This window comes from Artibeus jamaicensis, unplaced genomic scaffold (assembly GCF_021234435.1).
Source record: "Artibeus jamaicensis isolate MK-2021 breed Jamaican fruit bat unplaced genomic scaffold, CSHL_Jam_final contig_1526, whole genome shotgun sequence".
Taxonomy (NCBI): Eukaryota; Metazoa; Chordata; class Mammalia; order Chiroptera; family Phyllostomidae; genus Artibeus; species Artibeus jamaicensis.
In genome coordinates this window covers 2,135,532-2,396,184 of record NW_026521297.1, presented here as the reverse complement: position 1 = coordinate 2,396,184, position 260,653 = coordinate 2,135,532, and the positions used below count along the sequence as shown (strand labels likewise).

The 260,653-nt window shown below is 56.7% G+C and overlaps 15 protein-coding genes, 2 long non-coding RNA genes and 1 pseudogene across 29 annotated transcripts; 16 read left to right on the top strand and 2 right to left on the bottom strand.

Annotated features, from left to right (window-relative positions):
- The first annotated feature begins 10,318 nt into the window (after positions 1 to 10,318).
- CEACAM16 (CEA cell adhesion molecule 16, tectorial membrane component) lies at positions 10,319 to 18,017 on the top strand. Of its 2 annotated transcripts, none has more exons than XM_053668662.1 (6): positions 10,319 to 10,370; positions 11,554 to 11,898; positions 12,205 to 12,480; positions 13,395 to 13,673; positions 15,687 to 16,013; positions 17,671 to 17,735. In XM_053668662.1, exons 1-6 carry the CDS (start codon positions 10,334 to 10,336, stop codon positions 17,733 to 17,735), a joined length of 1,329 nt encoding a protein of 442 aa, XP_053524637.1. In that variant the 5' UTR covers positions 10,319 to 10,333. The 2 variants fall into 2 exon arrangements, with proteins under 2 accessions (XP_053524637.1, XP_036981883.2); XM_037125988.2 differs by lacking the exon at positions 17,671 to 17,735 and adding an exon at positions 17,863 to 18,017 and having other exon boundaries at positions 10,334 to 10,370.
- A 23,708-nt stretch (positions 18,018 to 41,725) lies between these two features.
- Positions 41,726 to 51,223, top strand: BCL3 (BCL3 transcription coactivator). Its single transcript, XM_037125981.2, has 9 exons — positions 41,726 to 42,222; positions 44,156 to 44,309; positions 48,526 to 48,634; positions 48,801 to 49,005; positions 49,113 to 49,201; positions 49,400 to 49,477; positions 49,955 to 50,122; positions 50,360 to 50,477; positions 50,612 to 51,223. Exons 1-9 carry the CDS (start codon positions 41,967 to 41,969, stop codon positions 50,797 to 50,799), a joined length of 1,365 nt encoding a protein of 454 aa, XP_036981876.1. The 5' UTR covers positions 41,726 to 41,966; the 3' UTR covers positions 50,800 to 51,223.
- Positions 51,224 to 61,377: 10,154 nt separating this feature from the next.
- On the top strand, positions 61,378 to 75,011 carry CBLC (Cbl proto-oncogene C). The gene is given in 12 exon segments (XM_037125989.2): positions 61,378 to 61,730; positions 62,927 to 63,073; positions 63,282 to 63,438; positions 63,660 to 63,781; positions 65,879 to 66,016; positions 67,529 to 67,616; positions 68,290 to 68,421; positions 69,832 to 69,993; positions 70,325 to 70,405; positions 74,100 to 74,215; positions 74,515 to 74,534; positions 74,537 to 75,011. Coding segments are annotated over 12 exon segments (1,557 nt in total). The 3' UTR covers positions 74,578 to 75,011.
- Positions 75,012 to 80,726: 5,715 nt separating this feature from the next.
- BCAM (basal cell adhesion molecule (Lutheran blood group)) lies at positions 80,727 to 90,561 on the top strand. The gene is made up of 15 exons (XM_037125980.2): positions 80,727 to 80,855; positions 82,779 to 82,900; positions 83,442 to 83,670; positions 83,758 to 83,828; positions 84,065 to 84,161; positions 84,240 to 84,422; positions 84,708 to 84,844; positions 85,203 to 85,359; positions 87,741 to 87,856; positions 87,961 to 88,102; positions 88,296 to 88,432; positions 88,583 to 88,727; positions 88,818 to 88,962; positions 89,895 to 90,012; positions 90,112 to 90,561. The coding sequence occupies exons 1-15, from the start codon at positions 80,774 to 80,776 to the stop codon at positions 90,115 to 90,117; spliced, it is 1,887 nt and encodes a 628-aa protein (XP_036981875.2). The 5' UTR covers positions 80,727 to 80,773; the 3' UTR covers positions 90,118 to 90,561.
- A 492-nt stretch (positions 90,562 to 91,053) lies between these two features.
- LOC128627915 (60S ribosomal protein L23a-like) lies at positions 91,054 to 93,505 on the top strand (annotated as a pseudogene).
- Positions 93,506 to 96,395: 2,890 nt separating this feature from the next.
- On the top strand, positions 96,396 to 122,301 carry NECTIN2 (nectin cell adhesion molecule 2). 2 transcript variants are annotated; one of them, XM_053668674.1, is made up of 9 exons: positions 96,396 to 96,717; positions 106,668 to 107,057; positions 110,980 to 111,276; positions 112,307 to 112,424; positions 112,658 to 112,806; positions 118,586 to 118,748; positions 120,306 to 120,369; positions 120,510 to 120,608; positions 121,244 to 122,301. In XM_053668674.1, the coding sequence occupies exons 1-9, from the start codon at positions 96,627 to 96,629 to the stop codon at positions 121,508 to 121,510; spliced, it is 1,638 nt and encodes a 545-aa protein (XP_053524649.1). In that variant the 5' UTR covers positions 96,396 to 96,626; the 3' UTR covers positions 121,511 to 122,301. The 2 variants fall into 2 exon arrangements, with proteins under 2 accessions (XP_053524649.1, XP_053524650.1); XM_053668675.1 differs by lacking the exons at positions 118,586 to 118,748; positions 120,306 to 120,369; positions 120,510 to 120,608; positions 121,244 to 122,301 and adding an exon at positions 115,960 to 116,688 and having other exon boundaries at positions 96,397 to 96,717.
- LOC119034837 (uncharacterized) lies at positions 112,801 to 114,932 on the bottom strand. Its single transcript, XR_005079651.2, has 3 exons — positions 114,836 to 114,932; positions 113,132 to 113,365; positions 112,801 to 112,984 (listed from the first exon to the last, which is right to left on the bottom strand). It is a non-coding gene; the product is annotated as an uncharacterized LOC119034837 (long non-coding RNA).
- Positions 122,302 to 123,843: 1,542 nt separating the features above from the next.
- Positions 123,844 to 134,838, top strand: TOMM40 (translocase of outer mitochondrial membrane 40). The gene is made up of 10 exons (XM_037125985.2): positions 123,844 to 123,926; positions 124,024 to 124,303; positions 125,012 to 125,079; positions 125,437 to 125,529; positions 126,857 to 126,958; positions 127,042 to 127,147; positions 132,604 to 132,726; positions 132,840 to 132,916; positions 133,037 to 133,139; positions 134,178 to 134,838. The coding sequence occupies exons 2-10, from the start codon at positions 124,030 to 124,032 to the stop codon at positions 134,315 to 134,317; spliced, it is 1,086 nt and encodes a 361-aa protein (XP_036981880.1). The 5' UTR covers positions 123,844 to 123,926; positions 124,024 to 124,029; the 3' UTR covers positions 134,318 to 134,838.
- A 1,863-nt stretch (positions 134,839 to 136,701) lies between these two features.
- APOE (apolipoprotein E) lies at positions 136,702 to 139,665 on the top strand. Its single transcript, XM_037125987.2, has 4 exons — positions 136,702 to 136,796; positions 137,756 to 137,815; positions 138,264 to 138,438; positions 138,816 to 139,665. The coding sequence occupies exons 2-4, from the start codon at positions 137,773 to 137,775 to the stop codon at positions 139,519 to 139,521; spliced, it is 924 nt and encodes a 307-aa protein (XP_036981882.2). The 5' UTR covers positions 136,702 to 136,796; positions 137,756 to 137,772; the 3' UTR covers positions 139,522 to 139,665.
- Positions 139,666 to 142,265: 2,600 nt separating this feature from the next.
- On the top strand, positions 142,266 to 144,734 carry APOC1 (apolipoprotein C1). Its single transcript, XM_037125991.2, has 4 exons — positions 142,266 to 142,336; positions 142,448 to 142,526; positions 142,841 to 142,988; positions 144,535 to 144,734. The coding sequence occupies exons 2-4, from the start codon at positions 142,469 to 142,471 to the stop codon at positions 144,593 to 144,595; spliced, it is 267 nt and encodes an 88-aa protein (XP_036981886.1). The 5' UTR covers positions 142,266 to 142,336; positions 142,448 to 142,468; the 3' UTR covers positions 144,596 to 144,734.
- A 2,669-nt stretch (positions 144,735 to 147,403) lies between these two features.
- On the top strand, positions 147,404 to 149,581 carry LOC119034844 (uncharacterized). Of its 2 annotated transcripts, none has more exons than XR_005079653.2 (4): positions 147,404 to 147,553; positions 148,091 to 148,270; positions 148,422 to 148,699; positions 149,284 to 149,581. It is a non-coding gene; the product is annotated as an uncharacterized LOC119034844 (long non-coding RNA). The 2 variants fall into 2 exon arrangements; XR_008392295.1 differs by having other exon boundaries at positions 148,419 to 148,699.
- Positions 149,582 to 149,753: 172 nt separating this feature from the next.
- Positions 149,754 to 152,159, top strand: APOC4 (apolipoprotein C4). Its single transcript, XM_037125968.2, has 3 exons — positions 149,754 to 149,895; positions 151,608 to 151,749; positions 151,868 to 152,159. The coding sequence occupies exons 1-3, from the start codon at positions 149,814 to 149,816 to the stop codon at positions 152,031 to 152,033; spliced, it is 390 nt and encodes a 129-aa protein (XP_036981863.2). The 5' UTR covers positions 149,754 to 149,813; the 3' UTR covers positions 152,034 to 152,159.
- A 290-nt stretch (positions 152,160 to 152,449) lies between these two features.
- APOC2 (apolipoprotein C2) lies at positions 152,450 to 154,854 on the top strand. Of its 2 annotated transcripts, XM_053668879.1 has the most exons (4): positions 152,450 to 152,558; positions 154,116 to 154,191; positions 154,360 to 154,519; positions 154,663 to 154,854. In XM_053668879.1, exons 2-4 carry the CDS (start codon positions 154,137 to 154,139, stop codon positions 154,778 to 154,780), a joined length of 333 nt encoding a protein of 110 aa, XP_053524854.1. In that variant the 5' UTR covers positions 152,450 to 152,558; positions 154,116 to 154,136; the 3' UTR covers positions 154,781 to 154,854. The 2 variants fall into 2 exon arrangements, with proteins under 2 accessions (XP_053524854.1, XP_037003950.2); XM_037148055.2 differs by lacking the exon at positions 152,450 to 152,558 and having other exon boundaries at positions 154,602 to 154,854.
- A 4,818-nt stretch (positions 154,855 to 159,672) lies between these two features.
- CLPTM1 (CLPTM1 regulator of GABA type A receptor forward trafficking) lies at positions 159,673 to 190,452 on the top strand. The gene is made up of 14 exons (XM_037148025.2): positions 159,673 to 159,768; positions 165,450 to 165,562; positions 171,626 to 171,749; positions 172,775 to 172,933; positions 174,115 to 174,232; positions 183,477 to 183,562; positions 184,218 to 184,338; positions 184,896 to 185,140; positions 185,829 to 185,922; positions 187,740 to 187,930; positions 188,198 to 188,293; positions 188,621 to 188,756; positions 189,352 to 189,519; positions 189,747 to 190,452. Exons 1-14 carry the CDS (start codon positions 159,697 to 159,699, stop codon positions 190,010 to 190,012), a joined length of 1,989 nt encoding a protein of 662 aa, XP_037003920.1. The 5' UTR covers positions 159,673 to 159,696; the 3' UTR covers positions 190,013 to 190,452.
- A 4,290-nt stretch (positions 190,453 to 194,742) lies between these two features.
- RELB (RELB proto-oncogene, NF-kB subunit) lies at positions 194,743 to 220,644 on the top strand. Its single transcript, XM_037148033.2, has 12 exons — positions 194,743 to 194,990; positions 195,969 to 196,016; positions 199,519 to 199,527; positions 200,828 to 201,168; positions 209,244 to 209,401; positions 211,109 to 211,200; positions 211,289 to 211,420; positions 213,457 to 213,561; positions 216,312 to 216,527; positions 217,373 to 217,441; positions 217,581 to 217,658; positions 219,875 to 220,644. The coding sequence occupies exons 1-12, from the start codon at positions 194,936 to 194,938 to the stop codon at positions 220,255 to 220,257; spliced, it is 1,686 nt and encodes a 561-aa protein (XP_037003928.1). The 5' UTR covers positions 194,743 to 194,935; the 3' UTR covers positions 220,258 to 220,644.
- A 142-nt stretch (positions 220,645 to 220,786) lies between these two features.
- CLASRP (CLK4 associating serine/arginine rich protein) lies at positions 220,787 to 243,357 on the top strand. Of its 2 annotated transcripts, XM_037148024.2 has the most exons (21): positions 220,787 to 220,839; positions 221,855 to 221,983; positions 228,831 to 228,928; positions 229,509 to 229,610; positions 229,840 to 229,919; positions 231,982 to 232,066; positions 233,260 to 233,408; positions 234,221 to 234,317; positions 235,292 to 235,370; positions 235,453 to 235,526; positions 236,777 to 236,818; positions 237,658 to 237,873; positions 237,992 to 238,273; positions 239,723 to 239,986; positions 240,280 to 240,319; positions 240,648 to 240,708; positions 240,889 to 240,947; positions 241,031 to 241,077; positions 242,529 to 242,611; positions 242,933 to 242,957; positions 243,208 to 243,357. In XM_037148024.2, the coding sequence occupies exons 2-21, from the start codon at positions 221,885 to 221,887 to the stop codon at positions 243,248 to 243,250; spliced, it is 2,025 nt and encodes a 674-aa protein (XP_037003919.1). In that variant the 5' UTR covers positions 220,787 to 220,839; positions 221,855 to 221,884; the 3' UTR covers positions 243,251 to 243,357. The 2 variants fall into 2 exon arrangements, with proteins under 2 accessions (XP_037003919.1, XP_053524544.1); XM_053668569.1 differs by lacking the exons at positions 242,529 to 242,611; positions 242,933 to 242,957; positions 243,208 to 243,357 and having other exon boundaries at positions 240,280 to 240,323.
- A 444-nt stretch (positions 243,358 to 243,801) lies between these two features.
- ZNF296 (zinc finger protein 296) lies at positions 243,802 to 247,425 on the bottom strand. The gene is made up of 3 exons (XM_037148034.2): positions 246,802 to 247,425; positions 246,405 to 246,554; positions 243,802 to 244,871 (listed from the first exon to the last, which is right to left on the bottom strand). Exons 1-3 carry the CDS (start codon positions 247,097 to 247,099, stop codon positions 243,895 to 243,897), a joined length of 1,425 nt encoding a protein of 474 aa, XP_037003929.2. The 5' UTR covers positions 247,100 to 247,425; the 3' UTR covers positions 243,802 to 243,894.
- Positions 247,426 to 249,240: 1,815 nt separating this feature from the next.
- Positions 249,241 to 259,187, top strand: GEMIN7 (gem nuclear organelle associated protein 7). 8 transcript variants are annotated; one of them, XM_037148037.2, is made up of 3 exons: positions 249,241 to 249,446; positions 257,838 to 257,946; positions 258,464 to 259,187. In XM_037148037.2, exon 3 carries the CDS (start codon positions 258,472 to 258,474, stop codon positions 258,865 to 258,867), a length of 396 nt encoding a protein of 131 aa, XP_037003932.1. In that variant the 5' UTR covers positions 249,241 to 249,446; positions 257,838 to 257,946; positions 258,464 to 258,471; the 3' UTR covers positions 258,868 to 259,187. The 8 variants fall into 8 exon arrangements, with proteins under 8 accessions (XP_037003932.1, XP_037003931.1, XP_037003936.1 ...); XM_037148038.2 differs by lacking the exon at positions 249,241 to 249,446 and adding an exon at positions 249,672 to 249,759; XM_053668736.1 differs by lacking the exons at positions 249,241 to 249,446; positions 257,838 to 257,946 and adding exons at positions 249,675 to 249,759; positions 252,398 to 252,575.
- The last annotated feature ends 1,466 nt before the right edge of the window (positions 259,188 to 260,653 follow it).

The window sequence follows — 260,653 nt, the reverse complement described above, 5'->3', positions numbered from 1 at the left end:
GAACTCGGCGACTTATATACTGTGCTCATATCTGTGAGGATGTACTTAACACGCAAAGTGTATATAATCCATCCAACACTGGAAGCCTGGTGTACCTCACTGTGTTTTGCAATTAAATTTAATACTCATGCTTATACCAGAATCATACAAGTGGTATGCAACTATAATAACTTCTGCTAGAACTGGATATCTATTCTTTAGGTTAAGATTCCTCTATTAGCCCTGGCTGGTGTGGTTCAGTGGATTTAACGCCAGTCTATGAACCAGATGATTACTGGTTCGATTCCCAGTCAGGGCACATGCCTGGGTTGCGGGCCAAATCCCCGGCTGGGGGCGTGTGAGAGGCAATCGATCAATGTTTCTAAAATAAATAAATAAAAATTTTAATTTAAGAAGGTGGACGCAAGAAGCCCTTTAAAAATGGCATGTGTGAGAATGATAAACACCAACATCTGACATGGTTTACCTCTGGAGTGGTCAGAGGAAAATGGGCTTGAGGTGTAGGCAGGGGAGCCTTCAATTGTATCCATAATGTGTTCATTAAAATGTATCGAATGTGAAACAACAGCTAAGTGACGTCATAAGGTTAGGCCCTAATCCAACAGGCCCGGTGTCCTTGTAAGAGGAAGAGACACGAGAGATGCACCGCGTGGAGAGAAGGTCATGGGAGGACGCAAGGAGGCGGCAGCCGTCTGCTAGCCCAGCAGAGCAGCCTGAGGGGAAAGCACCCCTGCTGACACCTTGATCAAGCACTTCCAGCCCCCAGAACTGTGAGGAAATAGATATCTGCTGTTTCAACCACCAAGTCTGTGGTGTTTTGTTACGGCTGCCAGAGCTGACTAATGCCAGCTCCTCCTACCACAGCTCCAGGAAATAGGGTGCCAAAGGAGTCTTTTTCCTTCATTTTCCTTCTGGTCTTATTGTAAATAAGACCAGAATTAAGTATAATAATAATAATAAACAATAGCCTGGGAAAGCCTGGCCTCTGTACTTTTATAGGGCTGAATTTTTTTTTAAAGGATTTTATTTATTTACTTTTAGAGAAAGGGGAAGGGAGGAAGAGGGAGAGAAACATCGATGTGTCCTTTCTTCTCATGCGCCCCCTACTGGGCGCCTGGCCCACAACCCAGACATGTGCCCTGACTGGGAATGGAACCGGCAACCCCTTGGTTCACAGGCCGGCACTCAATCCACTGAGCCACACCAGCCAGGGTTGAATTTCTTGAATTCTCAGGACAGCCCTGGAAGGCTGGAACTATGATATTCCCATTTTGCCGATGGAGAAATGGAGGCTCAGAGCCCTGAAGTGACTACCCCAAGGTCGCACACCAAGCGAGCTGGTTACGCTGCCGTAACAGCCCTACAACCTCCAAGGCTTAAAACATCACAGACTTATTTCTTGCCTGTTCATCTCAGGCAGGCAGGTGTGACCAGCGGTAGGAGAGCTCTGGTTCCTCCTACTCATTCATAAACCAGGCTGACAGGGCAAGGGAGGGGCCAGAGCCAATCACGCACTGGCTTTGAATGACTTATGCCGGAAGTGACACTCCCACTTGCATTTCATTGGCCAAAACAAGTCACATGATACAGTCTCTTGTCAAGAGGGCTGGGCAGGTGCAATCCTACCATGTACCCAGAATAAGGAGAACCAAAATACGAATGAACAGCCCTATCACTACACCACTGGGATGGATTCACACCACAGCCCACACTCCTGAGAGGAGCTTCCAGGCAGGCCTGCCCTCCTCCCTGTAGTGACTCGATGACTCATTCATTCACTCAGCAGGTGCTGGGCCAGGATGATGCAAGAATCACACGGAGCCAAAAGAGATTTAGAATGAAACAGGGCCAGCATTTGGCCCTGGATTAGATGTGGGTGATTAGGGAGAGGGGCGGGTCAAGAATTTGTTCCTCCACCAATGCAACAAACACTTATTGATCACCAGCTGTGTGCAGCTGTTTCAGGCTCTGAGGAGGCAGCTGCAAAAGCAAACAAAAACACACAGATATTTCTGCCCCTGGTGAGCTAACAACAGAGCATCCAATGTGATGTCCCAGGTGCCGACATTATGAGGGAGAATAAAGCAGGCGCTGAGAAGGCAGAGGTGCTGAAGCAAGGGACCCCTCCAGCGTCTGGCTTGTGGCTGACTGGATGTCAGGGGGGCACTGGTGGGGTTCACACTGCCAAAGGGCTCGGCTTTCAAGAAATTGAGATGCATGTCCACACAAAAACTTTTACAGTAATATTCACGGCAGCATTATTCATAATAGCCAACCGGTGGAAACAGCCCAAGTGTCCATCGGCAGACGGAAGGACAAACAAAATGTGGTCTATCTAGACCATGAAATGTTATTCAGCCTCAACAAAGGAATGAAATGCGGATCATGCTACAACGGGGAACATTGTTAGGTGAAGGAAGCCAGACACAAAAGACCACATACTGTAGGGTTCCACTTACATGAAATGCCCAGAATAGGCAAATCCATAGAGACAGGAAGCAGACCGGTGTTTCCAGGGGCCACGAGGGAGGAATGGGGAGTGAATGCTAAGGGGCTTCTTCTGGGAGGGGTGGGGGGTGGACAGGTTCTAAAATTGATTGTGGTGATGGATTTACCCTACGCATATAACCCTATGCATATACTAAAAACATTGAGCTGTGCACTTAAAATGGGGGAATTCTACAGTATGTGAATTATATCCCAACGAAACCGTTTTATTATAAAAGAAAGAAGATAGCAGGGTTTGGGGCTCCCGCCTGGAATTCAGGGCTACGTGTTGGCTGGCAGAAGAAGGCAGCTGGACACCCGGGTCCGACGGGTGGGTGGGATAGTGGACCACAAACGAGGTGTGCCCTGCAGGCCCATGGCCCCGGGAACATCTTCAGTTATCACTGGTTAGGGTTTGGGTTTATCGGATCCTGTTCTAGTTGCCAGACTTGTGGGCGGGACCGCAGTCAGTGCGCAGCCAGAAGGGGGCAGCAGAGGACCGTGGCAGACGCACCAGCAGGAGGCCGAGCTGTGAGAGGCCGCTCTCCACGCACCTGCCCCCAGCCTCTGCCCTTCTCTACCCTTCTGGGCACACAGAGAGTCCACCCAGCTGCACAGGCCTAAATCGCGGGCACCTCCTTTGCTTGCTGCCACTGGGCCAGACACTGCCCCCTAGGGCGCCTGAACGGTGTGTTCCCTGGTCTCCAAAGCCAGGCTCTTTCTCCCAGTCCCCTCCCCAGCCTCCACCTGGTCTCCTGCCTCTGCCACTCTCCCACCACAAGACAGTCCAAGGGATCTTTCTAAAGCCCAGACTCAGCACTGCCCTTCCCTGCTCAGAACCATTCATGGCTCCCCAGTGCCCTCAAAGTCCAGACTTCTCACCACAGCCTTCAAGTCCCTGTGAGGTCTGGCTCCTAGCCCTTCCATCTCACCTCTCAGTGCCCCCTACCTCTCGCCCCCACCCTGTGGCCTGTGGTCCACCAAGCTGACCTCCTTCCAGGTCCTTGCACACTCTTCTGTTCCCTTCACTGGAGCATGTCCACGGACACACCCCTCCACTCTGACCGCCCCACCTCCATTCATCCTCTAGGTTTCAGCTTAGATACCGCTTCCTCCAGGAAGCCCTCCCTAGCCCCCAAGCTGGGTCAAATCTCCCCTGAATTTGTCCACTTCAGCCCTGCTTACTTGGGGTTGTTTCTGTCTGGAGACAGGTTTATCTCTGTGGACTGTGAGCCCTGAGAGGGCAGGGCCTGCCTGGGTCACTAACGGGTCCCAACACCACCCAGCATGGGGAAGGCACAGGGGAGGGGCTTGAGAAATGCCTGTGGACTAAGCGAATGTGTGTGGATTCTCATTATCTAGATCCTTCCCTTCCTGTACCTAGCAGCCTCCATTCACTCACTGGCAAGCGTTTATTAAGCAACTACTATATACCACTCTCTGTTGAATGAACTCAATCAGTCACCAGAGGCATGAAGATAAAACCAGAACACCTCCTACTCTCAGGTAGCGTGCAGTCTAGGGAGGGGAGGCAATCTGGGACCCAATGGAATAATAATGAATAATAAGCACTTATTGAGCACTTACTGTGTACACCCTGCACTGTGCGGATGGATCACTTTCTATTTACTCAACTTATTTTATCCCTGCAGCAGTTTTGTGAGGGAAAACTGTATTATCCCTGTTTCACAGATGAGGAGACTGAGTCAGGGCGTAAGTGGACAAACTGGGACTGGAACTCAAGTCTTTCTAACACCCAAGCTCTACCTTCTGCTCGTTCCCTGTCGGAGAGAAAAAAAGACCAAGATGTAAGCCACGCCCACAGACCACGCCGGGGGCTGTGTATCCAAGCCCAGGGCTCTGCTCTTTACGAGAGGGCCTGGAGCAGAGCTCCAGGCTTCACCCCGAGGAGCTATCGCTGAGGGTGGAATTGGGGGTGGAAATTAGGAAGAGACCTCCAGGAGCCCTGGCTCTGCCCAGCAGAGGTCGCTGCCCGCCACCACCGCCCCTTTCGCCGAGGCCACGGGCACCACCTCATTCTCAGGGCTGCGGCTCCTTATTTTGCAGATGAGGAAGTGGCCGTGTAGGGAAGGAAGTGGGCTGGGCTGCGACAGAGAGTGATTATGATTCATGGGGAAAACCCTTCCCTCCCTAATCCAGCCTCTTCGTGAGCAAAGGGCAATGCCCCTGAAAGTCGCTGGGTCAGCTGGCGCAGGTAGACCCGAGACTGACCCGGGACGCGGGCTCCTGCCTGTACCTGGCGGGAGGGGCAGTCTGGGGTTCCACGGCAGAGGCGGTTTGAGGACGTACGGAACCATTTGAAATCTTGGCACGAGGAGATTTTCCAGGGTGATGAAAATGTTCTAAAGAGAGATTTGGGCCCCTGTGTGTGGCTCACTTGGTTGGAACGCCGTCCTTTAGCTGAAGGGCTGAGGGTTTGATCCCCAGTCCAGGCTTATATGGGAGGCAACCGATCTCTCTCTCTCTCTCTCTCTCCCCCCCCCCACGGGTGTTTCTCTCTCTCCCTTCTTCTCTAAAAGAAGTGAAAAAATATCCTCAGGTGATGGAAAAAACAAAAATAAAACTAGATTTGGGTGATGGTTGCCCAGGGTGAATTTTCTGGGATGGAAATTAGGCCCAATGAAGCTGATAACAAGCTTATGACATTTATAAGACAATTGGAAAATTGAACACTGGGTAGATGCTAAGGAATTGTTCACTGTTCATTTTCTTTTCACTTTTTAGGTGAAATAATGATTCTGTAAGTGTGGGTTTTTTTTTCAAGGAGTCCTTATCTTTGGGGGGCACGGGCTGAAGTCTCTATGAATAAAAGAACACAGTGGCTTAAATTTGCTTTCAAATAATACGGGAGGGACGGGATGTCACCGCCTCCGGCCATTGTCCCCTCCAACACTCAGCTCCAGCCACACCAGCCTGCGTGAGGTCCACACACTCACCAAAGACCTTCCTGCCTCAGGGCCTTTGCACTGGCTGTGCCTTCTGCCACAGCTTCCCTCTTCCCCGAGGTATTCACCTCCTTCAGGTCCCCGCTTCAGGAAGGACCCCCCCAACCCTCCCTCCTTAAAAGGGTGACCCCTGTCTCTCCCTATCTTCTTGTCCTATTTGTTTTTATGGTGCTCTCTCCCGGACATGATAGGCTGTAGCAGGTGTTTCATTATTGCCCACCTCGCTCCAATAGGATTTAGCCCCACAAGGGAAGGAATGTGGCCTGTAGCCTTGACACAGACTGTAGATAATGGGTGCTCAATAAATATTTGTTCAATGATTAAACGGCTTGGAAAAACCCAGGTGAACGAGGTGAGAGGGGAAGACGGAGGGGAGAGATGGATATCCACAGGAAGAGACCAGCCTGTGCAAAGGTGTGAGGCTCGATTCACCATCCCCTCTTGCGCACCCGTCTGGGACCACTTCCCAGGGTGAGCAGTTCAGGGGACGTGGGGTCTTCCCCCTCCCCACCCAAGAACAGCCTCTGCAGGACCAAGCCCAGACCTTGCCAAGCCGGCAAAGGAAGCCACACCCGGAGGTCGGGTCCCTGAGTAAATATTGCGGCACCTCCAGCCTCGCCCTGGTGAGATAAGGGAAGGAGGAAGGAGGGTGAGGATGCTGCTAGCCAACCCCTCGGTTTCAAGGTCTCTGCACAGGGAGACCAGGACAAGGGTCCTGCCACAGGGCACGGGGCATGGTTTCTATCTGACAAATATTGATTAAGTATGATGGGCAGGGCCTCAGCGAGTGGACTGAATGAGGAGGCCTCAGGCAGCCTCTGGCTCCCTCAGGAGCTAAGGTGGTAGCCCGTGCGATAAGAGGGCAGGGAGTGGGGGCGGGGAGCTCACCGGGCCGGGTCACAGGACCTTGCCCCCTCCCGTCCCCCTGAGTTGGTTGTGGGGAGAAAAGACTCACCCACTCCATCCTCTTGAGGCAATGGCCCTGTGCCTCAGTTTCCTTGTCTGCAAAAGGCTCCAACCTCACCGGTCTCACACTTACCCAAACAGCCCTGCCTCAGGGCCTTTGCCCTTGGCTTTGCCCTTGGCTGTTCCCTCGGCCAGGAATGCTCCTTCCCTGGAATCAGCAGGGGTCCTTTCTTGAGTCTCAGGAAAAAGAGAAGCTAGGGAACATATAAAGCGGAGTTATCGTAACCAAGCTGCCGAGATGATGAACATTAGGAAGGTATGAACATTATGAACATTAGGAGAGACTCCATGCTCGCCCTGACGAGCCGGGGAATTTGAACTTTTCTGGACTCTCCAGTTCTGCCTGAGTTGCCTGGACACATCGGGACCTCCAGGCAGCCCTCTAATTGTCCCCGGCAGGACTCACCTGTCCAGGCCACCTGACACCCATTATCCAGGCCACCGGAACCACGTGACCAGACGTCCTGGCACCTCTTCCAGGTAGGCTACCTGAATCTGCCTGATAACCAGCCTGGACCAGCCCTAGGGCTAAGAATGCGGGACTGATCTTTCTCCAGAATGCACTTTGATTTGCTGTAAGAGCTTTTCACTTTGCTTTCTTCTTCGGAGCCCTTCTGGGGTATTGCCTAACCGTGTTTCCAGTCTGTAAACACCAGGACCCTTGAATAAATCTCTGTCACTTATTTCTAGCAAAGTCTCCAGATTCCTTCTTTTTTTTTTTTTAATCCTCACCTGAGGATATGTTTATTGATTGAGAGAGACAGAGAAACATTGATGTGAGAGAGAAACATCACTCCATGGCTTCCTCTTCACCTCCCAGTCGGGAATCAAACCTGCAACCTAGGCATGTGCTCTGACTGGGAATCGAACCTGCAGACTTTTCTGTGGTGTACAGGATGGCGCTCCAGCCCACTGAGCCACCCGACCAGAGCGCCAGGCTCTTTATGAGTTTGCTGAACAAGGTTTCTCCTCCTGCAACGTCTCCTCACTGCCCTGCACAAACCAGCGCCCCAGCCACTGCATCCCCGTCTGCTCCGGGCTGGAACGCAGCACCTAGCAGAGCGCCCAGCCCGGGGTAGGTCCTCCACAAATGTTTGGTGAATGGCGAATGGACCATGGTGTCCACACACTCATGCACCATGCGCCTGCTCTCCTCCTTGCCCAGAGGACTCCCAGGAAGGTCAGGGTCATGATCTCCTACCACCCACTTCACAGAGAAACGAAGGACCCTGCCCATGGTTGCCTGGTCTACTTTCAGCTCAGCTCTGGGCCTGGCACATAGTAGGTGCTCAAGAAACTGCAGCTGTCTGTGAGACCCAGCACGCAGGCTCACGTCCAGGAGCACCAGCGAGGGACCAGGGAGGAGGCAGGTCGGGGCAGGCAGCAGAGGAGGGTCGGTGCGGAGCCATGGCGGGGTCTGGACGCAAGCCGCGTCCCTCCCCGAGCCTCCAGGAGCCGAGTCCTCGTCCTGCTTCTCAGCCAAACCGCCAGAAACCCGGCCTCCCGAGAGGCTCCTGTTTCCGTGTCATCCACACCCGGTGTTCGGTTCCACAAATACTCCCCGAGCCCCTGCTCTGTGCCCCACCCCGGGCTGGGCAGTGCTGGGGACACGGTGGTGACCACAGCAGCCCTGGTGCTGCCCTCCCAGGACTCGCGGTCCAGTCGGGGAGACGGACCCATCACCCACAGTGACGACCCAGGGGGGCCAGGTTAGGCATGGGGGATCCCAGAACACACTTAACCCAGCCCGAGAGTCCGGGAGGGCTTCCTGGAGGAGGAGGAGGAATTGTTGGGCAGGCGGTGAAGCAGGGGACATGCTGAGCGACGGGAGCACAAGCGAGACAGAATAACTACAGTCGAAAGTTCCAGAAGGGAGAGGTGTCCCATAAGGCAAGGACACATGGGTCAGGACAAGGACCTGGGCTTTCTCCTGAGGACGCTGGGGAGCCACGCGCGGCAGGCTCTGTGCACCCTGGTGGGAAGGCGGTGGGCAGAGATCATGGAGGAGTTGGAGGGGGAGCCAGGCAGGATGCAAGGAGGTACCTGGACCAGGGCAGGGGGCACAAGGAGGGAGAGAAAGGCATTCATGAAAGAAACGTTTAGGAGGGGGGCACCATAAGGTATGGCGCTTCGGGGGTGGGGTGGGAGACGCAGGAAGGCGTCAGGGACCAGGCCTCAGTCTTTGTGTCCCAATGACGGTGGACCGTGGCGCCAATCCCTGATAAGAGGACGGGGAGGAGGAGCAGATCTGGGGAAGATGCCAAGGTCAGCTGGGGACAGGTGAGCGAGAAGTACCCGGGCACACGGGGGAGGCATCCTGAACGACACTGAGATGCGGTCCCGGGGCTCGGGGGAGGGGGCTGGGCGGCACCGAGAAGGGTGAGGTGAGGTCACCAGTGGGGTGGGGGGAGCAGGAGGCGCCAGGTCTCCCCCGCCTCTCACTCCCCCTACCGGAGCCCCGCCCAGCCAGGGCAGCTCAGGACACGGCTCTGGAGGAACAAACCAGGACAGGTGAGCCACAGGTGTGGCTCCCTGCCCAGAAGCGGGCTGCCTGGGCCTCAGAGGGACCAGGACCCAGACGCCATCAGGACACTGATAACAACACGTCTGTCGGGGCCCCTCTTCCCTGCACGGTTCCCACCAACCCCCGCTGTGACCTCTGCCCAACGTCACCTTCCCAGAGGCACCTCCCTGGTGACCTCCCTTGTCCCGGTTTAAACATTGCAACCCCCCTGTTGCTGGCTTTACTTTTCTAGACGACATATATCTCCCTCCATCGGACATGGGAGAGATTTTACATTTTTTCATTTACCCCACAAATGTCAGCCTGCACAGGCAGGGACTGTATCAACCAGCAGCCAGAACAAGGCCTGCCAGGCACTCACGTAACATTTGCCGAATGAATGAACGAATGAATGAATGAATGATGAATGAATGAATGCAGGATTGGCCGGGCATTTGCTCCTGGCCCGGCATTGCTGTAAGAACTGCACACACGTTTTCTCGTTTAATCCCCAGCGTAGTCCTGGGAGAGGGGCACGGACCGCGTTCCCATTTTCCAGATGAGGAAACTGAGTGAGGCCCGGTGGGCCCCATCACCTGCCGAGTCATGGAGGTGGAAGACGGTGGCATTAGTTCCAGGCCCACACTCTTAATAATGGTCACACCCACCAGACCTCACAGTTGGGGCCCATCTCTGCCGGGCACGGGGCACGGCCCTGAGCAGCATGTGCACCATCATTTCTCGGTCCCGTGCGGCAGGCCAGGAAGCACAGTCCCACAGGTGGTCCCTCGGGCCCTTCTGCAGGGACAGGGAAACACAGCAGAGTTCAAATGCCTCTCCCTTCCGGAGTTTAGGCCAGTCAGAGCCTCTGCCCGGTGACTCAGTTTCCCCACCTGTACATGAACGGGGGTTCTAACAGTAACCCCTCACGGGACGCCCACTGAAATGAGGGCTGAAGCTTGCCCACAGGCAAGGAGGCTGGAAAAAGGGCAGCCACCTTTGCTTAGTTTTACTCCTCAGTGACCCCTGAGCTCAACAGAGAGGCCAGGGCCTGGGCCGTGGGTAAAAACTGCCCTAAAACCTTCCCCCGCTGCCCCCCCTCCCCGGCGACCTGGTTCGCCTCCTGGTACCAAACTCCGGCCCTCGGCACAAAAAAAGGTTAGGCAGTGCCCCAGGAGGCCCGGCCAGGTCGTGGCCCCTGGCCCGTGCCTGCCACGCCCGCCCTGGTACCCAAACGGGGCCCCAGATCCTTGGTGAATCGATCCCTCCAAATTCAGGTGATCTCCCCCGGCTCCAAATCGCCGAACCCTCCCAGGTCCAGCGCCAGACGGAGCCAAGCCCCAACCGGGACGGGCCTCAGAGCATTGGACGCCAGCAGCACCATCTCCAAGACCCAGGTTTGGGGTGAAAGATGGCGCTGACCGGGTGCAGCTGGCTCCTCCTCAGCGGTGAGCGAGAATGCTGCCCCCCAGAGCCCCAGCCCCCGGTGGCTTCAGGGAGGTAGGGGATCCCAGGCGGCCAGGAGAGGGAAGGTGTGAGCAGCCATCCAGCATGCTGGGTAGGGAGGGCAGCTCTGCTTCCCACAGGCTCCAAGAGGCCCCGGCATGAGCCGAGCCGGCTCAGCCACCCAGAGAGGGTGGCAGGGTGGACTGTGGAGATTGCTAAGACCGCAGCATGAACCGGGGCGAGGCAGCCACAGTTGCGCCTTTACTCATATAGTAAACCCTGATGGGGGTCTGAAAGCTTAAGTAGGGTCACTTCTAATCCCCGAGGAGGTGGCTTTGGGCAGTTGCCTGCCCCTTCTCAGCCTCGGTTTCCTGCTCTGTGAAATGGGCCCAGCGCACAGGGTCACTGGAAGGTCATCTGAAGCAGTGTTACCGGTGCTTGCTGTGGCACCTGGAGCTGTTCTCCAGGATCTCCTGTGTTAACGCCCGTTCTGTGGAGGAGGCTCACTCATGACCCCCACTGCATGGTTGAGATCCTTGAGGCTCAGAGAGGTTGACTCACTGGCTCGGGTCACACAGCCAGAAAGTGGCAGGGATGAGTGCTAGCCCCGGGGCCCTCCCTGCTAGCCCCGCTCTGCTAGCCCGAAAAGTACCGGAAACTGGGCCAGGTATGGGAGTACTTTTTAGGTGAGCACGGCCACAGCGCTCATTCCGGGGAACCCACATAGCTCAGACCCAAGCAGCCCTGACCAGCTCCTCGGGTTTGGAGCTCACCTGTCAGGTTTAGAAGAAAGGGGGTGGAGTATGTTAATGATGGGGAAGCACAGGAAGAGCCCTGGACCAGGGAGCCAGGGCCAAGGGGCTGGAGGAGCCAGCCTGGTCTTGCAGGACTCGGTTTGGTGACTCTCACAGCTGGAAAACCCTCTGGGTCCCACGAAATCCCAAGGCCCCACGGGCTGCGTGTGGACCCTGCGCTTGGCAAAGCCTTAGGCTAGATGCTCAAAACAGCCGGTCGAACTCAGCCCTCAGAGCACGCACAGCCTCCCCAGGGCGTAGGGCCTGCGCCTGGCTAAGGTTCACTGAGCACTCACGATGCACCCGGAACACACAGGTTAGCCGCCCCAGTCTTGCGCGGGGACCCCGGCCAAACCTGACTCACTGGGCCCCTCTGGCCCCTTTTCTTCAGCCGTGTTCCTGAGCACAGGGGCCGAGATCACTATCACCCCCGAGCCTGACCAGCCGGCGGAGGGAGACAACATCACCCTGGTGGTCCGCGGGCTTTCGGGGGAGGAGCTTGCCTACAACTGGTACGCGGGGCCCTCCATCAACCTGGCTTACCTGGTGGCCAGTTACATCGTCAGCACAGGCGATGAGACCCCCGGCCCGGCCCACACGGGGCGGGAGGCTGTGCGCCCCGACGGCAGCCTGGACATCCACGGTGCTCTGCCTGGGCACTCGGGCACCTACATCCTGCAGACTCTCAACAGGCAGCTTCAGACGGAGGTGGGCCACGGCCGCTTGCGGGTCTATGGTGAGACACCACCCAGACCTCCTCTTCCCCAGCAGAGCCTTCCCACCTCTTTTCCAACCCCTTAAATTTAAAAAATACATATAGTAAGGCCATTACAAAAAAAAAAACTAAGATAACATTAAAATGCTCACCTCCTTCAGGATGGCATCTAGGATTACACCTGCCTTTTATCCCATTCTTTGCCACTCTGGCTGGGGTCACAGGGGCACCACCAGGATCCAGCCATGCCCCTTGTCTGAGGACGACGGGGCGCCCCCGGGAGCAGGCGGTGCCCGGCGCCCTCCCCCTCTGTCTCTTGCCCCACAGAGATCCTGGCCCAGCCTGTGGTCATGGCCAACGAAACGGAGCTGGTGGAGCGCCGAGACACCCTGCGCCTGCTCTGCAGCAGCCCCAGCCCCGCTGAGGTCCGATGGTTCTTCAATGGCGAGGCCCTGCCCATCGCCGTCCGCCTCGGCATGTCCCCCGATGGCCGGGTGCTGACCCGGCACGGCATCCGCAGGGAGGAGGCCGGAGCCTACCAGTGTGAGGTCTGGAACCCGGTCAGTGTCAGCCGCAGCGAGCCCATCAACCTGACCGTGTACTGTGAGTCCTCCCGGCCCCGCCAGACATACCCAGCGCCCGAGCCTCATAGGTGGGGAAACTGAGACCAAGAGAGGGCGCCCAAGGGCAAACACTGGGCCTGCTGGGGTTAGGAACCAGGGAACCCTCTTCAAACGTACTTGACCCACCTCCTAAAGACTAGCCACACTTTTGGAATTGAATGACCCTCCCGTTGGAAGCAGTACTAGCAGGGAAGGCACAGTGGAGTGATTGGTTTGGGAAAGGGAGGAGGGAAGGGAGATAAAAACACCACCAAAGCGCGTAGTTGTTGCCAGGGGCGGCCGACCCGCGGCGTGGAATCCGGGGAAAATAAACCGCTGAGGTACTCGAGAGCCGGCGCTGTAAAAAAACTTAGAGCCTAGAATCCTACAACCAAGGAATTCTGGAGTTGAGAAGCATGCAATTCTGAGGAGCCTAGTCATTCTAGAAGCAGAGATTCTTAGAATCTTAGCATTTGATTCTAAAATCTTAGAGCCACCTCTCCTAGCGTCTTAGAAGCATAGATCTCTAGAAGCTTAGACTCTTAGAACCTGACAACATCACTCTCGGAGCCTTAGAATTCTAGACTCTTAGACTGCCTTATCGGAATCCAATCATCTAGACTCTTTTTTTTAACGGAGCCATAGATTCAAAAAAAAAAATCTCGACATTTAGTCTGGCTCAACACCCTCTTTTTACAGAAGAGAAACTGGGACTCCTCCTGAGAAGAAAGTGGGTCTGGAGACCCTAAAGCGAGTTAGCGATCCATGAGGGCTTCCAACAGGCCAGAGTTCTCTCCCTCCACTAGGCCCAGACCCTTCCAGGGGCCCAGCCTGGTGCCAGGAACGCCAGGGGTGCCCACCTCTCCTCCCCTCTCCCTCTACTGCCCTGTTTTTCTCTCGCTGCTGCCCCCACAGTCGGCCCGGAACGCGTGGCCATCGTGCAGGATTCCATCCCCCGCACGGGCTGCACCATCAAAGTCGACTTCAACGCGTCCCTCACGCTGTGGTGTGTGTCCCGGTCCTGCCCGGAGCCCGAGTACGTGTGGGCCTTGAACGGGAGGGCCCTAAAGAACGACCGAGACCACCTCAACATCACTGGCATGACCGCCGCCCAGGAGGGCACCTACACGTGTATCGCTAAGAACACCAAGACCCTGCTCTCCGGCTCGGCCTCGGTGGTGGTCAAGCTGTCTGGTGAGTCACCCGGGCCCGGCCTGCCCACCACCCCCTCTGCACCAAGGCCCCATGGAACTGCGAGGGTTTGGTGGCGCCACCCACAGGCCACCGCTTGCCCAGCAGCATGACTGGAAAGGGAGAGAACGCTGAGAGGTCTGTCTGAGGAGAGGGGCATGTCAGGTGCACCCCCGCCCCCTGCAGGGGACCGTGGAGACAGCGCCTCCCAGTCGCCTGGAAAACAAACGACAGATCTGACTCTCCTCCTTGAAGGGTGGCAAAGCGAGAAATGGGTCAGATGCCCCCACATTTCGCCGCAGCGAGAGTGGGAAAACATTCAGCTGTCCCCGTCGCGCGGGCGGGCCGGTTCTAAATTCAGTCACCAGCTGCCGAGGGGCGTGGCGCACTCAGGCAGCCAGGCAGCTGAGGTTCTGGGTGGCCGACCAGATCGCCCCGTTATCTGGCCCCGAGGACGGTGCGTGCGCGCGCGCACGTACGCACGGAAAATCAGAGCCAATTGTTGGCAAATGGAAAAACACAGCTGGGGAGGCATTTTCTGATCCCTGTCCTCAGATGCCCTGGGGGCTTCGGGTAGTGCAGACACAGCTGGTGTGTTCAGAGCCATCAGGATCCTCAGGGGACATTTTCGCATCCCCTGGGGATGGTGGCATTGAATGCTGGGGTCTGATTCACTCTGCCTTGGTTCCTTCCCAAGCGCCCGCCATTCCCTGGGGACAGAGGGCACAGTCCTCCCCTGCCCTTCCCTCCTCCTAACAGGCTGGGTCTCATCCAAAGGGTGGATCCTCTTTCACCCAAAGCAGAAATGACATCCCCAAAGGTAAGCGCACCTCCTGCCGCGCCCCACCTCGTCCCTGGCAGCTGGTCTTGCCAGGAGACAGGGGGGTGGGCCAGATGACCTCGGGTGTTCTCCCCAGCCCTGCCTATGGTGGAGGGTGGGGGGCCCAAGCTACGCAGGTACGTGCAGGGAGTGGGCACAGTGGCCCAAACAGCCTCCTGAACTGTCCGCAACCCTGTGGCAGGTGCCAGGAAAGAGACAGAGGAAAAGGGAGACGCCACCCTCCCCCCACCCCGGGGCGCTGCGGGTCTGATGGAGGAGACACAGTGCACGCTTAGAGAGATTTCGAATTCTGATGGAGGAGACGTGGCCATTTGTATTCATTACTTCTTAGAATTCCTAGTCTGGTGGGGGAGACACGGTTGCCCCCTTTGGGGTACTCCCAATCTGATGGGGGAGTAGAGGCCTCCCACTCTCTAGGAATTTCTAGTATCATAGCCTAATCCAGCCTCTGGGCTCCCCCGAGCTGATTGGAAAGACCTAACCCACAGTCTGGAACATGCTGTCTGATGGAGGAGACATGTCTCCTACCCACTGGGATCTTTTAACCCGGTGGGAAACGGTAGCCCCTACCTCCTGAAGTCTCTCAGTTGGGCAGAAGAGGCACAACTTGGAGTACACAACTCCCATCTATCTGATGGGGGAAACACGGTCCCCGTGTTCTGAGAATTTCCAAATTAATGGGGGAGACACAATGTCTTGGCCGGTGCTGCTCATTTGGTTGGAGCGTCATCCTGTAACCGAAAGGTTGCGGGCTCGATTCCCGGTCACTTGTATTTTTTTAATATAAACTTTTAAATGGGGGAGACACGGTCCCCCATATTCTAGAATTTCCAATCAGATGGGGGAGACATGGCCCCTATATTGGGAGAATTTTCAATCTGATGGAGGAGACACGACCCTGTCCTCTAGGGTCCTTCAGTTTCATACAAGAGAGACCCCCCCAAAGTCTGCAAATTTTTAGTCTAACAGGGGAGACACGGCCCCCTGACAGGCATTGTAGGGACACCACCACTGCCACACAACTCACCTCCTTCCTCTGTCTCCTTCCCAGAACCATGCATGCAGGAGCGCCGACCAGCTGAGGGGAGGCATTGATGAGCCGGCTGGGGGCAGGAAGGGGACACTATGCCCAGCGCAGGCCCAGCTAACCCTGCACCCCGTCACTCTCTCCCCAGCGGCCGTGGTCGCCATGTCCATCGTGCCGGTGCCCAGCAAGCCCACGGAGGGCCAGGACGTGACCCTGACCGTGCAGGGCTACCCCAAGGACCTGCTGGTCTACGCCTGGTACCGCGGGCCTGCCTCCGAGCCCAACCGGCTGCTCAGCCAGCTGCCGTCGGGGAACTGGATCGCAGGCCCCGCGCACACAGGCCGGGAGGTGGGCTTCGCCAACTGCTCGCTGCTGGTGCAGAAGCTGAACCTCACGGACGCCGGCCGCTACACACTCAAGACGGTCACCCTGCAGGGCAAGACCGAGTCTCTGGAACTGGAACTGCAGGTGGCCCGTGAGTGTGCGGGAGGGGAGGGCGGGAGGGCGCCTCTTTTCAGACGGGGGCTCCCGACAGGGGGCCTCTGACCCCTCCGTAAGGCTGGGGGACCTAGATCAAGGGCAGATATGCCTCCCCACCAGACCGCGAGAAGGGACCTGGTCTCCTCCGTCTGACTTGGGGGTCCCCAGACAAGCTCTTCGGTCACACTGATGACCCAGACCAGGGGCAGACAGGCCTCGCCTGACAGACTCGCGGCTGCTACGGGGGGCTTCCATGCCTCCTCTCTCTCACAAGAGACACAGCAGACGGAGAGTTTTAAAAAGGGGACAAAGCCTGAGGGCGGGGCATCCTTTATCCCACAGACGAGTGGGCCCTAAAACACAGAGGATTCTGCATCTACCCCCCTACTAGGGAAACAGGCTAATGATGGGGGTTTACCTCCCCCATCAGGCAGACTAGAGGGACTGAGTCGGGTGGATCATGCTGCCCCCTTCCGCCTGGTATCCTAGACATTGGGGACCGTGTCCCATCCTTTACATCACAGTGAGAGTGAGGACAGGACTGCTACCAGCTCAGGATGGAATTTACCCCTCAAACTGAGATCGGAATGACCTGTTTCATTAGCATGAATGAAACGGGGTGGTGGGCATTGTGTCTCCCCCACCAGACCGGACGTTCCCGATGGTCAGGAGCCAGGTCTCTTTCACCGGATTTGGAATTCCCAGGTGTCGGTGACTGTGTCTCCCCATCAGACTGGGGGCTCCCAGGTGTTGGGGACCGTGTCTCCCCAATAGACTGGGAACCTCACAGCCAGGGACTGTGTCTCCTCCATCAGACTGGGAGCTCCCAGAGCCAGGGACAGTGTCTCCTCCATCAGACTGGGAGCTCCCAGAGCCAGGGACAGTGTCTCCTCCATCAGACTGGGAGCTCCCAGAGCCAGGGACAGTGTCTCCTCCATCAGACTGGGAGCTCCCAGAGCCAGGGACAGTGTCTCCTCCATCAGACTGGGAGCTCCCAGAGCCAGGGACAGTGTCTCCTCCATCAGACTGGGAGCTCCCAGAGCCAGGGACAGTGTCTCCTCCACCAGACTGGGAGCTCCCAGAGCCAGGGACAGTGTCTCCTCCATCAGACTGGGAGCTCCCAGAGCCAGGGACAGTGTCTCCTCCATCAGACTGGGAGCTCCCAGAGCCAGGGACAGTGTCTCCTCCATCAGACTGGGAGCTCCCAGAGCCAGGGACAGTGTCTCCTCCACCAGACTGGGAGCTCCCAGAGCCAGGGACCGGGTCTTCCTAACACACTGAGCGTCTTCAGACCCTCCACAGGCCTGAGAGGCCACGTCCCAGAGGCAGGGCCAGGTTTCACCAGTTCAGGCAGGAGCTCTCGGGCACTGTGGACTAGGTCATCCCAGGCAGGGGTCTGGCCTCGCCCTTCAGACCAGGCACTCTCAGAAGCCATGTCCCTGAGTCAGGGACAGTGCCTCCCTCCCTCAGACTGAAGCTTCCCCAGTCAGGGGCCCAGTCGCTGGCAGACACTTCTATACTCCGGCTTTCACCCATTCACTCACCAAGCCCTGGTTTTCCGGGCCAGTGTCGGGGGAGAATGCTGTCCAGAGACAGCAGGCCACCCCCCGTGAAGCCCCGGGCTTCCCTTTCACCTGTCTCTCTTCTCACAGTCAGCCTCTCTCCCTTGCACGAGGACCAACGCCACCTTCCTGAACCTGAACCTGGCACAGGCTGAGCCGGGGGCGGGGGGGGCCGCCGGGAGGCCGGGGGCGGGCAGGGCGGCAGGAGGGGTGGGGGCACCAGGGGCTGCTCCTCTACCTCCCTGACGGCCTGCCCCCCCTCTGCCCCACCCTCCACCGCAGCCCTGGAGTAACGTGGACCTGGACACCTCCAGAGAGAAGAGCTCTTCGCACCGTCCTCCCCACGTTCTCCCCGTGAGCAGAGGGACGGTCGTCGTGGCTCTGGTCCTATGTCCTCCTGCTTCCACAATAGAGTTAGAGCCAATAGGGCCCTACTCCGTCCCTGAGCTGTCGGGGAGCCAGGGAGGCCATAAACATCCTGGTTAACACAAGTGTGTGTCGGCCTCTGCTTCCACCATTGCCAGCCCCGCCATTTCCTGGGCGCCCCCTCGCTTCCTTCCCCACCCAAGATTACTCTCAAGTCTGGGCGCGTGCATGCAGAGGGGTGCCCAGATCACAAGGCTGGAGCTCCCACTGCTTAATGTCAGGAACTCGGACCCTTTCCCCGTCTCCCCAGGTTACATCTGAGGGTCCTGCCTCCCAGTGGGTCACAGGCTGCCCCTCCCAGGGACACCGAACAGAGGTGGGCTCTGTGAGACATGGCCCTCCCCTATGCTGTACATCACTCCATCTCCCAGGCCCTGAAGCAAAGCCATTTATGCAAATGACAGGGCCCTGTGAATAAATGAATGCAAATGAGGCAGGGGCTGGGTGAGAGGAGAGGTCAGGGGAGTGGGAGCCAGAGAGAGTGTGCCTTCTAACTCCACTCATGAGCCGCAGGCTCCACCCGGCCAAGATGCCCCATTAGAGAGAGACTCTTGATGTTGGCCGGAAATGGTGATGGCTTGGGGGAGAAAGAGAGGTTTGGGTAGGAAAAGGCTGGTACAGAGATTTCCTGGTAACTTTCAAGACAGCCTTTCTGAGGATGGCTATGTTCAGGAGGGATGGCGAGTGGTAAAAGATTGCCAGAATGAGTTATAAAATCTGGGTCATAATCTCACACTTGTCATGGAGTCACTAGAGCCTGTTTGTCCAGGGTATGGACTTAGGGTAGACTAGACTTTTCCAAACCATTTTATTAGCCTCAGAGCCCCTTCTTCAAATGCAAAGCTTATTCATAGGTCAATATATTATTTTAATAGCCATGAAATAAAAGCAGGTATCAGTTCAAAAGCTATAGCCTTCCCTCCCCCCCAAAATTTCTACACACTTGAAAGCAATTCCTTAAATTTAAATAATATTTAGATTACAGAGGCCATAAAAATGCAAAATATGCAGGGGGTGGATGTAGGGGGGATGGTATTTAAAAAATACAATAAAATATTAAAAATAAAATAAATATTAAACAAAACTAAAAACAAAAAAATTGCAAAATCAACCAGAATCAAATGGCAGTGAAAACACTAATATAGAAATCTGTAGGATATGGCCAAAGCCACACTTGGAGGGGGAATGATAGCCTTCAATGCTTAAATACATTGAAAGTAATAAAAAAAAAAAAAACTTTTAAAGTGAACCAAATAAGCTTTCCATTGAAGAAACTAGAAGAAGTTCATGAAATAAATTGAAGGAAAAAGGTAAGGAATTGAGAACAATAAAAACAAAAATGGACAAAATATAAAACAAAATTAGAGTTAGTCGGTAAAACCTAAAGCGGATTCTTTGAAAAGCCAAAGAAATGGACAAACTTTTTGCAAGTGTGATGTGAGACAGGAACTAATACATAAAATAAAAGAGAGGCTGCTCTGGTTGAGGTAGCGGATCCGTATGTCCCAGGTTAGATGCTCAACAAATATACGTTGAGAGAGAAAAAAAAAAATATATATATATATATATATATATATATTGAGAAAGTATGGCAGGTTCTGTAAATTGCTCCCCAGCAACCATTCCCCTCTCCTCTGTCAAGGCACTGCCTCCCATGAAAGAAATTGGAAATGTCAGGTCCTCACTTTCCCAGACTGCTTTGCAGCTACAGATGGCCATGTGACCAATTCTGGCCAATAAAGGAAGGAGAGAGCCAAAAGTCTTGTCCACTAACTCTGTTCCCCCGCCCTCCAGGGGGCACTAAGAGTTTGGAAGCTATTTTCTAAATCAGTGCTCTCCAATATGAGGCTTCCAAGCAATAGCACCCCTAGGAACTGAGGATAAATTTGACTCCACGCTCTTTATCCCAGCACTAGTCCGCCCCAAATGAAAAAAATAATATCCATATTCTCCCTACTCCTCCAAGTTCATAGAAGAATCAGTGACGTGTAGGGCTAGAGCCTGGGTATATCAGTTAGAATTTCTTTTTAGTGACTATCAGGAGAAAATCGAAAAAAAAAACAGGCAACAAAGAGAAGACTAACATAAGATGAAAGAGAAACTGGTATGTGTAAGAGTAGCTTGCATGAATAAAAAATTGTGTCTCTGTCATAAAAAAAAAGTGCCCATAAACAAATTGTTCAGAGCTGGAATGGGGGCTTCATGGTGCCATTAGGGACACAGCTCTTTCTATCTTTCTTCTCCATGATTCTTAGCTTGGGGCTTCCACTCTCGCCCTCGCCTCATGGTCCAAGATGGCTGCTGGAGCAGCAGCTGCCTCATCCACTTTCCAGGCAGGAAGTAGAAATAAGGGACAAGGGGCAACAACAGCCCCACACCAGTTTATGGACTGTTCCCCTTTTAAGGAACATTCCCCAAAGTTCTAGCCTGCAACTTCCACTTACATCTGATTGGCCAGATCTTAGTCACATGGGGACCCTAGCTGCAAGGGAGGCTGGGAAGTGGAGTCTTTTCCCTGAGTACACTGCTCTGCTGCCCCAAAGAACATCAGGGTCCTGCTCCCAAGGAAGACAGGAAGAATGGATCCTAGGTGGGCGGCTGGCAGGCTCAGCCATGCCAGACCTTAGAACTCCTACCTCCCAAGCTGGACTAAATGGCCTTTCTCACCTAAGCCCAAAGGGATGGAGCCACAGCCACAGTGGCAAGGAATTAGGAAAGACTGAGGTTGTATTCAGTCGGGGCTTGATTGTGCGCTGCAGAATGAGGCCAGCGGGAGGGGCGGCGGGAGCAAGGAGAAGGCAGCTCAGGTTTCTGGGTCAAGCCAGATCCTGTATCTGTGGGACACAGCGCTCAGATGTCCCCAAAACCAAGTGTCCCATCTCTCTAGGCATCTCTGGGCTCCCTGACTGCCTCCTCCATGCTGTCCGATTCCTTCCTGTCTCAGAAAAAAAACAACAATAACTGCAAAATAATAATAGCGCCCGTATCTCGGGCATCGATTTCATCAGGCATCATACCAGTGAATTCCCACAACAACCCCTAGGAGTAGCTACTGCCCATTCCTCCGTTTTACAGAGAGGAAACTGAGGCACGGAGAGCCGAAAAGGAGAACTGCGTTCCACGTTCCACAGTTCCCACGGCTGCCGCGGGGAGGGGCCGGCCCATGAGTCCCCTTCATTCCTCCGCAGAGCAGGAAGCCGGTCAAGTGCACAGGCTCAGAGCCCAGTTGGAGCTGATCTGGCCGCTCACAGCTGTGGCGTGCTGCTTTTCCTCACCCGTGAAAGTGAAATAATAATACTGCACCCCTCCTAGGGTTGCTGAAAAGACTAAAGGAGATAATAGGGCAAAGAATCTAGCAGACGAGGGCTGGGTCAATGCCTTTGACCCCCCCAGTGAGGTGTTTGCTGGCTTTTGGCAACAGGCAGATGGAAAAGCTGAAAACAATTTTTCTGCCACATCTTCTGCCTGGGGAGACTTAATTAACCCCACCACCCAGGTTTGCCTCCCTTTATGGGAGACAGCGTGTTCTTGAACAAGGTAATTGCTGAAAAAAAGTTCCTTATGAGAAGAGATAATGAATGTGTGTGAGCTCTGACAATCAAACGCGAACCATCTCAGGTTCGGGGTAACAAGTCTGAGCAGATTCTGGACCTTGCTCCTCTCAGCCTCCTTTTGAAAGGGGCTGCCATACCCCCCGCCCCATCTCCTAGCTGCTCATTAAAAAATACAGGGGGCCCAGGAACTCTCCTTCTCTAAGGAAGGGACCTGGAAGACGAACTTTCAAAACGAACAGCCTGGGTAACTTTTGTCCACGGGGAAGTTGGGGGATCCAGATGCAGGGGACCGTTTGACAGGAAAAGGACGTGAGCACAAAGAGGAGGAGGTAACTTACTGGAGGTCACTCAGCCAGAAAGTTGTGGGACCAGGAATCAGCCCAGAGAGGGGCAGGAGGTGGCCCAGCATCACACAGCAGGTGGCAGACTGAGGGCTGAGGCTACAATAGCGCCCCCCAACACGCACACACCTTCCTGCCCTCCTGACCCATCCGTGCTCAAAGCCACAAGGCTGAAGGGGCTGGGGCCGTGGCTGGGAGCTGGTCTGGGCCTCCCATTCCCCCCTCTCTCTGTCCCATTCCCCCCTCCCCCTAGATGCCTTTTCTCAAGTAACCCTTCTGCAGGGGAAAGGGCAGGGAGGAGGGGTGGGAATGACCTTGGGGCCAGAATGCACAATGGTCCAGTCACTGTCTGGAGCCCCGCCAGGGAGAGGAAGGAAATCTGCCCTGTTTTTCTCCCCTGGGCTGGAATGTTGGTTTGGGATGGAGAGAGGGGAGGGGGGGGGAGAAAGTGGATAGAGGGAATAGAAAAGGGGAGGTGAAGGAGGAGGAGGAGGGATGAAGAGAAAAGAACAATGGGGAGAAGAGAGAGGCGAGAAGGGGCAGGGGGCGTGCCTGGCACCAGGGTGCCAGGGCCGGTCTTCCGGAACCAGGCAGCGAGCCTGGTCAGCTCCGGCCTTCCCTGACGCACGGTGCTGCGTCAAAAGAGAGCACCCCAGGGCCAGGGCAGACAAAGGGCCTCCCCCCGGGGGCAGCTGGTCACAGGCGGGAGTTCCCTGAGTTCCCACGGGGACCTTGAGAAGCCAGTGCCAGCCCACCCATTCCCCAGAAAAGAACATTGAGCCCCCGCTCTGGAGGTAAGTTCCCATTTCTGGAATTATGTCCCCTTCGGGTCCCAGGGCATACCCTTCTCCTGTCACTTCACTCCAAACCCAGCAGATCCTGCCTCAGGGCCTTTGCACTGGCCTGCCCTCTGGCAGGAATGCCCTCCCCGTAGCTACCTGCGGAATCGCTCTGTTGAGGTCTCCGTGCAAACGTCTAGCCTCGTCCTTCACAGCACTTCCGACACAGCCGCCTACACTGTATCTTCCCTTCTTCACCTGCCCATCACCTGTCTCCTCCGCCAGACTGTGAACTCCGTGAAGCAGCAGTTTCTCCCTCTGGTTCACTGCTGACACACTGGTCACCTAAATCCATGCTTGGGCCACAGGATGTGCCCAGCGTATGGCAGAAGCAATAGTAACAATAAGGAGACTTGCCCTACCAGCTGACAAAAACATACTTTGGAGCTATTACTGTACGTACAGACTGCCGCCTCACAAATCACCCTAACACTCAGCACCTTTATTACCTCGCAGTTTCTGTGAGTCAAGACCTCGGGGCGGCTTAGCTGGGTGGCTCTGGTTCAGCTGGGCTACAGTCACCTGCAGGCTTGGCTGGGTCTGGAGGACCCACCGCCCGGCCCACCCTCCTGGCTGTTGGCAGGAGGCCTGCGTTCCTCGCCCCATGGACGCCCCCCCTGCAGCGGCCTCCTAATGAGGCGGCTGATTCTCCCGCAGCGAGAGCGCCAATGGGGCAGCGAGAAGGAAGCCACGACACCTGTTGTGACTTCTCTGGGAAGTCACAGGCGGTCATCGTCACCATATTCTCTTTGCTAGAAGCAAGCCACCGGATCCAACCGGATGGGACAGGAACTGGTCTCCACCTTCCGAGGGGACGATTGTTGAAGTCGTGGTGGACGTATTTGAAAACCACCGCTGCTGCGCTGATTAAAACCAAAGAGCCAGCAGAAAGACAAGGAATGCTGGCCGGGGCCCTGGTCAGCTGCGATCACAGACCAGGTGACCAACGCGACAGAAAGTGTCTCAGTCCCGCAGGCTGCCAGCCTCAGTCCGAGGCGCCGACACCGTGTTGTATGTCTCATTCTGAGGCCCCTTATCATGCCTGGCAGGCGGCCACGTGTTCACACGTCCCCTTCTTGGTGGGTTCACAGGGACAGAGGCGGGGCAGGCTTTCCCGTGTCTGTGCTGCTAAGAACACTGATGCTGTTAGATCCGGTCCCACCCTCTGGACCTCCCTTAACTTAGTGGCCTCCCGGTAGACCCGGTCTCCACACAGAGGCACGTTGCGGGGTAGGGCTTCAGCGTATGGATTTGGGGGGTTGGGGAACACATTCAGTTTATAATAAAGGACATTCCAACAGCAGAATCGCCGCCCGCACCCCCAGGCTGTAAGAACAGTGCCAGGCAAACAATTGGTGCTGAATAAATACTTGTTAAGTAAATTAATGGAAGAATGGATGGATGGACGGATGGATGGACGGATGGATGGGAAATATCTGTTCGGTGTGCACCCTAGGCAGGTACCATGTAAGGTCACGGGTGCCCATACCTGAGCCGCACAGCTGGGTGCCCAGCCTCCCCGAGCCCCCAGCACAGAGTGAGGGACAGGTCAGCAGACAAAGCCATTACAAAATGTCGTGAGGCTCTGCCAGAAAGGTGCGGTTTCACAAGAGAAGCACCAGAGCATGAAATGTAGGTGGAGACGCCAAAGCAGCCTCCCAGCGGGGGGAGATTTAAGGCGTGTATCAGTCTCCTGTGGCTGCTGTAACAAATGCCAAAAACCCGTTGGCTTAAAAGAGCAGAAAGATATTCTCCGGTGGTCGTGGAAGGCAGGGGTCCAAAAGGGAGCTGAAGGGGCTAAAACCAAGCTGTTGGCAGGCTGGTTCCTTCTGGAAGCTCCAGGGGAAAATCCATTGCTAACCAATCACCCTAACACTCAGCATGTCTATTGTCTCGCAGTTTCTGTGAGTCAAGAACCCAGGATGGCTTAGCTGGGTGGCTCTTCGCTTGCAGCGTCTCGCAGCATCTGGCGGCTGCCAGCGCTCCTCAGCTTGCGGCTGCATCCCTGCCAGCTCCGCTTCTGTCCCCAAGTCCCCCCTTCTCTTCAGCAGTCAGGTCTCCCTCTGCTTCCTTCTTACAAGGACGCTTGGGAGGACTTGTAAGAAGTCCATTGTCACCCCTGGCTGGTGCAGCTCAGTGGATTGAGCACAGGCCTGCAAACCACACAATCGCGGTTCGATTCCCAGTCAGGGCACATGCCTAGGTTGTAGGCCGGTTCCCTGCAGGCCAGTTCCCAGCAGGGGACTCATGAGAGGCAACCATACATTGATATTTCTCTCCTTCTCTCCTTCCCTTCCTCTCTAAAGATAAATAAATAAAATATTTTTTTAAAAAAAGTCCATTGTCTGGGCGTAGGGCCCACCCAGACAATGCAGAGTCATCTCCCCACCTCAGGATCCCAAAGTTCGTCACAACCCTCAAGTCCCTTTGTCATGCGTGGTAACATTCACAGGTTCTGGGACCAGACCTGGATGGGGGGGGCACACTGTCCGGGTAACCCCAGGTGAATGTGAAAGATCAGAGGAGCCGGGTGGAAAGTTGGCGGGGAAAATGATTGCACACAGTGGGCACAGACTGTGCAAAGGCCCGGAGGCAGGAAAGCAGGTTCCGGGCCAGTGTGGCTGGAGTGGAGGAAGCAAGGGCAGAGGGGAGCCGGTGAGGGATCGTGCAGGGCCTTGGGGGCCGCAGTGAAGGCTTCGACTGTCCCCTCCAGGGAGATGGGAGCCACAAGAGGGCTTTGGGGCCACACACACAAGGCCCAGGGCTCTGTCTCGGGATATGACAGGATCCCTCTGACCACATGTTGGAACAGACTGCTGGGGGCACACATAAGAGCAGGGAGCTCAGGGAGGTGGTGACCCTGGAGGGTGGGATAGATTTTGAAGGTGGAGCCGACAGCACTTGCTAAGGAACTGGACGCGGCTGAAGGCAGAGAGGGCCCAAGGGACCTCCAGGGTTCAGGCCTGAGCAAGCCCAGGCCGGAGCTGCTACCCACGGGGCCGCAATCTCTGGAAGGGAAGTTGGCAGTGAGCTGCGGACTGTGGTTTTCACCCACCTCCAGGGGCCCCTTATCCTCTCCCCCGACTTCCCCTGCTGCCCGGGCGGAGCCGGCCTTGTTTGCTTCCCTCTGGTCATCCGCTTTATGATGGGGAAGGCTGGTTTTCCCCTCACCCGGCACACACCTCTTCCCTCTGCCCGTCCCTGACCCTCCCGCCTTGGGAAGCCCCGCGCCGGCCTCTGAACTTGTCCCAGCAGGAGGGGGCCCCTGTCACCCGTTCATCCAGCCAGATGGACCCCGAAAGGGGAAGTGGGTCACCCACAGTCACCCGGCATGTGGTCAGCTGAGGACTTCAGGGTCTCATCTCCTCGATGCCCTGCCACAGCCCCTGGGAAGGCGGGGAGGAACAAGCAACTCCTTGAACATTTTTTTAAAATATTTTTTTAATTTATTTTTAGAGAGAGGGGAAGGGAAGGAGAAAGAGTGGGAGAGAAACATCAATGCGTGGTCACCTCTCATGTGTCCCCCACTGGGGACCTGGCCTGCAACCCAGGCATGTGCCCTGACTGGGACTGGAACCGGCGACCCCTTGCTTCACAGGCCTGTGCTCAATCCACTGAGCTATGCCAGCCAGGGCCTCCTTGCACATTTCACACGAGAAAAGTGAGGCTGCAGAAGCAGCCCGCACTCACCCGGGATGCTCCTGCAATGGGGGAGTCGGGATTCCAACCCAGGTCCTGCAGGAAGGATGCTTCTGTCTGAGCTCTGGCCAGGCAGCCCTGTGTCCCCAGGGCCCGGCATCACAGACAGTGACAAGCCAGCATCGGTCAGGGCTGAGATGGGGGAGCCCAGAGGCTGTGTAGGGGAACACGTGACCCAGCTGGGGGTCAGGGAGAGCTTCCTGGAAGAGGGGACTTCTTGAGATGGTGTGTGGGAGTCAATAGGTGTACATGTCTCAGGGTAAGGGAACAGCGGGTGCAAAGCCCCGGGGGGGGGGGGAGAGGGAACTTGGGGGCTTCTAAATCTGACCTGCCCCCCACCCCCACCCCGATTAAACTCTCCCCTGGCTGCCCTGGCCATTCATTCATTCATTCATTCAACCCATCCATGGCGTATATTAGTATTAGGCTCCACAGGGATAGAGCAGCAACCACAATAGCCCCACAGGACTGTGACTTTGACCTAGGGAGTCAGGCCGGGGTTCTGGAGGAGGCATCTACTCCAAGACCTGCAGGAGGACTAAGAGAGATGCTGGGGTGGCGACAGGGAACGGCATTCCAGACAGAGGGAACAGCCCATGCAAAGGCCTGGAGGGGAGTTCTGAGAACGACTTGCCCCAGAAACAGCTCTCTGTTCAGCTGGGGCGCAGGGCTGTTCGGGGGAGGCTGCAGGGGCGCTGGGAGGCCACAGGAAAGTGGTGAGCAGAGGAGTGGCCGGGGTAGGCCTGTAAGTCCGAAAGAACCCCACCCCCACCCTGGCTCCCACTTGGAGGACGGACTGAGCAAAGCCACAGAAACAGGGATGGATTTTGGAGGGAGGAGTGGAGGGGGAGACTTGCATCCATGGCTCCTGGGGGCGCCTCCACCCCTCCCCCTCCCCCTCCCCCTCCCGCTCTGGGTGGGAGGCCTGTGCCACAGCGACCGCTAGGTGGTGCCGGTGTACCACCAGCCAGGTTTGAGCTCCTGGAAGAGGGGTCAGGCTTGGAGCCCAGAACTGCCTCCAGTCACAGGAGCAAGTCCCACGTGCCCTCTGCCTCCCTGTCCCTTGGTCCTGGCGCCTCGCAGAGCTGGGATTTCCAGTATCCAGGGCTCTCCAACTCTGGGGCTCAGGAAGAAGCTGGGTGGATTGCAACAAGACATGTTCTCCATCTCTGGTCACCTCGGAAGCTCAGAAGGGAGCGCCGGTGCCTCCCCAATCAGACTGGAGCTGCCTGTCTCCTCCATCAGATTAGAATGGGCCCTCCCTCCCTCCCCCTACTGGCTGGAAATCCAGCCTAGAGGCTGGTTCCCAACCCCTGGAGCTGGGGCTTGTCATCTCTGTTTGGTCTGGCAAATCCTGTCTCTCCCACCAGACTGGGTGAGGGCTCCTTATGGTCCCCATCTGGCTGGGACTCCTGGTCTCCCCCATCAGACGAGGGAGACCTTCGTCTTCCGGTGAAATGGGAGGGGAGGGTCCCTCCAACCTGGCACAGCTCCGAGGGTCCTCCTTCCACCCATGGAGGGAGTCTCACCTGGGAAGAGGGAAACTGAGGCACGGGGTAGCAAAGCAGCATGGCCCTCGGCAAACTGAGATGCTCCCCCTCCCCCTCGGTCCCCCTCCACACCTGCCCCCGCCCTCCCTGCGCCCTGGGTAACTCCCCTGGCATCGGGAGTAGGGGAATTCTGCCCAGCGGGCCTCTGCGTGCTTGCTGCTGGTGGCCCGGGGTTAAAGTTCTTAGCTGGGCTTGGGGCTCAGGGTGGAGAGGGAGGGAGGGGTGGCCACCTAACCCCACCCGGGGACTCCCAGGAGGTCAGGACCTCAAGGCTGGGAGGGTGAGGGATGAGCAGGGCCTCTCCGCACAGAGAGGTGGGGTGTGGGCTCGGGCCTCTCGGCTTCAGTTCCAACTGTGCGGCCTGGGACCGGAAGCCAGCCGCCTCTCCAAGCCTCCGTTTGGTTTCCCCGGTGTCAGGAATAGAGAATGTGCGGTCCCTGGCGTCGGGCTGAGTTCAACTCTCCCAGCCTCCGCGTCCCCAGCTGTAGGAAAAGATACTTCTCTGGGCGGTTGCGAAGACCCACTGAGTCCGTGCGCGGAAAACTCTCTGGACAGCGGCTGGTGGTGGCCTCAGGCGGCAGCATGGAGCCCACCATCCCCCTCCCCCAGAAGGCAGCCTCCTGAACCTCTGGCACTGACTCACTTCACTCCTGCCTCACCTACGGTCCCACGCCAAGCCCAGGGCTCTCTTGCTGGGCAGCTGGTCTCCCTACACAGCCAGAGGGGTCTTTTTATTTTTATTATTTTTATTTATTTTTCAGAGTGAAGCCTTGATTTTCTTTTTTTTTTATGATTTTCTTTATTTATCTTTTAGAGGGGAAGGAGAGACGGAGAGAAACATCAATGTGTGGTTGCCTCTTGTGCGTCCCCTGCTGGGAACTGGCCTGCAACCCAGGCCTGCGCCCTGACTGGGAATCGAACCGCAGTTGTCTGGTTCGCAGGCCCGTGCTCAATCCACTGAGCCACACCAGCCAGGGCACCAGAGGGGTCGTTTTTAAAACTCAAACCTGACCCCTGCTCAGCTCCCCAGAGCCCTCAGGAGAAAGGCCAAGGTGTAGCGGCCACTGCTTGTCCCCACAATCCTGTCTGTCCTTCTGACAGACCCCTGTGCTCCCCTCCTCCAAACAGGCGCCCACCTGCTTTGGGCCTCAGCTACAACATCAGGGCTGCCCGGGCGCCTCCCCTGATCTCCAAAGACCGGGCCCGGCCCTCTCCTTCCTTCCTCTCCTGAACGTCTCTGCTCGGCCCCTCTCGTGAGTAGAAGTAAGACATAGTACAGTGTCTGTCCTCACAATGGCCTCTGGATTCAGCTATTTCTCCTCATCTCAACTCCCCACTCTGGTCCGGCCACCATCGCTTGACCTACAGCCTGGACTACTGTGGTCACCTCCTCACTGGGCCTGCAGCCTCCGTCCTCGCCCTCGCAGGCAGCCAGAGGGATTGGTTGAGACCTAAGTCAGATCACGTCCCTGCCCTGCTCAGAACCCTCCGTGGCTCCCATCTCCTGCTGAGTAAATGCCGGAGTCCCGGGGGTGGCTCACGAGACCCAAGCAATCTCCTCAACACGAACCCCCGCCTCCTGCTTGCTCACTCTGCTCCAGCCACGCTGGCCGCAGACACAGCGCAAACCACCTCAGGGCCTTTGCACATGCTGTTCCCTCGGCCTAGAACACTTTCCCACATGTCCACACGGCTCCTTCCGTCACCTCCTTCACAACTCTGCCCAAATGTCAGTCTCACAGGGGTCCCCTTTGGCCACTGGATTGGTTTTTTTTTATCCTCTCCTGAGGACATTCTTATTGACCTTAGAGAGAGGAAAAGAGACAGAGACAGAGAGAGCGGGAGAAGTACTGATGCAAGAAAGAAACATTGATTTGTTGCCTCTCTTATGGGAGCCCGCCGGAGACTGAACCCGCAACCCAGGCATGTGCCCTGACGGGAAATCAAACCTGTGACCTTTCAGTTTACAGGACAACACCCCACCCAGTGAGAGCCACAACGGCCAGGGAACTGGATTTTTTAAAAGGCTTTTTAAATTGCTCCCTACTCTCCTCCTTCAGGTGCCTCGCTAGCTTTACTTTTCTCTGCAGCAAATATGAGACACTATTTTTTGTTTGTCTCCCTGATATCTGTCCCCAGGACTGTACTCTGACTTCCATAGGGCAGAAACCTGACTGGTGCCCCGACGGAACAAGGCCCGAAATACCTGTAGGCGGAGTGAATGGACCGCACGTGCTTGTTTTGAAGAGGTAAGACGTTCGCAAGTTCCAAAATCCCAAAAAACACGAAATGGAAAGTCAAAGTCGCCTACCCATCCTGAACCCCCTGCTCAGCCCCTTCGCAGTCCTGCCCCCACCTCCCAGTTTCGCTCTTACCCGTGTCTTGTGTGTGTGGGTTTTTTTTCTAGAAATAGTCCCTGCAAGGACAAGAAAATATGCACATACACGTCTTCCTCCGCCACTCCCTTCTTTATGCCAATGGCACATCCGTTTATCCGGTTCTGCATTTCCTCCTAGCAATATCTCTAGGAGATCACCAGGTGAGGGCCCAGGAAGTCCTTCCTCATTTTTTCTTTCTTTCCTTTTTTTTTTTTAAAGCCGTTGCTTACCTGGTGACTAAGGTGCAGAGAGCTTTTGTCACCATCTGGGTTTTTTGTTGTTGTTGGCTTTTTATTCAGGAGCAGGGTGGTTTTGCAACCCCTCGCTGCCGGTGGGAATGCGAGCCAGAGCGGCCGCCTTGGAACACAGCTTGCCAGCTTCCCCTGAGGTCAAGCGTGCACCCCTCCTCTGACCCAGCCATTGCATTCCCGGGTGTTTACCCGAGAGCAACGCAGACCTCTGGTCACACAGAAAAGTGCCTGTGCTAGTCGGTGACAGCTCTGTTCGTCAGTGCCAGCCCCTGCAAAGAGCTCAGAGAGTTCCCAACCGGTGGACGGAGGAGCGAACCGGGGTCCGCCCACACCTTGGAACATTATGCAGCAATGAAGGGCAATGAGCTGCAGGCGCAGGTCGGACGACCTGGGTGGATTGCAAATGCACGGGGTGGAGCGAAGGAAGCCGGAATCTAAAGACTGCGTCATTCCATTCCTAAGACGATCGGAATGGGCCGCGCAATGGGGACAGAACGCAGACTGGGGTGGGTGGGGGGGGGAGGGTATGACCACAGAGGCCCGGCGTGACGGGGTTTGGAGGGCGACGGAAGTCGTCTCCATTTGGATTCTGGGGCTGGTTCCACAACCCCATGCGTGTCAGAAGCCTTGGGGACCGTCCATCTAAGAGAGTGCATGTTACCGCCTGGGAATTTGTCATTTTTTTAAAAGGCTACATGCCCTGTGATCCTATTTCTATGCCGTTCTGGAAAAACAAAACTATAAAGATTAGAAAACAAAACAAAACACAAAACCGGATCCCTGGCTGCCAGGGACTGGGAATGCAGGGAGAGTCTGACTACAAAGGGGCAGAGGAATGATCATTTGGAGAGATAGAAATGTTCTCTACCTTTAAGGGTTTGTTTGTTTTTTTTTTCTAATCGATTTTAGAGAGATACAGGAAGGGCAATAGACAGAGAGAGAGAGAAACATCGACTTTTGTTCCACTTTTCTATGCGTTCATTGGTTGATTCTTGTATGTACCCTGACCGGGGTTTAAACCATGTCTCTAAACTTTTATCAGAACTCATCCAAAGTGCACACTTAAAATGGGTGTGTTTTATTGTATGTACCTTATACCTCAATAAAGTTGACTTTTTTAAATCTTGTCTCCCCCTTGCCCTTCCCTGGCTGTGTGACTTTAGGCAGAGGTTCTAACCTCTCTGGGCCTTGAATAAACGGTGGAGGGGGAAGGGGGAGGAGGGACTGTGCATCCTGGTGGTGGCTGGAGTCTTGGGTCTCGCTGTGGGCGCACACAAGGAGTGTTCACAGACAAAAACAGAAGTGCTTTATGAGCCATCAGGGTGGAAGCGGTGACAGAGACCCAAGCTGCTGACAATGGCCCCTGTGTCTCAGGAGGACAGGTCCTGGGCTGGGCACTGTCGGGCCTTACCTGAGTCCCTTTGGACCACTGGGCAGTCTTTAGTTGACCTAGAAAAGCAAGCAGAGCCATCCCTGGGTCCCAGAGGGACAGCGTCAGGGGCACAATTCAGAGCATTGTAAGAGAGCCTTGTTCAAAAGCCAGGTGGGAGCCCTGCCTGGCGTAGCTCAGTGGATTGAGTGTGGGCCTACGAACCAAACAACTGCGGTTCGATCCCTAGTCAGGGCACGTGCCTGGGTTGCAGGCCAGTTCCCAGCAGGGGACACACAAGAGGCAACCACACACTGATATTTCTCTTCCTCTCTCCTTTCCTTCCCCTCTAAAGATTAAAAAAAAAATGGGCCTGACAGACCCGTTCCCTGAGATCTCATCTGTTTGGGACGGTGCCTGGTTATACACAAGGATGACAATCCAGGGCCCGCCCTCACAATTTCACACACGGTGGAGGCTGGCTGTCCCCAGATAGTGACATCCCAGGATCGTTGGGGAACCCAGAGGGGACACCTGACCTAGCCTATAAAGAGAAACCCGGGTGGGCTTCCTGGAGGAGAGGCTGCCCGAGCTGAGACCCAATATGTTTATCGAACACCTACTGTGTGTGCTCTGACTTGGATCTCAGAGGAAAAGGCGTATTTTTGAGGCCGCAGTTGAAGGCTGTGTGTGGGAGAGGCGCTGCTGAAGCAGGGGTGCGGGTGGAGGCAGAGCCTAGGAGATAAGGCAGGAGGGAGGGGGTGCCCAGTGCGGGGCCTCGGGGGCGGGAGCCTGGACTTTCTCCCGCTGACGCCCAAGGCGGGAGCAGCTTCCTCAGAATCCAGCCACGTGTGCAGGAGGGACGAGCTGGGAGGAGGCCAGGGGTGAGGGAGACGAGGTGGCTCCTAGGGTGAGAAGACCGGGTCCCGGTCTTCTCAGGCCCACCAGACACCCTTCTGACCCGGTGGAGCTTCCTCATTGCGACCCCTTTAAGGCAGCAAGTCTTAGGTTCTCCAAGGAGGCATTTTTCTTTTTCTCCAGCTCCTAAGACTCTCTGGCCTGGTCAGGTGTCATTTCTTAAATTCTGTTAGTCTTTGCTCCCAAAGATCTACAAGTTTATTTGATCTTTGGATCCTTTGATTCCGGGACTCATTCATTCCGTAAATATTTACTGAGACTTTATCCTGTTTTAGGTGCAAAGGATACGGAAAAGAACAAAATGGGTGAAACTCCTGCCTTGGGGAAAAGCGTGTTTATCGCCGCGTTCCAAGCTCGTTGTGAACACACAACTCTGTTTGATTCTGTCACCTGCCCTCTGAGAAACACACTTGTGTTATTCCCACCACACAAAGAGGAAGCAGGCCCGGGCTTCTGAAATGTCTAGTTTCTACAAGTCTGGGACCTCAGAACTCTTTGTCCCTAAGAGTCCGAGGTTCTAGAATATTTTGTTCTAAAGACTCTGTTATGCTTAGATTCAAGGGGACAGTGGGCTGAGCCCGGAATTAAAATTGGAACTGCCGTGAGATCACGCACGCACGCACACAGGCAAGTCAGGGTGACTCACACATGAAAAGCCCGCCCAGCTGCAGTGCCGGCAAAAATGCCGGACAAGTAGAACCAGAGCGGATCTTGGAGATGGGAGTGAAGACTGGAGAAAGTCCACAGGGAAACTGGCCATGTCTTCCACAGCCAGATACACACGCACACTGAGCCCTAACAAGTCTGCTCTTGGGTGATGTGGGAAAACGCGGGCTCCCGGGCACCAGGAGACGCACCCAGCATCGTTCAAAAGAGTCAGAAACTGGAAACCACTCACGTGCCTGTCAACAGGAGAAGGGATTGATAAATTGTTGCAGACCCAGGTGGGAGAATAGTATACAGCAAAGCAAATGGAAACACGCCAATAGATGCTGGGGAATGAATGAACTTCACCAGCATAAAATGGAGTGGAAAGCCCTCGCCAGTGTGGCTCAGTTGGTTGGAGCGTCATCCTGTACACCGAACAGTTGGGGGTTCGATTCCCGGCTAGGGCACATATCCAGGTTGCGGGTCCAATCCCCAGTTGGGGCACCTATAGGGGCAGCCAATTGATGTTTCTCTCCCCCTTCCTCTCTCTCTAAAATCAATAAACATATTTTTTAATTGAGTGGAAGAAGCCAGATCCAAGAGGTTGTACAATAGGACTCTATTAAAAATTCAAAGCTGTTGTGGTCAGATGTGTCTTCACAGGTACAAAAACTATAAAGAAAAGCAATGGAATCGAATCATAAAGGAATATGGGCTACCTCGAGGGAAGGGAAAGGCGTGAGGCCTGCAAGAAGCATGAAGAAGCTTCTGGAAATGGCAACACTCTTGATCTGAACCTAACTGTTCCTTTTACAACAGTTTGAGCAACGCGACATTATAATTTATGCAATTCTCCGCATTGTATTTCACAATTTTTGAATATATTTTTTTCATCTCATGATTCCACACTTCTCTGTTCCTCCGACGGCCTGGCTCTCCAGGGGCCGAGGCCCTGGGCCTCAGCGTCGGGGCTGGAGGGTGCAGCGGGGACCACGAGAAGAGAAATGGAGACCTGAAACACACGCTGCAGTTCGACTTTCCCAGAAGTGAGCAAATGCGTCGTGACTGCGAGCAACCACAGGAGGCCGGAGCGGCAAGTTCAGAGGCGGGTAATGTCCAGAGTAAAAGGCACAAGCCGACCACTATCGCCACCCCCTGCAGAGAGGACCACAGTCAGGGCACCCGTTTACCCAGTCTCTCGCCCGCCAGCCCAGAGCCAGGCACAAGCCCACCCGCAGGGCCACCCCCCCACCCCCACCCCCTCTCAGATGTGCCAGCTGAGCCTGCCCAGTGTGGCGTGGCTAGAAGGCGGCAGTGCCAGGCGCTGCTCCGGACTTCCGACCCAATTCCCCGGGGTGGGGGGTCGGGGAGTGGACACATGCCTTCCTGGTCCTCACTCTTGTGGGAAGAAGTTGGTGGTCAGGGATGACTGGGGCTGCAGTTGGGGACTTGGGGACGGGGAGGTGAGCCCAGGCTCAAATGAGGAAGAAGCAGGCCCTGACCTCAGCTTTCCCAGGAGCCTGGGGGACTTTTGCCCCTGTATTTTTAGGGTCGGGCGGCCATAGTGGAGGCTGTGGCCTCGCGCTGGGAGGCAGAGACTTCCAGGGGAAAGACTGGCCGTTTGGTTTGGCTAAGACACTCCCTCCCGCGGGGAAGGGTCCTGTGCTGAGGCCCCCTGGGCTGATGGAGGAGGCGCGTTTGCCCAACTTTATGCTCAGAAAGCAGCAGCAACCCCCTGCAGGAGGCCGGCACTGGTGGCTCCTGGGTAACCCGCAGCTCCTACTCCACGGCTGGGGACAAGCCGATCTCTTTCTCTCCGTGTTCCCAGGGTGAGGGCTGACTCACGGAGTCGTGACTCGAGTGAATGAATGAGTCCAGTGGAGGAGGCAGGACCCAGACTCACCCTCGGGGAGCGTCTAGCATGGCGACAGAGGGGGCGTGCTCACCCTCTCCAGGAAGCTCTGGCCTCCTCCAGTCCTCATCCAAAGGTCCCCTGCGAGGGGGCGAAACTGTCACCCTTCAGTTGGGAACCATCGTCCTGGACACGGGAGGAAGGCTCAATGCTTTGTCTTCAGTCTGAGGAGCGGCCTCCCACCCCGGGGGAGTTCCAAGGGCCCAGTCCCGATGGGAGAGGAATCACCCACTGGGAGAAACATCTAATCCGTGGAGAAGTCACCCCTCACTTTCAGGGGGCGCCTGAGCCTGTGGAGCAGGGAGGAAACCATTCAAACCTACGATGGCCTCCTACACCGATGGGGACCTGTCCTCGCCTCCGGGACCTGCCAGTCTGACGGTGGAGGCCTTCCTCCCACCCCTGGGAAGCTCTGGTCCGATGGGGGAGACAGCGTTGGGCCTCACGCATTCTCCCTGCTCCCTTGCTGACTGAGACAGTGAGCAGGGGCTCCCCCCGCCTCACCTCCTCGGGGTATCCTGGAATCGGGGAACTCCTGGCAGAGGACACGGCAGTTTCCCAGCCCTGGGACTTCCCTTTATTTGTCAGCCCACGATCGGGGCCTCACGGGTCGGACAGGCCTGCCCTCACCTTCCCGCTCACCTCCCACCCCTGACCCTGCCCGACAACGGCGGTCACGGCAGTGACCCACCTGGCTGCGGTGCCCATGTGCCAGGCCTGGTGGAGGCTGATTCCACACCTGACCTCAGCAGTGCCCCACTCGGGGAAGGAGGATTCCATCCCCACCTCACTGGCCAGGCTAAGGGAGCAAAGCCCTCAAGGGCGGCCGAACAGCTGCAGACGGGCAGAGGGGGAGGAGGACAGACCCAGGCTCACCTCCCTCCGTACTGACGGGCTCGGCACGTCCGGGCCTGGCTCTTGAACCAGCGGTTTTACTGCCTCTCAGCCATCGTGCTATTATTCTCATGGCTCAGAGCGGGAAGCGAGGCCCAGAGAGATGAGAAACCTCTCCAAAGCCGCCCAGGCAGAGCCGATACTCACACCCAGGTGTGTGGGACTCCAGTGCATCATTGCAGGTCCTCCAGGAAGCAACGCCTGAGAAAGGGAAGGGGTGAGCGGGATCAGGCCAGGGAACGTCCAGGCCACGACGCCAGCTGGAGGGGGAGCCCCCGGAGCAGAGATGGCCCGGCCCATTAGAGGAATCCCACAGTGGGCAGAACCCGCCAGAGCCCTCTGCCCAGCCCGGCTCAGCCAGCGGCTGATGCTGCCCGGAGGATCGTGTCCGGGACTGGCGAGCTGAGGCGGACCTTGAGAGAGGCAAGGCCGGGGATGCGGGAGGCTGTCGGGCACCCCCCGTGCCCGGCAGCTGGGCCGCGAGTCTGGCCTTGAAAGGATCTGAGCAGCGTGTCACAGCGCACTCTTCTCTCTCGATTAATAATAGATTAATAATGGAGGAAATGATATCTTTCACTTACTGAGAGAACTTACTCTGGGCTGGCCCGTGCCAGTGGGTGTTAACTCATCTGCCGCTCGCAACAACCCCGGGAGGCTGGCCCTGGTTTTGCTCTCATGTTATAGAAGAGGAAACTGAGGCTCAGAGAGGGTAAGTCACTTGCCCGGGCGTCATAAAGCTGGAAAGTGGCGGAGCTGGGACTCAAACCCACACAATGAGACCGTGAGCCTCATTTACACATGAGGACACTGAGGCCCAGCATTACACTGCCTGACTGTCCACCATCACCTCACTGGGACTCATCTGACCTACACTTGACCTTCTGAGACACTCCATTCCTCAGCATCAGCCCTGTCTGATCAAGGCAGTGCGTGGGGGACGGGGGCAGGGTGTCCAGTCTCGAAGCAGGAAGTTGCAATTCTCTGACTCAGCGTTGTGCGTGCAGACCCAGCAAGGAGGAGAAAGGGGAAGATTAAGTCTTGGCCTCGTCCCCAAGTGGGCCGATCCTGCTTGGTGCCAGGGGTTCCAGCAGCTGCCAAGGCCCCAGGGTGGGGAGCAACCAAGAGGTGCGAGCTGTGCTCCAGGAAGCTGGCCTGCATTCACCCATGGAGTGGGGGGGAGGGGGAGGGGCAGACTCGGGGAACAGAGCTGTCTGCAGACCCAGACCAGCCTTCCAGCCCAGAGCCCAGCTGGGGGGCCGTGTGACCTTGGGCAAGTCCCTGCCTATCCGGCCTCACTCCATCCAGCCTCCGTCTTCCTGTCCGTGAAAGTTACTTGCTCTCCCTGAGTGGCTCCGAGGTCTCACTCTGTCTCCTCCTGCTGCAGTGCTCCATCCACCTGCCCCACCCGCCCCAGGCCTGGAGGTGTGGGCCGTGCCAACAGTCCAAGGTGACCTTGGGCTGGGAACGTCGCCTCTCCCTGACTGTTTCCCCACCATGACCACTCTTCCCCGGGGAATGAGGGTCTAGAATTGAGCTGGGAGGGGAGGCCCGTGGACTCTGGGACTAATGACCACCCCTCTGAGGTCAGCAGGTGTGGGAACCCAGGTGCTGGGGTCACAGAGACCTGGCCTAAGGTCTTGACCTTCACCATATGACCCCAGGCAGTAACCTCAACCCTTGCACCTGTTTCCTTCTCCTCCATAACTTGGGGACTTTAGTTGAATTTTCCTCACAAAATTCCTAGTGGGAGCTTGGCCCAGAGTGAACAAACCACCTTGTCTCACCTCTGAATGGAAAAGGGTGACGAGGAAGGGTCAAGGCAGGCGATGCGGAGATGAGAATGGGTATCATTCATTTATTCATTCATTCTGCACACCCGGTCTCCCTTTATCTGCTCAACAGTCCTACAAGGCAGGAGCTATTATCACCCAAACTATGAAGTCACAACCAAGGCCCAGAGAGGGAAAGACACCTATCCAAGGTCACACAGCAAATACGGGGCAGAACCAAGACTCAAACCCATGTCTCTAAGCCCAACACGCTAAATCCTGATTTCCTCCGTGAAATGGGTCCTGCTGTTGAAAATTGGGGTTCATTGATGATATGGCTACACGAGGAACAATGGCAAGAGCAGCTACGTCGAGTGGAGCACTTTTGACCCACTGAGCCCTGCAGAATGGAAGTGTTCTTTTCTTGACTGAATCTGTTTTGTGCATCAGGGTGTTTTATGGCTATAAAACCTATAGCTGAGGCTCTATAGGTTAAGTCAGGAGGCCAAGGAAAGCAGCAGATAGGACTTGCAGCCAGGCCTCAACCAGAAGCAAAGCAGGACAAGGCCCAGCCCTGTCCTCTCTTCTTAAAGGGGGAGAGTAAGTCCCCAAGAGCAAGAAAGCTGCCCCAAGCCTACAGCCTTCTAGCTGGAACTTCATTTCCCTCTTGGGACCTTGAACAGGCACAGCGTTGGCCTTTCATTCCCCAGCGGGCTTGGGCGGGGAGGTTGGAGGGGGAGGAAGCAGTCAGAGAGAGGCGAAGATGTGAATGGGTTTACAAAAAGCAGCCCGAACAAGGGAAAGTGGTTAGACCCCAAGCAGGACTTCCAGGCCTTCTCTGGGAAGTTTCTGGGACTCATCCAGGGGCTGCCCCTGCCAGCAGGGGCCCTCCACAGGTCAAGGCCCAGAGAGGGGAGACCCTAGTCCTCCCCGCCTGGAGTGCAGGGTGTCAGGGGGAAAAGGAGGGGTAACCATCCAGGTTCCGCATCCTCCATTCCCGACACTGAGGGAGGTGGCTGTGGGAGCTGGGACTTTCCTGGGCAGCTGAAGATTCTGGGAAATTAGAGGCAGCTGCAGGGCGGGGCTGACTCCAGGCCTCCCTTTGCTTCCCTCCCCTGAGTCCCCGCTGGTTCCCCAGGCCCTGCCTGCCTTCCCTCCGCCCCCAAGTGGAGGCCCACCTCCAACTGCTGCTCCCCCCACAGACAGTGCCTCCACCCTCAGAGCCTCAGACCAGTTCCCTCAGAATTCACCTCCACTCTCAGACCCTCTGCAAGTCTCCCCCTTCAGACCCTTCTCTTGCCCCCAGCTCTCTCCTCCTCCCCCTCCCTCAGAGCCCCTGTCCTCCCTCGGTCCTTCTCAGGCTTTCTCAGACTGTGCCCCCTCCCTCAGACTATCTCCTTCTCCCTCCCTCTCCAACCTGTCTTCCTCCTTCAGAACCCCCTCCCCATATTTTATTTATTTATTTTTAGAGAGAGGGGAAGGGAGAGAGAAGAAGAGGGGGAGAAACCTCAATCTGTGGCTGCACACACTCCCCCCCACCCCCGGACCTGGCCTGCAACCCAGGCATGTGCCCTGACTGGGAATTGAACCAGTGACTCTTGGGTTTACAGCCCGCGCTCAGTCCACTGAGCTATACCAGCCAGGGCCCTCAGACTTTTTATCCCTCATCCATCCTCAGACTGGGAACCACCAGCCCTTCCGAGCCCTCCTCTGGGCCAAACGCAGCTATCCTCCTCCCCAGTCCTGCCTGGGCTGGAGCTCGTGGCTCCACCTGCCACAGTATGGCAGTGAGTGGGGAGTGGGAGGACCTTGGGTGTCCTTCCCAATCCTGCCTCCTTGGGTCGCCGCCTCGATGAGCCCTGCACCACTGAGGCTCGGCTTCCGTTTTGTGTCCTGGGGGTCATGCTCTACATCCCACCTCCCTCCTGTATTTGAAAGTCCCCAGAGTTGAAGGCTAGGTGGACAGGGACTTCCAAGCTCTCTCTTGTTGTGGCCCCCACAACACTGAGAGGCAGGGGTCGGCATCAGCCCCAGTTGCCGGAAGAACAAACTGAGTCTCAAGAGGACTTGTCTGAGGTCCCAAGGAAGCAAGGGGTGGAGGTGAGATTTTAATTCGGTTCTTGCCCGGAGATGTTCCCCCATTACAGGGAGTTGAGAGGGAGATCCAGAGAGATAGAGAAGAGGGAGGGAGTCAAGCTTCTCTCCGTCCACAGGTGCTCTTCACAGTCTGGGTCAACGATCCTTGGGGGCAAAGTCATTTGTCATTTCCCGGGGACCGGGACCCCACACCCAATTTCGGAGTCCCCGAGAGACGCTGCCTGAGACACAGAGGCACAAGATACCGGGAGACACAGAGCAGGCCGCAGCCAGCCAGGGGTGCAGGGACTGAGCTGCAGACAGGTGGGGAGACGCACAGAGAGCAGCTGCGCGCCCCCCGGGGTGCAGCCCCCATTCTCCGATCCTTCTGAGTCCTTAACACCGCCGCCTCCTGCAGCTCAGTGACCCGGACTCAACCCCAGCGGCGGCCCCGCCCCCAGGGAAATCCGGGAAAGCCCCGCTCCGCCGAGGCCCCGCCCCGGGGCGGGGAGAGGAGGCGGGGCAGGTCCGGGCCCCGCCTCCTCCCCTCCCCCAGCCCCAGCCCGCCTCTGAGTCACGTCCCCCAACCCGCCGGGCCTGTTCCTCACGCACCAACCCCGCCCGGGCCGGGAGGGGGCTGCGGAGAGGGGGGCGGGAAGGGGAAGCCAGACTCCCCACCCCCACCCCCGTGCCCCGGACTTTGGTCGCTGCGAGTCTGGTCTGCGCCTCTCGCTGTCTCTCTGGGTCTCTTTTCCTTGGTCCCTCACGGTCCCTGGGCCTCTGTCCCCACGTCTTTTTCTCGGTGCATTTTCAGGATCCCCGGCGCCCGGCGAGGGCACTGTCTGGGCGCAGGGACCCTGCAGGGGGAGGCCTACCCAGCGATTCTCTGCACCCCCCGCCCCCAGCACTGTACCCACCCCCGGAGAAGTTCAGACCCGCGGCCTGGGTTGGGGGGGGGCGGGCGGAGGGACAGTGCCTGGCGCCTGCCAGGACGGCCGGGCCCTGGGTGCGCTTTTTCGCTCCCACAAAGGAGGAAACGGCTCAGGGAGGGGAAGTGCGTGGTCAAGGTCACCTGGCGAGGAAGTGGGAGTCGGGACTCGAACCTGCACCCTAGCGACCCCAGGGAGTCAGGAAATTGTTCCCCTTGGGGAGAGACTGAGAAGCAGACAGCCCTGGACGGCCACAATGATGGTGACAGCTGAAAAGAGACAGTGGGGACAGGGACAGACACTAGACAGAGAGCGAGACTCTCGGAGGCGCCTCTACAGACGGCAGAGCCTCGAGAGAGGCCGAGTGGCAGGGACCGAGGGAGGCAGAGACAGACAAACAACCAGAAAGACGAAAACACAGAGACGGCGGCCGAGAGAGGCCCGCAGTCCCCGGGGTGGGGACCCCCCGCGCCCGACCCCGCCCCTTTCCCACCCCCACCGCACTCCCAGCCCGGGCGCAGTCACCCCGGGCACCGCGCGGCCCAGGGGGGCGGGCGCGGGGCGCGGGGCGCGGCTCGGGCGGGGCGCGCGGCGGGCTGATCCTCGGGGCTACGGGAGCGGCATTGGGTCCAGGAAACCCCTGGAGCGGATGGGTGGCCCCGGGGGGGCCGGGGGCGTGGAGGCGGGCGGCCGGCACCGCCCCGACCGACAAAAGTCCCTTCAGTTCAGCCAGCGGCAGAGGGGAAGTCCCGGCGCCTGGCTCAACCTCCCTCGGTGCTGCCGAGCCGAGCTGCGCTCCGGCCGCCCTCTCGGCCGCCGTCCCAGGCGGCCCCATGCCCCGATGCCCCACGGGGGCCATGGACGAGGGGCCCGTGGACCTGCGCACCCGGCCCAAGGCCGCCAGACTCCCCGGCGTCCCGCTGCCGTTCCGCAAGCGCCCGCTGCGCGCGCCCTCCCCGGAACCTGCGGTCCCCCGCGGCACTGCGGGCCCCTTTGTCACCCCGGATCCCCTGCTCGGCGGTTCCAACACGCCGGCGGTCCCCGCGCCCCCCCACGGCCTGGCCTGGCCAGAGGCCCTCTACTACCAGGGTGAGTGTCTGTCTCTGGTCAAGGTCGGGTTGGGGGCCAAACAGGGCACAGGGTCACCAGAGCCAGGGTGCAGAGCTCGGAGACAGTTAGTTGTTGGGAGCTGGGGGAGCAGAGGGGACAGAAGGACAGAAGCCACAGTCCCAAAGCACACATAAGGGACTCCTGGGAAGGTGGGGTGCAGGCCTTGAGTTCCCAGGGATACAGATATGGGAGCATCAGGGAGCAGCAACTTGGGACAGAGATATGGGGGTCCTAGGAAGCTGGGTGTCAGGGGCCCCTGAGGGGCAGAGCCTAGACTCTGAATGCCACACATGCCGGGACCCAGGGGACAGTGCCTATCAGTACGGATTTGAGGTGTCAGAACCAAGGGGGCAGAGCCTGAAGTCTCAGGAATACAGAACGACAAACTCTTTTACAGAAGCCAGGTCGCTAGGCTAATGAGGCACCAGTACTCTGTCCAAGAAACTGAGGTACTTGGCATCCAGATTTGTGGGATCGACAGGAGTCAAAGGGATAGAAGCTGGGTCCTGAGGATATTAGGGATCCCGGATGTCAAAAATCTCAGGAACCAAGACATCAGGGGGCTCTAGGAATTAGGAGAACAAAATCGGAGATCTAAGCACCCCCATGTCTAACACCACAGGGATGCAAGGAAACAGACCCAGATCCTGGGGTCCTGACCAGCCAGCAGCAGAGGGGCCCAGGCTTCTGGGCACCCAGTTGTGTGTGTTTAACAGGGATCAGGATTTCATCCGGGGTCACAAGACCAAGTGGTGGTGTTAGAGGGCTCGGGGACTGAGGATTCTAATAATAGGGGACAGGACTGGGAAAATCTGGGGCCAGGCCCTGGCTGGTGTGGCTCCGTGGATGGAGCACTGGGGCCTGCAAACCAACAGGTCGTTGGTTCGATTCCCAGTCAGGGCACATGCCTGGGTTGATGCATGAGAGGCAACCACACATTGATTTTCTCCGTCCCTTTCTTTCTCTCTTCCCCTCTGTCTAAAAATAAATAAATAAAATCTTAAAAAAAAGAAGAAGAAGTTAGGGCCAGGGTAAAAGATTCTGGGGTCTTTAGGCAGAAGTCCTCGGGGCCACCAAGGCCTGGTATTGGAGATACGGGGACCAGGAAACTTGGGGGGCAGTAAGGAGTGGGGGCCCTCAAGAATCAGGAGGCGACAGATAAGGCCAAACACCCTTCTTCCCATCTGTCTCCGTCCCTGATGTCAAGGGAGGGCCATCCCTTGCCATAGTCGTGCCCAGCTCATCGTCCCCAAGTGGCCCCCAAAGGGACAGAGCCCTGCCTAGGGCCACCCAACCTTTCCCAGTTTCGGCACCTTCCACCTCATCGGGGTCCAGCCTGAAGCTGTGTGGGCAGGGGCCCTGCCACAGCCTGCCCTTCCCCGTTCCCCGCGTGAGAACCCAGGGCTCAGCCTTCCCCATCTGTGTGCTGGGTAGACACAGATTTTCTACTGCCAGGGTCCCCTCTTTGAACAGGTGATCTGAACAGGCTTCCAGCACCACCCCCTCTCACCTGCCGACCTACCCCTCTTTCTAAGTGTTCTAACGATCCATCTAATAACACCCCATACTTTATCCCTGACCTCACCTCTCTAAGTCACACATTCACTCAACGAACAGACCCCGAGGTCCCTCTGCTGGCTGACGATGGGGTTCAGTCCTTAAGGGACACTTCGCCTAGCAGGAGAAAGGGGTCCGAAACTTGAAAAGATGAGTGCAAATGAGAGTGACCAGGCCTGGGGGGCACAAACTCGTGGGGGGGGGGCAGGAGTTGTGGGAACCCAGAAGTGGGACGTGGGAAGGTGGTTTGTCCTGGGCCGCAGGGCAGCTGACATGGTGGGAATGACGGCCTGGAAGCGGGGACGGAGCTGAGGGCCTGTGGGCTCGGCCTCACCCATGTCCCTCCTCTGCTCAGGACCTTTGCTGCCCCTGTACCCTACCCCGACCATGGCCTCCCCCTTTTCTCCGCTGAGCCTGCCTCCGCCCCTCTACCCCATGGTGTACTCGCTGGAGCACCCCCTGTCAGCCGACATCGCCACGGCCACCCGCGCGGATGAGGACGGAGACACGTGAGTGATAGTCCCCCATGAGTGGAGGGTGCGAGTGGGGATGGGGAAGGCAGGCCGGGCCTCCAGCGACCTCGCCCACCGCGGCACAGGGGGGCCCAGCTTGGCCTTTCTAGTCAGCTGCACCACTGGCTGTGTGTCTTTGAGCAAAGCCCATTCCCTCTCTGAGCCTCAGTTTTCCCCTTCTGAAAAATGGGCACCCTGAGAGCACCGACCTCCTAGTCCTGTTGTTGGAGCAAGGGGCTTCGACATTTTTTATCACGCTCCAAAAATGAGACATTTCATTGATTTATTCTATGAATTATGCACGTTCAGCTCCTAGTACTGAGCCGGGTAAATTGTGAGTGCTCAGTAGCTATTAATTAATGTTATTATGGTTATTCTCTTATATTAAACCCAGCACAAACACACACAGGTAAACCTGAAATAAAAATCGCACTGAATAAAATAGACTCACCCTCCCTACAAGGAATCTACTTTACTGTTTTCTCTTCTAGAGGATTTCATTGTTTCGTGGTCATAACCCACTAAATTGATTTGTCGATCCCTTAAATTGTTTTCACAAATCCCAGGGTTTTGTCACCTGCAGTTTGAAGAACGTATTCTTGAGAAATCCCACATGGGAGGGTTTAGCCCGCTGCCTAGCACATAGTAACCACTCGACATACTTGGCCATCATGCTTATAATTCCACCTGCCTCACTTTGAATCTCAGCTGGCCACTTTCCCGCCCCTCTCTGCCTCGGTTTCCCTCCGTGAAAAAACAGCAACCAGGAACCCTCAGTGAGCAAGGGGTCTCTGAAGTGGAAATGAGATGATCTCTCTAAAGTGCGTCTGTCTGGGGGAATTGGTTTGTGGATGGGGCACCACAGGAAGGGATAGATTGAACTGGCCTATCTCCACAGGGAAGGGGTTGGGTGTGGGGAGCGGGTGCAGGGAGCGACTCCACTCCTGCTTCACTGCTGGTGGCAAAGGTGACTTCACACCCCTGAGCCTCAGTTTCCCCATCGGGAAATCCGCAGCTCAGAATAGCGTCTATCACAGCAAGGGCTCAGGGCAGCGATGAGTGCGTGGAACGAGGTCCGGTGCACAGTAGGTGCTCAGCCCACTGGGGTGGATGTAGTTGGAACAGGGCCCCCCGCTGGTTGTGGGCCACCGTGTGCACCCACTCAGGAGAAAGTGTCCGAGATACAGAAAGGGCTGGACGAAGCTAGTTTCCTCCCCCGCTGGCTACCCCGGGGTCCTCAGTGAAACGCTTCATGTGTGTCTGCCCCCAGGGGTAAGTTGTTTGTAACCCGTGAAAAGCAGGGTGCAGGAGAACCTACCCTGTGCCCCACCCGCCCTCCCCCGCTCTCTCCATCTCCCGCCCCCCCCCTTTCCCCCAAAGCAAACACTTCTGCCTCAGCTGCTGGTCCGGGGAAATCCCTTCCCGCAGAACTTAACCGCAGCCCAGCTGCTCTGCCTCCCCCACGTCAGCGCCCGTCACTCACTCGCAGCCTCCCCCTCCCGGCTCTCCCTTAACCTTAACCCCTTCCGCTGGGGCTGAGGCTTTACGGGAATGGGCAGCTGGCGGAGCCTGGGGGCGGGGGAGGAGGACGCGCTGAGTCTGGGCCCCCAAAGCTGCAAAGCCAGCTTGGGAGGCTAGACTAGATAGAATTCTAGGGACTGCAGGGAGCAGGAATCAATCGCAGGGTGTCTGGACCCCCAAGAGGTTGGGCAGGGGCAAGCCGGAAACCTGGGTCTCCAAGAGAAGGGGGGGAAGACGAGTACTGAGTCCCGAGAGGGGGGCACTGCACCCCTTGATCTCTGAGGGGTGAGGAACAGGGGTGCAGGGCAGCTTGGGGACCTACAAGTGAGAGTGACTGGAAAGTCCGTGTCAGCCACGAGGTAGGGTCCCAAGAGACGCTGGAGGTGGATGCTGGGCTACGGGGGACAAGGAGCCACTCGGAGTCTGAACCCCAAAGCGTGGCGTGCCAGGGGGGCCCCCAGGCTGAAAGCCTGGGGGGGCTCTCCCCAGAAAAGCGAGGTGCCCAGCTTGGCCTTTCTAGTCAGCTCCACCACCGGCTGTGTGTCTCTGAGCTGGGCTCCCCTCCCTCCACCCCCTTGGAGGATGGAAGTCGGGGTGCCGGGGGTGGCCGGGGTAGATCCCCGGCGGGACAGGCTTCCCTCCCCCGGGAGCAGGAAGCGGAGCCCCGCCCCGCAGACCTGTTACTGGAAGTCCGAGGGCAGGGCCGCCCCTCCCGTCCCCACTTCCTCCAGCCCCGCCCCACCCCCTGCGGCCCGCGCGTTTATGGGAACTCAGGCCTGGACGGTTTCTCTGAAATCATTCGCTCCCTCTGCCCTCACTTAACCCCGCTCGTCCGTGCAGGGACCCAGGCGGCGTCCTGACAGATGAGAGAGGGAAGGGCCCCCTTTTCAGGGGTCCAGGTCTGGCCCCCCGTCCAACATTTTTTTTTTTTAATTGGACTTTCAAGTATCAGGATCCAGGTTCAGCTTTTCCCCTGCATCATATCCTCCTGGGAGAGGGACTATACTTCAGGGAAGAGAGGACCGTGGCTCAGAAGGGCCACGTGACTTTGCCCCCCAGGCATCCAACTAGGGAGGATTGATTGACAGCCCAGTCTGCAACCCTGAAGTCCTTAGCAGCCCCTCCCCATAAAGCCCTCTGGGCTGCAGAATTTCTCCAAGCCCAGCACCTAGAGAGCTTGTTAAATGGTGGCTCTAGGATGCCCATTCCACAGTCGCCAGGCCCTGGTCCCTAAGCATGCAGTGGTGGGTGAGAAAGCAGTTGACCCCCTAGTAAATAGACTTGGAGGAAAGGTTGTCACGGGCTGCGTACTTGCACTCAACCTTGGGCCCTCAGTGCTAACGTCCTCGGACCCTAAGCAAATGGGCCTCAGCCCACGCACAGTCCTCCCAGATTGCCCTCTGCTTGAAACGGCCGTTCCAGGTGGGGGCCCTGGGAAGCTGGCAGGAAGTGTACGCTGGGCAGAGGGGGAAGTCAAGCGGCGGTGTAGTCTCACCGGGCCTCGGCCTTCCCACAGGGCATGTTGCGGCTGGAGCGGCCTTTGCAGTTGAGCCAGAAGGCTGGGCCCTCTGTGCCAGATACTAAGCCACTGGACGGTGGCTGCTCCCCTCATGACCTGGGCAAATAGTGCTTTTCAGCAGAGGGTCACTCCCAGAGACTGCTGAGAGCTGACAAGCTTCCCAGAAGCTGGGGGACAAGGGGGGGATCTGGGTGACACAGCCCAGACTCCAGAACAGGGACCGCATCCCAGTTCGTCCCACCTTCCTTGTGGGCAAAACTTCCCACACTCTTGCGGCTGAATGGGACGGAGAGTTATGACTGATGGAGACCTCAGTAGCATCTGTTTTATTCCCACTCATTTCACAGATGAGAAAACGGCCTAAAAAGGGTGGGGGTGGGAGGGCGTGGTCACCGGCTTCGGGAATGGCCAGGAATCGCCGAGGTGGATTCTTTGATCCCACGGGCAGCCCATGTTGAGAGAGCGCCTGCTCGGTACCACGTAGGTCCTCGGCACTGAGCAGTGACCGAAGCAAACAAAATGCCCTGCCCTGGTGGGATCAATGGCCTTCTAGCAGGGGGGTCAGAGAGGAAACAAGTCAATTGTGTGATGTTAGGCAATGATGTGAAGAGCAGGGTGCAAGGGAGGAGGAGTATGCTGCAGCCATATCGTTTTAGCAGAGGTCCTGTGGGGATCTGGTGGAAGAGTGTTCCAGGCTGAGGGAACAGCATGTGCAAAGGCCCTGGGAGGCAAGCATGCTTGTTATGTTCAGGTAACAGAAAGGAGGCCAGTGGTCAGAGTGGAGTAGACAAAGATAAGGTCAAAAGGACTGAAGAGGGAAAAGGCAAGATCACACAGGGCCTTTGGGTCATGCGAGGACCTGGCTCTGAGCAGAAGAGAGGTGCATGGCCTGACTTGGGGTCTAACAGGGTCCCTCTGGCTGCTACGCCAGGAAATACACCGTAGGGCCACAGGAAATACACTGTAGGGCCACGGTGGAAGCAGGGAAGCCATTGAGTACAGGAGATGGTCCAGGAAGAAGATGATGGTGCCTGAATCAGGATGGGGGGGTGGGGAGAAGTGACTGGGATCTGGAGATACTTCCCAAGTATCCGACACGTATTGAGGTTGCACTGTTAAGAGTGTGGGGGTGAGAGCTGACCAGCCCCTGACGTCTGTGACCCTCATCCCCAGGCCACTCCACATTGCCGTGGTGCAGGGCAATCTGCCAGCCGTGCATCGGCTCGTGAACCTCTTCCAGCACGGGGGCCGGGAGCTGGACATCTACAACAACCTCCGGCAGGTGAGGCTGGGGGCCTGGGGACCCAGGCTTCAAGAGAAGGGCTCTTGAATCTGAGGGAGGAGATGCTCCAGATTTCGGGTTCCTGAGTAAGACTGAAGCTAGGGGTCAGGACTGGGAAATTGGGACGGGGGCAGAACACGGGTCCCTCACCATCTCTGCTCCCCAGACACCGCTACACCTGGCTGTGATCACCACTTTGCCGTCTGTAGTCCGCCTACTGGTGACGGCTGGTGCCAGCCCCATGGCACTGGACCGCCATGGCCAGACAGCAGCCCACCTGGCGTGTGAGCACCGCAGCCCGACCTGCCTGCGGGCCCTGCTGGACAGCGCGGCCCCGGGCACGGTGGACCTGGAGGCCCGCAATTATGACGGTGAGAACCGACTCGGGCGCAGAGTGGGGTTGTCTGGCAGGATCTGGCGTCCTTCTCGGGCTGCAAAGTCCCAGGCCCATAGGTGACTGAGTCTCCTTCTCCTTCAGGGCTCACTGCCCTGCACGTGGCGGTAAACACCGAATGCCACGAAGCAGTGCTGCTCCTGCTGGAGCGCGGCGCGGACATCGATGCAGTGGTGAGCGGGAGCGCGCGGGCGGGTGTGGGGCCGAGAGGGGCGGGGCCCCAGGGGGCGGGGCTGGCGTGGGAGAGCGGCGGCCAGGCCGGTGCGGCGGCGCGAGGTCTCCGACGCGACTGGGCCCAGCGTCAGGATGCAGACGGTCGGCGGTTTGGTCATAGCTTGGAGAGACTCAAGGACCTTCCCCCCTTGCCACAGGACATTAAGAGCGGCCGCTCCCCACTCATCCACGCCGTGGAAAACAACAGCCTGAGCATGGTGCAGCTGCTGCTTCAGGTGGGCACGGCCCCGCCCTTGGCCTCTCGCCCCCCCTTTCCTCCAGCATCAACTCACCATCCCCACGTCCTTCCAGCTCTCACCCTTCCTTCTAGGCCTCGCTACGGCAACCCTAAGACTTTCCCCTCTAGGCCGAGAACTTACTATCCTGGGCCCTCTCCGGTCGCCCCCCAAAACGGTCCAGGCCCCGTCCAGCGAGAGCCTTGCTGACCCTGCCTTCCGGCTTTGGCCCCGTCCCCACGCTGTCCTTCTGCTCAGACTGGGCCCTGAACCCTTCCCGTCTCTGACTCCGCCCCCTACTTCGGCTGGACCGCGGAGACCAGCTCCGGCTGATTCCGCGCTGCTCGCCCTGGGTCCCAGGTTCCACCCTCCTCTATCGCCCCGCCCCTCCATAGGCCCCGCCCCCATCACCCCACACCCGCCCGGCCCCGGTCCCAGCCGGCTGCGGTGGGCCTGACGCGCCCCTCCAACCCGCAGCATGGCGCCAACGTGAACGCTCAGATGTACTCTGGCAGCTCGGCGCTGCACTCGGCGTCGGGCCGCGGGCTCCTCCCGCTGGTGCGCACGCTGGTCCGCAGCGGCGCGGACAGTGGCCTCAAGAACTGTCACAACGACACACCGCTCATGGTGGCGCGCAGCCGCCGGGTGAGTGCGCGTGCTGGTGGGGGTGCGGGGCTGGGAAGAAGGCCGTTCCCGAGCGCGAGTCCGTAGATGTCTGTGCTTGCAAGGGAGCAGCCACGTGCGTGTGCGTCTGTGCCAGTGCGTGGAGGGGAGTCGGTGAGTGCGTGGGTATGAGGTCCAGCAGGGAGGCGAGACTGAGACACAAAGAAAGCAAGCGTGGAGGAGGGGGTGGCCTGGTGGTGATCCCCCATGCCCCTACAGGTCATCGACATCCTGAGGGGGAAGGCCACTCGGCCTGCGCCTGCGTCGCAGCCAGAACCCTCCCCAGACCGGAGCGCCACCACCTCCCCTGAAAGCAGCAGCCGCCTCAGCTCCAATGGTGAGAAACCAGCTCCCAGCCGCCAGCCCCTCAGCTCTCTCCTCCCTCAGAACCATCCAGGAGTTGGGGTGCAGGCCCCCTTCTCTCTGGACCTAGCCTCTCACGGCCCTCACCCTGCTCTCTCCTTTCCACAGGTCTTCTCTCCGCATCGCCATCCTCCTCACCCTCCCAGTCTCCCCCCAAGGACCCCACTGGATTTCCCATGGCTCCCCACAATTTCTTCCTTCCTTCCTCATCTCCACCTGCCTTCCTCCCCTTTGCTGGGGTCCTCCAAGCTCCTGGCCGGCCGGTACCCCCGTCCTCGGCTCCAGGAGGCAGCTGAGAGGGATGGGGGGGCAGATCTCGGACTCTTGAGGAGGGACCTCCCCTGCCCTGTGGAGTCACCCCTCCTGGAAACTGTGAAGATCTCACTCTGCCCCCCCCACACACCCCTTGTTCGGAACCAGGATTTGCACAGAGGCACATATATTTACCCCCTCTTCTGAACACAGGTATTCTCCATCTGGTCGCCCACCCAGGACTCTTTCCCTCATTATTCTCAGGCATCTGTCTCCTGTCTGGAATTCCACCCGAACATGTATCTCCCTCTCCCCCTTCCGGAGCTGGTGGAACCAGGGAACAGCCACTCCCCTCTGCCCTCCGCCCACCACGAGGGAGAGACCGGCTGTAGTCAGGCACTTACAACGATGTAAATTATTAGGCATTTTTGTTAGATTTCTTTTGTAATAAACTATTTTTGTACCGTATTCCTGGCTTGGCTGGACCTCTTTGGTGAGGCGGTCTGGAGGAAGTGTGTCTGTGCGGTATCCAGCCAGTTCCATGAGTGAGTGGCCTGAGAGTCTCAGACTGGTGATGACGTGTGTGGGTGACTGTGGGGCTTCCGGTGTGTTTGGATGTCCTGTCATTGTGCCATTGTTTCTAGGGATGACATAATATGTGACACTATTCCAAGGGGCCCTGGCAGATTCCACAATGACCCTGGGTGTGTGTGTGTGTGTTTCCAAGGAGTGTCACAGCTGACTGTTGTGTGCCTCTGGTTGTTGCGGGCTCTCTGTGCGTTGGTATTTGTGGGACCTGTGGTCATCCTGTGATGGTTTCTGTGTGACTGTCTCACTGGATGTGTCCCAGTGTACTCAGTGGCTCCAGGCCCCCCTGATACACAGTGTCCGCGTCTGGCCTCAGAACACATCCTGAGTGTGAACCAATCAGGATTGCGTTCCTGTCAGGATAACTTCCTGTTAACAGTGCAACAGAGCCCCGCACATTCAGTGGCTGAAAACAGCGCAAACAGGTTCTCTTGCACTTCTGGAGTTCAAAAGCACAAAATCAGCTTCACTGGGCCAAGGTCAAGGTGATGGCAGGGCTGGTGCCTTCAGGAGGCTCCAGAGGAGATTTCCTTCCTTGGATTCTCCAGCTTAGAAGGATGCCCCCATTCCTTGGCTCATGGCCCCCTCCCTGGGTCTGTCGCCTGTGGCTTCCATTTGGACATCTCCAGCTCCTATCTGCCCCCCTGTGGAGGACCCTGGGTCTACGTTGGGCCCGCCCAGGAGAGTCTCCCCATCTCAAGACCCTTCACCTCATTACACCCGTAAAGTCCCTTCACCGTGTAAAGTGATGTCACAGATCCCAGGGATGAGGACGAGGACACCACATCCTTGGGAGCCTTTCGCCCGCTGAGCCCAGGCTTCAGTCAGACAACTGACGTCCCTCGGAGCACAGAATACGGGTAAGAGACTTGTTGCAGAGACTGACCTTCAGGAAGGGAAGACAGACACGCAGTGGTGACAGCAAGGACCAGCTGGAACCCCCCCCCCAAAGGACTGGAAGTCCATCAGTCCCTGCTGCCCCAGCCTTGAAGAAAGGGCCGTCCTTCGGGAGAAGCTGGTGACCTTGGTCCCATTGTGTTGGTGACCACGTGGTCCTGTGTTTCTGAGTGATGGTGAGTGTTGTATTTTTTTTCCAATCTGGGGCCTCCTCGGGCCCCTGCATCTTCATGGGTCACTTGTGGCACTTGTGCACATTTCTGCTGCCGTGACCCCATCTCATGCCGCCTCTGTGGAGCCGACATCTTCCTGGGAGGCGCTGTTGAGTTCCATGAATGGCTCTGTGTGTGTGTGTGTGCATGTGTGTGTGTGTGAACTCGTGTACACATGTCCATACACACGCACTTCCAGGTCAGTTCTGAGTGGGGAACCCATCCTCGCCTGGGCCTCCCAGCTCAAGTGGCCCGGCACCTTTGTGCCACTGGTGACACTGCGGGTGTGTTTCTGAACCCCTGTGCAGCCTGGAAGGTTCACTGGTTTCCTGTGGCTGCCGTAACCAGCGCCCACAAGCTTGGTGGCTTAAAACAGAAATTTCTCGTCTCACCGTTCCGGAGGCCAGAAGTTGAAAACCAAGGTGTGGGCAGGGTCATACTCTCTCTGAAGGCTGTGGGGAGGGTCCCTCCTCCAGCCCGTGGCTGTGCCACCCCAGCCTCTGTCTCCAACGCCCCAGGGCCTTCTCCTCTGTGGGTCTGTGTCTCCACTTCAGTCTCTTTGTTAAGATTTTATTTACTTATTTATTTATTTTTAGACAGAGGGAAAGGGAGGGAGAAGAGAGGGAGCGAAACATCACTGTGTGGTTGCCTCTCATGTGCCCTCAACCCAGGCATGTGCCCTGACTGGAATCGAACCAGCGACCCTTTGGTTCGCAGGCTGGCGCTCAATCCACTGAGCCACACCAGCCAGGATTCCTCTTCTGTCTCTTATAGAGACACTCATCATTGGATTTAGGGTTCATCTAAGTCATTCGGGTTGATGCCACCTCAAGATCCTTATCTTAATTACATCTGCAAAGACCCCTTTTCCAAATAAGGTCACATTCACAGGTTCTGCGGACACATCTTCGTGGGGGCCACCGTTCGATCCACTACACAGGGTGACTGTTGGGCGCTGCAAGCAGCTGCGTGAGAGAACTTCCCACGTGGCAATGCCACCACCTACGCCACGACTGATCGCCTTTCCCAGCAGCGCCGGGTCTGCTTCGCTGCAGAGTCTGCCCTGCGCACAGCGCGCCGCCTGGCGCAGGGCGGACCCTTGAGAAGTGACGGTAGAATTGGGTGAGCATCGATCACTCCGCAATGTGTTGAGGGGTCCGCGGTTCTTTGTGGCTGTGTCCGGTCGATGTTTTAAAAATCCTCACCCGAGGAAATGTGTTCATTGATTTTTAGAGAGAAGAGAGAAAGAGAGAAATATGGATTGGTTGACTCCTACACTTCCTGGCCGGAGATTGAACCCACAACCAGGTATGTGCCTGTACCAGGGACCGAACCCACAACTTTTCAGTGTACGGGACGATGCTTTCACCAGCTGAGCCACCCGACCGGGGCACAATGTGTGACCAATCAGAGGGTGTGAACTGACTGACGTGATGACGCCCATACGCCAGATGAGAAAACTGAGGCTCAGAGAGAGCAAGTCTCCTGTCCGAGCCCAAGTCTGCTGCCATCAGAACCCACATTCCTAATCACGGGCCGCCTGCCTCTCAGGAAGGTTGTGTGTGGGTGTGTCTCTCATCTTCCATGTGTGTGTGCACCAGCATGAGGACGTGCACCTGCGTGTGTGCGCGACCACAAAGGGTATGAATAACCACCAGGTGTGCCACCCAGGGCACAAGCCCTGGAGTCAGAGCTGAGTTCGAGTCCTGCCCTTCTGCTTCCTAGCTGTGTGGCCTTGGTCAGGTGAGGTCACAGCCCTGATCCTCAGTGTCCTCATCTAAAAAAACTGAGGTTGGCCCTGGCTGGTGTAGCTCAGTGGATTGAGCACAGGCCTGCAAACCAGATGATCGAGGTCCGATTCCCAGTCAGGGCACCTGCCTGGGTTGCAGGGCATTTCCCAGCAGGAGATGCATGAGAGGCAACCACACATTGATATTTCTCTCCTTCTTTCCTTCCCTTCCCCTAAAAGATAAATAAATAAAATTTCAAAAAAAACAAAAAACAAAAATAAATAACCAAGGGCAGCCCTGGCTGGTGTGGCTCAGTGGACTGAGCACCAGACTCTGAAGCAAAGGGTCACCAGTTCAACTCCTAATCAGGGCACATACCTGGGTTGCAGGCCAGGTTCCCCAGTGCAGGTCGCATGAGAGCCAACCACATATTGATGTTTCTCTCCCTCACTTTCTCCCTTCTCTTCCTTCTGTCTATAAACAAACAGAATCTTAAAAAAACAAAAACAACTGAGGGCACAGTAATAGCATTTATCTTGTAGTATTGCCATGAGGATTCAACTTGAATGATACGTGTACAGTGCTTCTAACAGGGTGTAGTGCTGAGAAAGAACTCGCTACGTGGGCATTGCTGTTCTGATTACTGAGGACACCGAGGGGAAGAAAAAAGTAAAGGTGATAGGACAACTCTTTGCTCTGATTGAAAAAAGGGATAACAAGGGCCTTACCTGGATGTGCGTGGGTTAGCTAGACTTTGTACCCTGCTGTCAAAACAAAACCCCAACAATATTGTGGCTTCGATGAGATGGAAAGTTTGCTTTTCTCTCATGCGAAGGCCTAGTTAATACCCAAGCCTAAAATAGTAGCTTGAGAATGTCAAAGGCTCAGGCTCCCTCTACCTTGTTGCTCTTCTACCTTCAACTCACATTTCCACCATGTGACCGAAAATGGCTGCTCCAGCTCCCACCATCACATCCACAGTCCAACCATTGGGAAGAAGGTGGGAGGGGGGAGTCAATTGTATTCCTCGGTAAGGCTATAACCCAGGGCTCAGACACATCACATTCTATTGGCTAGAACTCAGTCATGTGTCTTAGATCTCTCATTAGGGAGGCTGAGAAATGTAGTTTTATCTGGGCAACATGGAACCAGATAAAATTCTGAGGTTCTGTTACACAAGGAGGAGGAAAGACTAGTTATTGAGGGTCAACAGTGTATCTGTCACACCAGGGCCCTGCTACCAAAGGGCTACGTGACTTACCGCCCTGAGCCTCAGCTTCCTCATGTGTAAAATGGAAAAAAATAGTCACCTCTCCGTGTTGACGGGTGGATGAGATTTAATGAGACTGCAGGTATCCAGGGCCAAGCGCAAGGCCTGGCCATTATCAGCCTGGAATACATGTGTTGGGGGTCTCCTTGTACCTGTGCTCCAGGCTGCGGGTGGTATGCTTCATTGTGTGTGAGAAACTAGCCCCCGGGGTTCAAGAGCTGAACCAGCACTGACCTTGGTAAGTTACTTCTCTAAAAGAAAGAATCTGGCTTCTCCACACACGGAAATCCCCTCTCAGCCTGCTGACCCTGGGACGGGGCGTCTGTCCTTCCACACCCAGCCCCTTTCCCCCAGAGAGAGGCAGGCTCCAAGGGGAGGGGAGGAGGTTCACGCCACCGTCTCCAGCCCCCCGCCCTAGCAGAACTAAGCCCCCCTCCCCTCCCCAATGCCGCCAAGGCAGTTCTCCTCCCCCGTGACAGTCCTAGCTTTCTAAAGCCAAAAGTCATACTTTCAATGCATTTCTCCAGGGGCCCCAACCCTTGTGGCAAAGTTTCAATTGTCATCAGCACCCTGGGTAAACCCAGACAGTCAGCCAGAGAGTGTCTCTGCCAGGTGCATGAATGAAATCTAGCAAATCACGAATGTCAGTACATTCAAAAAAAAGAAAGAAAGAAAGAAAGAAAAGAACCTATGTTAAGAGTGTGAGAACTAAACAGAGTACATCTGCTGGTGAGGTGTGTTGGCAGACCTCATCATAAGCCACACCTCCACCTTCAAGGAAGGGGAACTGGGGCTGGGAAGGGAAAGAAACTCACCTGGGGAGGCTGTCAGTCTGGGATCCCATTTTCACCTTAACCGAGTGATGGGCTTCATCACCAGTAATGGGACGACCAACATCATGTCCCTTCTGGTCGGACACACTGAGAAGGGCCCCCCATCAGTTCCACAACATTCCACTAGACTCTAAACACAAGGAAGTATCAGACAAACCCAAATCTAGGGGGACGGCTTACGAAGGAAGCCATTTAAAAATGTCAGCCTCATCAAACACAAAGGAAGCCGAGCACTTGAACCAGACACAAGAACTTCACACACACACACACACACACACACACACACACACACACACACACACCCATAATCTCACGGTGGCTCCTGGACCGGAAAAAAAATGTTTTTGCTAAAAAGGATCATCTGGGAATGGCTGGCGATTTGGCCAGATTTAACTGCATGAGATGCTGGTGTTGTAGCACCCTTTGTTGTCCTGCTTTTGAAAACCGCACTGGGACTGCGTAAGGGAATGTGCATAAGCCTGGAAACACACCCCAAAGTGCTCAGTGACAAAGGGGCACGATGTCTGAAACTTACTCTCAAACGGCTGGGGGCGGGGTGGCAGTGAAGATAGGAAGAGCCGATGATAAGGCATGTTGGCAAATTGTTAACAATCAGTGAACCCCGGTGAAGGGTGCGCACAAGGCTTTGTCTTATTCTTGCAACTTCTCTGGAAGTTTAAAATGATTCCGAACAAGAAAAAAACGCTTGCAAATTAAAAGTCACGGTTTTCAGGCTCTGTGGGGTTTTGTTTTGTTTTTGTTTTTTTTTTTGCTTGCATCTGTGGTCAATTTGGGGAGTTGGGAGGGTGAATTTGCTGCTTCAGATTCTGGCGTGGGGTGTGACCGGGACCTTAGGGTGTGGTTAAGGTCTGGGTATGGCCCTGGACTTGGAGGTGTGGCCAGAGTCTCAGAGGCGTGGTTGGAATGAGGGACAGGCCCTATCCTGCAGTGTGGCCAGAACCGTGGGGCGTGGCCAGATTCTAGGAGGTGTGGCCAGAGTCTGGGGCAAGGCCTGAGAAACTCCGTTCCCAAGGGAGGAGGTAAGCCTGTACTTAGAGCGCCCTCTTGCGACTACCCTGGGATCTCCCCCACCTTTTTTTAAAAACCGCTTTATTGAGACAATGCATATACACCGCAATTTAACTCTTTAAAATGCACAATTCAATAGTTTGAGTAAGATCACAGAGTTGTGTTTGATCATCACCAAATTCGGTTTTAAACCATTCCTAGCCCTGGCTGGTGTAGCTCAGTGGATTGAGCATGGGCCTGCGAACCAAAGGGTCACTGGTTCGATTCCCAGTCAGAGCACATGCCTGGGTTGCAAGCCAGGTCCCCAGTAGGGGACAACATGAGAGGCAACCACACACTGATGTTTCTCTCCCACTCTTTCTCCTTCCCTTCCCCTCTCTAAAAATAAATAAAATATTTTTTAAAAATTAAGTAAAGAAATTGAATCATAGAACATGTGGCCATTTGTGATGGGCTTCTTTCACTTAGCATAATGGTTTTTTTATACTTTATTTACTTATCTTTAGAGAGGAAGGGAAAGAGAGAAGGAGAAAAATATCAATGTATGGTTGCCTCTCATGAGTCCCCTTGCTGGGAACTGGCCTGCAACCCAGGCATGTGCCCTGACTGAGAATCGAACCGCAATCATGTGGTTCGCAGGCTCACGCTCAATCCACTGAGCTACACCAGCCAGGGCTAGCATAATGGTTTTGAGGTTCATTCACATTGTAGAATGCTATCAGTATTCATTCCTTTAATGGGTGAGTAACATTCCATTGCATGGGTATACTGCTTGTCCATTTATTAGGTGATGAGCATTTAAGTGTTTTCACAAATCTTTTTGTGGATATATGATTTCTCTTCTCTAGGACATACACACAGAGGTGTGGAATGGCTGGGTCCTATAATAGCTCTATGTCTAACCTTTTGAGCAACTGCCAGGCTATTTTCCAAAGCAGCTGCACCATTTTATGTTCCCACCAGCAGCGTATTAGAGTTTTAGCTTTTCCACAGCGTCTCCAGTGCCCAGGATTGCCTGTCATTTTTACTGTAGCCACCCTAGTGGGTGTGCAGTGGGATCTCACTGTGGTTTGGATTTGCATTTCCCTAAGCGATAATGATGCTGAGCATCTTTTCCTATCATCCACTTCTCTCTTTTTTAAAAAGATTTTATTTATTTATTTTTAGAGAGAGGGGAAGGAAGGGAGAAAGAAAGGAAGAAATCAATGTGTGGTTGCTTCTTGCACACCCCCTACTGGGGACCTGGCCGGCAACCCAGGCATGTGCCCTGACTGGGAATCGAACCTGTGACCCTTTGCTTCGTCGACCAGCACTCAGTGCACTGAGCCACACCAGCCAGGTCACCCGCTTCTTTTGTATCCACTATGCAACCATATAAACTAAACCATTTTGCCATATTTGATCTAGATTTCTTAAATTAAAGCGTTAATGATGTTGTGGAAGTCCCAGTGTATCCTTCTCAGAGTCCATCTTTCTCCTTCTCCATATCCTGCATTTAATGTTCAGCATTACCACACAGATTTTCATACAACTAGCACATATATAAATATCCCCTAATAATACAGAGCATTGGTGTTGCAGGCTTTCAAACTTGGTATAAATGACGGTGCTGTGTTCATTCTTCTGCACTTGCTTTTTTTTTTAATCCTCACTTGAGGATTTTTTTTTATCCTCACATGAGGACCTTTTTTTTTTTTTCCATCGCTTTTAGATAGGAAAGAAGAATAAAGAAACATCGATGCAAGAGAAGCATCAATTAGTTGCTTCCCAAACGCTCCCGAATCCAGGGATAGAACCTGCAACCTAGGTATGTGCCTTAACTGGGAATCAAACCTGCAACCTTTCCATTACAAGATAACACTCTAACCAACGGAGCCACGCGGCCAGGGCTACACTTGCTTTTTAAAAATTCATTGTATCAGTTGCCTAGGGTTGCGGAAACAAAAGACCACACACTGAGTGACTTAAACAACAGAAATTTGTGCTCTCACAACCCTGGAGACTAGGAACCCAAAATCAGGTGTGGGCAAAGCTAGGCTCCCTCTAAAGGCTCTAGGGCAGGACTCATGCTTTTTAGCCTCCTTTTACCTTCTAGAGTTTGCCTGCAGCCCTTGGCATTTCTGGACTGATAAATGCATCACTCCAGTCTCTGCCTTCATGGTCACATGGCTTTCTCCCTGTGAGTGTACCTGCATCTGTGAGGGTACCTGTGTCCACATTTACAGGCATGTTGGATTCAGGGCCCTCCCTCATTCAGTATGACCTCATCTGAACTTGGTCGCCCCTGCAAAAAACTCTTTTCTAAAAAAGGTTACAGTCTCGGGTTTCAGAGGACACAGGTAGGGATGGGGTGGGGTATTACTTAACCACTACAAACACCATCACTGTGTGTTTATGATTCACTCTGTACATACGTGTGTCCAGTCCATTCATTCCAAGCGCTGCGTGGGAGTCCGTGGTGGGGGTGTGCCGCCACGTACTCATCCCTCCTCCTGCTGCTGGACACCTACCTTGTTTCCGGTTTTCTCCACGCCCCACAAGGCTGCAACTAACATCCTGGAATGTGTCTCCTGGCATGTTTGGGGTCAACCCTTTTCAACCTGCCCAACAAGATCCATTAGTGGGTTTTGAAATCAGTTTAGTGGGTTGCAAACAGTTTTTCCTTTAATAGATGGAATTAAATCAAATAGAAGACACGAGAGTGCCTATGCATAGATGGGATAAGTATTACCCTGGGAAGCTGTGCCCGGTGTACAACGGCGCACGTCCTGATGTGCGCAAAGCGTTTGCAAGCCACAGCTCTGAAGAGTGCAGAGGGCCATGGCCTCCCCCGGCCAAAGGTCTAATGAATCCCACCGAATTGCTCTCCAGTATAATTGTTCCATTACACTTCCGTCAGCTCTTCGTCAGTCCTTGACACAGTCAAAAGTTTGCATTTTCTCCAGGCCAGTGGGTTTTCATCCTGTTTGCGGGAGGAGGAAACAGGCTGACTCAGAGAGGACAGCCACGCAAGGTGCTAAGAGGCTCCTGGTACAAAGTCTTGGTACAAAGACCGGGGCTCCACCTAGTCTGAGTTGCAACGTGGAAGATTCCACAAGTGAATGACTCTCGGGTTCTAAGAGATGGGGGTGGGGGCTAAGGAGGGAAGTGAGGTGAGGTGGGAGGCTCAGCTCTCACCCTAAACTATTATTCTCGCATTAGAAAGTCTCTAGGTAGGTGTATATGTATATATATCTGCAACCACAATCTGTGCGCCCAGGGGCGTGGCCTGGTGCCCAGGGGCGGGGGACGGCCGGGCCCACAGCGCCCCCGGTGGCCGCCCGGCGCTCAGCAGGTGCTGGGCACCTGCTACAAGGAGCGCAAGTTCTTGAGAAAACCACGCCCCTCCAGCCTGATTTCCCGCCGGTTCCCAGGGACCCAGGAATTAAGTCCCCCAATTCTTGCTCCCTCAGACATCCTCCACCCAAACCCTGCTCCTAAGGGACTCAGGGGTTGGTCGCGCTCTCTCTTCCTTCTCCTACACAAAGGGATCGCACTATCTCCCTGAACTCTCCTCCTAGAAAGTTCAGCTCTCTGACCTTTAATCCCATACCACGACCAGAGATCCAAACCTTCACCTGGACTCAGGAGTGCCACGTCCAGGCCTCACCTCCCTGCAGGGTGCGCAGAGGACCAGCCCTACCCCCGCCCTCAGATGGGGGAAAGTCCTAGGTCTCCCTCCAGCCATTCCTCCATTCAACCAGCCCTCGGCCCCTCTTCAACGGCGCGCGGGCATCTTACTTGCAATTCCCTCCCACCCAGGAATCACCTCCTATCTCCACCCACCGAAGACTCCCTATCGCGGCTGTCCTTTGGGGACTAGACTTTCGAACCCTATCTCTAGGGAACCCAGGTGCCAGGGCCCCAGACCCCGCCCCCTTTGGAGACACAAGCGCCTGCCGCCTCCTCCGCGTTTCTCCAGGGCCCGCCCTCACCTCTGGCACCGAGCCCCGCCCCAACCTTACCGGAGCGGGGCCGCGCCTTTCACCTCCGCACCCATCCCTGGTCAGGCACCCGAGGGCCCATGGCTGTGGCGGCGATCCCACGCAGGTGGCAGAGTGGAGAGCCCCGCGCGCTTGGCCGGGCGGTGAGGCTGCTGCAGCGCCTGCAGGAGCAATGCGGGGACCTCCGGCTCGCCTCGAGTCCCCCCTCGCTAAGGAACTTGCTGCCCCGCACCGCGAAGTTACTTCGAGAGGTGGCCCACGCCCGGCAGGCGGGCGGTGGAGGCGGCCACGAGGGTCCCGGGGGTGCCAGAGACTTTCTCATCGTCTACCTCGCCAACCTGGAGGCCAAGAGCAGGCAGGTTGCGACGCTCCTGCCACCACGAGGCCAAAAGAGTACCAACGACGAGCTCTTCCGGGAGGGCTCCATACACAGGTGAGTAAAAGCCCTTGGCCCCCGGAGTAAAGGTGGGGTCACCTGGAAGGACCATGTCGGGCTCCCATCCTTATCTCTCAGACTCGGGAGTCCACGCCCCCAGCCACTCCTCCCTCGGACCCGGGGGTCCACGACCCCAGCCCCTCCTCCCTCGGATCCAGGAGCTCAAGCCCCCAGTCCCTCCTCCTTTGGACCCTGAGTCCACGCCCCCAGCCCCTCCTCCCTCGGACTCAGGAGGCCACGCCCCTAGCCCCTCCTCCTTTGGACCCGCGGTCCACGCCCCCAGCCCCTCCTCCTTTGGACCCGGAGTCCACGCCCCCAGCCCCTCCTCCCTCGGACTCGGGAGTCCACGCCCCCAGCCCCTCCTCCTTTGGACCCGCGGTCCACGCCCCCAGCCCCTCCTCCTTTGGACCCGGAGTCCACGCCCCCAGCCCCTCCTCCCTCGGACCCGGGAGTCCACGCCCCCAGCCCCATCTACTTTAGACCCGGAGTCCACGCCCCCAGCCCCTCCTCCTTTGGACCTGGAGTCCACGCCCCCAGTCCCTCCTCCCTCGGCCCGGGAGTCCAGGCACAAGCCTGGATTTTGGATTCAATTCCAGGGCGCCTGATGTTTCTCTTTCACATCGATGTTTCTCTCTCTCTAAAATCAATAGACATCCTCGGATGAGGATTTTTTAAAGAATGAATTTTTTTAAAAAGAAGAACTCATAATTAATACGCACTGAGCGGCGACTGTGTGCTGGGTGTGCTAGGCATTTTATGTGCCTGTAAGAATCCTCACCACTCTCATCACTGTGAGACAGGAGCTGTACTTATGCCCACTTCACAGTTGGAGAAACTGAGGCTTGGGGGAACATAAAGGAACCCGCCTAAAAGCACACAGCTAAGCGTAAGGGCCCTGGCGGTCCCCATGACCGATTAGGCATGGCTTCTCCTCTGGCGCCGCGAGCTCCAGGCAGAGCCTGGGCCTGCGTGCGGGAGGACAGGATACCGGGCTGCACCTCCTTTCCTTCACAGACAAAGAAACTGAGGCTCTGACACGGGAGGCGTCGGGGCTGCAGCAGGCAGTGTGGAAATTGGCTTCCCCTGCACCGCTGCATCAGGGAGCCTGGGGCCTGTGGGTGTTCGCCACGGAGGGTGGGGGTGTCAGTGGGAGCCCCAGCGTCCAGCCAGGTGCTCAGAGTCCATCCTCACAGGCGACAGCTGGCCAAGCTGGCCCTTATCTTCAGCCACATGTGTGCGGAGCTGAGCGCGCTCTTTCCTGAGGGAAAGTATTGTGGGCACACGTATCGGGTCACCACGACCGCAGCCCACAGCTTCTGGAGGGAGCACTGTGGAGCCCGGTGAGTGAGTGCCTGCTCCTGGGGCCCCTGGAGCCTTATCCTGCCCCTGCCCAGGGACCCAGGAGTCCTGGTTCCCAGCCCCTCAGCCCCCTCCTCCCTCAGACCCAGAAGCCCCAGTCCCCAGAGGCCTCCTTGCTAGATAGAGGTCCTCCATCCTAGGCTCCCAGAGGCCTGACCTGCACCCCCTACACACACACCGTCCATCCAGGTGTGTGCTGCCCTGGGCTGAGTTTGAGTCCCTCCTGTGCACCTGCCACCCCATGGAATCAGGCCCCACAACCTTCGCCTTGCGCTCCACCATCGACCTCACCTTCAGTGGTCACGTGTCCATCTTCGAATTTGACATCTTCACCAGGCTCTTCCAGGTCAGGGAAGGTCAAGGCTGGGAGCTCAGACTTGGGTCCCGTGGGAGGAGAGGCTGGGGGCCTGCCTCCTGGGTCCTGGGGAATTAGGGTCTGGAGTCTTCTGTGTAAAAGAGATTCCTGAGGCCCACCGCAGTGTGAGCTGGGTTCTTGGACCCTGGGAAGCACCAGGAAGGGGCGCTGCTCCATCAGCCCATCCGTGACCCAGGCATCACCCTCTCCAGCCCTGGCCAACACTCCTCAAGAACTGGCAGTTTCTGGCGGTCAACCACCCGGGCTACATGGCCTTCCTCACGTACGACGAGGTCCAGGCACGTCTGCAGGCCTGCAGGGACAAGCCAGGCAGGTACGGGGCAGGCCTCGGGAGGGGGAGGCTGCTAAGGGTTCCAGGCTCTCAGCTCTGGACTTGGGGTGGTGGAAACCCAGACGTCCTTCAGAGAAAGCAAGAACTGAAGGGCTGGGGTGCCTGGGGTCCCAGAGAACGGAGAACCCAGAGGTAGGACACAGAGTGCCCCACCTCTTCTCCTGAGGCCTCCTAGATCTTGTTTAAGATTTTATTTATTTATTTTTAGAGAGAGGGGAAGGGAAGGAGAAAGAGAGGTAGAGAAACATCAATGTGTGGTTGCCTCTTGTGCGCCCCCTACTGGGAACCTGGCCAATAAACCAGGGATGTGCCCTGACTAGGAATCCAACCTTCAACCCTTTGGTTCACAGGCCCACACTCAATCCACTGAGCCACACCAGCCAGAGCTAAAAAAACTTTTATAAACATGCTGTTCCTCCATGGTTTGTTTGTTTCTTTAATCCTCACCTGAGGATATACTTATTGATTTTTAGAGAGAGAGAAACATCAATGTGAGAGAGAAACATCCATCAGTTACCTCTTGTTCATGCCCCAACCGGGGATCCCACCCAAAACCGAGACAGGTACCCTGACCCGGGATTGAACCCTCAACCTTTTGGTGTACAGGGACAACGCTCCAACCCACTGAGCCACCCAGCCAGAGCTATTAAATATTTTTAGTAGCAATTCCCAGACTTCCGGCCAAGATGGAAGTGTAGGTGGCAATACTGTGCCTCCTCGCACAAACAAAATTAAGGACAACAAAGATTTAGAAACAAAAACACAACCAGAATAGACAGAAAATTGAACTGCAGGGAAGTCCGACAACTATTCAACCAGACCCGTAAGAGGGGCGGAGTCAGCGGCTGACAGACAGGAGTTCCCTCACCTGCTGGGGTAGGAGACTGGGAACCAGACACCTGAAATTATTTCCAGCCAGGAGCTTTGAGCCATTGGGTCTCCCCAGAGGGTGAGTACCAGCCTATGAACCAAAAGGTCACTGGTTTGATTCCCAATCAGGGCACATGCCTGGGTTGTGGGCCAGGTCCCTCGTTGGGGGTGTGAGAAAGGCAACCACACATTGATGTTTCTCTCCCTCTCTTTCTCCCTTTCTTCCCCTTTCTCTAAAAATAAATAAATAAAATCTTTAAAAATTTTTTGACAAGAACTGAGGGGCTGAGCTCCCTGAAACACCAAGAGGTCAGATTCATGAGTCTTTGCAAAACTAGGGAGCAGGTCCCCCAGGACAGCAAGTGCATTAGCACCTTTCCAATTACACTGCACACTGGGTTAAAGGGAAAGAAAAAAAAGGGATGAACTAATTTCCATAAGTAAAAAGACCAAGTGTCTTGGCAGGCTTCAGGCAGAGCTATATCCAGGTGCTCAACGTGTTATTGTCAAGAATCAGATCCTGATTATCCCGTCTCTGCTTTCGTCTGTTAGCTTTGTTTGCAGATATGATCTCTCCTCATGGATTCTAGAATCCCCAGCTGTATAGCCTGCCAGCTTAGCAACCTCTGTAGGAATCGGCTACCTCGGTGGAACTTCCAGCAAAAGTCCCAGGGCTGCCCTGGCTGGTGTGGCTTAGTTGGTTTGGCGTTTATGCCACAAACCGAAAGGTCGTGCGTTTGATTCCCAGCCAGGGCACTTGTCTGGGTTGCAAGTTCACTCCCCAGTCAGGGAGAATACCAGAGGCAACAGAGTGATGTTTCTCTTGCATCAATGTTTCTTTCCCCATCTTTCTCCTTCCCCTCCCCTCTCTCTGAAATTAAAAAAAAAATTTTTTTTAATTGAAAAACAAAAAAGTCCCAGGGCTGACTCCCATTACTATGCTCAGGGGTCCTGAAAGGCACTGATTGGCCAGTCCAGAATCAACCTGGTCTAAACCCTAGTGCGGGGAGAAGGGGAGCCAAGCAGCTGATCCCCCATAGGACGGACAGAGAGGAATATAACCCCTCATTGTCTAAAAAGTGGGGAGCTGCGTTATAAGGGGGTGGGGACTTGGGCATCTGGATCCCCAACAGGGTGCGGGGCTGGGCCGTCCCAGAAGAGTCAATGGTGACCAGTCTCTCCCACCATCCTCCCTGCCTCTTCCTGTAGCTACATCTTCCGACCCAGCTGCACCCGCCTGGGCCAGTGGGCCATCGGATACGTGACCTCAGACGGCAGCATCGTGCAGACCATCCCTCAAAACCAACCCTTGTTCCAGGCGCTCCTGGAAGGACAAAAGGAAGGCTTGTGAGTCCTCCTCGTGGTGGTGGGGGTTGAGAGTTGTCCGGCTGCACCTTGCACCGCCGACGTCATGAACTTGCAATACTGCAATGTTCCAGCAGGTGGCAGACGAGGGTCTTGAGGCAAAGCTGCCAGCCAGGCCGGCAGCGGCAGCTCCACAGAGAAGGGTGTGGGGAGTTGAGCGCGGCACCCACGTGGCCCCATTTCTTGAAATGTCCCTCGGAGCTTTAGCTTCTGTATCAACCTTATCCCGTTTTGAAATCCAAACTGTTAGAGCAGAAAGAGAGCGGGCAGACAGCGGGACCGGTGGTTTTCCTTCTGTGACTTGGCTGCCCCAGGGCCTCCGTCTCGGCAGCTGCCTTGGGCAGGAGGGAAGGAAGAAAAAGGCAGGTGAGGTTCCCGAGGCCCACCCTGGACCTGAAATCAGAGCCTTCTTAGCAGACGCGCAGGTGTGCAATCGGTTCTCCTGATTCAGGGTAGTTCTGTTCTGCGCAGTCACCGAGGTGTCGAATACTGAGCCATTCCTGCGAGACTGGTCACCTTTTGTCAGCCAGTCACTACACAACGACCTGTATGTGTGCTTCTGTGTAAAGACACCTTACATAGCCCTGCATGGCTCAGTCACTTAGATCGGTGTCTGGTCATTAAAACAAAGGTCGTGGGTTCCATTCCCAGTCAGGGCACATGCCTGGGTCACGGGCTCCATCCCCAATCCGGGCACATGACATCCCGTCTGGGCGCCTGCAGGAGGCAACTGACCGATGCTTCTCTCTCACATTGATGCTTCCCTCTTTCCCTTCCTCTCCCTCTAAAAAGCAATGAAAATATGTCCCCAAGTGAGGATAAAAAAAATAAAATGAAGACACCTTGTGTAATATATAGTGTTGATTCATTGACACTGAGCGAACAGACAACTATAAACTGTGCCTGCAGGCATTTCAGACAGTGATGTCACACACAAAAAAGCACAGAAATGTGAGAAACGTGACCCTAATGAGCAGAAAGGACCCTGGTTTACAGCGTGAGGGCTGGGACAGGTGGCCCGGGGCTGCCTCACTCAGCCTCACATGAGCCTCACATTTCCCCAGCTAGGAAACAAGAAGTGGCTTAGGTACCTAGGAGGGGGTCCTTGGAACCCTGCTGGTCTGATACTCTAGGGATTGGTCACTTGGGAATCTGTGACTCTGAGATGCTGCTGTGCTCAGGCCTGAGGACTCTAGGCCAGGTGACATCTGGGAGGATGAGGCCTGGATGGCCTGGGTTTTGATCCATGTCCCCATCCCCGTCCCTAGAGCTTCAGTCACTGAAGCTATGACTGCCCATCATGGGGGCGTGAAGCTACACGGCCACGCCCTGCAGAGGCAGATGTAAGGAGAACGGGAGACAAATACCCCAGACCAGCAGGAGATTCGGGGCTCCTGCTCCCCGGGGAGGAGGAGCAAGGGTGGGGGCAGGGGTCTTTGTGATGCCCGGAGCGGGCTGGAGGGGCCCTCGCCAGCCACCTCTTCCCTCCCCCAGCTACCTCTACCCAGATGGGAAGAACCACAACCCGGACCTGACTGAACTCTTCCACCCGGAACCCCATCAGCGCATCCAAGTGTCAGAGGTGAAGCCCAGGCCGGTGGCCCCCTCTCCCCCTGCCCAGCATTGCTGACCTCCCCCTCCACCCTGGGCTCAGGAATCTCTCCCACGGAGCCAGGCCCTGCAATCCCAGAGGCCTTGGGGTTCTGTGCGGGTGTGATGGCCACGTGACCTAAGGTACATCACGCCCGGCCTCTCTGTTCCTTCTGTGGGAAGCACAGCTCCTCCTGCTGCCTCCCCAGGGCTTTTCCTGGGGATTGAAGCAGGAAATGACACTTCTGAGATCATCAGAACAGCTAATGCGCCTGAGCACTCACAGCCCCTGCGCCTTAGTCTCCCCTCCCAATCACCCCGAGGGTGGAAGAGAAACGACGAATCATTTTCTTTTAAGTGCAGGTATATCACGCAGTGTTTGGAACACACTGCAACTTTACTCTGCGTATATGTGAAAAGCCAATGTAACAGGGTGTCCTGCATTTTCTGTTGCTAAATCCAGCCACCCTACTAGAAGCCCACCCTGGAGAGTATGTCTCTCGTAACCACGGGGTACATGCAAGAGGCAGCGGACACAGGGCCTGGAGTTTGGGGGAGGGTCAGGGGCTGGCACTGAGGTTAGGGACTGTCTCCCTGCAGCCCCACCTGTATCCCTGGGGCTGATGCCGCCACCCTTGCCGCCTGCCCCGCCCCTCGCCCCCCAGGAGCAGCTGCAGCTGTACTGGGACATGGACTCCACGTTTGAGCTCTGTAAGATCTGCGCCGAGGGCAACAAGGACGTGAAGATCAAGCCGTGCGGGCACCTGCTGTGCAGCCGCTGCCTGGACACCTGGCAGGTGGGTCTCCCCTGTCACTCCACCCACAGGGAAAAGCCCCTGAAGGACCTCCCCTTTGCCGCGTGGATCAGGGTGGCTCAGGAGTGAGGGCCAGGAGCCTGCCTGTCCCTGTCTGTGTGTCCGTGTCTGTGCGTCCGTCACCTCTGCTTCTCCTTCCCCACCTACAGGATTCGTGGGTAGAGCTCCTTCCTTTCCCGACTGGGCCATCTGGGGCCGGTGGCTTCGCTTCTCTGAGCCTTAACCTCGGTCTCTGGAGAACGGAGCCACAGGGAGGGTACGGATCCTGAAGCCCTCCAGCCTGGCCCCTCGGGGGTAGGGGGCTGTGGCCGCTGCAGTGTAGGTGCGGGAGTAAAGCTTTTTGATGGGAATGTACGCGCCCGGCATTCAGCTTTCGGTTGCTGAGTCACACATTTCAAAGACACCCATGACCAATAAGCAAATAACCAGATGTTTGACGCAGCTACTGGCCAGCTGAGCAGATAAGGAACCTGCCTGCCCCCACCCAGGAAGTTCCCCTTGAGAAAGCCCTGGGTAATCTTCTTAGCCGACCCATGTGTTTCCCTTTCTACATCCTCATTCCCACTCCTGTGCTGTAAATTCGCCAATAAAAGGGAACCCGGGAAACCCTGAGCTACCCATTCTGCCCCTACTGAAGGCAGGGTCGCCACCGGCCAGGGGGACTCAGTGGGTTGGCGAGTCACCCGGTGGAGAGACTCCCTATCAGTGCCTGCCTGTCTGTCTCTCTCTCTCTCTGCCCCCTCTCACCCCTCCCCTCTCTCAAATCAATAAGCATGTCCTTGAGTAAGGAGAAAAGAATAAAAAGAAAAAATGAATAAATAACTAAATCTTTTTTTTTTTAAAAAAAGGCAGAGCCCCGAGGTCCATGTAACCACCGCCCCCCCCCTCTGCCTGCGACCTCCCAGTGTCCCTGTGGGGCCCCCCGGCCTGCCAGGCCCCCTCCCGGACCTGAGTCATAAACCTTGTTCTTCCCGTTGGTTTCTGCTGACCCGCATCCCGCAACCGTAATAAGAACCACCAGGGCCAGTGCAGCTGCAGTGCCGGCCCAGGTGCTGGGGGGGGGTGTGGGGAGGCTGCCGAGGAGAGCACCTCGGGCTTCCTTGCCCCGCAGCGGCACTGTCACCGGCTGGGGTCCACACCCTGGCGCCATCGAGGTCCCCATTTGTGCGTGTCCCTGGCCTCAGGCTCTGGTCCCGTTCCCGCTTCTAGTCCTGCAGCTCTCTCCTCATCCCCCCCCCTCCCTCTCTCCTCTCTTCCTCTCCGTTGGCCTCCCTCTGTCTGCCCCCCCCCGGCCCCCCCCAACATCACTCTGCTGCAGAGCAAGGCCCGCAGGGTCCCAGGGGGTGTTGAAATGAACCGGGAGACCCCTGACGCTTCCCTCTCTGCCCCCAGCGCTCAGACAGCCAGACCTGCCCCTTCTGCCGCAGCGAGATCCAGGGCCAAGAGGTCGTGAGCATCCATCAGTTCCCAGGGAGGCCAGCGGAAGCCAGAGCCGCTGCTGAGGACCCAGGGAAGATCAATGACTGGGCAGATGAAGAGGAGGAGATGGGGCAGGTAGGCAGGGCCAGCCGGGAGCTAGACCTGAAATCCCTGGGTGTGAGGGAGGAGGGGTGGGGCCTGTGCTCCTGGGTCTGAGGGAGGAGCGGGCTGGTGACAGGATTCGGGGGCTCCCGGGGCCTGGACTTTGGCTTCCCTGAGGGGCTGGGGCAAGGCTGTCTCTGGTGTGAACCCCACTGAGGGTTAGGACTCTGTCTCACCCTCCTTCGCTCTCCAATGGCTGGAACAGTGCATGGACCCGGGGACGCCGGGACGCCAGGCAGGGAGACGCACAGGTAAGAAGAACGTGGCAGCTTACAGCTCTCTCCCCACCCTCTGTCTCCCTTAGGTGACCCCCTCAGCGCCCCCATTGCCCCCTCACCTAGACCTGCCCCCTGGTCCTCCCAGAAGTAAAGGCCAGCTGACGGTGGTGAGTCTGGTGCTGGTCTGAGGTGGGCAGCTCGGGTCTCGTTCAACAGCGGGGCCCCTGGTCCAGCTGGGTGCTCAGGGGTGCCGGGCCAGCCACTGGTTCTCTGCACCCACAGACAGGGTGCTGTGTCATCTGGCACCCACACCTGTAAGTCCTCTTCTCTTGTGCTCTTCCTTACTCACCCCCCATCACTGGCTTGCTGGCCCTCCTTCCAGCATCCCAGACATGTCCTGCCCCAGGGCCTTTGCACAAGTTGTTCCCTCTGCCTGGACCTCCTTTACCCAGGCTCACTTTCTCAGAGCCTCCCTCACGGAGATCTTCCAAGACCCCCTTATTGAAAACAGCTCCCCAGTCCTTCCAAGCCCCTGCCCGCTGCATTTTCATAGCTCTTTTCACCAGCTGGCAGAGCATGGTCCCTGTTTTCTTCTGAAACCATCAGCCACTTGTCACTCTCCTGAAGTTAGGACTTATCACTAAAATCTAGAAGAAGAAGAGCACCTACTACATAACACGTAGTAAGTGCTCAATGAATAGATGTTGAATGAATAAGTCGAGTGGCGTCTTCTCAACAGCCCTGCGAAGTCTAGAATGTTCCTCCTCATTTTTCAGAGGCAAGAAGCCCAGACAGGTGACTGTGGCTGCCCTGCCCCACACGGCCTAGAAGAGGACACGCCAGGGTTAGGGGCCTTAAAAATCATCGGCCGATTTTTTAGGGGAGCCCCAGCCTTGCCTTCTTCCCCCCTCGCATCCCTCACCTCCCACCCCAGGATTTTCTGAGACCCTAGCACGCTGGGGAGGGCCCAGTCTCTGGTAACATGGCAGACTGAGTCCCTGAGAGTCTCAATCAATACGGGCTGCCTCCAAACAAACAACTCAGGAAGTCTGGGAACATTATTCGCACACAGCAAACAAGAGAGCCGGCAGGAAGAGGGGGGAGGGGAGGGCACGCTGACACCAGCCAGGGAAGCTAAAAACAGATCCCAACCTGCAGCCAAAAGCAAATGGAAACATTAGGAGGCACTCAGCCGGCTCCCTGAGGACAAGGAGGGGTACACAGCCAGAACCGGAGGCCGAGGGGCAGGCACCGCGGGCCGCCCCGCTGCGGAGGCTGTGCCCCCGCCTGGCGTGCCCCCTGCTCGCCGCCCCACACCCTGCCTGATTCGAAGTCCAGGCGCCTCCTGCGCCTCATCCTCCAGAGCACTGAGGTCAGGCAGCCTGGTGATTTCCCAGCAAGGTGACGGTCTTAATGAGAACAGCTAATGTGTGCGTCCCTGTCCCTGGAGGATGGCTGGCACGGCTTTGTTAAGTTTTGTTTTTTTTTTTTTTAACAAACGTTAAAAAGCGTGGAATACAGTATTGTATTCGTTTCCTCTGTCCAACAGAGTGATTGGACTCATACGTAGCTTACAACTCGGTGCCCACAGGAGGTCTAGTAACCTGTCCCCGTGCAAAGTTGTAACAATATTCTAGACTGTGCGCCCTGGGCTGGGCCTGCCACTGCTTTCTCATGCATTGATGTCATTGTCGTGACGACCCAGTGAGGTGGGTACTGTTGTGACCCCTCTTACACAGAGGGGGACACTGGGGCTCCGTGGTGATCAGCTGATAGGGCTGAAAGCGGGGTCCCTGGCTCCAGATTCCAGAGCCCATCCTCCCTCCGCTCCTTCTGTGGGCCTCGATTGCTTTGTCTGGGAAATGGGTGTGATGCCCGTTCCCACCGTGCGGGGCTGCTGCGGGCACCTGGGGCGGGGTTAATGGCCTGTGTCTCTGTGGTCTTCCTCTGCATACCTCGCTCCAGAGCAGAGCTGTTCTCCACCGGAGAAACCCACCTCTAGGGGGCGCCACCAACATCCCGCAGAGCCCTGGCACCTGGCTGACCCCTGGGTTCCTCTCCCATCCTTAGTGTCTGCATGTGCAAAATGGGGACAAGCCAGCCTGGGCACCAGGAGTTTTAATGATGTCAGCAAGACTGGGCCTCAGAAACCTGAGTCCGATGCCCCACCCCCACCCAAACTCTCAGAAGCTCCCCAGGGCTCCAGGAATTAAAGCCAACATTGTCTCCACTGCCCCGCCCTTGAGGCCTGAGGCTCTGACACTCCCCATCTCCCCAGTGACCTTCTACACCCCCCCCCAATTCCTTCCCAACAACAACCCACCCCTCGCTGTTCTAACAGGCCTGCAAGCCCACCACCCAGCGCCCTTCTGGCACTCGGGCTCCTGCTCACTGGCCCCTCCTTCGTGAGGTCTCCCCCAGACACCCTCATGTCCACTCTCCCCTCATACTCTCCCCCGCCTGTTTCAGCTCCCCGAAGGACTCCTAACTCTTGGCGATATTTCTGTGTCCACGCACTTGATTACTAGGTAGACCGTCAGCTCCGTGAGGAGACAGTCTGTCTGGTTCATGGCTAAAATTTTATTTTTATTTATTTTCAGAGAGCAGGGGAGGAAAGGAGAAAGAGAGGGAGAGAAACATCAGTGTAGTTGCCTCTCATGTGCCCCCTACTGGGGGCCCAACCTGGCCCACAGCCCAGGCATGTGCCCTGACTGGGAATCAAACCTGTGACCTTTTGGTTTGAAGGCTTGCACTCAGTCCACTGAACCACACCAGCCAGGGGCACGGTTACCTTTTCAGAGCCCAGAACAGTGCCTGATACACTGTTGATGCTTAGAAAATATTTTGGAGATGAATGAATGAGGTGGAGGCATGGATGGATGGATGGTTGGTTGGATGGATGGTTGGATGGATGGATGGTTGGTTGGATGGTTGGTTGGATGGATGGATGGATGGATGGATGGATGGATGGATGGATGGATGGATGGATGGATGGATGGTTGGATGGTTGGTTGGATGGATGGATGGGTGGATGGATGGATGGATGGTTGGATGGATGGATGGATGGATGGATGGGTGGATGGATGGATGGTTGGTTGGATGGATGGATGGATGGATGGGTGGATGGATGGATGGATGGATGGATGGATGGATGGATGGTTGGATGGTTGGTTGGATGGTTGGTTGGATGAATGGATGGGTGGATGGATGGATGGATGGATGGATGGATGGATGGGTGGATGGATGGATGGTTGGATGGATGGGTGGATGGATGTGTGGATGGATGGCTAGATGGATGGATGGGTGGATGGATGGATAGGTGGCTGGATGGATGGATGTGTGGATGGGTGTGTGGATGGATGGATGGGTGGATGAAGGGTTGGATGGATGGATGGATGGATGGGTGGATGGATGTGTAGATGGATGGCTAGATGGATGGATGGTGGATGGATAGTTGGGTGGATGGTTGGATGGATGGATGGTTGGATGAATGGGTGGATGAATGGGTGGATAGATGGATGGATGGATGGATTGTTGGCTGAATGAATGGATGGGTGGGTGGATGGATGGATAGGTGGATGGATGGATGGATGTGTGGATGGGTGTGTGGATGGATGGATGGATGGATGGATGGATGGATGGTTGGGTGGATGGATGGATGGGTGGGTGGGTGGGTTGGAAGGTGGATGGACAAACTAAAACTCCTTCCTACTCGAGCCGAGGTGCTGGGGAGGAAACAGCTCATGCTGGGAGCCAGGCCCTGGCACACTGCCCGCCACCGCTGCATCGCCCCTGCCCTGGTTGGGGAATGAGGCACAGCTGCAGCTCAGCTGTGAAATTTCTTCATCTCCTCTCCTCCAGGCGCCTCCAACCGTGCCCAAACTCCGGGCCCCTCTTCTTCTGCCAAAAATTAGGACTGTGTCCTTGGTCCCATGGGAAGCCACCTCCAGCCCGCAGGCCAGGGAGGGAGCCACAGAGTGAGTAGAGAGGGCAGCTGGGGTCTGGGACCCCTGGGTCTGAGGGAACAGGGCGTGGGGGCAGAAGGGGACACTGGTCCTAGGAAATGGACAGCTCCTCCCCTCCAAACTCTGCCCACTGCAGAAACTCCTAAAGGGAAAGGCACCCCCCCAGCTGCCCAGGGGTGGGGTCCACGATCACTGCCGGCCTGGAGGCGAGGCGAGTCCCCCGCTCTGCCTGGGTTCTGTCCCTTGGTCCTGCCCACCCCACCCCACCTGGATGTGGTATTGTTTAAACCACCTCTCTTTCCACCTCACAGGGCACCACGTTGCGCTGCTGAGGGAGCCCCAGGGGCTGGAAGGAGTTTGTGAAGCAGAAATAAACTGCCGGGCCTTCTGGGTGTGGAGAAAGAATGCAGCGACCACTAGGGGGCAGCTTGGCACCAGGAACTTGGGGGCCCTGAGCCCTGAGCCCCACCTCGATTCACCGGGGATTCTGAAACCAGAGGGACAGGAATGGGGGGACCCAGCCCCCCTGGATCCAGGAGTCCAGGCCCCCAGCCTCTCCTCCTCAGACCCCGGAGTCCAGAGTCCCAAGTTCTCAGAGAATCGGACAGCCAACCTTCTTACCCCATTATAGAAAAAAAAAATTCCTGCGCCCAGACATCCAAGTTCTAAGTCCCCCCAGTCAAAAAGACCCCACACTTCCTTGAGGGTTGTGTCCACAGTCTTGCCACATCTGCTCTCTTCTCTCTCACTCTTTATTCTTCCCTGGAATCCTTTTCCAAGAGTAAAAGTGGCCTCCGGTCCAAATCAAGCTGAGAAAGTGTCCGACACCTCATCACTGAGGGAAGACTCCCTCCCTTCCCTTGAGTTTAAAAGGATCCACGTTCCCTGAGCCCCTACCCTGTGCCCGGCCCCGGGCTGGACCATCCTGAGCACGGGGCTCACGGTCCAGTGGGGTGGGGCAGGGGAGCCCAGAGCAGGCAGCTGACCCAGCCTGGGAGGTCAGGGCGGGCTTCCAGGAGGAGGAGACATCTAAGCCGAGACTGAAAAGACGAGGAAAACGTATTCCACGGGGCAAGTGGAGCTGGAAGCGTGCATCACAGGTTTAGTTTCAAGCAACAGGAGCTGCCTCTGGGGCAGAAAGGAAATTGCCCGAGAGGACTCGGGATCACTCACCGAATCCGGGGCGTGATTAGAGAAGCAGGACTGGAAAGTGAGCAGCGACCCTGGCAGCCGGCCTCCAGCCATGAACCGGTCTGATGAGGACCTGCAGCGACGACCACTGGACACTGGTCACCTTGCCTCTGGTGCCCCAGGAGCAGGCGGTGCCTGGTAGCCGTGTCCCGGAGCAAATCAGGCCCAGATTCATCTGCGCACAGCGGCCATCGTAACTGTCTCTCAGGGCAGCCGTGGGCCAGGATTTGGGGGTGGGGGAGCCCGTTTGGGTGGATCTGGCAGAAGGTGCAGTCAAGTGGCGCTTGGGGCCGGGCAGCTGGGGGCTGGACGGGCGTCCCTCTGCGGTCTCAGACCTCTCCGTGGGCGCTCACGCTGCATGCTCTGTAAGGTGACAGACCGCTTGTGCGGTGGCTGAAGGTGTCGCGGACGCCACTCCAGTGACCCAGGCAGAAGCTGCACAGCTTTTCTACCTTATCTTGGGAGTCCTGTGGTGTCGTTTCTGGCACATTCTGTTGGTTACGTGTGAGTCACAGAATCGCTCAGATTGAAGAGGAGGGGACGCCACAGACCCCACTTCGTGTGTGTTGGCTGTTGTCATCTTTTTATCTGACAGTCTAAAGGAAATGAAGTCAGGGCCCCTGACCAAACAGTGAGGTACCACATGTTTTAAAATCTCTTCCAGTGCAGGAGCGCTGGTCCTGGAAAAACTCTTCTTCCCTGTGAGGGGAGAAGGCCTGGATCGGCAGGTCCTGGTCGGCCTGTTCTGGGCAGTAGGGGTCCAGCTGAGCGAGGGACGTCAGGGCTGCCCCAAGGAACCGGATTCAAGGCTTCCAGCGCCAGGCAGCGCGCACGCATCCCCAAGGGCAGCCGCGCACTACGGCATTTGGACGGAAAAGCCGCCTCACGGAACAGCGGGCCTGGGCCAGCCCGGACAAAAGGCAAAATGAAGCCCACTGACATGTCCTGGTACAGGACGTGACAACACCGGTCCCGGGGGCTGCTGGCGGCGGGCGCGCACGGTGCCCTACGTGAGCTCGCTTGTCTCACAGACCCTACGGCCTGGTTCCTGGACTTCCAGCCCGGGCCCAGCTGCGGGCACCACCGCAAATAGCTCAGCCTGCCGACCTTCGGCTTGCACCGCCTGCTCCGGAGGCGGGTTTCAAAAAGCCGGACACCGGTTCTCTACCTCACCCAATGCTTGGGGCGAGCCGAACAGCAGAGAAGCTACCCGAGACCCCACTTCTTGGTGGAAGGAGTATCAAGATCAGATGTTCAAAGAGCAGGTGGGATGAAAGATGTTGTGGCAGCCATCTCTGGAAGACGGGATGTGTCCCAGCCGCCTGGGAGGGAATCGGTCTGCGAGGCCCTGCTCCTTTAATGCTATTGGCTCCTGATTCCAAACCTGTGGCCTGGCGGCTTCAATGAGGGGAACAAGCTTCCAAGCAACAGGGAGTTTTCTAACTGTGGGAAAGGGGGTGCGGAGGCGAGCGAGCCCTCCCCAAAGTCCCCCCCGCACTCCACCCCTTGGCACGTTCAACTCGATGCTCTCCCTTTGTTTTAAACTTCCATTCCGTTCCATTCCCCCGAAAGTTCTTATCTACACTCCCTGCACAACTCACTCTTTTCCAACCAAACATGCATTCATGCGCCCCCCCCCAATCCCACGACTACACAAATTCTCAGTGGTTCCATTTTCCAGATGCCACCTGGAATCACTCGGGAAGGACCATCAGCCTCCAAATGCGTCACCATCCAGTAGCCCACGAGCTGTGAACTAGTTTTTAAAGATAACCGCCACGCGCTGCCTATAAAACAGTAGATAAAGGCGGAGAAAAGATAAGGCTTGTTAATTAAAATGTGGAATTACGTGCCCATGAGGTGGCAAGCATGGACTGGAAAATTCATTCACTAAATTTTTTGCTCAGCTCCTCGGGCGGAGCGCTGGCCTGGGCACAGGAGGAACAGCAGTGAACAAAACCACTCAGAGCCTGCGTCCTGTGCGGGTCAGACAAACGTGTGCCAGAGAAAGAGCGGGGAGAGAAAAATGCAGGCAGATAAGGGAAGGAAGGAGTGGCTGGGAAAGCGGGAATGGCTGTTTGACCAGGTGATGCTGGATAGAGATTTGAAGCAAGTACACGTGGGAAGGATGTCCCAGTGGAGAGAAAAGTCTGCACAGAGGTCCTGAGGCTGGAACATGCCCGGGGGGAGGGGGGGCACAGGGGCACGGAAGCCCGGAGAGCACTGTGGCCAACACGGAGCCAGCAAGCGGCAAGGGAGAGAAAGAGGGACTCGGGGAGGCAACAAGGACCGGTTTGAGGACCCGAGAGCCAGGGAGTAGGTAGACCTTTGCACTCATCCGGGGAAGGGAGAGAGGTCAGGAGTCTGCGTGGAAGAATCAAGGAGTTGATGCGTATTTTAATGGAGTCTCTCTGGCTGTTTTTGTGGGAACATATTGCAGGGGACGAGGACAGATGGTGTCACAGTACTAGTTTCTAAAACTTTGTTTCCACGAGGGGTTGGGCTGGTGTGTATGACTTCGCTCCTTCAGACCCCACGTCAGTCAGGTCTCCTAGCCCAGAGCCTGCGTTGGGTGGGATCTTGAGGAAAGTGGAAGGCGGGTGGCTGGTGAGAGGTGCCTACCAGGGCCCAGCCCGAGCAGCAGGTGCCCCAGTTGGGGCGCAAGAGCAGGGGAGCGGGGGTCTGGGGTCGCAATACGTGAGCTGGTTTGCAACTGTGACCGTCTTGTCCGAGAGGGAGTTGGCCTCGCGTGTCCTCCTGTTGATACAGGGTGCAGCCAAGAGGGGGGGCCAAAAAGGGATTTGGAATGGTGTCCAGAACTCACAGTGTATAGGAATTATCAGAGAGACATGTAAGATGTCCTCACCCCTTCCCCTCCACCCACAGGTGTGAGTTGGGGGAAGGGACACATGGAGCAGGAACATGCAAGGCTGTTTTGTATAGCCACGGCCTTGCAGCTAATCCATGGCATGGCCATTTAACATATCGATAGTCTTTGACGGGTCACTTGGATATGTTAAATAGCTGTGGCCAGGCTTGGAGCCAGGGGAGTGGAAGTCACTTGCCCCCAAGATGTAACTGGGGGGCAGGTCCCCTGAGTTACAGTGCCTGTGTGGGAACTTGGAGAAGATTGGCTCCAGGACATGGGGCCACACCTGCCCAGACTCATGATGGCAGCCAGTAAACTTGCAAAAAACATAGAAGTACTGGCAGGTGTAGCTGATTGTGGGAGGAGTCAGAAATAGGGATACAGAGGAAGATTGGCACCGGGATTTAAACCCAGACACGGCGGCCATTGAAGAGGGAAGCCACACAGTTTTGGGCAGAGTGAGGACCCCCTCTCGGCAGGGGAAGGAGAACCACGTGCCTTTGCCAGAGTGGGGACCCCTGCAGGCAGGTGAAAAAGAAAGCCACATGCTTTTGTCGGAGTGCAGACCCCTGCAACTTCGGTAGAAGAGGCTCACGCGGCTTTGGGGTGCCCCCTTTGGCCGCGTGGCCTGGGAAGCAGGAGAGACTTGGCCTGGAAAATGGGTACAAAGAACTCTTGCCAGTGGACCATGAGAAGGTGCCACATGGCTTTGGATTAATTGAAGATCTTGCCTGAACGGTGACACAGCAGCCTGGAAAAATGGACGTGTGCTCTTTTTCCTGAGTTACATTACTCTGGAATTAGGGCAGGGGGTGAAGGGAGAGCTATGTGCGTAGGTGGATATCCTGAAGAACTTTGATATTTTAATGAAGACGTTAGGTTACTACGTTAGGTCTGCATAGCATTAAATAAACACTGCCTTTCCTTTTCACAAATCTCTGGCATTGAGAGACATTCTCCGGAGTTGGCCCCGGTGTACCTGTTCTGTAACGCTGTCTGGGTGGACAGTCTGGGTGGGCTTTGCACGGGGACCTGTGTGCTCTGGAATTTGACCCTTGCAGACCTCACCTGAGGGCCTGTGGTCTTTCTGGCCTTGTGTTGGGGAAACAAGAGGGTCGAAGACAGGCCCGGGCCTTGCTCTCCTGGGCCCACGTGGTTCAGTGGGCGAGGCAGGCCCTGGCTTCAGATGGCGGCCCAGAGTGTGGAGAACTGGGGTGGGGGAGCCCCGAGGGGGCACCTGACCCAGCAGTGGGGGGACGGGCAGGGAAACCATGCTAGAGGAAGGAAGGTCGCCTCTCCTGATGTAACAATCGCCTTCCTGTATCCCCGATGCCTAAGGGAGCGCTGCCCAGTCTGACGCCCAGATGGACCTGTAACCTGAGCCTTCCCGCTGTGTCCGATGGGCCAAGCCCAGTCTTACCAGTGACCCCCAGTGTGATCAGAGGCCTGGGGAATCTATGCTAGCGTGACCAGCTTACCCCCCATTCCGACCAGCATCCAGGGCTTAATTTCTCCCTGGTAACCAGTGACCTCTCCTGACCTCCGCCCCCCCCCCCTCCACCGCCATCCAGCAGTTTGGAGAGTTTGCCCCAGTCTGACCTGGTCTGTGAGGAGCCTGGGCACTGATCTGTGATCCTCAGTGTGACCTGTGACCCTTCCCCCCAATCCAGGCACGTGCTCCGCCAGCCCCCCCTTCTTCAGGTGCCCTGGCCCTCTCCCGGCTCCCACTCACCTGCTGCCTGCCTGCCTCTCTTCCCCTCCCCCCAGGTAGGGAGGGAGCGAAGGAAAGAGGGAGGGAGGGAGGGGGGAGGGGGTGGCATTCCTGGGATTCCCTGGATGGGGGAAGAGAGAGAGAGGGCCCCACAGGGGAGAACCAAAGAGAGGGCACCCCACCCCACCCCCTGCCCTACCGCCAACCCCCTGACCCCGACCCCGACTCCCCCCGGAAAACTTGAGTTTGGAGACCATTAAATATGAGATTAAACTGAAGGGTTCCAGGCCAGTGGTCAGACAGGAAAGCAGCCCGGAGCCCTGGCCACAGGAGAGGGCCCCCCCAGGGCATACTGGGAGAAGCTGTTCTGGGCCACTGGTCAGGCTGGGCGCTGCTGGGCGCGCTGAAGGAGGCCGGTGCAGCCACTGGTTGTGTCGGGTCAAATACACCAGGCCTCGGGTCAAGAGGGGGAGAGGAATTGCGGTTTCCTGGTAAGGTCCGAGATAAGGACGCACTGACTGGACTGGTCCGTCAAGCCATTTCGCCGCGGGTGCTGGTCAGCAGGAGCGACGGCCTGGGGCTCGGGGCAGAGACTGCGCGGCTCTGGGCAGAACTGGGAGGTCCTCCGCGGGCAGTGGGAGGTCCTGGCCCGGCGCCCAGGTTTGGGGTGACCAGGGGGGCTGAGAGGGCGGGGCGGGCGGGGCGGGCGGGGCGGTGCTTGGGGCGGGGCCTCCTCCCAGCCCCGCGGCGACCTCCTCGCTGCAGCTGGGGCTCAGTCGCTGCTGCCACCGCCGTGGACATGGAACCACCGGACGCCAGGGCAGGGACGCACAGGGCCCCGCAGCTGCTGGCTCTGGTGCTCCTGCTGGGGGCGTACCCAGGTATGCTTGGGCTGAGAGCAGGGCTGGGGGGTGCGGCTTCCTGCAGCTTTAAGGGGAAAGAGATTTTTACCCACCCCAGGAATCCCATCCTGGCGACCCTATGACGGAAGGACATGGGGGTATGGGCGGGGGGGGGGTGTCGCTCATAATGAGAGACTTGGGGACAGCCAAGCAGAGGAGCTGGGGACGCCACAGCAGTGGGTTGGAGACCACCTGAGAAGTCAGAACCCCCTCTCCATTCGGGTCCCAGGAGCGTGGGCCCTCAGCTCCAGGATCTGGGTCCGTGGCCCCCTGCCCCCTCCCCCCTCAGACCCAGAGGTCCAGGCCTGCAGTGGCTGGAGTGGTTTCCCCCAGGACCCAGGAGACCAAAGGCCCAGGGCTTTGCTCTTGAAAGGTTCTCAAGTTTTGAGAGGGTCAGAAACCTTACAACTAGAACCAGCGAGTCATGCATTTGAGGGTTTGGGAGCCCGAACTCTAGAGAACCCGCCTCCCTCAGGGAGGGGCTGCAGTACCAGCCTTGGACAGTGACGGTGGACAGTGGAACAGAGTGCTTCTGAGTGACAGTGCCCCCTTCCTGGGGCCCCAGACGAATCCACACACACCTGGGTGGTGGAGGGAGGGGGGGGAGGAGGCCCCGAGGCCTGGCAGCAGAAGGGTGGAGAGACAGGAGGCATCGCCTGTGCCCGCTGCTCTCTGCTGCCCGGACGGAAGCAGCCCTGGGCAGCAGCCTGGCCCCAAACCCTTTCCCCTGGGCTGGGCCTGAGCCAGAGGTGGGTGCCTGCGAGTCCAGGCCCTTGGCACCAGCACGGCAAATAGTGGGTCTTCCAGGGGCGGGGCCGGGCCAGGCTGGGCGGGGAGGGGAAGGGAGGTTCTAAGAAATGAGAACTGATGCCAGGATGCCAGCCCAGAGGGTGAGAGAGCACGGTTTCCCAATGGGGACGGCTCTGTGTGCCAGGATTGGGGACAGGAATCCAGGCCCAGCACCCTGCTCCCCTGGGACCCGGAGTCTAGGCTCCCAGCCCTTCCTCCCTCAGACCCCGGATCCCTGGCCTAGGCCAGTCATGTTCTGAGGTGACACGCCTCACCTCCCTTCCCCACCTCACCCGCTTCCCTGCTCTATGAGAGAGGCAGGGGGAGCAAGGGGCAGGTAGGGGGCTCTGGCGCCAGGCAGGGCATGTCTCAGCCAGCCTGCCCCTCCCACATTCCTGAAACCTGCCCAGCCCTGTCCCCCCTCACTACCCCCACACACCTATCCCGCCTCGGCTCCGGGCCCAGCCGAAGCCCACACCTCACCTCAGCCTCCCACTCGTGAGGGAGAGGCGGGTGCTGAGGGAGGTGGAGACAGGGAATGGCGGGCTCGGGGAGAGAGGCAGGCAGAGACGGTGGGAGCCCCGGGCCGAGATGGGGCCATCTACCCACCATCGATGAGTGTCGGGCCCTGCGTAGGGTGATGGGGGCGAAAGGATGGGCCAGCCCTGGCCTTGGCCTTGAAGGGCGTTGGGTCTAGTGGGGAAGACAGGGACAGGTGCACTGTTACCCCAGGGGGATTGAATGGGGCCACTGGGGCCCTGTGTGGCCCAGGGGAGGAGCCCTTCGCTCTGCAAGTAAAGAGAGAGATGGGGAGAGATGCTATGGAGTGTGAGCTCAGAGACACAAAGATGAGGGATGGAGGGAGACAGAAGCTGCTGAGTCTGAGGGAGGAGGGCTGGGGGCCTGCACTGCCTTGTCCTCGGGGAAGGGGGCGCTCTCCCAAGGGCTCTCCCCACTGGGGGCTTGCACTGCCTTGTCCTCGGGGAAGGGGGCGCTCTCCCAAGGGCTCTCCCCACTGGGGCCTGCACTGCCTTGTCCTCGGGGAAGGGGGCGCTCTCCCAAGGGCTCTCCCCACTGACGACAGTGGGTAAGAGCTCAGTTGCTCTCCTGCAGGTGTCCAGGCTGAGATGCAGGTGTCTGTGCCCTCCTTGGTGGAGGTGATGAGGGGGGCGTCTGTCACCCTGAACTGTACCCCGTTGGGGGTCCATACAGAGTATGTGCTGAAATGGTTCCTGGTGAGTGCTTCGGGCTGGGGACCGGGGGTAGGGGAGGGGGGTCTGAAAGTCAGGGCGCAGTGGGGCTGCAGACATTCACTCCTTCATCCGCATCCAAAAGACCCTGAGAGCTCCGCCTGGCTGCCTTTCCATTTCACATGGGGCGATAGAGGCCCGGCAGAGGGGGCTTCTCCTGATGCCCGGGGCGGCGCAGCTGGGACTGGTCCCCCTTCAAAGGGCTGGCTCTTGAGAGAGAAACTTCCGAAACAGACACCGAGAAAGCAAGAATCGGGGGTGGGCGATAAAGAGAGAGAAAGAGGAGAAAATAAGAGGCAGAGGGACAGGGCGGAAGAGGAATAAAGAGGGACGGAGATGGGAACGTGGAGAAAGAGGGAGACAGAGACGGGGGACCTGTAACAACAAGGAGGGCACAGGGGCGGGACCGGAGAGAGAGGTGACAGAGGGGAGAGAGACAGAGCAGCAGAAAGAAAGGGAGGGGGAAAGAGGGAGCCACCCAGTGGGGTGACGGGCCGCCCTGAGCTCAGGGCCTCGCTGCCCGCAGACGGACCGCGCCAAGGGGCGCCGCCTCGTGGCCGAGGCCCGAGTGCAGGGCTCTGAGGTCCAGGCCAGTGTGAAGGACTCCCTGGGCCGCAGTCCCCCATACCGGCTGGACCCCCCGGGGCGCCTGGTGCTGGACGAAGCCCAGGTGAGTGACGAGCTGGACTACGTGTGCGTGGTGACGGCAGGGGCGGCGGGCACCGCGGAGGCCACCTCGAGGCTCCAGGTGTTCGGTGAGTGTCTGCGGGCACCCCCGGGGGAGAGTGGGGGGCAGGGGTGAGTCTGGGAAGGGGCTCCTGACAGTAGCGTCTCTCCCACAGCAAAACCAGAGGCCACCGACGTCTCCCCCAACAAAGGGACACTCTCCGTGACAGATGACTTTGCCCAGGAGGTACCTCGGACTGACCTTGATTCCAGGGTCCTGGGGGAAGCGAGGGCTGGGGGTCTCAGAGTCTTGGGTCATAAGGTTGGAGGGGGGCACGGGTGCCAGACTTCCACAGCCTGGGGGAGGAGAGGGCTGGGGACCCCGGGATCCTGGACCTGTGTGGAGAGAGCTGCGGAGGGAGCAAGGGACCCCGTGTTCAGAGTCCTGGCCAAGAGCTGAGGGCCGCGCTCATCCTGCCTCAGATCGCCACCTGCCACAGCCGCAACGGGAACCCCCTCCCTCGGATCACGTGGTACCGGAACGGGGAGCCCCTGCAGGTGCCCATGGAGATGAACGCAGGTGAGCGGCGCAGGGGGCGGTGTGGGTGGGGTGGCGTGGTGGTGGGTGACCAGTGACCGCCCCGCCACTCCCTGCCAGATGGCTACATAACCAGCCGCACCATCCGGGAGGCCTCGGGTCTGCAGTCGCTCACCAGCACCCTGTACCTGCGGCCCCAAAAGGCCGATCGGGACGCCGAGTTCCACTGCTCGGCGCACTTCAACCTGCCGCGGGGCCAGCACGGCCGCCTGGACAGCCAGGCCTTCCGCCTCACCCTGCACTGTGAGTCCTCGCCGGCCCACCTCCCCGACCTTGGACTCCACACCTCATGGAGACCCACCCCTCCAAGCCAGCCTTCGCCCCACACTGCGGCCCTCTGTTCCCCTGCCCCACGCTGAAATGTGTGCTGGCTACAAGGTGTAGCATAAGCGTCCCCTGACTTTGGGCGTCCCCCCCATAGTGCTCTGTGCCCCATGGGGCACGACTAAACTTTGCCCTGCACCCTCCTGTTCCTGATTGGGTCCCCAGACCTCACACTGACTTCTTCCCCTTGCCCTTTCCTCTTAGATCCCACAGAGCATGTGCAGTTCTGGGTGGACAGCCCGGCCACCACGGAGGGCTGGGTCCGAGAGGGGGACTCTGTGCAGCTGGTTTGCCGTGGGGACGGCAATTCCAGCCCGGAGTACATCTTCTTCCGCCTGCAGGTGACTCACTCCCTCGCTCCTTTGGCAATCCCCAGCCTCGACTTCTGTGACCTACTGACCTGCACCAAGTTCTAACCTTTTACCTCGTGGCCCTGGCTTAGCAAGGAGCCTGGTCGGTTGTGGCCCAGGAGCTAACAGGACGTCTGACCCCTGGTTTGAGACTTGGCATGACTTGGGAGACCCCCGGCCCAGCAAGACTTCTGCCCCCATCCTAGAGTGGCTCCCACCTAATAGGACACTGACCAGGAGACCCTGACCGTCGGGGTGCATGGCTCTGACCTGGGCGTCCCCTGACTTCTCATGACCCCGCTGGACCAGGGTGGCCCCTGAGCCGGGCTCCTCATCCTTGGTCACCCAGGACAAGGAGGAGAAAACGCTGAAAACAGACTTTTCGGGGAACTGGACCCTGGAGAAGGTGCAGCGGAACCAGACCGGGACCTACGGCTGCAGGGCAGAAGACTTCGATGCCGAGGACGATGCCGAGCTCTCCCAGACCCTGGAGCTGCGCGTGGCCTGTGAGAGCCCCCCCGGGGGGGGGCGGGGGGGGCCCTGGCACCTGCTGCCTCCCTTTGGTCCAGATGCCTGCTACCTCCTGGGGACCCTGCCCTAGCCCCCTCCAGACTCCCACACCGGGCAGCCGGAGAGCCCTTTCCAAAGCACAAACCTGACATTCTCCTGCTCCAGAACCTGCCTTGGCTCCCCAGTGCCCTCTGGAGAAAGCCCCGATGCCTTCCCACGGCCTTCAAGGCCCACCTGTCTGGCTTCACCTGTGGCTGACCCTTCTCCCCATCAAGGCACTTTCCTCGTCACTCCCAAGCTTCTCTCCTTCCCCAGATACCTCCCGTCCTACCATCCATTTCTGACCGTCTCACGTTCCCGTCTTCCGAGAAGCCTTCTCAGCCCACTTGCCCCTCCTCCCACCCCAGTCCCCCTACAAAAGCTCTGTCTCCTCAGCACTCTCTCACGTCCGACTTTCTGGGGCTAGACCCGCTGCCAGATGCTGGGGACACATCTGTGCACAAGCTAGCCCTGTCCCCACCTCCGCAGAGCTCCCGGCCCGGGAGGGCAGACAGGTGGCCAAGGCCGAACGAGACCCTTTGGGGCGCCCATCCTGCATCTGCAGGGACTGATGAAGAATCATAGGACAAGGAATAAGTTGGGGGTTGTTTCCAGCCTGCGTCCTCAGGAAAAAGATTCTGACTCAGACGTCTGCAGGCAGGAAGTTTACGGGGAACCTTGGCATCCCGGTCTGCCGGGGGGTGGGGAAGGGAAGGAAGCAGGATCGGGCAGGAGGAGAAGCTGGGCTGTGGTCTAAAGGAGGCCTCGGTGGGCCGGCCCCACGGGGCTCTTGGAAACTGGGGTGCTCCCCTTGGGGCGGAGGGGCCTGCCTGGCTTTAGTACGGCCACCCCTCGTCGTTAGCTCTTGGGCCGCCTGAGGAAGGGGGCGTGACCTCCAGCGAGGGGCTCTTCACCGCTGAGGCAGTTGCCTGCTGGAAGGGGCTGACAGCTGAGGGCTGACAGCTGATGTCCTTCTCAACAGCTGAAGGGGAAATCTGAGTGTCCACCACGGGGCGTGGGGTGGGGGTAGAGCAGCTTCTCTGAGGAGGGGGCATTTGAGTAAGACTCCGTGAAGGGGGTGCAGAGGAGAGCCCTTCGGGTGGGGGGAACAGTGAGGGCAGAGGCCCCGAGGCAGGACCCGACGTGGTGTCCTGGGGGAAAACGAGAGGAGCACGGGGCAGCTGGAGCTCGGGGGCAAGGGAGGAGGGTGGGAAGTGAGGGCAGGGGTCGGTCCGACTGGGTGGGATGTTTAGGCTTTGTCAAGGACGTTGGCCTCTGTGCCCTGGGTACTGGGGAGCCAGTGCAGGATTTTAAGCAGAAGGAAAGGCTGACAGTGTGGTTTGTTGGTTTTTTTTAAAATATTTTCTTTATTTATTTTTAGAGAGAGGGGAAGGGAAGGAGAAAGAGTGGGAGAGAAACATCAATGTGTCGTTGCCTCTCGTGCGCCCCCTACTGGGGACCTGGCCTGCAACCCAGGCATGTGCCCTGACCGGGAACCAAACCAGCGACCCCTTGCTTCACAGGCCCATGCTCAATCCACTGAGCTACACCAGCCAGGGTTTTTCTTTTTTTTTAATTTAAAGATTTTCTTTCTTTGCTTTTAGAGAGAGAGGAAGGGAGGGAGAAAGAGAGGGCGAGAAACCTCCATGTGTGAGAGACACGTTGACTGGTTGCCTCTCACACACCCCCAACCGGGCACCTGGCCCATGACCCAGATGTGTGTCCCGACCGGAATCTAACTGGTGACCTTCCGGTTCACAGGCCAGCGGTCAATCCTCTGAGCCACACCGGTCAGCTGACCAGTGTGTTTTGAAAGGATCCCTCTAGCTGCTCACTGTAGAGTGGACGGGAGAGGACCACAGTCCTGCCCCGCAGGAAGGCCAGTGAGGAAGGTGACAGCTGTGGCCAAGGCCATTGGACTGGGTGTTCCGAGGTGGACAGAAGTAGAAAGACCCCTTCTGAGGGCAGAGCAGAGAAAAAGACTTGATGAATGAAAGGGCAGTCGGCAAGGGGTAAGGCAAGTTGTTAAGTTTACGCAAAGGGCTAGGGCGGTCGGTCAGAGAAGGGGCACCTCGCTCCTCCAAGGCTGTCCATCAACCTTGGGCCCAAACGTCAGCTCTGGAGGACAGTGGTCCAGGTAGGCACAGACTCTGAGACCTGGGCTGGACATTGGGCCCGGAAGGCAGGGCGGAGGGTCCCGGAGACCAGGCGGACGAGGAGGCGCGCCGGGCACCCTCCGCTGACTACTGTGTGTCCGCCTCCGCGCCCTCGGTGGCCCTGAGCGCCCCTCAGCAACTGGGTGAGGGTCCGGGCAAGTGGCAGTCTGTCTCCCCCGCAGACCTGGACCCCATCGAGTTCAGCGACCAGGAGGAGCTTTCCTCCACCCTGGGCAGCACCGTGTCCACCAGCTGCTCCGTGCAAGGCCTGCCGGCCCCTGCTCTACGCTGGACCAAGGTGAGAAGGAAAGGGGCCCCCAGCCCCGGGCCCCCCGCCCTCCCCTCACCCCTCCCCTCTCTCACGGCCCACCTGGCCTCTCCCCCCCACCCCCGACCCCACAGGACTCGGTGCCCCTGGGGGACGGTCCCACGCTGTCTCTCAGTTCCCTCACCTTCGACTCTGCCGGCACCTACGTCTGCGAGGCCCACACGCCCACCGTCCCCCTCCTCAGTCGCTCCCGGATCCTCACGCTGCTGGTGGAAGGTTAGAAGGTTCGGGGGCAGGGACAGGCTGGGATGGGGGCAGCGGGGGGTGCAGCAGGGGGTCAGGACCACGGGACGCGGCCCTGGCTGGCCCCTCAGCCTCCTGCTCCGTTCCTCTCTCCCTTTTCTCTTTCTTGCTCTCTGCTCTCCCCGCTGTGTCTCCCCCTCACCCCCTCCCTCACCGCCACCCACAGGGCCACCGGAGATCAAGGAGGAGGGGATTCAGCCCCAGGCGGAGGGCAGCTGGCACGAAGGAGACGAAGTGAAGCTGGTCTGCCTCGCCCGCAGCTACCCGGAGCCCAAACTCACCTGGAGCGAACTGGGCGGCAGCGTAAGGGCCCCTCCCTGCCTCCCTGAGCCCTCCAGGTCCCCCGGGGACCCTGCTTCTTCGGGGCTCCAAGCCTTGTGTCCTCTCTCCTACTTCCTGAGGGACCCGGCCATCACCCCGGGCCCGACCCAAGCCTGACCCAAGCCTCCGCAGCCCACAGAGCCGGCCCCCAAAAGGCAGGGCTGGGTGAGCAGCTCCCTGACCGTGAAGCTGACCAACGCCATGAGCCAGAATGGCGTCTCCTGTGAGGCCTCCAACCCACACGGGAACACACGGCATGTCTTCCACTTCGGCCCTTGTGAGTAACCCGGTGGCAGTGGGCGGTGCCGGAGCCGAGGGGCAGCCAGGAGCTGCTGGCCGAGCGCCTCCTCATCTCTTGTCCCCGCAGTGGCCCCCCAGACCTCCCAGGCTGGAGTGGCCGTCATGGCTGTGGCCGTCAGCGTGGGCCTCCTGCTCCTCGTGGTCGCCGCCTTCTACTGCATGAGGCGCAAGGGCCGCTCCGCCTGCTGCCGACGGGAGGAGAAGCGGGCTCCGTGAGTGGCCTGCAGGCTCGGGATTGACCTCTGTCACCCGTCCCCATCCCTGGATCTCACGCTGACCTCAGCCCCAAACCCGGCCCGTGACCGACCTCAACAGCCTCCCATTTGCAGCCCCACACCGGCCGCAGTGCGGTCCCATCTCCAACCTCAGACCTAGTCCGTGGCCACGCCCTGTCCCGGCTGCGTCCTCCCCATCTACGTGCTACAGCCCGTCCAGCCCACACCCGTCCCCAGATGCCCCGATCCCGAGTTAACCCGGTCCCTAATCTCCCCAACCCCATCTCACGCCCACCTCCATCCCAGTTCTCAGGTAACCATGGCCAGACCCAGCCTATCTGTACACACCCCCCACTCTCCTCTCCAGCCCCCATCTCATCCTCATCCGACCACCAACCCCATCTCCAGGCCCATCTGAGCTGCTGTCCACCCGACCACGTCCCCATCCTGGTCCCCAACCTCAACCCACACAGACCCCTGACTCCCTCGCCTCTGAATCCCAACTTCTTCTGCACTCCCGACCTCTCCCCCAGCTGCATCCCAGCTCCAACCCATCATCAGCACCAGACCCAGCTTCCCCATCCCCAAGGCCCCTCCAGTTCCTAACCCACCCCTTCCCGGTCCTAACCCTGAACCCATCCCGTCTAGCCCCATCTCTAACCCCAACCCAATGGCCAGCCTCCCACGGCCAGGCCACAGCCACTCCACCTGGCCCCGGAGCTGACCCCAGCTGGGACAGTGTCTCCGGCTCTAGCAGGACCTTTGACCCCAGCCCCAGTGCATCCCTGACCCCAGTGTCATCCCCAGCCCCTCTGCCATCGCCAACCCGTTCCTGCCCACGCCCCCGAGTCCGTCTCTACCCAGCACGACCCCATCCCTGGTTCCTTCCCAGCGGGGACCACTTCCAACATGTTGCGTCTCCTCCCCAGGCCCCCTGGGGACCCAGAGCTGAGCCACTCAGGGTCCCAGCAGCCAGAGCAGACGGGCCTGCTCATGGGAGGTGCCTCTGGAAAAGCCAGGCATGGCAGTGGGGGCTTCGGAGACGAGGTGGGTGAAAGTCTGGGCACCCCGGTGAGAGGGGCCCTGCGGGGGGGGGGGCGGCGCGGCCTCCAGGGGCTCAGGCTGACCTTTGCAACTTCTCCCCAGTGCTAAACCTGAGGACCTCCAAGAGGGAGTCATTGGACCCAACCTGGAGTTGCAGGCATCGGAGAACCAGCCCCGCTCACGCCCTGCCCACCCCCGCCTTCCCGGCCTTCCCTCTCCCGCCCACCCTTCCTTCCTCTGCAAGCTGGGCAGGGACCTACAGACACTGCGGGGAAGGAGGGAGGGTGCGCTGCTGGGCGGGAGGGGACCTTCCTCCTGGGAGAATGACTCTCCCAGGCCCCAGAATAGCTCCTGGACCCAAGCCCAGGGCCCGGCCTGGGACAAGGCTGCGAGGGTCGGCTGGCCGAGGCTATTTTTACCTCCCGCCTCCATCGCTGGTCCCCCCACCTGACGTCCTGCTGCAGAGTCTGACACTGGATTCCCGCCCCCGCTCTGCCCCCTCATCACGGACACTGGAGTCTGGAATAAATGCTGTCTGTCACGTCGACACCATCCTGTGGCCGGAGCCGCCTCTTGGGGATGAGAGGGGAAGGGGCGCAGGTGATGCCCTGCTCCCTTGTGCTCCCACGGTGCCCTTGCGAGAGCTGGGAGATGTCTGCCATCAGGGGAGAAGACATGAGAGAGAGAGAGAGAGAGAGAGAGAGCAGAGAGTGACTCAGCCGCCAAGGATGAGAGAGGGAGATGCTCAGAGTCCACAGGGCACTGAGAATGGCCCCTGAAAGACCAGCGTCTGCCTGGCGGCTGGGCTGCTGTCCCCTTAAATAAAAGTTCCCAAAGTCTCTTGCCAGAGCCCCAGAGGGAATTGAAGCTGCGAGAGGAAAAATTCTCTGAGCTGTAGAATGGATGGAATTAGGGACGGAGCTGCCTTCTCTGGGCATGGCATCATTCCCGCAGCCGAGGGAGGAGGGGTGGCTTGGAGGGACCCAGATGGAGGGGCCTGGGGCAGAGGGAAGAGAGATAGGAAGACCTGGGGGTGGAGCGGGCATGGGCGGGGTGCGCTGGGCAGGGGCAGCTCAGAGGTGAGAGCTCCAGAGTCACACAGACAGAGATGGAAAGATTTCGGGACAGGAAGAGACAAAGAGAAGCAGGGAGAGCGTGGGGGCAGAGAGATCATTAGATAATTGCCGTCAAAAACGCGGAGAGCTGCCCAGAAGCTGAGGTGGAGGTGGGCGTGTGTGACCCTGAGCCCATCGAATGGAGGTAAATCACACTTGGGTCCCGGGAGGGCCGCCCTGAGGAGTGGGCGTGGCCGTCCCTGCGCAGGGGACGCACGGGGAGGCCTCAGCGCTCAGAGGCCTCTCACCTCCGCCGGTGACTCCATGCGCCTCGCTGTCCTCAGTTTGATCGGCCACAACACGGGCTCTTGTTGGGATCTTGTGGCCTTGGGAAACTGACCAGAGGCTACGGGGACCTCTTCGTAGGCCATTGAGCAGCCCGACGGGAAGTCCCGGAGCCGAAGAGCTCACCGGCCTGACTCAGGTGCTCAAACCCCATGGTTTGTTGAATCCGGTTCACACAAACGCGAGAAGCAAAAAGCGATGGGCCAGGTTAACACACTTAGCTCGGGCACAAAGGATCGAAGGCTGAGTTCTGGGGGGGGGTGTGGTTCTGTGTCCAGTCTCTCTCACACCGTGAGCCAGAGGGTTCTGCACCTGGAAAGTGCCAGGGTCACGCAGGGGACAAATGCACCTGGCTTTGACCTGCGTGCCTGGGGCACAGGACTCATGAAACAAAGCCGGAGTCACCAGCAGGGAAGCACCCTAAGGATGCACAGAACGGGCTGACTGGGTCCTTTCATCCTTCCTGTCTATGTTTAGCTCACATCCTTAATAGGTCTAACCGGCCTAATGAGTTGCTTCTTCACATTCGTTCCTTTCATCTGTTCACTTATGCGGGTGGCTGTATTGTTTTCTCCGTGGCAAGACTGAATATTCTTTTTCAAACAGTGCAACCGACACACAGTGGGTCCCAGTGCGACTGGGAGAATTTGATGAGACAACAGTGGAAAGTGTTGAGTGCCACGCCCGGCACAGAGTATGTGTTCAGTACACGTTTATTATTGGTAGTGTCATCATCCAAAGGAAATGGGGGCACAGAGAGAACACCTTGATCCAGGGAAGGTGGAGACAGACCCCACTCTGAGAGCAGACATTGGTGAGAGGGGATTCGGGGAGCCGGAGGGGTAGCGAACAGATGTCTGGAGGAAGGGGAGATGGGGGACTCTGGGGAGGAAGGGGTTCTCCGCCCAGCAGCTGGTCCCCAAGTTAATGAGAGGAGGGTCCTGGCCCGCCTCCCAGAGGGCACACATTTGCATAGGATGCTAGGAAATTTGCATATAAATGGCTTCCCGAGCCCTCCTCATTCCACCGACTCCTCCTACCTGGACTGAGGGTCTGGGGGGATGGGAGAGGAGAAGGGGTAAAACTGCAGGATCTGGGGCTCCAGGAAGTAAAGGCAAATTTAGAGTAGACTCCTCTACTCGTTCATCCCCTTCTGTGGATTCCTATTGCTCTTAGGAGTATGAGTCACCCTTCACCGGACATGCAGGGCCTTCTGAGATGTTGCTCCTCACACCACTCACTGTCCCCCTCTCGCATGTGTCCCCATCCTGCGCCTTTGTGACTTTAATATTCCCCTCCCCTGGAATGGGTGTCCTTCCCCATTTCCCACCCCCTGTAACAAAGCTGTCCTTCACAGCTGCATGTCTTGAAGGATTCTGAAAAGAGTTCATTCCCCTTTCCTTGCCCTTGGAACTTTACGAGACTCTGTGCCTCTTCTGAACTTGTATAGATTTTATTAGTAAGGATATGGTTGATTGCAAATGGAAAAAAACAGAAAATTTTGTGAAAATAAGTGAAAAGGGAAAGTTATGCCCTCATATAACCAAGAATATCAAAGGCTGATGACCTTCAGGCATAGCTGGATCCAGGGGCTCAAATAGTCTTCATCAGACAGCTGTCCTTGCCTTTTCACAAAGATGGCATCCAAAGCAAAGAAGGAAGCTGCTGCCCCTCCCAAAGCTGAAGCCAAAAGAAAAGCTTTGAAGTAAAGATAGCAGTGCTAAAAGGTATCCACAGCCATACACACACACAAAAAAGTTCCACACGTCACCCAGCTTCTCGAGGCCTGAGACACTGCAGACCCAAAGGCAGCCTAAATATCCTCAGAGGAGGCCCCCCAGGAGGAACAACCTTGACCATGATGCCACCATCATGTTCCCCGGACTCCCAAGTCAGCCATGACAAAGACAGAAGACAACAATACGGCAAGGCCAACAAGCACCAGATCAAACAGGCTGCGAAGTTCTGTGACATTGACATGGCCAAGGTCAATGCCCTGATCAGGCCTGTGGGGGAGAAGAAGGTGCCTGTTCGACTGGCTCCCGACGAGGATGCTGTGGGTGCTGCCAGCAGAACCAGGATCATCTAAACCGAGTCCAGCTGGCTAATCCTAAATATAAAAATTTTATACTATAAAAAAATTAAAAGAAACAAAGTTGTCCTTTTCCATTTCTGAGCTCTGCTGTTCCCCTGGTGCAGACAGTCTTTTGTCTTCAGTGCCCTCCCTATACTAGATTTCTACCCTGCTAACTTAGCAACCCCCCACTAAAAGAAGGTGCTCCTTTCCTACTAGTTCTGGCTAAAGTCTCAGGATTAATTCTCATTGGACAGGAATAGGACCCACCTGCTCATCCCTGAACCAATCCTTGTGGCCAGGGGATCACATGCTCTGATTGGCCAGGGCTGGGTCAGGCTCACTCTGAACCATAAGAGCTGAGTATAGGGGATTCCCCATAAAAAAAAAAAAATCAACACTCGAGGCAGGGCAGTGGGGGGAGATGAAACTGAGAAAGAGATTGCTGGGCAGGTAAAATACAGTCCACCCTTAGTGTGGGGGTTATGGGTGCTGACCTCCCATGCAGTAGACAACCTTTATACATCTACAACTTGGCCCCAACTCCACAGCCCTGTCGGGATGCCTTTGGCCCGGTGCCCCTACCTCCTCCTGGTTATGCCTCTTCAGTGAAGTAGCCTCTCTGAGGCTTGGGGATACTGGAAGTCGGCTCCCCAGGCACGGAACCCACCCAGTCACTTATCAACAAGCAGAGTGGTGCTCAGCCTTATGTGTGTCACAGGGCACAGGGGTGAAACTGCAGCCTAGCCTCTTGGGGCTTGCCTCCTGGGCTTACCTGTGCCCACCAAGAACAGCCAGCGGAGCTGAGCCTGGGGAAGAGAGGGTCCGAGGGGGCCTTGTGGAGGAAACCTCCTGGAGGCTGGTTATTTTGCTCAAGGAAGAAAAGTGAGTGGCCAGAATTTTGCAAAGCCAGTGAGTAGCAAAGCTGGCACTAAAACCCCGAGATCCTGGCCCTCTAGTTTGATCCCCGATTGGGAAGAGGACGAAAAGATCTAGAGCACATTTATTAAGTGCCTACTTGTCTGGCTGATCTCACACCAGGTGGCAACTAGTCTGAGATACACATTTTAGGGAAGTCTCATCTGGCACTTCCTTAGCGTACTTTTCAGTGAAATGAGGTTGTGAGAATGTCCCCTTCACGGGGTTCTTGAAAAAAAAAAATTAACTAAGAGACATCGGTCAGTTCTGGATCCGTCCGTTTGCAACTCTGTGATTTTGGGCCAAGTCACTTCATCTCTCTGGGCCTCAACTTTCTTATCACAAAGGGAGCTGTGTGCACACTTGAATTGGAGTACACTTAAATCAGTGGCTGGCACAGAGTAAGTGCTAAATACATTTATTAATAGTATTGTTACCAAGACGTGAATGCCAGTCAGTAAGTGTCTACTACTTGAGACCTTGCCCTACTGGGAAGAAAGTTCAGGTGTAGGGGCGGGTGAGGGAGGGCGGGCAAGCCTAAACATACACATAGCCAGGAAACTCCCAGCCAATCAGCGCGGCGCCTCCGTGCCGAGAGGGGCTGGAAAGCAGGGATTACAAGCACTCAGTGGCATCCTCTCCCCCAGCCTCCTGCTTCCCGCCCTCACTTTGGCACGCTGGGCGGCCTCATCAGCTCCCCCGGGCAGCCCAAGGAATGTGAAGAGGTAGGTGGGGGTGGGAAGAAGGGGGAGCCGCCAGGGAGAGACAAAGGGGCCGAGTCACAGCGAGAGACACAAAGACCCGAGAAGGCTGGGAAGATAGAGAAGTGGGACAAGGACACGGGGAGGAGCAGGTGGTGTCTGGAGGCCGGACCCTAGCCCAGGCCAGCAGAGAAAGCGGAGAGCAGGGGCTGGTCTGTGCTGCCCCCTGGCGGGCGGGCGCAGTAAAGAGGAAGCGCGGACAGGGGGACGGATGCGTGAAGGGAGGATCAGAAAACGGGCAGGGGCACACACACCGAGAGAGACACGGATGGAAACAAGAGACACAGAAACACACATACACAGAGTCAAAGAGATGGAAAAAGACACGGGAAACAAGTGAAACATAAACAGTGATAAAAAGACAGTACAGAAACACAAAGGGACACCTAGACGTTAGGAATAAAAGACTCAGAGACAGAGAAATACAGAGACGAAGAAGACCCAAAGATAGTGAGAGACACAAAGACGGAGGCACTACGACACAAACAGAAACTGAGAAAGAAGCGATGCAGCGACTCCCAGCGTCCGATGAGAAAGAGAAAAGGACTTGCTGAGAAGCCCGGAAACACGACAGTCACACTTCGAGGGGCCAGAATAAAGGTCCAGAGACGGGGGTAGGGTAGTGTTTTGGAGCGAGGGCGGGGCTTCAGAAGGGGCGAGCCTATGAGAAGCCGCAGGCCTCACGCAGGTGTGACAAGAGGGCCTGGACTAAGACTGAAAAGGGCGGGGTTAAGAACTTCGGGCGGGGCCGAGACCAGGCGTCCAGCATTCCCGGAAAAAAACGGAACGGACAAACCAGTGAGAGGATGGGCGGAGGTGTAGCCTCACTTGGGGCGGGGGCGGGGAGACTGCCTGGAGCCAGAAGGGGGCGTGGCAGGACCTCAGAGGTGAAGCGAGTAGACACGGAATGGGGAGCGGGGCTCTCCGTAGAAGGGGCGTGGCTAGAACGCAAGGGGCGGGGCTTATATACTAAGGAGGGTCAAGATTATTCTGGGGGAGGGGCAATGGTAGCATCTCGGGAGGGGCGAACTTGGAATCGTTGCGGGCGGCAGGTGCAGAATCCTGGGAGGGGGCGGGCACAGAATACCCGCGGACGGGGAGTGTAGAATTCTGGGAAGGGGCGGGGCAGACAGCTGGGAGGGCCGGGCGTAGAATCCCGGGGAGGGACAACTTGGAATCTCAGGAGGGGGCGGGGCCGGAGCCCTAGATCAGCTTGGCTGGAGGGGAGCCGGGAAAGGGGGTTGGTCCTGTGACGTCAGCGAGTCCAAACCTACTGAAAGAAGCTAGGGGTCGGAGGCACGGAGCCGGGAGGGCCGGGACGGAGATCGGCGCCTGGAGAGAACACAGCGGGAACCGGCCAGGGAGCCGGGGCCCTTCAGGCACCTGCTCGTTTGCCCAATCGATTGGCGCACGCAGAGCCACACGCAGGCCCCTGCCCGGCCTCAGTCCCTCCCCGGGCCCCCCATGGCCCGGGCCGCAGCCCTCCCGCCGTCGAGATCGTCTCCGACGCTTCGGTTGCTGCCGCTGCTGCTGCCGCTGCTGCTCGGAAAAGCCGGTGAGCGACCGTAGACGCCCCCTTCCCCGTGCGGACCCAGCCCTTCCCCAGCTTCTGAGTGGGGGGAGCTTGAGCACCTTTCCCACCCCTCCCCCAGTTCACCGAGCCCCTGTCTCGCGCGCCCTTTTCCTGACTGGCCTCTCCGACACCCCCCGACCCCATTCCCTCTCTGATACTCCGACCCTTACCCCTCAGCATTCCTCTCATCCCCAACACCTTTCTAAATGCCAACTCCCCGACCTACACGGGACTTCTGTTACCCCCCTACCCCTTGCTCAGAATCAGGCGCCTAAAGGGTTAAACCCGAGGCCTCTAGCCCCCTCCCCACCCCTCGGCATTCGGTTTATCTGGATCCGGGTTTCTCTCTCCGCTTCCCTCCTCTGGAATGTCTCCCACCCCACCCTACCCGCCAGCCGGAGGGTCGCGATGGCGAGGCGAGATCACCCCCCATTTTTTTTGTTTTCCCAGGGTTGGGCATCTGAGGCCTGGGAGAGTTGAGGGCACGGGGCCAGATGTGGAGGTCCCCGAGAGGGGCAGGGAGCTCGACTTTCGGTCCCTTGGACAGACGAGGATGAGAGTTGGGGAGACCTGGCGGGGGGGGGGGCTCAAGGAGCGGAAGCCTTTGACTCCTGGGCTTCAGAAAAATGAGGGGCTGGGGGCTCTGTCTCCTGGGGCTCAGGTAGAACGAAGGCTAGGGGCTTTGCCTACTGATATTGATAGAATTGGGGGCAGGAGCTCAAATTTGTGGGTTTCAGATTAATCGTGAGTAAGGGGCTCTGTCTTCTGGGTCCCAGCTAGATTTGGGGGGGGGCGGTGCAAGAGGCCCTATGTCGTTGGCTTCACATTTAATCGTGGGATGTGGGCTGGGATCTTGTCTCTTGGGTTCGAGATTTAATGGAGGGCCAGGGGTTCTGTCTGGAAACTGGAGGCTCAGTCGCTTGGGTGGACTAGGCGTTGGAGTAAGAGGTCAAGTCCCGAAGGCTGGGACCTTTCCCTTTTCTTTTGAGTCGTTCCCTGGGAAGTCCCTGGGGAAGTTTTTCCGGTTTCACTTTAACCGACCCCAAGCAGACACCGGCGGGCGCTCTCCTGGCTCGCGTTTGCGGACTCCAGAGTTTCAGGACCTTTATCTTTCCTCTAGTCGCGCCTTTGTCCTCGGAGCCGTGCGGGAGGGGGAAGCTAGGAGACGCCGCCCTAATCCCCTGCCCCTCCCTCTGTTTAGCCCAGTGGCCCCTTCAGTCTCCCACCCTCAAACCCGGTGGGGGAGGGGCTGGGAGGAAACAGGTGAGGCAGGCTGGGGCCCCGCCCCTTGCAGGTGACCCGACTGTTTATCCCCCCCCCCCCCCCCCGCCTGCTGGAGGCTCAGGATTCTAGGTTTCGCCAGGGGGTTGTAGGGGAGCCTTGGGTCACCCCTCCGGCCTCATTTTTTCCCAGCATGTCTCGAGTTTTCTCCCAGCCTTGACCTAGAGCTGAGTACAGTCTTTTCCGTTCTCTGCCTCTCCCTTCTGTGTCAGAGATAGGGATGCGGTCACTTCTCACCCTTTGGCTAAGATCATGTGCCAGATTAGGGGTGTGAGGTCAGGACCTGGTACCCCTGGAGGAATTCTCTGACTTCCCCCTCCAGCCAGGCCTCCAGGCGGTGCTTGATCTCATGGAATGCTGTAGACCACCCTAAGATCCAGGTCTTGGACCTGTCCCCATTCTGCAGGTGAAATGGGCTTGGAAGGGGCAAGCCAGCGCCCTCCCAGGAGCCGCAGCCAGGCCCATCCTGGGAAGCCAGACAGCAGACTTCGGAGCCTTTCTTGGCCCTGCTGTACCTGGTGGGCTCCAGAAAGTGCCTCCAAGCCCCCCCCCCTTCTCCTTTGTAAAATGGATCCTTTGTAAACAGTCCCTTCCTGGGGGGGCCACTGGGAGAATTCCAAGTTCCCACTGATCCCATGGGAAAGCTCTTAGCACCTGAGGAGGGGGGCCTTCCTCTTCCCTGCACCTTTGCTCTCTGCCATCTCTCTCTCTCTCTCTCTCTCTCCTCCCTCCCTCCCTCCCTCCCTTCCTTCCTCTTCCCTCCCTCTCCCTCCATCCCTCTCCCTCTTTCCCTCACATTCTCTCCCTGTTTTCTCCTGCTCATTTCTCCTTCTCTGCCCCTCATCAGTCTCCATCTCCGGGCGCTTTCTGTCTTCCCTTCTCTCCACCTCCCTCTCCTCTCCTCCCATCTCTGTTCACCTGCCTCTTGCTGTCTGCTTCCTTCTCCCGGGCCTGCAGGGACCAGGGTGCACCGCCTGGGCCTCCTGCTTTTCCCTGCCCATCCGTGTCAGGTCGTGGAGGGGGATGGGAGCAGAGGGGACTGCAGGCCTGCTGTCTCTTCTCATTAGGGAAGGGAGGCTGGCAAAGGGGGTGATCTGCTCACATACCGGGGAGAGGGAGACGGGGGGAGAGAGAGATACATTGACGAGGACAGAAGCCAGTAGAAGGAAGGTGACAGAAACAGATAGAAGGACGGGGAAAGAAACCCAGGAATAGAGCCGAGAGATGGGGGAAAGGGCGAGGCAGGAAGACACAGGATGGGACAGAGAACGGCAGGCGGAAGGGAGCTGGTGGACACCCCAGGATAAAGGCAAAGTGGCCTAAGCAGACAGACTTAGAGGTTCCGTGACCGGTAGGCAGCTCAAAAGGACTCTGTTGTGACTGATGGAGATACTGTGACCCTGGGAGGCCGGGGCACAAGTTCCTCAAGGCCAGCAGTGCCGGCGGGGTGGGGGGGGGGGGGACAGGGAGTTGGGGATGCCAGCCAGCTCCCCCACTCCTGCCTGGGACACTGTTAAATTTTTAATGTCCCTGAGCTACAGAGAAATGAAGCAGGAGGGGGAGGAGGAGAAGGGACACAGTGAGGTGGCTCAGGCAGGGAGAAGGGGTGTCAGAAATGTGGAGAGACATGGGGACACCCAGGAAGCAGGGCGATCACAGCCTCCGAGGCAGAGACCGTGAGAGACGTGGACCAGAAAACCCCAAGAGATCAGAGACCCAGGGAGGCGCTGCAGGGAGCCGCACCCCCCGGGGACCCGGACCCAGAAACCCTGAGACCACGGATGTCAGCGCTATGCAGCGGCCAGAGCACAGAACAGTAAGGGATATGGGTGTATCTCCTTGGGCTAGTGAAGATGTTTTGAAGTTGAGGGAGCTGACGGGTGCGCAAATCTATGAAAACACTGTCAAAGCTGTTGAAACAGTACACTGTAAATGGGCAGATTGACAGTCGGGAACATATCTCAATAAAACTGTCTGAAAGAATAGGAGAGACACAAAGCAGAGACCAGGGCCTCCTGGGAGACACAGGTAAGGAGGGACACAGGCTGCGAGAGAGACCCGCCGAGACCGGTGCCCCTGGGAGTTGGAGACTCGGGGGCCAGGTTGAGACCCTAAGAACCAGATGCCAACATAGACAGGACCAGAGACATAGAAACATTTAGAGCAGCAGGTGAGGGGGTCTGTCTGAGGGGCTCAGCCAGCGAGCGCGGCCCTAGAGATTCACCCTTAGAAAGGGGGGACCCCACAGGGGAGGCCCTTGGGGTGTCAGGCCCTGTGGGAAGGGGAGGCAGGTGCAGAAGTCGGGGCTGAGGCGGACAGCCCCATACCCTGACGGATGCGCAGTTCCCAAACTGGCTCCCGGATGTCCGCTGTGGGGGTGGGCACTGTGATTAATGCAATTAATTAATTAATGAGGTGGCTGAGGCAGCAGCTGAGGCCAGCGCTCAGAGCACGCCAGCCTTCAAGGGCCTGCTGGAGTCTGGTCTCGCCCTGTGGGCGAGGGCGGGTCACGCTGGGCTTTCTAGTTTATAGGTCTTGGCGGGGGAGGTGAGGGGGGGTGAGCCAAGCCCTGAGGGGCCAGCTGGGTAGGAGCCCTGTCCCAGACCCTGAAGGCCAGCCCCCCCTTTCCTCCAGGGCTCTGTAAGTCACTGTGTCCTCTCTTCTCTCTGCCTTATCTTCCTTCTGTGGATCTCAGGCTCAGCGTCTTTGTCCCCCAAAGTTTTCCCCTGGACTTTCCATGAGGTACCCCACTCTGCCACTGCAGGAAACCTGCAGGCCGGGGTCACAGGGAAAGGAAGCGTGTCTGGGGACCCAGCTGACACCTCATCAAGCTGTCACCAGTCTGGCCTCCTGAGGGAAGTCCGTGTTCCCACAGCCACTCTCCCCCTCACTGTGGGGCTGGCCATGTCCCGGCCAAGGTCAGAGCACTGGCCCCGGCCCAGCAGCATGCTGGACGCGTGAGGGTCCTCACTCAGGCCAGCCATCCTCCTGCCTTTGTTTCCCTGCCAGTGGCACCCGAACCGCAGAGCACCTGGGCGTCCCTCGCCACCGCCCCCGCCTATCAGCGTCCATGTCTTCCCGGCCATCCCGGCGTCTTCGAGTGTCCCATTGTGTCCCAGTCCAGTTCGTCCTCCATCTCCCTGGCCCAGGTGCCTCTTCTTCCCCTGGGTCCCGGCCCCACTCCATCCTGAGGGCTCTTTCAAAAGCACAAACCTAACCCCTGCCTGTAACTCTCTATGGCTCCCCAGTACCTCAAGAAAAAGGCCAAGCTTGTACTCAGCCTGAGCCTGTGTGATCTAGTGCACTGTTCACGTCCCGTCCTCCTCCGTCGTTCACTCCACACACTTACGGAGCTCCCGTCGAGTGCCAGGCACCGTGCTAGGCTCTGGGGGTGCCCCAGGAAACTGGACACAGAGGACGAAGATCCCTGTCCTCCCCGACCCCTGGCACCGATTTCCTAGTGGGGAAGAGGTGTCAGGTGCTAGAGGGAAAAATAAGGTTTTGTTGTTATCATTGGGGTGATAAAGACCTGGTGGGAGGGAGGGAGCCGTGGCAAAACGTGGGGAGAGGGCTCGCTGGGATCAGGGAACCACCGGTGCAGAGACCAGAGACCCGAAGTGGGACTTGCCTGAATGACGAGTTAGTGAGCAGGCGGATGTGGCCAGAGCAGGGTGAGCCGAGGGGAGAGGGTGGGCGGTGGGGTCAGAGAGAGGGCGAGCACAGACTGTGCAGGGCCTTGTGGCCGCTGTGAAGACTTGAGCTTTTTTTTTTTTTTTTTCTGAGAGCGAGCCACGTGAGGGCTCAGAGCAGAGAGGAGGCGCTTGATCTGCCGCTGTAGCTTCTAACAGGACCCCTCTGGCTGCTCTTGTGAACAGACTGAGAGGCCACTGCCATCCTCTGTGGGAGGAATGACTGGGAAGTGCGTGGCAGTGGACAGGCCGGGGGTGAGCACAGTGCAGGGGTCGGGTGGGGCCTGCCTGTGAGTGTATTTTGAAGGTGAAGCTGACAGGTTTCCTGATGGACTGATTGCCTGTGGGACGGGAGACGGAGGGGGCTCAGGGAAGACCCCCGATCTCGAACCTTTTACTGAAGTGGGACTGCCTAGAAGACAGACTGTTAATGCCACAGGGACCGAGTCATCCTGCCCATTCATTCACAGTTAGAAACTTGGAATGGGAACCTTGTACCTGCAGGATCTCAGAACCTGGTGAGGGAGGGGAGCGGTGTGTGGACCTCAGGGACGGAGTACCGGGGATGAAAATTACCCGAGGAATTTGCCACACAAGCAACTAAAAGTAGTTGGTGGTTGTTCTAACCCTCTGGAGCCGAAAGTACTGAGATGCCAGCGGCCCCCCAGGGGTGGGAGGGCAGCCTCCCTTACAAGAAAAATGGGAGCATCTTGAATCATCAGGACCCAGAGGGGGTGAGGGGACTGTGCACCTGGACCTCAGTTTCCACTGGAGAGGAATAGGGCCTCCTCCTCCAGGAAGCCCTCCTAGCCTTCCTCAGATGGTTCAGGCCCCTGCTCTGGGTTCTTCCCGGACTCCCACCCACCCCTACTCCCTTCCTTGTTAACAACAACCTCGGTGATGGCTTTTTCCAGTATGTGTCTTCCCACTCAATGTCAGTGAAGGACAGGCACCTGATTTCGCCTGGCACACCTGTGGCACACAGCCCGGCGCTCAGTCCACAGTATTTATTGAGCACCTCCTACTTGCCAGGCCCTGTTGTAGGTTGTGGGGATACGGGGATGGAACAGGACAGAAAAAAACCCTTGTCCTGTGGGAGGGGGCTGACCCTGAGCCTCCGGTCTCTGTGTGTTGAGTCACTAGTTGGATTAGAATAGAATGGGAAAGAACGGCCGGGCAGAACACGCCCCCAGGTCGTGTGGTCTCCCCTTCACGTTCCACACAAAGCCTCAGTCTTCCCTTCTGCGTCTGTCCATCTACACCTTTCCCCAGGCCTTTTTGCCGAGCGTTCACTTCTGTCCAGCTCCTCCTTCCCCTCAGACCCCTTGGTTTAAGCCAAGTCATTGTCCTGCTGAGGGGCCCTTCAAAGGCTCCCAGTTGCCTCAGGGAGAAAGCCGGGTTCCTTGGTCCCACCCCACTTTGGTCTCCGTGGCTCCTGGCCTGGATGTTTTTTCCTGACTGATTGTCCTCCCTTCCTCACCCAGCTAGAAAGGGACCCCGCCTTTGGGGGCCAGGTGGGCGGAGGGAAGGACTTGGGACGGCTCCGCCCAGCTGTCCCCCACCACAGCCCCACGTCCACTTTTGTGTGCATTGGACATTTAATCTTCTGTGCCGCTGGTTCAGCTTGAAACGGTGCTGCGGGGGCAGAAAGTAAACACAAGGGAGAGCCGCGGCCTCCTGTGCTTCAGTCAGCGGGGTGGGCCCCGGGAAGGCTTGGCGGAGAAGATGGTTCTGTGGAGTTGTCACAGCGGGTCCTGCAGGGCCCCTGAAACGTCCCCATTTTACAGATGGGGGGACAAGGCCACCCACCCAGAAAGAGCCCCAGAGGGGAAGCTCATGGCGGTCTGCTGTAGGGTCCACACTCTTTTTATTTATTGATCTTAGGGAGAGAGAGGAAGGGAGAGGGGGAGAGACACTGATTTGTTCTTCCCCTCATTTATGCAGTCGTTGGTTGATTCTTGCATGTGCCCTGACTGGGGATCAGACCCAGAACCTAGGCGCATCGGGATGTTGCTCTAACCAACTGAGCTACCCAGTCTGGACCACAGTCCTATACTCTTCTTTTTTTTTTTTTCCCCCCAAATTTATTTTTAGAGAGAGGAGAAGGGAGGGAGAAAGACAGGGAGAGAAGCATCAATGTGCTCTGTGAATACCCACACTGGAGACCGAACCCAAAACCCAGGCGTGTGCCCTGACCCGGCATCAAACCAGTGACCTCTTGCTTGACAAAACGGTGCCTAACCAACTGAGCCACCTGGGTTAGGGCCAGAGTTTCACACTCCTGAGACAATAATGCGACCCCACTGCAAGGAAGCCCCCTCGTCCCCCCACCCCCCAAGGTGGCGCCCTTGGGTTAGCGTTGTGGATGTGTGTGGGTATTTCGTGAGATTGTGTGCAGCACCAAATAGGCTTCACCGAAGGCTTCCTTCCAGAGTCCCTGAGACCGGCCTCACCTGAGAGGCGGCCCTTTGCTGGGGACGCTCTCATTAGAGTCACCTGTTCATGTGCCCTCGGTTCCCCGGGTGAGGCCGGAAGCTGGGTCAGAGAGAGCTGGGCAGCAGTTGCCCCTTGAAAGCAGGGCGTGTGTGCCCTTGGCCTTGCCTCGAGGCTGAGTGTCAAGGGCCACTTGTAATTATATTTAGCTGGCTGTGTTTATTTAACAAGCCACTGGTCTTGTATTTCCTGTGGCCTTGAGGCACAGAGAGGTTAAATGACCTGCCCAAGATCACACAGCTGTGACCAGGGAAAATTATAACAGTGAGAACTTGTAACACACCTCCCCATTTCTTCTACATTGTTTCCGTGAGTGCTGATTCCGACTAATTTGTAGCTTGTAGATGAAGAGCATGTTTGTGTAAGAGTCCTAGTCAACTGGCTTCAAAAGATACAGACTTGGGCCCTCGGGCAGCCCGGCTCTGGGAGATTCAACAGTGGAGGCAGGATGACATATAATCAGGACAGGAATCCAGGACTTACCAATAAACCAGGATGACTAAACCATCAATTGCCTCACTGGGATGAACCATGCTAGTCAGCACATAGAGAACTTTTCAACCCCCTCCCTCATAGAAACCTCTGCCTGTACTGAGATGTGGAGATAGGCTTTGTGATGTGAGACCCCCATCTTCCTAGGAGGTGGGCTTGGAGGCTTGAGCCCCCCATCTTCCAGGTGGCCGGCCTCTAAATAAACCACTTTCCTCTCCATCAGCACCTGCATCTTGAGTGTTGACCTTGGTAGAGGTGGGCAGCTGGGCCTGCTTCCCATAACACAGGGAGCAAGTCCTGGAAGAGCCAGGATTCAAAGTCCGGCAGTCTGAACCCTCAGTGGCCATGCTGGGCTGCCCGGCAGGGCAGAGAAAGATTCTCTGCCCCACCCCACCCCACCCCCGTTTTTATTAAAAGTGAGGAAACAAGAGATAAGCTGAAAAATAAAATATAAGCGTTGACATAAAAACTTGGATTCAGAGTGTGAGTTCACATCAGCTTCATTCACAGTCGCCTGAAAGAGGAACAGAATGGCATCTCCCCGGACAGTGGAATATTATTTGGCCATGAAAAAGGCTCCAAGTACCAACAGACACCACAGCATGGATGGACCTTGAAAACATGCCGAGTGGATGAAGCCAGCCACAGAAGGCCACGTTGTTTACATGGAGTGTCCAGAATAGAGCCATCTATGGAGAAAGAAAGATTAGTGACGGCCAGGGGGTGAGAGGAGAGGGGAACAGGGAGTGACTGTTTAATGGGTCCAGCGATTTCTTTGAGGGGGTTACAGAAATGTCCTAAAATAGATTATAGCACTACATTCATAACTCTTATGAATATACAAAAAGCCATTGAACTGTACACTTCAGTGGATGAATGCGAGTTGTATCTCAATAAGCCGAGGTTAATGAAAAGATAGGCTGGGAGGTCTGTAGGTTTTATAGAAAAGTGAGGGAACGTATCTTACTGTGCAGGAAAAGATGAAGACAACCCTCAGACTTCACAGTTTAAAAAAAAAATTTGCCCCGGCTGGTGTGGCTAAGTGGATTGAGTACCAGCTTGCAAACCAGCGGGTCGCAAGTTCCATTCCTAGTCAGGGCACATGCCTGGGTTGTGGGCCAGGTCCCCTGTAGGGGGCGTGTGAGAGGCAACCACACACTGATGTTTCCCTCCTTTTTCTCCCTCCCTTCCCCTTGCTCTAAAGATAAATAAAATACTTTTTTAAAAAGTTTTTAGAAAATGTATTTTGTGAAAGGCTTTTAGTCGTTCAGTTGATTTTGTTTCAGAGGATGGTTTTTCCTCCCAACATTTGACAATGAAAAATTTCCAGCGTCCACGTGGGAGTTGGAAGAGGGGCCCCTCCCCCACCTACTGCCCTTGACAGTGGCTCCCTTCTGTCACATTTGCTCCATCGAGTTTTCTAAGCCTTTTTTTTTTTTTTTGGAGTTTGCTGAAAAAACACTGGAAAGCATGCTGCAGGCGTGACATTTCCACCCTGTATCTTCTAAGAAAAAGGAATACTGGGTAACTATAATTCCTTTATAACGGCTAAAAATATTAACAGTAGCCCTGGCTGGTGTAGCTCAGTGGATTGAGTGCAGGCCTGTGAACCAAAGGATCACAGGTCGATTCCCAGTCAGGGCACATGCGTGGGTTGCAGGCCAGGTCCCAGCAGGGGACTCACGAGAGGCAACCACACATTGATATTTCTCTCCCTCTCTCCTTCCCTTCCCCTCTAAAGATAAATAAATAAAATCTTTTAAAAATATATTAACAGTAATTCCATAACATAGAATATGGTCCAGACTCCATGTATCTTTTCTGGTGGGCCTTTTAGGAATGGAAACTTCGAGAAGGCCCAGGCGTTGTATTCGGGGCCCGTGTGTCCCCCCGGGGCCCCCTCGGTGACAGCCCTGCCCGGCCGGGAGGTATCTGGGTCCTTCCCCCACCTGACCTCTCTGTTTTCTCTCTCCCCAGGAGCCCAGGATGGGCAAGTCCAGATGCCGCCTGAGGTGCGGGGCCTGCTGGGGGACACGGTGAAGCTGCCGTGCCACCTGCTGTCACAAGGTCCCAGAGTCAACGTCTCTCAGGTGACGTGGCAGCGCCTGGACCCGGCCGGGAAAACCCAGAGCGTGGCCGCCTTCCACCCGTCCCATGGTCTCAGCTTCCCCAGCCCGCAGTTCAGCAGGGAGCGGCTGTCCTTCCTCGCCATGGGGTCGGGGCCCGCGGCCCAGCCCGGCTCCGAGATGCAGGACGCCACACTGGTCCTCCAGGGGCTGAGAGTGGAGGACGAGGGCAACTACTCCTGCGAATTTGCCACCTTCCCCCAGGGCACCAGTCGTGGGGTGACCTGGCTCCGAGCCATAGGTGAGCAGGGCGAGGGGGGCAGGGAGGCGGGAGAGCCCCTTGCGGGTCCGTGTCTCTCTCTGCTTTCTCCACAATCTGCCTTTGACTGTCAGATGCTCGTTAAGCACGTACTGTGTGCCAGACGCTGTTCTGCAAGTTTTGGGGGTGCAGCAGGCAACAGGGCGTGCAACAAATACATTTTGAGGACCTACTGTGTGCCAGGCACTATTCTAGGCTCTTAGGGATGAAGCAATGAGTAATAATAAGGGGGAAAAGAGTGAGGCAGGTGGTTACAGGTACTCTGGAGGTTGGAGCAGCACGTCTTACAGTTTTAGCTCGGGCGATCCGGTGGTATTTGAACAAGAACTTTAATGAGGTGAGGGACCCCTGCGGGTCTAAGGGAAGGCAGTTCAGGCCAAGGGAGTAACAAGTGCAAAGGCCCTGTGGCAGGGCGGGCCTGGACCGGCTGAGGCAGAGCCAAGAGGTCTGTGCAGCTGGAGGTGTGTGAATGGGAGGAAGTAGGAAGGGACAAGGTCAAGGAGGTGATGGATCGTGGACAGCCCCATAGACCACGTGGAAACTCGGGCTCTTAACCTGAAAGAACAAGGGCTGTGGGAAGTTCTGTGCAGAGAACAGTGTGGTCTGACTTGGGTTTTCACAGGCTCCTTGCAGATGCACGGGGCGGGCGAGGGTGGAGCCGGGAGACCTCGGAGGAGGTGACCGCACGAGTCCAGGCAGGAGGCGAGGGCGTGTGGACCAAGGTGGAGACGGGGGAGGGGGGAGGGGGCGGGAAGGATTTTAGAGGTAAAGCCAGAGGATAATCACGTTAGTGCACAGACGAAACACCAGAACATTGTAATACAGTAAGAGACCGAGTAGCCTCTTTTCTTTCTTTTAGATTTGATTTATTGGTTTTTAGAGAGAGTGGAAGGGAGAAGGAAAGAGAGGGAGAGAAACATCAGTGTGTGAGAAAAAACATCAGTGGGTTGCCTCTCACATGCCCCTACCCGGGACCTGGCCCGCAACCCAGGCAGGTGGCCTGACTGGGAATCGAACCAGCGACTTTAAGGTGTGCAGACTGGTGTTCAATCCACTGGGCCACACCAGCCACGCCCTGAGTGGCCTTATTTAGGTAGAATGGTCAGGGAGAGCCTCTTAGTCAAGTCCTGAAGTACAGGAAGCCCACCCATGGGCACGCAGCCACGAGCAGAGGGAACAGCACAGCAGAGGGAACAGCATATGCAGAAGCTGGGATGTGAGCAGGAGCCTGGCAAGTTCCAGGCACAGAAAGGAGGCTGCGGGGGGTGGGGGCGGTGATGGCCAGGGCTTGAATGACCCTCAACGAGGCGGGGACGCCAACAGGGCCAGGCTGCGTGGGCCTCCGAGGCTTCGTCCAGAGCCATCATCGGAGCACCACAGGGGCACCCGGGGCAGGGTGTTAAAATTATTAAAAGACAAAGCCCTGGCTGGTGTAGCTCAGTGGATTGAGCGCGGGCCTGCGAACCACTCAATCTCGGTTCAATTCCCAGGCAGGGCTCATGCCTGGGTTGCGGGCCAGTTCCCAGCAGGGGGCGCACGAGAGGCAACCATACATTGGTGTTTCTCTCCCTCTCTCCTTCCCTTCCCCTCTAAAGATAAACAAATAAAATCTTTAAAAATATAAAAATAAATAAAATTATAAAAAGACAAAACTGGGAGGACGGCATGAATGGGGAAGATAAAGGGAGACGGAAGCTGGGAGGCCAGGCAGAGAAGGCACTGGCTTGGAAGAGGCAGAAGCAGTAGAACAGGCAGAATAAAGGCTGCTTTTCGGAGAGAGCTGGCGCTGGTCCACGCACTGAGGGAAGAGGGTCAGAGGGACTCCCCGCCTCTGGCTCCGGCATGAGGGTGACTTCCTCCCGCCTCTGGCTCCGGCACCACCACTCCATCGGGTGGGGCCGACTCAGGGAGGGCGTTCCTTCAGAGGATGCTGCTTCCCCCTTAATCTTGGCCTTCCCCTGGAAATCCCGCCGTTCCTCCGTGACCTTCCGGAAGCCATGTCACTCCCGACACCTCATTTTCCCCCTCTCAGCCCCAGAGAGTTTGAGGGGTGAACCCTGTGCCGTTCCCGGTAAACGCTTCTCTTTTTAAGGAGCTGAAACTACAAGTGGTTTTGCATAAGTCAGCGCTCAGCTCTTCTCCCCCGACCCTTGGCAGAGGTCTCCTGTGCGATCATTTGTTCTGTTCAAGACATCAGGGACGGCAGGGGCACAGCGTAGCCAACTCTGCTGTCTTTTTTCTTCTTTTTTTTTTTAATTTATTTATCTTTAGAGGGGAAGGGAAGGAGAGAGGGAGAGAAACATCCATGTATGGCTGTCCCTCTTTCTGGTAATCAGGCTTTTTTTTTTTTTAAGATTTTATTATTTATTTATCTTTAGAGAAAAAGGGAAGGAGAGGGGGAGAGAAACATCAATGTATGGTTGCCTCTCGTGCGTCCCCTGCTGGGAACTGACCTGCAAACCCAGGCATGTGCCCTGACTGGGAATCCAACCACGACCCTCTGGTTCGCAGGCCCGTGCTCAATCCTACTGAGCTACGCCAGCCAGGGCAAACCTCTGCTTTCTTGAGCAGAATAAGTGAGCGCCACTATCGAGCAAGAGGGCGGGGGGTCAGGAAAGTTCCTTTGAGGAAGTGAGGCTGGGATCGGGGAAGGAAGGAGAGCAGGCCAAGGAGAAGGGAGGCCAGAGGGTGTCAGTGTCAGGCATGGGGCAGCCAAGGTCCCACGGTGGGTTGGTGGGGGTGCGCGTGGCGTTCCTGGAGCCGGCAGAGGACAGATGGGAGGGGGAGGGGCACCAGGGAAAGATGTGGGGAGGCCCATCCAAGGCTGTGGTGGCCGGGGAGGTGGGGGAAGGAGAGGAGGGCTATCCGATGTTAGGAAGCTCAGGAGACACCCCGATGGAGAGGCCCAGAAGGAACCAGAGATGAAGAACTCGGGGGACAGTCTGATTGTGGACACGTCGGTAATGGGTTCACACTGTTCCTCATGGAGGTTTGTATTCCTCCTGGTATTTTCCATGTTTCCTTTTTTTTTTTTAAATTAATTTTAGAGAAAGAGACATCAATTTGTTGAACCACTTATTTATGCATTCACTGGTTGATTTTTTGAAAAATTAATTCATTTATTTTTAGAGAGAGGAGAAGGGAGGGAGAAAAAGGGGGAGAGAAACATCAGTGTGTGGTTGCCTCTCATATGCCCCCTACTGGGGACCTGGCCCGCCACCCAGGCATGTGCCCTGCCTGGAAATCAAACCGGCGACCCTTTGGTTTGCAGGCTGGCGCTCAATCCACTGAGCCACCCCAGCCAGGGCTCACTGGTTGATTTTTCATGTGTCCTGACCGAGGATCAAACCTGCAACCTTGGCGTATCGGGACAATGCTCTCACCAACTGAGCTACCCGGCCAGGGCATATTTTTCCACGTTTTCCGAGGGGATGCTTGAAGGGGCTAAAAACTCTGATGAGCTGCAGGTTTCTTCCTTGCCTTTCTCCCACTTCTGCCTCCACAGTCTGATGACCATTCCAGGACAAGGGTCGGCCCCTTCACTTGGATCTCTGAACCCCATTATTTTGCTTTGGCTTTTCAACTCCCAGCCTCTTCCGGGCTTTTGGACACTGCTCTATGATATAAAGGCTGACATGTAGAACAGTGATTGCTGGGCACTGTTCAGTTTATTTGGATCTCTCTCTAGTCCCTACAACAATTCCGTGGGGTGGGTACTTTTATTATCCTCCCTTTACACAAGGGGAAACTGAGGCTCAGAGGTGGGAGATTCCTTGCCCAGAGCTGGGCAACTGCTAAGCAAGCAGAGCTGGGGTTTGGACCCAGGCACTAGGGGCGCTGCCGCGGATGGGTTTGTTGAGTGTCTGCAGGTGAGGAGTGACCACCCTCTGTCTTCTCCCCCCAGCCAAGCCCCAGAACCAGGTGGACGCACAGGAGGTCACCGTCGGCTCCCAGCCTGTGCCCGTGGCCCGCTGCGTCTCCTCAGGGGGCCGCCCACCCGCCCGGATCTCCTGGTTCTCGCCCCTGAATGGAGAGGCCAGGGAGACCGAGGTGGCCGGGCCCGTGTTCGGCACAGTCACGGTCACCAGCCGCTACACCTTGGTGCCCTCGAGCCAAGCAGATGGTGTCAAGGTCACCTGCAAAGTGGAGCATGAGACCTTCAAGGAGCCAGACCTGCTGCCGGTGACCCTCTCTGTGCGCTGTGAGTGCGTCTGGATGTGGCCGTGCCCTGACCCTGTCCGCACCGTCCCTGAGGGCTGTCTGCCTTGGCTCCAGCCAGACTCCGCCCCCTGTCCCTTGTCCACACTTCTGCACCGGCCCCCGGGCAACACTGACCTGCTGCCCCCAGCAATAGCTTCTCCGCCTCCACCAGCCGTGTGGACTCCTCGGGCTGCCCAGCCCACGGCGGTGGCTACACACCCACCCCACTTACACTGTAAATTCACTCTCCTTCGGTCTCCACACCAGCTCCTGCCCCCAAAATGATTCCTGTGGGCCCCACCGGGCCAAGTCAGCACTGCCCACTGCCTGTGTGTTCTGTGCCAGCTCTTCCGAACGTGGCACACGCTGACACCCCCAGTACTACCCTGGCTCTCTACCCACCAAGTGACTTCACTGTCAGCCACCCTCCAGACACACCCCAGACCCTGGCACTTTTAAAAGATTTGATTTATTTATTTTTTTAGGGAGAGGGGAAGGGAGGGAGAGAAATACCAGCATGCACAAGAGAGATATCAGCCCGATGCCTCTTGTCCGCCCCCAACAGGGGACCTCGCCTGCGATGCAGGCATGTGCTCTGACTGGGAATCGAACCGGCAACCTTCGGTTGGCAGGCGGCCGGTGCTGGATCCCCTGAGCCACATCAGCCAGGGCCGTACCCAGCATTTTCCACATTGCTCCCCAGGCAGCGCCTTCCGATGGTTAAACCAAGATTTAATTAGACTTTCTTATCTGCTCCGGGCGTGTTGGAAATCACACATTATCTATAGTGGTTCCCTCAGGTGCTGCCTGCACTGAAAAAAGTAAACTTTCCCCGAGGGACCCGAGGGTGTGTGAACAGAGTCTGCGTTGGCCTCGGCCGAGGGCGCAGCCCAGACGGTTCACTCCCGACCTTTCCCACGGGTCCCCCGCCTGCCAGCCCGTCCCCTTTCTGCAGGACCCCACCTCCCTGCTCACCTCTCAGCCCCTGTGGGATGCTCCCGTCTCTGAGCCAGTCCCCCCATGTCCTCCAGACCCCCCTGAGGTCACCATCTCCGGCTATGATGACAACTGGTACCTCGGCCGCAGTGACGTCACCCTGAACTGTGACGCCCACAGCAACCCAGAGCCCACAGACTATGTCTGGAGCACGTGAGTCCTGGGGGGACCCGGACGGGGGGGGGTCTGAGGGAGGGGGGCCGGGGGCCCCAACCATGAGTCCACCCAGAGGGAGGCAGCTGGCAACTTTGGGGTCTGAACTCAGGAAGCAAGTTGTGGTGGCTTCCTGGAGCTTGTGGGCTCCTGAGGGCTGCGTCATCGGGGACCAGGCCGGTGCTCCTCTGTGGTCCCTGCTGTCCCCCTCATGGGACCTCTGCATCTTCCAGGACTTCAGGTGACTTACCAGCCTCAGCAAAAGGCCAGGGCTCCCAGCTGATTGTCTACTCGGTGGACAGACTGGTCAACACCACCTTCATCTGCACCGTCAGCAACGCCCTGGGCACAGGCCGTGCCGAGCAGGTGGTCCTCGTCCGAGGTGAGCTGGCGTTGGGGGCGGCACGCGGCGGCCGGGCCTGTTCCCCAGGTGGTCCGCTCCTTTGGTTCCGGGGCTGCGCTGGGAGAGGCCGTGCCGCCGGCTGGGGGAGGGACCCAGACCCGCCTCATGGACGGGAGAGCAGGGCAGCGGGGCCGTTCTCTCTTGCCCCCAGGTGGATCTGGATTGGGGTGACAGGGTAGGTGTTGGCAGGGGAGTTTGGGAGCTTGAGACGTGTGCTGGGGGCTTCCCGGAAGGTAGGGCCCAGGAAGGGTCTTTGGGAAGAGAGTCAGGGACACAGCCCCAGGTTCCAGCCAGGGAGACGCACCCACAGAACCACAGGACTAATGCAGAGAGATCCACGTGTTTCTCAGGCAAACATGAGTTTCTCGGGGAATGCTGGTCGTCGCGGTCTGGAAGCCGCTTTCACTGCACATTGGAACACTTGTGTTTCTGGAGCTGGCAGTTGGGAAATGGTGACTGCTGGTGGAAGGGCTCTGTGGGCAGGAAGTTCTCCGAGTCTCCTTGACGTGAACTCAGACGCAGCGTCCCGGGCGCAAAGCTAGAGAGGGAAAGGGCCAAGGCAGCTTGAGCCAGCCCACGGGCAGCTGGAAGTGGGGGCGAGATCACAATTGGAGACCCACACGCCCCAGAGGGAGGCAGGGATGTTACGGGGCCGGGCACCCCGAGACTCAGACACCCACTGGCCCTGTGGCCGGGAGCAGAGCCCCCCTTCCTGTCAGAGGTGCGGCCGGCAGGACCTGCACCTGCAGGTAACAGGGCCTCCCTGTGCTTCGAGATGTGCTGGAATCAAAACAGACTCGCCTGTGGTGTAACCCACACACTGTCACCACGGCACACACCCCGAGAGGGCAGGGCCACCAGCCAAGACGGTGAACAAAGCCGGACAACACCCAGCCAGACTCCTAACTAGGGAGACACCCGCCCTGCGTGACTGTCTGTGACACACACCTGTGCAAACAACACGCAGACCAGGGCTTGGCCCCCTCAGAAGCACGACCCCAGATGGAAGCAGATCCCTTTCCTGATACAATCTTACACCGCACACACATCTAGAAAAGACACCCAGGTGACAACCGGCGCCTCTTCAGGAAGGCAGGCACTTGCCAGGGAGATGTGATGGTGCTCTTCAGAGACACTGTCACAGACGACACGCTGGGAGAGACAGCCAGCCCGCCCTCAGCATGTTGTCACCTCCGGTCCACAGACACACACCTGAAGGGGCACTCAGTCATCAGACGTGCGGGGGGGGGGGGCCATGAGAATCAACAATCACATCTTGACTCACTGAGAAACTCCATGACAGGCTTGGGGTGCACACCCTCAGAAACTCCCCAGAAACCCCGTTACCGAGATTCTCTTTCCACAAATAGTCATCTAGACATTTCCTCTTAGCCGGACTTTCTCCCTAACACAGAGAAGACGGTGGTGGATGAGACACACTCCCTGCCCTCCAAGGCACACCCCGAAAGCACCGCCCCACCCTCCCAGCAAGGCACCCGACTGGAAATACACCCCGAAGCTCTAACCCAGAAACGTAGCTGAGAAACGGGTCCCGACCCACACTCTGTCGACAGGCACCTGCAAGGGTTGCCCCCTGCCGAACACAGTCACTCTGGAGGGCCATCGGAGGAATAGGGAGCCACAAAAACATGTCCCCCCCTCAAAAACATGCACACAGAAACGCCAGGCTTGTCCACCACCAGGAACACGCCGGGTCCGGAGTTCAGCCCCTGCTGGTGTTCACCCAGTAAAACAATCAGGCCCAGCGGGGGGGGGGGGTGATGACGACAGCGGCTGAGGTCACTTCAGGGAGACTTCGGAGAACTCTCAACCCACGGACACTCACCTGCCGCCTCAAACCACCACCCCCAGAATCGGGCAAACAGTTCCACCCCGAGGGCGAAAGCCGGTTTCCAGACCCTGTGGACGAAGTCCGCTCCGCGCCCCCACCTAGCGTCTGGGGGAGGCACACAGCCCCCCTCAAAGAGGCTCACAAAGTATTGTTTACCCTTCATACTTGAGGTGCAGCTTTTCTATTTTTTACTGCGGCCTGTGAGTCACTAAAAGTGATTTGACAGCCTACTGGCTGGGGAGCCCCGCGTGCAAGACACCGGAAACGGATGCCCTCAGGACCGCGGGCGGCCCCCTCGGTGTGCGGGGGTGGAGGGTGGAGGGTGGAGGGAGGGTCTGGTGTAACTGGATCCCTCCGGGTCTCTCCCCTGCGCCACCTGCTGGGTGCAGGGGGTGGGGAAAGGGCAGGTGTGATCGGGTTCCCAGCGGAGCACGTCTGTCCTGGGCGTGGCCCGCGCCCCGCCCCCCATGCTCCCTCCCTCCAACACCTCCCTCCTCAGCCCTCCCTGGATTCCTTCTCACTCCCCCCCCATCTTTCCCTTATTGTTCAGCCACTGCAGGAAGCACTAGAGGGTGAAGGGACAATAGTCCTGCTAAGCCCCGTTTTCCACACTGGGGGCAGGTGGCCCGGACAGGAACCACGCTGCCCAGACCAGGTTCTCCCAGCGCTGAGGGGGCAGTTCTCCGGAGGCCCCTCCCCCTCGGAGTCCTTCCCTCAAGGGCAGAGAGAGCTTTGGGGCCAGACAGCTTCAGGCTGAATCCATCTCTCTCTCTTTCTGGCTGGATCTGCCCTGAAATTTCATGACGCTGGCCTCAGAGCTCATCCATCTTCAAGGGGTCGCAGACTCACACACCTCCTGGGTCCCATCATGCGACCTGGTGGCCAGGTGTGGAACCCAGTTCCCTTCCCGGCCACCAGCCTTCCCTCCGGGTTGCCCATCACCAGGTCGGGGACATGAGACCTTGGTACTGCCAGATCTGAATTTTTCTCTCGCTAAATGAAATCGGGGGTTTTCGGTGAAATCAGCTGGTGTTTGCAATGTTGGCTGGCGGGTTCAGGAACACGGGGCAGGTGAAAGAGGACACCTGGGGGGAGCCTCCAACTGGCAGCCCCTGTGGGTACAAAGCCTGCAGTGGAGTGAGTGGGTTCACCCTGCCCCCCCCTCCGCTGTGCCCAGCCGTCTCCCTGATTCCTGTCACTGCCCCCTCAGTGTCCCCCGAGATATATCCTCTTGACCGCGTGTCTCCCTTTCTCTCTCTCTCACCCTCCTCTCTCCTCAGACACCCCCCGGGCCTCTCCCCAAGACGAGGGTCCCATGGTGTGGGGGGCCGTGGGGGGGACACTGCTGGTGCTGCTGCTTCTGGCTGGGGGGTCCTTGGCCTTCATCCTGCTGAGGATGAGGAGGAGGAGGAAGAGCCCTGGAGGAGGAGGAGGCGCGGGAGGAACAGCAGGAGAAGGACGAGAGGGACGAGACAGCGGCCGAGGATCCTACAATCCGAAAACCCAAGTGTTTGAGAACGGGGGCCCCGTCTTCTGGACCACAACCCCTGGTCCCCTGACGCCGGACGGCAAGGACGCGGAAGAGGGCTACGAGGAAGAGGAGGAGAAGGCAGAGAAAGGCCTCATGTTGCCTCCGTCCCCGGCACTGGAGGACGACATGGAGTCCCAGCTGGACGGCTCCCTCATCTCCCGACGGGCGGTTTATGTGTGACCCCCGGGACAGACAGACAGACAGAGACAGAGCCCACCAGTGCCAGCCAAGGGCTCCAGACTGGTCGGACTCGTTTGTCCTGGTGACACTGGAGCTCAGATGCTACCTCCCGCTTTCCTGGGACGCAGAGGGAGGTGGATTATCACACACTGGACTTCTGTCTGCAGGGCCGTGTGGGGGAGGGGCAAAGGGGCCCACAGAGGAGCCCCCCTCCCTGCCAGACTTGTTTCTGGCTCTGGTCTGCCCCAGCCCCTACCTTGTGACACTCAGGAGTTAATAAACGCCTTGCAGGAAAACATCGGGGGTGTCTTGTGATAGATACACTGGACCCCTCCTTGCGGGGTAGGAGAGTTCAACTGGGCTCCAGGCTGCGGGAGCCTAGTGGGGCTGGCCTTGGGGAGGCTGGTGGGCTCTCGCCATTTGGGTCCTTGAAGGACACCGTGGATGCCGAGACCCGCCCCCTCAAGGCCAGTGGGACGGGGAGCTGGGCTCAGAGGTTCCAGCTGCCCCCCTGGCATTTTCTGCCCCACGGTGCAGGGCAGGCGGGGCTACTGAGAAAACAGGAAAGTCCCTCCCCTCCAACTGGCCTTTCCCAGCCTCCTTCCTCTTTCTTTTTCCCTGGGGGCCCAGCTAGAGGGAATTTCAGCGATTCAGAGGGAGGGGCTGCAGTCCTGTACCCCTAACCTAATGCCCCCACCCCCAGGCTGGGGACTGAAGCGGGGGAAGGGGAGAGGCAAGGGTAAATCCCAGTCACTTCATTCCCCACCCGCTGAGGCCACACCCTGGGCTTTGTCTCTGCTGCCCAGGCAGGCACGCAGCTCTGTAGGCTGAGCTCCATTGCCAAGTGTGGGGCAGGTCACTGCCGATGAGTTCAGTTCTACTGATTTTGATTTGCACTCAGCTGCTGGGGACGCAGCGGGAACTAGAGCAGGCGCAACCCTGCCCTCCCGGACATGCAGTCAGTAAGGACGACGACGAGAGGAACAGTAATTTTAGGGGGGCCCGGATGGACTGAGCGGCAATGGCTCTGCTCAGTTCTCCCACGCTTAAATCCTCCTGAGAAGGCCGGGCCGTGGAACGGGAAGTGTGGATGGAAATCAGGGCAGGGCAGGGATGCAGACGCGGTTCCTCTGGGGGCCTTTATCGCCTCATCCACGGAGTGGGCTTCCTGGACCCGAGAGGGGGAAGCCTGTGCATGGGGCTTTTGCTCACAGCACTTCCTCTGGTTGTTGACTGTCTGCACCACCCCCTCCCATCCCCCCGCTCCTCTCCCCACCATGGGAGGGCAGAGCCCAGAGGTCCGGGGCAGGAATTCTGTCTGTCTGGCATATAATAGGTCCCTAGCGCCCGTGCCCGCCCCTCCTGACCCATGTAGCAGAGCCAACCTGCCCTTGGAGCTCACAGCCTAGTGTGCAAACTGGCAAGCATGGAGGTAATTGCTCCAATAATAACTTTAGAGAGTGCAAAGTGCTACACAAGAGAAGCCCAGGGGGCCATGCGCGCCTCTCAGGCCATTTCCCGTTTTGTTCGGTTGGAGGAGCTCCGACCCTCTTCCCAGGACGACTTCCTTCCCTGGGAAGGAGGGTAATGAATGGCAGGTTACAATCCCAATCCCAGCATCCCACCCCCACAATTCTCTGCCTTTCAGATCCACTTCCCTCCCCGCCGCTTCCCTTCCCCCGCCTCCCTGCGCGTCCCCTCATCCCTCTGCTCCTTGCTGGTCCTAAAAACCCCACCAAGCTTCCTCCTCAGGGCCTTTGTACTGGCTGTCCTCTCTCTGCCCGACTGCTCTCGCATTTCATGGCTCACCTCGTACAGCCCCTTCAGGTTGTTGCTCAAATGTCACCTTGCAGTAAGGCTTTCTGCCGCCTCGGTCACTTCCCATCACCTTCCCCACTGTGCGGTATTATCACGCATCACTTACTGCCACCTGGTGTGTTAGCTCTCCTCGTTTCTGTCCTGTTGGTCCCCCTGCCCAACTGGAACCTAGTCCCTTGGGGACTCTTGTATATTTGTTGCTCGCCACTCTGTCCCATAAAAAGTGCTCGATAAAGATTAGTTGAATGAAAGAAGGTCTGTCCCCTGCCTTTGAGGCGGCAGCTGGGTGGTGACTTGGGGAGGCCGGTTGGGAGTAAGGGGCCGTGGCTTCCTCATGGAGAAAGCCACAGCCTCTTTCACTGTCCCTCTTCTTGCAGAGTCCCCCAACACAGCAGGTGCAGGGGCCACGGGCGGCATCATCGGGGGCATCATCGCTGCCATCATTGCTACCGCTGTGACCGCCACAGCCATCCTCATCTGCCGGCAGCAGCGGAAGGAACAGAGGTTGCAGGCAGCAGAGGAGGAGGAGGAGGAGGAGGAGTGAGTGATGTGGGAGGGGTCTTAGAACTGGGGAGTCCAGGCTGGGGGTGAAGACGTAAGAAAATCATCCGTAATGGCTGTGTGAAATGGAGACACTCAAAATAACTATGACTTAAATAGGGTGGAGAGGGGAGAGTTTTTGGCTTATAAAGTGTGGGTATGACAGCCCTGCTCTGTGGCGTCATCAGAGCCCAGGCTCCCGCTATCTTGTTGCTCCACCTTTGCTCACATTTCAAGATGGCTCCCCACTCTTCTCTCATTATCTGTGTACTTGACTATCGGGCATGGTTATCCTGGCCTCAAAGCCTCATGCCTGCCAGTGGGCAAAAGAAAACAGAGGATACTCAGCTGTCCTATAAGGGAACCCATCACTTCTCATTTCCATTGGCCAGAACCTGTCACGTGGCCGTCCACCGCAGCAGGGGAAGCTGGGAAATGTAGTCTTTATTCTGGGTGGCCACCTACCCAGTAAAATCTTTCTTAGTATCAGAAAGGAGGAACCTGAACATTAGGGGAAACTAGCTACACTTCTGTTTTATAGCACCTCTTATGTGCCAGGCTTGGTGAGATGTATTTTATATATGTAACCTCAACACAGCCTCTCATCTATTCATCAATTCAACAAGTATTCAGTAAGTATCCACTCAGCCCTGGCTGGTGTGGCTCAGTGGATTGGGCACCAGACTGTGAAGCAGAGGGTCGCTGGTTCGATTCCCAGTCAGGGCACATGCCTGGGTTGCAGGCCAGGTTCCCCGGTGTGGGGAGAGCAAGAAGCAACCACACATTGATGTTTCTCTCCCTGTCTTCCTCCTTTCCTGCTCCTCTGCCTGAAAATAAATAAAATTTTTAAAAAGTATCCACTCAGAGCCAGGCCCTGGAGGTTAAGAATGCAATGATGAGACAAGCATGTAAAACGTGTCCACACACATAAACACATGGAAACATAAATTCTTTCTGTTTTAAGATCTTATTTATTTTTAGAAGTTGGGAAGAGAGGGAGAGAGATCGTCAATATGTGGTTGCCTCTCACGTGGCCCCTACTAGGGGCCAGACCTGGCCCACAACCCAGGCATGTGGCCCGACTGGGAAGTGAACTGGTGACCTTTTGGTTCACAGCCCACGCTCAATCCACTGAGCCACACCTGCCAAGGCCATTCATTCATTCTTTTAACATTTACTGAATTCTTTGTAGTGGGTCCTGGGAATACCTGGTTGAACAAAGACCTTATTTTCTCCCTCACATTGCCCACAGTTGGGTGCAGTCACTGACTGACATCAGAAACGACATTGCAGATACAAATGCAGTTAGTTGCATACCGGAGCGGGAGGTATCCTATTAGATGTGATCACGTACCAGGAGACCCTGATCTTCCTGGAGAGTCAGGGAGGCTTCCTGGAAGAAGAAGATGCATGGGATAAGTAGGAGTTAGCCGGCAAGGGGAGTGGCGGTGGTGGAAGGGGTATCAGGCAGAGAGAGAGAAGAGCCTGTGCACTGGCCCCAGGGTAGGAGGGCTTCTCAGGTCTGAGCCACCACTTGACCTACCTCCCAATCCACAGCCTGGAGGGGCCTCCCTCGTACAAGCCACCCACGCCAAAGACAAAGCTGGAGGAGCCAGAGATGGTAAGCACTTTGTGTGGAGCGCAGGCCGCTCCCACCTCCATGCCCACCCCTCCCCAGTAAGGCCAGGGGTGGGAGGAGGGGGCTGCGGGAGGGGCCGACTGTCCAAGAGTCCTGACCTGACCTACCCCCTCCCACTGCAGCCCTCCCAGCTCTTCACTCTCGGGCCTTCAGAGCACAGCCCACTCAAGACCCCCTACTTTGATGCTGGCATCTCCATCGCTGAGCAGATGGGAACTCGGGTGAGGAGGAGGCTGGACTCAAGGGCTCAGTTTAAGCGCCCGGGATCAGTCTCTGACATAAGAGATCAAGGACCAAAGGTCACAACTCCAGTTCAGAGCTCTGTCTCTGGCCAGAGATTAGGGCATTGAAAGAATTCAGTGGGAAAGGTCATGACTGAAAGACCCAAGGGCATGATGTTAGAGTATAAAGTCAGTCAGTGAAAGTCAGTGAAGATTAGTTAAACATCTACATTGGCTAGACACGCTAGGATAAGCCAGTCACTTCCCTCAGCGGTCTACTGGAGGTCAGGGGTCGGGTATGGAAGTTGTGACGAGTCAAGGTTTCAGGGGCTATTTCAGGTTTAAGGTTAAGTAGTTGAGATCCGGACTGAAAACAAAGGTTCGAGGGGAAAGACTTGGGGTCAGGAGTCAAAAGACAAAGTAGAAACCCAGGGGGAGAGTCCATGCTGTGGGCTTTGACTTAGGGACAAGCCATGGCTGTCCCAGCGCATTGCTGACCCAGGTAACAAGGGGTGAGATTGGGTCTGGTCGTCATGGGCAGATGGTCAGGATTTTGGAGTCGGGGGGGGCAGATTGGCATTCTGTGTCATGTTCAGGAGGTGACCTTGGGCTCCTTATTCCCACCCCGCTCCCAGGAAATGCCTCGGTACCATGAGCTGCCCACCTTGGAAGAGCGACCCGGGCCCCTGCTCCTGGGGGCCACAAGCCTGGGGTCCCCCCTCCTGGTGCCTCCAGGGCCGCCTGTTGCGAAGAGAATTTCCTTGAACCTAGAAGATGAGGATGATGAAGAGGAAAACTACCTGGACAAGATCAACCCCATCTACGATGCCCTGTCCTACTCTAGCACCTCTGATTCCTACCAGGGCAAGGGCTTTGTCATGTCCCGGGCCATGTATGTGTGAGCAGCCATGGCCCTGGCCTCTCACCTCTCTGATCCCTCAATTCGCTGTCAGGGATCTAGAGCCCCCCGACCTCTGACCCAGCCAGCCACATGCATGTCATCTGTGACTTTTACCTTGGTGGCTCCACTATGACCTCTAACCCATGATCTGTGACCCAGAGAAACTGGCCATGACAGTGGAAACCTGGCAACCTTATCTCACGTGTTGGAAGGGGTAGGGTATGTGGCTGCCTGACCTCTGACCCAAGCATTCCTAAGACCTTGACCTTAGTTCATACCTCTCATATCCCCCCAAATCTCCAGTCTCCTCCCAAATTCCAAAGACCCCAGCCTCTGATTTGTCCTCAGGCATTAAACTCCCAACAGCTCTGCTGGCTGGAGGTTGGGGGCAGGCACCCTGCTGCTCAGACCTGAGCCCTCCAGGCAGCAGAGCCTCACTCGCCCCCCACCCACCTGTTCCCCAAAGATGAGAGGGAAGGGATTCCCCCTCTCCCTCCTGCAGGCAGGAGTCTCAGGGTCCAGGCCTTTCGTTGAGTTCCTGCTTCCCCATTTCCTGATTTCAGGGAATTCAGCCCCAGTCCAGGACTAGAATGGGTGAGCATCACGCAGTGTGCGCCTTGCTAGCTCCAGCCTTGAGAGGGTTTCTTGTTACTTTGAAGACAACTAAGTCCTTTTACTGCTGCTCAGTGGGATGGGACCCAAACATCTCCCAGGGAGGTGGGGGGGTGCAGATGGAGGATCTGATAGTTTTGTAATATGGAATTATCTACAAAATATGAATTTATACTTTGACCAATTCTCAACCTGGGTTTTCTGTGGGGTGTGCAGGGGAGGAGGCTGGGACATGATGGGTAATGAATATGGGGCCCAGGGCTTAAGGCAATCAGTAGACCAGAAGTCAAGATGGGTTACAGGCAAAACCAAAAGAGCCAAAGACATGAAAAATTAAGTGAGGGGATAATGAGTAAAGTGCATAAACCAAGAACATAATGGTGAGTGATGGAGAGGGGGGTGAATCCCACCGTGGTAGTGAACAAAAAGGAAACTGCAACAGCAGTCTAACGGGTAAGGGGCAGAAGCGAACAGAACAGACACACGCATGGTAGTAATTAAGTACAAGGGGTTCAGGCTTAATGCATAGGTGGCAAGAATAGGCCAAAGGCAAAATTATGAATAATGTAATAGCTCAGGACATGATGGGTAATAGATCTGGATGAAGGAGCCAGAGGCAGGGATGGGTAATGAAATGGGGGCTACAGGCATGCTGGATAATAGACTCAAACAATAGTTCATTGAAGTGCTAGAAGAACGACGAAAGTGAACAGGTACAACAGAAATGGGCTGAAGGTAGTATAGGCCAGGCGGCTGCGGCCCCCGGGCAGCGGTCCGTGTCCTGTTAGGAACCGGGTCGCACAGCAGGGGGTGAGCGGCGGCCAAGCGAATGAACCGGTCCTCGGTGCCAAAAAGGTTGGGGACAGCTGGTATAGGCAATAAACCTCAAATGAATGGGACAGAGGCATGCTGGGTAATGGGACTGGAATGAATGGGCCAAAGATAGAAGCCGCAGCTACGCAGGTCTGGGGTGTAGGGAGCGGGGAACAGAAGGCATGATGGGTAAGGACAGGGGTGGGTCTATGACAACTGTCACGTTAAGCAGGTAAAGGGCATTGTGGGTAACAAAAAGCAGGAGAGGGTTCACAGAACCGGTTAGAATTCTCCAAAGGTACTGTGGGAAAGACCAACACTTCCGGCTTTCGGTCGCAGACTCTAGTCTGGGGACTGCCCCTCTGCCGCGGTGCGTGGTGGGATGCGAGGCCTGACCTTGCTGCCTAGCAGCGTCTACCGCGCAACCCACCTTTATCCGTGTCCCCCGACCCTGGCACGTTAGCCAATGAGCACACCAAACTGATTATGTCACCAGGGTCAGGCCCCTGTGGCTGCCGGAGCCAATCAGAATGCTGCAAGGACCAAAGCCGGCCAATTATTATGGCAATTTCACCGCGGGGCAAAGTCGAAAGAGGGGCGCAGTCTAAAGAGGGGCGGAGGCGGCGAGTCGGTGGGCGTTGCAAAGCGCTGCGCACAAGCCAATGATAGGACAGCACCAGAACCCGCGGCGTCGCGAACCAATAGGCGTGGGCTCCAAGAGTCAATGGGAAGGGCGGGGTGGTGTGCTTTGACCTGCTTGCGAGTGGAAGCCAATAAGAAAGGACGTTCCAAAGAAGTGTCTGGGATTCTCTTCCATGGCACCAATAGCAGGGTCAGGCCCGTAAGTTGGTGGGCGGTACCTAGGGCAAGCTGAACCAATAAGCTATGTGGGGCGGGGCAATAGTGGCAGCCGCGGCGGCGGCAGTGAGTTCGGTTGCGCGTGGCACACGGGGTGGGAGCGGAGCCCAGGCCGGGAACAGGCGCTGCAGCCAGTGAGAACCGGCGCCCAGAGCAGGGCGGGGGTTGGCTGTGGTCTGGGCCCGGAGCGCTCAGGCCCTGACCTCCGCCCTCTGACCTTTTCCCTTGCAGGCGACCATGGGGAACGTATTGGCCGCTAGCTCGCCTCCCGCAGGGCCGCCGCCACCGCCGGCGCCTGCCCTCGTGGGGCTGCCGCCGCCTCCGCCGTCTCCTCCGGGCTTCACGCTGCCGCCGCTCGGGGGCGGCCTGGGCTCTGGGGCTGGCTCGGGTCGGGGTTCAGAACGGACCCCCGGGACTGCGGCCGCCAGCGCCACAGGGACCGCGGATGATGGGGCCTGCGGCTGCCTGCCCAACCCGGGCACGTTCGAGGAGTGCCACCGGAAGTGCAAGGGTGAGGGGCGAGGGACTTGCCGGGAGTGTGATGGCCGGTATCTCGGGGGAAGGGGGAGTACATTAAGACAACCTTGGGAATTGGCACCGACCTTTGGGGTGATTAAACAGAGCGTTAGGAGTTGACGTTGGGATCGAATGGTGGAACGTTGGACTTGGAGCTTAGAACGATGGGATCAAATGGTGGAATCTCGGGATGGAATGGCATAGGAGTAGAGAAAAGCCTTACGGACCTCAGGAGCCCCAGGAATCAGCCAAGCCAGCCTCCTCATGTGATCGGCCAACAAACTGAGGCCCAAGGTCACAGTGTCAGCAAGGGTCTAGTGTGAGTGGAAACCAAGGCTTCTGAATCCTGGCTTGGAATAATTGTGATAGCAAAAGTGTTGGAGATTTATCGAGAGCTCTTCCGGCATCCAGTATGTATTAACTCGTGAAATCTCTGCAATGTTCCCATGTGGTGCGTGTCATCTTGCAGATGACAAGTTTGACAGCGATAAGGGAACTTAGCTAAAGGCATGCAGTGGTAGGTGGTGGCACTTGGATTTGGACGCAGGCACAGGCTCTGGTTTGGCCCCGTCCGTCAGAGGCATACTTCCACGTTACTGGTCCGACACCCCGTGGGGCCTTCTGCCTTGGTTCCTTGGCGAAGGGAGGGCTGGGATGAGAGTTGGGTGTGTGCGTGGAGTGTGATAGCATTTCTCTTCCTCAGAGCTCTTTCCTATTCAGATGGAAGGTGTCAAGCTCACAGTCAACAAAGGGTTGAGTAACCATTTCCAGGTGAGCCTTCTTACCTTCAGAGGTCGTCCCATCTGTCCCCCTGCATCAGCACAATGCCAGGCTGACTTCTCAGTGCGGGGCCAATGACAGTGTTTAGGGACCCAGAATCCAGAGATGCCCCTTTTAGCGTAACATCCGAAAGTGAAGTGCCAGCCATTCCTCTTCTTAAATCTCTTACCTAGTTAGGCCAAACCTCCCAGTCCTCACCCCCTGCCCACCACCCATAGAGGCTTGTCTTTCCCTCCTTGGTAGGGAAGCCCAGCAGACCGGTATCCACCATCTGAGGCTAGAGGTGGGCTCCGCTGGGCCTCGGGGGAGCCTGCAGCCTCATGCCCACAGCCTGCCCTCTTCTCTCAGGTGAACCACACAGTAGCCCTCAGCACAATCGGGGAGTCCAACTACCACTTCGGGGTCACGTATGTGGGGACAAAGCAGCTGAGTCCCACAGAGGTGAGTTGTCATTTCATTCATCCTCCGACTCTTCTAACAAATGTGTAGCCAGCCACCAGGGGGCTTTGTCAGTAGGAGGCAAGAGCTGCAGAGGGGGTTGTGAGGGGCGGGGCTGTGTCTCTTCAAGGTGCATTGGAATGGGGGCCATTCCTTCATCCTGAACCCCTCTGCCTAGTCTTGCGCTGCGGGAGGGAGGCTTTGAATGCCAAACTAGGCATTTGGACTTTCTCTAGGGGGCACTGGAGAGCCATGGGAAGATTTGAATTAGGGAAAAGGTCTGGTCGGGTTGATGCTTTAGAAACATGCTTCAGGCTGTCATGGAGAGAGAGGCTGGGTTGGAGGAGTGGGGGCAAAACTGGGGGCCTGGAAGGAGGCTGGGGTTAGGGGTTAGCTGGGACACTGAATTACTTGACTTTTTTATTAAAGATTATATTTATTTATTTTTGAGGGGGAAGAGAGGGAGAGAAACATCAATGTGTGGTTGCCTCTCCTGCACCCCCCCACTGGAGACCTGGCTTGCAACCCAGGCAGGTGCCCTGACTGGGAATCAAACTAGTTGCCCCTATGGTTCACAGGCTGCACTCAATCCACTGAGCCACACCAGCCAGGGCTGAATTAGTTAACTATTTCAATAAATTTGCTTATCCAACAGGCCTTCACTGAACCCCCTTTCTGTGCCCAGCTCTGGGCTGGGGACATAGCAGTGACTGGAACAGCTAACATGCTCAGTCTAGTGGAGAGAGGGGGCGGATCTGTTCCCAGAGAGTAACAGTCCAGGGGGCGGGCAGGCCTGAAATGGGGGGACATAAAGGCTGTAGGAGCCCAGAGGGGAACCTTGTTCAGCCTAGGTGGTCAGGAGGGCTTCCTGGAAGAGGGGAGCCTTAATCTGAAGCTTTCTTTTTTTTTTAACCTGACTTTTAAATATATATATTTTTTCTAATATATTTTACTGATTATGCTATTACAGTTGTCCCATTTTTCCCCTTTATTCCCCTTCACCCTGCACACCCCCTCCCACCCTCATTCCCCTCCTTTAGTTTATGTCCACAGGTTATACATATGCGTTCTTTGGCTTCTTCATTTGTTATACTGTTCTTAGCCTCCCCCGTCTATTTTCTGCCTACCATTTATGCTACTTATTCTCTGTAATTTTTCCCCTCTCTCTCCCCCCCCTCCCCTGCTGACAGCCCTCCATGTGACCTCCATTTCTGTGGTTCTGTTGAAGCTTCCTGGTTCTAAACGTGCCTCCTGGGCCCATCACTCGTGTACCTGTGCAACGCTAGGCCTCTGCCCTCTAACCTCTTACCTACCTTGCTCTGCCTCACAGGCATTCCCCGTATTGGTGGGCGACATGGACAACAGCGGCAGCCTCAACGCTCAGGTCATTCACCAGCTAGGCCCTGGCCTCAGGTCCAAGATGGCCATCCAGGTGAGTGGGAGTGGAGTCGGCCGCTCGCCCGGCCACCCTGAGCACCAGGCTGCCCTCATCACGCTCCCCTTCCTTCCCCGCAGACCCAACAGTCGAAGTTCGTGAACTGGCAGGTGGACGGGGAGTACCGGGGTTCTGACTTCACGGCAGCCATCACCCTGGGGAACCCCGACGTCCTGGTGGGTTCAGGTGAGAGGCGCAGGGCGTGGGGGGGGCGGTCACATTCCAGTCCCGGCTTGACCGGCAAGTCCATCTCCTCCTCTGGGCCTCCTTTGTGCCACCCGAGACATGGGCACAGGCAGAAGGGGCTTCGAAACATCAGGCAGTGTGGCGTCGTGGGTGGGAAAGCAGATGCAAGCGCAGCTGCTGGCTCCGTCTCGACTGCAGGCCGGTTCCGGCACCTCTGTGGGCGTCGGTGTTCTCGCCGGTAAAGTCGGGCAGCTCACAGGGTCGTTGAGCAGGTCATGTGAGTCCACACGTGCGGAATACAGCAAAGGGAGTCAGGCACGTAATAGTGGGTGTTGAGCTGCCCTTGTTGCTGTTGGTGGGGGTGGGACTGCAGCTGTCGGAGCGCCCAGAGCAGGTCCCAGGGCAGCAGCTTCCGCAGGCGGCCGGCGGGGAGACCGGTGGTCTCCTCCCGAGTGCTGAGTGACGTGTGGTTGGCTGGGGGCGCGAACCGCCGGACTTCTGTCTGTATTCCCAGTCTCTCCAACGAGTATTTATTGACCCCACGCGGCGCGTGTGTGTATTCTATAGGATAAGGTGGCGAACAAGGGGGAGTGAAGTCAGCCCTCCGGGACCTCTCACCTGAGAGGGGCAGACCCGAGGAAAGCAGTGGGGAGAGAAATGGGGTCGGGCGATGGGGCTGTGCTGAAAGAGGGGGGTCTCAGGAGGGCGGGGTGGAGCCCTCAGAGAATGCCCCAGTCGCAGAGGATGTGTGAGCCAAGACTGAGCCGGAGGGACGGTGCCGAGCAGGTACAGGGGAGAGGAGCTTTTCAGCCAGAGGAACCTGCCAGCGCAAAAGCCCTGAGGCAGGACCCTCTGATGTCCCAGCAGAGGGTCTTACAGGTGAAGGACAGTGAAGAGGAGAGTGGCCCTCTCCTTGACCATAATGGGGGAAGGAGGAGGGTGAGCGTGAGTGGTAGAAACCCAAGGAGTCAGGGCCAAACCACGCGAGGCTTTGTGGAAGCTTGGTCTTTGCTCTGAATGTGTCGGCGGCCACTGGAGGCATTTGATAGGGACAGGATCTGTCTCAGCTTCTAACAGGACCCCTTGTGCTGACAGGTGAAGAACAGACTAGAAAGGGACCCACTGCGGGGGTGGTGGGGGGATGAGAAGCTGCGGAATCGGGGTGTACTCTGAAGGTGGCGCTGATGGAGTTTGCTACTGGATCGGCCGTGGGGGGTAGAGAGAGGGACCCCGGTGACCCCCAAGTCTTGGGCTTGAACAGCTGGAACGGTGGAGCTGGTGATTCTGCATCTGCTCTGTCGTGGAGAGCAGTGAGTAGTGATGGCGTTTGTGAAGACAGAAAGCCAGAAACTTGGGGGGTGCCCAGGGAGAGCTCCTACTTCTGCCTGCCAGAGGCTAAGGAACCTTCTCAGAAGAAGAAGGGCTACCCTGGAAGGGGGAGGCAAGCAGCCAGAAAGGGGAGGGGAGAGGGAAGGGCCGTGTCATAAAATCCAGGAGATGGGGAAGCTGGTCAGGAGAAGTCTCCTAGGTGCCGCTTTGTGGTGGTGGGGGGCGGGGGTCCCAGGAGAAGTGAGGGGCCTTGGGCAGGAAGGAGCATTTTCTGTCCCTTTCTGACCTCTGACGGCGGCACTGGTCTGCTCCCACTCTCAGCGCGGTTGGACCCTGAGAGGTTTTCTGACACTTCCTGGAATGACAGTGTTTCTGCCCCAGGACCTTTGCACATGCTGTTCCTATTGCTTAAGAAATTATTCTCCCGTTTTGATGTGGCTGAATGAGCCTCGGGCACACATCGCCCTCACAAAAAGCCCTTCCGAGATGAAAGTGTGCAGGTGTTCGAGGTACCGCCTCACCTGTCCCATGGTCTTCGTAGCACCTCCGTCTGAAATTGTCTCACTCTTCACTTGTCTGTCTCCTGTGCTATGGTGTCGGCTCTTTCAGGCCAGGGACTTGCCTGCCCGCTCACCGCTGTGCGCCCAGCACCAGGCACCCTGCCGGGGCCGGAATAGGTGCTCAGGAAGCACTGAGCAAAGGAGCGAGCGGCGGAAAGGCAGGTCCCCGCTCTTCCCTCGGCCCTTGGTCAGGCCCTGAGCATCTGCCCCTTCGTTCAGTCGTCCTAGGCACTGGGGGCACAGCACTCGGCGCCCAAATCCTCTCCGCGGCCCCGTGGGGTAGGTGCCGCCATCGTCCCATCCGACCGAGGCCCAGGGAGGACACGCCTCCTGAAGGACTCAGTGAGTCGGACCCAGAGTCCACGCTGCCTCTGCGGTACCGGCACCCCCCGCCCCGGCCCTCACGCTCGCCAGCATCATCCTTTTGTGACCCCAACGCTGGCCTCCAGGTTCCTCCTCCTCCTCTCAGACACTGACGGAAACGGCCTTCGCGGCCAGGTCCCTGCTGGGCACACGAGTAATGTACCATCGACAGCTGGGACTCGGCCCTGGTGACTGCACCCCTCTGTCCCTCAGTTTCCTCCTCTGTCACAAGGATTCCGTGGGAGCGCGTCTTGGGCGCTAAGTTCCAGGCCAGATGTGCAGCTGGCACTCAGGGTGCGGTGTCTCCCTCCGCCCTGCACCAGGCAGGGCGGCTGTTTCTGCGGTCCCATTTCACGGATGAGTAAACTGAGCCTCAGAGTGAAATCAGTCGCTTGGGATCACCCAGCAAGGAAGCAGAGGGGCTGGAATTTGAGTCACGGCCCGATTCGAGGGCCCGGGTTCTTACCCAGGGCCCCGCCCACGGGCTCGGCTCCTTTGGAGCCCCTGCTTTACTCTGAGGGCCTTGTGTGTGCAGCCCTGGGCAGGGCAGTGCTGGGACACGGCTGGCCTCTCCTGCCTTCTCAGGGCACCCCCAGGCCGGAGGGAGGGACATTCGCCTTTAAACAGATAATCACACCGTGACTTCACTGGTGCTGTGAGAAATCCTACTCGGGAAACAGCCAGGTTGCCATGAGAACTTACAACAAGGTCGGGGGGCCGTCTCCACTGGCGTGACAGAGGCCGCTTCTCCGGTGTGGCTCTGTCTAGTCTGAGGCAGGGTGAAGGGGGTGAGTGGGGTGGCGCTGCTTGGGGGGCGTGGGGTACAGGGAGAGGTCCTGTTGGTCTGGGGCCAAGAGCCGCCTCCCTTCAGGTGCTGCCCCAGCCTGAGCATCAGCCCCCGGCGTTCGCTCGTCCTGCCCCAGGTGACTCCCCTGGTGCGGCCCAGCCGAGTAGGGGAAGGGCCTGTGGATGGTGGCCCAGACCTGCCCCTGCCCAGCAGGTTTGGGAGGCAGACCGGCCGCTCTTCGCCCTCACAGCCCTGTGACCCACTTTCTCTCCCCGCGGGGTCTGGACTCCGGGTACCTCGTGGGTGCTCCGACCCTGCAGAATGAATGGCCCCGAGTGGGAGCTGCTGGTCTGGACACAGTCCCGGCTCGGGAGCTCGCATGCTCGCATGCCACGGGGATCTGGGCCTGGCTAAGAGCCAGGTGAGGAGAGAGAGCGGAGGGAATGCAGGACGGGGCGGCAGGTTCGGGAAAGGGCCCTCGGGGAGGTGCGTCCTGGGCAGCGAGTTGTTCGGCTCTGGCAGCAGGCGCATCCTGGGCCCCAGAGAAGGGGGCGCAGCCTGGGGACGAGCTGGTGTCCTTCCACAGGGCACGTGGGGGCAGGGAGAGAGGCTTCAGCCGGGGAGACCACACTCAGGCCTGAGTTCCCACGGGCTCCACGCTGCGATGACAGGAGTCCGTTGGGAGCAGGGGACCAGGGCGCCAGAGTCCCGTGGGGACGGTGGCTCTGGTCTGGTGGCATACTGGAGAGAAGTAGCCGAAGCCACGAGATACCGAGGTGCAGGAGCTTAGTTAGCCAGACTAAGCAGAGGGAAGGAGGGAAGGAGGGAACACGGGACAGCGGGGACAGTGTGTGGCCGAGGGCCCTGTGCGTTCGTGCAGCCTTGATGCAAGCGTGGCCGCTGTGTTACGGGGAGAGGAGGCGGCTCTGTCTCCGAGTTGGGGCCGAGCCACGAGGGGCCTGGCAGCTGTGCTGGGAGGAGCCGGGATCTTGGCCCTGGGGAGCCACGGCAGGTTCTGAGCAGGGGGACCGCAGGGTGGGGTTTGTGCTTTAGCGGGACTTCTCTTGGTCAGATGCTGGAGAGGGTGAGGCTGGGGGCAGACCAGGGAGAAGGGTGGGTCTGGGGAGAGGCACGTCAGGCCTAAGAGACCAGAGAAGAGGTCGGGGAGATGTTCGGTCTCCCACCGCTCAGTCCCAGCGGTGGACAGAGCTGAGAGGCCGATGAGTTTAGGTCCCTTTGTGAGTCTCGCCGGTCACTTTTCCTTCTCTGGGCCTACGTTCCCCTCAATTGCGTGAGGGGGTGATTCTGGCCCGGGGTGTGAGGGGATGGTTTCACAGCCGGCCCGAGGGGCTCACGGTGTTGTCTGCTCATTGGAAGAAGAAATGTACCCGGTGTGCATGTGGGCCCAGAATGGCCGCTCCAGGCCGCCCAGGAGACAGCACCAGGGTCCTGGCCACGAGCCCTCAGCCCCTTTAGCCCCACTGGCAGCCCTCTCCCGGCGCGTCCACCCTTGGTCGTCCACACCCCCTGGTCCCCGCAGTGCTCCGTCAGCCGGTCCGAGTCTGCGGGTCTGGTGTTCGTGGAGAAGCCGCATCCTTGCTCCTGCCCCGTCCCATCCCTGTCTGTCCCCGCCTTCCCCTTTCTGGGGTCTTTCTCTCTCCTAATGGGTGTCTCTGCTCAGTCTTGGTGGGCTTCTCTCCAGAGGACCTTACACTCCTCTTTTCGGAGGTCGTCTGTCTCCCTGTCACTCCGTCTGCGTCTCTCACTGTCTTCCCCCCACTTCCCCGCCCGCGAGATCACGGTCGTGGCGACTGCCCTCCTGGGCTGCAAAGACGGGCATGAGTTCAGTTCAGCCCTGAGATGGAGATGCTCCATTACCAAGCACCCACGGGGGCCCCCCCACCGGTGTCCCTGCTGCCGGGGGGCAGAGACTCAGCGGAAGGGATCGCTGAGCCCTGGGCACGCTCCGTACGCTGCCCACGTCCTTCCTCCAGGCTCCCTTGTGGAGAGGTGACGCCTGGTAACCCAGAGTGGTAGGTCTGCAGTTTGAACCCCTGCCTTCTAGCACCGGATGTGCCCTCTCCCTGACCCTCCCTCCCCTCCTGCCTCTGTCCACGGCAGACTGAGTCACATTTTGTGACCGTGGGTGAGTGCCCGAACGCCCTCAGCCTCTCCTGTAAACAAACGGTGGCAACTGAATGCCAACTGCACAGGGCTGTACAGACCAGAGGAGGTCCCATGGGGTGACCTCGGTCCTGTGAACTCCCCATTGAGAAGCAGGTGTGGGGGGCCTGGGGGCAGGCCCTGAGCCTCCGGCAGGGGCCGGCCTTCCAGGCTGCCTGGAGCAGGAGTCCGGCCTAGCACCCTGGCCGGGCAGACACTGACCACCAAGTAACACCCTGCCCCCTCGCCTGCAGGAATCCTCGTGGCCCACTACCTCCAGAGCATCACGCCGTGTCTGGCCCTGGGCGGAGAGCTGGTCTACCACCGGCGGCCTGGGGAGGAGGGCACCGTCATGTCTCTAGCTGGCAAATACACATGTGAGCCTGGGGCCCTCGGGTCGTAGGAGGGGCTGGGGGGCTGGGGCTGAGGGAAGGGACACCTGGGTTCCCAAGTCCCCTGGGCGACCTGTCCCCACCCCGCTCTCTCACAGTGAACAACTGGCTGGCGACAGTGACGCTGGGCCAGGCAGGCATGCACGCCACGTACTATCACAAGGCCAGTGACCAGGTGAGTGGTCCAGGGATCAGCCGCACAGGCGCACTGCCCGGCGGGGGTGGCCAGGGGCTCGTGTGCCCCAGAGTCCGGTCTGGGAAGCCGACTCCTTGTGTTGCCCCCTGGCCCCCACAGCTGCAGGTGGGCGTGGAGTTTGAGGCCAGCACAAGAATGCAGGACACGAGTGTCTCCTTTGGGTACCAGCTGGACCTGCCCAAGGCCAACCTCCTCTTCAAAGGTACAGGCCTCGGTTTCCCCACTTGGGAAACAGGCCCAGAGGTGACTCCTCTTTGAGTGGGTGTAGGCCACGGGAGATGGTGAAGGGCATTGTGCCAGGACTCTTGAGGGCCTCCAAATTACCTGGGGGCCCGGGCCCTGGGCTCTGCACCTGCCATGTGTCCTCCGTACCCCTGCCAGCCGCCCTCTCCCATCCCTGCCCTCTGCCCTCTTTTCGCTCTTCCCTGAAGTGGGAGGTAACTTGGAGCACAGCCAGCTCGCTCCACTCACCTCACATCCGTGGAGACCAGCCTCCTGGAGGCTGCACAGTCGCTGCTGGGTCCAGAGCCGCCTCCCCGGCCGACTGCCTCTAGCCCTCTGTCTGGTCTTAGGTCTTCTCGGACCCCAGTGGTTCTCAGGTTTTGGGGGTGTGAAGACCACCCCCAAAGGCCGCCTCTGTCAGCGCAGGGCAGGACTTCTGCTGGTAGTGACGAGGCCTGTGGGGTGCGGGTGGGGGGAAGCTTTCATCTCTGAAAGCTTCCAGCCCCTGCTCTTCGGTCAGCCCGGGCACGGAGGTGGGGGTGGGGTTCCAGCTCTGCCCCCATGTGGGGACAACCCCGGGCACCTGCACGTCTGCCAGACGAGCCCAAGGGGGCAGTTCGGTCGTTCGGCGGATGCTGAGCATCCGCTGTGCCCCGCGTGTGCCAAGGGTGCGGGTGACGAGCTGTCTTCACAGGGGTCACACTAGGAAGGACACACCCATCCCTAGGGAAGGAGGACCTGGGGTGGACAGGAGTGGCACAGTGGAGCCCACGGGGCGGCAGGGGGCTCCCCAGAGGGGTCAGCTCACTGAGCTGAGAGCTGAAGAAAAGTGAGCTGGTCACTCCCGGGGCTGAAGTACTTGGGGTGCAGGGAGAGGTTTCTAGGCACAGTGCGGTCGCAAGTCTGGAAGCCGGCAGTCTGGCTGGCGGTGCCTGAGGTGGCCTGGAGGGCGCAGGGCTCCACGGAGACGGTGGGAAGGCAGCACACGGCTCTCAGCACAGCTGTCACCCACACACAGGCTCCGTGGACAGCAACTGGATCGTGGGCGCCACGCTGGAGAAGAAGCTCCCGCCCCTGCCCCTGACGCTGGCCCTCGGGGCCTTCCTGAATCACCGAAAGAACAAGTTCCAGTGCGGTTTTGGCCTCACCATCGGCTGAGCCCCTCCTGGCCCCTGCCTCCCGCTCCCTCCTGCCTTCAGCTCCAACCCCGCCCTCCCCCTGGCACGGAGGGGAGACCTAAGCCCCGCTTCCTCTCCCTTCCCTCCCTCCTTGGGGGTCAGGAGGAGCAGCAGAAAGGAGGGCACCCATCGCCCCAGCGGCTGAGGGGGGAATTCTGGAACTGTGGGCACCTCAGGATTCAGAGCATCAGGGACGCTATGCCCTGAGGGCCTGGGGTCCCGAAGAGGTTCTGGAACCGAGGAGCACGCCAGATTCGGAGCGCGGGGCAGAGGCGGCCAGACAACCTCAGGGAGGTGTTGGGGCGTCCCCACCCCCCCAAAGGGCCCCGGGGCCCAGTCCCAAGGGGACAACAAGAAGAGGAGCTTCCCCATCCCTGGTCAGCCCCCACCCTCTCCCATCCACTCCTCGGTATAAATCATGTTTATAAGTTATGGAAGAACTGGGACATTTTACAGAAAAAGAAAAACCAACAAGAAAAAATATACGTGGAAAAAAAATGATGGGAGGCCTGGTTTTCCTATCTACTCCTTTTTCGTTCCATCCTGCCTGGTCTTCCCTCAGTGGCCAGTAGAGGGTGCTACGGGGCTGGAGTATGAAAGGGTGAGGTGGAAAGGGAGTCCTTTCTGCCTGCAGCCAGGATCCCAGCTTGGACAGGGGAAGGGCCTGGCCGGGATCAGACAGCCTCCCTGGGACAGCACAGGCCAGGAGGGTGTGGCCTGGCCGGAGTGGCTGCAGGGGACTGGCCGCTGTGAGCTGAAGCTGCTGGGGGTGGGGGGCGGCTTTCCAGGTTCCTAAAGACAGCAGGGATGCTGGGGTCTTAGAACTTGGGATAGGTCAGAGCTTCCAAAAGTTTCATGAACCATGCAAGCCCCTGGGGAGATTCTGGAGTCACTGTGCCTGAGCGGAGAAGGGGTTGAGTTTAGGACTCCGGGGGCGGGGGGGGGGCACTGGGGCCTGTCACTGGTGGAGATGGAGGGGTGCAGGCTGGCCTGCCCCAGTCTCGGGTATCTGATGCTGGGCAGGAGGGGGGGGATCAGCTGGCCTACCTAGGGCTCAGATAGACAACTTGGAGTCCTCTAGATGGGAACTGAAACCCTGTCTGCCACCCACACGTACCCGGCGTTTGGGGAGGAAGGCTGCTGGGCAGAAATGAACCCTTGTGGCCTAAAGAAGCCACCACACCTTCCGAGACCAAACAGGCCTGGCCCGCGGTGAGGCCCCCTTCCTGGGACCAGGCATCTGGCCTCCCCCGACCTCAGGGCATCAATCCCAGCGCCTGCACTTCTCCCTGTGTGGCCTGGCCGTCCCCCTCCACTCGACCTGGTGGAAACAACAGCTGGATTCAAGTACCAGCGGCTAGGGAGGCGACCGCTGGAGCGCTCGTTGTGGCCAATCACAGCAGCCAGATCTAACGCAGGACTCCCTGGGCGCCAAGGGCGTCCTCTGTGCTTCACGCATAGAGTACAGCAGGGTGTCGATCTCATTTGGTTCCTCAGCTCCTTATAACATGGAGATGCCGTAGGGACCTAACTCTAGTTTATACCCGCCAGCCCCTGGTAAAACTGGCTTTGGGAGACCTCGTTTTGCCGCAGTTCCAAGACGCACAAATCGACAAGGTGAAGTGAGGACTTAACCGTAACTTCTTGCAACACTGAACGATGGTGCAAGCGCAGCTATTTCTCTGGTTTTGTGGGCCAGGACACTCACTGGATGTCCAGAGACATTTGGTCACTTGCCCAAGGTCACACAGGTGGCAACTGACAGAGCCCCAATTCAGGCTGGGCAGTTTGGTTCCAGAGACTTTAGCGCTGCCCAGGCAGCGCAAACACTCCAGGTCCCGTGGAAGGCACCGTGTTGGGGCAGCTTCTGGAATCCGCAACGCTCGTGCGGGACTTCCAATTCACAGATGCGGACGGGCTCAGAGAGGCACTCGCCTGTGCCCGAGCTCACAGCCAGAGAGGCAGCTAAGATTAAGACCCAGGCTTCACTTTCAACGCCTAGGTAGCTAGATGCATTACACTGTCCCCAACCCCTCCCATCTCATTTCTGCCATCGGTTCCCTTCTCCCTCAGACCCAGGAATCCAAGCCCCCTCCTTTCTCTGACCCAAGATTCCGGCCCCCGGCCCCCTTTCCAAATTGTGTTCATTCAGTGGCTCGCCCGCCCCTTCCCCTCCCGTGCCCAGCCCCCCTCCGGAGGGCGCCTGAGTTACCGGGTGAGATGTCACCTCCCCCCATGGGGGCTGGGGGCGTCACAGGACCTCTGAGTCCCACCTCCTTCCCCCTCCCTGCTGCGTAAGGGGGGGGAGAACAGCCCACCTCGTGACTGGGGGCTGGCCCAGCTCGCCCTTGCCCTGGAGGAGTGGGCGGGGCAGGGGGAGCCCTATAATTGGAGGAGTCTAGGATCCCTGAGCCCTACTCGGCCAGAGCGGAGGCGAAGGACTGGTTTCTCTGGAGCCGGTGAGAAGCAAAGTGGGGGGGCACAGAGACCAGGTCAGGGCTGTAGGGGACCAGCCGGGGAGGAGGAGGCGACTGAACTATGCCCTGAGAGTCAGAAGGAAAAAAAAAAAAAAAGCAGGAACTGGGAATGAGGCTGGAGGCTGCGACCTTGGGTGGGTGGGGCCCAGAGGCTTCCCCTCCCGACTGGGCTGGAAGGGCTAAAGGTGAGACCGCGGAGACCATCCGGACTTGTGAAAGCACCATAGCAACAGCCCACGAATGGTCACCCGTTTATTGAGCACCTACTGGGTGCCCCCTTCGTCCTCAGATCTCCATTAACTGGAGGCTCGGAGGGAAGTGGTGGCGGGGTAGCGACAGCATCGACCGAAGGGGGGCTTTTTTGAATGAGGGTTGGGCGTCGTTCTGCAAACTGGAAAGATCGTCGTTCCGTCCCAGGCAGGGCACAAGCCTGGGCTGCGGGCAGGGCCCCCTGTTGGGGGCGTGCGAGAGGCAACCGATGGGTGTTTCTCACGCACATCGATGTCTCTCTCCCCCTCCCTTCCCCCTTTTTCTAACAAATAAGTAAAGTTTTAAAAAAAATGCATGAGGATTAAATTAGCTAATATGGGGAAGATGGCGCCTTAGATGTGAAATTGGAGCCTAGAATATGGAGGTAGAGTGCGGAATGTGAGACTGGAATTTAGACTACCCAGCTGGGGCTCGAGTAGAACTCGGAGAGGAGGGGGGAGTGGAATTTGAACCCTGGGAGAGGGGGAAGGAATTTTGGCCCGGAGGCGGACGTGGGATGAGATAGGAGAAGACAATGAGCGAGATAGACAATGGAGGGGCTAAGTGTTTGTGGCGGGGTTAAGATAGTTCAGCTCTGGGGCTGAGGCTTTGAAGGCCTGGACCCGGTGGGTGGGGCTTTGGGTGGGAGGAGTCGGCACAGGCTATTGATTGACAGTTTCTCCCTCCGCCAGACTAACCTGCTCGGAAGATGAAGGTTCTGTGGGCCGCGCTGCTGGTCGCCCTCCTGGCAGGTATGAGGCGGGGCTTGCTCGGGTTCCTTGCCTCTCCCCGTCCCATCCTCACCTGTACCCTCCGATGCGCCTTCTCCTCCTTAAGAAGAGGCCTGGGTCTGAGGCCTTTCCTGGCAGTCGCTGGCTCTGAGCAGTCGTGTTACTCTCCCTGGACCTCAGTTTTCCCGTCCTTAAAATGGGAGTTGTGAGTTTCTGATGCCTCGTGCTCAGACAGGCAGTGAGCACGGCATAGGAGCCAGCCGAGATTGCCTTTGTCCTCCACCGCCCCGGCACGGCGCGCACCCAGACACCCAGTAAATGCGTGTCAGGAGGGAACACAGGCTGGCCATCCCTCCACCCCCTCCCTGACCACCAGTGCTCTAAGGAAGCACACCAGCATTTGTGGAGCACCCGCTGCGTGCCTAGAGAAGGCAGAGGGCCTTCACAGCCTCCAACGGGTTCCACGCAGGATGCCAGGCCGAAGTGCAGGAGGTGAAGCCGGGGCTGGACCCCGAGCCGTGGCAGGGCGGCCAGCCCTGGGAGCAGGCGATGGGCCGCATCTGGGATTACCTGCGCTGGGTGCAGGCGCTGTCTAACAAGGCGCAGGAGGAGCTGCTTGGCACCCAGGTCACTGAGCAGTTGACGTGAGTGCCCCCCCCCCGGCCGCCCCTCCCTCTCCTGGTGGGCAGTTCCTTCTGGATCCTCAGCTTCCACTAGTCTGCAACCCTGAGGAGGGGTCTCTTCACGTTTGGCTTCCTCTTTCTATTTTGAACTCCCGGCTTTAACTCTCTCTGGTTCTTCCTCGGCTCCTCCTGTCTGGGGCATGTTCCTTTTTGTCTCCCAGCATCATTATAGCCTCCCGGCTCACCCCCTCTGTTCCTATCTGTCTCCGTCTCCTCCTCTTGGCCTCTTCTCTTTTGGGTCTCTCTGCCTCTGCCCCCGACGTCTGGCCTCCTCCACCGCATCTTCCACCCTGTTTCTGTCCCCACACGCGCCTCCCTTCCACCCTGTCCGCCTGCAGAGTGTTGATGGAGGACACCATGAGGGAGGTGAAGGCCTACAAGGAGGAGGTGGAGAAGCAGGTGGGCCCCATGACCCAGGAGACGCATGCCCGCCTGTCTAAGGAGCTGCAGGCGGCGCAGGCGCAGCTGCAGACAGACATGGAGGATTTGCGCAGCCGCCTGACCCAGTACCACAACGAGGTCCAGTCCCTGATGGGCCAGAACCTCGAGGATGCTCGGGCCCGCCTGGCCTCCCAACTGCGCAAGCTGCGCAAGCGGCTCCTCCGCGACGCTGAAGACCTGCAGAAGCGCCTGGCCCTCTTCCAAGCCGGGGCCCGCGAGGGTGCGGAGCGCGGGGTCAGCGCCCTCCGCGAGCGCCTCGTGCCGCTGATAGAGCAAGGCCGAGAGCGGGCCGTCACGGTCGGCAAGCCGCTGCGGGATCAGGCGGAGGCGTGGGGCCAGCGGCTGCGCGGAAAGCTGGAGTCGGTGGGCAACCAGGCCCGCGACCAGCTGGACGACTTGCGCGATCGGATGGAGCAGTTCCAGGCCAAGGTGGAGGAGCAGGCCAACCAGGTGCGCCTGCAGGCCGAGACCTTCCAGGCCCGCCTCAAGACCTGGTTCGATCCCCTGGTGGAAGACATGCAGCGCCAATGGGCGGAGCTGGTGGAGAAGGTGCGGTCGACCTTGGGCACCAACGACCCCGCCCTGCCCAAGGAAGATCCATGAGTGCCGGCTGGCCGTGAGGCCTGGAAGACCCCACTCCAGCCACCCCCTCCCCCTGCATCTCCCAGCCCGCAGGGGCCCCGTCCCTGCCCCTGCTGTACACCTGGTGGGCCCGGGCTTAATAAAGTTTAAGCAAGTTTCACAGCAGCGGCTGGGCGTCTGAGTGTGGTTTCTCATAGCCCCGGCCCCCGGTTCCCCTTCCCCGGCCCTCGGTTGTCAGGCCTGGCCCCTCTGCCTGTGCGTGGGCCTGTTTCCTGGCCCTACGCTGTCCGGGCTTCTCTTCGCTGCTCACTCTTTCTCCTCTCCCTCTCTCCATGCCGTCCCTGAGCTGAGACAGGGTCCTGGAACCAGTCCACCTGGGGTTCAATCCTGCGGTTGCCCCAGCGACCGTGGGCCTGAGTTTGCGCAACGTTGTTCTACCTGCTTCTCAGCGTTGCCAGGACTCAAAAGTCCTGAGTCTGCTGCCGTTATTAAGCTGTTTTTATTTTTCCCCACTCATTTCCTCCCCCTTTCTGCATCCAGTCTTTTTAAAAAACATTTAATTTATTTCTAGAGAGAGGGGAAGGGAGGGAAATGTCGACCAGTTGCCGCTGGTACACATTCCAGCCCTGACCAGGAACTGAACCTGCAACCCAGGCCTGTGCCCTGCCCGGGAATCGAACCAGCGACCTTTCGCTTTGTGGGACAACATACAGCCCACTGAGCCATACCAATTAGGGCTCCGGGAGGTCTTACCTGCGTCTGCCTCCTTCCCTCTCCCGGCCTGTCTGTCCTGCTCTTACCCAGAGGCCCCGCTTTTCAGGTGCCCTGTCTTCCTTCTGCCTCCATGTCTCATCTCTTCCCCCCTCAGGTTGCTCTTGCCCCCGCCCAGCTTTTGGCTTTTTCCCTCCCTCCACCAGGGTGTGTTCTCTGCCAATGGGTTGCACGGCAGCCTTCTGGGTTCACAAGTCCCTTTGTTCTGAGCTGTGCTTCCTTGTCCCTCTCCCCTCGTTCTCATTCCTTTACTCCTGGTCGCTGGGTCCTGGTTGGACAGAGAAGGGAGAGGAGCCTCGCGGGAGGGTCTGCACAGCCCCCTGGAGCAGGACTGGGAGGTGGAGTCGGGAGTTGACAGGTGAGGGTTAAAGCCCCAGATGGAGCTGCAGGTGCCCTCCTCCCCCACCTTCTGGGTTCTCTGAGGAGGGGAGCAAGGGTTCCCTCCACAGGAGACTTGAGTTTGTGTCTGCAAGGGAGCCTACGTTTGTTGACTCGCTGAGAGCTGAGTGGGTGAGGAGGGGAAGGGTCCCTGGGCTCAGGCAGGGGGCCTGGTCCCAGCCAAGCCTGCTGCTGGTGTAGCTACTGTACTGTGTGCCCTGGGGCTGGGGCTGAACCCTCTTAGAGCCTCAGTTTCCCCAGAAGGCATGAGGTGGGCACCATCGGCCACACCCTCCACTTGAAGAGATGCATTTTGAATTCTCACACGTGAAAATGTCCAAGCACAGATCTGTCCTGGCCTCACTGCAGCCCCAGGCAGTTCTGAGAGGTGGGACAAGGGCTGGGAAGGAGCTTCGGGCCGACAGGCTGGCAGGGGCCGCTGTGGCACGGACACTGGGCCCAGCAGGAATCTGGGGAGACGTCGGCCTGGAGTCTGGGAGGGGCAGGGACAAAGGCCACACCCACACAGCCTTTGCACGTTCTTGACAGAGCCTCAGTTTCCCCATTTGTAACCAGACACCTCTAAGAGCTGAAGTGAGGATGGGACGGAAAAAGCAAAGTTATGCTATTCTTGCGGTGGGGTGGGGGGAGGGGAGCAGACATTTGGGTGCATGTCTGGGGAGAGCGGGGCTCACGAGGAAAGCAGATGTCTGGGGAGACAGCGGGGGTGGGGGGCAGGGGGTTGCAGGGACTGGAAGCTGCTGAGCTGGCCCGAGGGGTGTTGCAATCCGGCCAGGGGCCCCGTGTCCCTTTCACAACCACCCGCCCCCACCCCCAGGCTGACGCCTGGTTGTGGGGGCACAAGGCCAACCAACCTCGAGTCTGGGGCCTGGGGCCACCCTCCCCTGGGCTGCCAGGGGTTACTGGCGGTCAAAAGCAGCCAGGAAGAAGGGAGGAAGCTCTGGACTCCAGCCCCGGGGGACGGATGCAGGGCTGGGAGAGGAGACGGCTGAGGGGGGTGGGGTTGGTGCCGGGAGGCGCCTGAGAAGGTGAAGAAGTGCAGATGGAGTGTGTACAGGGGCCCCCCTGGGACTTGGAGAGTCATGGGGGCAATGGAAGGGTCTGGAGGAATACATGGAGGGGCGCACATGGGGAGCCTTGCAGATGAGGCTGTGTGGTTTAGGGGGACTGGGGACGGTGAAGTTAGGACCCCAGAAGGGGTCCAGAAAGGCTTAACATGCCCCCAGATGCAAGCAGACGGGGTCTCGAAGGGCTGGTCTGAACGTTAGAATGGAGGGGCCCCAGAGACAGGGAGGCAGGGTTGTGTTGAGCTTGCTAAGAAGGGGGAGGGATGGAAGAGGTGTCCTGGGGACACTCGGTGAAGTGAGTTACTCAGTGACAGAGTGACTGACAGACCCCCTGACGCTAGAAGGACGTGTGAGCAGGAGGGGAGGGGCCAAAGGTCCAGGTTGAAGCCCCTGCCCCCCACTGTCGAACTAAGGGACTTGCCTGTGCCCCACCTGCCCCCCAGCCCCCCAGCCAGGATGTCAGAGGAAGAGGTGGGTGGGCACAGGGAGGCAGGCACCAGGGGAGGGAGACTAGCCTGCCCCGCCCCCTCCCCAGCCGATAAAGGCCAGGCCAGGCGGGGACCTGCCGCTCTTGCTCTTGGATCCAGCGACTGATTCAGGTGGGTAACCCAGAGGGACCCTCCGCACTCACGAAAAGCACAAGGAAGGGGGTGGAGGAAGCTCGGGGGAGGCAGGAGGGTGCCCCTGCTCACCCCCACCCCTGTCTGCAGAGTCCCCCCTGTGGCCCAGCCATGAGGCTCCTGCTGTCCCTGCCCGTCCTGGTGGCGGTTCTGTTCATGGTTTTGGAAGGTGAGAGTGGGTGGGAGAGGAGGAAACTGGGGGTTTGAGATTTGGGAGCATGAAGCTGGCCGTGGGCCTAGCCGACCCTGGCCAGCTCTGGGGCCCCTCCCGTGCCCTGGCTCCCCTATTGTCCGCTGACCAACCCCCACGACTACCTGGCCAGGTGGCTCTCCCCAGGGCAGTCCGGCAGGTGGCAATACTCAGCTGGAGCACCGCCTGGTGGCTCCAGCACCCTCCCCATCCTAACACCAAGATCCCCGAGAATCACATCCCCGGAAGCTCACCCAAAGGGCTCCCAATACTCCTGCCCCTCTTCCCGGCAGGCCCGGCCCCGGCCCAGGCCGCCCCTGACTTCTCCAGCACCCTGGAGAGCATCCCGGGTAAGCTGAAGGATTTCGGGAGCACCGTGGAGGAGAAGTTCCGGGCAGCCGTGGACGAAGTCAAAAAGAGCGAAATTCATAAGAAGACCTGGTTAGGACCCTTCCCAGGGGCCTGGGAGGGCATGGGGTATCCGTTAAGACTGGGAGAACCTACAAAAGCCTTATGGCCACACAGCCGGATCTCAGCGGGCTCGGACTTGGGGCACGGGCTCCCTGACTCCCCCATCCGCCACTGTAGAGAGGTGGCCCCGGGCGGTGGTAGTGAAGGACCCAAGCTTGGAGGGTTCTGACAGGCCTGCGTCCACAGGCTGCCAGAGACTCTCTTCTCCCTGTGGGAACCTCAGTTTCCTCATCTGTAAAATGGGTGGTTCTGGGGGAGGCAAATTGGAGCATAGCTCCTGGGACGCTCGACACAGTGTTTAACCGCCAGTGGTGAGTTAGAGAATCATTTATTCATGAACAGATATTTACTGAGCATCCGCTAAGTGCCAGGACGTGTTCCAAAGCAGGGGGATAATATTGATGAACAACACACGTAAAGTCCCCGCCAACTGAGATCTGGCATTCGGGGGGGGGGGGGGGGGGCGGCGAGAGTGGGGAGAACAGATGCTAAATCAGTGAATTCCCAGGAGAGGAGTCCAGCTGGAGCTCAGTAATCGCCGAGAAAATGAGCAGAGTGGGTACAAACCACCCAGCGCTTGGAGAGTGGCTTTTGTAGGCTTGGGGACTGGGTCTCTTCTGAAGCTAAAACACTTTATTGTTTTTTTTAACTTTTATAGTAGGCATCTGTACTTGTCTCACTTTTTACATCTTCTTTCTTTATTTTTTTAATCCTCACCCAAGCGTATGTCTCTTGACTTTTAGGGAGAGAGGAAGGGAGAGAGGGAGAAACATCGATTGGTTGCCTCCCGTCCATACCCCTACTGGGGATTGAACCCGTGACCTCTTGGTATACAGGAAGACGTTCCAACTAACAGAGCCACTTAGCCGAGGAAGAGATAACACTTTAAACTGAGATCCATCCCTGGCCGGGTAGCTCAGGTGGTTAGAGCCTCATCCCAATACACTGAGGTTGTAGGTTTGATCCCTGGTCAGGGCCCGTACAAGAATCAACCAGTGAATGGGACCGAGGAGTGGGACAACAAGTCAGTGTTTCTCTCTCTCTCTCCCTCATTCCTCTTTCTTAATATCAATCAGTCAACATTTTAAAATATAAATTGAGATGCAATGATTAGGAAAATCCAGCCAGGCTGAGAAATGTGGGAAGAGTGTTCCCTGTGCAGGGTGGGCGCCAAGGTCCTGAGGCAGGAAGATCTGCAGATAATTGGGGGGGGGGGGGCATTCCCTGCGAGGGGGCTGCCTGGGCAAAGGCCGGGGGTCTGGACAGTGCCCTTGAGTGAACAGGGGACAACGAGGGCATGATCGGGCTTAGAGGAAGGGTTGGTAGCAAGAGGTGGTGGCAGGCCTCGAAACCCAAGCCAAGGCAAGGGGTTTCGACTTTAAGGAGCTCTGGTGCCTCTGGGAAACTGAGGCCCAGAAGTTGGGCCGCCCGCAGACAGAGGAAGCCCTGGGTGGGATTTGGGCATCCTGGGAGAGATGGCACACAGTGAGCCCTCCACCCCGGTCTCTCCCCACAGGTCCTGGCTTTCTGATACATTCAGCAAAGCAAAAGAGAAGATCGAAAGTACCTTCTCCTGAACGCCGGGAGGGCTGCCCCTCCCCGCCGTGGCTGTGTCCGAGGAAGGGGCTCTAAACTTTCCCCCACCCCCACCCCCTGTGCCGAGGACTTTCTCCGTGATGCCCCGTGACCCACCACCAATAAAATACCTATGAAGAATTCTGAGTGCTTCTTTCCTGAGGGGCAGGGGCTATGGGACAGATTAGGGGTGAGCGTTGAGAGCAAGAAGCAGAACTCAGGTGTATTATTGCTCATTCTCTGTGCTGAGGGCTCTGGACTTTGTGATCTCAAGAGAACCCTCCAGAGAACCTTGCACGCTGGGCCCTAGGAATCTCTTGAGGGCACTGAGGTCCGGAGAGGTGATGTCACTTGTGCAAGGTCACACAGCCAGGGAGGGGTGATGTCACTTGTGCAAGGTCACAAAGCCAGGGAGGGGAGAACTGGATGGGACCCCCGGCCTGGGGCATATAGCTTTTCCCCGGTGGGCTGCCCGAGGGAAGGGGTGGGGCAATTCCCCGCCGTGCACACAGCAGGTGTTCATTACACTTTCAGTGGCTGGTGCAGGAGGATCTGGCAGAGAGCAAGGGCAGGCAGGACTTGTGGGCTACGGACCTGTAAGAGGGCCCCACCCTCCAAGCCTCAGCATGAGGCCCCCTCCTCCAGGAAGCCCTCCTTCACTCCCAGACTGACTCAAACACCCGCATCCTCACTCTGCCCAGTCTGGGTTGTCACCATCTGGTGATGGGCGTCTCCCTCGCTGGACTTTGAGCTGCAGGAGGACAGGGCCAAGGCTGTTGTCACCACTGTGACCCGGGGACAGGGCACAGTGCAGGAGGCTCGAAAATATTTGGTGAAACAAGTGCACTAAATAGAAAAAAATTAGAAGTCCCATTTTTGCAAGACCCCACTGAGGTAGATGCTGTCTCTGACCCTGTGTTTCTGAGGGACAAACAGATGCTGAAGGCAGCAGCCACATGTGTGATGTCACAGACCAGAGAGGGGACGACTAGGATTTGCACCCAGCTGGGGGTCCGAGGGCCACACCTTTTTTTTTTTTTTTAAAGATGTTATTTGCACGGGCCTGCGAACCAGACAATCGCGGTTCGATTCCCAGTTAGGGCACATACCGGGGTTGCAGGCCGATTCCCTGCAGGCCAGTTCCCAGCAGGGGAGGCATGAAAGGCAACCATACATTGATGTTTCTCTCCCTCTCTCCTTCCCTTCCCCTCTAAAGATAAATAAATAAAATCTTTAAAAAAAAAAAAAAGATGTTATTTATTTGTCCTGGCTGGTGTGGCTCAGTGGATTGAGAGCCCGCCTGTGAACTGAAGGATCACCAGTTTTTTTAAATAAAGATTTTATTTATTTATTTTTAGAGAGGGGAAGGGAAGGAGAAAGAGGGGGAAAGAAACACCAATGTGTGGTTGCCTCCCGTGCGCAGCCCCCACTGGGGACCCAGCCGGCAACCCAGGCATGTGCCCGGACCGGGAACTGAACTGGTAAACCCTTGGTTTGCAGGTGGGCACTCAATCTACTGAGCTACACAAGCCAGGGCCCAGGGCCACATTCTTACTCAGTCCACTCTTCTCTAAGTCACCCTGCAGAACGGCGGGCGACAGCCCATTCGCCAGCCGCCAGCCTCATCTTCATCATATTTGGTGGATGGAAATGCACCCAAGATCCTCATTAGAAATGAGCTTTGCAGTGTGGTTGGCTGGTGGGCATTAGGGTATATTCTGGATCACTTTACTTGAACAATGACTAATTTTTACTTCTAGCATTTTGGAGCCAGTTTGTTTTTCAAGCTTTCTCATAAGCCCCTGAAAAACACCGAGGCTGGCTTCGGCCAGGTGACTCCGCTGGCTGAAAGATCGTCCTGCGCACCAGAAGGCTGCGGGTTCCATTCCCCGTCAGGGCACGTACCTAGGCTGCCGATTTGCTCGCCAGTAGGGGCGTGGACCGGATGCAAGCGACTGAGGTTTCTGTCTCTCTCAAATCAATAAACAATACCATTGCTTATCTCTCTCAAAATCATAATCCTCCAGTGAGGATTAAAAAAAATTAAAAAAAAACACAGGCTGGAGGCCCAGGAGACGCACGGGACAGAGAAGGAAGTTGGAGGAGCCGTGCACGGAGTGAGGGTACACTCTGCTTTTGAGGGGAGCCTCACGTTTGGGGGCAGACACACACACTGGGGTCTCAGGGCCTCCCATTCACAAAGGACAATGCTCCCCCACTCCCCGTGACTTCTCTGCCCCCAAAACATCCCCCCCTCCCGCACAGTTGTTTGGAGCTGCCTCTGAGGTTGGCCCTGAACGACCTTCAGCCTGTTCCTATCCCTGACCTGGGCAAACATTGCAAGAAGCAAACAAACAGCAAACAGCCCACACCGACCTTGGAGCTGGGGCAGGGGTCAGAGACCTCCCCGCGGGGCCACCCCTGCTCTGCTCCAGCCTTTTCTCTTGCCCTCTAGGACTCGTTTTCAGGGGGGAGGTGGGGCAGAGGCTGTGCCGGCTTGGCTAGGTAATGTGAGATGCCCGGGTTCAAATTCACCCCTTGCCTGCTGGGGAGCCGTGGGTAGGTGGCTTTACCCCTCCTCTGGCAGCCTCAGTTTCCTCATCGGCAAAATGGGAATGATACAGAGCCGCCCCCCGCCCCCACCGTGGGGCTGCTGGGAGTCCATTCATCAGGTTGACCTGCTAAAGTCCTGCCCACGCACCTGGCGCTCAGGAAGCACGGACTTGGTAAACAGCAGCTGACGGTGACCCAGCACCTTTGTGGCTTATCTGGCAGCGCTCACAGCAATTTAGGTAAACAATCTCCTTTGCTTTCCTGGGCAGACAGTCCCAGACGCCCCTTCGGGAGGGGAGGAACAGGCCCAGAGGGGTTAAGCAGCTCGTACCAGGTCAAGTAGGCGGAGCCGTGTGGAACCAGGCTCTGAACCCCAAACCACGCCGCTTCTCAGGGCACAAAGCGTGGTGAGGTTCTCTCTCTCACTCTCTTTAAGATTTTATTTATTTTTAGAGAGAGGGGAAGGGAGGGAAAAGAGAGGGAGAGAAACATCGATGTGTGAGAGATACGTCCATTGGTTGCCTCTGGCACACCCCTAACGGGGGACCTGGCCCCACAACCCAGGCCTGTGCCCTGACTGGGAATCGAACCCGTGACCTTTCAGTTCACAGGCTGGCACTCAATCCACTGAGCCACACCAGCCAGGGTTCTCTCTCTTTTTTAAAAATCATTATTATGGCCCAGGTTGTTGTGGCTCAGTGGATTGAGCGCAGGCCTGCGAACCAAAGGGTCGTTGTGGGATTCCCAGTCAGGGCACATGCCTGGGTTGCAGGCCAGTTCCCAGTGGGGGACGCACAAGAGGCAACCATACACTGATATTTCTCTCCCTCTCTCCTTCCCTTCCCCTCTAAAGATAAATAAATAAAATCTTTTTTAAAATCTATTTAAAATTATTATTATGGTAAAATATATAATACAAAACATATCATTTTAACCATTTTTAGATGCATAGTTCGGTGACATTAAATACATTCGCAACATTGTTCAACCATCATCACCATCCATTTCTGGAACTTTCTTCATCATCCCAAACAGCAGCAACTCTAGAAGGTTTTAAGCAGTAAATAAAAGTTGGCCTCACCAGTCGGACTCCGCGGGTTGGAGCATTATCCCATATCCGAAAGGTTGCAGGTTCAATTCCCAGTTGGGGCACATGCCTGGGTTGGGGGTTCAATCTGCGCATCTGATTATGGGTCCAAGTGTGTACCGGGGGGCAGCTGGTCAGTGTTTCTCTCTCACACTGACGTTTCTCTCTCTCTCTCTCTCTCTTAGCAGTGAGGAAATATCCTGGGTAAGGATTAAGCAAAAAACTCCAGGAAGTTTTATTTTGCTGGTAATTGTTAGCGAGGAACTCCAAGGAACATTCGTGGAACACCTACTGTGTGCAGAGCCCAGGCTGGGGCCACCAGCATGGACAGCATTCTGCTGCAGGCCTCCAGGTGAAGATGGCCCCACGCACGGTCACTCAAACTGTTCGTTCAGGTGGGCTTGTCGGACTTCCCACCTAAACGTACAGGCCGCCTGGGGAGACTGGAATGTCAGTGAGACAACAGGTAATTCTTAGTGTGATTCCCAAATGCTGAATGGGACATACTTATACTAGAAATAAAAAAGATTATTTATCTGAAATTCCAGCGTCACTGGGAGTGAGTCCTGTGTTTCACTGGGCAACCGTAGACCAAAACCTTCAGCCCATGGTCTGCTGGCTGAGCCCTGCGTGCTGGCTCCTCGCCGGGCTCCCAGGAGAAAAAGGAGCATTTTCTCTGTCGAGCAGGGGACAACCTCCTACTACGTGCGCCTGGGGCTTTCCCTCCCGGGCCTCGCTCAGCCTGAGCACTGACTCTGCAAGGCAGGTGGTTATTTATCTTTTTTAAAGGCTTAAAACCCTCCCTTCACCCAGTTTTATTTTATTTTATTTTTATTTTTGAAAGATTTTATTTTTAGAAGGGAAGGAGGGAAACATTGAATGTGTGGTTATCTCTTGCGCGCCCCCTACTGGGGACCCGGCCCCACAACCCAGGCATGTGGGTTGACTGGGAATTGAACGGGTGACCCTTTGGTTCGCAGCCCACGCTCTGTCCACTGAGCCACACCAGCCAGGGCGAGGCAGGTGGTTACTACCTTCCCCATTTTATAGATGAAAACACTGAGGCCCAGAGAACGGGATGTATTCGCCCAGGCCACACGGTGAGGGCGCGTCTGGCCCTACAGCCAAGAGATGTTAGAGACGAAAGAAGGAATCGTGAACAGCTACAATCTGTAAGCACCTGCGTGGCCAGGCTCTGTGTTAGCACCTTTCCTTGTAGAATTTCACTGAATTAATATCCTGCCCGAAACATGGATTGTCAGCCCATGTTACGGAGTGGGAAACCGAGGCAGAAGTGGGGCCTATCCCATGAGGTAGAGCCAGGATTGGAACCCAGTTCAGCCCAGGAGGCCGAAGAACGTTCTGCGTTCCCCTGTCCGGAGAGGGTGCTGGGAAGGAGGGAGGCCGGCCGGGGGCGGGTGGAGCCTCTGACCGTTGCTGCCATCCAGGTCCCTCTCTCCCTGAAGTCCCTGCCAGGGGGCGTGGGGAGGTGGCGCGGGGGGAGGGCTCTGCTCAGGGCAGCCGCCCCCACGCCTCCCCCCACCCAGACGGCTGAGCACAGGGAGTCAGAACCCCCAGAAATGCGGCTCCCTGGGTGCAGGCCCCGGGCCCTGCCTTCCCTTTGCTTCTGCGTCTGCACCGTGCTCCTGGCCTGTGTTGTGGGTGAGTGGGTGGGTGGGTGTGGGGGCCCTGCGGCGGCCCGGGGTGCACGGGACTCTGACCTGCAGTGCAGTTTGCAGGCGCGTGGGTGCGGCGCTCGTGTGCTCGTGGTGTGCGTGCCTGGGAGTGTGTGGCAGCGGCAGCGGCAGCGGTGTGTACATGGGGTTGGAGCAAAGGACAGTGGCTCTGTGTGTGTGCATGTATGAGGGTGGGTATGTAGTCCTGGTAAGTGTGTCTGTGAACGTGTGTTTATGCACACGTGCTCATGTGTGTTTTTATGGGCTCTTTTTTTTTTTAAATTATTTGAGCTCTGGCTAGTGTATAGCTCAGTGGATAGAGCGAGGGCCTGTGAAGCAAAGGGTCGCCGGATTGATTCCCAGTCAGGGCACATGCCTGGGTTGCAGGCCAGGTCCCCAGTAGGGACACATGAGAGGCAACCACACATTGATGTTTCTTTCCCTCTCTTTCTCTCTTCCTTCCCCTTTCTCTAAAAAGAAATAAAATATTTTAAAAATTATTTAAAACAGAGAGAAGGGAGAGAGCGAGAAACAATGATTTGTTTTTCCGCTTATTAATGCACTCGTTGGTTGATGCTGGTGTGTGGCCTGACCAGAGATTGAACCCACAACCTTGGTGTATCAGGATAACGCTCTAACCAACTGAGCTACTGTACCAGGGCTTTTTTTTTTTTGCTCCTTTAAAGATTTTATTTACTTTTAGAGATGGGAAGGGAGAGAGAAAGAGAGGGAGAGAAACATCAATATCTGGTTGCCTCTCATGTGCCCCCCACTAGGGACTTGGCCAGCAACCCAGGCATGTGCCCCAACTGGGCACTGAACCCATAACCCTTTGGTTCACAGGCCAGCACTCAATCCACTGAGCCACACCAGCCACAGCTCTACCAGGGCCTTTGTTGGAGTCTTTATGCAAAAGCTTTGAGTGCGTGGGCACATGGGAGGGTGTCTGTGTGCCCCGGAGGGAGCTCACTGGGGCTGAGCACACGCATTTACAGCGTTAACAAGTGACAGGAGCCTACATGGCACCAGGCACCGTGGCAAGTGCCTTACACGCGTCCCCTCTGAATTCCCACAGTACCCGATGAGGTAGGGCCTGTCATTATCCAAGTCTGATGAGTGGGAAACTGAGTCCTGAAGAGGTTAAGTCATTGGCCAAGGGCCTAGCGCAGGTCGCGTGGGCACCTCTCTACACGTGTGTCCGTTTGTACCTGCGCGGTGGCTCTGCTCTGGGGGCGAGGCTCTGCCCAGGTGCACGGCCGCGGGACCATCGGGTGTGGGCACGGAAGTTGGGTGCCCACCGGGACAGCACAGCCGTGCCGGCCTCCACCCCTGAGGGGCAGACAGTCCTGTGCGCTCCCTCCACTGCCCGTAGGGTGAGTTCAGTGTGGGGGGCCCAGGAGAATGGAGGGGCAGCAAGATCAGCAGTGGAGGAGGCAAGGGGAGGGACACGGGGGTCAGAGAGCTGGGTGGCAGACTGAGGAGACAGCCACTGGCTGACAGGGGGTCGGTTGACGGGAGGGCACACAAGGTGAAAGGAGATGACCAAAGGTGAGAGGGACACAGAAGGAGGTGAAGGCCGGGGGTGACAAGGGCTGGCAAGGGGCGACAGGGGTGACAGTGACAGTGCACAGGGAGGGAAAAGGAGGAGGAAGGGTTCTGGGGTCTCAGCCCACCCAGGTCGCCCTCTGTCACACCTAGAATGCCAGGAGGACGTGCCTACGAGTTCCCCGAGCGCCCCTCCAGGGCTGGCAAGCAGATCCTGGGACGTGATGCTGGGCAAGATGAAGGGGCTCATGGAGCCACTGGTGACAAAGACCAGAGAGACCTGGCAGTGGTTCCGGTGAGCGTCGGCTGGAGGGGCTGCAGTCCGGACTCCTGGGTCTGAGGGAGGAGAGTGTGAATGAGGTAAAGTCTTGGGGGAGCCTGGGTTCCCAACTGTGATATCCCCTCCCCCACAGGGTCCCCACAGCCGTCCAGGGCTTTGCGCAGACCTACTATGAGGACCACCTGAAGGACCTGGGTCCCCGCACGCAGGCCTGGCTCCGCAGCTCCAAGGAGAGCCTCCTGAACAAGGCCCACAACCTGTGTCCCCAGTTTCTCTGCGGGGACCGGGACCAGGTTTAGTGTTCACAGCCTCCACAATAAAAGAAATTCTTGCCTGCGTCTGTGTCTGCATCTGTCCTCAGTGAAGCCAGAGACGACCGCACCCCATACCCCCCCAGCGGCTAATGAGTAGAGGAAGAGGCATCTGACCAGGGAGGGGCCGTTGGGGGCTGAAAGCTGGCGAGGAGGCGGGGTTTGCAGGACCCCACGGGGACCCCTCACGCATGGCCCTGCTTTTACTGCCCACTCTAGGAAGACCCTGGATCCCGTTCCTGGCGGGCGCCCAAAGCCCCAGCCCCTTCGCAGCCCCCACCCAGCCTGTCTCTCTCAGGGGTGAACTTTCAGAGTGGCGGCCCTCTGTGGCTTGACCTCACGGGGTGTCACTGCCCTCTGTACCCCTACCCCACCCCTTGTGGCTCTGTTGGCCTGGACTTTGGCCTAGGCAACCAGGTGGCGGTGGCCGTGGAGGGGAGGTGGATCCCAGGAGCTATAAAGCCTTTCTCTGCCCTCCCTTGGGAGCTGGTGAGGACTGCCCGCCAGAGTGTGGTAAGAGAGGGGCTAACATGGGTGGGGGGTCAACAGGGAGGGGGCAAAGATTGTTCAGGAGTCCTTGATGCTAGATTCCTGGGTTGGAAACACAGAATTCAGAACCGGAGGATGTTTGCCGCTGCCGGGGCCCCCTCCGGGGTCAGATCCCCCCACCTCTTCAAGAGCTGCACAGGCAGAGTGAGCGAACGGGAGTACAAGGGCAGTGCAAACACAGTCACTTAAGCTGCCTGAGTCTGACTGAGCCGGACGCAAGTCCCTGCAGCGACAGGGTGTCGACATAAACACCTCCCTCTGCAGGGGTCCCGGGCTGCACAGCACGCCTCCCCCTCCGGAGCACTTATCTCCTCGTGACACATTACATCTTCCTCATTTAATATTTATTTTTTAAAATAACTTTTTATGGATTTAGAGAGAGGGGGGAGAAACATTGATTTGTTGTTCCGCTTGTTTATGCATTTTTCAGTTGGTTCTCCTGACTGGGGATGTTGGTGTGTTGGGACGGTGGTCTAACCCACTAAAGCGAACCTGCCAGGGCTCATTCAATATTTGTTAATGGCGTTTCTCTCTCATGACAGCTTCCTAAGAGCAGGACTGTCGCTGGGTTCACAGCCAGGCCCAGAGCTGTGCTTGGCACTTAGTAGGTGCTCAAGAAAATTAGTAGGTGCCCAAGAAATGCTTCTTTTTAATTTTATTTAAGATTTTATTTATTTATTTATTTTTAAAGAGAGGGGGAGGGAAGGGGAAAGAGGGAGAGAAACATCGATGTGTGGTTGCCTCTCGAGCGCCCCCTATGGGGGAACCTGGCCTGGAACCCAGGCAGGTGCCCTGACTGGGAATCAGTCGAACCGGGAACCCTTTGGTTTGCAGGTCTGCACTCAGTCCACTGAGCTGCACCAGCCAGGGCTTCAAGCAGTGTTTCTTGAGTGAATGAATGGATGTTAGAATTATTATGTTAAAATCAGGAGGAGAGGCCCTGGCCAGACGGGTCAGTTGGTTGGAGTGTCATTCTGATGTGCCATGGTTGTGAGTTCAGTTCGATTCCAGGTCAGGGCGTTTGCAGGAGCCAACCAGTGGCTGCATGAATGACTGAAACAACAAACTGGTGTTTTTCTCTCTCTCAAATGAATTTTTAAAACTTTTTTTAAAAAGTCTAGCCCTGGCTGGTATAGCTCAGTGGATTGAGCACGGGCCTGTGAACCAGAGGATCGCGGTTCGATTCCTAGTCAGGGCACATGCCTGGGTTGCCGGCAGGTTCCCTGCAGGCCAGTTCCCTGCAGGGGATGCACTAGAGGCAACCATACATTGATGTTTCTCTCCCTTTCTCCTTCCCCTCTAAAGATAAATAAATAAATAAAATCTTAAAAAAAAAAAGTCTAAAAAACCAAAAAAAATCAGGAGTGCAGTCAAAGAATGTTAGACAGGGAGGTCCAAGCCAACCCAGGAGGAACTTGGCTTGGGACGGGGTGTGGGAGGGGGGAGCCCAACCCCCTCCCCTTGAATGCCAGGGCCTCGGGAATAGACGCCTCCAGCCACCCTACCCCGCACCCTCCTCAGTGTTCCAGGTCTTCTGACGCCATGGGCACCCGCTACTTCCTGGCTCTGTTTCTGGTCCTCCTGGTATTGGGATTTGGTGAGTGTGACCCGCAGGGGAGGCAGGTCTGCGAGGAGGGAGACGGGTGGTAAGCGTCTTCCTCGGCAGTTCCGGTCTGGCCCTGCTCCCGCCCCCTCCTCTCCCGCCCTGCCCATTCTCTCTCTGCTACAGGTCTGTCAGCTCTCCTAATCCACTCTCTCCCTGCAGAAGTCCAGGGGGTCCCTCTGACCCAGGAAGACGAGGCCAGCAGCTCCTCGCTGTTCTCCCAGGTGCAGGAATCACTTTTTAGTTACTGGGATTCGGCCAAAATAGCGGCCAAGGACCTGTACCAAAAGACCTACCTGCCCTCTGTGGACGAGAAAATAAGGTACCAGGCACTTCTACTGGACACACCAGGAGTCCAGGCCCCCAGCCCCTCTTCCCTCAGACCCTCTGTCCTTTCTCCCCAGGGACATGTACAACAAAAGCACAGAGGCTGTGAGCACTTACGCAGGGATTTTTACTGACCAGGTCCTTTCTCTTCTGGCCGGAGATGAGTGACAGCTGGATACCACGCACAGGAGAGGAGATAGTCCAGAGCCCAACAACTGCTTGGGCCCCGACCACCCCTCAACTCCCCGCTTCTTAGCAGCTCTCAGCATCTGGCTCCCAACTTTAGCCTGATTGCTTATCAATTAAAAAAAAGACAAATTTCTTCTCTTTGATGTGGTTGCTTTTATGAGACTTCAGGGACCCATTCATTCCAGCCAACATTTATTGAGCACCTATTATATGTACGTAGCCCTAACCTGGTGAGCGGGAACAAAGAGGTGAATAGTAACCATCAGTGATCATAACAACAAAATTAGACACTGCCCTTCACCAAGGCCCTTCTTTTTCATCTGTAAAATGACAGACTGTGGACATGGCTAACCTGCAGTGGCCTCTTGCCGCAGTGTCCAAGGCCTGGGCTGTGTGCCGCTAAGGGGCACGTAGGAGATCGTGGCTACTTAAATTTGGAGGTTCAGATTTGCAGACAATAAAAACCCCAAGTTGAAGGTGAATAGTTAAGCACTTTATTAAGCAAGAGCAAAGAGAAAGCAAGAGTCAAGAGCATACATTACCGGACAGGAAGTCACCAACACTGGGACACTGACGCCAGAGAAGCCTGGATAGAGCATTTGGGGTCCGACTGGGGAAAGTTCTGAGCAAAGCCTCCTTCACTCGGGTGGGATTCCAAAGTCTCACTGTGGGGGCTCTACTGAAATATGTTTTAGACAAAAGTGACTACATGCCAAGCACCTTTTGTGGCTCGACTGACTGGCCATTCCTTCTGGGAGAATAGGCAGTTCTTCCTCAAGGGAATGATCAGTGTTTACAGGTACCGAGATAAAGATTGGTGAGGAAGGGCTAGTTCTCCCCGGGAGACAGCACACCGATATTACACTCTTACAATAAAAGGTCACGGTTCAGGCATGAATGGGGAGGATTGTTAATATTTCTTTCATGAGTCAGACTGACACTTTATTTACTTATTTATTTATCTAAAGATTTTATTTATTCATCTTTAGAGGGGAAGGGAAGGAAACTAGGAGAGAAGGAGAGAAATATCAATGTGTGGTTGGTTGCCTCTTGTGGGTCCCCTGCTGGGAACTGGCCTGCAACCCAGGCATGTGCCCTGACTGGGAATCGAACCTCCATCCTGTGGTTCACAGGCCCTCGCTCAGTTCACTGAGCTACACCAGCCAGGGCAAGACTGACACTTTAAAAGTGCTCTCCATCGCCCGGAGTTTTCCACCACTCCTGTGATAGAGGGGAGACTGGTGCCCACAAATCACTGCTGAGCACAGGAAGTCAGTGCCCAGGTTGGCTGCGACCCACGAGGACAGACCTGCAAAAGTTGTCATCCGTGACAATTCCTGTGCATTTACTGAAACCCTACCAGGCCTTGGGGATACCGCGGGGAATAGACAGACAGTCCTGTCTCCCTCGAAAACCTGTTGATTGATTGGGTCCTGGCCCAATTTCATATGGTTTTACTGATTACAATTTGTGGTATGTTGCCCTGGCTGGTGTGGCTCAGTGGATTGAGTGCTGGCCTGTAAACCAGAGGGTCGCTAGTTCGATTCCCAGTCCAGACACATGCCTGGGTTGCCAGCCGAGCCCCCAGTTGGGGGCATGCAAGAGGCCACCGATCAATGTTTTTCTTCTCTTTCTCCGTTCCCCTCCCCTCTCTAAAAATAAACAAATAAAATAAAATCTGTATGTCAGTTGTTCCCTTCTAATGAACAACAGCTGTAACATTTCCTGAGCTCCTGCTCAGGGCCAGAAGCTCTGTTCCATCTCAAAGACACTAACAGAGAAGGTATTTGGGGTGGGGTGGGGAGTGGGCAGAGGATGAGCAAGCCGACCAGCGGAGAAGATAACTTCAGCAATATAAGGAGAAGAAGTGCAGATATCAAGGCCTGGGTGCGGCCACTTTGGATAGGTGGTAGGCTGGGTGTAGGGAGGGCCCCCAAGAGGCCCCAGCTGGTCACAGGGCTGTGCATCGCAGCTGCACTGTGGCTGGGGATGTGTTTACTGGAGAGTGGGGGAGGGGTGGGGCACTCCTTTGACCCTGGGCCTGGGTGCGGTGGATAGTGACTGGAAGAGGGTCTCTGGGGAGTGGGGTATGGCAAGCAAAAAGCACAGGGTGTGCAAATAAGAACAGAGGCCCTGCAGCCTGGGAGAGGCAGTGCTGGGTCCTGTGGGTAGGGGGGCCGGGCACCTGGACCCCTGGATCCTGAGGGAGTAGAGGGTGGTCCTGGGGCCCCAGGTCCTAGGGCTGGGACTGTTGGCCTCTAAGGACCCAGAGCCTGTATTTCTCCTAAGCTGTTTGGTATTAATCTCGGGCCAGCCTCTCCACACTGCTGGGGCAGTTTCCCAGGTCCTGAGGCTGGGCAGCTGTGAATCTAGTGGAAAACGGGCCTTGGGGAGGGGTTGTGGGAAACGTCCCTAAGTCCCAGGGCCCAAGAGGAGCTGAGGCTGCCAAACCGAGCGGGTGGTGGAGAGGGGGGTGCTCTGGGGGAACAATCCCTTCTCTGTCCACTTGTTTCCCACGGACTCAAGCCAAACCAAACCTCGGCCCAGGCCAGTTCTGCTTCCAACCAATCCCGGTGCCCTTCCCAGACTCCTCCTTCCTTTCTCAGGTCTCTGCTGCAGTCCTACTCCCCTCACGACCCCAGAGTTCAGGCCCCCAGACCCCTCCTCCCCGAGAACTCAGGAGCCTGGGACCCCTGATTTCTCCCTCAGACCCAGGAGTCCAGCCAGACCCCAGTCTCTTCTGAAGACCCAGTTCAGGTCCCCAGCCCCCTTTTCCCTTAGAACCTGAAATCAGAGCCTCTGGTTGGTGTTGGGCGTCCCCTAGTGGAGGGCAGAGTGGGTAGGGCTTGTGATTATTTGCTAGTTGGAAGGAATTTATTTGGTCTCTCAAAAGACATGGGGGAAGGGCTTTGCAGGGGTCCCATCAAAGGTCACAGTCTAGCCAAGAGCCTCTAATGCTTCCACAGGCCAGATCTCAGCTGTATATGGGAGAGGGAAGACAGACTGGGGCATTCGGTGTCTGGAACTGAGAGCAGAAACAGGGTTACAGGGAAGCTGAAAATCTAGCTTCAATGCCTCTCACTTGTCTGGGTTTTCTGTGGTCCTCTATTCAAAACTGTCCTTGTCGTTCTGTACTTTTAAAAGAGGCCTACAAAATCTCAGTCTGCTTCTCTCCACTCCTCCCCTACTCTGTCTTAGGGATTTAATTAGTATGTACATTCACCCCTGGACTTAAAGACTGGGCCCACAATGTCACAAAATCATCATTACTACTATTGTTATCTGTCAGAGAAGGGGACTGAGCATGAAGTTTTCTAAGGTTTCTTCTTGCCCTGGTGTTGCCCTCATAGGTAAGTCATTCACTTTTTTTTTTTTTAAGATTTATTTATTTATTTATCTTTAGAGGGGAAGGGAAGGAGAGAGGGAGAGAAACATCAATGTATGGTTGCCTTTCATGCATCCCCTACTGGGAACTGGCCTGCAACCCCAGTATGTGCCCTGACTGGGAATCGAACTGCGATTGTCTGGTTCGCAGGCCCGTGCTCAATCCACTGAGCTACACCAGCCAGGGCTTAGTCATTCACTTTTTGCACTCAAGAATTTCTTCCTTTCACTCAGCAATCACCTCCTGGGGAAGTGCTGGAGGACACAGCAATCACTGGGACAGTCTGGGTTGGCTTGCTTGCCCTGAGGCAAGACACAATATACCCATCCCTGACATTGATGACCGGAAGTGAGCAGGGTGGGACAAGGAAGTCCAGGGATCTTGGAGCATTGGGAGGCGGTGCCCCACCCGGCCTGGGGGGGCCAGGGTGGATTTCCAGGAGGGTGAGATATTTACTGAGAGAGACCCAGAGGAAAGTGGAGGAAGTAGATAGTAAAATAATAATTGGAATTTTTTCCATTGTGTAGGTTTGCGGTGAGAGCGCAAGATGTTGATCACTTACTAAGTGGAGGTAGGGGGCCAGGTGCGTATATGATGCCTAGTGTATAAGAGGAAGAAACTGAGGCTCAAAGAGATGTTACTTGTCCGGGATCACTTAACCAATCAGTAGTACAACCAGGGTGTGAACTCAGGTCAGATCTGCACCCAACTCACTGGTGAAGGCTTAACAGCCGCTGGAAATTTTGTCCCCCTTCGTAAACACCCTCCCCAAGCCAAGAGTCTCTGAACAAGTGCCCAGGCTTAGAGCTGTAGACAGATACATAGCTAAGAAAGCATGGAGTTCGTAGAGTGCCTGAAGCCGAGTTCAGGGCTGCAATGTTTGCTCTAAGCAAGCAAACCATCAAGAGGACGCGCTGCTAAAATAGCAGCCCGGGGGCTAGTGGAGAGGCTGCCAGGATCCAATTTCGAGGTGTGGTGGCCGTGAGAACCCTGATATAATAATGCTCTGAGTGGACAGGAACACTGTAACCTAAAGGGTACTTGGAGTGAAAGGTTGAGTTAGCAAGAGTTCAGAGGGCGAAGGTATTGGCCACACACCTTAGGCTGCGAGTCTGGGTATGGTGGCCAGGAAGGTTTCTTTAACGCAAGAGGGGCGTGGCTCGAGACAGACGTTTTGAAGCGTTACGGTGGCCGGGGAAGCTCAAGAAATATGAAACGGAAAGAATTCAAAGAACCATCGGAGTGAAGCGAGCAGGACGGTTTAGAAGGCTCATATACCTGGAAGAGGCGAGTTTATTCGAGGGAGCAAAAGTAATGGAGACTGTGGGAAACGCATATGTTACTTCAGAAAGTCCTGGGAGTTCAGAGCAGGCAGTGTCTACAAGGGGGAAACAAAAGGGCTACTAGGAGGGGGAAGTACGGTGGCCGGATTGACTCTTTCATAGCCGGAAGCCGCTTTTCCGAGAGGCGTGGCTGCGGCGTTCTTGCCCCGTACGGTGGCCGGCGGGTCAAGCAAAGGTGAAATCTCGCGCGATCGCACTGGTGCCGTCGGGGACGGGGCGGGGCTGGCGGCGGGGGCGGGGACCCGGAGCGGGAAGATGGCGGCGGCGCAGGAGACGGACGGGGCAGGCAGCGCCGTGGTGGCGGCCGGAGGAGGAGGCTCCGGTCAGGTACGGAGGCCGAGAGGGGACTAAGGGGTTCTTCCCCATCTGGGGGGCCTCCTACGGGGCATGTCCTGCCCCTTACCGCAGAACCCTGTATATCAGGGGCCACTTACCCAGAGGGACCTTGAATACCGGGCCCAGGCGGGGCCGGGCGGCCCGGGAGTCCGGACAGTGCGGGAAGTGGGGCCCTGTTGCGCGCCAGGTCCCCTGCTTGCTCGCGCCGGGCGGCTACCGGGCTCATTGCCCGAGCTGGAGACTGGCGCGCAGGGACGCAGACTTGTATCCTGGCTTCTTAGTTCTTGACTCTTGATTCCAGGATTCACAGCCGTTCCTAGAGTGATCTGGCGTTCAGGGTCTCTTGCAGTGCCTACCTGACGTGTGGTCATTGACTGATTAATTGGGAGTTTTGTGTTTCTGGGGGGAGTCTGGTAGTCATCGTGGGTAAGGGTACAGGCAGTGGGAGCTGACAGACCCATACTACAGATGGGAGTCCAAGGAACAGCGAGACGAAGTCGCTTGCAGAACGTCACCCAGGATGGGTTCGGGGTTCATTCCATATGGCAGTTAGCAGGCCTTGTGGACCCGGGGTGGTCAGGACTGGGATAGGTGCGCTTTTATCATAAACTAATCCTATGGGAGGTTTAGTCCAGGTGCTGCTGACTTCTGACCCATCACCGCCTCAACTAAACTGAGGCTGCTAGTTCAGGCAGCCACCCTTCAGGTGTTCAGGGAATCTGTGGCGTGACAGCAAGGTGCTGTCGACCCATCCACTGGGATGTCACTGACATGTGGGAGGCAGCACAGGGGAGAGGTGCAGGTTGGGAGGGGGGAATGAAGCCGATTTTCTCCGTGACCTTGTACTAGTTTCTGCCTCTCTCTGGGCCCTTACTTCTCCAGTGGTGAATGGAGGGGTTAATCAGGAGGGCCGGCCATGGGATGGGCCACAAAGATGGCTACAGCCGTGTCTCTGCCACTGTTGGAGTGGGAGAGACTGACATATAAAGAATTCTAATCCTGGATGACTAGGGTGGCGACAGACCTCTGTGCTGGGGACTAAGGGAAGCCAAGATGAGGGGTAGGTACTGTCATCACCTGGGAGGACATCAGGATGAGATCTACGTGGTAGAGCCCGCCCCGCATACCTGGTTTAGCATCTACAGCTAGGGCCTGGCTCAGAGGTGGCCTCAGGAAATGTTTGCCTGCTTAGCATTGGACTGAAGATTTGGTCCCTGTCTCAGGGGCTTCCCCAGTCTTGTTGAAAAGTCCTCTCCCTCCGCATTCCTGTCAAGACTTACAGTGCTCCTTTGCCTTCGGGATAAAGTACAAATTCTTTAGCAGATCAAGGCCTTGCATGATCTGACTTCCTGCAGACTGCACTAGGATTTTTCCAACTCAGCACTTACTGACATTTTGGGTTGGACAGTCTTCACTATGGGAGGCTGTCCTGCGCACTTTATGACATTTAGCGACATGTTTTACACATCAGATATCCGGAGCATACGCACCCCTCCCCAGTTGTGACAACCAAAAATGTCTTCAGACATTGCTGACTGTCCCCGGGGGGACACAGTTGCCCCTGCTGGAGAGTCACTGGGATGAGAGGAGCCTCGGCCCCTCTGAAGCCCTTCTGTTTTCAGGAGTGCGCCTCGCTGTCTCTGCTCACGACCTGTGCTTGTGTTTCTTTCTCTTCACCTGGTGGGTCCCTGGAAGTCCTGTACCTCCCTGATCTCCTCTCCCATATGAAGCCTTCTCTGACCCTCTCAGCCTGGGTCAGGGCTCCCACTGCCTCGTGGGCTCCTCTGTCCTGAGTCCTGCCCACACTGGCTTGTCACTGTCCATCTGTCTCTTCCACTGGCCTGGGAGCCCCTGGAGGGCAGAACTGGGACTGTCGTGGTCATCACTGTGTCCCCAGCACTGCCCAGCTGAGGACCCGCATAGAGTAGGCGCTCGGTGTTTGTGGGATGAGTGGACCTTGAGGCAGAGGCTCGGCTGAGGTGGAATTCCCACGGTGGACCCAGGCACTCGGTGAGGACGTCCCAGTCCGAGCAATCCAAGCCCTGGCCCGGCCTCATGCTCTCAGCTGCTTCCCAAGCCCCTTAGTGAGTATTCTGTGTGCGATTGGACAGGAGCAGGGGCTGTGTCTTAGTCTCTGCTGTGTCCACAGCCACTGCCTCCCTCCCCTGGCCTGTGGGGTCTAGACAGGCCTCGGCAGTCTCACGCCCCAGCCAGCCTGCTCCTCTGTCAGCCAGGGACTGAGACACAGGGCCCCGAAATCCACCATTCGTTCCTTGGGTTAATGTGTATTTTGTCCCCACTACGGGCTAGGCCCCCTGCTAGCGCTGGAGATGCAGCTGTGAACGAGACAGCGGTCCTGCCCTCTTGGAGTTCATGTTCTCCATGAAGGGGTAGAAGAACAGACAGGGACTAACTATAAATAAAGAAGAAACGACATGGTGGGTCAGATGGTAGTAAGTGCCACGGACAGAAATAAAGTGGGAGGGGAGTTGCAATTTAAACAGGGTGGTCTGGGAAGGCTTCTCTGAGGAGGTGACATTTAAACAGAGACTTGAAGGGGATGAGGAAGGGAGGCAGGCAGATACCTGGGGGGAAACCCTTTCAGGTAAAGAAGAGGCCCAGAGGCAGGAGGTGTCTGGTGTGAGGTACGGAGCAGTGAGGAGGCCGGTGTGGCTGGAGCTGGTGAGTGAGGGGAGGTGAGTGAGAGCAGGGAGGTGGGGGCAGGACTGGGGAGGGCAGGGCCATGGTGAGGACTTTGCCTTCACTCCAAGGGAAGTGGGAGCCACCGGAAGTTACCTTTTTATTGAGGTGTGATTTGGATGCCGTAATGTTCCCCTTTTGTCAGGATAGACTTCGGTGGCTTTTAGCACATTTACGCAGTTGTGCGGCGCAAGCATCAGCACAGTCCAGCCTGAGAACACGTGCACCCCCTTTTGCGGTCACGCTCTGCCCCTAGCGGTGCTCCTTTCTGTCTCCGAGTAGTGTTCCGTTGTGCACACGTACTGCAGTTTGTTCATTCATTCCCTGATGGACATCTGGTTACTTATGGCTACTACAGATAATGCTGCTGTGAACACTGGCCAATAAGCTTTCGCATGGACACCCGTTCTTGTTTCTCTCGGATAGAGACCCAGGAGCGGGATGCCGGTTTGTGTGGCGGGTGCACATTGCGCATTTTAGACGTGGGCCGTGTCTTTCTGAGCAGCGGTTCGTTTTCCCACCAGCAGTGTACGGCGCCCCCCTACCCCCCGAGTTTTTCCACACCCTCTCCTGTGCGCGGGGCTGCCCACCTCTCTGATGCCGGCCATCCTAGTGAAGTGATGTGTCGTTGCAGTTTTCATTTGCATTTCCGTGGGAAGGTTTCCAGCCAGTTTGCCTACGGTTGCAGATAAGAGAACAGACCTGGGAGCCAGCGCCTTGCGGGATCAAATCCTGGCCTGGCCTCAGGCTTCCGTTTCTTGACCCAGAATCAGCTCAGACCTGCTGGAAACCCTGACTTGCCCTCCCCGAGTGAGGCCAGCCCTGAACGAGGGGGCCGTTGTGCCTGTTCCAGCTCCCCTGCCCCCTGGCCAGCTCTTCCCTGAGTCTTTCCTTCTCCCCTGCACATCCTTCACCCACTTGTCAAAGACAGCTCCTCTGGGAGCCCCCCCCATCCCCTCAATCCAAAAGTCATTATCATTTCCCCCTGCTTGTTTCCTCCAGAGCACTTTTTCTATTTATTGTTTTTCAAAAAAAACTTTATTTTTAGAGAGGGGAAGAGAGTGAGAAAGAAAGAGCGTCAACATGGGAAACATTGATGGGTTTTCTTTCCTGTGCTCCCTGACTGGGAACCAAACCCACAACCCAGGCATGTTCCCTGGCTGGGAATTGAACCCTCAACCTTTTGCTTTGTGGGACGTCGCCCAGTGAACTGCGCCACACCAACCAGGGCCCGTTGACTGTGTTTAGTGATCCTGTTTACTGTTCTGTGGGTGTGTTTCCCTCTAAACCCTGCGCTCTGGAGGGCAGGGCCCAGAGCTGTATTTCCACCACTGGTCCCCGGCCCCCTCCCCCAGCACAGGGCCTGGCACATAGTGGGTGCTCAGGAAATACCTTTGTCAGCACACAAAGGAACAAAACATAGCTGTATTTTCACAGTCCAGCCGTAGTCCTTGGGTCAGAGAGGGGAAGTGACACGCCCGAGATGTCACAGCCAGGAACAGCAGGACAAGTCCTGCACCCTCGGTCTGTTGGAGCGCAGAGCTCCTGCCTTTCACCGTGGTGCTGTCCTGCACTGCAACAGGGGCAGGGAAAAGCGCTTGCTGGTAAAGGGGATGGGGAGTGACAGATGACAGTTTAACAAACACTGGCTGCAGGTCCCTGGCAGCTGCATCTGGCAGGAGGGCCTCTGTCCCTGTGCCCCAGGGCTTATTTATTTATTTATTTATTTATTTAGAGAGAGGGGACGGGAAGGAGAAAGAGTGGGAGAGAAACATCAATGTGTGGTTGCCTCTCATGTGTCCCCTACTGGGAACTGGCCTGCAACCCAGGCATGTGCCCTGACTGGGAATCAAACCGGCAACCCTTTGCTTCACAGGCCAGCCCTCAATCCACTGAGCTACACCAGCCAGGGTGCCCCGGGGCTTTTGAAGCTGACAGAAGACATTGCAGAGGAGTGGGCTCAGGGCTGCGGTGGGGGCAGGGCTGAACAGGAAGACCCCGGAGTGGGTGGGTTTGGGCGGCCTGGGTACTGGGGGCAAGCCCTTGAGGGAGCATTTGTTGATTCCAAAGGTATTTATTGAGCCCCCGCCCTGCCAGCCCTGACAGTGACCATGACAGTCTTTATGACAATCTCCGTCCTACCTCTCGAAGGCTGAGGGGCAAGGGGACAGGGCGGGGAGGAAGGAAGAGGGCAGGACCGGGAAGGCGGCAGGTGCAAGGAGAGGGGCAGGAAGAATTTCTCCATCTCAGCCCTTCTAAACCCAACGTGAAATTTTCTGCTGCTGAGCTTCTGTTTCTGAGTGAGGGGTCTTCCTCTGGGAAGCCCTGCCTGACTCGCTGGCCTGCTGCTGCAGTCGTCCTTCCTGGGGATGCACCGAGTCAGCTTCGCCTCCCTGGGCCTCCACTCGCCTGGTCGGAGGTGCTTGGAGTTACAGCCCGCGGGTGGAGCCCACTGCATTTGCCGCGCCCGCTTTCGCTGTGGTTCGCACTCCGGGTGCCATTTTTCTGCTCACCTGCTGTTTCAGGAGCTCTTGAAGCAATGGGCCTGCACAGGGCCGGCCACAGAGGGGGCCTTGGGAGCGGTTTGTCCTGGGGAGGACCATTTAGATACACCTGCACCTTGCACTTGCCACGTGGCCCCTTCTGCACTGTCCCCCACAGCCACCTCCTCACTCCCTGAGCCCCAGCCCCGAAGAGCAGTGGACAGTCCTCAGAGTCAGGCTGTGTCTCTCGCCGTCCTTGTTTCTGCAGCTGCTGCTTCCCTCGTTGCCTCCTCTGCACCGGCCACTTGTATTTTAGGTCTCAGCTCTGATGTCCTTTCTTCCAAGAAGCCCTCCCCGACCCCCAGGCTGGAGCAAGTACCCTCTCTCTGCTCAGCTCCGTGCCAGGTGTTGGCACACAGGGGTGCCTCAGACACACCTGGTGCCTCACGTTGCTTTCTCCCTCCTCACCCTGGTCTCTGTCTCCCGCAGGTGACCAGCAATGGCAGCATCGGAAGGGACCTGCCCGCAGAGACCCAGCCCCAGAACCCGCCGCCCCAGCCAGCGCCCAATGCCTGGCAGGTCATCAAAGGTGTGCTCTTCAGGTGCGCAGGTGCTGCTTGGCTTTTGCTCACTGCAGAAAGGTGAAATAAGAAAAGCGTAAAGAAAGGAAAAAGTCCTTGAGGATGACTATCATTTTTCTGTTGGTGGGGAGTCTTTTTCCCCTGTACGGTAGAATTTTTTTAATATGTGGTAAAACAGACCACGTTCCTAACATTCTGGGGACGCCGGAACACATGGTGCAAACCGGGAGGCTTAAACAGCACAGACTAACCGCTCACGGTGCTGGGGCCGCAGTCCGAGATCCAGGCGGCGGCGGGTCTGCTTTCCCCTGAGGCCTCTCTCCTGGGCTCGCAGGTGGCCGCCTCCCTGCGTCTTCACGTGGTCCCTTCTCTGTGTGTGCCTGTGTCCGAATCTCCACTTTCTAGAAGGACACCAGTCCTGTTGGATTAGGCCCCCAAGTACCTCACTTAGCCTTAGTCCCCTCTTCACAGGCCCATCTCCAAATACAGTCACCGAGCTGCTGAGGGTTAACACTTCGCGGGGGGATACAATTCAGACACAATGTACACATAAAACTACTATTTTAAGGTTTTTTTAAAGGTTTTATTTATCTTTAGAGCGGAGGGAAGGAGAGAGGGAGAGAAATATCAATGTATGGTTGCCTCTAGTACATCCCCTGCTCTGGGAACTGGCCTGCAACCCAGTTATGGGCCCTGACTGGGAATCGAACCGCGATCTTCTGGTTCACAGGCCCACGCTCAATCCACTGAGCTACACCAGCCAGGGCTAACTTTTCTTTTTAAAGATTGGTTTTAGAGAGGAAGGGAGAGAGAGAGAAAGAAGAACATTCATTTGTTATTCCACTTAGTTGTGCATTCACTGGCTGATTTTTGTATGTGCCCTGACCAGGGATCGAACCTGCAACCTTGGCATATTGAGACAGTGTTCTAACCAGTGGGGCTACAAGGCCAGGGCCCATTTTAATTTTTTTTAAGTGTAGTCTTCAGCGGCATTAAGCGTATTGACATTTATACTTAATGCTGTGCAACCGTCACCACCATTGATCTCCACAACTTCCTCCTCCTCCCAGACAGAAACTCTGTCCCCATTAGACACGATCTCCTCCTCTTCTCCTCCTGCCAGCCTTTCTGTCTCTGAATTTGACTGCTCTTGGTACCTCATTGGAGTCATGCAGTCCATCCCTTTTTTCTTCTTTTAGATTTTATTTATATATTTATTTTAATTTTTTTTAAGTTTTAAAAATTTGTTTTTAATATTTATTTATTTATCTTTAGAGGGGAAGGACAGGGGGGAGAAACAAATTGAAGGAATTATTTGAGGGCTTTTTATTTTTAGAGAGGAGAAGGAGAAAGAGACACATCAATGTGTGGTTGCCTCTTGAGCGCCCTCTACTGGGGAACGTGGCTCACAACCCAGGCATGTGCCCTGACTGGGAATTGAACTGGCGATCCTTTGGTTCGCAATCTAGCACTCCGTCCACTGAGCCACATCACCCAGGGCTAAAAAATTTAATCCTCGTTGTATTTTTTCCATTTGTATTATTTTTGTATTTATTTATTTATTTTTAGAGACACGGGAGGGAGGGAGAAAGAGGGAGAGAAACACCAGTATGAGAGAAACATCAACTGGTTGCCTCTCGTGTGCCCCCTATTAGGGCCCTGGCTGGCAACCCAAGCACGTGCCCTGACTGGGAATCAAACCGGTGACCTTTCGGTTCACAGACCCGTGCTCAATCCACTGAGCTACAGCAGCCAGGACCAGTCTGTCCTTTTGCAATAGCTGGTAGTGGTGCTTCTACATGTGGATTTATGGGGCCATTCCGGGGCCGTGGGATTACAGGGCATGCGTTCTTGAAGCCTGGCTTCTGACTGAAGCCCTGGGGAGATACCGGGTGGGGCAGCAGAATATACCTGGGGCTGGGTTCTATCTCTGCCTGGCTAGACCTGGTTGCAGGGCCTTTGTTTACCTTTTTATGTGGTGGATGTTTCTTTTTCTTCCTGGGGAGGCAGCAAAATGGTCAAGAGCCCAGACTACGCGGTCACGCAGCCACTTCCGCCCCTCATCAGCTCTAAGGGATTTAGGACATCGTTGTGTAAAAGTCATCCCTGCCCTGGCTGCTGTGACTCAGTGGACTGAGTGCTGGCCTGTGAACCAAAGGGTCACTGGTTCGATTCCCAGTCAAGGCACGTGCGTTGGTCATAGGCCAGGTCCCCAGTTGTGGGTGTGAGAAAGGCAACCAGTTGCACATAGCTATTTCTCTGCCTCTCTTTCTCCCTCCCTTGCCTTCTCTCTGAAAATAAATAAAATCTTTAAAAACAGTCATCTTCCTTGCTAGAACATTCCCACATGGCCATGGCCAGATGCAAGGGAGCCTGGGAAGTGTGGTCTCTATTTTGGGAAGCCGAGCACCCTGCTGAAAAACAAGGGTTCTGTTTCTGAGGAAGAGCAGGACGGCGGTTCAGGGGCGGCACCGACTTGTCTCTTATGTGCCGTCTTAACTGGTTTCTCCCCCCTGAACTTCCAACTAATACGTGCTTATTGTACAAAAGCGAAACGACCCAGACAATGCAGAGAAACGTAAAGAAGGCAGCAACGAAGAAGTGTGATACGTCGGTGGTCGTCCTGTATAAACACGGACCTGTGATTGGCCTTCGATGAGATTACATACAAATGCTTGCAGACAGCGGTGTTCAGTAGAGGAAACTTGGGAGCGGCCGCTTGCTCAAAATAGGGGATCAGCTGCCAGAATTCAGAGGGGCAGGTAGCGTCAGACTGGGTCTAAGAGCAGGGCCTGCTCTGACGTCTTAGCTGCGCCACCTCCCGCCCCTCCCTGAGCTGTGCGACCTGGTCAGGTGAGTGCCCTCGGATGCCCGAGCCCCCACCTCAGAGAGGAGCCCCAGCGGCCCACAGGTCGTGGGAGGAGTTCCGTTCCAGGAGAACCCCCGCTGGCTGGGGGCGCAGGGGCTGGCCCACCCTCTATCTGAGCTGGTCACGGTTGCTTTCAGATGGCTTTCGTTCACTGTTTATAAAACCCTAGAATGTGTATTATAAAGAGAAACAGCTGAAAGATAGTCGCCCCTGGTCCTCAATGCAGTCGCTCATCGCATTCTGGCAGGGGACGGAGCCGCCTGCCTGGCGTCCCCCAGAGGGTCATGCAGGACACTGAGAAGCTGTGCAGGAGGGAGCTCTGCGCACGTCGGCTGGGCTCCGTGCGTCATTCCCGACCCGGACCCCGAGCTCCCCCGGCCTGGGGCCCGTTCCTCTCCCCGCCGCCCCCATGTCCAATAAGGGCTTAGCGTTTTCTTTTTCTTCCTTTTTTAAGGATTTTTCTTTATTTTTAGAGAGAGGGAAGGGAGGGAGAAAGGGGGAGAAATGACTTTTGCATACCTGCAATCAAGGACCTGACCCCCAACCCAGGCCTGTACCCTCACCAGGAATTGAACCAGCAACCTTTTGGTTCTCAGGCCGGTGCTCAACCCACTGAGCCTCCCCAGCCAGGGCAGCATTTTCTTACATAGCAGTTTCTTTTATGCTTTCCGCAGGTACAAGTAACAAGTATTTTTATCTTTCCCCTCATTTTTACACGAGGCAGCCTGTTTTACACAGTTCTGCACCTTGATTTTTTTTCGTTAAAAATGTCTTAGAAACCTTCCACGTTGAATCTTCCTTCAGAGAGGCGTTTTTCTGCAGCTGCATGTAGGCTAATCCTCCTTAGAGCCAGCCAGCACCAAACAGCACGTCAGAGTCCCTCACGGAGTTCTTAACATGGAATTCAGGCTTGGTTTTGAGGGGTCGCTCCCCAAAGCTTCCAGCAGATTTCATTAAAGTGGCCTTTTTTGGGGTGGGCTCCATCCTCAAATTATACCATTGGTTACCTGGAGGGGAGGTGGGATGGGAGCTGGGTAGGTAAATGGAGGGCGAGTTTCACTGTACATCTCCTTGTAAGTTAAAACATTCTATGAACCCGTGGAAGCAATACCTGTGTGGGGTAGGAGTGCGGATTCAAAGTCTTTTAGTCCCTTACTCAGGAGTTGAAAAGCATTAGGTGTGGGCTGGTCCCCTGCAGGCCTGGTGAGCTCCGCAGGGCTCCCTGGCCTGGGACGCGTGGGTGGGGGGCCGTGTCCGGGAGCGTCTGAGTGGATGAGAGTCCACACATGTTCTCCTGTCTTCAGGCTCTGGGGAGCTGGAACCCTAAAAAGGTCTGGTCCGATCTGCCTCGTTTTACAGGGGCCCAGAAGACCAGACTGGGTGGGACCCCTGCAGGCCACACCTTGAAGGGGGGCAAAGGGGCGCCCCAGCCCCCTCACACCTCCTTGGCGTAGCCACTCAGGTGGGGCCTGTCTCGGAGGCGGAGGGGTCCCCGGAGATGGGCACTGCTAGACCTTCCCCAGCTGCGTGTGTCGGGCTTTTTGGGGAAGCAGCAGGTGGCTCAGCAGGGCCACGGCTCCCGAGACCGCAGACCCCAGGGCTCCATGGTTCCTACATAGAGACAGGCCCCCCTGCCTGGTTCTGCCCTTTGGCGTAGTTTGGGGCTTGGCAGGGGCGTGCACCCTGCCCACACCAGAATGCCCTTGGGGTGTTTTTCCATTCCAGAGTTTTGTGTGCCTTTTTCCTGTGATGAAAACGACAGCAATAAGTAACATTCATACCTTCCGAATATGTACCGGGCTTTATTGGATGATACGTAGACGTCACTGTGTATGTATCTGAATCTGTACTGAGTGCTCGTACGAGGGGGTGGTGTTAGCCCCACTTTCACTGTGCGGGAAGCGGAGGCCCAGAGGGTTACGAGTCTGGTCGGAGGCCACGCAGTAAGTGGCAGGGCAGGGCTTCAGAGCCAGGGGTTGCAGCCTAGATCTCGGGCTCGGGCTCGCGGCCCCTCTGCTGTCCAGCGCCTTACACCTGTAATTACTCAGTAGTCCTCTCTCACTTAATAATTACACAGCTGCTGTATCTGAGAGACCCGAACGAATACAGCAGATGTTTTTTTTTTTAGATGTTTGTTTTTTCTCTCACGTGAACAGTGTATACGTATTCCTATTATATCAAGGTATATAATTATATATAGAGAACTAATATTGATATTCTTATTGTGTTCATTTTTTAAAAAAGATTTATTTATTTTTGAGAGAGGGGAAGGGAGGGAGAGAAACACGGATCAGTTGCCTCTTGCATGTGCCCTAGCTGGGGACACAGTGCAGGCGTGTCCTACGCAGAATCAAACTGGCAGCGTTTCCCTCTGCAGGACCACACCCAGCCGACTGCACTATGCTGGTCAGGGCTTAATGTGTTCATTTTATTGGGCTTTTCCAAGTTTTTTCCAACAGGAGAGTTGGTCTGAGTAACCTAGCCCATTGCTACTAAAAATCAGGAGTGGTCTTGGCTGGTATGGCTCAGTGGATTCAGTGCCAACCTGGGACCCAAAAGGTCACCAGTTGGATTCCCAGTCAGGGCACATGCCTGGGTCCCTGGCCAGGTCCCCAGTAGGGGGTGTGGGAGAGGTAACCACACATGGATGTTTCTCTCTCTCTTTTTTTCTCTCTTTTCTCCTCTCTCTAAAAATAAATAAGTAAACAAATAAAAATAATAAAAGTAAAAATCAGGACTAACCCATTATTTACTATCTATATCTACCTCTTGCCAGTTTTTAGCTGAGGTTTCTAAAATGTTGCTCTCTAAGGTTCTGAGCTTGCAGAACACTGGGGTTCCAGATTCGTTGGGTTGTCTCACTTGAGGGGTTCCAGGGGCCTGGGGCGTCACGTGTTATAGGTCGGAGGTTTCCAGGCTCCAAGCCCCTGCACCCCGCGGTCACCAGGAGCTCCTGGAGGACTTGGCGCCGGGGGTCTGCATGGAGACTGGGGCAGTGCCGGGTCCCCCACACTAGCAAACCGTGGAATCTGGGGTCTCTCCCCAGACACGGCCTTTGGGGGCATCTTGTCTGCTCACCAGCCCCGTGACTGCCTTGTCAGGGACCTTCCGTAATCGGTCACCAGCCCCAGCTCTGGCCCCAGCGGGTGCAAGCGGATCCACGTTGGAAAGAACAGAGTTGGGGAACTCACTGCCTGCCCTGCTTCACTCCGCAGGATCTTCATCATCTGGGCCATCAGCAGCTGGTTCCGCCGAGGGCAGGCCCCTCAGGACCAGGTGGGCCCCGGAGGAGCCCCGCGCGTCGCCAGCCGCAACCTGTTCCCCAAAGACACTTTAATGGTAACCGCCGGCTGGGAGGCCCCACACAGGAGATATGAGAGAGAGAGAGAGAGAGAGAGAGAGAGAGAGAGAGAGAGAGTGTGTGTGTGTGTGTGTGTGTGTGTGTGGCGGGGGCAGTGACGCGGGCAGCGGGCCGGTCCCTGGTTGTTGCAGGTCTGTGAGCGGGTCCAGAGCTGAGGAACTCTGGGCCTGACCACAGCCCCTGAAACCTGTCACTCAGGTGGGACCCATGAGGAAAAATAAATTCTTTTGGCTTTGTGGAGGGAGGTCCTGTCTCCGGGGAAGAGGGACATCCAAAGGGTCACTCAGTCACTTAAAAACGATTTTAACAGGGTCCTTAATGTATTTTACTTTAAAAGTACGTTCAGGCTTTAGAAGTTGCAAAGGGAGGTGCGCGGGGCAGGGGAAAGGAAAGGAGAGGCTGAGCAGGGCCAGAAGCAGGGCAGAGGCAGGGAGGGGAGGAACCCAGAGCAGCAGAGGTTCTGGAGCATCCGAGGCAGGTGCTCAGACCCCAGTAATCCAGGCTCATCCCCCCTCACGGTCTCCGCAGCTCCAGCTCTGGGATTCCCGGTCTCCCAGAGTTCTGGGCAGCAGGGGGGCCTCTGCTCAGCCGATCTTGGTCAGTGGGCCTTCAGGGCGCTGGACAAAGGCAGCCACGGGCACTTGAGCAGGGAGGGAGTCCTCAGAGGCACGGCTTCCCCGCACTCTCTGACCAGGACAGCGTGGGAGGCTGAGAAGGGAGAAGAGAGTTCAGGGTCGCCCTGATCCTTTCCAGCCCCAAATTCTCATTGCCAGGCTGGCCATTCTTTAATTGGCTTTTGCTCTTAGGCATCACAGGACAGGCGTGGTCAGGGTGGGAGAAAAGAGATTTATTCTGCCAGCTGCTACTCTTGTCTCCACATCCCCCCTTTTCTCCTCTCGACGAAGCTGCTCGTGTTAGGGTGCTGACCACTGCCACTGCTCTTCGTCTGCTCTTTGTCACCTTCAGAGGGTCTCACGAGTGACTCCCCCCGCCCTCCCCACAGAACCTGCACGTGTACATCTCAGAGCACGAGCACTTTACAGACTTCAACGCCACGTCGGCCCTCTTCTGGGAGCAGCACGACCTCGTGTACGGCGACTGGACCAGCGGCGAGAACTCAGACGGCTGCTATCAGCACTTCGCCGAGCTCGACATTCCACAGGTGGGGACAGCTCTGGGTCCCCAGGGCTGCTCGATCTCCCCGGGGGACTTTCCTCGGACCAACGCCCAGTCCCGCCTTCTGGGGCCTGGGCTCCGAGCCCGGCTGTGCCCTCAGCCCATGTGCCGTGCGGCCACACGCCACTCTCTGAGGCCTCTGCGCCGTGGCCTGCCCACAGCTCCACGTGGATGGAGTTGGCACTGGCCTGGGACCCTGCCCACTAGCTCCAGGGCCGTGTGTTTCCGGGTGTAAACCAGCGAAAGATCAGCAACCATCCTTGGGCGGGGCAGTCACCGCTAGTCAGGGAGGCAGCCCCCTCCGAAGATAACAGTGAGCGAGATTAAGCACTGACCATGGGCAGGGCGCCGAGCCAGGCCAGCTGGTGTGAACCCCCTGCCACCCTACAAAGTGGGGACTTCTCTCCAGTGACGAGGACACGGAGGTACTGGGGGGTTGAATGACTTACCCAAGGTCACCTAGCTAGTGAGAGATTCGAACTCAGGCTGTCTGGCTCTGGACTCTGGCGGCCCCAGATGTAAATTCCGCCCCCCCAGGAAACCCACCCTGACTCCCAGGCAGCCACCCTCTCCTGTCTGTCACACCCAGCCCTGCCCATGCTGGGGGTTGTCATTACCTGGACATGGGTCTGTCCCCACGATGGGACCGTGAGCCCCCGAGGGTCAGGCCGGAGCTGTCTCGGTGACCAGTGTGCCCAGCCCTGTGCCCCTAGCACGCGGCTGGTGCAGAATCAGTGCATGTTGAACGATCAGTAAAGTCGATGTCTTCTTGGGGCTGTGCTGTCATTCATTCCTCCCTGGCAGGAAGGGGCACGTCTGCTGTCTCTGTCTCTGTCTTGGTCTGTGGGGGCGGCTGGACGCGGGGTGTGGGCACAGTCTTTCTGAGGCAGATCTGCTACCCTGTGTTGAGGGGCGGCTCCCACTGGGATTCTCGCCCAGGCCCCTCCCTCCCCACGGTTCCAGCCGACCTGAGGGGCAGCAAACGCCACTGCCAAGGACTTGGGCCTGACCCCCCTTCCAGCTCTGGGGTGGGAGGGTGTCTCAGCCGCACCTGAGGTTAACTTACGGAGGTGACCGAGTGACCGAGAGCTGGAGGTGGGGAAGCTGCCAGGGGCCTGTGTCAGGAGGGGACTCACTGCTTCCTTCTCCCTCCGGCCCGCCTTGCAGAGCGTCCAGCAGAATGGCTCCATCTACATCCACGTATACTTCACCAAGAGTGGCTTCCACCCGGACCCTCGGCAGAAGGCCCTGTACCGCCGGCTCGCCACAGTCCACATGTCTCGGAGTAAGTCAGTCCCCACAGCCCTGACCCGCCATCCAGGCGGCCAGCAGCCTGGGCGCCTCAAGCCAGTGCAGGGCGTCGCATCCCAGGTCCGCAAGGACCAACAGAAACCCTGTGCCCAGGGTGTCTGGGGTTGGCGGGCACCCTTTGTGCTCTGTGGACACCCCTTGGGCAGATGGGAGAGCAGTAGGTTTGGAAGGAGCAGGTGGACAAAGGGACTTTTGATGGGGAGGTGGTGGGCCGGCTCCTGTGCAGTACCTGGCTTGTGGGAACAGATGCTCAGAAACAGTCTTTTTATGCAGGGTGGGCTGACACTCCAGAGCAGTCTGTGAATGGACAGCAGGTTGATGGACACTCCAGAGTAGTCTGAATGGACAGCGGGTTGATGGACACTCCAGAGCAGTCTGTGAATGGACAGCGAGTTGACGGACACTCCAGAGCAGTCTGTGAATGGACAGTGGGTTGACGGACACTCCAGAGCAGTCTGTGAATGGACAGTGGGTTGATGGACACTCCAGAGCAGTCTGTGAATGGACAGTGGGTTGACGGACACTCCAGAGCAGTCTGTGAATGGACAGCGGGTTGATAGATACTCACAGAGCAGTCTGTGAATGGACAGCGGGTAGATGGACACTCCAGAGCAGTCTGTGAATGGACAGCGGGTTGATGGACACTCCAGAGCAGTCTGTGAATGGACAGCGGGTTGATGGACACTCCAGAGCAGTCTGTGAATGGACAGCGGGTTGATGGACACTCCAGAGCAGTCTGTGAGTGGACGGCGGGTTGATGGACACTCTAGAGCAGTCTGTGAATGGACAGCGGGTAGATGGACACTCCAGAGCAGTCTGTGAATGGACAGTGGGTTGACGGACACTCCAGAGCAGTCTGTGAGTGGATGGCGGGTTGATGGACACTCAGAGCAGTCCATGAGTGGACGATGGGGTTGATTTAATGAGGAGGGGGAGACAGGAGGACCTTTGTCTCATCCAGTGTGACCTAACCGCATCTGTGTCGACCCAGCTTGTGTGAGCGGGCGCTGCCCAAGTGTGTGGCCTTGGGGAGTCCTGTGGGACAGCGCCTCGCTCCCATTTGACCTGTTTGCATGGGACCTGCATGGCGGTGCCATGAGCCCTTAGCTCTCGGACACACACCTCTGAGCAGTGCCCTCCTGGTCCAGGCAAGGTGCTGAGGGCCCTGGAATTGGGTAAAGCCCCCATTCTCAGCCTTGCTGGCTGCCAGCTGGGGCTGAACCAATCTCTGGGACTGCAGGTGACCCCTGAGAAGCCCTGGGTCGGGGATAGCCATTTGTGACCCCTGACACGGCATTACCCCGAAACGGGCTTTCTCTGCCCAGGGCATCTTTATAAACTACTTCTTACCTCTGGTTACAAGTACAGTTCACCCTTTAACAGCACAGGGGTTAGCGGTAGGGGTCTCTGCACAGTTGAAAATGCACATATAATTTTTTTTAAGGTTTTATTTATTTTAAGAGGGAAAGGAAGAAGAAAGAGAGGGAGAGGAACATCAGGGTGTGGTTGCTTTTCACACACCCCATGCTAGGGAACTGGTCTGCAACCCAGGCATGTGCCCTGACTGGGAATCAAACCAGGCGACCCTTTGGTTTGCAGCCTGTGGTCAATCCAGGAGCCACACCAGCCAGGGCTGTATGTATAATTTTTTGTTTTCCTTTTGTATGTATAATTGTTTTACTCCCCCAAAACTTAGTTGTCCCTGGTATCCGCAGGGGATTGATTCCAGCACCCTCAGCGGGTACCAGAACTCGAGGGTGCTCAAGTCCCTTATATACAAGGGCGTAGGTCAGTGCACGCGGTTGGCTCTGCAGCCATCCACTCCCAACCGCAGACCAAAAGCAGTGCGGGTGTTTATGTTTGACATCCTCAGGGAGTGGGCCTGTGCAGTTCACGCCCGTGTTGTTCAGGGGTCAGCTGTGTGTGGTTTAGAATTCAAATGATCAACAACACAGTGGAACTCATGAGCCCCCTGTTCCCTCCTTTCCCTCCTCCCCCAGTTCCCGCCCCCCATAGGCAATGACTTTCAAGTTCATTTAGCTGTTTCTTCTGCTTTTAATCCCCTGGCTCCCCATGACAAGCTGATACCTCAATTTCTTGCTCTTTCAGTTTGAGACATGATTTCCTGACTTCCTACTTTGGAAGAGGAAATCCCAACACATTAACATAATTTGGATTAGATTAACCTTCAGTATGCAAATGACTGAGGGTGTGACCCTTATTTACATGGGAACCACGCTGTGAACAGTGTATTTTTTCTTTGCTGTCCAACTTCTCCTCTTCCATGAGGTCCGTGGGTGTTGGCATGTCTGTGCTCGCTCTTCGTGTCCTTGTCCTGCCGTCCACCGTCTTCTGATTGTCTCTCACGGGAATCTTTCTCTGTTCTTTCTGTACTTGAGTTTCAGCAGCTCTGGCGAAGGCTCCTTTTTTTTTTTTTTTTTTTTTTTAAGGTTTTTAATTTATTTTTAGAGAAGGGAGAAAGAGTGGGAGAAAAACATCAAGGTACGGTTGCCTCTCGCACGCCCTCTGCTGGGAGCCTGGCCCACAATCCAGGCATGTGTCCTTAACTGGGAATCGAACTGGCGACCCTTTGCTTTGCAGTCCAGTGCTCAATCCACTGAGCCACACCAGCCAGGGCTCTCCTGTGAATTTTGAGAGCTCCATCTTGCTTTCATTTTCCTGCACCTGTGGATTTGATGATCCATCTGGCTGTTTTGGGTGGCACAGTAGCAGATTTACTTATATTTGTGTGGTTATGTCTTTCTTACATATTTTGATAAAAAATGTCCCCGCTCTGATTGGTGTGGTTCAGTGGGTGGTTGGGAATCATCCTGCAAAGTAAAGGGTCACCAGTTCGATTCCCAGTCAGGGCACATGTCTGGGTTGCAGGCCAGTCCCACGTTGGGGCTGATGCAAAGGGCAGCCAGTTGATATTTCTCTCACACATCGATGTTTCTCTCCTTCTCTTTCTCCTCCCCTCCCCCGTCTCTAATTAAATAAGATATTTCTTTTAGTTTCAGCTTTTTTAAAATATAATTTATTGATTATGCCATTACAGTCATCCCATTTTTACCCCTTCATTCCCCTCCACCCTGCACACCCCCTCCTCCACTATCCCCCCCCCCCTAGTTTATGTCCATGTGTCTCAAGTGCTTTGGATTCTATATTTCCCATACTATTCTTGCCCTCCCCTTATCTATTTTCTACCTACCGTTTATGCTACTTATTTTCTGTACCTTCTCCCCCCTTTTCCTCCCACTCCCCTGTTGCTAACCCTCCATGAGATCTTCATTCCTTTGGGTCTGCTCCTGATCTAGCTGTCCTCTTAGTTAGCTTTTGTTTTAGATGTGGTTGTTAATTGTGAGTTTGCTGTCCTTTCACTGTTGATATTTTTATCTTCTTTTTTTTTAGATAAGTCCCTTTAACATTTTATATAATAAGGGCTTGGTGATGAGGAACTCCTTGAATTTGACCTTATCTGAAAAGCACTTTATCTGCCCTTCCATTCTAAATGAAAGCTTTGCTGGATAGAGCAATCTTGGTTATAGGTCTTTGGTTTTCATGACTTGGAATACTTCTTTCCAGCCCCTTCTTGCCTGTAAGGTCTCTTTTGCGAAATCAGCTGACAGTCTGATGGGAACTCCTTTGTAGGTGACAGTCCCCTTAGCTCATGCTGCTTCTAGGATTCTGTCCTTCATTTTAATCTTGGCTAACGAAATTATGATGTGCCTTGGTATGTTCCTTCTTGGGTCCAACTTCTTTGGGACTCTCAGCTTCCTGGATTTCCTGGAAATCTATTTCCTTTGCCAGATTGGGGAAATTCTTTATTATTTGTTCAAATAAGTTTTCCTCTTGTTGCTATTCCTCTTCCCCTCTGGTACCCCTATGATTCGGATGTTTGGACGTTTAAAGATGTCCTGGAGGTTCCTAAGCCTCCCCTCATTTTTTTTTGAATTCTTGTTTCTTCCTTCTTTTCTGTTTGGTCATTTTTTTCTTCCTTCTGGTCCACTCCCTTGATTTGAGTCCCAGTTTCCTTTCCATCACTATTGGTTTCCTGTGCATTACCATTCATTTCACTTAGTTTAGCCTTCATTTGTTCCTCTAATTTGTGACTAAAATCGACCAGTTCTGTGAGCATCCTGATCACCAGTGTTTTGAACTGTGCATGTGATAGATTGGCTATCTTTTGGTCGCTTAGAAGTATTGGCTCTGGGGCTTTGAGCTGTTCTTCTGCTTGAGCCATAATGTTTTGGTCTGTTTGTGCCTGTTACATATGAGGGGCGGAGCCCTAGGTGTTCACCAGGGCAGGTCAGCCTAGTTGCTGGGTTGTGGCTGGGGGCGGGGTCAGAGAGGGAGCAGTGGTGTTTGTTCCGCGCTCTCTCGGATTTCTGTCCCCTCTGCTGCTTCTCACAAGCAAATTGGGCCCCTCTGGTGCTGGTTCCCAGGTGGGAGGGCTTGTGTATGTTCTAGGACCCTGTGGGTCTGTCCAAGAACTCTCCTGTGAGGCTGGAAGCCTCTCCGGCACTTCAACCCCCAAAAGTTTTTCCAGTTGGTGCTTTTAGGCTTTAATTCCAGTCACCGGGGCCCTGGTTTGCACCGTCTGTCTCACTGTTCACTCCTTTGCCTGGTTTATCTGCGTGTGAATGTGTGACCGTGGTCAGCCAGCTGCCCCGCGCCCTCACTGGGTCCGCCCATTGCCACCCCACGCCTGGGATCTGCCAACCGCCGCCCGCGCACCTGGCCACGACCCCTCTCTGCCAGCCGCCGACTCGGCCCCTCTTACGGGTCTGGATGAATGGTTCATTGTCGTCAGACGTTGGTACAGTTCAATTTTCTGTCTGTTTTGGTTGTGTTTTTGTTTCTAAATCTTTGTTGACCTTAATCTTGGTTGTGGGAAGAGGTACAGTGTTTCCACCTACGCCTCCATCTTGGCCTGAAGTAAATAAATAAAATCTTAAAAAAAAAAAAAAAAATCCCAGTCTTAGTGGCTGGGACCCCAGACCAGTGATCTTGGGCAGGATGGTGCGCGGGGGCCAGGTCCAAGTGCTGCATTTTCCACAGTGTGCTGAAGGAACTAGAATTCATTCAGAGACTATTTTTGTGCCACAAGAAGTAAAAGCAGTGCAGCTGTGGAGTGAGCTAGAGATGTGACATCCGGGGTTGGCTGATGTCAGAAATTGGGATCCTGGCTCTTCCTCAAGTTGGGACGTGGAGCTGGGAGGGCAGCTCCTCCTGCTTCAGGCAGCAGACGCGCCTGCCAGCGCCCCCCACTGGTGGGGGGAGTGCTGTGGCGCCCCTTCAGAGAGATGTGAGTGAAGCTGAAGAGACGTGTAAAGGTTTAATCAAAATCGCCCCGTCTGTCGTGGCTCAGCGGATTGAGTGCCGGCCTGTGAACTGAAATGCCGCTCGTTCGATTCCCAGTCAGGGCACACGCCTGGGTTGCCGCCCAGGGACCCCTGGTCTGGGGGCACGTGAGAGGCAACCAATCGATGTATCTCTCATATGTCAGATGTTTCTCTCCCTGCTTTCCCCTCGCTCTAAAATTAAATAAATAAAATAAAAAGATTTAATAAAATGCACCACCGAGAAACTGGCGGTGGGTGAAGCCTCAGAGTCTGACTCTCCGCTCTGTGGTGCAGTCCCCGTATTTGTAGGGACCGCAAGAAATAACTTCGGAGGGGAGAAAGTCACTAGCTCCAGACCAGCAACACAGACTCGGAAGGGCTTGTAGTGACGTTGGGCAGAAAGGGCCAGGCAGGCACAGAGCGGAGTTCCGGGGACTCGGCTTAGTGCCCGTGTCGGGAGCAGGCCTTGTCATCGTGTGTCCTCGGCCCCCAGGCCGCGTCCCTCCGAGCCGTGAGCTGGGCCCCGGAGGCCTTGTTTGGGGCAGCAGGAGATGAAATCACTTGTGCTTCTAGAGTGCCAGACTCTAAATTTGGTGCACTTAACCTTGATCACATTTTGGTTTTTCTTCTCCAGAAGTTGGGGTGGTTTAGGTTGAGGTCTCACAAGACAGAAGAAAGGCTTTAGGGGGAAAAATGGGAGGATAATTGAAATGCGAGGAAAGATGTCAGTGGTGGGTAGATTGCTCCGTGACTAGGTTCTGATGTTAACCGGACCCACTGAGGTGCGGCCCCTTCTCACTGACCCGTCTCCGCACCCACCCACCCCCACCTCCGCACCCAGTGACGTCACTGTTATCATGGAAGTATCACGGGCTGTCGGCAAAACTGGGAGGTACTCCAAGTCATGATTGGACAGTCTGAATGTGATATATTTTTATAATTTCTATATTTAAAAAATAAGCCAAATAAACATGTGATTTAAAAAGTTAAAAGAGCCCTGGCTGGTGTGGCTCAGTGGACTGAGTGTTGGCCTGCGAAGCTGAGGGTCACCAGTTCAATTCCCAGTCAGGGCACATGCCTGGGTTGTGGGTCAGGTCCACAGTGGGGGATGCGTGAGAGGCAACCACACATTGGTGTTTCTCACTTTCTCTCCTTTCCTTCTCCTCTCTAAAAGTAAACAGATAAAATCTTTTAAAAAAAGTTAAAAACGAATATCCTGGAGGACGACTTTTTTGTTACTATCTACACTGCACTGCACAAAAGGCCGGCGGCTCCATGCACTCGCGTGCTGAGCTCTGTTTTAGGTGAGGGAGCCCAGCGTGTGCTCTTTGGATGCTCCGCCTGCTGCCTTCCTTTCGGAGATGCAGGCTGAGGTGAGCCGAGGCGGTGTGGCCTGCAGGGCGCGTCCCTAAGGACACGTCCAGTCCTGCAAGTGGGATTCCTCGGGGCCCTGGGGGAGAAGTGCCTGACACCTCAGAGGTTGCCTTGAACATGACCCAGGTGGGCGGCCGCTCGCTCGTGTTGCGTTGGCCCACATCGAGGCCAGTCTTTCTGTGGTGGGCCTGGGAAGCCCACCAGCAGCGCCCAGCCTTGCCGCACAGCTGGGACCCCTTGAAACGGGACTAGGAGCTGGCCACCCGTGTCCAGGGTGAAGGATGAGAGTGTGGGAGCAGAAGGGCCCCTCCCACGGGGCCAGCACGCAGGACACTGGCGCAGCACTGTCCCCGGAGACACAGCGCCAGCCACTGCGTCGTTTGGGGTTTTCTAGTGGCCACGTTAGAAAACAAAGAAACTCCGAAATTAACGTTAGTGATGATTGTATTGAGTGACATCCTGTCATTTCAACACGTGATCAGTATGAAAATCACCGGGGTTCTCTTACACTGTTGCTCGTCCTCTGCGCCGAGTCTCAGGGTCGGGTGCGTGTCGCACGCGCAGTGCGCCGCCGTCTGGTCAGCCCCGGTGGCAGTGCTCAGGGGCCTCGTGTGGCTGCTGCACTTCTAGGAGTTTGAACTCCGAGGGGGCTCTTTCCTCCCCACAGGAGCCAGGGCCATTTTGCATTATCATCCCATCTGGGCGCTACCAGGCCGTGGAGTGTCGTCCGCCTAAGCCACAGCCTCTCTCCTGTGCCTCCTGCCCCAGGCCCCCTGGGGCCCTGTGGGCCGGCCGCTCCCTCCCCTGGACGGCCTCTCCCGGGTGTGGAACAGCGGTGGAGCACGTGCCTCTGGAATTTATTCTTCGGGATGCCCACCCCTGGGTGCTCACTGCTCCCCCTGGACCTGGGGACGAGGTCTCAAATGCGTTGGTAACCACAGAGGGGATGGCATGACGTCTGTGTTAACAGTAAGAGCTGCAGGCCCCGGGCCGAGACCCTGAGTCCGTTTATGTTTTTGAACCTGAGCTCGTGTGTAGTATCTAGATGCCTGAAGCCAGAACTCTAATTCTGAGTGGGTAGGAAGGATCTGGGCCCCGTGGTTCGTGTGTCTGTGACATTCGGGGACACTGCCTGGCTGCGCTCTGTAGAGCAGAGAGCCACTTCACAGCGGTCCTGCCAAGAAGGGGTGGGGCTTTTGTCCCCACTCTCCAGAGGAGGGACCGAGGCCTGGGGAAGTGACACAGCTCACCAGCGTTGCTCAGCTTGTGTGAGACAGCCAGGACGTGACTCCAGGGCTGGTGCGCTTGGCCAGCGCCCTTTCCCATCTCCCCATCTCCCCCTGGCTCCCGGGGGCGGGATGGAGAAGTCACAACAGGAGCAGGCTGCATTTTTTCCCAGCATAGGGGACAGCTGAAAAGTACCCAAGCAGGGTGGAGGTGAGGAGATCAGACATAAGCAAGCACCAGCTCCTTCCTCCTGGCAAGTCTCGGCAGGGCTCAGGGCAGGGTGGCAGAGGGCCCGTGGTCAACCTGGCCCCTGCAAGAGGAAGTGAGGTCTTCTCCTCCTGGCTGGGGATTCACAGCCCCAAAGCATTTCTCACACCAGTGGCTCCGGGCCTTCTCCAGAACTGTCTGCAGCTCGCCTGTGTCTGCTCGTGAATCCCTAGTTGTCACAGGGCACTAGCCGGGGGCCTCTGTTCTCCTGGGGTTCACAGGCAGGCCGAGGGGGCAGACAGCAGATAAACCAGTGGGAGAGAGAATCGGGGGCAGTGTTGGAATTGGGAGGGAAAATAGAAATGGTGAGGAGTGTGACTAGCCTCCTCGCGTGGGTGCAGAGGGAAGCCCTGTGGAAGAGGGGCACTTGACCAGGGACTTGAAGGGGGAGGGGCCCGCCAGGAAGATCCCAGCCATGGTGGGCACGTGTTGGGGGGAAGCAGCAGTGTGACCAAAGGCCTGGGCTGATGCATGTGAGAGGAGAGAGGGCCGAGATGTCAGTGGGGCTTGTGAGCATTGAAGGCGCCCTGCTCGGGCAGCACAAGCCGTCTGGGGTTTCGAAGTGGCAGGAAAACAAGATCAGACACTCGGTTTAGAAGAACTGCTGGCCACCCTGCAGAGAGAATGTCATGGGAGGCCAGCAAGGAGGTGGCTGAGGTCATCCAGGAGGGGACACCGTGGCTGGCTCAGTATGGGGCCCTGGAGGGAGAGTGGTAGTTGGATTGGAGGCGCGGCCGGGGCGTCCCCAGGACAGGTGGGACGAACCGACGCAGCAAGGTGTGGAGCAGGAAGACTCCATGTTTCGGCCTTGCGTCATCTGGGGGGTGCTGGTGTCGCTGTAAAGATGGGGGAAGCAGGACTGGATGGCATCTGAGAGGGCAGCTTGGGCTTGCTGGTCGCTGTTCCCATCAGCTGAAGAGTGGGACCGTGGGAGTTGGGGAGCCCGTGAGCAGCTCGGGGTGGGCAGGGTCTCACATCCACCCATTCTCTGCCGTCCCTCCACAGTGATCAACAAATACAAGCGCCGGCGGTTTCAGAAAACCAAGAACCTGTTGACAGGAGAGACAGAGGCTGATCCAGAAATGATCAAGGTAAAGGAGCGGAGCTCTCGGGCTGCGGGGTGGCGGGCTGTTCACAGCCCAGTGCCTGCCTGTGCGGCTCTCGCCTGTCACCACCCCTGAGCCGCCGCGGGGGCTCAGTCAAGTCTTCTCACCTGTCTGACCTCAGTTTCCCTCTTTGGACGTGGGGTTGGGAGGCAGGGCTACCTCTCGGAGTGGGAGGATTTCAGGGGAGGGTGGCACGTCTGCAGAAGGGTGTGTCCCTTCACTCTTCCCGTTTTCACATGGGGAGACCTGCCTGAAGTGTCAAAGCCAGGAAATGACAGGGCAGGGTTCACACCCGAGCAGGCAGAGCAGGGACTGATGATGAGTCTCCAGTAGGAGCGGTGGGCGGGCCAGGGGCGCCAGGACGTCGGCCTGTGCTGGGCGCCAAGAACCTTCCTTTCCTGCAAGGGGGTCCCCGGCAGGCGGTCGTGAGCGTGGAAGCTGCATGTGGGCCCCGCTTCGGGCCTGGGTTTTCCTCTCCGTCAGGCGGCGGGGGGTGCAGAGCTGTGGGGTCTATAGAGGGTGGCGTGGGGGTGGCCAGAGTGAGCGCCCAGTCAGTGGTCACTGTCACGATGGTCTCGGGAGCCCTCAGGAAGAAAGCGGGCAGGTGCCTCTGAGCCCCACCACCCCCATCTCCCCTCAGAGGGCCGAGGACTATGGACCCGTAGAGGTGATCTCCCACTGGCACCCCAACATCACCATCAACATCGTGGACGACCACACGCCGTGGGTGAAGGGCAGCGTGCCTCCGCCCCTGGACCAGTGTGAGGCCCCAGCTCCCCGGGGCTCCCGCCGGGCTTTGTCCTTGTCTCCTGGGTCTCCATCTGCCTAGCCTCCCACCCTGCCCCAGCCCTCCCTAGATGCGCCCCTTTCTGCCTTGCACACCCCCTGGTGACCCCAGCACTGACCACCCAGTGTTTCCAAGCCAGTCTACAGACAAGGCCCCTGCAGCCCATGAGCTGTTTCCAAAAAAATGTGCGTCAGTTGCAGAATTGAAATTGGGACTGCATTGCTTAAAAAACCCAGGTTCCTGGTTTCTCTGATAAAACCCTGATACTTGGTCACCCTTGGGGCTGCTGTGGGCTGGAGCCGAGCCAAAGCTGCCCCCTTCCCTGGGGCCTGCCCAGCCCGGTCCCTTTGCTGAGATCAGATGGCCCGTCAGCCTCGTGGCACAGCCGCTAAATGTCCCATCCTCCAGTCTCTGTCGGGGCCCATCTGAGTGTTCCGCCTCGTCCTGGAGGGCCCAGGAGCTCTCCCTACCCGCGCGGGTGCCCGTGGCTGCGGCCCGGGCTGAGCAGTGCCTCTGCCCGCGTGCCTGCAGACGTGAAGTTCGACGCCGTGAGCGGCGACTACTACCCCATCATCTACTTCAACGACTACTGGAACCTGCAGAAGGACTACTACCCTATCAATGAGAGCCTGGCCACCCTGCCACTCCGCGTGTCCTTCTGTCCACTCTCCCTCTGGCGCTGGCAGCTCTACGCCGCCCAGAGCACCAAGTCGCCCTGGAACTTCCTGGGCGATGAGCTGTACGAGCAGTCGGACGAGGAGCAGGACTCGGTGAAGGTGCGGCGGGCGGGGCGGGGGTTTCCCAGCCCCTCCTGGGCTGCAGGAGGGAAGGGGAAGTGGGCCAGGCTGGTGGCCTGGGGACCTCCGGCCAGTGCTGCCCTGACCAGTTTCACAACCTCCTGCAGCCCCGGCTGACACGGGGCCCGACTCCAAGGTGCCTGTCGTCCTCCCGTCACAGCCTCTGTGTGTCCTTGGCCAGGCTGTCCAGGTCTGGGCCTCCCTGCCCTGCTTCACAGCCAGTTTCTCCCCGACTGTGGGCTCTGACCTGATGTCTCTGCTCACTGGCACCGTGGCCCGGAGTACCCCCTGGTGTCTCCATCTTTCTCTGCCTGTGTCCGTGATGCTGAGACTCCGTGCTGCCTGCCTGGGCTTGTTCTTCATGCTGGGTTTCTGTCGTCACTCCATCTGTCTGTCACGCTGCCTCTCTCCTCATCGCGGTCTCCCTGTCTCCCACCATCTCCCTGTGTCACTCAGCCACCCCCCCCCCCCCCCCCCCGTGCCCACCTGTCCGTCTCTGGCCAGTGTGCACTCTCCCACTGTGGGGCAGCGCCAGGGGCCAGGTGTGTGAGCAGGTTCTTCTGGGGGTCCAAGAGGAGAGAGGGGTCGGCTAATTGAGGTGCTGCGTCCGTCAACCCCACAGCGAGGCCTTGGCAGTGCTCACAGGTGTCTCCCCCTGCCCCCCCAGGTTGCCCTCCTAGAGACCAACCCCTACCTGCTGGCACTCACCATCATCGTGTCCATCGTCCACAGTGTCTTTGAGTTCCTGGCCTTCAAGAACGGTAGGGGCGGGACCTTGGGGCCTGTGAGAGGCCATGGAGGGCTGACGGCAGGAGGTGCCTGAGGGGGACAGGCCTTCCCCCCTCTTTTCCCTCGTTCCCCATAGGTTCTTTCCCTACTGGGGGTCTCTCAGTCCCACTCTCCAAGGCCTGGTGCACTGGCGAGGATGATGACCCCAAAACTCCCAGCCTAGAAACTCCCGTCCACTGGGCGTGGTGCTGGGGGAGGGGCCGGGCCGGGGAACTCCAGGGCCTGGAGCAGGGAAGCCCCAGAGCTGCGCCCATCACCCTGCCCAGCAGGCTGCCTGCTGGAAAAGGCCTCCTCGGGGCTGAGTGGACGGACCCCAGCCGAGTGCGAAGGTGACAGCCAGGTCCCCAGAAGGCCCCTACGTTCCAAAGGTCAACAGTAGTAGCGATGGCCGGGGTGTGAGGGGTCCGGCCAGGTGGCAGGCGCTATTCTGAGTGCCCTCACTGGTGAGCTCATCCAGTCCTCGCAGCCACAGCCCCATGAGGAAGCCTCTCATCACCTCCACGCTTATTGAGGAAGCAGAGGCTCCGGGAGGTCAGGTGACTTGTCCGATTAGCAGAGCCAGGATCTGGATTCAGGCAGCTGGCTCTGGCACCCACTTGCTCTTCTTGGTCCTGCCTTAAGACAGCACTGCCATGATTAAAAGGTTCATCCTGGAAGATCGTAACATCAAAACTGAACAGGAAGTGCCGAGCACTGGTAGGGAGTCCATTGGCTATGGCGTGTGCAGGTGCCGGCTCACACACACTTCTGCTGACCATGAGCTCCGTCAGCTGGGGTCCCTCCTTTCCTGATGATATATGAAGGCACAGAGCGGGCGGTCACTTGCCCAAGGTCACACAGCAGGGCCGTGGGCCCCGGGTGATGCTTGCTGCCTCCCTGGTTGGGGCAGAACTTGGATCTCCTCACCCTACAGGGACCCCATCTGCAGACCCATTCTCCCTGGTCAGGACTGGGGAGGCTTCTGTGAATATCCCCGTTAAATCTCAGGGTCTGACGGGGTCGGGGGAGCCTGCCAATTGTGCCGGAGCTCCGGAATCAGAACCAGAGCTGGGGGTGGGAAACTGCCAGGGCTCACAGCGTCACTCCCCGAGCCCAAAGCTGGCTGTGCGTGACTGCAGGCCAGGCTGCATGGTGGGCGGCCTCCTGTGGCTGCAGGCATTAAACCCCGGATGCGTCAGGCGGTGTTGACAGGGAGCCCAGGGTTCAGAGGGGCTGACCTGGGCCCTGTGGGCTGGGTTAGGAATAGGTGCTCCAGTTAGAGGCCAGAGCCCCGGGTCCTTGTGTGTACCCCAGGCGTCTGCGGGCTGCTTCCCCCATGGCCTCGGGGCAGTGGGCCAGAGGGGTTGGTTTTGAAGTGCATGTCCCAGGTCTTCCCAACCAAGGGAGGCAGCCTGGCACCAGGGTGGACGACCCAGGTCTGGTGTCCCCAAAACCCAGCTTCCAGCCAGATTCCTCCAGGCCAGGCTGCGAGGCCTCAGGGAAGTGGCTTCTCTGACCAGCCCTTGGCGGCACCTGGTGCGTGGTGGGCATGTGGGATGTGGCAGCAGTCACTGTCACCAGTCAGGGGACTCCACTCAGAGAGGGATGTCAGATGTGAGGACGGCAGAGGTTCTGCCTGCAGTGCTCTAGGTGGCTCCCGAGAAGCAGAGGCTCTTTATGGGCTGGAGGGGGGTTGTGTGCACCCCTCCCCCTTGGGGGACCCAGCACCTAGCCGGGGTCTGAGGAAGGAGGGGCCCCAGAGAACCGCAGGAAGGCCTCGGCTCAGCTTGTGGCCCCCCCCGGCACACAGACATCCAGTTCTGGAACAGCCGGCAGTCCCTGGAGGGCCTGTCCGTGCGCTCCGTCTTCTTCGGCGTCTTCCAGTCTTTCGTGGTCCTCCTCTACATTCTGGACAACGAGACCAACTTTGTGGTCCAGGTCAGCGTGTTCATCGGGGTCCTCATTGACCTCTGGAAGATCACCAAGGTCATGGATGTCCGGGTAAGGCCGGGCGGCTGTGCTGCCGTGGGGGCTGCCAGGGGTTGGAGGGGCCCTGTCTGGCCGGGCAGGCTCTGGAGCCGGCCCCTGGGTGTTTCCCAGCACCCGCTGCACTCCCAGGACCAAGGGGATTTTCACACCAGGGGATTTTTCGGGTCACATGTGGGGCAGGGGAACTGGGAACAGTGGGGAGGGGCAGGGTCTGGAACAGGCACGGGGGTTGGGGGAGCCAGCCCGGCAGCTGATCGCGGCCCCCCTCCCCGTCGGCAGCTGGACCGGGAGCACAGGGTGGCAGGATTCCTTCCCCGCCCAACCTTCAAAGACAAGTCCACGTATGTCGAGTCCTCAACCAAAGTGTATGACGACGTGAGTATCCCCCACGGTGGGCCGCGGGGAGGGTTTCCCGGCACTGCCCGTTCCTGGGGGACGGGGGCGGGGGGGGGCGGGCGACGGGGCATCTGCCTGTGGGCTGACAGGCCCGTGCTCCATGGCCTGTCACACCCTCCAGTGTCACCTACCTGCCATGTGTACTTCCCGTGTGAATCCAAAGTTCCCAGGGCCACCTGGAAATTCCCCTAGGCCGGCCTGCCAGACCAGGTGTGGGTGGGTAAGGACAGGGATCAGGGGTGTTGGGTGGGGCCGAGGGGCTGGGCCCTGACCCCCCCTCCCTACCCCCCACCCCCCGCCCCACAGATGGCGTTTAGGTACCTGTCGTGGATCCTCTTCCCACTCCTGGGCTGCTACGCCGTCTACAGCCTTCTGTACCTGGAGCACAAGGGCTGGTACTCCTGGGTGCTCAGCATGCTCTACGGCTTCCTGCTGACCTTCGGTGAGCGGGCCTGCGCCGCCCTTGGCACCTAGTGTGGGCAGGCGCTCAGCAAACTGAGCTGGGCCGTGCTGGGGACTCAGCAGTGATCGAGTCAGGCTGCCCTGGCCCGGCCCTCGCAGCACTCAGGGGTCGGTGTGGGGGGCAGACTTGTCCCCAAACAGGGACAACCCAGGGTGGCGCATGGGTAGCCTCGAAGGGACGGTTGGTCCACTCCGGGATCAGGGAGGGCTTCCTGGAGACCGTGGACGGCCCTTTTAAGTCTTCATCCTCCGGGGACCCACACAGTAAACAAGCAGTTGGGCGACTCGCAGCCTGTGACGGGTGCCGGGAAGGGGTCGAGGTGAGGGGTGCACATTAGTCGGTGGTCAGGAGGCCTGCCCGAGGGGATGATGTATAAACAGGTGCAAGAGATGGCAAAGGAGGGAGCCGCCCACAGGCCCTTAAGTGGGCCGTGCCTGGGGGGTTGGGGGCAGCAAGGAGGCCCTTGTGGCTGGAGTAGAGTGAGTGGGGGGGAGGCCAGAAGTGAGGTCAGAGGTCAAGGACAGAGGGACACCCCTCTCTGCTCATGGCTGTCCCCTCACCACCACCACCACAGGTTTCATCACCATGACACCCCAGCTCTTCATCAACTACAAGCTCAAGTCTGTGGCTCACCTGCCCTGGCGCATGCTCACCTACAAGGCCCTCAACACCTTCATCGATGACCTCTTCGCCTTTGTGATCAAGATGCCCGTTATGTACCGGATCGGCTGCCTGCGGGACGGTGAGGCGCAGCAGGCGGGCGGCCGGGCGGGAGGCTCCTGCTGGAGCTGGGCAGACACAGGGAGGACTCGGGGCTCGGGGCTCTGGGCTGAGGGAGGTGCCGTGTTCCTGGGCTGGGGGTCAGCCTGAGGGGGCTTGGCCCACCTTTGCAGGACCTCCCCACCCCCACCTGATGGTGGGCCAGTTGGGCCCCTTTCCCCTCACACCGCCCCCCCACCCCACCTCTAGATGTGGTCTTCTTCATCTACCTCTACCAACGGTGGATCTACCGCGTCGACCCCACGCGAGTGAACGAGTTTGGCATGAGTGGCGAGGCCCCGACGGCAGCAGGGGCCCTTCCACCCCCACCCACTCCCACCCCTGCCATGACCACCGCCGCTGCCGGGGAGGAGGCCTCTACGCCCCTACCTGCCGAGTCCACCCAGGGGGCCAGTCCCACCACCGAGCCCCAGGACATCCCTCCAAAGCCAGCAGAGGACAAGAAAAGGGATTAACTGTTCCTGGTCCTCACCGTCCACTCTGGCTCCTGGTGACCACTTCCCCTGCCGACCTGGTCCCCTCGCCTCCCCCCTGTTGCCCTTTCCCTGGACAGATTGGGCCGGGGCAGCGGGAGGCACCCCCTTGGGCCAGGGCCCAGTGTGTGGTGTGGGGGTTGGGGGCAGGTCAGGGCACGTGGTTTGCGGAGGCGCTGTCTGTCTGTCTGTTCCTGTGTTCTAGCCATCTTGCCCCGCCAGCCCAGCACCATTGGGAATCATGGTGAAGCCGATGCAGCACTGCTGGGGGGTGGGCCGGGCTGGGGAGAGGCCAGGGCCCTCGGTGGGACGCCCACAGCCATCCATCGTCTTGTCCCGCATCCCTGATCAGCCCCTCCTCCCAGACGCTGCCCTTTAACACAGTCTGGATTTAATAAATTCATGTGGGTGTTTAACTTAAACTCAACAACCCCCTCCTCGCGCCTTCCTTCCTCTCACACCTCCGAGAGCAGGTGTGGGCGGCTCCTTCAGGTTTGGGAAGGAGGCCTGCGGGGCGCAGGACCCGGTGCTGGGCCAGGCCCCCTTCCGCCCTGCTCCCCCTCCCGGCAGCCCTCTGATGAGCCTTCAGTAACTGTCCCCATTTCACAGGTAGGGGAGCTGCGCACTGTGAAGTCGCTGCACTGTGCTCTGCCTCCTGAGGCTGTGTCTGGCCAGCCGAGGCTTGGCGCCTTGCCTGAGCCCACTTACTGCCTCTGAGCCTCATGCTGATGGGCGGGGCAGGACCCCAGGCCCACCTCATGAGCAGACACCCACCGCCTGATCCATTTTTCACCAGGCTTCCTCATTTGGCAGTCCCGGGACCCTGGACACGTGACCTCCCTGCTCTGGACTTTTGAGCTTGCCTCCTGGGGCCACCGCAGGAGTGAGTGCACACTCACTCTCAGGGGTGCCTGGCTCTAGTGCTTAGAGCTGCTGGGTGTCACCTGCGTCCCCAGGGCTGTCATTGCCAAGGACCCAGTAAAGCTCAGTGCATGGCTCTTGTGCACCAGCTTCTGGGGCTATTTGCCCACTTTATAGGTGAGGAGACTGAGGCCTCTAGGTGTCCCTGCACTCAGGTGGGTTGGAATCTACATTCCCAGATTGATAGATTGAGGGGGTGGTGTCATCGACACAGCAGGGAGGGGAGGCCTCTTGCTAAGAACCATGGCCTGTTCCCCGAGGCTTCGCCTGCTACCCTGGAGAGTCAGGCAAGCAGGGGGGGTCCATGAGGCCCTGGCAAGTGCTGATGCACTCAGCCCCACGTGTGCAGGTGCCCACGCACACACGGAGTGCTGCAGGTTCTTCCACCCCTCAGGCAGCCTCGGCCAGCTTTGCTCCCGGCCAGCTTTGCTCCCTTCCACGCTCTGCACCACCCCGTGGCTCCCGGTGTCCTAGGGAGAAACCCAGGCTCCACAGCGCCCAGGGCATGGAGGCTCTCAGGCCACCTGACTCACTGGCCTCATCTTCCCTGGCTCCTCTCCCCACTGCCGCACACCCCAGCCTTTGGCAAAGCCCATCAGCTCTACCCCATAACTGCTCAAGGGTCTCTTCACTTCCACTGAGACCACCTGGTCCAGGATCCTTCTTGCCTCCTAGGGTCCCCACACAGCCTTCTCCCCGACGTCCTGCCCCTCCCGCTCGCTCTCCATCCAGTAGCCAGAGAACCTTCTAAAGCACAAACATGACCTTTCCCGTCCCCTATTCAGAACCAACCATGGCTCCCCATGGTTGTCCCATGGTTCTTGGGACAAGAACCCAGGCCTAATTGGTCATCCAGACCTTGGGGAGAGGGGACTTCTTAACCCCTATAATTTTGTCTCTCTTGCTTTAATTTGCTGTGATCTCTTCCAGCCGTAGACTGATCTTTCCTTACCTGGTACACTTCCCAAGCACAAAGCTCTTTTTACCTTACCCTGTGCATCCTCCAGGTTGCAGAGCCAGTGTCTCCTCCAGGAAGCCCTCCCTGACCACTCCCTCAGCACAACCACCCCCAACTCCCTGGGCTCCCACATCCCTGCCCTGCTCACTGTGAGTCATCACTGGGGACAGGTCTTTCTCTACTGGACTGAACCCTGTGAGGACAGAACTAGGACTGTCTTGCTCACTGCCATGTCCTAGGCACAGGCAAGGTGCTGCAGAAACATTTGCTGAGTGCATGCACAGTCCTGACTTGCACAGACACGCACATGTCCAGAAATGTGGGCCTTGATGGGGCCCACATTGACACTGGTGAAGAAACATATAATCTGATGGCATGTGTTCCCTGAGCCCCTCTTCTGGACGTTGCCCTGGGCGGGGGTTCTGTGTACATGGCAGGGACCAGGACAGCCCCCCCACCCAGGTTCAGTTCAGCAGGCAGAAGCCCTGAGCCCTAAGGATTTCTGACATGTCCCTTCACTTGCCAAAACAGTTGTGAAGTCTGGCATTTGCAGGGGGCAGAGGCTAATCAGGTGGGCTGCTGCTCCTTGTGAGCCAACCTCTAGTCTTAAGTGTTGTATGCAGTTTATTTCATTAATTAACTGTCTAATATCAATGTCCCCATCACCTGACAGACCACCCTATACCCTCATCTCCACCACTCCCCCAGTTGTCTCCACTCCAGCCTCCTTGCTGTTCCTTGAACATGCCATGCATGTTCCCGCCTCAGGGCCTTTGCACTTGCTGTTCCCTGTGCCTTGAGTACTGTTCCCATGGGTCCTTCACTATTTTAGCTCTTTGCTCAGATGTCATCCCAGACCCTCTACTCCTAACCCAAGTAGTACCCTCCAAATTGAATCCGTAGTTCATGCTTTATTCTGTAATACCCCATCACCACCAGACATGTATTTGCTTATCCATTTCCCATTTGTCTCCCTCCCTTGGATTTCAGTGCCGTGATGGGAGGGCACTGGAACAGTCTTTTGTGTCCCTTGCTGTGCCCTCAGCTTTTGGAGCAGTGCCTGGCACCGTTACCCTGTGTGGGACAGTAACTGTGTGTAAGTCAGATGTCCACAAGAGCCGATGAGAAAACCCAGAGGAATTAAGTTTATCCGAGGTCTTGCAATGTAATGTGACACAAGCATTTAGAACACAACAGTCTTAGGACAGTGCCCGGCACATCTAAGAGCTGTATACAGGGGCCAGCTGTTACTAGTATCTTACATACTCTTCCACCCACCCTATTATTACACCCATTTTACCCACCAGGCTCAGAGTGGTGAGGTCAGTAGCCCAAGGTCACACAGCCGGTAGGTGGGAGACCTAGGATTTGAACCCAGTCACTCTGATTCTGGACCCTCAATCATAACCTCTCTTGCAATGCCCTTGTATCCAGCCTTTTCCAGCTTTTGTGTAATCTTTAAATGTTTGAAAATACTCGAAGAATATTGCATATCACATGAAAATGATACAAAATTCAAACTTTAATACCCATAATTTGTTGGAGCACAGCCATACTCATTATTTCTATGCTGTCTGGCAGCTTTGGTTGTATGGTAGAGTGTAAGACTGGCCCTCAAAGCCCGAAGTGTAGCATATTTGCTATCTAGCCCTTTGCAGTTTTAAAAAAGATTTGGCTGTCTAGCAGTAGCGTGCCAACTTGAGCTTATACCCCCATCACCTGAAGGGCTGGAGGCCGCGCTTTGAGAACTGCTGCCCCTCAGGAGCAGGTGCCCAGCCTGCCTTGGTGAGTGCTATGTCCTAGTGCAGGCTCTGGAACACAGCAGGTGCTCAATAAGTGTACATCCAATCACGGATCACTGAGTGTGGACCACGGAGGTGAGAGGAACATTAGACTGTACACATGCAGACACAGCACACTCTGGTCAGGGCGCCTGGCGTCCGAGTTAGAACCTAGTGGCACCCAGTCATTCTGAAGGATGGGAGGCTTTAGTACTATGATCTAACCCAATGGCTGCCCCCTCCTTGAACCACAGCCTCCTTTCTGCAAGAATCCTTACTACCTCACAGGCCCTTGATGAGAGTGTGAGGTATGAAGCTTTTGTGAGGCTCCCAGGTAGGCACTTTGCTCCAGGGTCAGGCACACGACTCTCTTGTACAGTGAGTGGGGCAACACTGCCGTCATTCCCACACTGACAGACTGAGCCTTGAGGCTATAAGTGCTCTGGGTTATCAGGAAACTTGAAGGGGCTGTGGGGAGAAATAGAAGAGCCATCCATTCATTCAGTAAACTTTCATTGGGTACCTTCTGTGTTCCAGGTGCGGTACCTGGCACTAGGGATACAGCAAACAACAAAACAAGCAATTCTTAGAGCTGACAGTCTATCTTTAAACGTTTAAGTATCGCAACTCCCAATTTACGGTAGATGGAAAGGAGGCATAGAGAAACCACGGAGGTTTCCTAAAGATCATTATCAATGACAGCTGTAGAGCCCTGGCAACCCGATCCCAAAGCGTCCCTTCCAGCCAGAAAAACAACAGGTTCAAGCCCCCCTGGCAGACCTGGGAGTCAGGCCTCAGTTTCCCGACTTGCTCCATGTATAGGTCGTGAATGGCTCTAAGAAGGCCTTAGTTGGCTCCCCAGAGCAGTGGCCAGCATCGTCCGCCCCTCCCAAGCGCCCAACCTCCTCTTCCCGGCCGGCCCCGCCCCCGAGAACACGTGACGCGTGGGGGTTTTCCCGTTCCCCTTGCGTGACGTCACGACGGGGTGAGAGCCAATGGACGCGCAGGCCGGCAGCGCCGGGGAATTCCGCCGCCCCGCCCCCGCCCGACGCTCGCTCGGCCCGGCCGGCCGCCCCCCGCAGCCCCGGGCGCCGCGCGTCCTGCCCGGCCTGCGGCCCCAACCCCTGTGCCACTCGCCAGACCCGCGATCATCCTCCAGACCGCGCCGCCTGGCCGCCCGGCCTAGCCGTGTGTGTGTTTTGGTCTGGGCCGGCCTCTGGGTCGTCACTCCCCACTGGTCGGGCCATGCCGAGTCGTCGCGTCGCCAGACAGTCCGCTACGCCGGAGCTGGCGGCCTTGGGTAAGCGGGGCCGGGGTTTAGGAGAGGAGTCTGGGATGGGATTGGTGATGCGAGGGTTCTGGGAGTCCCAACGAGAGTCTAGGGATTTTGTGGGGAGAGTGTGAGGGTTCGGGGGACACTGTATTAGAGGGAAGGAAGGAGGCAGAGGATGGTGACGGGGTCTGGGCCAAGGTAAGAGAGAGGCGTCCCACTACAGAGTGAGGAGGGGGCGGGGCCTGACTCTGAGGCAAAGAAGGGGGCGGGACTCGACTCCCGAAGGGGTGAGGCGAGGCGTAACTCGGAGAAGGAAGAGCGAGACCTGCTCCTGCGGACTGGGGGCGGGGCCAGACTCAGAGAGGGTGCGAAGGGGGCGGGGCCAGGGTCTGAGAGGATAAAAAGCAGGGGCCGGGTTCACAGAAGGGGCGGTGCCTGACCCTGAGAGTGAGAAGAGGGCGGGGCCTAGCTAAAGAAGGAAGCAGGGTCCTACTCAGAGTAAGGGGCGGGGCCTGGGGAAAGCCGGAGACTCGGACAGACTCCCATAGGGTGAGGGAAGGGGCCTGATTAGTGGAAAGAAGAGGGGGTCCTGTTTGGAAAGAGGGAGAGAAAGGCCTGACTCTGAGAAGAAACAGTGGGTGGGGCTTTCCTCGGAGAGTTGTTGCAGGGTCTGAGAAGGGAGAAGGGGAGGAGCTTGACACTGAAAAAGTGGAGGGGTAGTATCTGACCCCGAGAGAAGGAAGGGAGCTGTGGTTTGGCCAATCGAGACTGAGAAGGATTCCTCTAGGTCCTACCGTTTGGGAGAAAAGGAGTGGGGCCAGAGTGTGATGCAAGGGTGGGATGAATGACAGAAACTAAGGCACCTATTCACGAGTTTGGGAAGGAGGCAAGGCCAGACTCTGGGTGAGGGGTGAAGAAGGAGCGGGCCGGGAGAGGAAGAGGGTGGGGCTTGAGAAATTCTCTAGGATCTCCATCACCTCCTGAGACTTGCCTTCCTCCCTGCAGGGACCCCGGACCTCTCCTCGCTCTCTCTGGCTGTTTCCAGGACCACGGGTGAGCAGACCTCCACGGTTCCTGCCCACCTGCACACTCAGGACAGGGGAGGGGAGAATCCATTGGGCACGCCTCTGTCCGGGGGTTTCAGTGAGGTCCACCACAGCTTTCCTTGACGGTGTCCTTCCCTGCTCCTCTAGATGGGGGGCTCCAGATGCCCCTACCTCCCAGGTGATTAGGAGCTGGACAGGTAAAACTAAGTACCTATTCACACCTGAAGAGGAGTCTTACGCGGAGATTCACATGGTAGTGCAGAGGGTAATAATCGCCATCTTGGGCTTTGTAACACCCACCCCTAACTGTGGGAATGCCTGCAAGTCACTTCCCCTCTCTGGGCCTCACTGTTCCTCATCTATAATATGGGCATCATATCAGTTCCTTCTCCTTTTGGAGGATGGACAGAATTCAATGAGCTGATACAGGTAAACTTTCAAAGCCGTGACCAACATAGAGTAAAGATTCAATAAGCATTAACTGTTAGTGGTGTGATCATACTAACAATTATTATCATTATCATTATTATCATTAGAAGGCAGTCTATAACAGTGGTTCTTAAATCTTTGTATGCATCAGTGTCACCCTGAGACCTTGTTTAAATAGATTTTTGGGCCTCACCTCCAGAGTTTCTGATTCAGTAGGTCTAGGATGGCTTTTGAGAGTTTATATGTTCAGCAAGTTCCCAAGAGATGCTGAGAACCACTAGCCTATAAGGTCCCTCCGCTTGTGCTATCGAAAATGCAGTGCTGCCCAAGGAAATGCAGAATCGTGGCCAGATGAAACATTCCCTCTCTTATTAAAATGCTGAGATTTGGAGGCAAGGAAGGGTCCTGATACCATGGAAACTCTGTGGGCTGGGTCTGAGCCTCTCTCTGGAGGTAGAGCCTCGGGATGGACCCCAGAAACGCTGGCCTGGCCGTGGGGGATGCACTGTGGGTTCTCTAACAGATCTGTGGTGGCGAATGGTGGGAAGTGGCACTGGAGACAAGTACTGCCCATGCACTGGTTCTGGGCAGGAAAACAAGGCTGAGACTTTTCTGCCTGAGACCTAGATCTTTGGTTTCAAGTAAAAAGAATTTCTGACACCATCCATTCAATCAGCATTTATTGAGTTCCTGTTCTGTACCTGGCCCCGTGCTGGGCATTGCTGTGGACTCAGCAGTGACTGAAACAGCCTTGGCTCGGCCCTCACGGGATTCCTGCTTAGATGTAGAGACAGACACGTAAACAGTAAACTAAATGTGGGATTATAAAGTGTGATAAAGGTTATAAAGAAGTCTTGGGGTCCATGCTATCTCAGCAAGCTGAGGATGGGAGAACCCCTGAGACACAGTGGGAGGGAGGATGTCCCTCATGTTGATGGGACGGACACATACCGTGGCCTGGGTATACAGTGCGGCAGACACAGTCCCTATTCTGTGCTGCTCAGAGTCTACAGATATGAATCCCTGTCACATAAGGTCATGCCAGGTCCTGAAGAGTTCCATGTAAATGACAAAATAAAGGCACCAAACTGCAAGCGACTCTAGTGGGGGTCCTGGGGGCCATCTTAGATACAGTGGTCAGGGAGGACCTGTCTAGAAGATGACATTTAGGTAGGGAGTTGAAAGGAGAGGAGGAGGCCATGCAAAGAACTGGAGGAAGACCCTTCTGGCACGGAGCCGCCTGTGCAAAGGCCCCAGAGCAGGGAAGACACAGCTGGCTTCCTGCTCTTGGGTTTGCTCAACTGTGGCAGATCCTGGCTGCCCCTGGGTGTCGGCGGCAAGTCCGTATGGGACGTGGGGGGTGCGGGCTGTTATTTTAGCTGAGTCCTGAATAAGGGGAGGGAGTTCCCAATATTTCCTGGCCGAAAAAGGACTTTAGATAACAATATCATCTAAGCTTCGTGGAGGGCCTAAAGCGGTCAGCCTTGGTGCCAAGCAGTTTTCCCGTGCAGTCCTCAGTCCTCATGCTAATGCCTGAGATAGGAGCCCAGACCTCATTTTACAGAGAAGGAGGCTCAGAGAGGTTGAGTGACTCACCCCAGCCCACACAGTCTGTGAGTGACGGCTGGGATTCAAGCCAATGTCTCTGTCCCTCCGCGCTCCATGGTCTGAAACCGTGTTTTTCAATATTCCCATTTTATAGACATACCAACCGACACCTAGCGATGGCAGGTGGTTTACCCAGCCTGTAAAACAGTGGCTTCCACCACCTCGTTTAATAGCAGCCAGCACTGGATAGCACCTACTAGCGTGGCAGTTCTAAGTGCTCCCCGTGTAGTATTGGCTCATTTAGTTTTCACAACAGCCCGGTGAGGCTGGCATTGTGACAGTGTCCATTTTATAGATGAGGAAACCGAGGCACGAAGCTTAAGTAAGGGGCTCAAGGCCACACAGCGAGTGGGCAGCAGAGTGGGCATTTGGACTGAGGCAGTCCAACGCTCTGGCCGTTGTTGCCTGGGGCCTCAGTTTCCCTCTGCAGCTTAGGACCTCCTCGAGGGTTCAGACAAAGTCCAAGTCATCTTCGGGTCCCCAGGTCATCCAGCACAGATGCCTGAGGTTTTTCCAAGTTGAAGTAACTTGAGGTTGTCCTGCCCGTGATCTATAGCACGTCCCTGCCTCATCCTCATCGTCCCAGCCCCATCTACCAAACCAGGGTGTCCTTCCCCACCCTGCTGACTTCGCAGACTGAATGAGATAAAGGGTGCAGGAGTACTGCTTTCCAAGGACCAAAGGTCTGGCTGCCAGAAGCCACTCCCTGAGAGCGGAGGGGGAGGACAGGCCTGGCATCGGGGCCAGGGTGGGTGTCTGAGACCAGTGGCTGGAGCAGGCAACCCTGGGTGGGGCGTCTGCCTCACCCCGCCTCTCTGCGTTGCTCCCTGTGGGCTTCCCCTCGTCCTGTCTGTGGATTGGAGGCTGCTTTCGGTTTCCCCACTGCCGCTTCCAGGGCTGAGCTTTCCCGAGGAGGTGATAAGGATTCCCCAGCATTCCTGTCACTCCCCCTCAGGAAGCGGGGGTGAAGCCAGGACAGCGGGTGGGCATTGCTAGGAGACTGGCCTACAAAGATGCAGAGCAGGCTTCGTTCACATCGTAGCCTGGAGGAGGAGACACTGCCTCTTGGGAATCTTCAGACACAAGCCCTGACCTCTGGGGGCCTGGGATGGACCATATGGGAAGGAACACATCTCGATCTTGTTTAGAATTTTGGCTGACCATTTTTCCCCTGGTGAGAAGATCCTCGGTTTTTCCTCGAATTACCAGCAACACTTTATAACCCCTGGCCTAGATGTTTTGTTTTTAGGAGGCGTTTGAGGCATTGGGGTCAGCCCTGGGGCCCCAGCATTGGGGGCCAAAGGGAAGGTAGCCCGGGAGGGGTAGATGGGGGTTGGGGTTTAGCAGCCCTGGGAGGTGAAGCCCAGGTTCCCAGCATGGGAGGAGGGGATGAGGTTGGAGAATGTCTTAAAAATGAAAGTTTTGACCGCTTCACTGGACCTCACCCTTCTCTTTTTCTCTTCCTTCCACAGATGAATTGGGTGAGTATCACAGGGCAAGTTTGGGGGAAGCTAGGGGTCCAAGTGAGCATGGACAGGCCTTCCTTGCTGGGGTATTGAGGGGAGGGTTACAGTGTGGGGACCTGGCCCGCAACCCAGGCATGTGCCCTGACTGGGAATCAAACTGGCGACCCTTTGGTTCACAGGCTGGTGCTCAATCCACTGAGCCACCCAAGCCAGGGCTGGCGTCACTACTATTATTCATCCCTTCAGTGAATTGTACTGAGCACCTGTGACATGCCAGGCTGTTGTAGGCCCTGGGTAATTCATTCAGTCACGACCAAAGTACCTTTTCGGAGCTGACACGCCAGTGGGACAGACGGTAGGAAAAGGAATGAACAAGATCAAGTTAGACGGGTCTAAGGGCTGTGAAGGGGCTGAACAGGTAGAGGGAGAGATGGCCGAGAAGACATCAGGTGGGGCCTTTCTGAGGAGGTGACATTTGAGCTGGGACTGGAGGACCAGGAGGAGTTAGCAGGGGTTGAATGGGGTGGGGTAGGGGGAGCATGAAATAGGCAGATGGGGGTGGGGGCGACCACCCTGCAGAGGGTCGGGCTTGGTGGGTACAAGCAACAGGAAAAAGACTGGATCAGGATGAGAGGGGGGGTGTGGGGTGGGCGGCGGCAGGACAGCAGGGACCAGTCCACACAAGACTCTGTGCCCACACCAGGGCTGTGGGATTTTGTTTTTGTTTTCTCCTGACATGCATGGAGTTGGGAGAGGGCTTTGTATGGAGAGGGTCTTGACTTTGACTCTGAGGGAGATGGAAGCCACAGGAGGCTTCTGACAGGCAGAGAACAGGTCTGACATAACATCTCTCTGGCGGTGTGTGGGGGACAGACACACACAGGAGAGGGGGTTCAGAATGGAGACAGGGAAGGCGGACCAGGATGGAGGCAGTGAGGTGGAGAGAATTGCCGTAGAAGCAGAAGTTCATGGGTGGGTTCATGATCCCGCTTGCTGATATGGGATCATGAGCAACTAACGCAGATACGCACCCTCGAAGCTTGAGCACTTTGTGGGTGACGGTGGACGTGAGGATGCAGGGGAAGGAGAAACCAGGTCGCCCCGCCCCCCTTCAGGTTCCTGGCTTCAAGAGTTAGGGGATGCTGGAGGGGACCGTTGGCAAGAAGGACGGCAGGTTCTTTTGTGTGTTTGGCGTTGGGGCAAGAAATGTCGAGAAGAAATGAGTAGATTGGAAAAGGAGGGAGAGAAAAAGGTCTGGGAGGTCATCAAACCTCTTTTGTAACCGGCATCTCCCCGGTTTTTGCTTCTCCCTTAGAGATCATCGATGAGTACATCAAGGAGAATGGCTTTGGCCTGGAGGGGGCGCCGCCGGGGCCAGGCGAGGGGCTGACGCGCCTGGTGTCTCGGGGGGCGGCCTCTCTGAGCACCGTCACCCTGGGCCCCGCTGCGCCCCCGGCCCCGCCGCCGCCCTGGGGCTGCCCCCTGGGCCGGCTCGGGCCCTCGGCCCCCGGTCCCGGGCCGCGGCCGCACCTGGTCATTACCGAGCAGCCCAAGCAGCGCGGCATGCGCTTCCGCTACGAGTGCGAGGGCCGCTCTGCCGGCAGCATCCTCGGGGAGAGCAGCACAGAGGCCAGCAAGACGCTGCCTGCCATCGAGGTGGGGCCCGGGGCGGTGGGGCTCGCGCTTCCCCGCCCCAGGATTCACATGCGTGTATTGATGATGCGTGTGTGGGATGGTGGTAATTATTGCTGGTGCTGTGGTTGCAACTGGAGATCCTATCACCTGGCCCCAACTCGAAAGGGCGTTCAGAGAAAGAAAAGCCTTCCCTCAAAGGCCGGGAAGCCTCCTGGTTCACAAAGGAGGCCTCAAGAGTCAGGGTGCCTGGGTTCAAATTCCCGACCAGTCATTTGCTAGCTGTGCGGCCTGGGGCAGGTTACTTAGTCCCTCTGTGTCTCAGTTTTCTCCTCTACAAAATGGGATAGTAATAACCGACCAGCTTGGGGGGGGGGGATTGGGAGGCGTGAAGGAGTTCATTGCACAGGCAAAGGACCTCCAGCTGGTAAGTAAGTGTCCAGCAGGGCTGAGCTGCTAGCGGTACCCTCATCACCGTTGCCCTTAGGCCAGGGTTCCACTTCCAGGGATTTAAGGTGTAGCTCTGTCCGCCCCTGGGCGCACGGAGGGCTGTACATGGTGATCTGCTGCTGCCTTATTTGTGTGAGAGTTGGAAACCTCAGTGCTCATCAGTAAGGGACTGGTAAACTAGTCAGCAAACATCTATGTGTCAGGATTCTGTGCGGATGTAACGCGTATCGGCGCAGATGAATATCGCTGCCTGCAGTTAATCCAGAAAAAGTTTTAAATGAAGACTCCCTTAGGTGCTGATGTGGAATTGTCTCCCAGATGTATTAATAGTCTCCTCCCCGGTCTGAGGCACAGAACCCCGCATAGGGTATTATACTATATTTTGTGTTCAAAGAGGGAAAAATAAGATTTCTATGGTTGTATTTGCAAATACGTGCATATAGAAACTGGAAGGAAAAAACACAAATTAATAGAGGAAATTACTTTTGGGGTGGAGTGCTGAATGGATGAGGTGCCGGTAATGGTTTTTTAACTGTGTATGTATTTATTCTGTTTTAAATATCATATGACATAGTTCAAAATGTTCAAAAATATGAAGATTTATTTTCACTTAACAGAATTTAATTTAAATTAAGTTCAGATGAACAGCAGTCCCCCCGAACCTGCGGGCTGGCTTTCCCCTAGAGGTAACACTGTTAGCCGCGTCTCCCGCGTCCTTCCGGGAGTGTGCTGTGATCTCACAGGTACGTACGTACGTACGTACGTACCTGCACGTACGCCGTCTCCCACTTCCTGCCTAGCGGGGAGCATAGCGGGGAGCATGACGTCGACCCGTAGCTGGTTCTGGACTTACCAGCTGATTCAACACAGGCTGTTTTGATTTTGCAATGGGGCGGAAGTGATGCTCATGATAAATTGCGTGAGCTGTTCCACACTGTATTATAACGTAGGCTTTGTGTTAGATGATTTTGCCCAGCTGCGCGCTCATGTACGCGTTCTGAGCGCGGTGGAGATAGGCCAGGTGAAACTGTGATGCACAGTAGGGTCATTAAGTGCATTAAGCAACCTAACGATACTTTTGATGTAAATGGGATGTTGATCGGGGTGTGACCGCGGCATAAGTGGCATCTGTATTCGTATGATGTTCTGGGCCGTGCTTTTTTCCTTTTCCAACCGAAGAATAGATCTTGGAGCTTGGCTCACATTAGCACGTGTAACGCTGCCTTACGCTCTTTCCCATGGTATCCTGTTGTGCGGGTGCCCGGAATTTCTTGTGCCGCCTGCTATTGGTGGGCACTCAGGTCGTTTCTAGTCTCCCACTATACATAGTGGGGCTGCGGGGCAGGACACGGTCCATCTATTCTTTCCTTCGTATGTGTCACTCAAATAGTTTCTGGAAGTGGAGTTGCGGTCAAAGGTATTTGATGGATGTCCCCAAATCGCCCTCCCCGGGGTGGTATCCATGACTGTTGTTCCCAGTGGCATCTGAGGCCTGGTTCCTTGCTCTTCCCCAGCACGGAGTCTACTTGCGCGGCTGGATCTTTGTCCGAGTGTTTATCGACCCTCGATTGTGTGCTAACCATCCCAGGTCCCAACCCCAGCTCCTCCCTGACCTCCAGCTTTGTTCCCAGTTGGCAGCTCTCTGTCTCCTCCATATCCGCACCTCCCCCCCCTCCCCTGCCCCCGGCAAGGCAGCCGGAGGACACCCGTCAAATTGCACTTCTGCTCCTCTTTCCACCCCACAGTCTTCCCTGGGGTCCCCAGGGCCCAGCCCCTTCCTGAGCCTCCAAGACCTCATCGGCTGGCTCCCGCTGCCCCTTTCCACCCATCCCCTCCTCACCTGCTGCCTTCCAGCCACCAGGCCTTTGCACACGCTGTTCCTTCTACCTGGAGTACTTTCCTCCTGCAGCCTGGTCACCTCCTACTCACCCACGCCCACCCCAGGGGCGCCTTTCCTGACAGCCCCTTGCCCCCTAACAGGCTGAGCTCCCTCAGGTGAGGTCTCCTGCCTCTCTGTCCTCTCTCTCTTCCTCAATGTTATTTGTACTCACGGTTTTTTGCTTTTCTTTAAAGATTCCGGTTTTTTATTTTTAGAGAAAAGGAGGGAGAAAGAGAGGGAGAGAAACATTGATGTGTGGTTGCCGCTGGAGCGCCCCCCGACTGGGCACCTGGCCCGCAGGCCAGGCACGTGCCCTGACTGGGAGTCGAACCTGAGGCCTTTTGGTTCACAGGCCAGTGCTCAAACCACTGAACCACACCGGCCAGGGTCATGGGTTTATTTGGGGGATTAGCAGAGAAACCCTGTCCTTCTCCACAAGTTGGGGTTTTAGGTCAGAAAGACGTGGGTTTGAGTCTTGGCTCTGCCACTACCAGCTGTGTGGTTGGGACAAACCCAGTGCTTCTCTTGGCCTCGGTTTTCTCATCGGTAGAATGGGGACAAAGCTTCTGCACACTGGATGCTCTGAGGACACCAGGGAGATAGCCCAGCACTGGCCTGCCGTCCCCCTTTTACACAGCCGGGTGGTTGTAGTTGTTATTTGATGAAAGCAGCCCGCAGTCAGCCAGACTTTCTAGTTAGGAGAGTGATTTCCTGTGAAATGTACATTCCCAGCCACTGGGTTTTCGGGAACAGGTTAGGTGTGGAGCGCTGAGGGCCATTCATAGTCCCTTATTGATCTTTAAGCATTTTGTCTGTTTTTCTAATTTGATAGGGGATTTTTCCAACTTTATGGCTCAGCTTGTTCTTTTTTTAATTTCTAAGACATTTTATTTATTTCTTTTTGGAGACAGGGGAAGAGAGGGAGAAAGAGAGGGAGAGGAACATCCATGTGCAAGAGAAGCACCAATCGGTTGCCTCTCATACGCAACCCAACCCAGGGCAAACCCACCACGCAGGCATGTGCCCTGACTGGGAATTGAACTAGCAACCTTTTGGTTTGCAGCCCGCACTCATTCCGCTGAGCAACACCGGCCAGGCCATGTGTGTCTTTCTCCACAGACTGTCTTTGTGTTTTGGGACATGGTCCATTTGTGGAGGACAGGACAGGTGTTCTGTTCAGTGCCCCACATTCTGAGATTGTTGTCTGTGTCCAGATTACATCAGGTTATTCATTTTGGCCGGAACCCCCAGCAGTGAGGCTGCAGCCTTCTGAGTGTGTCCTGTCAAAGGGTGTGGGGTGGCAATTTGTCCCACTGTTAGCCGTGAGAGGTGATGCTGAGTCAGAGCCTGTGGTAAGGGGAGGTATCAGTCTGTTATCAGCCATAGTAAAGTGCCCCAGACCCAGGGGCTGGAACAACACCGTTCTGGAAGCTGCAAGTTCAAGACTGAGTTGTCAGTAGGGTTGGTTTCTTTACAAGCCTCTCTCCTTGGCTCAGCTTGCAGACAGCGGCCTTCTCACCGTGTCCTCACATGGTCTGTCCTTGTCACACTTGTCTGGTGTCACAGTGTGTCTGGATGGCCTCTTTTTTTATTAAAGATTTTCATTTATTTTTATAGAGAGGGGAGGAGAGGGAGAAAGAAAGAAAGGGAGAGAAACATCAGTGTGTGGTTGCCTCTTGCATACACCCCACCAGGGACTGGAACTGCAACCCAGGCACATGTCCTGACTTGGGAATCAAACTGGTGACCCTTAGGTTTGCAGCCTAGCGCTCAATCCACTGCGCTACACCAGATGCCCTCTTCTTATAAGACCAGGCAGATTGGATAAGGGCCTGCCCCAACGGCTTTAACTGACTCACTTTTTTTTTTTTTTTTTTTAAGATCTTATTTATTTATCTTTAGAGGGGAAGGGAAGGAGAGAAGGAGAGAAACATCAATGTACGGTTGCCTTTCGTGCATCCCCTGCTGGGAACTGGCCTGCAGGGAACTGCCCTGCAACCCCAGTATGTGCCCTGATTGGGAATCGAACCGTGATTGTCTGGTTCGCAGGCCCGTGCTCAATCCACTAAGCTACACCAGCCAGGGCAACTGACTCACTTTTTAAAAGGCTCTCCATCCAAATACCGTTACATTCGGAGGTCCTGGGGATTAGGGACTTAAATATGAATTGGCGGGGACACAGTTCAGCCCTTTTGGGGCAGTGACTACCAGGTCCCTCCTTTGTAAAGGTACAGCTTTCCCTTTGTAATTATAAGTTTATCTGTGGGGTGGGTGATACTTGTAGACTGTGTTTTCCCCAGTTTTCTGTGTGTGTTTGCTCAGGGAGAGAGGAAGTGGAGGTGGGGAGAGAGCAACATTAATCAGTTACCTCTCGCACATGCCCCAAATGAGTAAAATGAGTATCGAACCAGCAACCTGGTTACGTGCCCTGGCTGGGAATCGCACCCTCAGCCTTTTGGTGTACCGGACGTCGCTCCAACCAGTTCCCCAGCTTTTTAATTCTAAGTCTCTCCAGGCGACTATTTTGGTTTGGTGGTGGTTTTGACTTCAGAGAGTTAGAACAGTAAATGCCCAGCAATAGTGCATGACCTGCTTCAGGGTTTTTATCCCTATCCCCCAGAAGAGGAAACTGAAGCTCAGAGAGGGCAGGTTACTTGCTCAGGGGCACACAGCAAGTTCAGTCTAGTAATGACTGACATTTACTAAGCGCTCCTGCGTGCCCAGTTCTTAGCGATGCGCATCTCACAGCTGAGGACAGAGGGGCTTCTCATGCAGTCGGCCAGTGGCAGAGCTTCGCTGTCACCAGGTCTGACCCGCTCCAGGGCCCTACGCCTTACCCACGGTCTTGTGTGACATCTCAAAGATGGGAGACTTTCAGCCCTGCAGTCTTCTTGAATCAATTGTGAGACTCTTCCCCTGATCTCTTGAGAATCTCCTAATGTTATACAGCAGGAAGCTGGTGAAATGAATGTTTTTTTTTTTAAAAGATTTCACTTACTTTTTTTAGAGAGAGAGGAAGGGAGAGAGAAAGAGAAGGTGAGAAACATGATTGATTGCCTCTCGCACACTCCCAACTGGGGCCCTGGCCCACAATCCGGGCATGTGCCCTGACTGGGACTGGAACCCTTGGCCTTTTGGTTCGCAGGCCGGCGCTCAGTCCACTGAGCCACCCCAGCCAGGGCTAAATGAATGGTTTGAGTCCTATCTGACTCAATGAAATGTATTCACAGTATTACCCACCTCTACTCATAGGCACGTCCATAATGCCCTGACATTAGAATGAAGGAGAAATAAATGGAAAATAGTGGAGCATATTTAAACACATTTCACCTCAGTATGTAAATGCTCGGGCACAGCACCAGGGAAGTAATGAAGGTGGCAGTTGCCTTTGACCTCATTCGTGTCCACAAACGCAGCCTGACCCAGCCTGGTGGACTTAGTGACGTAAAACTCAGTGTGTTTTAATATTATGGGAAAATATTATATATGTAAATCAGTGTTAGGTTCTGGGGTCTGAGCATTTTCAGCAGGGTTTCCACTGACATGAAAAACTTGCTGGGAGGTTCGGAAGTCTTGCAGGACTTGGGTGGGACTGTCCCTGGCTTCTCAGCTGTGCAGCATCTTTGGCCCCGTGTGCTGCCGCTGCTGGTGCTCATCACAGTGTCAACCCAAATCACCCCGATACCTCAGATGTTCGCTAGAGGGCAGTATTACCCCACCGAATCTCACTGCTTTACTGTATTTTACGGGCCTCAGCTTTAGACATGAGGTGCAGGCTTAGAGGTTTTTTTTTTTTTCTCTCTCGCTACGCCACTTGAAGCTGCTGAGCAGAAATCTGGCCCATTTGCCCTCACTTCCTTTTTAAAAAAGAGAATCTGGAAACCCAGAGTAATGCGATGCCTCATGCTTTTTCAATGTAGACTCTAAGTTTTTTCCAACTTTTTACTTAAACATTTTTAAAGCTTTTGTATTTATTTATCTTTAGCGGGGAAGGGAGGGAGAGAGGGAGAGAAATATCAATGTATGGTTGCCTCTCTTGTGTTCTCTGCTGGGAATTGGCCTGCGACCCAAGCATGTGCCCTGACATGTGCCCTTTGGTTCGTAGGCCCACGCTCAATCCACTGAGCTACACCAGCCAGGGCGAAATTTTTTGAAAATCTTTTTTTTAAGTTTTTTCCCCCAAGATTTTATGTATTTATGTATTTATTTATTAATTTAGAGAATGTTTTATTTATTTTTAGAGAGAGGGGAAAGGAGGGAGAAAGAGAGGGAGAGAAACATCAATATGTGGTTGCCTCTTGCACGCCCCCTACTGGGGACCTGGCCCACAACCCAGGCATGTGACCTGACTGGGAATCTAACCAGCGACACTTGGTTCCCAGACCCACTCTCTGTGCAGCCCGGGTGAGCTACACCAGCCAGGGTGATTTTTTAAAAGGTTTTACTGAGGTATAATTGATACACAAAAATTTGCACTGATTGAAAGCAGACATTTGAATGAGTTTCGATGAAAAGTTGTAATCTGCAGAAAAGAGAACAGTGGAGCGAACCCCGTGACCCTTCACCCACATTCACCGGCTGGCATTTTGCCACGTTGGCCACGCCCATGGCTCTCTCTCCACACAGACAAACGCACGTTGTTCTCTTGCCCAACGGCACGTGAGCGAGTTGTAGACGTCACGTTACGTCGCTTCTAGGTGCTCCGGTCTTCAAAGTGCACCTTCTAAGAAGGGGCTCCTACCTGGGCTACGATACTGTTACTGCCCCTAGAAAACCACCAGTACTCCCAACAGAACCTCCTGGAGTAGTGCCCAGACGTAACTGTCTCAATTGTCCCCAAAATGTGTTTTGTGGTTTTTTTCTTTCCCCTCGATCCAGGATGTGATCAGGGATTCCGTGAAGCATGTGATGGTTGTGTCTTTTTAGTGTCTCTCCTTTTGAAAAAATTCATTTATAAGTTCTATTTTATCTTTATAAATAGCTTAATAAAAAAGCAAATTAAATTTTGGTTATTAAATTAAAGTTAATTTAATAGAGTAACCTCAAATATATGAAATGTACATTTTTACATATGAAGTTATATTTTTTCTTAATATCTATGTTAAGTTCCACTCTGAAGTATTCAGGTTGATAAATTCTTACAGATATGTACACTGTGGAGCTACCAGCCAGATCAAAATATATTTGTTTTTCTTTAATCCCCAATATGACATCCATCTTCGTATCTGCTTTTATGACACTGACATTTTTGAGCTGGTGACGCACAGTTTGGCTTTGCAGGGTGTTCTCTCACCATTAGGTTTGGGGATGCACTTCGGGAGGGGCTGCCACAGCGGTGATGTGGTGTCCTTTCTGGCCACCAGGGGGAGCCAGAGTCATTTGGGGCCAGTGCCAGTGATGCAGACCCAGATCACCTGGCCGAGGTGGGGTCCAGCAGGTCCCTCCACTGTGAGGGAGCCTTTCTCCTCTGTCACAGGATGTTATCTGTGGACAGTATGTGGAGACCCTGTGCACTTCTGATTGTTAAAAGTCTGAGTGGCCAAAGGAAGCACGTCTGTGGGCAGCTATCCTGTCAGCCCCCCCCCCCCCAACTGGAGCCCCCAGCTGGAAGTCTCAGGCTTAGAATCTCAGAGCTGTCTTAAGCAAACACCTTTCCATCATCCTGTGAGGAGAGAGGAAGGGAGCTACCCAGGAAGGCCCCAGGGAGTATGGATGGGTGCAGGTACGTAGGCTGGGACCCCCGCCCCAAAGAGCACCTGTCTTCCTGCAGCTCCGGGACTGTGGAGGGCTGCGGGAGGTGGAGGTGACCGCCTGCCTGGTGTGGAAGGACTGGCCTCACCGAGTGCACCCCCACAGCCTCGTGGGGAAAGACTGCACTGACGGCGTCTGCAGGGTGCGGCTCCGGCCTCACGTCAGCCCCCGGCACAGGTACCCAACCCTGACCCCCGACCCCAACCCCTGACTCTTGGTCATGGAGATTCTGAGGACCTCGCAGGGACACCTTAGGAGGGCAAGGGGCAGCTTAGCCAGACTCTCACTATTGCATTTCCGAGATGGAGAAACTGAGGCCTGGTGGCTGTGGAGGGTCTTCCCTAGGCCTGGAGCCCTGCCCTGCACATTCCCATATGTTACATTTACCCCGTATTGTAGAGGAGGAAACTGAGGCTCTGAGAGGTGCAGGGTGCGGAGAGCCAATGTCCGAGCTGGGATCTTACCCCAGAACTGACCTAACTGCAAGGCCTGTTCTTTCTGTGTCTTTATAATTTATATGTTTCTACTCTATTTTTTTTCAAATTTTATTTATTTATCTTTAGAAGGGAAGGGAAGGAGAGAAATATCAATGTATGGTTGCTTCTGGTGCATCCCCTGCTGGGAACTGGCCCCTGCTGGGAACTGGCCTGCAACCCAGGCATGTGCCCTGACAGGAAATCGAACCATGATCTTTTGGTTCGCAGGGCCGCGCTCAATCCACTGAGCTACACCAGCCAGGGCTATGTTTCTACTCTAAATAATTAAAAGGTTTAGAAAGGGTGTGCAGTGAAAAATAAATTTCCTTCCTTCCTTGTTCTTCCAGATACCAGTACCCTATCCTGTAGGCAATGATAAGATACGCTATGTGTAGAAATGGTTTTTCTCTCCTTATAAATAATAGCAGGCACTGGCACCTCACTTGTGTATTCCGGGGCATCTGGAGATCATTTCTATCAGGGCATTTAGAGCTGCTCTAGCCCTTTTACTGGCTGCATAGTATTCCAGCGTGTGGGTGCGCACAGTGACTTGAACGGGCCCTCTATGAATGTGCATCTACGCTGGTCTCAATCCCTTGTTGGAGGACAATTTTTTGGGAAGATTTTATTTATTTATTTTAGAGAAAGGGGAACAGAGGAAGAAAGGGAAACATTCATGTGTGGTTGCCTCTTGCGCGCCCCCTACTGGGGACCTGGCCCCGCCACTCAGGCATGTGCCCTGACTGGGAATCAAACCGGGGACCCTTTAGTTTGCAGGCCGGCACTCAATCCACTGAGCCACACCAGCCAGGGCTCCAGGACAAATTCTAAGTGTGTACATGTGTACTCTCAGTGATGTATACATTTAGTGAGAGCAGGGATTTTTGTCTCTTTTGTTCCCTGCTATGTCCCCCAGCACCTAGCACATGCCTGGCACGCAGTAGGTGTTCAGGAAATATGTGTGCAATGAATGAATACTCCCAGATTGGCCTGTAATATGAAATTAATTGCTGGAGCACTTTACAGCCCCAGCTGCCGTGGGTGACAGTGCCTGATTCTCTACAACCTCACCTGCAGAGGGTATTATCAAACCTTTTCATCTTTGCTGTTTGGATGAGTTTTTAAAAATTGGCATTGCATTGCAGTTTCATTTTCAGTTTTCTTACAAATGAGGTTGGGCAGTATTGTGTAGTACAGATAACGGGTGTTCCCAGGTTGTCTCAAGAGAACCTTGGTACCCCTGGAGGGTTTGAACCCCAGACCCCTGCCCCAAGGCCGGGACCCCTGGGCCCGGGGTGCCTCAGCCCCTGAGACTGGGAGCCCCAAGGCAGGGAACAATTTTTGGATCCCTCCTGGGAGTTAGGGCTATACCTGCACCCTCGGACAACCTCCCTTCCCCCCAACGCAGCTTCAACAACCTGGGCATCCAGTGTGTGAGGAAGAAGGAGATTGAGGCTGCCATAGAGCGGAAAATCCAGCTCGGCATCGACCCCTACAATGGTGAGCCCGAACCCCAAACCCCCCGGCCACTGCCATCTTCTCTCCTTCCTCAGGCCCCACCCTCAGCCTTCCCACCTCTCTCCCACAGCCGGGTCCCTGAAGAACCATCAGGAGGTGGACATGAACGTTGTCAGGATCTGCTTCCAGGCGTCTTACAGGGACCAGCAGGGACAGATGCGCCAGATGGACCCTGTGCTCTCTGAGCCCGTCTATGACAAGAGTGAGTCCAGGGTGCTGTGTCCATAGCACTGTCCTTGGTCACAGGGACCCAAAAGCCCCGCAGGCAAAGACACGAACCCACAGGGAGTTCCTTATTTTTAAATTTAAAAAATGTTTTTAAAGATTTTATTTACTTATTTAGAGAGAGGGGAAGATAGGAAGAAAGAAAGGGAGAGACACATCGATGAAAAAGAGAAACAATGACCAGTTGCCTCTCACAAGTGCCCCAAGCCCCAGCCAGGGACCAGGCCCACCCCAGGCATGTACCCTGACGGGGAACCGAACCAACAACCTTCTGCTTTGTGATGTGACACCCCACTAACGGAGCCATGCTGGCTAGGGCAGTTTTTTCTTTCTATATGTCTCAGTTAATGAGTTGTGTTCCTGTGGATTCAGCTGCTTGGCAGTATAGGGGCACTGGTTCAGCAGCTCTGTGAGTCTTTTTGCTTTTCCCTCATGGTCATGAACTGGCTGCCACAGCTCCAGATATCACATCTATATTCCAGGCATTGGGGGCAGTGTCACTCTGTATGGTGAGCAAGCTGTACACTGCCCAATTCTGGGGTCAGCATTTACTAGGTAGCCTATGGAACAAGACCTAGTATTGTAAAATGTACAACCTATACAACTGTATGAGACTATCTTAGGGAAGAGGCAGCATGAGTAATAACATTTGGCTCTTTGACAGACAAAATAATATATTCCCCAGAAACCCCCTGGTAGACTTTGCTTATGTCCCATTGGCCAGACTTGGTCCCATGGTTGCGATGGAGTCTGGGAAAGGAAGTATTAAGGTTTTCCTTTTCTACAGCAGGGTGCGGTCATGGAAGAGGGGATCGGGAATGGCTGGTAGGGTTTAGCCAGCCTACAGAGATTGCCACAGGCATCCGAGGGGAAGGATAGTAATCCAATCAGGTGTTTATGGACGCAAGTGATAGAATCCCAACTCAAGCTGGCCAAAGGAGGAGGGAAAAAGATTTTGTAGCAGCCTGACAGCTCTGGTGGGGAGTGGGATGGTGGAGGAATCTAGCAAAAAAGAAAAAGGACTCACGGACACAGACATCAGTGTGGTGACAGGGGTGGGGGTTAGTGGAGGTAGAAGAGGGTGATGGAAAAAAAATTTTAAAAGGGGAAAATAAAAAATAAACAAATGGGACTACATTAAACTGAAAAGTTTTTGCACAGCAAAGACCATCAGCAATAACAAAAGAGAAAATGTTTCATTAACTGAAACCTGGAAGTAGAGCCGTGCTTCAGGTCTGGTTGCATCCAGGTCCTCAGAGGTGTCAGTTTACTGTCTGTCTTTCCTCTCTGCTGTGCCTCCTCCACGGCGGAGTCATGGTTGGCAGTGCCCTCCTGCGGAGTGAGTGAGATGACTATGTGCAGCTCCAGGCTTAGTCCTACCTGCTTGGCACTTCTCCCCCACTTCCTAAGACAGCTACTCTTACCCAGTAATTTCACTCAGAATCTTAGGGCTGCCTCTCATTGGCTTGGTTTGGGTCATATGCTCCTCTCTGGCCAATCCTCTGTGTCCAGAAGGAGACGATTTTGGATTGGCTGTGTCTGGCGCACATGCTCACTGCTGAGCCAGAGGTGGGCTCAGCCTTACACAATCCCCGTGACTGAGATGCAGTGTTGTTCCCTCCAGGGAAAACTGGGGACGTGTTAAAGTAGGCCCAGGACTGGAAGGCAAAACAACAGGTGTCCGCTGCACACTGCAGGCCATTAACCTCACCTAAGAATTGTCTCTGATGCCTGACCCCCACCAACTCTCCCTAAGGTTGGAGGGTCTCCACCTTGGCCAGACGCTCACTGGACCTCCACGTGGAGGACTTGTAATTGTTGATTAATCTCCTCTTGTCTGAGCAGCTTCTTTTACCACCTGGACCATGGGTTCCAGGAGGGTCAGGTGCCCTGGCTTCTCTATTTCCCATCACTCCACAGCCCAGGGTGGGCACCCGCAGGGGACCTGCTAAGGGTCCGATGACTGAATTCCTGATTTTTCTTAATGTACCTCTTCCCTATGCTCCTTCCCAGAGTCCACAAACACGTCCGAGCTGCGGATCTGCCGAATTAACAAGGAGAGCGGGCCGTGCACGGGTGGCGAGGAGCTCTACCTGTTGTGCGACAAGGTGCAGAAAGGTGAGGGCCCTGGGGCAGCGAGCAGGCGGAGGGGGTTCTGGCGGCTTGCCAGTGTCTGGGCAGCCCAGAAGCGTGAGAGGGCACGGAGGAGATGGCTAGCTGGGCGGCGGGGCGGAAGGATCCAGGACTCTGGTTTCGGAGCCAGACAATAGCGAGGATTGGTTCGTTGCTCACTGAGTCACTCGCCAATTTCCATAGAGAGACCGAGGGCCATCTGTGCCGGCCTCTGCTAGGTGCCAGCCAGGCCTCCCCACCATGACCTCATGTCTAGGAGACTCTGATACAAAACTTTGGATACATACCCAGGAGTGGAAGGTTCTTACGAAATTTCTAAAATTTTTTTCATTTATTGATTTTAGAGGAAGTGAAGAGAGGGAAACATTGATTTGCTGTTCCATTTATTTATGCATTCATTGGTTGATTGTTTCTTAGGAAAAGTTGTTTAGGATTTAATTTATTTATTTTTAGAGAGGGAAAGGGAGTGAGAAAGAGCTGGAGAGAAACATCAGTGTGTGGTTGCCTCTCATGCGCCCTCTACTGGGGACCTGGCCTGCAACCCAGGCATGTGCCCTGACTGGGAATCGAACCATCGACCCTTTGGTTTGCAGGCCAGTCCTCAATCCACCGAGCCACGCCAGTCAGGGTGGTTCTTAGGAAAGTTTTGAATGAATGAGCAGATACTTATTAAGTGACTCCTGTGTGCTATGCAGTGCTGGGGACATGGTGGTGGCAGAGAAAGCCCCCCCCCCCCGCCCTCACAGGGCACTCAGCTCAGTGGGAGGTAGGGAAAGATACAAATTACTGATGGGTATGAGAGGGAAGAAGACGAAGTGCTGAGATTGAACAAGAGGAAGACCAGATGTGGTCTAGGCATCTGGGAAGGCTTCCCAGAGGAGGTGACGTTTGAGCTGAGATCTGAGGAAAGCTAAGGAGATTGTTAGCGACCTGGAAGTTGGGACCAGGGCAGAGAAACCATTCCACCTATGGGTGAATCACCAAAGGCAGGTACCTGAGTCCTGCTGCATCATTTACTCACTGGGCAATCTCAGACAGGTGCCTTCCCCACCCGAGCCTCATTTCCCCATAAAATGAGTCACTAGTAGGGTGACATGGGATCCCAGCTATCCAAGATGTGCACTACAAAGCATTAGCCTTTGCTGAGGATTTTCCGAGTGCCAGGCCTGGAGTCAGTACTTTGCGTAATGCTCACAGGAACACTCAAGCTTCACATAGACTGAGCACCAATTATATACTAAGCCCTTGTCTAAGCCCCTTACCCGGAGTGATCTGTTTAGTCCTCTTAGAACCCTGTGAAATAAGCACTATGATTCTCCTTCTGTTAAGGTGGAAACTAGGCCTAGAGATACGAGAAAACCTGCCCAAGCCCCAGCAGAGCTGGTGGCGAGGCTCTAACTTGCCTGGATTCCCAGCTTGGCTCCACCACTCGCTTGCTGTGGGACCTTGGATGAGTGACGTGACTTCTCCGTGCCTTTCCTTCATCCCCTATGTAGCGGGGCTCCTAATGGTACCTCCTTCATAGGGTTGTTGTGACTTAGAGGCAATCCGTGTGTGCCCGGCACAAATAAAGCCTCAGTATGTGATATCCGTGTGATGAGAGAGGCAATGCAATAAGACAAGAAAAAGAATAGCAGGCAGAGTAGCCCCTGAATCCTGACTGTTCCCTACAGGCTGTGTGACCTCGGGTGAGTCTCTTAACCCCTCCAAGCCTCAGTTTCCCCACCTTTAAAGTGGGCGTGTAGAAAAGAGTTAACATAGCCTACCTGAGAGTGTTGTCCTTTGGGAGGCCTGCCTCCAAGGTTGGCCCCTGGGGGGATTCTGGGAAATTATACTCCGAGAGGATCACCCCGATTCCTTGAGTGATAAGAGTGGCTCACCGTGCCTGCACCGTTTGTATGAGCAACGCGGTTTCTGTGGACCACTGACTTTTCTTCTGGGAGTCTTGTGTTTTGGTCCATGTCATACAGATGGTACTTAGGTAACCAGCCTTCACTGAAAACCCTGGACTCTGGCCCTGGCTGGTGTGGCTCAGTGGATTGAGCACTGGCTTGTAAACCAAGAGGTTGCTGGTTCGATTCCCAGTCAGAGCACGTGCCTGGTTTGCAGGCCAGGTCCCCAGTAGGGGGTGCAAGAGAGGCAACCACACACTGATGTTTCTCTCCCTCTCGTTCTCCTTCCCTTCCGCTCTCTCTAAAAATAAATAAGTAAAATCTTTAAAAAACAAAAATAAGACAAAAACTTTGGATTCTTGAGTCTCTAAGGAGCTCCGTGATAAATAGCATCTGTTGTGTGTGTGTGGGGGGCATTGGCGTGTCCTGTGTGACTGCACTGGGAGAGGACTCTGGGAAGCTTGCGCCTGGTTTCCCCTAGACTCCGAGGCAGGCACCTTCTGTTCCCGAGGCGCCTCGGTATCTTCTTGCTGTAATAAGTCATAGCCGTGAGTACAGGCTATGTGCTGAATCCTGTGAGTCCCCCTCATGAATCACTGAATCTGACACAGTGGGAATATTAATTCTACCTGCCCTTCGGGTTGTTAAAAGGATTAAGTGAGATGATACATACAAGAAAATTCCCAGTGACTGACACACAGTAGCTGCTCGACAGAAGGTTAGCTACCACAGTGGTGAGTTTCATTCTTAGGGATGTTAACACTGAGCTTGGGGGAGACCGAGCGAGTTGGGGGCCCAGCGGGCCAGCGTCCCTGCTCAGCTGACGCCCCTGCTTTCCCACAGAGGACATAGCGGTGGTGTTCAGCAGCGCCTCCTGGGAAGGCCGGGCTGACTTCTCCCAGGCCGACGTGCACCGCCAGATTGCCATTGTATTCAAGACACCGCCCTACGAGGACCTGGAGATCGTGGAGCCCGTGACGGTCAATGTCTTCCTGCAGCGGCTCACTGACGGGGTCTGCAGCGAGCCGCTGCCCTTCACCTACCTGCCTCGAGACCAAGGTAACTGCCGCAACCCAGACCAGGAGACCAGGAGCTCGGAGACCAGGTCTCCCACGACCCCGGAGACCGGGTCTTTGGCCTTGTGTGGGGCAACTCAGAGGGGTGAGGGGAAGAGGCAGAAGGAGAATGCGGGCTCAGAGCTGTGCACACTGGGGTTCGAATGCTGGCTCTGCCACTGGCAGGCTGTGTGATCTTGGCCTCTCAGAGTCTTGCTCTGCCCCTGTGCAAAATGGAAATAAGAACAGTACCCACCTCATGCGTACTGTTGGGAGGATGGAGTCATTCCTCCCAGCTGCCCCTGCCTGGCCCTGTGCTGAGTCGTGTTGAGGACATACCGGTGACCAAATAGCCCCAGCACTACCCTCACAAGTCTCAGTCCGATGGAGGGCAGACCTATTCCCGTATGGTGACAAGAGTGGACAGGACAGGGATGGAATTAATTGCTCAGGGGACTCAGCTTGCCCAGAAGGCGCACCTGACTCAGACTTACGGGTCAAGGAGGGCTCCCTGGAGGAGGGGACAGCTGAGCTGGGCGTGGGAGGATGATGAAGTAATTCTCCAGGGAAGGGGTGGGAGCTGAGGCAGAGTGTTTTAAGTGGCCAGAACAGCAAGCAGTGCAAAGGCCCTGAGGCAGGTTGGTGCCTGGGGTGTTCCGGGAACCACAGAGACCAGTGTGGCTGAAGTGTATTTGGGTTTTATTCCGATTAAGATGCGGGTGTCTATTTGCATTGGTTGGCCAAGAACTAGGACAGCTCCACAACTTCCTAAATGGTCTCTAAAACTAATTCCTGGTTGTTGTCTTCTTTGATGGATTACTCTGTGTATCCTTGATACCTTGTGAACAGACAGCTATGGCGTGGACAAGAAGCGGAAACGGGGCATGCCCGATGTCCTCGGGGAGCTAAACAGCTCTGGTATGTCCCCGGTGCCCCTTCCCGCACCCATCGCCAGGTCCCCGGGAGGGGATGGCTGACCCCGCTGTCCTGCTGCGCCCCAGGCTGGGGGGGAAGGGGTTGCGGAGACCCAGGGGTCCTCATCTCTGCCTTTCCTCAGACCCCCATGGCATCGAGAGCAAGCGGCGGAGGAAAAAGCCGGCCTTCCTGGACCACTTCCTGCCCAGCCACGGCTCAGGTGGGTCCTGGCTCGGAGCCAGCCCCTGCCCCCGGTGGTGGGTGCAGGGTGAGCTGCAGCCCTGCTTTTCTGGCCTCTCCTGGCTCCTACAAGGCCAGTGACACACCACTTGGCCCACAACATACAGTGGGAAGAACGGCCATTCTGGACACAGGCCGGAGGCTCTGATCTCCGCTGGACCATCTGCTTTCTGTGAGATTTCCACCACGCTGCTCCACCTCTCAGAGCCTCAGGGGCGCGCCTGAAAAGTCTCACCACATACCTCTGTCATTTTGTTTTTTCATTTTCGCTTTTTACTTTTGTTGATTCCAGAGAGAGGGGAAGGGAGGGAGAAAGAGAGGGAGAGAAACATCGGTGCAAGAGAGAAGCATTGTTTGGTTGCCTCTTCTGTGTGCCCCAGCTGGGGACCAAACCTGCAGCCCAGGCATGTGCCCTGACTGGGAATCAAACCCATGAACTTTCAGTTTGCAGGATGACATCCAGCCAACTGAGCCGCACCAGCTGGGTCTCATTGGCCTTTTAAAATGTAATGTACTTACTTTACAGACACTGTATGACAGGCACCTAGGTGCTTTGTGTGTCTTTTCTCATTTGATCTGCACAGTCACCCTGCAAGGTGGGTGCTGTCTTTCCCCCACCCCCCACCAGCCCCCGTTTTAAGGGTGAAAAACCGGAAGCTCGGAGAGGCAAAGTCTTTTGTCTGAGGTCACACAGTGAGCCTGTGGTGGAGCAGGGGGTTGCATCTGGACATCTGTATAGATTAGTGACCCTGGGTGTGAAACAGGTAGCAGGGGGTAGGTGGATAAATGGGGGTGGTTGTCAGAGCCAGCCAACCTCCAATTCAGAGTCTGCCTCTACCCCGACCACCCTCTGGCCTCTTCTCCCGCTGCCTTCATCTCAAGTCACACCAGCCTCCAGTTCCCAAGAACTCCCGCCTCATCTGGTTGCCATCCGAGACCTCCCACCTGCTGGCTACCAGCTCTGAGAACACTGTCCCCAACGTCCCGCTGTCCCCAGGCACCCAGCTCCCAGCCAGCCGCCAACCACTCCACCCAGCCTGGGCCGCTCCAGCCAGTCCCACCCTGGAGATTGCCAACACTGCCTGTCGTCCCCACCCACCCACTGCATCTGGACCCCTAGCAACCACCAATCCTAGCGCATCTCACCCGTCTTCAATGCCCAATCCCCAAAGCCCCTGCTCATCAGCCACCTGCCATTCATCTACTTCCTCCATCACCCCCATTGCCAAAACTCCCCTTTCTCATTCTGGGGTTGAAGCCGCCATGGCACTAAGGCTGATGATTGGATGCACGGCCTCTGGAATCAGACTGAGTTTGAATTCTGAAGCTACAATTTAGCCACTGCGTAATCTGTTTGGGCCTCAGGTTATTCACCTGTCAGATGGAGACCCTACCTCCGTCGGTCCTTTCTAGAATGTCTTGAGGTCACATCACACAGTGCTTTAGCGCAGTGGCTGTGTCCATTATGTTAGGAGCTTGTCAGAAATCAGGAACGCCACCTGCATTTGTTATGATCATATTTAACTATATTCACAGCACAGCCCAAAATAACAGGGGCTTCAAAAAGACATAACTTTATTCGTCCTCTTCCGTAAACATAGTCCAGAGGTAGGTGGTGCAGGGATGGTTTGGTGGCTGTATGATCACCAGAGTCCCAAGCCTTTTTCATCCTGCAGTTTCCATCTTACTATCCAAATGTCCACTGCAGCTCCAGCCATCAGGCACCCCCCCCTCCCGTTAGCCAGCAGAACTTAGTCACATACTCAATCAGCTGCAAGGGGAGGCTGGGAAATAGAGTCCCAGTAGGCCTGTGTCTCTTTCTGAGCTAAGCATAATGAGCCTTTGCTGGTGACGTTTGACTTGTCTCAAAAAACAGAGGCTCTCTTATAATGACACTTGTCATTTTACCTTTTCAATTTGGGGACTGATGACTTCTCACTTGGGTCTCCCATGGTATGGATATTTCACTTCTGGGGTGGGTTTTATATTTGGTGGGGGGGCTCTTGAGCTCTTCACCTTCCTCATTCTTGGGGAAAACTTCCCCAGCACTGCAGGAGTATTGGTTCAACCCTGGTTTTCCTTGGGATTAAAGGAGGCCACGCTGATGATGCATTCAGCATGGGACTGGCCCTTTGAGTTAGAGCCTGGCCAGAAGTTGACATTAAAACCCACCATGCTTTCTTTCCATCCCGGCAGGCCCATTCCTCCCGCCATCGGCTCTGCTGCCGGACACAGACTTCTTCCCCAGTGCTGTGTCCCTCCCTGGCCTGGAGCCCCCTGGTGGGCCAGACCTCCTGGATGAAGGCTTTCCCTATGAAACGACCCCCACGCTCTTCACCATGCTGGACATGCTGCCCCCGGCACCACCACTTGCCAGCGCTGTCACAGGCAACGGGGTGGCAGGGGCCACGGTCGGGGAGCCACCCGGCCCTGAGCCGCTGACACTGGACTCATACCAGGCTCCAGTCCCCGTGGACGGGGGCACAGCCAGCCTTGTGGGCAGCAACATGTTCCCCAACCAGTACCGTGAGGCGGGCTTTGGGGGTGGCCTCCTGTCCCCCGGACCTGAGGCCACGTAGCCCCCTGGGTTGGGCAGGAGAGGCACTGGGTGGGGAGGGGGGTGGAAGGGGCTGTGCGAACCCAACCAGGGTGGTCAGTACCCCCTTCTCCTTGGGCCACCCTTGCTCAGGTCTCCTCTGGCCTCCTCATTCTGATCGGACATCTTCAGCGCTAGCAAGCTCTGCAGCACCGACTTCCCCTGAGGCCATTGTGCAAGTGAGAAAACTGAGCCGAGAGGAAAAGGGAGTTCGCTCCAGTGCACTCAGTCCCCCTAAAGTGGGGACGCCTTCTCCCGGATGATTCTGAAGAATGTATATATGGGAGGGGGTGCAGATCCCAGCCAACCTTCCCCATGAACTTAGTGGGTAGGTTGTTCACCTTCCCAATAAAAATGACTTTTGACCTTAGCAGTCTCGTCTCTTTTAAGCACACAGCCCACACGCAGGTTCCTCTCCACTCCACCTACCCCCCCAGGCCCCGCCCCTCGCCGTAGCGGAAGCGCGGTCTGTCACGCTCCGCCCCTCCCCCTTCGCGCGGCCTTCCACTTCCGCTTCCGGTGCGGGCCGCGCGCGAGCGCAGCGGTGGCAGACGGCGACGAGCCGGTGAGTGCAGGCAGCGGGCCCCGACGTCCTGGCCTTTGGGTGGCGTCAGCCCAGCTTCGTCCTTGCCTCCGCCCCTCCCCGCGCTTCTGCGAGCCTCTGCCTGGCCCCAGCCCTGAGGGCCTCACACCTCCTCCGGCCTGCGGCGCCTCAGGCCGCGCCCCTGCCTCTCCCGGGTCCGGAACTAGCCGCGGCCGACCCCGCCGCTGGCCACAGGTCCCGCTTCCTTGTCAAAAAAAAAAACTTAGCCGGAACCTTAAGGCCCAGATTCTGTCCTCGAACCCTAGTCAAACCCTCGGGCTCCGCTACTGCCCACCACCCTTGACCTTAAACTCAACCCACTCCCACCCATCTGCCAGCCCCAGTTCCCTCCGCCAGCTCTTCCTTTTTTAAACCCCACTCCCCATTCAGATTCCTCCTTTAGACCTCAGCCCTGCTGTAAGGAATGACAGCATTCCCCCAAGTTCCTCCTCCTCCTCCTTTCACGGGCAGCATCGTCTTCCATCCACGCCCTTCACCTGCCCTCCACCTCCATACCACTACTCTTTTCCCAGTCTTTCTCCTCTTCCTCCACCTGTCTTCATCTGAATGCCCCTTCGACCCATACCCTTCTCCGCGGATGGCTCCTGGTGGGAGCCATTTGAGCCCTTCCCCCTCCCTTGAGCTCTAGTTCCAGCTGCTTAGGGTCTGTCTCCTTCAGATCTTCCTTCGGACAGTTGCTCCTACCATTCTAAAACCTTTCATTCCGGACTCCGGCTTGCTGAACCAGGACACTCTTTTCCCAGAGATGGATGCTCACTCCAGAATCACCTGGAGGCTTTCCTAGTGCCCTAGCTGCTGGGTCAAGAGTTGCCAGAGATATAATACCCTGAGCGTCTGGTGCAAGGATGTGCAGCCTCGTTTGCTCGCCCTGAAGCTGACATTTAGGGTTAGCTCTGTCACCAACTTATAGGTGACTTTGACTCTGCTCCTGTGGTTTTTACAGCCCACCTGACACTCCCCTCTTCTCGTGCTCCAGGTTTGAGGCCTCAGGCTTGGCCTCTCCACCATGTGGCACGAGGCTAGGAAGCACGAGCGGAAGCTACGCGGCATGATGGTCGACTACAAGAAGAGGGCGGAGCGGCGGCGAGAGTACTACGAGAAGATTGTGAGTAACAGACCTTTAATCTGGGGTGGAGCTTTCCGAGAGAGTGGGGCCCTGGTCATCCCGGTAAAATTTGGGCTTGGAAATATGCCAGTCTAAGGGCCCAGTTTCCTCAGAATATCCAGGCATTTCTTCAGTGTAATCATTGTAAAACCCTGTGGCATTCTGTTAACGAATGCTGTGTTGTTCGGAGCAGAGCTGGTGTTAGCAGGAAGAAGGACGATCTTTGTGACACCAGAGCAGTCCAGCTGGGAGGCTGGCCACCTCTGGAATGTTGTTTGTCTTGCTCACTGCTGTCTTCCCAGGGCCCAGAGCTTAGCCATTCTTGAAGCTTGGCTTGGCATCCTGCAGGAGTGCCGTCAGAATTCATTACATGGGCTCTGACCACTTCCCTCTCCTGTTTGCTGCTCCCTTGCTTTTGGAGAGGAAACCAAAGTCCACCCCATGACCTGAAAGTCCTCTGCCAGCCTCTCAGCTTCATCCTTGGGCAGCTCCAGAGGGGTGTGTGTGTGTGTGTGTGTGTGTGTGTATATGCACCTGCATTGCCTGCCATCACCAATTTAACACTTGTTGAGACCCTGGCTTGAAATGGCAGGTCTGTTTTCTTGTTAAATGATATTTATCTAGACATTCCCGTTTGCTGCTATGTCCCTCCTGCAGCCTCCTCCCTGGTCTTCTGGCCTCTAGTTCTGTTCCAGCCAATCCACCCTCCTCAGAGGGTTCAGGCAGGTCTTTCTTTCTTCCTCACCCAAGGACATTTTTTTCATTGCTTTTAGAGAGGAAGGGAAAGAGAAGAATATATATATTTTTTTCAATGTACGGTTGCCTTTCGTGCGTCCTCTGCTGGGAACTGGCCTGCGGGGAACCAGCCTGCAACCCAGGCATGTGCCCTGACTGGGAATTGAACCGCGATTGTGTGGTTCCCAGGCCCGCACTCAATCCACTGAGCTACACCAGCCAGGGCAGAAAGAGAAGAATATTGATGCAAGAGAGAAGCATCGATTAGTTGCCTCCTGTACATGCCCGCACTGGGGATTGAACCTGCAACCTTTTGGTTACAGGACAGTGCTCCAGCCAACTGAGCCACATCAGCTGGGGCCAGAGAGGTGTTTCTAAAGCACAAAGCTGACCCTATCGCTCCCTTGCTCAGAACTCCTCTGTGGCTCCCTAGTTCCTTTAAGGGAAAACCCAGACCCCTCAACACAGCCTTCAAGACCTTGATGGTCTGGCTTTAGGTCCCCTTGAGACTCACGCCACTGGCTCTGCCTCATTCCTTTTCTCAAGCCATCTGGCCTCTTCACTACTTAGGTGTATGAAGAGTATATGTTTACTTCCCAGAATTATATAGCCCTTTCCGGCCACAGGGCCTTTGCACAAGCTTTTTCTATGCCTGGTTAACTCCTGCTCACCTGTCAGTTTGCAGTCCATAGGGCAGTCTTCCCACATCTGCCCCAGCCAGTCACGTGTCCCTGTAAAGCACTGCCATTGTTCCTGTCCTTTCCCTTTGTAAAATTTAGCACACGCACATCCTGCTTTGTAAGACTGGGGATTAGGCGTATGTGGGTCACACGTGCATCCCAAGCTCAGGCCCCGCAAACGTGGCTTGAAAGAACTAAACCAGCGTAACAGTAGCAGTTACTGTTTCACTTGGTTTTTCTCAGGCACTGGGTGGTGAGAAGCGCTTTAGATGCATGATTTCTTTGAATCCCCAAAGTCACCCCCAAGACAGTGGCTGCTGTTACCCTAGGAGAAGAATCTCTGAGAGCTCCTCACTTCCGTCACCCACAGGCGAAGCACTGGGGCTGAAGGGAGGGCCCATGACCATGAGGGCAGAGCCTGGCCTGTGTGGGTTGTAGTTGAGGTCCCAGCAGTGACCAGAAATACAATCAATGTCCAGGAATGAGTGGCTGCCACTTATCAAGGACCATGGTGGGCCAAACAAAGGTGATACTGATAATAACAGCTCACTCTCGTAAGCATTTCTGTGTTAGCCGCTCTGCCAAGCCCTTCACATGCTCCATCCGATCCTCACCCCAGCCGAGGCGGTGGTTCCTACAGCTTCACGTGACAGGTGAGCAGACTGAGGCCCAGAGAGCCGTGGCCTGCAGCCACATGGTGAGAGGGCAGAGCCGGCTTTCTGACCCAGGCTCTTAGCTTCTCAGCAGGGCTTTCTGCTGCAGAAATAGAAGTTCAGAAAGATGTAGTGTCTTGTTAGGGTGACACAGCTGTGAGGCAACACTCCAGATGGGAGGGTCCTTAGAGTTTGGAGTCATAGGACTCTGGGTTCAGATGTCAGCTGTTTCACTTGGGTACTGTGTGACCTTGAACGAATGGTATCTCCTGAGCCCGGTTGCCCCTTCTACACGTGAAGTGATGCAACACGTGGAATCACGTTTGGCTGTGAATAATGGAGACCTGAAGTGTCAGTGGCTTAATCAAAATAGAGGTTTATTGCTTTGTCACATAGAAGCCCCGTGGTACCCAGTTCTGCTCAAGGACCGTTTTGTTGTTCAGCTATGCGTGGCTTCTCTTCCTGGTATTGTCTCAAGGTCCGAGAGGGCTGCTCAAGCTCTAGTCGTCACATCTTCATTCCATCCAGCGGGCAAGAGGAAGGGAGAGCCAAGGGGCTGAGGTGCTCATGCCAGTGTTAAGAAAGTTTCTAGATGTTGCACGTGCACTTCAACTCCTGTCCCACTGGCGGGAAAGTAGTCCTGTGGTCACACACAGCTGCAGGGAAGGTGGAGAGGCGGAGGCTTTGTGCTGGGTGGCCCTGTGTCACCCCATACATTAGGGGTCCTGTTACTGCTGGAGAAGGGGGTAGATGTGGGTTGCCAGTCCATGGTCTGCCACAAATGGCGGGGACAAGAGCGGTCCCCTCATAGGGCTGCTGGAGTATTCAGGGCGATTGGGCCCTCAGACCGCTGAGTGTGGGGCAGCTTGCTCAGGAAATGTTGGCTCCTGTTATGACACTTGCTATTGCTGGGTCGAGCTGGAATTTCATCCAGGTTGATGGATGGTGAGGGGACAGGGGGCTGGGGTTGGGTCACTCTGAAGGCCTGGGACTCCAGGCACTTCTCCTTGTTTGGGGGGAACTCTCCCTCAGCTTTATTTCCCCCCCGGGCAGTGGTGATGACCAGCCCCTCTCATTGGGGATGGCAAGGAGGGGCCTCAGAACAAGAACAGTATCTGTGGGGCGCTTCATGGTGCAGGCCTGTACAATCAGTCATTGTCCTCGTAAGTGAACGTGATCGGCATTCAGACTCGAGGCAAGCTGCGGACAGTGGCAGTGGCTGGACAGTTGCTGATGGCTGCTCTGGAGAGGGGGGTGGGCCACCAAGACGGGTCACTCTTGTCTTACTCTTGCACCAAGAGAGGAGGCTGTGGCGTGAGTTCTGGAGAGGCTGAGGTAGATTGTGGCAGGCCGAAGTGGCATGTCTGGACAGAGCCGGCTTCTCTGCTTCTGGTTTGTCCTTGGTGTCTGATCAACTTCTTTAATGAGTGGTTTGCATAAAGAAACAATTCGCTGAACTTAAAGTGGGGAATAAATACATCTCAGCCTAGGTGTCTCCTCCTCCAGAAATCCCCAAGGCTGAGCCCCCACCTCCCCTGGCTGAGTCAGGCAGGCACCTACCCCCCTGAGCCCCTGATTCCAGTGCTGCCCCATCTAGGTCATCCCTGTGGGATGGGTCTGTCCCCCCACACTGGGCTTGTGAGCCATGAGGGCAGCACATGGCCTATACATAGTAGGCGGCTGCTTAACAGTTGAATGAAGGAGTGAATCGCTTCATGAATGAAGTCCTCTGACCACTGTCCTGGAGGCACAATAGTCCAGGGTTACAAATGAATTTTAGATCCTGAAGAGATATTGGCACACTGTGTTCACTGCAGTGTTATTCACCACGGCCAAGCTGTGGAAACAGCCTTAGTGTCCCTCTACTGATGAATGGATAAAGAAAATGTCTGTAAGTACAATGGAGTGTTATGCAGCCTTGAAAAGGAAGGAAGTCCTCTCATAAGCTACAGCTCAGGGGAACCGTGAGGACATTGTGCCTAGTAAAATCAGCCAGTCACAAAAGACGTACACTGCAAGGGCCCGCATCGAGGAGGCACCAAAGGTAGTCAGACGCCTAGAAGGAGAAAACAGAGCGGTGGTGGCCATGGGCTGGGGGAGGGGACGGGAGCTGTTGTTCACAGGGCGTAGAGTGTCAGTTCTGTGGGGTGAGAGGTTCACAGCAAGGTGCGTGTAGTTGATGCTGTTGTACTGCGCACTTAAAAGTGCTGGTGATGGTAAGTCTGCGTTGGGCCCGTTTGGGTTCAGATACGAGTTCTGCTTATCACTGATGGGATGTCAAGCATGTGGGCCTTACCCTTCTGAGCCTCAGTTTCCTTGTCCGGGACAAGAGTAGCACTTTTCTCCTGTGGTTGAGAAGCCTGAGTGAGAAAATGCATAAAACACTGAATTCAGTGCCTCGCTTTCAGGATGGCTTGTTGACTTTTCCAGAATTTCCCAACAGAGTAAGTAAGGCTCTGGACTCCCAGCCCAGTGCTTTTTGCTTTCTGTGGTGCCTGCACGGCCAGGGGCGCCCCCGTACCTGCCAAAGTCCGTCCTGCAAACAATGTCCCGTGAGTCGTGGCTGTGGCCACTGGGCTTTGGTCTGGAGCGGCCTGACGAGTGTGAGGGGGTCCTGGCCTTAGACTTGGCTGTCATGGGGCTGAGGAGCTGTGTGGCCTGAGAGCAGGAACGGAGGAAGCGGGTAAGGGGCAGGGGAGGAGTTGAATTCCAGCAGTGCCGCCCCTGTGGTCCTGGGCGCATCCGCCCTCGGCTTCTTCAGGTGTGAAAGGACAGTGTCGGCCCAGCACCTGGCCCTCAGAGTGTGCAGGATGGATGGTGTCTTGACACAGCTGTGGGCTCCTCAGCTCTTTGCAGGGGCAGTGCACCTGCTCACCTGCCATCGGGGTTTGGAGTAGGAGATGGAGGCCGGGTGGCAGTGTGGGATCTCGGCACCTCGGTGCTGATGGGTTTTCCTGGAGGGGCTCGGTGTCTTTGTCGTTAGTGCAGGGTGTTCTTAGCGCCGGCTGTGGACCTGGCCTCTTTAGCTACTGGGTGTGTGACTGAGGAACACAGAGATCCCTGCCGGGAGGGGGGGGTGGCATTTTTGTGTGGGAGACGGGTGATCAGTGAGCATGAGGTGTAAAATCTCGTGGTGGTGGGCGCTCTGAAGCAAGTAGTGGGGTCAAGGAGACAGAGGAAATGAGGGGTTGTGGGGTGAGCTATTTTGATAGAGTTGGCAGGGAAGGCTTCTAGAAGGAGGTTCAGAAGACATGAAGGAGTGTCCCTGAACAAGACCGTTGCGGGTTTGAGGGCCTGAGTGGAGTGTGGAGCAAGCCTGGGGTGTTCAGGGAATGGTGCGGGCCAGGCCGTCTGGAGCAGAGCTGGGGGAGAGCACGTCAGGGTCCGAGCAGAGGGACTAGTAGGTTCTCACAGATCCCCTGGCCACGGTGTGGGGAACACACTGCAGAGGCTGAGGGTGGCCACAGGGAGTCCTAGAAGAGGCCACCAGCTGGTCCCAGCAAGAGAAGATGCTGGCTGGGGTGGGGGGCCGTGGGCAGGGACTGGGTGTCGGGAAATGTTGGCAGAGCTTGGCAAGGATTCAGTGTGGGCACAGCAGCCTCTGCGTGGTTCTCGCACAGTCCTGTGCTGCGGCACGCAGCCGAAAGAAGCCAGGCCCAGCACACGGTGCGCGGTGGTACAGCAGCTGCTGCCAGACTGTCTCCTCTCCTGCGGCGGCGGGGCCTTGGAACTGTCGCCCTCACGCGAGTGGGGGCTCAGGCCTGAGGGGCGTAGATTCAGGGGGATATTTCCCCCCATCTTCGTGACTTAAAAAAACCCCAGCTTTTTAAAGATACAATTCACGTATCACACAATTCACTGATTTCAAGTGTACAGTTCAGTGGTGCTCAGCATATTCACAGGGTTGTGCAGCCATCACCACAGTAATTTTAGAAAATTTCATGACCTCAAACTCATTAGCAGTCAGTCAAGCCCCTTCCCCTCCCTCCCCAGACTTCCCAGTGCTGAGTAGCCACTGGTCTGCTTTCTGTCTTCGTGAACTTGCCTGTTCTGGGCACTTCAGGCAAACGGGACCCCCCCACATAATGTTCTCAAGATTTACCCACATGGTAGTGTGGACCGGTGCCTCGTCCCCAGTCACCGCCGAACAGTGTTGCGCTGTGCGGGTGCACCGCGCCGTGTCTGCCGGTGGCCGTTGGATGGCTTCCACCTCTGGCCGTGGTGAAGGGCACTGCTGTGAACGTTTGTATAGAAGCATCGGAGAGTGTTCTTGCGTGGAATTGCCAGGTCCCTCGGTCCTTCTTTGTTTACTGTTTGAAGAACCTCATTTCCCCACGTTCTTGTCAATGCTTTTGACTGTTCTTTCCATTTCAGCTGTCCTGCCGAGTGTAGGGTGGTGTCTCGTGGTTCTGATTGGTGTCGCTGTACCCAGTGACACTGGTCGTTTTTGGTGTGCTCGTCAGTCCTGGCGGCTGGTCCAGGATGAAGTGCACACGCCTGGCTCTGAATGCCCTGGGTGGGGGGTGCAGGGCTGGGAGGTAATGTGTTAGGGAGCAACGTCTTGGCGCTGGCTGTGCAGAAGACGGGGCCAGAGCTCAGCCCCTTGCCCTGTTCCCCAGAGGTTGGGTGGCCCCCTACTGTGCTGCCACCCCACCACCCCTGTGCAGGGATGGCCTGCTTGGCATCAGAGCTGAGCTCACTGCTCCACGTGGCTGCGTGGGGGCTGGTGAGGCTCTGAGCTCATTTTGAAGGTAACCTGTGTCCTGTCTGTCCCTGCAGAAGAAGGACCCAGCCCAGTTCTTGCAGGTGCATGGCAGGTCTTGCAAGATCCACCTGGACTCTGCAGTCGCCCTGGCCGCAGAGAGCCCTGTTAACATGTAAGACTGAGTTTGGGGGGCCGGGCAGTGTCTCTGACTGAGAGTCACAAGGGACCTGGGGTATGGGCAGGCCATTGAGGATTCTGGCAGGCGAGGCTTGACCTGTATGGGAAGGTGACGGTCACTGGTCAAGGAGTGTCGATGGGTCGGGGTGGAGGCCCTAGGGTGCAGTGGTGGTCGGAGGACTTGGAGGGGAGTGGGAGGGGCTGGGGCCAGGATCAGAGGCCAAAATGAAGCCAGAAGTTGGTGGCCAGAGATGTTTTGGGTAACTGAGGCTTGGCAAGTGGCCCCTAGGACCTGGTTCAAGTTTCCAGGTCTTGTAAAATGGGGCATCCAGCTCCTGCTCGGTTCTGAAAAAAGGGACACCCCAGTGTCTGTGGGGCCCCATTCATGTCCCCTATTGAAGCAGGTTTGTAGCATGAGGGACTAAGGAGAGCGGTGAGGGTGAGGGCTACGGCATGGGGGGGGGTGCGAGGGGGCTGAGGGTTATGCTCCCAAGCTTGAGGTGGCCAGGGCATAGGCACTTTGTGTCCTGAGCAGTGGGGACCCTGAGCTCCCCGTCCCCTGCTTTCCGCTTCAGGATGCCTTGGCAGGGGGACACCAACAACATGATTGACCGCTTCGATGTCCGTGCCCACCTGGACCACATCCCTGACTATACCCCCCCACTGCTCACCACCATGTAAGCTGTCTCCCCGAGGGGTTGCCAAGCAGGGAGTCTGACCCAGCAGCGCCTCTTCTTTCCCAAGCCCTTGCCCGCCTGCCACCTTCCTGAAGGAAGGAGGTGTACAGTCGGGGAGCGCCCCCTGCCCAGTCCCCCAGCCCGAGCTGGGCCCCTCCTCCCCTTCATGCTGGCTTGGGGTGGGATCCGTCCTCTCCCTCTGATCTCAAGACCTTGACCTCCACCAAAGCTCCCCAGAACAGGAGTCGGACGAGCGGAAATGTAACTACGAGCGCTACCGAGGCCTGGTGCAGAACGACTTTGCTGGCAGTGAGTGAGCTGGGGCGCAGGGAGGCGGTTTGGGGTCCCTAGAGATGGGGAGACCCAGGCAAGTTTGGGAAGACAAGTTCCCTTCCAGGGTTCTCTACCGAAGCGCCCGGGTTTGGTCCCAGTCTGCCCCTCTCAGGGCCTCCTGCTCCCGAATGGGTGCAGGAGACGTCTGCTGACATGGACGGTCCTGCCAAGGTCACTTCTACACCCCAGGGCCTCCGACTCGATGGCTTTTTGTCCTAAAAAGTTGGGGGAAATTGTAGTAACGCATTTCCTCTATGCATGTATTTCCCCTGCCTGCATGGGTCAGAATGTCAGCTCTGAAGAGGAAGTTGCTCCTTGTTTTAAACAATTTAAACGGTTACTTACACCGAATTTCACAGTTTGCCAAGTGCTCGTGTATGTCCAGTATTGTTTTCCCAGCAGTCACTGCTGCCTTCCAGTGAGAAGTCAGAGGCTCAGGGAGATTGCCCTGCCCTGGGCTTGCCCCGGGAGGTCTGGACCCTGGCAGGCCTGGGCTTTTTTTGTCTTTTTATCTCATTACATCTGCACACACCCCCGGGCAAGGTTGGGGTGCTGCCCCATTTTACAGACCAGGACAGTGTGGCTTGGGTTGGGGGAGACGCTATGTCCAAGGAGCTGCAGTCCTTACTCTGCCCGTGACCATCGCCCCTCCCCCCCAGGGCCAGCTCCAAACTCCAGCTTCTCCTCCTGAGAAGGACCCGGAGCCTCCCCTTCCCAGGGTTCCCTGCGGAGTGAAGGGGAAATCGGGCCACCTGGGTCCCTTAGCCTGGCGGGTCTGGGCTCCTCCCGGAGAGCAGCGGCAGTGGTGGGCTCTGGCCCACGCAGCGTTGTGATAGTTCGCTGAGGTGCCTAAAGCCCCAGCCCCGAGCCTGGCACAGGTGGCTCTCCCTGTGGGCTCACTGTTCCGGTGTGTCTTTGTTTTTAAGGTAGACGTTTTGGCGTCTCTAAAATCAGAGAGCTTCCAAATCCTAGCAGTCAGTGAGGCCTCAGAATTAAGGAAATTTATCACTATTGATACTGTTGTGGTTTTGCCCCCACCCAGGGCTACGTGGATTCTTGGTGCTAGAGCCAGGGTTTCCCTTCCTCATGTCCTACTCTGTGTTCATTCGTCCCCTCAGTATCTGAGCCCTTATGGGGTCTGGTGGGGGAGGGGCAGCACATGTGTCATCATGAAAGTGGGTGCTGGTTACAAACTAAAGTGGGCGATAGGGCAGAATGGGCTAAGCGGGGGTCCGTGAGAGGTGGTAGGAGCTCCCTGGTGAGCAGAGGGGGGCCGAAGTGCTCTGGGTGGGAGAAGAGCCCCGAGGCGGGGAGGGGGACGCACACAGGGTGAACTGAGGATGCCTGAGTGGTGGGAGCGGGGAGAGGGCCGGTCCGCAGGGTCTTCCCAGGGATCGTCCACTGCAGGCAGGACCTGGGCAGCTGCTGGGGCCGGGGCGGCCTGGGCTGTGTCACCTCTGTGCTCGCCTGGCTGTGCCCCTTGCTTTACAGATAGGAAATCCGAGGCCCACGCAGGGAAGGGGACTTGCCCGGGGTCCCGTAGCAAGCCAGGGTAATAAGGTCAATGTGCCTTGAGTACATTGCTGAGTCCCCTGAGGTGGGGGTCGTGGGTGAACGAGAGCCCAGGTGGCTCCAGACAACACTTCACTTAAACTGAACCACAGACAGGCATACAAGAGTGGCCCGTGGGGTCCAGGTGACATCCAGCACTTAGGACAGGTTTATAGTTCCAAAGGGTCCAGCCATAGGCATCTTTAGCAGTGATCGAGTAGCAGTGACCAAGTACCAGATGCTCACTTCGCTCTGCCAGTGCAGACAAGGAAACTGAGGCACACAGCAGTGAAGTCCTGTGATAGGGCGACATGCTGAGTCAGTCGGCGGGATAGCCAGGGCCCCCCTGCAGTTGCTCTGTCCCCACCACACAGTTTGCGATGACCGGGTTGTACCTGCCTGCCTTCCCCCTGCACTCCGTGTCCTACCCCCGAAGTCCCAGTGTCTCTAGCCCCCCGTGACCCGCATGCCTCTTGCCTTGCCGCAGTCTCAGAGGACCAGTGCCTGTACCAGATCTACATGGACGAGTTGTACGGAGGCCTCCAGAGACCCAGTGAGGATGAGAAGAAGAAGTGAGCAGGGGTCTGGGGTGCCGAGGGGCTGGGGGAGGTGGAGGCCTGTGAGCCCCACCAGTGCAGGACCTCTTCATCCTGTCTGCCTTGGTCTCCCCAATCCAGGCCAGTGTTCGGCACACAGTAGGCACACGGTGAATGTTTAGAGGAGGGAGCAGCAGCTGGAGGGGAGAGGTTCGCTGCCAAACCTCTACGGTGTGTTGTCAGCCTGTAGAGTGGTGGGAGGAGCAGTGAGGAGAGCGGGCCCTGTGGAGAGACAGGCCTGGTTCCAGTCCTGCCTGTGCGGTGCCCCTCTCTGGGCCTGGGGCGCTCCCCTCCAAGATGGGGCTGGCAGTCCCCTCCGCTGGGAGTGGTGAGGGCTGCAGAGATGAGGCTTGGGAAGCACTCGCCCTGTGCCTGCCGTGCAGTTAGCTTTCCATCGGCTGCTGACTGTCACTCTGGAGAGGGACTTCTCAAGGCTGCGTCCCTCGAGGAATGGCTGGGAGTGTGGACTCTCACCCTGGAGCAGGAGGGGCCCTGGCTGCCCTCCTGGGAGAGCAGCTGCCAGGCAGCCTCACTTCTCTCACCGCCCATCGGCCACGCCTGTTCTCCCTCTGCCTGGGCACACCCTGTCTCTCCTGGGGGGTGGCCTTACCTGCTCCGCGCAGTGTGGCCCCGGAGCCCTGGCTCCTTCCCTCCTGCCACGCCGGCTCCCCCTTTGTGAGCCTAACGCCTGCTGCTTCCTCCCGCCTGAAGTGTTTCCACGGATGTGACCGTGACTCTGTCCGTGACCCCGCTTTCACGACGGGGCTGGCCCTGGGGCGGCATCAGGGGATGTTGACTAAATTCAGCAGCAGACATGCGCTGGGTCCCTGCTCTGTGCCGGACAAAGATGGGCCACGCTGTTGCCTGTGACAACGCTGGGCCCTGCCCTTGCAGAGACTCTAAGTCTGGTGCAGGGGAGGCTGACCTGTCGCTGACAGTAGTGACCCAGTGTGGGCCAGCAGGGGCTTGACCTCACCTGGGGGAGGACTCCCTGGACGAAGCGGATAGTAGGCGGGCGCAGAGGGTTGCAGGCTGAGGAGAGCACCGTGAGGGCCTGGGGGCGAGGCCGCCCTGCTGCTGTGGAGCTCCAGAGGCTGGCGTGTGGGTAGTGCGGTGTGCGGCGCCCCCTCCCTGGGTGCTGCCCTGGCTCATGGGCTCCCCTATCCCAGGCTGGCGGAGAAGAAGGCTTCCATTGGCTACACCTACGAGGACAGCACAGTGGCCGAGGTAGACAAGGTGGCGGAGAAGCCGGAGGAGGAGGAGTCACCAGCCGAGGAGGAGAGCAACTCGGACGAAGATGAGGTCATCCCCGACATCGGTGGGGTCCCCTCTCTGCCCTCCCCTTCCCTGCAGTCCCTGGGCATCGTTCTCGTGTCTCGTGTCTGGTCCCTCACCCTCCGTGGGCGCCCGGTGCTCACGAGCCCCGCCTCCTTCACCCCTGCTGCAGGCACTCCGGCCCCCGCTGCCCTCCCTTGCTGCCTCCCCCATGTGCTCCCGTCCCCAGCTTCCCTCTCTGTCTCCTTTCTCATTTCTAGGACACTGCTTTATGACACTGTCCCAACCTTGGTTCTGGCTCTGTCCTCCTCTGTCTCTCCCCTTCTTTCTCTCTCCTGGGAAACAAGTGTCAGCCAGTTACAGAGGCGCCCCTCGTCCCCTGCCCTGCCGTTCCCCCGCCTCCGCGCCCACGGGTCCCTCTGCCTCTCCTCCCAGCCCCCACCCGGCCGCCCGGTGACTCACTCATACAGGTGGAGAGTGTCCATCCACTTCCGTATCATGCATCCAACTCCCAAGCACCTGTGACCCACGCCCCCGTCTCCAGCCGCCCGCCGTCGGTCCCGTCGCTCCTCCCTGTCCCTGACTCCCTCCTCGCGTCCTGCTCATCTCGCTTGTCCAGGCCACCGCTCATTCGTTTGGGCCCCCGCCCACCACATCGCTGCCCCCCCCCCTTTATTGTGCCCGCCTCCGGCCAAGCCCTGTGCTGGCCTGCGGACTCCGAGCTGAGCTGACTCCCCCCTCCCTGCAGAGGCCTCCAGTCCGGTGGGCACCCCTGCCCCCACCTCCTGGGGCACTGCCCCCCTCCCCTGTCCCCTGGCTTGGCTTTGGTCCCTGACGGCGTTTCTGTTGGTGCAGACGTGGAGGTGGACGTGGACGAACTGAACCAGGAGCAGGTGGCGGATCTAAACAAACAGGCCACGACCTATGGCATGGCTGATGGCGACTTCGTCAGGTGAGGCCTGCTGGGGGTGGCATTTCCGTCACTGCCCCTGGTACTGCTGGCGACCCCACTCCTGAGCACTTTGTGTGCCTGGCCCTGCACCACCGGCTTTGCACACACAGGTTTCTGAGCTTGCAGGCTCCCCACCCCACCACCCCCGCAGAAGTTAAGGCCAAACCGGGCTCCCTGTGGCTTGTGGTGATCCGACCCAGTGAGGGTCCAGGTTCCCGGACGTGGTGGACGGCACCCTCTAGTGGAGCGGCTTTGTTCACTGATCGTCCCTCCGAGCTGGGCTGGTCGAGCCTCGGGCCCCGTGCCACACCCCACGCAGATCTCATAGAGTCGTCCCGGCTAACCAGGGCAGGGGTCAGAATCTGAGTTACTCCAAGTCTGGACATAGCACCTTCCGCCCAGAACCCTCCACGGCTCCCAGCTCACTCAGGAGCCACAGTGCCCTCACCACGGTCAGCAGGTCTCCCCTGACTGGCCCTCTGCCCCCTCCGCCTGCACACTCCACCCTGGCCCGGCCGCGGCCTCCTTACTCCTCAGGTGCCCGAGGCCCCGTCTGCCCCCCGGGCCACTCTGCTGTCCGCTGCACTGTGCAACCCACTCACTCCCGCGTTTCCCCTCAGCTGTCACTTTCTCCGCGGCTTCCCTGATCTCCTGTTGGAAGCTGCTGCAGTCCTGCCCGTCCCCGGCACTTCCCTTCTCCCTTTCCTGACTGGTTTTCTCATCGAGGTTTTCGCCCTCCAGCCTGTCCCATGATTCATTAGTGTGGTCATGGGCTGTATTTTCCCCAGAATGTAAGCCCCCGGGGATGAGGGTTTTTCTTTTCTTTTTCAAAACTGAATCCCCAAGACCTAAAATAACAGCTGGCGTGCAGTAAGCGTTCAGGGGGGGCAAACGAGCGAGAGGCCCCAGGCTGGCGTGGGGCTCCTCCTCTGGCAGCGGCCCTGCCTGTGGCACGACCCTCGTCCTGTCTGCAGGATGCTCCGGAAGGACAAGGAGGAGGCGGAGGCCATCAAACATGCCAAGGCCCTGGAGGAGGAGAAGGCCATGTACTCGGTAGGGCCGGGCCGGGCCGGGGGCAGGAGTGCGTCTGAGGGAGGGCGCACCCCTCACCAGCCTGGTGCCCACCTTACTCCAGGGCCGTCGATCCCGGCGCCAGCGGAGGGAGTTCCGGGAGAAGCGCCTGAGGGGCCGAAAGATCAGCCCACCCAGGTAGGTGGCGTTCTCCCCTGTGCTCAGGCTCTGGGGGGGGAGCTTGGGGCTTAGGGGGGCTCTTTGGGGGCAGGCCTGCAAGGGGGGCGGTGAGTGGGGAAGGTGTCGAGGTGGGAGTGGCCCCGAGGGAGATGTGCCGCCTGCCCTGCCAGCCCCCTGCTCACTCCGCGGGATCCAGGGCTGAGGGAGCCGTGGGAGGCGTGGAGGGTGGCTGGAAGCAGCAAGCGGCCGGGCTGCTTGCTCCATGTCAGAGTTTAGGCAAGTGACTCCCCTTCTCCAGCTTTGGTTTTTTCCTTTGGAAAAGGGACAGTGTCATCTCCCAAGAGGGGCTGTGCCAGCGCCCACATTGAGGTCTTGAGTAGATTTGGATGCGGCAAGCTCTCAGGCCTGGTGGCCCTGGGCAAGCTTGTCCTTCTTTTTTTCCCCCCAAGGTTTTATTTTATTTTATTTTGTTTTGTTTTTAGAGAGGAAAAGAGAGGGGAAAGGGAGGGAGAGACATCAATGTGTGGTTGCCTCCTGCGCCCCCTACTGGGGACCTGGCCCACAACCCAGGCGTGTGCCCTGACTGAGAATCAAACCGGCAACCCTTTGGTTCACCAGCTGGTGCTCAGTCCACTGAGCCACACCAGCCGCATCTGTCGTTTGTCCTTTTGCTGTGTCTTCTGTGTTCAGGGAGTGTGACCGAGGGTTGCTGTGAGGCGTAAACAGCCTGTTGTGGGGTCAGGATTTGGTGTTGGGTCTGGAACATGTTCATTAAAGAGTCGTACTGATGCTTAGCGTCATTGTTACTGCCACGGAGGCAGGCTGCATTGGAATCCCAGCTCTTTAATTTAGGAGACTTGTGACCCTGGGCAAGTGGCATCTGAGAAATGTTAGTTCTTCTAATTGCATCATTATCACCGATAGGCAGGACCCACTGAGCAGAGCCCAGGACGTGGAGTGGGAGGAGGGGTAGCTCTAGTCTGGGGTCTGGAGGCCAAGCGGGGCTGACACTGGAGTCCTTGCTGCTTGGGGTCAGGATGGGTCTGCAACACGGTTTGGGGTGGGGTGGGGGCAGGGTCCAGGCTTTGCAGAGATCTAGGGTGGGATGGGCAGAGGGGTCAAGGCAGGGTCCATAACTTGGCCAGCAGCCCTCTCCTCACTATGCCCAGTGTCCAGCCTTGGAAGTCCAGGTTTAGGAGCTGGGCCCAGTTCCATGCTGGCCTAGATCCCAAGTCTCCTCTCGGCTCAGCCCGTTCTTCTCTCCATAGCTATGCTCGCCGAGACAGCCCCACCTACGACCCCTACAAACGGTGAGTTCCCGGGGTCCCAGGGAGCAGAACCAGCAAACCCGCTAATGGAGGGCCAGGGGTGCTGAGGGGCGGGCCCACCCTGTGGGGCACCCTGAGCTCGCAGACTGGGTGACGTGTCCTGGGGGGTCTCAGCGCCTGATGTCAGATGTGGATCTGCGTCTCTTTGTTTTCCGGAACGTTGGCCTGCTTTCCCAATTTTTTTTTTCTTTATGTATTCACCTTCGTTAATTTTCTGATTTAACCACATGGAGACTTGTGTTAAAAATGACCTAAGGTGGCAGAAAGGTGTGACTTAGGAATTGCGTGTCTTTAACCTGAACTCCCAGAAACAGCAGTGACCTGGCCATGCACATGTGTGTGTCTGGCTGTGGCAGTGGCAGCGGGCGGGGTTGGGGGCGGACAGACCCCGGTCTGACCCGTTCCCCTCTAGAGAGCTGGGTGGGAGGGGCCTGTTCCCGGGGCTTTGCGGAGGTGCCTGAGGCGAGGCCTGCACACCTGGCGAGAGGTCTGGCCCCTCCGTCTCCCAGGAGAGGCGTTGCACCCGTTTACTGTCTCAGGACTCCCCCCGCCCCGCCAGGCCCAGACCCTGACTCACACACTGGGAAATGCTTCCTGTTAAAGATGTGCACCCGCCCCTGCTCTTTGCGCATCCCCGTGAAGGTCTCTGTCATGCCCCTTCCCAACCCTTCCGTAAAGGCTGGCTGGTCGTGACTCGGACCCTGGCGAGTGCTGGGTGCCACACTGTTCTCATTTCTGTTGTGCTGCAGTGTGTGTGTGTGTCCATAGCTGGCAGCCAGGCCCGAGGAGCCTGGGGACTGAGCACCCTCCCTGCTCTGCAGGTCGCCCACAGAATCCAGTTCCGAGTCTCGCTCCCGCTCTCGCTCCCCAACTCCGGGCCGCGAGGAGAAGATCACATTCATCACCAGTTTTGGGGGCAGCGATGAGGAGGCAGCTGCAGCGGCGGCGGCCGCGGCTGCATCAGGGGCCACCACAGGGAAGCCTCCCGCACCCCCCCAGACTGGCGGCCCCGCCCCGGGACGTAATGCCAACGCCCGGTCGGTAACTCTCACGCTGCTCGCCCTACGCCCGGCCACCCGGCCACCGTGGGGGGACCAAGGGCAGGGGGCGCTGGGGCCAGAGCCGGTACTGACCTGCCCTCTGCCCCGCCTGCAGCCGCCGCTCCTCCTCCTCCTCCTCTTCTGCCTCAAGGACCTCCAGCTCCCGCTCCAGCTCCCGTTCCAGCTCCCGCTCCCGCCGTGGTGGGGGCTACTACCGCTCAGGTCGCCACCCCCGCTCCCGCTCCCGGTCCTGGTCTCGCTCTCGGTCCCGTTCCCGACGCTACTCAAGGTCCCGTAGCCGTGGTCGGCGGCACTCAGGTGGGGGCTCCAGAGACGGACACCGCTACTCCCGCTCGCCAGCCCGCCGTGGTGGGTACGGACCCCGGCGCAGAAGCAGGTACGTGCAGCCTGGTGAGCGTGAGGGGCCCTGAGGTTGGTGAGACAGGAAATGCTGGGTTTGCGGGGAAGGTAGGCCCCTCTGTGAGGGACCTCCAAGCGTGGGTGACATGGGTGGAGCACTGCCACCGTGCTCAGGGATGTGGGGGGAAAGGAGGCTGACCTGCTCTTCTCATGAGGAGTTCCCAGCCGGGAGGTGGAGTGGCGCACGCACCCTCGTGTGGGCTGCAGCGGGACCTGGCCTCTGGACAAGGCTGGGGCACTCGGGGGGACGGGGGACACACATATCTGGGCAGGGTTTGAGGTGAGCGCTGCAGACCGTGTAGGAAGGAAAGCGTTGAGGGCCTGGAACATCCTCCCTGTTTTCTCACCGTGTGGGATGGAGGCTGCTTGTCGAAAGGCAGTTCCAGTCCGTGGGTGGGAACACAGGCCTCCGGGCCGTTGCCTGGGTGTGAATTGCGTCCCTGCTGCCCAACTCCCAGGGCCTCGTCTCTGTGAATTAGAGACAGTGTCCCCTATGAGTCACCGTGGAGGTGTGACAAATCCACGCAGCTGCTTGGTGCTCATACAGTAGCCCAGCCTGTGGGAAGGGCTGCTGTGGTCGCCTGTGTAATGCGTCCCTGCGTCTCAACAGCGGCTCCCTGCGGGGCCTGGCAGGTGAAACGGGCTGGGTGGGCCCCATGAACTAGGGAGCCCGAGTCCCATCCGCCGGGGTCACTGGGTCAGTGACAGGCCTGGTGCTGCCCACTCTTCCGTTTTCTCGGGACAAGCTGAGAGTCTGGGGTTTTTTAATGGCAGCAGCTTTTGTTTTTCCAATATTGCCAACAAATTTGAATTTTGTAAAAACCCAGGACAGCCCCAGTGGAATCCACTTGGGGCCTAGATTTGGCCTCTGGGTCGTTCCCTGTAGGTAGGCTGACCCGGGGCCACAACAGGAGAAAGGCTGGGGGGGGGGCGGTCTCTTGTCGAAGGCCAGCCTGCTGGTGAGCCCTACCTGAGCGGTGCCAGGGCGCCAGGCAGAGAGAGGGCAGGGCTGCTTGTCCCCAGGCTGGGTCTGGCGGCCGTGTGTCGCAGCCTGCTGGGGGTGGGGGCGGCAGTCCACTCGTGTGAGACCCTGGGTCTGGGTGAGGTGGGGGTGTAGCTCCTGAGTGCTCAGAACTGGGCACAGTGTGTAAAGGGGGAGCTGACCAGCCAGGTCCCACCTTTCCAGGGAGGTAGGTGACCGCTGTCTGGTGAGTTCTAGGCTGCCTGTGCCTGGAGGGTGGGATCTGTTTAGACTGAGCAAGACCAGGGTCAGTGGGGTTTCTTGGGGAAAGGAGCCGGAGAGGAGGTGGGGTCCCCCCTGAGCAGCCACAGGCCTTGCAGGAAGACTGGAGATTTGGAGCTGGGAGGGGGTGTGCACGAACGGGGTCCCTGAAGCCTCATGGCCCCCCTCCTGTTGTGCCCTCAGGAGCCGCTCCCGCTCGGGGGACTGGTACAGGCGGGGCGGCCGGGGCCCCAGGCACCACAGCAGCAGCCGCAGCCGCAGCAGCTGGTCCCTCAGCCCTTCCCGCAGCCGCAGCCTGACTCGGAGCCGCAGCCCCAGCCCCAGCCAGAGCAGGAGCCGCAGTCGCAGCCACAGCCGCAGCCACAGCCAGAGTCACTCACCATCACCACCGAGAGAGAAGCTGACCAGGCCAGCGTCGTCCCCCGCTGTGGGCGAGAAGCTGAAAAAGTGAGCAGGTGCAGGGCTGGGGAAGAGGGTTGTCAGCTTGCGTTGGGGGATCGCCTTGACTGGTTTCTTTCCATGGGAACTTGGCCTGCCCGAGGAGGTCCGAGGGGAGCACGGCCTGACCCGGAAGGGCGGGTCTGAGGAGCCAGGGCCGGGCACGGCCCTGTCCCATGTATCTGTGGGGGACATGGCATCTCCCTGGGGGCGTCTTGAGACCCATGGCCTTGACTCTCGGTCTGAGGGCAGCGTTGGGCTGCGTGGGGTCAGAGACGGCAGGTGTTCTTTCCTCCTCCCAGGACCGAACCTGCCGCTGGTAAAGAGACAGGAGCTGCCAAAGTCAGTAAGAATTTGGAACTCGCTCGTCTAACTCCCGCCAGCAGCAGTGCCCGAGTGCTGGGCCCGGTGGGCCTGCACGGGGGGACCCGGGGGGGCCGAGAGATCCCACCCCGGGGACTGAGAGGGGCTGGAAGGGCTCTGTCCCCGGGAGAGTCGTGTCCCCTTGGCCTTCTCACTATCTGCCGGGCTCTGCCTGTCCCTGGGCCTCCAGACCTCGGCAGGCCTTCACAGCCTGCCCCCACACGCCCCCACAGGATCTTGGATGAGGTGGGTTGTGGGAACTGCAGGGCACTCACCCCCTCCTCTGCCTCTTCTCCCCCTCCCCCAGCCCAAGCTGACGCCGCAGGAGAAGCTGAAGCTGAGGATGCAGAAGGCACTGAACAGGCAGTGTATGGCCCCCTTCCCTCCCCGTCTCCCCTGCTCCCCGTCCTCCCAGCGTGGCTTCGGGGCGGGCCTCTCGGAGGAGCGGGTGTGTGTGCTGCTCCGCTGCCCCCCGCCCAGGGCTGGTTGGCCCTCTGCCCTGGGGGGCTCCAGAGGGTACTCTGCAGCCGGTGTACTTGCTCCCACAGTCAAGGCGGATAAGAAGGCCGCTCAGGAGAAGATGATACAGCAGGAGCATGAACGGCAGGTGAGGCCCCGGGGAGGGGTGGCGTGTGAGCGAGTGCCGCTGGGCCAGCCATCACCACCACCTCACTGCCACCTCTGCCTCAGGAGCGGGAAGATGAGCTTCGTGCCATGGCCCGGAAGATCCGGATGAAGTAAGACCATCCTGTTCCCTGTGCCAGGGCCACAGCCACCGCGGGCCTCTGGGAAGCCCTTGGCCCCCTTCGCTCCCCACCCCAGCTCTGAGCTGCGGCCTTGCTGGAGCCCCCGCTCTGCCCAGCTGCCAGCTCACATCCCTTTGCTGTTCTCTTGGCCCAGCAGGCCCTTCCCTAGATCCCCACCTGGTTCCCTCCTCACTCCCCCAGGGGCGGGGCCTCCTCCCTGACCACCCTGTCCTGACCAGCACCCAGAACGCTCCCTCCTCTGGCCCTGCTGTTTGCCTCACAGCACTAACCCTCACCTGGTGCACAGTCTGCTTTGTATGCTTATCATTGGTGTCCCCCCTGGGACGCCTGGTCTGGCTACCAGCCTGCCGCTGTGTGCTCAGCCCCCAGAACGCTGAGGTGGTACTGCTTGTGGAAGGGCTGCGCCCCTAACCAGCCCCGCAGCTGGGCTGACCCAGTGCTGCCAGACGGGGCTGCTCCTCTCCCCTCTGCTTCTCTCCTTGTTCCTGGGTCCCCACTGCAGAGTCGCGTGCAGCTCTGCGTCTCCGTGTGGCCCTGGGGTGGGCCCTAGCCCTTGGGGCCGTCCTCACAGGCTCACTTGGCGATCAGTGCCCGCAGTGCCTCGGCCCCTCCAGGGCCACGCGGGAGGCCTTGGTGCTCCTCACTGGCAAGGGGAAGAGTCAGTCAGGGGCAGGAGCATGTCGCCTCTTCACCTGTTTCCAATTCCACCCCGTGCTTGCTGTGGGCCCTTGGAGAAGCAGCTTAACCCCTCTGAGCTGGGACCTCTACTCCGTGAGACAGACGTAGTGATGCCCCCGCCTCGGCCGGGCCCTGTTGTAAGGCTCCCAGCGCAGGGTCTGGCACGTACGAAAGCCTGATGCCCATCGCTGCTGCTGTCAGTCATTGTTACCGTCCCAGCCATTACTTAACCGTGTCACACACTCCTTGTGTGTGAGTTCCCATGGGGTGCAGGGGTGGGGCAGAGCGCCCAGGGACCGGACCCGGGCTCTGACCCTGCCTCAGCTACTCGGCACCTAGGGACAGGCTTTTTTCCTAACTCTCGTTTTGCTCAGCTGAGAAATGTCCCACCTCAGCCAGAAGGCCCCCCCAGTAAACTTCGCCCTGAGGATTGCAAATCCCGGTCATTCTGTTGCAAACCAGTTAAATACCTAGCTGAGTGGAGCAGGAGACAGTTGACCTGCGGAGCCCTCCTTTCTGTGTGGTCAGTGAGCCTGTCGTAGCCGGGCCAACGGGCATTGCCCCAGCTCTGCCTGGCTGGCCTCCGCTCTGCACACTCTGTCCTCGTTTCCAAGTGGGGGTGGTTCGCTCTTCCATGAGGACCAGCATGTCAGAAGCACCTGCCCTGTGCAGGTAGCCCCGCAGCCCTGGAGTCCAGTGTCCTGAACTCTCCTCTCCCTGGGCTGCCTCCTCTTCCCCTGCAGGGAGCGGGAACGCCGAGAGAAGGAGAGAGAAGAGTGGGAACGCCAGTACAGCCGGCAGAGCCGCTCACCCTCCCCCCGCTACAGTGAGTGTCCAGAGTCCCTGGGCTGGAGGCTCTGGGTGTTAGAAAGAGGGGCAGTGTGAACACTGGGTGCAAAGACTGGTGCATTCCCACGGTAGCCTGCATTAGAGTAAACCTCTCAGAAGGAACACAGGTGTGCACACGCACATACACGCACACCACACGTGTGCTGGTCCAGTCACAAGGGCGATTGCTGCCCACCAGTGTGGCCGGCAGTGCAGGCGCTAGGTAGCCTCAGCCACAGGTGACACTGGAAGTCCAGCCTTGGAGCCCGCCCCTGGCCCCAGGCATTTGCTTGGCCCTCACCACCTCCTCCCTTTCCAGGTCGAGACTACAGCTCTTCCCGAAGGTGAGCCAGCCGGCCAGCTCCCTAGGATGTCAGCTGTCCTGTGGGGGCTGGGTCCGCCCATTCCCACCCTGCAGCTCCAGGTGTAGGGGCTGCCTCCTCCTTTGGAAACTGCCCTCCCCCGACAGCTGCCTCCTGACCACCGCGGCCCCAGCAGTACCCAAGCGTGCTGGTGCATGTGTGTGCATGCGTGTGCACAGGGCTCCTAGTGTCCTGCCCGGCCCTCACAGGGTCCCTCCCTTTTTCTTTCCAGGCGCTCAAGGTCCAGATCTCGAAGCCCCCATTATCGACATTAGGCAGAAGCACGGGGGGCAGGGTGAAGGGCTGGGGTGGGGTGAGGGCTCAGGCTGTGATGCTGCTGGTTTTATTCTCTGATGAAATAAACGTTATTTAATTCCCTTCACTTGGCCTCAGTGTCATGCGTGTCCTGGGTGCAGGGCTCCTAAATCCAGCTGTCTGCCAGCCAGGAAGGGATTGGCTGGGGGCAGGGGGCAGGCGCCAGTGTGGCCTGTGTGGGAAGCCCGGCTGCACCCGGGTGTCTGCGGGTCGGTGAGGGCAGGGTCTCCATCCAGTAGGAAAAGGGCTCAGCACCCGCCCGTGGAGGATGGGCCAGGACTTTGCCCAAGGCCTCTGGTGACAGGTCCAGGCCTCTCCCTGCCCTCGCCCACACCGGGAACTGGGAGCGCGGCTTTCTGTGCCAGTCCCGCTGTGCCACAGGCACTGGGGGCTGGCCTTTCCCCTCACCCCATCATTCCAAACCGGTCTGTCCAGCCGTCCACCCCAAGGAGAGAAAGCCTCCCGCCCCACCTCAGATGCCCCGAGAAAGCAAAGTCCACACACGTAGAACTAGAGGGAGGGAGGATTTATTCACAGCCGGGGACGGACAAGATTGACATGTGAAACGCGGTACCAGCGACAGCAGGGAGGGCATGTCTACCGCTCAGGCCTCCCCACCAGCCTTGGGGTGCTTCTGCCGCAGGTGTTTGTCCAGGGTGGCCCGCAGGCCGAAGGGCACATGGCAGTGGGGGCACTTGAAGCGGGCACCGTTGGGCCCCAGGCCATGCATGCGGCGGTGGCGGTTGAGCTTGCTGCTCTGGGCGCAGGCGTAGGGGCAGAGCTCGCAGGCGTAGGGCCGCTCTCCGGTGTGTGAGCGCCGGTGCACCGTCAGGTTGCTGCTGTTGGTGAAATGCTTCCCACAGAACTCACAGCTGCCCCCGGACCCGTGGCTCTTGCCCACTGACTTGGGTATCTTCTTGGGTGACATCCCTGGGCTCTGGGCAGAGTCGGTTTTCTGTTCCTTGGCAACTCCCCAGTCGTCCCCACCAGGGCCAGCCTGGGCTCCACCACCCGGAGCCCCAGGTTCCTGCACACCCGCCGTGTCGGCAGCTCCGGCCCCAGCCCCTTCCCCGCGGCTGCAAAGGAGGGTGCTGGCTGGGGCGGCGGCATGGACAGCTGGCTCTGGAGGGGCTGCAGAGGCCTGTTCCTGACTGGGGCTGTCCATGCAGGGGCTCTGAGGCTGCAGCTGCTGGTGGGTCTTCTTGTGGCGGTTGAGCTTGCTGCTCTGGGCGCAGGCGTAGGGACACTGGTCGCAGACGTAGGGCCGCTCGCCCGTGTGTGAGCGCATGTGCACCTTGAGATTGCTGAAGGAGCTGAGGGTCTTCGTGCACACGGGGCAGGTGGGGCTCCGCTTGGAGAGGTTACTGGCCCGGGAGCTGTTGGCCTCCACTTCCGGGCCCAGCACTGCTGACATGGCTGCTGCCACCTCCGCCAGGCCCAGCAGTGGGGTCTCTGGGGCCTCAGGTTCTGTCTGGTAAATGGATAGTCCATGGTCCCACTGGGCGTGGCGCAGCAGCTTCCAGGCCCCGGTGAACTGCCGGCCACAGCGCAGGCAGATCAAGGCCTTCAGGTTCTCAAGGTCTGCAGGGAGATGGGCTGGGTTTTAGTGTGATGGGTAAAGGGCATAGCAGTTGCAGGTCACAGCTGCCAGCTGGACACATTCTGTGGGCAAGACTCTTGTTCCAGCGCCCAGGAACAGTAAGGACACAGGGAAACTCCCTGTGTTCAGGAAGCTGATGTTCAGGGAGGTGGGTCGGTGGACAAGAAGCAAAGGGAAAAATCTGAAGTGTGATACGTGAGGGTTCCTCGTGTGCGTTTGAAAATCTTCAAGCCCTGGCATATAGCTAGTTAATCATCTCAATAGACTAAGGTTGCCGGTTCGATTCGAAGTCAGGGCACATACCAGAACCAACTAATGAATGGATACATAAGTGCCACAAGAAATACATGTTTTTTCTCTCTCTAAAATCAATCAATAATTTTAACTGAAATTTAAAATTAGCTACTTTCTGTAGACCCTCCAGGCACTATCGGTAAGATACTTCCCAGGTCTACTTGCCTTTATTTTTCAAATGCTAGGCAGTCTCGGCTTTCGTAATGCAACACCAGGGTCAAGAGCATAGTCAGGGCTTCGGAGGATCCACCTGGCCTGACTTCAACCTGGCACTCCTGCCTACCTATGCGACCATAGGCAAAAAAAAAAAAAAAAAAAAAGAAAGCCCCTCTCTGAGCCTCAACTTCCATATTTGCTTGATTATGGGGATCGTAGGGGTCCTCTCCTTTTTAGGGTTGTTGCAACCTTGAATGGGGAACAGCTGAGAGTTTAGGTCCGTGTAAGCTCTCGGTAAACATTAGCTGAGCTGAGCCCACAATCCTCCAAGAACCTCAGTGTTTTGTTCCAATAATTCCATCATAGCCCTCCCCTGCTTCCACTCTGCAGCTAATTCCATCACAGCCCCTCCTTTCACTACCTGACCCTCCCTGGGGCCCAGCCCTTTCGCAAAAATCGGATAAGCCCCACAGCTAGCACTGACCAAAAGCTCATCGCCAGGAATCTAGGGCCATGTTAAGGGTTTAGTTCTGTCCAAAGACAAGGAACCCAGGTGCCCAGGCAGGAGGAGGACCTGGCTCAGACCAGGGGCTTCCCAGCAAGCAGGGCTGGGAGATTCCAGGAGGAGGGGGGAAACACTCCGCCTTCCAGCTGGCCTCAGGTCTCCACTCCCCCAGGCCACTGCCCTCCCCAGGGTCCCCCCTACTGCCACACTGGTCCAGCCACCTGGCCAGTTATTTCTGGCCAAGGGGAAGGAGAAGTGAAACCAGATTGGGGTGGGGGGGGGCTCTAGTGTGGCAAATCCCCAGACTGGTCTTCTGGGGCTGGCCACACCCTGCCGGCCGCCCTCCTTTTCTGCCCAGCCCCACCCCTACCCCCTCACCAGAACTAGACCCAGCCCTAGGACAGGGCAGGCCCTGGCCACGCCTAGGCTGCACCCGATGGGGAGCAAGAAAGGGGAAGTAGTGCTCACCGACTGCCCTGCCTGTCCAGCTCAGCCCCTTTCTACTACAGGAAGCCAGGCCCTTGAACCTGAGAGGGGGCTGCCTCCCAGCTTCACTCACCTGAGTCCCGGCGAGGGCTGGGGCCTCTATAGAGCTGACAGCCCAGCTTCTTGTGGTCCATGAAAGTAGTGATGGCCTTCAGCGGGAAGGTCTGCAGACAGCGGCCGCAGGTCAACATATCTGGGTGTTTGTCGGTCCAGGGCTGGCGGTCTGCAGGGAGGAAGCGGATTGGTGAACGTGGGGTGGGGCCAGAACGGGGCTGGGGGTTCCAAGGGAGCGCGGAAACCCGGAGGTCAAAAGGGGCCAGGACCCGACCCGGAAAATATGGCAGGGGCAGGAGGCCAGGAGCAGAGCCCGGTGGAGGAGGCCACCCGCCCCCCCCACCACCACCACCACGCCGCCCCACCTAGAGTGAAAGGGGAGGAGAGTAGTGGGACTCCGCACGGGGGTCTCTTACCTTGAGGATTCGGTTTCACAGGAGTCCACGACACACACAGGTTCCGCGAGCTGAGGGCGGGGAGGGGACCGCCGGCGGGCACCCGGTCGGGGGAGTAGCGGGTTTCGCCCTCGAACCGCCCCGGCGCGGGCACTTCCTTTGAGGAAGAGGGCCGCAGCCCCAAGGCCTGTAGGGACCACGGATCTGACTCCGGATTCACGTCGATGACCAGGTCCCGCATCTCCGTCTCGCTGTCTGAGTTGGCGACCGGCGCCGGGTCTACTCGGCGGGGCGTGAGGCCGGCCTTACGGCGGGACATGGGGTCGCGGCCGGGGTATCTGGCAAGCTGGAGGGGAGGCAGGCGGAGGACGCCGGAGCCGTGTGCGCTCAGGTGAGTGGCTGAGGCGACTGGCCGCGAACTTTTTTACACGTGCTGGCCCGGCTGTGGCTCCGCCCACTAGGGCGGGGCCTGATGGGAGAAGATGGGGCGGCCGGCAGGGGCCCTGCTGGAAGCCAAACTGTATCAGGGTTGTGCCCGCGGCGTTTGGTTTAGTGACCACACTTTAATGGCATCGAGTTGACACAGCCACACATAGAAACAGCTATTTCAGGTCCTGTTTCGGGGCTGGTGAAACTGAGGCACAGGACCCCTACAAACACCCCCAAGCAGGAAAATGGTAGGAGCCACGTTTCTAACTAGGCGCCTAACAGTAATCTGGACTCTTTCAGTAAATGCATAACAATAAAAATTCCCTGGGCAAACATTTATTGAGCACCTACTGTGGGCCAGGCCATGTTCTAAACACCGGGGGTGTGCTACAGTGAACCAAACAAAAATCCCTGGCCTCCCCAGTTTGCCGGTTTGTGGGAGACGGTTTGCAAGATTAACCATGTAAAATGCAGAGTGCTTTCCACAGTGACAAGTGCCACGTGGAGTCGAATAAAGCTAGGAAGGGTTGTAGAGGGGCGGGGTGAGGGGCTGGCTCAATTTTCTCCCCACCAGGGAAGGGTAAGGTGGAGCTGAGACTTGAGGGAGGTGAGGGACTCAGCCAGCCGTCTGTGTTCAAGAATAACAAGCAGTGGGAAAGAGGAGAGGGGGAAGGGGAGACACTGAGTTCTGTGAGAAAATGGGGTTAGCTGCAAGAGGGTCTTTTGAACACTTGAAAGTCTTGGTTTTTGGAGAGGAGAGCCCTGGGAGGGATTTGAGCAGAAGAGGATTGTGATCATGTACACCCGCTCTGCTCCCTCACCTGGAATAGCCAGGAAAGCCAAACAGGCCACCATCTCAACTCCCTCCACTGGGGCCTCCGTGAACTTCCCTCAAAGCTGCACTCTCAGATCACTGTTTGAAGTGGCATCAACACCCTGCCCCACCCTCTAACCCTCACAAGTTTTCTTCCTGGCAACACCACAGCACAATACAGAACGTTTTCTTGACTGTCCTCTCCCTTCCCCCACCCTATATAAGACCCCCTGAGGTCAGGGTCCTAATCTGTCCACCCCCAGAGTCCCCAGACTAGCACCGGGCGAGTTTCACATGCTAATCTCCTGGAGTGCTGCCCCTGGCCTCAGGGTTCCTCATATTGTTATTCAGGTCTTGGCTGCATTGTCCCCTGGAGAGCAGAGTACTGGCTCGACCACGGTATCTAAAGCAGCCCCACCCTGCCAAAGCTTTACAGTCCACGACCTCCATCTGTCCCCAGTTCCCTCCGGGGCTTCAGCTTCCCCAGGTGTTAACTGAGCTGGTTTCTTCACTGCCACCTTCTGATCATCCAGCTAAAGAAACTCACCAACCCAGTCACCCTTAATCTCACTCCCTTTATTCCTTTTACATCACCCATCAAGCCCCGAAGGATCTGGTTGGTGTATTTGCTCACGCATACCCGAGTCTACCCTTCCCAGCTCCCTTAGAATGTAGCTTCCCAGAGGGCAGAACCCCTATTCCTTCGTAGCTCAGTCAACAAGTAGGTATTGAGCTCCTGCAGTGGGCATTCTTTCAATAGGTATGGGGAAGAGGGCCTAACCGTGCCATCCATTACGCCTTGGGGATCTAGAGGAAAGCAGAGGCCCCTGCCTTTAGTGAAACCATGTGAAAGAAGTGTGTTCTGGCTGAGCCTAGAGCAGCGAGGTTCCTCAGCACCTGGGCGCAGCCGCTCCGTCTTTCCGGACTTCAGTTTCCTCCCTTGTGAAATGGGACTGCAGGACAAAACGGCTGCCCACGGTTCACCCCAGCTGCTGTTCTCCAAGACTTTTTCCTGGTGCCTGGCTGCCGCGAGCGCGATCTCTAGGTTCTAAGCAGGAGAGGCGGGGTTGGGACTACAGGAGAAGGGTAGGAGTATGCACGTGTAGGGCAGTGGGGGGAGGGGCAAGACTAAGCTCTGCCTTTAACCCCTCTTTGGGCCTCGATTGCTTCTTCCTAAAATGGGCATCCTGGACGCCCCCACCTGGAAGATGGTGGATGAGATCTAAGCGCCCGACCGCGGCGCAGCGCTGGGCTGGGTAAGCTGGCAAGTCCGCCAGCCCGCAAACGACCACGTGGGGTAGCGCCTGCCGCGTCGGAACACAAGCTGGGAGGCTCGCGGCCCCGCCCGGGCCTTGTGCAGCGGGGACGCCGGCGGAAGTGGGGGCGCTGGCACGCGGACCTCGGGGAGTTCTGGGTGCTGCAGGTGGGTGTCGAACCTTCCCTCTTCGCCGCCCTGGCCTGGGACGCCCACCCGCGGGCAAAGCCGGAGTGGCGGGAAGAGGCAGGTCCGCGGCCGCAGCGCAGGTCGCGGTGACGTTCCGGGCCCCGAACGCCTGCACGGCGACTCTGGTTGGAACCCCGGAGCCGGGACTTTCCCGCGCCGGGGTGAGGCGGGGAACGGGGGGGGGGAGGGGGGCGTGGAAAGTAATAACGATGACGGTAACAGTCGTAACGGCAGCAATCAGCAGACCCCCGCCTTTCCTGGGGAGGAATCCCTGGCCCGCCTGAGCTGGGAGGTAGGGAGGAATGGCCAGCCCTGGGCGGAGTAGGGAGTGGACGCCTGGGGGCCGGGAGGACGTACTTAGTGTAAGAAAAGGAGAGCGAGGGGTGCGAGGGGAGGAACTGAAAGGAAACTGACCAGCCCAGGGGTGAAGGGAGGGGAAGGATTCTCAGAAGGCCCCATTGAACTAATATGCATACGTATGGGGCAGCCCTTGGGGTGTGGGTGCACACGTCACCACCTTGGTTAACTAGGTCCGGGGGCCGGTCCTTAAGGAGGTCCTGCAGCTGGCTTCCTACTGTCGCAATTGAAGAGGTGGCTGAACGTTTGTCCGCATATCTGATCTATATTCCCATTTTCTCGAAAGTGAAGCCCCAAGGAGGGAGATCTGAGTCTCCTGCCCTTGCCATTGCCCCCAGTGATGGGGTCTTGAGTCACTTTTTTCTGGTAGTGAGGGATGGGTTCAGACAGTGTTCCTGAAATCTTTGCGCAAAATATCCTTGGCTTGGAGACCGAAAAGGTCAAGGACTCTCGGTTCTGTCACCAGGGAGAGTGGGTAATGCCTGCTTTTGCCTTGGGAACACCCTGTGTGGCCTTTCTCAAACCACTTTATTCTCGGGTCACATCTGGGCTCCAAACCTCTAACGGGGGCCCCTGTGCTGACTGGGGGGAAACACAAAACAAAACAACACTTCTGCAAGGGGCAGGCAGGGTTGCGGTGGACTCTGTTGTCGGACCCATCTGGGTTGGCTTCCTTTTCCCGACACCAACTTGTCCCCAGCAAATGATTCGACTTCTCCTAGCTCCAGTTTCCTTTTCAGGAAAATGGGAATTCCACTAACCTGACCAAATCTCTGTGTTCCCCACCCCACCCCTGCCCCCAGAGAAAACAGGGCCTTGCACTGGTCCACCCTGAATTTTGTTTTTATCCAGGGATTTTATTTAAGTGGCCAAGTCCTTGAGCCACTTGCTTGATTTCCCATAAATCTTTTAAGTATTAATCCTGGAGACTAGGGTGTTTCCTAGGTCTGGGGAAGGCCCTGGGGGCTGATGACCCTTGACAAAGCGTGGAGTCCAGTGGTCAGATACAGAGAAAATGTGTATACCTCATTAATCCCATCTACTGTGGCAGAGGTCAGATAAATTAGAAAATGAGTATACAGCCAGTTAATCCTATTTTCTGTGGTCTTCCCAATCAGGCAGAAACCCGGGAACCGTCCAGTGGCTCTACTTTTTCCCTTAATTCCTTAGTAAGAGTGCTCTCACCTTTCAGCACAAACCGAATCTGACCCCTTCTACAGCCCCCACTGTTACCACCCCATCCCAGGCACCATCATCATGCACCCGCCTCACTGGGCGCCCTGCTGCCGCTGTGTCCCCCCAGTGTCCATTCTCTGTGCAGCAGGCAGACGGATCAGGTCCTGGCCCTCTGCTCAGACCTCCCATGGCTAACCCAGAGCAGAGGCCCACGTTCTCACTGGGGTCCTCAGGGCCCTGTCCTCTGCCCTCACCTCTTGTTCTTGCTGGCTGGAAGGTTCTCCCCCAGATCTCCACATGGCTCCGTTCCTTACTGTATTTAGGTCTGTGCTCGCGCCCCCCCCCCCCCCCCGCCTCCCCCCACCCCCCAGGCTCTTGAGGCCCTGGGGCTCCTTCATTCCGGACCTGCCTGCTCTGGGTAATCATTGTCTAGAGACAAGCCTGTTACCGCTGGCCAGGGAGCCCATGAAGGTGGGGCAGGGGTGTTCCAGTCCCAGCGGAGTCCCCAGCACCACCCAGCATGGGCTGGGCGCAGAGCTGGTACTCAGATAATGTGGGTGGGTGAAGCTTCACATTCCTTCCGCAAACATTTACAGACTTCCCCTGTGCCCAGCCCTAAGGGGCTGTGGATGGAGTTGGGAAGTAATCAGACATGTCTGTTCTCTCAAAGGCTACGTTCTGTGGCAATACAGACAGTGCGTAGGAAAGCAAGTAAATACATTTTGTCAGATGATGGTGCTGTGAAAAAAGTTAATGCGGAGTGAAAGGGCTACTATTTTTCTCCCGGTGAAGGTGGTGTTCGAACAGTGAAGTGAGGGAGGAAAGTGAACCATGTCTCTGGAAGTACATATATGTCTCCTGTCTGGGAGAGGGTTAGAGACAGTAAGAACAGCATGTGCAAAGGCCCTGGGCGGGAATGTGCATGGCATGTTCAGGAACCAACAGTGAACAAAGGGTGAATAGGGGAGAGATGCAGTCAGAGAGGTGACGTGTCCTTGTTGTAGTCAGTAAGGACAGTAGCTTTTGCTTTGGGGGAGACCGGAGCTGGCGAGGCCAGAGCAGGGGAAGGATCTGAGCGAAGGAGGCATGTCATCAGACTCAGATGGAAGAGGCTCTCTCTGGCAGCTGTGTGGGGTGAAGCTGGAGGCAGGGGGCCCAGTGGAGAGGCGACTGCAATAGCCCAGGTGAGATGTGCTGGTGGCTGGAAGGAGGAAGGGGCAGAGAGGGGGATGAGAACTCGCCAGATTCTGGATGCATTTTGATGTGGGTAATGGAGAAAGCGCCCAGACCAGACTGTGATGGGCTGCCGTTTGTCTGTGTGATCACCAGCCTCCCCCCCCCCAGATTCTCCCTCCTCCCAACCCTCCAGGAGGTCTTTTTTATGCTTCATTTCCCAGATGAGGAGCCAGACTGGGGAGGCCGCTGATGGAGTTGCAGTGACCTGCCCAGATCCCTGGGAGTGAATCGGGGGAAGACTCACCAGTCTCCCCGAATCTGCATCCTTATCCTCCCTCCCAGGTGGAAAGCTGTGACCCCAACCCCGACGCTGTCCTTGTGTGGCCCCAGGAACTAAGAGTGGGTTTTATTTTACAGTTTTAAGTGGTTGGAATACTTTAAAAAGTTTTTTGTGGTGTGTGAAATTATATAAAATTCAAATTTCAGTGTCCCAATAAGTAAGGTGGGTTTTTTTTTTATGGATTTTATTTATTTATTTTTAGATGGAGGGGAGGGAGAGAAGCACCAGTGTGTGGTTGCCTCTCACGCGCCCCCTACTGGGGACCTGTCCTGCAACCCAGGCATGTGCCCTGACTGGGAATTGAACCATGATCCTTTGGTTCTCAGGCTCGAGCTCAGTCCACTGAGCTACACCAGCCAGGGCCACTGCTTATGTTTTATTTCTGGCTTTCCCGCTCCTGTGGCTGCGCTGAGTAGTTGCTGCCAGAGTCCAGTCGGACTGGGTAGCTAGTTCCACAAAGGTCTGGCTCAGGGGCAGAAGGGTTCGGGGAGTGGGCGACCGTGAGGGTAGCAGAGGGAGCTCAGACTCCTGAGGCGGAAGCTCATGTTTCTTAAGGGACTTGGAAGCGTTACAATACATCCCTTCCTTTTGAATGGCAGAATTTTTAAATTTATTTGAATAGGTTATACAACTACCTGGGAAGGAATTCAAAGGGTCAGAAAAGGCAGACAACTCGAAGTCCCCAGGGACGGAGGGTGGAACGACGGGCGCTTTGGGCGTGTTTGCAGCTTCCTGGACCCGGGCCAGCTGCCCTCTTTGAGGCCCTCTTAACTGACAGCCGCCACCGGGCATTTGAGGAAGTTCCTCCGCAGCTGCGCCAATACAAAGCTTGATCTGCCCTTCCCGGCTTCCCTGCTCTGGGAGGCGCAGAACCCTGTGGCCTGGGAGCTTTCCTCGGCATCTCTCTGGTGCTCGCTGTCTCTGGTGCTCACTGCGGCTGCGCGACTATGTCAGACTCAGCAGCGATCTTCCCCCTCCCACTTGTTTGTTGGTGCGTCTCAGCTAAAGACATTTGCCATTTTTTGTGCCCCCGGGGACATATGGCACTATATGGAGACCTTTATTTTTTTTAATTTAATTTAATTTTATTTATTCATTTTTAGAGAGAGGGGAAGGGAAGGATAAAGAGAGGGAGAGGAACATCAATGTGCGGTTGCCTCTCACATGGCCCCCACTGGGAACCTGACCTGCAACCCAGGCCTGTGCCCTGACTGGGAATTGAACCAGCGACACTTTGGTTCGCAGCCCGCGCTCAATCCACTGAGCTACACCAGCCAGGGCTTAAAGATTCTTATTTTATTATTTATTTATTTATATTGAACTTTAGAGGGGAAGGGAAGGAGAGAGGGAGAAAAGTATCAATGTATGGTTGTCTCTCATGCGTCCCCTGCTGGGAACTGGCCTGCAACCCAGGCCTGTGCCCTGACTAGGGAATAGAACCGGGAACCTCTGGTTTGCAGGCCCAGGTTCAATCCACTGAGCTACACCAGCCAGACCTTTTTTTTTTTTTAAATGGCTTTGTCACCATGTAATTCTCATACCATGCTGTTCACCAATGGAGATGGTTTAGGGTGTCATAATTTGGGGCACTACTGGCACCTAGTGGGTAGGGGCCAGGGATACTGCTGAAACCCTGCAGCTGCCTGCCGGGCAGTCCCCACAACATGCAGCCCAGTGTCACAGCGGAGGCCCAGAAACCTTGGTCTGCAGCCCTTGCCGTGTCTCAGCAGGGGGCTCATCTGGCAAGGAGCTCACAGCTGAGCTGCAGAAACGGAGGGGGGGTGGCTACCTGATATTTGTCTGTCACATCAGTCAGTCACTTTATTGCTATTTAAAAAAATTTTTTAAATATTTTATTTATTTAGTTTTAGAGGGGAAGGAGAGAGGGAGAGAAATATCCATGTGTGGTTGCCTCTCGTGCGTCCCCTGCTGGGAACTGGCCTGCAACCCAGGCATGTGCCCTGACTGGGAATCAAACTTCGATCCTTTGGTTTGCAGGCCGGCGCTCAATACACTGAGCCGTGCCAGCCAGGGCTTATTTTTAAAAATATTTTAATTGAGCCTGGCTGGTATGGCTCAATGGATTGAGGGTGGGGCCACAAACCAAAGGATTGAAGTTCGATTCCCAGTCAGGGCACATGCCTGGGTTGCAGGCCAGTTCCCGGCGGGGGATGCATAAGAGGTAACCATACACTGATCTTTCTCTCCCTCTCTCCTTCCCTTCCCCTCTAAAGATAAATAAATAAAATCTTTTTAAAAATATTTTAATTGATTGATTTTGGAGGGAGAGAGCAAAAAACAGTGAATTGTTGCTCCATTAACTGAAAACAGCCAGGGCCTTCTCTCCTTCCCTCTCTCTTTTATTGCAAGACATCCCCCTTCTTAAAAGATTCATTTTTAGAGAGAGGTGAAGGGAGGGAGAGAGGGATAGAAACATCAATGTGTGGCTGCCTCTTGAGCACCCCCTACTGGGGACCTGGCTTGCAGCTCAGGCGTGTGCCCTGACTGGGAGTCGAACCAGCAACCCTTGGGTTCATAGGCTGGTACTCAATCCAGTGAGTCAGGGCTTTCTTGCTTGCTCGATTTTTTGAAAAAAAGTATTTCATTTGTCTGCTGTTGCCAGTGTGTATAAAGTAATGATCCTTGTGAAATAAGAATTCCTGAGGATTCAGAGATGTAGATGTTAAGGACAAACGCAGAAGTTTGTATAGCGTGGGGCATGGGTCAGGGATAAGCTTTCTGTCCAGACTTCACACTTAGCTCTCCCTGAGTATTCCTGGGTTCATCAGAAGTGGTTTGGAACACCTTCAAACATTCATTTCCCTGCAAAAAGGAACAGACTTTCTGAGGTCTGAGGGGATTTGCACTTGAATATACTCCAGCCAGCGGGGGTACAGGTTGAGCATTTTGCAGACCCAGTTGTTTCAGGTCTGCAGCTACCTGGGAAACCGCCATGGGATCGAGCCCAGCCTCTGGCTGGAGCTGTCGAGTCACTTTCCTTTTGCTTTCTTCCTTTTTTAAATAAAAAGATTTAATGTACTTATTTTTAGAGAGAGGGGAAAGGAGGGAGAGAGGGAGAGAAACATGATGTCTAAGTGAAACAGTGACCCTGCCCCTCTCACACCCCCAACCGGGGACCTACCCACAACCCAGGCACCTGCCCCGACTGGGAGTTGAACGCACGACCCTTTAGTTCACAGGCCGGCGCTCATGAGCTACACCAGCCAAGGCCAAACCACTTTCTTCATAGCAGTGATTCTGGAGTCATAGCAGATCAGTCTTTGGGGGGTTCCTTTACAGAGGAGGGGACCAGGCCACAGAGAGCAGTGCAGTTGCTGAACCGAGGGTTCTTCTCTCTTTCTCCTCCTGTCCCCAAAGCCAGCATTTCCAGGCCGAAGTGCCTGCTGTGTTCCAGGGGAGGGCTAAATATTCCACACGCGGTCCCCAGGACAACCAAGGGAGGTCAGTCCTCCCTTCATTCCCTTTTACAGGTGGGAAACCAAGGCACCGAACGGTTGAGCTTTGCCCCAGGTCACACAAGGATGCTAATAACGATTGTGAGTACCTAGCTTTCATGGAGAACCTGAGGGGTATGGGGCCCTTCCTGCCCGAGCCAGCTGAACCCTCATAACAAACAGAGGTGGCAGTTGGTGCTATTTCTCCATACAGTGGAAGAGGGAACTGTCTCTTGCTTGAGGTCACCCAGCTCACTGGGGGCTTAATCTCCAATCCATTCATTGGATCGAGCCTGCTCTCTTGTGCCCCTCAGTGTTCTTAGGAGGGTGCCTGGAGGGGGGGGGGGCATCTGGCAGTGGAGAAGGACCGGAAGCAGAACAATAAATATACAATGTCATGTCTTGGAGGGGTCTGTGCTGCAAAGAAAGATGAAGCTGACTGAGGGGTTGCAGGGGGATGCAGAGGGATGAGGGGCAGATGGAGCTTTAAGGCAAGATGGTCGGGGAAGGGGGAAAAGAGAGGGAGCAGAGGGAACCCCCCCAGTGCCAGAGCCAGAGAAGGGATGGCAAGCGGGCTCAATGGTTAGAGGCCAAAGAGGCCAGCGTGGCTGGGGTAGGGAGAGGAAGCTGGGGTAACCAGAGGGTGGGGGCCTTGAGGGCGGTGATGAGAACTTTGTGGATTTTTTAAAAAAGATGTTATGTATTCGATTCCCAGTCAGGGCACATGCCTGGGTTGCAGGCCGGTTCCCTGCAGGCCAGTTCCCAGCAGGGGATGCACAAAAGGCAACCATACATTGATGTTTCTCTCCCTCTCTCCTTCCCCTCTAAAGATAAATAAATAAAATCTTTTTTTTTTTTTAGATTTTATTTATTTATCTTTTTTAGAGGGAAAGGGAAGGAGAGAGGGAGAGAAACATCAATGTATGGTTGCTTTTTGTGCGTCCCCTGCTGGGAATTGGCCTGCAGGGAACCGGCCTGCAACCCAGGAATGTGCCCTGACTGAGAATCGAACCGCAATTGTCTGGTTCGCAGGCCCGTGCTCAATCCACTGAGCGACACCAGCCAGGCTAAATAAAATCTTAAAAAAAAAAAAAAGATGTTATGTATTTAATTTTAGAGAGAAGAGAAGGGAAGGAGAAAGAGAGGGAGAGAAACATCAATGTGTGGGTGCCTCTCATGCACTCCTTATTGGGGATCTGGCCCTCAACCCAGGCATGTGTCCTGACTGGGAATTGAACTGGTGACCCTTTGGTTCCCAGCCCACACTCAATCTACTGAGCTACACTGGCCGGGGCATGAACTTTGATTTTGACTTAAGGCACTGGAAGGCTCTGAGCAAAGAAGGGACTGGATCTGACTCAGGTCCCTCTGGCTATGTGTGAGGACAGGGGTAGGGGTGTGACGGAGGAAGGGGGTAAGCCAGTGAGGAGTGGCAGGCCCAGCAGGAAGTGACGCTGGCTGGATCAGGCGAGGGATATATGTATATCACCACAGCTCCAGTGAGGGAGCCCCCCAGCTTTGATCTTCTGTGACCTTGATATTTTTGAGGAATCCAAGATGGCTAATTCTTTTACAAGAAAGTTTTATTGTGAGGCCAACTGGCAAGGAGCTCAAATCTGCCTCCCAGGCTGCTGCTGCTTCTTATTGGTAGAGTGTTTCTCAACTTGATTACATTAGTTAGACACAGTTGTCCCACATGATTAGATTCAGGCACCTGTGTGCAATCCACGCGCCTGCGCCCTGGCCATCGCGGTATCACAGCAGGAGGCACCTGGGATCTGTTTGTCCCACAGCTGCACACATTAGCTTTGGTGCCTGAGTGAAGGTGTCTGCCAGGTTTCTCCACCATAAACTTACTCTTTACAGCGGGTACCTTGGGAGGAGGTAGTTTAAGACTCTGCAGACGTCCTGGCCTTCATCAGACATTTCTCCTCGAGTTTTAACAGCCGTTGATGATTTTAACTGTCATTCTAGGGTAAGAAAGAACTTTCCTTCTCCTTTATTTATAATTAGCACGGACTCATGGATTTCTGTTGTATTCAGTGGGCTATAATCTGTAATTGTCATATTTAAATGTTCAGACCATTCCAGATTGGGCCAGAGGGAGCCCTTCCAGGCCGGCTCCTGGGATAGGGGATTTATTTGGAAGACGGTGTTTCCTGATGGATTGGATGGGCCACGTGTGAGGGAGGAGAGGCGGCAGGGGTTGGTTCTTTCAGGACGCATTTATGGCCAGGAATAAAGCTGTGAGGAGGAAAGCTGACAAAAGTCCCTGCTCTCCTGGGCTTCGTGGATGTTGGGGCCGGCTCCTGGGAAGTGGGCACTGGTAGAGGGATGGCGCAGATTTTAGGAAGGGACATCAGGAGGTCGGCTTTGGATAGGATGTGTTGAGATGCCAGAGGCAAGCCCCTGCGCCTGCACCCAGTCCCCTCTCTTCCTGTCACCCCACCTCCCCATGTAATGGCTCCTTGCTCTTCTTCTTACCCCAACAGCCTGGACAATGCAGACTCCACTGACCAGTCCTGTGCCTGTACTCCGGCTCCCCCGGGGTCCTGATGGCTTGAGCCGAGGCTTTGCCCCTGATGGACGTCGGGCCCTCCTGAAGCCAGAGGTTTCTGAAACCCCAGAGTCCCCCATAGTTCACGAATCTCGGGAATCCCGGGAGCAGCGAGCCCGAGCCACGCTCCGGGAGCGCTACCTCCGCAGCTTGCTGGCCATGGTGGGTCGCCAGGTCAGCTTCACCTTGCATGAGGGCGTGCACGTGACTGCCCAGTTCGGAGCCACGGACCTGGACGTGGCCAACTTCTATGTGTCGCAGCTGCAGACTCCCATAGGTGTGCAGGCGGAGGCACTGCTCCGGTGTAGTGACATTATTGCATACACCTTCAAGCTATAAAGACATTACTGTGGTCACCTTCTGCCTTAGGCCTGGCCACAGATTCCCAGGCCTCCCACTGTCCTGGATCTCTGGGCCCCATAGAGTTTGGAACTTCCTTGGAATTTTGAGCTGATCTCCAAGCAACTTTGGCTTTTTCGGATCTCCAGGGTCTAGTCAGTAAAATTCTGCAACCCCAGGAGTTCTCAGTCCCATGGAAAGGAATGCTTGACCTCGAAGACCTCTGAACTCTACAGAAATGTGGACCTCCAGCCAGTTCCTAAGGACGGGGTGGGCTGGGCTGGGGGAGGGGCAGTGGGAATAAAGGAAGGTAAATTGCAGAGTGGGAAATTGTTTATTATAGAAGTTGCAGCCCTGGTCAGGGAGCTCAGTTGGTTAGCATATCATCCGGATATGCCAAGGTCATGGGTCTGATTCTAGGTCAGGGGTGGCGGAAAGAAACCACTGATGAATAGGTAAATGGATGGAACACCAAGTGGGTGTTTCCGTCTCTAAAAAATCAATAAGTAAAAAAATTTTTGAAGTGTTGCAAAAGTTCAGCCACCCGGAAGAAACTCTCCAATACCTGCTTCCTTCCAAAGAACCAATGATTATTCCAAGAAAATTTACCTCTTGGTTTTTTTGTTTGTTTTTGAAGTGTACCCTACAGGGATGAGACCAGATTTAGGGGATGGGAGAGTAACTGTTCAACAAGGACTGAATCTGGTGGATCTGGGCCAAGAAGGACCGGGAGGACACATCAGTTGTCTGGGAGGAACTTGGATAAAGGTTCGGGGTTTGGATTGCCCCTGGTCTCGGAGAACGCCTGGAGTGACCCGGATGCCAGGCTTGGATGATTCGGACGAGGTTTTTTTATTGGGTAGGCAAGACTGTTCCAAGCAAGGGATGTGCATGGCTCTGGGTTCCCTGGCGGTGCGCTCCTGCCCGGGTGGGGCGGGCCACACAACACCACAGATTCGCTTGCTTCCACGCCCTGTCCGGGCACATTAAGAAAAAGCTGACGATTAGGGGTTAGGGTGATGCTTCAGCTCTTCATTTTGCACCAGTTGTGTGCCAAGGCGGCCCATATCACTTGATTTACTTAGCCCTGCCACTAGTATTTCGTCAGATTCGCTTTAAGAAGCAATTTCTTCCCTCTTTTTAATTCCATCACATTCAGAATTTAAGTGAAAATTTTGTTGAATACGCATGAGTCGCTTCGTTTGTCTTCAGTCACGAAGTACGGCAGCCGACAGCCCATGATGTTGAAGACAAGTAGAGTCACAACTTCTAAACGTTGGTTCACTACGCCACCTCAGGGGAGTGCTCGGCCTAGCTTTAGAGTTGCCTTGGCAACGACGCCGCTCGCTCCTCCCCAAGTAGACTATTTTGGCTTTAGCCCCGCCTTCCCTCCCACCCGCGAGTTGCAGGATGGGCTGAAAGTATGGCGAAAGTGCAGAGGCGAATATTAAGTGATAGAATTGAGCCGGGGGGCGTGGCTTGAGTTCCTGCTGGTTTGCTTGGGGCTTAGCGATCTATCTGCCCGGTCGCCCGGTATTTTGGTAGGCAGATCCAACCCCAGCTTTTGAAATTTCTTCTCCCGCCCCTACCTCCTTTATAAATCAAGGCTATGATACCCTTCATGGGCTCATATTTCTTTTAGTTTATACATTTAAATTGTATCTTGTACAATGCCATCCAAGTAAAGACTTATTAATAAAACTCCAGTCAGCAAAGGAAAGGCTAGAGAATAGCGCGGGGACGTAAGGTTGGTGAGGATCCCTCCCTCACCATCCATCATTTGTAC

Coding starts and splice junctions, on each gene's coding strand:
- CEACAM16 (XM_053668662.1), top strand. CDS start 10,334: ATGGCGCTGACCGGGTGCAGCTGGCTCCTCCTCAGCG. Junction 10,371..11,553: donor CAGCTGGCTCCTCCTCAGCG/GTGAGCGAGAAT, acceptor CCTTTTCTTCAG/CCGTGTTCCTGAGCACAGGG. Junction 11,899..12,204: donor CGGCCGCTTGCGGGTCTATG/GTGAGACACCAC, acceptor CTTGCCCCACAG/AGATCCTGGCCCAGCCTGTG.
- BCL3 (XM_037125981.2), top strand. CDS start 41,967: ATGCCCCGATGCCCCACGGGGGCCATGGACGAGGGGCCCGTGGACCTG. Junction 44,310..48,525: donor GCGGATGAGGACGGAGACAC/GTGAGTGATAGT, acceptor CCTCATCCCCAG/GCCACTCCACATTGCCGTGG. Junction 50,478..50,611: donor CAGCCGCCTCAGCTCCAATG/GTGAGAAACCAG, acceptor TCCTTTCCACAG/GTCTTCTCTCCGCATCGCCA.
- BCAM (XM_037125980.2), top strand. CDS start 80,774: ATGGAACCACCGGACGCCAGGGCAGGGACGCACAGGGCCCCGCAGCTG. Junction 84,162..84,239: donor GCCCATGGAGATGAACGCAG/GTGAGCGGCGCA, acceptor ACTCCCTGCCAG/ATGGCTACATAACCAGCCGC. Junction 84,845..85,202: donor ACATCTTCTTCCGCCTGCAG/GTGACTCACTCC, acceptor TTGGTCACCCAG/GACAAGGAGGAGAAAACGCT.
- NECTIN2 (XM_053668674.1), top strand. CDS start 96,627: ATGGCCCGGGCCGCAGCCCTCCCGCCGTCGAGATCGTCTCCGACGCTT. Junction 107,058..110,979: donor GACCTGGCTCCGAGCCATAG/GTGAGCAGGGCG, acceptor TTCTCCCCCCAG/CCAAGCCCCAGAACCAGGTG. Junction 112,425..112,657: donor ACAGACTATGTCTGGAGCAC/GTGAGTCCTGGG, acceptor TGCATCTTCCAG/GACTTCAGGTGACTTACCAG.
- TOMM40 (XM_037125985.2), top strand. CDS start 124,030: ATGGGGAACGTATTGGCCGCTAGCTCGCCTCCCGCAGGGCCGCCGCCA. Junction 125,080..125,436: donor GGTTGAGTAACCATTTCCAG/GTGAGCCTTCTT, acceptor CTCTTCTCTCAG/GTGAACCACACAGTAGCCCT. Junction 132,727..132,839: donor TCTAGCTGGCAAATACACAT/GTGAGCCTGGGG, acceptor GCTCTCTCACAG/TGAACAACTGGCTGGCGACA.
- APOE (XM_037125987.2), top strand. CDS start 137,773: ATGAAGGTTCTGTGGGCCGCGCTGCTGGTCGCCCTCCTGGCAG. Junction 137,816..138,263: donor GCTGGTCGCCCTCCTGGCAG/GTATGAGGCGGG, acceptor GGTTCCACGCAG/GATGCCAGGCCGAAGTGCAG. Junction 138,439..138,815: donor CAGGTCACTGAGCAGTTGAC/GTGAGTGCCCCC, acceptor GTCCGCCTGCAG/AGTGTTGATGGAGGACACCA.
- APOC1 (XM_037125991.2), top strand. CDS start 142,469: ATGAGGCTCCTGCTGTCCCTGCCCGTCCTGGTGGCGGTTCTGTTCATG. Junction 142,527..142,840: donor TCTGTTCATGGTTTTGGAAG/GTGAGAGTGGGT, acceptor TCTTCCCGGCAG/GCCCGGCCCCGGCCCAGGCC. Junction 142,989..144,534: donor GAAATTCATAAGAAGACCTG/GTTAGGACCCTT, acceptor CTCTCCCCACAG/GTCCTGGCTTTCTGATACAT.
- APOC4 (XM_037125968.2), top strand. CDS start 149,814: ATGCGGCTCCCTGGGTGCAGGCCCCGGGCCCTGCCTTCCCTTTGCTTC. Junction 149,896..151,607: donor GCTCCTGGCCTGTGTTGTGG/GTGAGTGGGTGG, acceptor TGTCACACCTAG/AATGCCAGGAGGACGTGCCT. Junction 151,750..151,867: donor GAGACCTGGCAGTGGTTCCG/GTGAGCGTCGGC, acceptor CCTCCCCCACAG/GGTCCCCACAGCCGTCCAGG.
- APOC2 (XM_053668879.1), top strand. CDS start 154,137: ATGGGCACCCGCTACTTCCTGGCTCTGTTTCTGGTCCTCCTGGTATTG. Junction 154,192..154,359: donor CCTCCTGGTATTGGGATTTG/GTGAGTGTGACC, acceptor CTCTCCCTGCAG/AAGTCCAGGGGGTCCCTCTG. Junction 154,520..154,662: donor TCTGTGGACGAGAAAATAAG/GTACCAGGCACT, acceptor TTTACTGACCAG/GTCCTTTCTCTTCTGGCCGG.
- CLPTM1 (XM_037148025.2), top strand. CDS start 159,697: ATGGCGGCGGCGCAGGAGACGGACGGGGCAGGCAGCGCCGTGGTGGCG. Junction 165,563..171,625: donor ATCAAAGGTGTGCTCTTCAG/GTGCGCAGGTGC, acceptor TTCACTCCGCAG/GATCTTCATCATCTGGGCCA. Junction 172,934..174,114: donor CCGAGCTCGACATTCCACAG/GTGGGGACAGCT, acceptor CCCGCCTTGCAG/AGCGTCCAGCAGAATGGCTC.
- RELB (XM_037148033.2), top strand. CDS start 194,936: ATGCCGAGTCGTCGCGTCGCCAGACAGTCCGCTACGCCGGAGCTGGCG. Junction 211,421..213,456: donor TGAGCCCGTCTATGACAAGA/GTGAGTCCAGGG, acceptor GCTCCTTCCCAG/AGTCCACAAACACGTCCGAG. Junction 216,528..217,372: donor CTACCTGCCTCGAGACCAAG/GTAACTGCCGCA, acceptor CCTTGTGAACAG/ACAGCTATGGCGTGGACAAG.
- CLASRP (XM_037148024.2), top strand. CDS start 221,885: ATGTGGCACGAGGCTAGGAAGCACGAGCGGAAGCTACGCGGCATGATG. Junction 233,409..234,220: donor TGAGGTCATCCCCGACATCG/GTGGGGTCCCCT, acceptor CTGTTGGTGCAG/ACGTGGAGGTGGACGTGGAC. Junction 235,527..236,776: donor CGAAAGATCAGCCCACCCAG/GTAGGTGGCGTT, acceptor TTCTCTCCATAG/CTATGCTCGCCGAGACAGCC.
- ZNF296 (XM_037148034.2), bottom strand. CDS start 247,099: ATGTCCCGCCGTAAGGCCGGCCTCACGCCCCGCCGAGTAGACCCGGCG. Junction 246,555..246,801: donor TGTGAAACCGAATCCTCAAG/GTAAGAGACCCC, acceptor TCCTCCCTGCAG/ACCGCCAGCCCTGGACCGAC. Junction 244,872..246,404: donor CAGCCCTCGCCGGGACTCAG/GTGAGTGAAGCT, acceptor ATCTCCCTGCAG/ACCTTGAGAACCTGAAGGCC.
- GEMIN7 (XM_037148036.2), top strand. CDS start 258,472: ATGCAGACTCCACTGACCAGTCCTGTGCCTGTACTCCGGCTCCCCCGG.